The sequence below is a fragment of the Sinohyriopsis cumingii genome, chromosome 12 (genome assembly GCF_028554795.1).
Source record: "Sinohyriopsis cumingii isolate HCF-2022 chromosome 12, ASM2855479v2, whole genome shotgun sequence".
NCBI lineage: Eukaryota > Metazoa > Mollusca > Bivalvia > Unionida > Unionidae > Sinohyriopsis > Sinohyriopsis cumingii.
In genome coordinates this window covers 117,507,152-117,771,544 of record NC_142972.1, presented here as the reverse complement: position 1 = coordinate 117,771,544, position 264,393 = coordinate 117,507,152, and the positions used below count along the sequence as shown (strand labels likewise).

Genomic DNA, 264,393 nt, shown 5'->3' with positions numbered 1-264,393 from the left:
TCTCGGAATTGCCTGTGCATACCTGGTAAAGGGATCTGTAATAACCAGTATATTTTGGTAGCCTCCTTTGGACCTCTCGAGAGCCAGAAAATCGATGAAAACGAGTTCCAATGGCTGTGTGGTCACTATGTTGACGAGTGGTGCTCGAACATCCGTTAACGATTTTCTAAGCATGCAACGACGGCATTTTTGGATCCATATTTCCACATCTTTTGCCACGAGCGGCAAAATAGAATATATTCCTTAGGAGAGAAAGTGTCTTGTCTCGGCCTAAATGACCGCAATCATCATGTAAGTAGTGTATATCATCCTTAAGGTGAGACTTGGGAAGTACCAGCTGTAGTTTGTCATGATCATCAGCACTTGTCCTCTTCGCAGGCATAAATTGTCAAAAGTCCGAAATAATGCTAAATGATCTCTTCCAGTAGGTAGGGACTGTCGATTAGGCTTTCCTTTGTCTCGTACATGCTTTACCCATTCCCTTATAAGTAGTTAAGGGGGGCACATTACGTACAATGGGAATTAGCATTACAGACCCCCCTGGGTTAGATTACGTACAAGGGAAATTTAACATGGCGAAAAATCGTGGGTCAGATTACGTACAAGGGGAATTAACATGGCGATAAATCGTGGGTCACTCTACGTACAAGGGGAATTTAACATGGTGATAAATCGTGGGTCACTCTACGTACAAGGGGAATTTAACATGGCGATAAATCGTGGGTTACTCTACGTACAAGGGGAATTTAACATGGGGAATAGAGTTTGGGCTTGTTTAGGGACAAGGGGAATGGAACATGGGATTTTTTTTCTTTTTTTTAAAAAAAGGGGTAGGCAATTCAAAGACTATCTCTTTTCGAGAAATATGGCTGGCCCTGAAAAGGGCCTTTGGGTTTTCTTCTTCTTCTTCTTCTAATTTCTTCTTTTCCTCCACCAACTTCTTATTTTCTCACCTACACTCTTCTTCTCTTTCTTCTTTTTTTTCTCCTCCTCTTCTTTCTTCTCTTCCTCCTTTTCTTCTTTCTTCCTCTTCTCATTTTCTTCTTCTTTTTCAATTTTTTCATTCCATGCTCTCATCCTTGTCCTTTCCTCTTCATCCTCCTTCTCCTCCTTTATTTCCTTCATCACACCACTTATCATATCCTTTGCTTTTCTTAAATTATTAATTTCCATTTTTACTCTATGCGGACTATAAGAATAGTGATCTTCAACTAGTCGTACGAGCATTTGTTCTATCATTCCCAAATTGTCAAAGACGTCTTGCAATGACTGAAATTTATCCAGGTGGTTTGAAGCCATCTTCTATGAAGAATGGTTTGAACGACGAATACTGTGGGTTATTATAGTGAAAGCGCGGACGTGATGGAAAACATCCCCTAAAAAACATAAAATTCATCTTACCTAGATCATGACCCAACAACGCGCGGACGTGAAGGAAAACATCCCCTACTTTTTCATTTCATATAATATAACCCCAACTATACTCTCCACATACGCTAAGAAACACTAAAAAACCTATAATCTACTATTCACAGAAACATACCTTAGCTCTTACAAACACTAACACCCTAACACACAAATACATACCCTCACATTTTAATGAAAAGAGTTAGTGTTTATAATCACACTACTCTACCTACACACATTGGCAAATGGATTGTTATTTCTTTTCTAGAGTATTGGGTAGCCCTGAAAAGGACTGTTTTTGGAACTTCAGAGGCACCTGGCTAATGGTGGCACCTTCCGGGTCTGGCACCACAGACACAACGCCTACTCCAGTCATTGGTCCAATTGACTGAAGTTGTTGGAAGAGCTGACGGGGGGTGAGTGGCTTCACTATCCCACTCCTCCGTTTGCGGAATAGTGAACACTTCTTCTTCCCTTTGTCTTCTTTCTCTTCTATTCCTCATTCGAGGATGAACAATTGGTCTCCTTACCTCTTGTTGTGGTTGTAACTGTGGTGCAGTCATTGCCTGTGGAGGTTCCATCACCCAGGGCTTCACCTCACATTTCTCTATCATGAACACGTGAGACCTTATCCCTCTCTTTTTTTCTTCATCTTCTTTCAGTTTTCTTTCTTCTTCCTCTTGTTCTATCCTGGATTCTTCCACAAGGGCCTCTGCAGCCAGCTCATTCAGGAGGCATCTGGCATACTCCAGATGCATCTGAAGTTCCATCAATTTACTCAGTCTGCTGCTCATTTTTCTAGTGTTGAACAATCAACAAGGGTAGCTAGACTGTCGAGCGAGTTTCAATTTATACTGAAAGCGCGGACGTGAAGGAAAACATCCCCCTAATAACATAAAATTCATCTTACCTAGATCATGACCAAAATCAACAACAACGCGCGGACCTAAAAGAAACACTCACTCACTTTTTATGCTACCCATCACTATTGTAAAATTTTTTTATAAATCACTTCAATAGACTATCCACATACTCAAATCAATCCAATCTAACCCCTATTATACACCTCAAACACTAAGAAAAGATATCATTTTAATCTACTATCTCCACCAACTTACTTGAGCTCTTACAAACACAAACACACCAACACATACACTTCCACTATTAATAAAGAGTTAGTGTTTATTTTCACACTACTCTACCTACACATACACACACACACACACACTCACACACACACACATTGGCAAAGTAATAGTTATTTCTTTTCTAGAGTATTGGGTAGCCCTGAAAAGGGCTGTTTTTTTGTTTGCTATGGCATTCTTTCTTTAGTTTCTAAGAATGCGTTGTCCTCTGATTATAGACTTTCTGGCAATAGGTCTGCTTCTTCGGAAAGAGAAGAAGAACTCTTTGGTGTCGATACGGCAATCGACAAAGCCTCTGTCAGCTTCAGGTTGCTGTTGCTGTTGTTGTTCTTGTTGCTGTTGTTGCTGCTGTTGCTGCTGTCTTTGAAGTCTGTACTTCTCTGTCCATTCTTCTTTTTCCCTGTTCACTTCTTCTCTGAAGAGCTCTTCTATTAGGTCTTCAGTGATTTTTAACATTCTCACATTTTCTATTTCTTCTGGCTTCGGTATCAGACTGTGTCTGACCCTATGCAAATTCACGTAGGCTTCGTTGAGCTTAGCTAGTTTGGAGCACATCTTCGTAGGAGGATGAGTCGACAATGGATGGTTAGACTGGGAACAAACCGGTTCTTAAAGTGAAAGCGCGGACGTGAAGGAAAACATCCCCCACACGGTTTTCGAGCCGCAACGTTCATGAGAGGGATAGTAAGAAATGAAAGAGCATCAATCCAACATTCTTATAGCTAAACAAAAGACAAAGGCATTTTTTTCAAAACACAACATTTTTTATTCAAAAATCACTTAACACTAAACAACAACATTTTTTAACAATAATCCAACACTATAACATCAAACAATTTTTTCAAATCACAAACATTTTTTTCTCAATGCACAATCTACTTTAAACAGGGCTGACAACGTTGTGAATGAAATTGTGATTTCCACTGTTGGAAATCATTAGGCCATTGATGGACACTACGTTTCCTAGCTTGAGACAAAAGATAAGCATAATGGTCACAAAACCATCTATCTACTTTCACATCGCTTCTAGCAGAAGAACGAGGATCGAAATGAGTCACTAAATGTTCTAAGGAATAGCCCAGGCTGCGATGATGCAGAAAATACACACAATATTGTCCACACACCAAGGAATCTGTGCCTTGTAATTTCACGTTATTGAATCGGGTGGTTTGAGCATTTCTTCTCATAAAGTCAATGATATCGTCTTCCAAAGGGGGCAATCCGTACGAATCGAAATATTCCACACATCCTTCTTGAGGAAAGTAGACGGCTACCCAGTGGGTTCCTGGGAGATGACTTTCGTCCGTGTTGATCACGTAAGCTTGATGGTCTTTAGGTTTGCGATGAGGGAGTTCATCTTTAGCACAGACGACAGGATTCCAAGAAGCCGTATACGAACTGTGGTTCAAAAGGTAATAAAGTTCCCAGGTATCCATTGTTTTCTGTGTGTGTGTGTGTGTGTTTTTTTTTTCTTCTTCTTCACAGGTAATAATAAGTCGTCAATTCGATCCTGACTTTTTGCTTGAAAATGTCTGACGAATAAACGGTTATTCGTTCTGTTTCTTCACTCTGATTCAGGAGAGCTTCGATACGATGGATCTCTTGAGTGGTTAATGGTGGACAAGAATGTTCACGCAAGTCTTTATACCACTGGTACAACACGTCTTTGTTCGAGATGAGACTCCAAGCTTCGTCCAGATACTCGTCCAATTTTTCTTCTTGACTTAACATCAGGCATTTATCGTGTTGAATTTGACTGGGATGATCGTTTTGACATCCATAGCAATTTTTCTTGATCAATTCCGTCATTTTGTCGGCCAAGTGTTTGGCAAAACAGGAGACTAAATGGGCTTCTTGTTCTGGCCATCTTGACTTCATCATGATCACTTCTTCTTCCACAGTCTCCTCACATTTCATGTCCAAAGTTTCTCCACTAGGTAAAGAGGGATAACAGTCTTCCATGGTTTCTAGTAATCTAGAATGACTTCTCTCAAACTGTTGATTTCTATGGTATTGTCGAATTCTGCATACAGAATGACGTTCACCGTTTCATCAGGGATTCGGTCTTTAAACTGAATTTCCACACGAATCTGGCCAGATTTTATAGGGTGGAAATGTCCCTCGTCGCTGCCTTGGTCAGGAGTGAAATCGAAAGCCCACAAAGCATAGCCTCCTACGTAATCCTCGTACGTAATACCGTGACTGGTGTTGGTTCCTAACTGGCCGGTGGCTTCGTACAGGGACAAGTACGATCTCAAGTAATTCTTCTTCTCAAAGTCAGGTTCGAAAGGTCGGGTACACAAGGTCTTGCCATCGCGACTGACTTCGATCTTGGACACGCCAAAGTGTTGAAAGTTGAAAGGATTTTTACCCAAATCTCCGTTGAAGGCTGTATTTTCGACGATACCAACGATCAAACGTTTGGGTAGCTGTCCTTGAAACAGATGATCTTCGATCATGGATCGTTGTCCCTTGGGAATGGTGAAGGTTTTCACTTCCACGCGTCGGATCGGATACTTAGCGGTCGTTCTGCTCAACGTCTGACTGATGTCGTTACCCACTTTAGGTAACACTTCTACGCGTCGTACGTAGAGCCTGGCTTCCTCGATGACAGTTTTGCAAGCAGTTTTACCTATCAAATGGAAAGCGGTACTGCTACGATTCAGTCTCAGGCGGACATTCACCCCGTTCAGCAAATACTTCTCTTGCAACCACATGTCCAAATGCAAACGATCCATCAGTTCTAAACTATCTCCACTTTTGATTCTGTTTCTTCGTTCTATAAATCCATCATTTGTTGATTTAGTTTTATCCTTTGTATCAATTTCGAATTCTTCAAACTGGCCTGCTTCGTCAGCTTCCCATAGCACACAGGCATTGAGATGAGTGTTCTTGGCATCTATTCCGTACGTCAAGAGATTTTCCAGGTACGCTCGATAAGGGTAAGTATCCATGCTGCTGCTGACCAGTTTGTTGTTCAAGTACAAGTCCACTCCGCTAAACAAGGAATGCATGAAATTGTTGACGGGAGCTATTACCTCATCGCCATCTAGAGTCGAATTGTCCTCATCGACAACTTTAACTTTCAAGTACAAGTAACTGCTATTCAGATCGATGTAATCTTCGGGCTGTCCTTTGATTTCAAACTCGATGGGAGCTGAGGCTGTCAATGAGGAGACGGGATGAAATTCCACCCATTGGGATTCTTGCATCGTCATCATGGTGGGGGGCATGGCAAACAGATCCAGTTCCGTCTTGGAACAAGCGCAAGATTCTCGGTGCATCATTTTTTTGTCTCTTTTCTCAATAATCGAAAACGTCTAAGTCTCGAACGGTTCTTCTTTTCTTGGCCTTTCTCGCTTGAAGTCTGGTGAAAGGGTGTTTTCTTCGTCGTCGTCTTTTTCTGCCTTGTCCTTGCTGAATGCCTGATTCGGTAGCGTGCAGGGCATTTATAGGTGTGTCTCGTCGACCCAAAATGTCTTTGCCCGTTTGCAGCAAGACATTTTTGCCTGCCCTCATGAAGGCTTCTTTAGGGTTTTGTTTGTCGATGATGACATTTTGGAGAAATTCTTTGCCTTGCGTCAGTGCCGCATCTTTCAAGGCGTGCAATCCGCGTGTCACCATCGGTTTCAACACCGGGACCACCGAACGAAAGGCCGATTTTAACATGTCTCCTAAACCGTGTCCTCGCTGTCGAGCAACCCCTTGGTACACTGGATACATGACTTACTTACGAGTCGTGAGAGAACCGTTTTCGAAAATGGAGTTTCACCGTGACTTTTCCTTTGGTGAATGGAATATTTTGTCCCAAATCTCCTTTTATAGCAATGTTGACCGTGTCCAAATACGACTTGCTGACAGGCAAATAATGAGGATGGACAAATTCGCGGTGGACGTGGTAAGTGTTTCCACCTTCCTGGTCACTGACCGTGGTATTATCCACTTTGAAAGGAATGACACGCAGTAACGGTACAGAGGTGTGTCCCACCACGTTATACTCCACCACATCGGAGTACACGAACATTAAATTCAGTCCTTGATTCAGTTCTATAGGGAATCGAAAAAACTTGTAAAATTCCGTATTGCTGTTGATCTTCGGATTAAAATTTGGAGCCATGTTTGTGTCTCCACCTAAAATATCAAACAAGTCACGATTGAAACTGATGGACATCGTTTGGGTATCCTGAAATTTCATCAGTAAGCGACGAGCCACTTTATGGTACTCCAGGGTGACACTTTTTTTGGTTCTGTTCAGGGCTTTGGCAAAGGCGAACTCGAACCTGTCCGCAATAGTGTCCACCAAATGTTGGCCGCTAAAATAAAACCCTGGTGGAATTTTCACGGTGTAGATTTTGAAGGCTGGATTGCTGGTGGATGTTGTTGTGATCCCTGAAAACCCGATGTCAGTCATGGCTTCTTGTAATTGTTGGTTCAGGATTTCGACCTCAAAAAAGTTTTGAGTTTCAGTGATGTTTTTGATTTGTGTAGGGTGAATCATTTCTACTAAAGCCACTTCCCAATGGGCTTCGTGATCTAAGGGGATGGCTTGAGGTAATTTGGCCGTGTAACAGCACAACGTGTTATTGGGAAACACCTCCATGGAACTGTCACTGGGTAAGGTTAAGTAAAATTGGTTTTGGTGACTCATAATTCCAGAGTTCTGTGGCTGTCCGAGGGGTTATTAATGGATGTCAGAGGCGTGTCTCCGCCCAAAATGGGGTTCTGATTGTGGTTGTTGTTGGAGTGGTGACTGGCACTGGCACTGGCACTGGACACAACGTTCCCGTTCGAGGAGAATTTCAGGGAGGGATTGGGAAGCAGGTAACCGATGCAACTGCTCAATAAAATGGTCCACAATTGTTTGTCTCCTTGTTGCAAACTCAAATTGGCGATGGCTGCCCCGATGACACAATACACCACGAAGATTTGGCAGAAAAAGACGATTTGTGTTTTAGGCACACGTTCTCCACACCACACCCACAAGGGTTGTTTTTGTAAATCTTGCACAGAAGAACTAGGGGAAGAAGGAGTGGTCGACGTAGCTGCGTCTGCTGCTGTGTGAAAGGGCATGATGGTCACTTCTTCTTTTTATAGTCGATGACTTGCGAAGCGTCGATCCAAGAATCGAAACTGGGTGGATATCCTTTCCAACGTACTTTGACTTCTTTGACACGTCGTTTGCCCACTTTACGGGTTCTGCGTTCGAGAATGCTTTCGATGTCGTACACGTCGTCTTCTTTTTTGGTGACACGTTGTAACTCGGGCAAATAAAACGTTCCTTTGAGTACTTCTCCGTTCATGTCTTCCAATTTATAGACGGCAGGATGACGGCCATGCACTCGTCCAGTGACGCGAAACAATTCGGTCGTCCAGTTAGGTAAGTAACCTTTGTCGAAAGTGCGTTTGGTTTTGCCAATGCGCACCCAATCTCCTACGGTCAACTCTCCACTTTTCTTGGGGACAGCCCTCGTCGGGGACGTACCGAACAGGCGCTCGAACACCAGCACTTCGTTGTCGGGAGTCACGTCTTGCGGGGCACGTCCGATGCTTCGATGGTAAGATTGGTTGTACGCTTGCACCAGGTGCGGTAAGATGTCGATGTACTTCAGAGTGTGGTGATGCGTAAAATATTTCCACATGCGTTCTTTCAAAGTGCGTTGAAAACGTTCCACGATGCTGGCTTTGGTTTCGGGATTCTCGGTGGTAAAAAAATGAATGTCACGTTTCTTTAATTCTTTTTGGAAAGCTTGGTTCAGAAATTCGGTGCCTTTGTCCGTTTGCCATCGAAGAGGGCGACGACCGCTTTGTTTCAACACCCGTTGCAGGGCTCGCACTAACTCGCTGCTCGATTTGGAAGTCAAGGGCACGACCCAGGCAAATTTGGAAAAGACGTCGATGACACAAAACAGATATTTGTAGCCACGATTGTAGCTGGCCAAATGAGAGACATCGGCTAAATCGGCTTGCCATTGATGATCGATGCCTTCCACTCGGGTGCGACTTCTGGCAAACTTGCGTCGAATGGGTTTGTGTAAAGTGTAGGTAGCTTGTTCTTGTAACCATCGTTGCACTTGAGGTAAACGGAGACTTTTCAGTCGCGTTTTGGCAGCACGATACAATTTTTGAACTCCTGCGTAACCTGCAGGATGCGAGGGATCGTAGTAAATGCTGGCTAAGACTTTTTCCATTTTTTTATTTTGTGTTGGTGTGTTAATAAGTCACCCACTCTTCGGTGATGCTACTTTGGGTGGGACGAAAGGGTGGTTTGGAAACAGATTTACGTGTCCGATGGGCTACGGGAGTAGAAGTCGAAGGTAGTGGTGGTGGTGGAGGTGGCAATGGAATGGCTTTGGTTTTCTTTTCTTTTTTCACTTCTGGTTTCCCTTCTTTCTTTTTCACTTCTGTCGAAGGAGGCGTGGACATCATCTTTTTAACCCAAGCTTTCATTTCTTCTCGTTGGGGTGTGGGGGACGGGGTCAACAAGGATGCTGCAATCTTACTCGAAATGGGAGCTGCTGACGGTGTTTGAAACACTTCGCGCATCTCTTCTTCCTCAGGTCTTTGTGGGGTAGCATCTCTGGTGACCCTTGGGGATGGTAGTGGTGGTGGTAATGATGATGATGATGATGCTGGACTTTTCAACAAGGTCTTAAAATCTTTCAGAGTGGGTAAAGCTGTTTCGTCTAAAGCTTTCTGGTGAAAGAGTTGCAGTCGTTGCAAGAGTTGACCGTACTTTTGCGATTTTTCTGTTTCGGACAAATCTTGGCGATCCATCAAGGACTGCAATTCGTGTTGTAACTGGGACATCTCGCTCAAATTGGGATTGGGAGGTAAATGCGGGGTGCGTTGTTCTTGCCACCGATGGTATTCCATCCATCGTTTGTAAGGCACTAAAGCTAGTTTTCGTCCTTCCATGGGGTTGTCAGGGGTCGATTCTGAGATCTTGGGACTTTCGAAGGCCTTTTTATCTTGCTCCCATCAGTCCTCCCAACATGGTTCCCAAGACTCCTTTCAGTATGGGGCCTAACAAGAGAGGTAAAATACCTCCACGTTGAACCAACATCTTCTTTTTTTGACGAATGGGAATTTTCTTTTGAACCATTTGGCGAAGAACGTGACGATGTTTGCCTAAGCATTGTTTCTGGTGTTTGGACAAAGGGATCGTGCCTTTCAAAACGTTCAAACAACATTCGCACACGGTATCGATGACCTCTTTGGAGGCCGTTTGAATGAGTTTTTTTCGTAGGGGTGGAGAAGCTTTGGACAGGACAGATAACAGGTCCCCATGTTTGGCTAAACGTGGTGGCAGTCCTTTCCTTTTCTTTCCTTGGGGTTTTCTGGAGGGTGACATCTTTGAGTCTTTAGGAGCACCAAAAGAACACTGATACCCTACTTGGTCACAGGCCTTTTTTATACTGGAACGCGTCGCCACTGATTGTCTTTACGGCGTATCAACTTCATGACAGGCATGACACGTCGTGCAGGGGTACGTAACGGACTAAATCGAGTCAGTTCTTGCTTGGACAAATCCAGTAAACTTTGTAACATGCCCGATCTTTCTTGGACTTTGATTTTGGGAGAAGGTACTTTGTGAGCAGCAGCCACTGCCACTAAATTGGAGGGTCCTGCCACTGGGGAAGTTCTTTTGGGGGTCATCAACGGAGATGTTCTTGGTGTGATCAACGTCTCCAAGTACTCTTCAGTTCTGGGTGACATTAACGGAGAAGTGGATGAACGTGAGGATGCCGGAGACGCAGTCACTGCTGTGGCAGGTCGTGGTTTGCGAGTGTAAGGTTGCGTCCTGGCCGCAGTGCCTCTCTTGCGACTAGTTTTCTTCTGTGGACTTTTCTTTTTCTGAGGACTTTTTCTCTGTTTCTTTTTCTGGGGGCTTCTTTTCTTTTTTCGGGGTGGTGTCTGGTAAGAGGAGGGTCCCGCCACTGGAGAAGTTCTTCTCTTTGGGGACCTGGTCTTTTTCTTCTTGGGGCTTCGTTGAACTTTTGTCTTAGGGATAACTTTGGGGGCATTAGGATCCCATCTTAAGAGTGAGCGAATGATGACCCCTCCTAGAGTACCGCTCCCTCCAGGTTTCAAAATGATTTGTTTTTTGGTTTGAGTGTCGATGCGGGGATCGGCCAGTTGGACCAAAGCGACTTTGTTTCGATCGAAAAAGCGTTGGGTTTGATGAGGAATCTGAATGATCCCTTGTAGTAATTGACGTGCCGTCACCGTGAACCATCGTAAGACTTCTTTGAGACTAGCTTCTAAGACACGAGCTCGTGTTTGTGGATCTTTTTCTCGACTGATGCCATACAAGGCACGAATCAATTTGACGGGAAGATGCGACTGAAGGGACGTCATGTTCGCACTGAGTGTGAGACAGACGAAAAAGGGTCTGAGGTTTTTATAGATTTTTTGATGGGGAGTGAAATGAAGTCGAGGACGGAGACGTGTACAGGACAGGCCCTCCGTCTTGGCACCAGTGGTGAAACAAGTGGGTACGAAATCGCAAATCCTCGGGGGTCGTAGGTTTCAAATCGACGAGTAAATAGGCGTGTGGCGTTTGAGTGGCATCGTCGTACGCCTGAGTCAGCCAAGGCGTTCCTAACTGTTTGGCTAAGACTTGCACTTGCGATTTATCTCGAGGGCTTTTAAACAAGACCACGTAATGCGCATTGAGACTGATGGTGCGATGGGCTTTACTTTGTTGAAACAAATTTTGGGTGATGTAAATGACACTGGCATTACGGTGATGCCCTTTGCGCGTGAACCACAATTTAATTTCTTCTTCGTCTTCTCCTAACATGTCGTCGAAAACGACCAAATGGGTTTGACGGGAGTCAGAGACGATGCCGTCGTCTTCTTTAGGAATGCCTTCCACAAACACGATGGAATCGCCTTGACTTTCTCGCAAGAGGCTGTACGCCGATTGCCACTCTTTGTAACACCACACGATCCGTTGAGGGGGCCGATCGATCAAATGATGTTTATGTTCGATCAAACGTTTGACGAATTCGGTTTTGCCTGAACCGCTAGGTCCAGCAATGAGCATGTTAAAGGGATGGCGAAGATACAAAGCCTCCCAACTGGCACGATCTAAGTGTTCGTCGATGACTTTGACAGTAGAGGAAGAGGGAGCAGAGACAGTAGAGGTAGCCATGGTGTGAGAAATGTCACTTGTGACACGAAAACGAACAAGACAAGAGTTTATATACTTTTTCAGAACACGTTTATTGAATGTTTCAAATATGAACACGAAAGACAAAAATACATAAAAGCCAAAGGCTTAAGTACAAGGATAAAAGGCACATGATAACGATGAACGTGGAATAAACACAAGTGTCTGTACAACAATCACATCTTTTGGGTAATGTTCTAACCAGTTCAACAGGGGGTAAGGTCACACAAGTGTCCTCCCGAAAGGGTCTTTCAGGTCTGTCCACGACAGTCCTGTCCTGGGTGACGGGTTCTTCTGGCACCGTCACTAACACGGGTTGAAAAGTAACTTTTTTCCTTGAACAACTCTCGTGCATACTGGGCCACTTCTTGGGTCCAAGCCTCAAAATCCCATTCTTTCCAGGCACGGACATCTGTCCAATGGGGATGTAAGTCACAAGCTACACACACATCGTCATACACGTCTTGGGTAGCTAAAAGTTGACGAATCTTTTGTTCCCGTAGAGGTCGAGAAGTATCCAGATGAAAACGCAAGGCTTTGAGCAAAAGGAGTTTTTCGTGACCATTTAAGGCCATGGAGGTGATAAGTACTGATCGTAAAGAGTCCACAAAGAATCGGCTGGTAAACGAAATCCCAAAAAACAAGTCACTAAGACACACACCACTTGTCGTCCCAAATTGAATGGATACAGTTCTTGTAATAATCGATGGTAATGATCCACGGTTTGAATATGGTCATTGAGTTCCTTCCACGGAATCTGTTGGATGACACGTGACATAAGTCGTGGCATGGCAGCCTGTTTTTATAGTGTCTTTGTTTCGGAAACAATACACGTACTTTCTAGCCAGAGATCTTCGTTCTCCAGTAGGGAATCTAAATCTTGCATACTGTAACCGAAACTTCAGAGTTCGTTTAGAAGTTTCCTCTTCCTCTAAGTAGATTCCACGTAAAATATGTTGATAATCCTTTAACTTGTCTTCCTCAATGTATTGCTGTAGGTGAATCTCGAAGTAACCAAAATAATGAACATTTCGATCATTCACTAACTCAAAGTGTTGAACAAGGTCTGACCACTGAAACAATTTCTGACGAATCAGTTCTCTTATACCATTCAGGTACCAGTGGTTAAAGATCTGGTGACGTAACGGATGCAATTGTTCTTTACGTTTCACTTGTATTTTGACCAGCTCTCGGTAAATGCGTTCTCTCAACTCCACAGGCAAAGCACGAATGTTCTCTTGTAAAGTATCCATGAACAGATTATTATTATGGTAAGAAGTTACTTCAATGTCTCGGTCCCACTAAGGGTAAGTAATGACAATTCGGTGACCATCGAGCATGTTCTACGTAGGCCGAATCTTGCGGTTCCCAGTGGTGAAGTGTCACATCGCAACTGAAGCACCTGACTTTATCTCCTTCGCCCAAGTAGAAAAATCCGGCTCTGGCTAATTCTTCGGGGGTCGGTCCTCCCAGATACTTTGGCCATTTTCCTTTGAACGATTGAAGACGATTTTCAAAGTCGCAGTATTCCGACAAACGCACAGGAAACGAATATTCGTTTTTCACAGGTTCGTTTCGATGAGGGTTGAGTGACATGGGTAGGAGTTTGCTCAAGGCTGGATGACATCCGTAGGGGGGTAGACGTGAAGGTGAACATTCCCCTTTAAACCCGGTAAAATGTCTAAGAGGACGAGCGGCATCACTTTCGCATCCCTCAGGTTTGACACGCACAGCATCACTTTCCATGACAGGGGCAGTGAGAACAAAGTTCCCATGATGCTTTACGGCATCGCTCAGGTCACAACGTACAGCATCGTATCCATCGCAAGGCTCACAATCGCACTCGTCTGCAAACTCCGTTACGCAATTACAATGGTAACCACATGGACAATCGCAGTTTCCTTCTGGACATTTTCCATCGCAATGCATGGGTCTTATCCATCCAATATTAGTCACACTAGAGGAAGATGCAACTTTTTTACAATCCCCAAACTGGAACGATGCCTCTTTCAAAGTATTCATCTTGTTCGCTCGGTCTTGGTAGTCACGATGAACTATCGATCTTGCCTAGGGTTCCTTTTTATATACAGACCAATACCGACGTGACCGTACGGTAAGGTGAAATGATTGGGAAGTCGAACTCGCTTCTGGTACACGATTTGATAGACTTTTTCCAAGGGTCGACTGACGATGTGGTGAGTGGGTAAACGTACAATCTTGTTCGGTTGATAGGTGGTCACTTTAAAGTTTCCATCCTCTCCCGATTGCAAGGCTTCTTTCAATACCCCAAAGTTGACCACTCGACTGGTACGATAATTCAGAGTCAGTCCTTTCACTTTGCACGTCGTGTGCACTTCTCCTTGTTTGTCCCGGTATTCGTAGCCGTAATTTTTGGGACCACCACTGACGAAACTTAGAATCTTGTCGTCGGGATGCTCGTCTGTCCAGGCTCCTAAACGGTCTCCTTCGATGTTAGGGTGTTGCTGACCCAGTCGATCGATGTAGATGCAACTGTCCGTGTCAAAGTACAGGACGCGATCCCCTAACAGTTCTAAAGCTTCGTACAATTTTAAGCGAGCATGAGCTGTCACGTAAGCCGCAATGATGACATTTCCAAAAGGGTCGTCTTGTACAAAGTCCAGATCTTCTTCGTAATTGACCAAGATTAAATCCTCTCGAACGACGTCCACGTGTTTCATGTATTTGGTTTTGTCGTGAATCATCTGAAAGTAGCGGGAAGGTTCTGTCAAATATTCCGTCTTGGGTAAACACGGTCGTTGTGCCATTTTACCCCACAAGCAATTTAACATCACTTTGGCAAACGATCGCCTGCCTTCGTTTTTCTCGATGTGGTCTAAAGTGATGCTCTCTTGTTCCCGGTATTTCTCTTTGAATTTTATTTGGTCTTCGGGAGTGTGACACCAGGAAGGATAGCCGCTGGCTTCTTGCTTCAGTTTCAAAAAGGCATCCACGTAGTCTGCAAAAATGCCTTTCTGAGTAGGGTCACCCTTGTGGTATTGTTGTGTCTTGGGAAAGTGGCAAATTTCGTACACTTCTAACAGTTGGTATCCCATGTCCATAGCTTTGAACAATTCTACGCTGACCCAGGTTCCCGTCAAGGCCCGTTCTTCCTGGGTGTGCTGACAAGGCTGATCTTGGTTGCACGTTTCGGCACAAGTACGGCACAAAGGAAACATCAGTCTGCCTTGACAATGGTGAGGTAAGACGGGATGGTATAGGTTCGTGGGAGGCAAAACTTTGCACTTGATCAAGCCTTCGTATTGTCGAATGTTTTTCAGGTCGATGTGTTCCGTCAGCAATCGCGGGTGCCCTGTAGGAAAGTGACAATATTTGCACACGTAGGGATACAGCGAACACACGTCCAAGTATTTGATTTCTTCTCCTTTCTCTTCGTCGGCTTGGTACAGCAAACAGGTGGCATTGGTTCTTCCTCCGTACAAACTATCCCTCGGGTTCAGCGGGTCCATCAGCTTGTAACTTTCCACGAGGCGTTTAAACTCAGGATCGGTTTTCATACGGTGATCGTACTCGTGTTCCCACATTTCCACCACTTGGTATCCTTCCTGTTCTAACTTCAAGCGTCGCTGACAAGTGTCCTGGTACAAGCCTTCCATGGTTCGTTGCAAAAACTGATTCTTGGTGACACGGTCAGGGTAACAGACGGGACATCCGTGAAATAAGCAACCGTTAAACTCGTACACGATCTTGGGGTTTTCTAAGTCCCAGCCATCGACCGAATACGTTCCGATGGTCTTTTCGCCCCCTCCGTTGCGGGCATGTTGAATCCACTTGTCTTCCTTGTCGCACAAGTAATGTAACCAACGTAGGGCTTTGACTGAGTATTGACGTTTGACAAAGTGGGTCGTTTGAGGACTGATGACAGCCACGGTGTTTTCAGGCATGAATCGTTGTCGATACACTAAGGAACACGCTTTGGCAATGGTGCAAGCTTCTTTCAAAGGATCGACCCCTCCGTGTTCCATGAACAGTTCTCGAAATTTTCCACAGCAACGCCGTAAAATGTCCACGTCGGAACGACAATACTTTAGCATTTCTTCCTGAAAGTCGAAAGGGTCCGAGGCGTGAGCCTGGTACCAAGCGTAGAAAGCTTCTCGTTGTTCGGTACGCATGTTGTCGGGGTCGTAATAGTGAGCCTCAGGCAAATGGGGTAGAACGGCATGTTGATTGGCTTCCGTATTGAAAAAGTGTGGAAAGTACCCTTTAGCCATTTCTGTCATTCCAAACGTTTTAGGCATTCGACTCAAAGGCATGGCCAAGTAACTCATCGAATCTTTAAACTGTACTTGTCCCACTTGCATGAAAATGATTTTGGCTCCGTTCAAAGTCACTTTAGGACGCTCGGTGCCTTGTTCCGCATAGTACCTCAAAAGAAACTGTCCATCGTATCCGGAGAAATTGTGAGCCATCACCGTGGCATGACGATGACAATCTCCGTAACGTTCGATATCCTCTTGGCTCCACGTCTTGTCGACGGGGTCTAAGACCCATTGGGCAAAATCGGCTAACGTGTTTGGCCCCCGAAAGATTTTTTCACGTCCTCCGGGAATCTTGCTGCAGTGAGGGCAATGACTGAAGATAGGTTCTTGAATGCACTTCTCGCACGCTCGATGAGCCACGCAGAAATTAGGAATGTGAATGCCGGTCTCTTGCATGCATTCGAAATCGAAAAAGATGAAATTGCCTTTTTTATTCTTGTGACCGTCCTCTTTCTCTGGTGGGGGTTGGTATTTTTGCACGTAACATTGGTGTTCCAAGTCCACGATGTGGTGACAAATGTGACATTTTTTCTTTCCTGAACATACGTGTGCCTTGGTATTATTGGTACGTATGACTTGTTCACACGTAGGGCACAATCTCAGCAGTTGACAAGCGCATTTCTTCTGTGAACCTTGCGTCTTCAAATGTTGTTGGTAACAAGTAGGGCTAACAAACGTGCGCAGACAAGTCGAACAAGGCACTGGTTCTTCGCTCAGACAGGGTGGAGAGGCCAAACATCCTGAGCATTTCAATCCACAATGCTTGTGTTGCTCTCGATTATTATAACCATGGTCACATTTCTCACAGTAATAACTGTATCCCAGGAATCCGGTGATACTGGTAATGGTATCGAAATGTTCATCGTGATAATAAACGTGAATGTATTTTCCGTCCTTAAAATGTTGGCCTCGAAACAACAGAGGCCCGCGCATTTCTTGAGGGTGCACTTTTAAGGTGTAGCGTGGAGCTAGGGCATCTTGCAATTTTTGCATCTCAGGAATGCCACAGGGTGTGTCTTTGGACAGACCAGCTTGTTGCAACAGGAGTTCTGCTTCGTTTCGTTGTTTGGCTCGATGGGAACGTTGAATAGTGTTCCAGGTTCTTTTCCATTCTACCGTGTCGTTCTTGTTGGCATAGGTTCGTCCCACCACGATGGCACGGGCTAAACACATCTGGTCATGAGAGTTGTTAATTCGGACGAGACTCTTTTTGGTGTTGCGAAGGTCGTCCACCAATAACATCTTTTTGCGTCCAGTTCCTTGAGGAGGAGAGACGTGGGTCATGTCCAATGTGGCTTTACCATCGGTGATGTCAAACTGGTCATTAGATTGTTGCACGTGTTGAATCTTGTCCATGACTTTGGAAGCAGTCAATTCTGCCGGGGTGCTAAACTCGATCCAAACAGGGGATTTCAAACCGTCGTGTTGTATGGAAAGTCTCAAGCGATCGTCTTCTTTGGGTTGACATTGTTGCTTGAGTGAAGTGAGCAAAGAATCCCACACCCCAGTGATGAACACTTCTGCTTTCTCCAACGGTACGTCGGACTTGAAATCTTTAAACTTCACCGTGTATTTGTAAGCCGTGGTTCTAAATTTTCTAGAGGAGCGCTTTTCCGTCTCTCGAATGGAATAGTATTTTTCAGGATTGACTAAGGGTGGTGAACTTAGTTTAGAGGTTTCAAATTCTGGTTCACTCATGTCCTCTTCAAAATCACTGGCATGAATTTGTGCCAAGATTTCAGCCCTGGTACGAGGCGATAGATCACGTTTCTGCCTCTTACTTTCTTTTTCTTCTTTCTTCTCGAATGAATTAGATCGTTTCATCTTGAAAGCAAAAAGTCAAATGACTCAAGTTCAAACACCATAAACTACTTTATAGTCATGGCAGACCAGCGTATATAAAAGGGTGCGTGTCTTGTCCTTTCACTATTCATTTCACTCTCAAGCCGAGTACAACGATGGAAGAGACTAACCAGATGGAACGTTTCGTCAGAGCTTTGCGAGGGGTCATTAGAAAATTCTCTTCAGACCAGCCTACGGACTACTCTCCTTCCTTTAGAGATAAAAGTCAAGATACTTGCTATATCTGTCAGAAGAAAGGGCATTGGTCTTCAGAGTGTCCAGACCGTCAAAAACGAACAAAAACAGGGACTAAAAAAGACAAAAGTCAAGATACCTGTTATTATTGTCAAGAAAAAGGACATTGGTCTCCAGATTGCCCAAAAAAGAAACAAGAGGAGTCAGAAGAAAAGAGGGATTCTTCACAAGAAGAGAGGGATTCTTCAGAGAAAGAAGAGGAAGAAAAAAGACAATTCTGTTTACAAGAGGCAAAGAAAGAGGAGAAGAAGAAAAGAAGAAGGGAAGAAAATGAGGAAAAGACGGTGAAGAAATTCAAAAAAGAGAGAGACTAAACAAGGAGAAAGAAGAAGTCAATGAACTTTTTATTAAAGTGTTGTGTTGTGAATTGTGAATTGGATTGTAAAAAAGGGAGAAAAGAATAAATGAATGATATAAGGTAAGTGTCTTTGAGTTTTGATTTTAAAATAAGAACGTACACTCACGCACTCATACACAGACACGTACTATAAGGGTAAAATGGGTGGTTTTTTTTTTTTTGAGTTATTGGCAAATTGAAATTGTATTTCTTTTCGAGAAATGTGGGTGGCCCTGAAAAGGGCCTTTTTTCTTCATGGTGAAGGGGTGAGTTTAAGCAATCAACTTTAACTGCCTTATGCCTTTGCCACGGCCAAGGCCTACTTCTGGACTGCGTAATGTTGATGATGATGATAATGATTGGGTTGAAATCACTAAGGGTGGTACGGTAGGCTTAGTCACAGGGTTGACGTGTTTAGCTCGGGAAGGTCGTATTCTCTTCGGTCGTGATAAAGAAGTCTGATACATTTGTTTCAGACTTCTTAACTCCGCTAAAATGTCCAACAGTACCGTGACCGTTTGATTCTCACCCTCTATTTTCTTTGCTGTAACTTCTTCTTGCTGTTGTTTTTGTCTTACCTCTTCTTCTTGTTGCTGTTGCTGTAGGAGAAAAGCCTGTTCCGCTTCCTTTTGTCGTTGTATAAATTTCTCCAATTCTTCTTTCTGTCTCTGTCTAAAATTCTCCACTTGCGGTAATGAAGAAGGTAACGAAGGTTCCGGAACAAATTCTTGCGAGGAGAGAAAATCCACAAAATCCCAATTCACCTCTTCTGAAAGTAAGTCCGGGTTCCCTTGGGCGGTCTCCGCTGCTGGTGCACCCCATTGGATCGTTTTCTGAGTTTCCGTCATGTTGAATCACTGTCGCATAGATTGACTGCACACAAGCGCTAGCAGATCTATATTGACTAAGTGACGTCACAGACTGCTCTCTTCGGATTGGATGCGGGCTGACTGAATTCTGTAACGCGTGTTCGGATTGGTGAATGAACTCAATCCGTTTCAATCCCTCCTGTCCCTATAAATAAGCGCCGTTCACTGCATTGATTCACCTATTCTCGTCGCTTCAAGATGTGGACTACAGTTGAGTCATCCACCCTTGTGTCTTCCATGATGTTTCGGACAGACTTGCTTATGTATGTCCGGTCCAAGTGGACTGTTGTTGATAGGACAGATACAAGTCTATGGATGAGGAGAGTTTATATAGAAAGACAAGGATGTCTCAAGAGGGTACTTGTGTATGGACCGGCAGTTAGAAGGAGTTTAAGAAGAAGAAGAAGATGTGACAGATGCCATCTATGTTAATATTAATATTAACATAAACCCAAAGGCCCTTTTCAGGGCCAGCCATATTTCTCGAAAAGAGATAGTCTTTGAATTGCCTACCCCTTTTTTTAAAAAAAAGAAAAAAAATCCCATGTTCCATTCCCCTTGTCCCTAAACAAGCCCAAACTCTATTCCCCATGTTAAATTCCCCTTGTACGTAGAGTAACCCACGATTTATCGCCATGTTAAATTCCCCTTGTACGTAGAGTGACCCACGATTTATCACCATGTTAAATTCCCCTTGTACGTAGAGTGACCCACGATTTATCGCCATGTTAATTCCCCTTGTACGTAATCTGACCCACGATTTTTCGCCATGTTAAATTTCCCTTGTACGTAATCTAACCCAGGGGGGTCTGTAATGCTAATTCCCATTGTACGTAATGTGCCCCCCTTAACTACTCTTATAACACGATCCTTGGATTGAACAACTCTCCAATCTCTATATGTCATTGCGGAAATTCAAGAACCAGAATCAATGTCGTCAACAACATATGCAGACAGACAAAGACTTTCAAAAAATGGTTGGACACTAGCTAAATTACAGAGAGCGTGTTAGGTCTCTTTGGTAATAGTTTTCATATCCTTGGTGCTGCTCCTGCTCTCAACACAAGACAGCCGAGATAGACAGTCCGCGTCCGAATTCCTCGATCCGGCTCTGTAAATGATGTCAAAGTTGTAAGCAACTAGAGCAACAAACCATAGATGCCCAGTGGCATCAAGTTTGGCTGATGTAAGAATAGAAGTGATCGGATTGTTGTCAGTGTACACAGTAAAGTACTGTCCATAAAGGTAATAACTGCATTTTCAGTGATTGCCCATTTTAATGCTAGGAATGCCAGTCGATGCGCTGCATACTTTCGCTCCCTTTTCTTAATCCTCAGCTGACAAGCTGATTACTCGTTTGAATCTGATTCAGAACCGCTCCAAGGCCATGTTGACTGGCATCTGTGTGGAGCTCGAAAGGTTGCCCAATGTCAACGTAGTCTAGAATATGTGGTGAAGAAACAGCATCCTTCCGGTCCCCACTTCCATTTTCTTCTGACACTTACCCGCTTTATTCCGAGCGCTTGGCATTAATCTGATAATGGTCTAGCTTTCTTCGAGATGTTCTTCACAATCTTTCGGTAATAGTCAGCAAATCTAAGAAATTGTCTCAATTCCTCAGGGCTGTGTGGAGCTGGCCAGTTTATGATCTTGTCAATCTTGGCTGGATCTGCCTCAACACCTGCCTCTGATACAGCATGGCCGACATATATGACCCTTTCCTTGAAGAATTGGCACTTCTTTGGGGACTACTTCAAACAGAACTCCATAAGCCTTGTTAGGACCTTTTCCAGATTTTTCAAATGTTCTTCACAGGTTTTACCAAAAATGACGAAATATTATAGATAGATCACGCAGCTGGTCAGATGCATATCTCCGAGGCACTCTTCCATCAATCTCTGATACGTAGCTGGTGCATTGCAAAGCCCCATGGGTAGTTTCTCAAACTTGTAGAAACCTAATGTACCTACTGTAAAGGCTGTCCTCTCCTTATGAGATTCATCTAATTCAATTTGATGATACCCAGACTTCATATCCAGCACAGTAAAATATTTAGATCAAGCCAAACAGTCCAAGATATTTTCAATCCTGGGCAAGGCATAGGAATCCTTGATTGTCATCTTTTTCAACTGCCGAAAATCAACGCACAGGCGAAGTTTTCCATCCTCCTTCCTCACTAAAACAACATTGCTGGCACAAGGACTATGTGATTTACGAATCACACCGCTAGCAAGTAACTGGTGAAGGTGATCTTTCACCTCGCTGTACATGGAAGTGGGTATCCAACGGTATCTTTGTTTAAGCGGTGTTTCGTCGATCAGATTGATGAGATGCTTTACAGCTGCCTTAAATCCCAAATCTGTTTCACTTTTGGAAAAGATGTCTTCGAATTTCTTTATAAATTCTATTCCTTTTTATAGATCATCTTTGGATAGTTTATCCGAAGTGATGTCCATAAGACTGAGAAAGTCATCTACTCGCTCCCTTCCAACCACATCTGCTGAGATATCAGCCACAAACACTGGTTGCAACTCACACAAAATAGCTCTAGGCGGAATACTTATTGACCGGGCAGTCACGTTTGACACATGAACTTCTATCAGACCATTGCTCGTGTAGTTGTAAGTCACCAGACCTGGAGAAATATCTAAGTCTTCATTTACTGAGGACATCACTTAATTATGAAGCAGAGCACATGTTGAATGATAAGGTACTTCTTTATCAACGAAGGTTCCCAATATCTCATTGCTTTCTACAATAATATCACGTGACTCTGCGCTCTTCTAAACACCTAGACAAAATTTTCTCTTTGCTAACTCCTTTTCTCGCAAGGTCAAACATCTGAATGTTAAATACCACGAAGTTGGCAATCGAGCTGTCTGTAGAAATCTTGCTCCATGCTCACTTTTGCATTCCTCTAGAACACGCATTAAGTGGTTTGTTTCTAGCAACAAAGGAACGCGACTACTGTAGCTGCTGTCTGGCACGACTAGCATTAGACAACGTTGTCTTTTCACATTTGGCAGAATGTTACTTTCTATTTCAACTTCTATGTAGCCATTATATGGTAACCTCTCTCCATTTACACATCCAGCATTCAAAAAGTCTGTAATGGGCTCAATCGGAGTCGTCTACAAATTCTTGTTATAAAATGTCTGGCTAACTGTTGATACTGTCGATTTGGTATCAATCAGTGAATTTACTCTATTACCATCGTTGACAACAGAAACATCATTAACTTGTCCTACTCGCTCTATCGTGTCTGTTCCTTTATGCTTCTAGGGGCAACCCCTTGGAAAGCCTACTGCTTGCCTCCAGCCATAGGCCTCGTGAAGTATAAATCCCAATTCGAATGGTCTGGTCGAACACGACAAGCAGAAGCAATGTGTCCGATTTTCCCGCATCACTAGCATATTCGGTCTCTCATCTCATCAGGATTATCTGTCCTAAAGCTATTGCTATAGTGTTGCTGGTTGTTGGATACGTGGGATGCTGAATGCTCCTTAAGCATCTTCACTTCATTTGACAGCTGCTGAACAAGATCCCTCAATTCACTTAGCTCCTTGTTTTGTGATGTGGTTGAAGCTGATGCCATATTAAGATGGGTAGTTCTCTTGGTGCGTTTTTAGCTCATCTTCCCGTTGCCTGTGTTCAGATTCAATACGACGAAGAGCTACTCTCAATTCGTCAAATGTCTTGAGTGAGTCAAACTTATGGCCAGACACATCCTTAAGTGTCTTTCTAAGTCCTGTCCATAGCATATCCCTTAGCATATCATTTGTCTCACTGGTCTTCACCAACCCTTTTTGGACGGTGTTGTTCAACAAATCTTCCAGCCTACAACTCCATGTAGAAATATCTTCGTCCTCTTTCTGGCGAGCACTGTAGAAGTCAGCTATCTATTAAAGGTACTAAAATACATCAACATATATTCTAGAGAAATATACAGAGTACAAATTAAAATAAACTGTTACATTAACCATATTATAAATCTATCCCTATCATATGGGACAAAGGTCAAGTCACATTTACCTTCATGCAAAAGAATAATCAGGCACTTTTCTTAATGCAATGCCATGACCAGCACCCTTCAGAAGCTCCAATGGAATGACCACCACTAATATGCTGTTCATACTATGTTGTTTATATAGACAAGTAGCAAACTAACCAATCAGAAAGTTACTTACCACTTGTCATACAATAGAACAACCCAGCATGAACAGTAATCAGGGTAGCTTCATTGCTCAGTGAACAAAACTAGGACAGGTAATCCTGGTTCAAGGTTGCCAAATATCTAAATATGTGTAAATTGAGAATAACACAATAATTGCAACTGATGACTTTATTTCACTCATCAATAAACATTAACTACATAAAATAATAAAATGCATAATTCTGTCTAAGTAATACAAGAATATATAAAATTATAAAATATATGCTCCTGCTACATACATTACAGATCCCCCTTGGGACTGTACAGCGTTGTTGTTGTTGAGTTTAATTATAGTAGCGTTCGCACAACTGTGCATGTGCCACTTTTTTCTGACTGCACCGCAGCCTGCTAGTTGTTCCTGGGGAAGGGGATGGTGCCACCTCCCCCAGGCTTTTATGGATTCAAGGAACCCTGATAGTTTGGCCTCAATCTGTGGGTCCCATAAAGGTCCCTACAGTTGAATGGTTGGCTGTCATTAGTGGGAATGAGAGCTCGGGAACGGTCCTGCTTGCTTTACATCGCTGGTTTCTTGTTGCATTTGCCTGGTTTTTTTTTTTTTTGTTTTTAGAGATTTTTTTTTTCTTCAAAATGTTCTAAAAGGAGGGGGATGTTCTATGCTGTTTATAGAGGTTCTTAGTAGATATCATGTATGAAGAGAGATTTTCAAGGTTATTATGGTATTACTAGTCGAGGTGTTTAGGGTGTGTTTCCTACGTTATGTTATTTATAAGTTTTTAGATATTACCTCTTTAAGTTATTTAGTAATTGATGTTTTTAGAGATTGAATGTTATTTATGCTTTATTTAGCAAGAGACCGGAGTCCTAGCCGATTACACGGTTCGTTAAGAACATCTAGGACAGGAATTCTAGCTGATTACTCGGTTCGTTAAGGACATCTAGGACATCCGATTTTGCGGTTTCCTTAGTTTTTTTTATAGGTGTTTCGTAAGTGAATTATTTATTAATACTTTTATAAAATTGAATGATATGTTATGGTTTTTTATGTGGTGGCTTCTAAATTTATTTAGCTAGTTACTGGGTCTTTTGGTTTTGTGGGGATAGTAATTATATTTTGTTCCTAAGTCCTGCTGAGTCTATGAATTGATTTATATTTTTATATGCTGATTGTTTATTTTTATTAGAGTCCATAAGTAACTCTGGGTATGTGTGTGGTGATCCAATCTCTTTTTGTTTTTTCATAAATATTTTCCGAGCGGGTTGATATTTTGGGCATATATTGAATACGTGGTGTAGATCTTCGGTGGTGTGGCAGTTAAAGCAGTTAATGGTTGCTGGTTTGGGTCCTATAAACCTTCCAAAACTGCTTGCTAGTTTAGTTTTTCCAGTTATTATCCTGTTTATGGTTTTCTGTTCTAAATAGGTACCCTTAGGTAGCTGTATGTTCCTATCTACGTTTTTTTGGGTTTCATGGTGCTTTTTACCTTTTGTGGAGGAGTTCCAAAAATCTTGCCATGTTTGGTCTATACATGTTTGTGCGAAGCTTATTGCTTCTGTAGAGCTATAGTTAAGCTTGATAGAGTTTTGATCTCCTAGTTTGGTTTTTGCAACTTTGTCTGCTGTTTCGTTGCCAGAGATTCCAATGTGCGACGGTATCCACATGAGCTCGACTAAATGATGTGCTGTGGTGATATCGTCGATTAATTGGCATGCTCTGTCGAGGAATTGTTCCCTAGAGTGTGTATTGCGATTTTGGATCGATTTGATAACGCTTAGGGAATCGCTTATAATGACTGCTTTAGGTATTTGGTTGTCTTTGATCCATTGTAGCGATTCAAGTATAGCCAAGAATTCAGTGGTGTAAATGGACCAATAGTCAGGTAATCTGGATCCCGTTTGTATATTGAATTCAGGGATGACTATTGCTGCTGCTGTTCTTGGTGGGTTGTTTGTTTTTGATCCATCGGTATATATTTTAACATAGTCCGGGTATTTTTGGTTGATTTCGTTTACCAGTACAGGTTTTAGTAAGTTTTCTTGTCCTTCTTTATTGCCTAATTTGGTAGCTTCAATGTTAATCCTTGGTGGTTTTTGTAACCATGGTGATTTGTTCTGGTCTGTATTGTTTGTTACCTGTTTTTTCCACTAATAGTACGATGTGCTTTACTTTCTTGGAATAAACTTTGAGTAATGTAAATGATATTAACATTACTATGATATCCTTTTGTGTAAGCTGAAGTTGAATTTCTTCTTCGTCTTCTCCTAACATGTCATCGAAGATGACAAGATGCGTTTGACAGAAAATAAACACGATCCAATCATGTAAGGGTTGAATGCCTTCTACAAACGAGATGGATTCTCCTTGACTTCCTTAGAGTAATGTGCCAGCCTATTAACACTCTTTTTAACACCACACGATACGTTGGGGTCGAGGATCAAACAAGTGTAACTTGTTTTCGATCAAACATATAACATATTCAGTTTTTCCTTAACCCACTCCTTCCAGCAATCAACATGTTCAAAGGATGGTGAAGATACAATGCATCCCAACTTTGATAATCTGACTTTTCGTCAATGAATTTGAGCACAGAGGAGGTGGATTTATCCGTTGCTATAGTGTTGAAATTTCGTCGATGACTATCATGCACACAAGACATTTAATACACGTTTAAGGTTTGTTGAACAAGTGTACGTTTCAGTGTACAAGAATTAAAACACATAAACAGATAAACCATAAATGATTACTAGCATCTATAAAGCACAACTGAAACTCACCAAAGCTGCATATAAACAAGTCAGTGTTTAATATTTGCGATCTATGTGTGTCCCATGAATTATATATACACATTCTAATGTTGTTCTTCTAGTCTCTACAAAATTCACTGTCTCTAATGTCATTTCTTCCTCATTCATTTCTATCTGTACGACGGTACTTTAGTGGACCTCTTAATATTTCTTCCTCTATTTCGGGTTCATCTACTACTGTTTCTTACAGTATCTTTAATTTCATGTTCACTTTTCGCACTGGTTCTTAATTCATTTCTTTTCTTGGGTTGGTGACACACAGTGTCTTTGGCACAGCTATTCACTTCTTGCATCCACACATCGAAGCCAAGACTTTTCCAGTCACGTAACTCTTTTCAGTCGTAAATGTGTTGGTTTAACCAACTAGCTATACACACTCCTTGGTAAGTATAAGGTTTGGATTATGTTTGACGAATGTATTCTTCACACGGAAGTACACAACTTGTTTTCGTATTCATTCTCAACACATTTAACACAGTTCGTCTTTCGTACAAGATAAAGCTTGGGTGGTCATGTCTTAACATGTGCTATTCACAAATTTTTCATAACGAATCTGCTTGGAAACGAAATCCGAGACAGGCGGTCACTAACACGCACGCCACACACTGTCCAAAATTCAGTGGAAATGTAATAGGTTGAATCACTTATGTTAACAGTTCTTAGTAATCCACTAAGTCTTGACCACTGTTATTGACTTCCTTCCACGGAATTTGTTGCAACGATGAAGACAAAGTTGTGGCATTGAAAGCTTTATATCCACAAAGAGTTTTGTAACTGTGAGTCTTTCCCAATAATCAGTCATCGTTTCATGTGGATATAAAACTAGTTGAAAAATCGAGAACGGATTCTGGGTTTGCGTTGACAAACTCTCTGAAAATGCGTCCCTATAGCACCAAAGGCAGACTCAATATGTGGACTTCTAAAGGGCTAGTCATTGAAAGGAATGTCATTCTCTTTTTTTTTGTTGGAGATAATAGTGCATCCGTACACAAAAGAAATACGCTGGGAAATCTAGTAAATTCGAAGGAAATATTAATTTCGCAAACTGACGTACAGTCGCACCGATCTTAAAGGTGTGGTCTTCATGCAGCACTCATGATGATTTTGATAATTATGTTGAACGTCTTCCCCGTTTGGAATTCTAAAAAGTATGTGAACATTGTAGGTATAAATTACAAAATTGAAGCACCTTTGAGCTATGGATAGATGATCAATGTCTGACGATATATTAGCGATCAACCCTTTTATAGCATTTATATGCCACTGGTAAGTTAAAAGTCAGGTGTTCTTTCGGATGCGTTTCACTCGAATCTTCATAAACTCAGTAAATGCGTCTCCGCAGATTCAAAGGCAGATTCTGAATGTGCGCTTCGAAGCCAGCCATTGATAGAAATGTCTTTCTTTCTGAGGAAATATTTATACTTCCTGCACAGGGTATCTACTGGTACAGCGTAGAAGAAAAATGTTTTGGTTCTTAACACACACACACACACACACACACGCACACCACGTCTTGAATCTCTTTTTGAAGTAACAAGTCCTCTATACGATAGCTGCAATCCTCCAAGTCTTCATGCTCTACAATAACTCTTTGCAATATTGCAACATTATAGATTAAAGACGTAGCATCAACATTGTTCTTAGTCGTAGGTAGTTGATCGATGTCTAACCATTTCAATGCATTCAAAGAAATCAACCCTCTTGTAAAATTCAGGTACCAGTTGTTACAACGTCTATGTTCTTAGCGTTTCATGTACATCTGTACAAACTTTCTAAATGTATTCTCTTAGCTCAAGAGGCAAATAATAATATTATTTTTGAACGTACAGATGAAGATAATAATCATGCCACAATAAGGAAGGTAGTGACAGCATAACTCTGTCATTGATTTCCGTATAAAACTAAGCTAAATAGTAAGGGGGGAGGGGATGGGCACGCTCCAGTTGATCTTGCTTTTTGCAAATGGTTCATCAAGGGAATCACGTAGGAAAACCATTTGTCACATTCTTACCAGTAATTGACTTGGACCCGAGTGATGTGTCATTTATCTAATCTTCAATGATCTTCGCTTCAAACAAGGCTAGAAAGAATAATGTGTCACCGGAGATAACCTTTGACCAGCTGCTGTGGTGGAAAGCTCATACTATCACAAGCAATCTGACCCATGGCAGCCCCTTGAAGTCTGTCTTCATACAATTTAATGGACTTCACTCTGAAATGAGTTTTCTAGGTTGTATTGGACACCTGATGGTTGCTTCTGGTCTTTGAGATATACTTGAAATTGTAAATGGCATTTATACACATGATGCCTGGAAAAGCCATAAACAGAGCGAGACTAAGTCACATTCTTTCTGCTGCTTCTAATATTCTTCTTTTGGAACCAACTTTCCAGTTGCCAACATCTTTGAGGCATATAAAAATGTCTAAGGAGAGACCAGTGAATCCTTTAATGAGGAAAGATACTATGAATCTATAAAAGGCCAGAACATCAACTTATATTCTTTCAAGAATAAATCAATAGGCAATCATTGAAGGTAGAAAAATCACTGTTAATGTTGATCAGGAAGCCATCCACGTTGACCCTCAACTTCGCTTTCAGAAATAAAATTGGCATTAGTTGGCAGATACGAAATAAAGACATGTAACACCTATTTAAGAATGAGGATTGCAGCTATCCTGTGACCTTGCTTGAGACATCAGATGTGTTGAAGCAGGCAAGCAAGGCAGTATTTGTTGATGCATTATGGAAGGAAGTACAAGAGAATCAAAATACAATATCGTGGATTTGTCTTCCAGTGTATGTCTTAGATTGGGGTTTTTACTGAGCTGTTTGCCTTCGAATAAGGGCTCGACATTTAAAGACATGTAATTTGTATGTGCACTGCGTGTCACAAAAGTATGGCAGATGTGCAATGGTGTTTGACAGTTACAAAGAGATTGCATCAGTGAAAGATGTGACACATATGAAAAGATCAGCAACAACAGGCACAACTGTATCGTTTCACTGTGAGGCAAGGACAGTGCTCACTGCAAACAGGGATGTGTTCTTAATAAATAGAGAACGAACAACATTTCATATACATGCTGTGAGAATGTCTTGAAAAATTGCATTCTACATAATACATGCACCTGGAGATGCAGATGTTCTTATTGTGCAGAATACAGTTGCTGCAGTCACATAAAGATTTTGTAAATGATGACACTTGTGTTCTTTTCTTATCATGCCAGCAAGGTAAGCATAACAATAATATCAGTAAGCCAAAGAAAAGTCGGAAACTAGAATATCGAACAAACCTAGACTTCCTTAAGCATGGTAACCTGCAAAATCATATCTATATTCATGCGCTGCTCAGTTGTGATAAAACCTCCAAACTGCATGGAGCTGGAAAAGGTGTTGGGCCCATACAGATCAGGAAGCTTGAAGAGTATCCAAGGTCTTCACCAACTCCAACTCTACTGCTGATGAAGTGGTTTTGGCTGGAGAAGAACCCTTGGCTGTCTTATACAGTTGTAAATCAACTGATACCTTACAAGCACATCGTGTTAAAGTTTCTGTGAGAAGGTAAAGAAGACCTCAATATTTGTCCAGTTGAGATCAATGCCTCCAAATCTATTTCAGCCAGGTACCACTCGCTCCGTGTCTGCTTTGAAGTTCAGGTCTGCCAAGGTCATGATAAATTAGAACCCATTCATACGGATGGAAAGAAGACCAAGAAGCTGTTCTTCCTGTGGCCAGTGATACTAAAATTGCACCAAACAGCCAGTTGGGGAAGATCAGATGCAACTGTAAGACTGATTGTATCGCTACAAGATACACATGCCACAAGCATAATCTTGAACTTTCACACGATTCTGTTGAATGTTGAGGTTCTGCTTGTATATTTGCTCCTCCAATAGACGGTGATATGGAGGAGATAGAAGATTACGAGGACTGACATACTGATTTCAACCATTTCATCTAGGACTGTTCCAAGTAATCCTTCACAGTGAATGTTTTCATATTACGTGAGACAATTTGACAATAATTACACCTGACACTACTATCGGCAGTAATAGTATTTGCACAGGTTCCACATTATTGATTTGTTAAAGTTTCCAATAAATGTTATATTCATTTAGCATGCCTTAACGTGGCAAGCATTATATTGATCTTAAGTAATGCTTATGTGCTATTGCAACTTTTTTGAAGACTATTATAAACATTGGATGATAAATTTTGAAGATTATCATTCTAGTACTTAACGTACATCCAGTGAACTTTTAATATTAAAAGTCGCTTCAAATCAATGCATCAGTGACTACTTGTAGAGATTTCTGCTATTGACTGATATTAATATACGTACAAAAGGTACATGTCATCATAATGTAAATTTTCAATATTTCCACCAGACATTTTTTCCTTGACTTTTAGTAAGATGTTTAGGTATCTTGTAGAAAAGAATGGCCCAAAAATATTTTTTTTTCTTCTTCAGTTTTTTGTTTACATTGACGCAAAAAATTGAAACAATATTCCTGGACTGTCATAATGGGTCACTCAATTTCTTGCTGTGTCGAGTTATTCGTTTTCTTTCTAAATCGACACGATGAAGTGTTGATCTTGGAACTTCACACTTTTTGTACTGGAGCTAGGCGTATCCGTGCCGTAAAATTTTGTGGTTTAGATGTCGCACTCGTTTCTGGTACACAATTTCAATGACTTTTTCTAAAGAATGACTGACGATACGGTGAATTTGTAAACGTAAAATTCTATGTGATCCAGTGTTTCAAGTGAAAGTCTTGATCTTGCCCAGACAGTAAATATTTGTTCAAGACATTAAATCTGACTACTTGGCATTATATTTGACTACTTGGCATTATATTTGACTACTTGACATTAAATTTGACTACATGGCTGGATCGATAGTTGCGTCCTTTGGTTTGGCGTTTGATATGAATTTCTCTCTGTCGGTCTTATATTGGAATCCGTAATATTTTGGGCCACCGCTAGCAAAAGTAACGATAATTTCTTTTAGGTGATCGTCCAATCATGCACCTAAACGATCCGTTTATATTTCTCGGTGATGGCAATGACGGTAATGGCTGTACATACAACTGCCGGTGTGAAAGTTAAGGGGTCGATCTCATAAAATTTCTAAGGCACCGCACAATTTGAAACGAGCATTGGCTATCACGTACGCTGCAATGCTATTTTCAAATGCGACGAGATAAGCAAACTCTCTCGCTTCTTCGTAACTGACCAAGATCAAATCTTCACGGACGATCTCCATGAAATGTATGATATTTTCTTTGTCGTGCACCAGTTCAAAGCTGCAACGTAGAACTTCAACGTATTCCGTTCTGGGTGATATCGAACGTTGCGCCAATTTTTCCTGCAAACAATTTAACATGACTATTGACAAATGATCGTCTTTCGTCGTTCTATTCAACGTGTCCCAAACAGTGATGCCTTATAAGAATCCGTACACAATTTGAATTTCTTTGTCTTCTGGAGTCTGACACAAAGATGTTTAGTCTCTAGCTACTTGTTTCAAAATTTCAGAAATTCGTTAACTAGCCTGAAATATTCCCTTATCAGAGTCGTTGTCCTTTTGGTATTATTATTTTGTAGGAAAGTGCCAAATTGGTATACATTTGATATCCGCGATGCAGAAAACGAAACAATGAGACACTCACCCACGTTTCTGTCAAATCGCTTTTCTCGTCATTGTTGAAAAATGGTATGTGTTGATTGCATGTTTCAACACACTTACAGCATAAAGGATACACCAGTTTGCCATGGCAATAGGGTGGTAAGACTTTACATTTGATCAATAGTAGTGAAGGGGGGCACCCTACGGACAATGGGAATTAGCATTACAGGGACCCCTGGGTCACTCTACGGACAAGGGAAATTTAACATGGAGAAAAATCGTGGGTCACTCTACGGACAAGGGGAATTAACATGGAGAAAATCGTGGGTCACTCTACGGACAAGGGGAATTGAACATGGCAATAAATCGTGGGTCACTCTACGGACAAGGGGAATTTAACATGGGATTTTTTTTTAAAAATTTTTTTAAATTTAAATTTAAATTTAGGCAATTCAAAGACTATCTCTTTTCGAGAAATATGGCTGGCCCTGAAAAGGGCCTTTGGGTTTTCTTCTTCTTCTAATTTCTCCTTTTCCTCCACCAACTTCTTATTTTATCTCCAACACTCTTTCTCTTCTTTTTTTTCTCCTTCTCTTCTTTCTTCTCTTCCTCCTCTTCTTTCTTCCTCTTCTCATTTTCCTCTTCTTTTTCAATTTTTTCATTCCATTCTCTCATCCTTATCCTTTCCTCTTCATCCTCCTTTTCCTCCTTTATTTCTTTCAACAGATCACTAATGATTACCTTCATTTTTCGTAAATTGTTTATCTCCATCTTCACTCTATGGGGACTATATGAGTAGTGATCCTCGTTTAGGTTAACCAACATTTGCTCAAACATTCCTAAATTGTCCATCACGTTTTGCAATTTTTCCATTTTGTTAAGGTGGTTTGATGCCATCTTCTTTTTATTCTTTGCAGAATGGTTTGAACAACTAATACTGTGGGTTCTTATACCAAAAGCGCGAACGTGAAGGAAAACATCCCCTAAAAACATAAAATGGATCTTACCTAGATGATGACCGAACATTGCGCGGACGTGAAGGAAAACATCCCCCTACTTTCTCATTTCATATAATATAACCCTAACTATACTCTCCACATTTGCTAAGAAACCCATAATCTACTATTCACACCAACCTACTTCATCATTTACAAACACAAACTCACAAACACATACACTTCCACTATTAATAAAGAGTTAGTGTTTATTTTCACACTACTCTACCTACTTACATTGGCAAATTGATGGTTATTTCTTTTCTTGAGTATTGGGTAGCCCTGAAAAGGGCTGTTTTTTTAAAACTTCAGAGACCCTGGTTAATGGTGGCACCTTCCGGGTCTGGCACCACAGACACAACGTCTACTCCAATCATTAGTCCAATTCACATGACTTGTTTGAAGAGCAGACGGTGGGTGATTGGCTTCACTATCCCACTCCTCCGTTTGTGGAATAGTGAACACTTCTTCTTCCCTCTGTCTTCTTTGTCTTTGTTGTGATTGTGGTTCAGCTCTCTTTCTTTCATTCTCTTCTTTCATTTTTCTCTCCTTCTCCTCTTGTTCTATTCTCACTTCTTCCACAAGGGTCTCCGCAGTCAGCTTGTTCAATAGGTATCTGGCATACTCCAGATGCATCTGAAGTTCCATCAATTTAGTCAGTCTGTTGCTCATTTTTACTGTTGATCAATCAACAAGGGTAGCTGGACTGCCGAACGAGTTTCAATTTATAGTGAAAGCGCGGACGTGATGGAAAACATCCCCTAATAACATAAAATTGATCTTACCTAGATTATGACCAAAAAACAACAACAACGCGCCGACCTAAAAGAAACACTCGCTCACTTTTTTATGCTACCCATCACTTCAATAGACTATCCACATACGCAAAGCAATCCAATCTAACCCAAAATATACATCTCAAACAGCCCAAAAAACAAACATCATTTTAATCTACTATCCACACCAACCTACTTTATCACTTACAAACACAATCACACCAACACATACCCTCACATTTTTAAGAGAGAGTTAGTGTTTATTTTCACACTACTCTACCTACACATTGGCAAATTAATAGTTATTTCTTTTCTAGAGTATTGGGTAGCCCTGAAAAGGGCTGTTTTTTGTTTTGCTATGGCATTCTTTTTTCAGTTTCTAAGAATGCGATGTCCTCTGAGGATAGACTTTCTGGCAATAGGTCTGCTTCTTCGGAACGAGAAGAAGAATTCTTTGGTGTCGATACGACAATCGACAAAGCCCCTGTCAGCTTCAGGTTGCTGCTGCTGCTGCTGTTGCTGTTGTTGCTGCTGTTGCTGCTGTCTCTGAAGTCTGTACTTCTCTGTCCATTCTTCTTTCTCCCTGTTCATTTCTTCTCTGAAGAGCTCTTCTATCAGGTCTTCAGTGATTTTTAACATTCTCACATTCTCTATTTCTTCTGGTTTCGGTATCAGACTGTGTCTGACCCTATGCAGATTCACGTAGGCTTCGTTGAGCTTAGCTAGTTTGGAGCACATCTTCTTAGGAGGATGAGTCGACAATGGATGGCTAGACTGGGAACAACCTGGTTCTTAAAGTGAAAGCGCGGACGTGAAGGAAAACATCCCCCACACGGTTTTCGAGCCGCAACGTTCATGAGAGGGATAGTAAGAAATGAAAGAGCATCAATTCAACATTCTTATAGCTAAACAAACCACAAAGGCATTTTTTCAAAACACAACATTTTTTATTCAAAAATCACTTAACACTAAACAACAACTCTAACATTTTTAACAATAACCCAACACTATAACATCAAACAATTTTTTTCAAAACACAACTTTTTTCTCAATTGACAGTCTACTTTAAGCAAGGCTGACAACGTTGTGAATGAAATTGTGATTTCCACTGTTGGAAATCATTAGGCCATTGATGGACACTACGTTTCCTAGCTTGAGACAAAAGATAAGCATAATGGTCACAAAACCATCGATCTACTTTCACATCGTTTCTAGCAGAAGAACGAGGATCGAAATGAGTCACTAAATGTTCTAAGGAATAGCCCAGGCTGCGATGATGCAGAAAATACACACAGTACTGTCCACACACCAAGGAATCTGTGCCTTGTAATTTCACGTTATTGAATCGGGTGGTTTGAGCATTTCTTCTCATAAAGTCGATGATATCGTCTTCCAAAGGGGGCAATCCGTACGAATCGAAATATTCCACACATCCTTCTTGAGGAAAGTAGACGGCTACCCAGTGGGTTCCTGGGAGATGACTGTCGTCCGTGTTGATCACGTAAGCTTGATGGTCTTTAGGTTTGCGATGAGGGAGTTCATCTTTAGCACAGACGACGGGATTCCAAGAAGCCGTATACGAACTGTGGTTCAAAAGGTAATAAAGTTCCCAGGTATCCATTGATTTGTGTGTTTTTTTTCTTCTTCACAGGTAATAATACGTCGTCAATTCGATCCTGACTTTTTGCTTGAAAATGTCTGACGAATAAACGGTTATTCGTTCTGTTTCCTCACTTTGATTCAGGAGAGCTTCGATACGATGGATCTCTTGAGTGGTTAATGGTGGACAAGAATGTTCACGCAAGTCTTTATACCACTGGTGCAACACGTCTTCGTTCGAGATGAGACTCCAAGCTTCGTCCAGATACTCGTCCAATTTTTCTTCTTGACTCAACATCAGGCATTTATCGTGTTGAATTTGACTGGGATGATCGTTTTGACATCCATAGCAATTTTTCTTGATCAATTCCGTCATTTTGTCCACCAAGTGTTTGGCAAAACAGGAGACTAAATGGGCTTCTTGTTCTGGCCATCTCGACTTCATCAAAACTTCTTCGTCTTTGTCTTGAGATTCTTCTCCTTCCACGGTCTCCTTACATTCCATCTCCAAAGTTTCTCCACTAGGTAAAGAGGGATAACAGTCTTCCATGGCTTTCTAATAATCTAGAATGACTTCTCTCAAACTGTTGATTTCTATGGTATTATCGAATTCTGCATACAGGATGACGTTCACTGTATGGTCCAGTTGCTTTGCAAACTGAAGTTCCACACGAATCTGGCCAGATTTTATAGGGTGGAAATGTCCCTCGTCGCTGCCTTGGTCTGGAGTGAAATCGAAAGCCCACAAAGCATAGCCTCCTGCATAATCGTCATACTCAATGCCGTGACTGGTGTTGGTTCCTAACTGACCGGTGGCTTCGTACAGGGACAAGTACGATCTCAAGTAATTCAGTTTTTTGGGATCAAAGTCAGGTTCGAAAGGTCGGGTACACAAGGTCTTGCCATCACGACTGACTTCGACTTTCTTCACTAAAAAGTGTTGAAAGTTGAAAGGATTTTGATTGAAGGTTCCGTTGAAGGCTGAATTCCAGACCATACCAAGGATTAAACGTTTGGGTAACTGTCCTTGGAACAGATGATCTTCGGTTATGGATTGCAGTCCAGCTGAAATGGTGAACGTTTTCACTTCCACACGTCGGATGGGATACTTGGCGGTCGTTCTGCTCAACGTTTGACTGATGTCGTTTGCCACTTTGGGTAACACTTCTACGCGTCGTACGTAGAGTTTGGCCTCCTGGATTATGCTTTTAGGAGCCTTAGTAAGATCAGCAGCCATCAAATGGAAAGCGGCACTGCTGCGATTCAGTCTCAAGCGGACATTCACCCCGTTCAGCAAATATTTCTCTTGCAACCACATGTCCAAATGCAAACGATCCATCAGTTCTAAACTTTTCTTGTTTATGATTTTGTCTGCTCTTGCCTCCAAGCTGGAATTGGATGTATCTGTTTTTTCTAACTTGCCCGCTTCGTCAGCTACCCACAGCACGCAGGCATTGAGATGACTATCCTTGGCATCTATTCCGTACGTCAAGAGATTTTCCAAGTAGGCACGGTAAGGGTAAGTATCCATGCTGCTGCTGACCAGTTTGTTATTCAAGTACAAATCCACTGAACTGAACAAGGAATGCATGAAATTGTTGACGGGACCTATTTCGTCATCGTCTTTTACTTCATTACCATCCTTATCCAGAACTTGGACTTTCAAGTACAAGTAACTGCTATTCAGATCGATGTAATCTTCGGGCTGCCCCTTGATTTCAAACTCGATGGGAGCGGAATCGGTCAATGAGGAGATGGGATTAAATTCCACCCATTGGGATTCTTGCATGGTCATCATGGTGGGGGGCATGGCAAACAGATCCAGTTCCGTCTTGGAACAAGCGCAAGACTCTCGGTGCATCATTTTTTTTGTTGTTGCTGTGTTTCAATAATCGAAAACGTCTAAGTCTCGAACGGTTCTTCTTTTCTTGGCCTTTCTCGCTTGAAGTCTGGTGAAAGGGTGTTTTCTTCTTCGTCGTCTCTTTCTGCCTTGTCCTTGCTGAATGCTTGACTCGGTAGCCTGCAGGGCATTTATAGGTGTGTCTCGTCGACCCAAAATGTCTTTGCCCGTTTGCAGCAAGACATTTTTACCTGCCCTCATGAAGGCTTCTTTAGGGTTCTGTTTGTCGATGATGACATTTTGGAGAAATTCTTTGCCTTGCGTCAGTGCCGCATCTTTCAAGGCGTGCAATCCGCGTGTCACCATCGGTTTCAACACCGGGGCCACCGAACGAAAGGCCGATTTTAACATGTCTCCTAAACCGTGTCCTCGCTGTCGAGCCACCCCTTGGTACACTGGATACATGACTTACTTACGAGTCGTGAGAGAACCGTTTTCGAAAATGGAGTTTCACCGTGACTTTTCCTTTGGTGAATGGAATATTTTGTCCCAAATCTCCTTTTATAGTAATGTTGACCGTGTCCAAATACGACTTGCTGACCGGCAAATAGTGAGGATGGACAAATTCGCGGTGGACGTGATAAGTGTTTCCACCTTCCTCGTCAGCGTTTGTGGCAGAATCCACTTTGAAAGGAATGACACGCAGTAACGGCACGGAGGTGTGTCCCACCACGTTGTACTCCACCACATCGGAATACACGAAGATCAAATTCAGTCCCTGGTTCAGTTCTACCGGGAAACGAAAATACCTCGCAAAAGAGTCGTTGTCATGAATGACTGCTAATTCGGGGCTTTTTTTTCGTTCTCCTATCTTCCTCATCTCCGTGTCACCACCCAATATGTCAAACAATTCACGACAAAATAAGAAAGACATGAATTTTTTGGACCCCTCAGAAAATTTCATCAGAAAGCGACGAGCTATTTTGTGGTATTCCAGGGTGACACTTTTTTGGACATTACTCAAAGCTTTATGGAACACGCCATTAAACCTGGAGGCTATGGCGCTGACCAAATGATCACCACTGAAATAATAGCCTGGGAGAATGGACAAGTTGTAGGTCCATGTTTTAGTTTTGTCATCATAGGTTTTATTGGTATATGTGCCAATCTTATCCAACTCATCTTGCAATGGTTTGTCATAAACTTCCACCTTAAACCAATTTTGCTGGGCAGTGATATTGTGGACTTGGGTTGGGTGAATCATTTCTACTAAAGCCACTTCCCAATGGGCTTCGTGATCTAAGGGGATGGCTTGAGGTAATTTGGCCGTGTAACAGCACAACGTGTTGTTGGGAAACACCTCCATGGAACTGTCACTGGGTAAGGTTAAGTAAAATTGGTTTTGGTGACTCATAATTCCAGAGTTCTGTGGCTGTCCGAGGGAATATTAGTGGATGTCAGAGGTGTGTCTCCGCCCAAAATGGGGTTCTGATTGTGGTTGGAGTGGTGACTGGCACTGGCACTGGACACAACGTTCCCGTTCGAGGAGAATTTCAGGGAGGGATTGGGAAGCAGGTAACCGATGCAACTGCTCAATAAAATGGTCCACAATTGTTTGTCTCCTTGTTGCAAACTCAAATTGGCGATGGCTGCCCCGATGACACAATACACCACGAAGATTTGGCAGAAAAAGACGATTTGCGTTTTAGGCACACGTTCTCCACACCACACCCACAAGGGTTGTTTTTGTAAATCTTGCACAGAAGAACTAGGGGAAGAAGGACTGGTCGACGTAGCTGCGTCTGTTGCTGTGTGAAAGGGCATGATGGTCACTTCTTCTTTTTATAGTCGATGACTTGCGAAGCGTCGATCCAAGAATCGAAACTGGGTGGATATCCTTTCCAACGTACTTTGACTTCTTTGACACGTCGTTTGCCCACTTTACGGGTTCTGCGTTCGAGAATGCTTTCGATGTCGTACACGTCGTCTTCTTTTTTGGTGACACGTTGTAACTCGGGCAAATAAAACGTTCCTTTGAGTACTTCTCCGTTCATGTCTTCCAATTTATAGACGGCAGGATGACGGCCATGCACTCGTCCAGTGACGCGAAACAGTTCGGTCGTCCAGTTAGGTAAGTAACCTTTGTCGAAAGTGCGTTTGGTTTTGCCAATGCGCACCCAATCTCCTACGGCCAACTCTCCACTTTTCTTGGGGACAGCCCTCGTCGGGGACGTACCAAACAGGCGCTCAAACACCAACACTTCGTTGTCGGGAGTCACGTCTTGCGGGGCACGTCCGATGCTTCGATGGTAAGATTGGTTGTACGCTTGCACCAGGTGCGGTAAGATGTCGATGTACTTCAGAGTGTGGTGATGCGTAAAATATTTCCACATGCGTTCTTTCAAAGTGCGTTGAAAACGTTCCACGATGCTGGCTTTGGTTTCGGGATTCTCGGTGGTAAAAAAATGAATGTCACGTTTCTTTAATTCTTTTTGGAAAGCTTGGTTCAGAAATTCGGTGCCTTTGTCCGTTTGCCATCGAAGAGGGTGACGACCGCTTTGTTTCAACACTCGTTGCAGGGCTCGCACTAACTCGCTGCTCGATTTGGAAGTCAAGGGCACGACCCAGGCAAATTTGGAAAAGACGTCGATGACACAAAACAAATATTTGTAGCCGCGATTGTAGCTGGCCAAATGAGAGACATCGGCTAAATCGGCTTGCCATTGATGATCGATGCCTTCCACTCGGGTGCGACTTCTGGCAAACTTGCGTCGAATGGGTTTGTGTAAAGTGTAGGTAGCTTGTTCTTGTAACCATCGTTGCACTTGAGGTAAACGGAGACTTTTCAGTCGCGTTTTGGCAGCACGATACAATTTTTGAACTCCTGCGTAACCTGCAGGATGCGAGGGATCGTAGTAAATGCTGGCTAAGACTTTTTCCATTTTTGTGTTAATAAGTCACCCACTCTTCGGTGATGCTACTTTGGGTGGGTCGAAAGGGTGGTTTGGAAACGGATTTACGTGTCCGATGGGCTACGGGAGTAGAAGTCGAAGGTAGTGGTGACGGTGGAGGTGGCAATGGAATGGCTTTGGTTTTCTTTTCTTTTTTCGCTTCTGGTTTCCCTTCTTTCTTTTTCACTTCTGTCGAAGGAGGCGTGGACATCATCTTTTTAACCCAAGCTTTCATTTCTTCTCGTTGGGGTGTGGGGGACGGGGTCAATAAGGATGCTGCAATCTTACTCGAAATGGGAGCTGCTGACGGTGTTTGAAACACTTCGCGCATCTCTTCTTCCTCAGGTCTTTGTGGGGTAGCATCTCTGGTGACCCTTGGGGATGGTAGTGGTGGTAATGATGATGATGGTGCTGGACTTTTCATCAAGGTCTTAAAATCTTTTAGAGTGGGTAAAGCTGTTTCGTCTAAAGCTTTCTGGTGAAAGAGTTGCAGTCGTTGCAAGAGTTGACCGTACTTTTGCGATTTTTCTGTTTCGGACAAATCTTGGCGATCCATCAAGGACTGCAATTCGTGTTGTAACTGGGACATCTCGCTCAAATTGGGATTGGGAGGTAAATGCGGGGTGCGTTGTTCTTGCCACCGATGGTATTCCATCCATCGTTTGTAAGGCACTAAAGCTAGTTTTCGTCCTTCCATGGGGTTGTCAGGGGTCAATTCTGAGATCTTGGGACTTTCGAAGCCTTTTTATCTTGCTCCCATCAGTCCTCCCAACATGGTTCCCAAGACTCCTTTCAGTATGGGGCCTAACAAGAGAGGTAAAATGCCTCCACGTTGGACCAACATCTTCTTTTTTTGACGAATGGGAATTTTCTTTTGAACCATTTTCCGAAGAACGTGACGATGTTTGCCTAAGCATTGTTTCTGGTGTTTGGACAAAGGGATCGTGCCTTTCAAAACGTTCAAACAACATTCGCACACGGTATCGATGACCTCTTTGGAGGCCGTTTGAATGAGTTTTTTTCGTAGGGGTGGAGAAGCTTTGGACAGGACAGATAACATGTCCCCATGTTTGGCTAAACGTGGTGGCAGTCCTTTCCTTTTTTTTCCTTGGGGTTTTCTGGAGGGTGACATTTTTTTGCTTGTGGGTTCCGGGACATTCACCGAACAGACACTAACGTCGATGACTTAACGCACACCCTTTTATCTTTTTTTTGGGACTATCGCTTTGTCATAAAGGTAACAATGTTTTTCCGAAAATCGCCAAGGAATCCTCCCCTTTGTTGGCGCCTCTTTTTCTTGGAACGACTGTGTCTTTTTTTAGGGTAACGTCGATGCTTGGCTAAGCGCTTTGTCGGATGACGCGTCTGCCTTTGTCTCTTTCTTTTGTGGCTTTTTGGAGGTGACATCTTTTACAAGTTCACTGATACCCCGACTTGGTCACAGGTCTTTTTATACTGGAACGCGTCGCCACTGATTGTCTTTACGTTTTATCAGTTTGAGGACAGGCATGACACGTCGTGCAGGGGTACGTAACGGACTAAATCGAGCCAGTTCTTGTTTGGACAAATCCAGTAAACTTTGTAACATGCCCGATCTTTCTTGAACTTTGATTTTGGGAGAAGGTACTTTGTGAGCAGCAGCCACTGCCGCTAAATTGGAAGGTCCTGCCACTGGGGAAGTTCTTTTGGGGGTCATCAACGGAGAAGTTCTTGGTGTGATCAACGTCTCCAAGTACTCTTCAGTTCCTGGTGACATCAACGGAGAAGTGGACAAACGTGAGGCTGTCGGAGACGTTGTGGCAGGTCGTGGCTTGCGAGTGTAAGGTTGCGTCCTGGCCGAAGTGCCTCTCTTGCGACTAGTTTTCTTCTTCTTCTGTGGACTTTTCTTTTTCTGGGGACTTTTTCTCTGTTTCTTTTTCTGGGGGCTTCTTTTCTTTTTCCGGGGTGATGGTGGTGGTGTCTGGTAAGAGGAGGGTCCTGCCACTGGAGAAGTTATTCTTCTTGGGGACCTGGTCTTTTTCTTTTTCTTCTTGGGGCTTCGTTGGACTTTTGTCTTGGGGATAACTTTGGGGGCATTAGGATCCCATCTTAAGAGTGAGCGAATGATGACCCCTCCTAGAGTACCGCTCCCTCCAGGTTTCAAAATGATTTGTTTTTTGGTTTGAGTGTCGATGCGGGGATCGGCCAGTTGGACCAAAGCGACTTTGTTTCTATCGAAAAAGCGTTGGGTTTGATGAGGAATCTGAATGATTCCTTGGAGTAATTGACGTGCCGTCACCGTGAACCATCGTAAGACTTCTTTGAGACTAGCTTCTAAGACACGAGCTCGTGTTTGTGGATCTTTTTCTCGGCTGATGCCATACAAGGCACGAATCAATTTGACGGGAAGATGCGACTGAAGGGACGTCATGTTCACACTGTGTGAGACAGACGAAAAAGGGTCTGAGGTTTTTATAGATTTTTTTCATGGGAGGAGTGAAATGAAGTCGAGGACGGAGACGTGTACAGGACAGGCCCTCCGTCTTGGCACCAGTGGTGAAACAAGTGGGTACGAAATCGCAAATCCTCGGGGGTCGTAGGTTTCAAATCGACGAGTAAATAGGCGTGTGGAGTTTGAGTGGCATCGTCGTACACCTGAGTCAGCCAAGGCGTTCCTAACTGTTTGGCTAAGACTTGCACTTGCGATTTATCTCGAGGGCTTTTAAACAAGACCACGTAATGCGCATTGAGACTGATGGTGCGATGGGCTTTACTTTGTTGAAACAAATTTTGGGTGATGTAAACGACACTGGCATTACGGTGATGCCCTTTGCGCGTAAACCACAATTTAATTTCTTCTTCGTCTTCTCCTAACATGTCGTCGAAAATGACCAAATGGGTTAGACGGGAGTCAGAGACGATGCCGTCGTCTTCTTTAGGAATGCCTTCCACAAACACGATGGAATCGCCTTGACTTTCTCGCAAGAGGTTGTACGCCGATTGCCACTCTTTGTAACACCACACGATCCGTTGAGGGGGCCGATCGATCAAATGATGTTTATGTTCGATCAAACGTTTGACGAATTCGGTTTTGCCAGAACCGCTAGGTCCAGCAATGAGCATGTTAAAGGGATGGCGAAGATACAAAGCCTCCCAACTGGCACGATCTAAGTGTTCGTCGATGACTTTGACAGTAGAGGAAGAGGGAGCAGAGACAGCAGAGGTAGCCATGGTATGAGAAATGTCACTTGTGACACGAAAAACAAACAAGACAAGAGTTTATATACTTTTTCAGAACACGTTTATTGAATGTTTTTTTCAAATATGAACACGAAAGACAAAAATACATACAACCCAAATAGTGATGTACAGGAATATAAAACACAGCAAAGCGATCAAAGTGAAATATAAACAAGTGTCTGTACAACATGTTTTGGTTAACCAAGATGTCCTAGGGACAGTGTGTAATGTTCTTACAGTCTCTACATGAGGTATTGTCACACAAGTGTCCTCCCGGAATGACCTTTCAGGCATGTCCATGACAGTCCTGTCCTGAAGCGAGTGGTTGTTCTCGGTGACGGGTTCTTCTGGCACCGTCACTAACACAGGTTGAAAAGTAACTTTTTTCCTTGAACAACTCTTGTGCATACTGAGCCACTTCTTGGGTCCAAACCTCAAAACCCCCCTTTTTCCAATCACGAACATCTGTCCAATGAGGGTGTAAGTCACAAGCTACACACACATCGTCATACACGTCTTGGGTCGCTAAAAGTTGACGAATCTTTTTTTCCTGTTGAGGTCGAGAAGTATCCAGATGAAAACGCAAGGCTTTGAACAAAAGGAGTTTTTCGTGACCATTTAAGGCCATGGAGGTGGTAAGTACTGATCGTAAAGAGTCCACAAAGAATCGGCTGGTAAACGAAATCCCAGAAAACAAGTCACTAAGACACACACCACTTGTCGTCCAAAATTGAATGGATACAGTTCTTGTAATAATTGATGGTAATGATCCACGGTTTGAATATGGTCATTGAGTTCCTTCCACGGAATCTGTTGGATGACATGTGACATAAACCGTGGCATGGCAGCCTCTTTTTATATTCTCTTTTTTTCGGATGCAATAGACGTACTTTCTAGCCAGAGATCTTCGTTCTCCAGTAGGGAATCTAAATCTTGCATACTGTAACCGAAACGTCAGAGTTCGTTTAGGTGTTTCCTCTTCCTCTAAGTAGATTCCACGTAAAATATGTTGGTAATCCTTTAACTTGTCTTCCTCAATGCATTGCACTAGGTGAATCTCGAAGTAACCATAATCATGAACATGTCGATCATTAGCGACCTCAAAGTTTTGAACAATGTCTGACCATTGAAAGAATTTCTGACGAATCAGTTCTTTTATACCATTCAAGTACCAGTGGTTAAAGATCTGGTGACGTATCGGATGCAATTGTTCTTTACGTTTCACTTGTATTTTGACCAGCTCTCGGTAAATCCTTTCTCTCAACTCCACAGGCAAAGCACGAATGTTCTCTTGTAAAGTATCCATGAATAGGTCATACTAAATCCTCTTTGGTCTGACACAAGAAATGTACTCTTTGCACAAACATGGTTTCACTTCAGTGTCGAATTTAAATCGTTGAGTCACTAATCTACACATGACAATTCGTTCAGAAGTTTCCTCTTTCACCAAGTTGACATTGCGTGAAAGATGTTGGTAATTCGTTAACTCTTCCTCTGGAATTCGATGCAGTACGTTTACAATGTAGTAGATAGAATCGTCAATACCAAACCATTCCTTTTTATAACCAGGAGGTCGTTGATCAATGTCTGTCCAATGGAACACTTTCAATTGAATCAGTCCTTGTATAGCCTGAAGGTACCAGTGGTTCAAACACCGGTGACGTATCGGATGCAATTGTTCTTTACGTTTCACTTGTATTTTGACCAGTTCTCGATAAATGCGTTCTCTCAACTCCACAGGCAAAGCACGAATGTTCTCTTGTAAAGTATCCATGAACAGATGATTATGGTAAAAAGTTTCTTCAATGTCTCGGTCCCACTAAGGGTAAGTAATGACAATTCGGTGACCATCGAGCATGTTCAACGTAGGCCGAATCTTGCGGTTCCCAGTGGTGAAGTGACACACCGCAACTGAAGCACTTGACTTTATCTCCTTCGCCCAAGTAGAAAAATCCGGCTCTGGCTAATTCTTCGGGGGTCGGTCCTCCCAGATACTTTGGCCATTTTCCTTTGAACGATTGAAGACGATTTTCAAAGTCGCAGTATTCCGACAAACGCACAGGAAACGAATATTCGTCTTTCACAGGTTCGTTTCGATAAGGGTTGGGTGACATGAACAGGAGTTTGCTCAGGGCTGGATGACATCCGTAGGGGGGTAGACGTGAAGGTGAACATTCCCCTTTAAACCCGGTAAAATGTCTAAGAGGACGAGCGGCATCGCTTTCGCATCCCTCAGGTTTGACACGCACAGCATCACTTTCCATGACAGGGGCAGTGAAAACAAAGTTCCCATGATGCTTTACGGCATCACTCAGGTCACAACGTGCAGCATCGGTCCCATCGCAAGGCTCACAATCGCACTCGTCTGCAAACTCCGTGACGCAATTACAATGGTAACCACATGGACAATCGCAGTTTCCTTCCGGACATTTTCCGTCGCAATGCATGGGTCTTATCCATCCAGTATTAGTCACACTAGAGGAAGATACAACTTTTTTACAATCCCCAAACTGGAACGATGTCTTTTTCAAAGTATTCATCTTGTTCGCTCGGTCTTGGTAGTCACAATGAACTATCGATCTTGACCATAGCCCTTTTTTATACTAGTCTCAATGCAGTCTCCAACTTGTACATCTTTCCTTTTTTACGTTTTTTATGTCCTGTTCTGGAAGGTACCGTCTCTAAGGTACCGTCAACATTGTACCGTAGTGTGATGGATGGAAAGGCCATAGAAAGGTAAGGGCAATTCGGAGACCATCGAGTATGCTCCAGAATAGCTGAATCTTTATAGATACATAGATCCATTCGTAACTTCAGTCCGCAAGCGAAACACTGTACCTCGTATCCCAATCCTGACTCAGGTCCCAAGTAGACAAATCCTGTTCTAGCTAAAACATGCGAAGAAGGTAATCCTTCCCTATCCGTAGGCCATTTCTGAAACGTGTCCAATCGACGGGCACAATCACAATAGTCAGGTAAGAAGACTGGAAAATGGTAGGGTTTGAACTTGGAGTTCTCATCGGGTTTCTCACTCGATTCTTGCTGTGGCGAAGTCATCTTTCTGGTGGGTGGCTATCCTCTTACAACCAATGTTTTATACCAACGTGTCCATACGGTAAGGTGAAATGATTGGGAAGTCGAACTCGCTTCTGGTATACAATTTGATAGACTTTTTCCAAGGGTCGACTGACGATGTGGTGAGTGGGTAAACGTACAATCTTGTTAGGTTGATAGGTGGTCACTTTAAAGTTTCCATCCTCTCCCGATTGCAAGGCTTCTTTCATTACCCCAAAGTTGACCACTCGACTGGTACGATAATTCAGAGTCAGTCCTTTCACTTTGCACGTCGTGTGCACTTCTCCTTGTTTGTCACGGTATTCGTAGCCGTAATTTTTGGGACCGCCACTGACAAAACTTAGAATCTTGTCGTCGGGATGCTCGTCTGTCCAGGCTCCTAAACGGTCTCCTTCGATGCTAGGGTGATGTTGAATCGGGTGATGGATGTAGATGCAACTGTCCGTGTCAAAGTACAGGACGCGTTCTTCTAACAGTTCTAAAGCTTCGTACAATTTTAAGCGAGCATGGGCTGTCACGTAAGCCGCAATGATGACATTTCCAAAAGGGTCGTCTTGTACAAAGTCCAGATCTTCTTCGTAATTGACCAAGATCAAATTCTCTCGAACGACGTCCACGTGTTTCATGTATTTGGTTTTGTCGTGAATCATCTGGAAGTAGCGGGAAGGTTCTGTCAAATATTCCGTCTTGGGTAAACACGGCCGTTGTGCCATTTTACCCCACAAGCAATTTAACATCACTTTGGCAAACGATCGCCTGCCTTCGTTTTTCTCGATGTGGTCTAAAGTGATGCCTTCTTGTTCGTAATATTTCTCTTTGAATTGTATTTGGTCTTGGGGAGTGTGACACCAGGAAGGATAGCCGCTAGCTTCTTGCTTCAGTTTCAAAAAGGCATCCACGTAGTCGGCGAAAATGCCTTTCTGAGTGGGGTCACCCTTGCGATACTGTTGTGTCTTGGGAAAGTGGCAAATTTCGTACACTTCTAACAGTTGGTATCCCATGTCCAGAGCTTTGAACAATTCCACGCTGACCCAGGTTCCCGTCAAGGCCCGTTCTTCCTGGCTGTGCTGACAAGGCTGGTCTTGGTTGCACGTTTCGGCACAAGTACGGCACAAGGGAAACATCAGTTTGCCTTGACAATGGTGAGGTAAGACGGGATGGTATAGGTTCGTGGGAGGCAAAACTTTGCACTTGATCAAGCCTTCGTATTGTCGAATGTTTTTCAGGTCGATGTGTTCCGTCAGCAATTGCGGGTGCCCTACGGGAAAGCGACAATATTTGCACACGTAGGGATACAGCGAACACACGTCCAAGTATTTGATTTCTTCTCCTTTCTCTTCGTCGGCTTGGTACAGCAAACAGGTGGCATTGGTCCTTCCTCCGTACAAACTATCCCTCGGATTCAGCGGGTCCACGAACTGGTAACTTTCCACGGCACGTTTAAACTTGGGATCGGTTTTCATACGGTGATCGTACTCGTGTTCCCACATTTCCACCACTTGGTATCCTTGCTGTTCTAACTTTAGGCGTCGCTGACAAGTGTCCTGGTACAAGTCTTCCATGGTTCGTTGCAAAAACTGATTTTTAGTGCCACGGTCAGGGTAACAGACGGGACATCCGTGAAATAAGCAACCGTTAAACTCGTACACGATCTTGGGGTTTTCTAAGTCCCAGCCATCGACCGAATACGTTCCGATGGTCTTTTCACCCCCTCCGTTGCGGGCATGCTGAATCCACTTGTCTTCCTTGTCGCACAAGTAATGTAACCAACGTAGGGCTTTGACCGAGTATTGACGTTTGACAAAGTGGGTCGTTTGAGGACTGATGACAGCCACGGTCTTTTCAGGCATGAATCGTTGTCGATACACTAAGGAACACGCTTTGGCAATGGTGCAAGCTTCTTTCAAAGGATCGACCCCTCCGTGTTCCATGAACAGTTCTCGAAATTTTCCACAGCAACGCCGTAAAATGTCCACGTCGGAACGACAATACTTCAGCATTTCTTCCTGAAAGTCGAAAGGGTCCGAGGCGTGAGCCTGGTACCAAGCGTAGAAAGCTTCTCGTTGTTCGGTACGCATGTTGTCGGGGTCGTAATAGTGAGCCTCAGGTAAATGGGGTAGAACGGCATGTTGATTGGCTTCCGTATTGAAAAAGTGTGGAAAGTACCCTTTAGCCATTTCTGTCATTCCAAACGTTTTAGGCATTCGACTCAAAGGCATGGCCAAATAGCTCATCGAATCTTTAAACTGTACTTGTCCCACTTGCATGAAAATGATTTTGGCCCCGTTCAAAGTCACTTTAGGACGTTCGGTGCCTTGTTCCGTATAGTACCTCAAAAGAAACTGTCCATCGTATCCGGAGAAATTGTGAGCCATCACCGTGGCATGACGATGACAATCTCCGTAACGTTCGATGTCCTCTTGGCTCCACGTCTTGTCGACGGGGTCTAAGACCCATTGGGCAAAATCGGCTAACGTGTTTGGTCCCCGAAAGATTTTTTCACGCCCTCCAGGAATCTTGCTGCAGTGAGGGCAATGACTGAAGATAGGTTCTTGAATGCACTTCTCGCACGCTCGATGAGACACGCAGAAATTAGGAATGTGAATGCCAGTCTCTTGCATGCATTCGAAATCGAAAAAGATGAAATTGCCTTTCTTCTTGTGACCGTCCTCTTTCTCTGGTGGGGGTTGGTATTTTTGCACGTAACATTGGTGTTCCAAGTCGACGATGTGGTGACAAATGTGACATTTTTTCTTTCCTGAACATACGTGTGCCTTGGTATTATTGGTACGTATGACTTGTTCACACGTAGAGCACAATCTCAGCAGTTGACAAGCACATTTCTGCTGTGAACCTTGCGTCTTCAAATGTTGTTGGTAACATTTAGGGCTGACAAACGTGCGCAGACAAGTGGAACAAGGCACTGGTTCTTCGCTCAGACAGGGTGGAGAGGCCAAACATCCTGAGCATTTCCATCCACAATGTTTGTGTTGCTCTCGATTATTATAACCATGGTCACATTTCTCACAATAATAAACATATCTCAGGAATCCAGTGATACTGGTAATGGTATCGAAATGGTCATCGTGATGATAAAGGTGAATGTATTTTCCGTCCTTAAAGTCTTGGCCTCGAAACAACAGAGGTCCGCGCACTTCTTGAGGGTGCACTTTCAAGGTGTAGCGTGGAGCTAGGGCATCTTGCAATTTTTGCATCTCAGGAATGCCACAGGGTGTGTCTTTGGGCAGTCCGGCTTGTTGTAACAGGAGTTCTGCTTCGTTTCGTTGTTTGGCTCGGTCGGAACGTTGAATAGTGTCCCAGGTTCTTTTCCATTCTACCGTGTCGTTCTTGTTGGCATAGGTTCGTCCCACCACGATGGCACGGGCTAAACACATCTGGTCATGAGGGTTGTTAATTCGGACGAGACTCGTTTTGGTGTTGCGAAGGTCGTCCACCAATAACATCTTTTTGCGTCCTGTCCCTTGAGGAGGAGAGACGTGGGTCATGTCCAGTGTGGCTTTACCATCGGTGATGTCAAACTGATCGTTAGATTGTTGTACGTGTTGAATCTTGTCCATGACTTTGGAAGCAGTCAATTCTGCAGGGGTGCTAAACTCGATCCAAACAGGGGATTTCAAACCGTCGTGTTGTATGGAAAGTCTCAAGCGATCGTCTTCTTTGGGTTGACATTGCTGCTTGAGTGAAGTGAGCAAAGAATCCCACACCTCGGTGATGAACCCTTCTGCTTTCTCTAACGGCACTTCAGCCTTGAAATCTTTAAACTTCACCGTGTATTTGTAAGCCGTGGTTCTAAATTTTCTAGAGGAGCGCTTTTCCGTCTCTCGAATGGAATAGTACTTTTCAGGGTTGACTAAGGGTGGTGAACTTGGTTTAGAGGGTTCTGATTCTGGTTCACTCATGTCCTCTTCAAAATCACTGGCATGAATTTGTGCCAAGATTTCAGCCCTGGTACGAGGCGATAGATCACGTTTCTGCCTCTTACTTTCTTCTTCTTCTTTCTTCTCGAATGAATGGGATCGTTTCATCTTGAAAGCAAAAAGTCAAATGACTCAAGTTCAAACACCATAAACTACTTTATAGTCATAGCAAACCAGCGTATATAAAAGGGTGTGTGTCTTGTCCTTTCACTATTCATTTCACTCTCAAACCAAGCACAACGATGGAAGAGACTGACCAGATGGAACGTTTCGTCAGAGCTTTGCGAGGGGTCATTAGAAAATTCTCTTCAGACCAGCCTACGGACTACTCTCCTTCCTTTAGAGATAAAAGTCAAGATACTTGCTATATCTGTCAGAAGAAAGGGCATTGGTCTTCAGAGTGTCCAGACCGTCAAAAAAGAAAAAAAACAGGGGATAAAAAAGACAAAAGTCAAGATACCTGTTATTATTGTAAAGAAAAAGGACATTGGTCTCCAGATTGCCCAAAAAAGAAACAAGAGGAGTCAGAAGAAAAGAGGAATTCTTCAGAGGAAGAGAGGGATTCTTCTGAGGAAGAAAGAAGACAGGTGAAGAAACAGGAGAAAAAAAGAAGAAGGGAAGAAAGCGAGGAGGAAGAAGAAGAAGAAGAGGAAAAGAGTGTGACGGTGAAGAAATTCAAAAAACAGAGAGACTAAAAAAGGAGAAAAGAAGAAATTAATGAACTTTTCATTAAAGTGCTGTGTTATAAATTGTGAATTGGATTGTAAAAAATGGAGAAAAGAATAAATGAATGATATAAGGTAAGTGTCTTTGAGTTGTGATTTTAAAATAAGAAGCTACACTCACGCACTCATACACAGACACGTACTAAAAGGGTAACATGGGTGAGTTTTTTTGAGTTATTGGCAAATTGAAATTGTATTTCTTTTCGAGAAATGTGGGTGGCCCTGAAAAGGGCCTTTTTTCTTCATGGTGTAGGGGTGAGTTTAAGCAATCAATTTTAACTGCCTTAAGCCTTTGCCACGGCCAAGGCCTACTTCTGGACTGCGTAATGTTGATGATGATGATAATGATTGGGTTGAAATCACTAAGGGTGGTACGGTAGGCTTAGTCACAGGGTTGACGTGTTTAGCTCGGGAAGGTCGTATTCTCTTCGGTCGTGATAAAGAAGTCTGATACATTTGTTTCAGACTTCTTAACTCCGCTAAAATGTCCAACAGTACCGTGACCGTTTGATTTTCACCCTCTTGTTTCTTTGCTGCTACTTCTTCTTGCTGTTGTTGCTGTTGTTTTTTTCTTACCTCTTCTTCTTGTTGCTGTTGCTGTAGGAGAAAAGTCTGTTCCGCTTCCTTTTGTCGTTGTATAAATTTCTCCAATTCTTCTTTCTGTCTCTGTCTAAAATTCTCCACTTGCGGTAATGAAGAAAGTAACGAAGGTTCCGGAACAAATTCTTGCGAGGAGAGAAAATCCACAAAATCCCAATTCACCTCTTCTGAAAGTAAGTCCGGGTTCCCTTGGGCAGTCTCCCCTGCTGGTGCACCCCACTGGATCGTTTTCTGAGTTTCCGTCATGTTGAATCACTGTCGCATAGATTGACTGCACACAAGCGCTAGCGAATCTATATTGACTACGTGACGTCACAGACTGCTCTCTTCGGATTGGATGCGGCTGGCTGAATTTTGTAACGCGTGTTCGGATTGGTAAATGAACTCAATCCGTTTCAATCCTTCCTCCGCCTATAAATAAGCGCCGTTGACTGCATTGATTCACCTGTTCTCGTCGCTTCAAGATGTGGACTACAGTTGAGTCATCCACCCTTGTGTCTTCCATGATGTTTCGGACAGACTTGCTCATGTATGTCCGATCGAAGTGGACCGTTGTCCACAGGACCAACACCAGCCTGTGGATACGTAGGATCTACGTTGAAAGACAAGGATGCCTAAAAAGAGTGCTGATGTACGGACCAACAGTGAGACGTAGCCTAAGAACAAGAAGAAGACCAATGCGGTGCCATTTATGTTAATGAATACATTAACATAAAACCCAAAGGCCCTTTTCAGGGCCAGCCATATTTCTCGAAAAGAGATAGTCTTTTGAATTGCCTACCCCTTTTTTAAAAAAATTTTTAAAAAAAAATCCCATGTTAAATTTCCCTTGTCCGTAGAGTGACCCACGATTTATTGCCATGTTCAATTCCCCTTGTCCGTAGAGTGACCCACGATTTTCTCCATGTTAATTCCCCTTGTCCGTAGAGTGACCCACGATTTTTCTCCATGTTAAATTTCCCTTGTCCGTAGAGTGACCCAGGGGTCCCTGTAATGCTAATTCCCATTGTCCGTAGGGTGCCCCCCTTCACTACTATCAATATTTCATTCTGATAAAATGTGTTCCACTTTGATATGTTATGTCAACATTTCAAGTGGTTCAAACGTTTGACCCACGGTGATGGCACAGGCTTAGCACAGCTAGTCTTGTGAGTTGTGAAGTTGGACGATACCTCGTTTGGAAGAAGTAATCCCAAAAATCTGTAACAAAACCTGCTGATTTGTCGGATGTCATTTCAGAGTTGAACTTTTTGAATTTCACCCTGTAGGTTGTAAACCGTCGTAATAAATTTTCTGCAAGTGACGTTTTGCTTCTCTCAAATTTTCGGGAGATAGTAAACAGCCTGCATTTTTGGTGGAAATGGACTATCTTTGTCTTATGGCAGAAGTTGAGGATGTTGGTACATGTCATCTTCAAAATCCTGGCATATACTTGAGTTAAAGTCATCGTCATAGTCGCCTTTTGGCATTTTCTTCTAATTATTTCTTAGAATGGTGTGATCATTTAATTTTTATTCAAAACTTTGATTTGACTAAGTATATATATATATATATATATATATATATATATATATATATATATATATATATATATATATATATATATGTATATATATATGTATGTATGTGTATGTATAAATATATATATATATATATATATATATATATATATATATATATATATATATATATATATATATATATATATATGTACACATACACTTAACATAAAGGGCATCTGCGACATCTTCTTGTCCTCAAGCTGCGTCTTACTCGAGGGCCATAAATCAGTGTCCTCTTGAGGCAACCTTGTCTTTCTACGTACACTCTTCTTATCCACAGACTGGTGTCTGACTTGTCGACAACGGTCCACTTGGACCGGACATACATGAGCATGTCCGTCCTAAACATCATTGAAGACACAAGGGTGGATGATTCGACTGTGGTCCACATCTTGAAGCGACGAGAACAGGTGAATCAATGCAGTGAACTGCGCTTATTTATAGGTAGAGGAAGGATTGAAACGGATTGAGTTCATTCACCAATCCGAACACGCGTTACAAAATTCAGTCAGCCCGCATCCAATCCGAAGAGAGCAGTTTGTGACGTCACGTGGTCTATATAGATTCGCTAGCGCCTGTGTGCAGTCAATCTATGCGAGAGTGATTCAACATGACGGAAACTCAGAAAACGATTCATTGGGGTGCACCAGCAGTGGAGACCGCCCAAGGGAACCCGGACTTACTTTCAGAAGAGGTACATTGGGATTTTGTGGATTTTCTTACCTCGCAAGAATTTGTTCCGGAACCTTCGTTACCTTCTTCATTACCGCAAGTGGAGAATTTTAGACAGAGACAGAAAGAAAAATTGGAGAAATTTATACAACGACAAAAGGAAGCGGAACAAGCTTTTCTCCTACAGCAACAGCAGCAAGAAGAAGAAGAGGTAAGAAAAAAACAACAACAAGAAGAAGGAGCGGCAAAGAAACAAGAGGGTGAAAATCAAACGGTCACGGTACTGTTGGACATTTTAGCGGAGTTAAGAAGTCTGAAACAAATGTATCAGACTTCTTTATTACGACCGAAGAGAATACGACCTTCCGAGCTAAACACGTTAACCCTGTGACTAAGCCTACCGTACCACCCTTAGTGATTTCAACCAAATCATCATCATCATCAACAGTACGCAGTCCAGAAGTAGGCCTTGGCCGTGGCAAAGGCTTAAGGCAGTTAAAGTTGATTGCTTAAACTCACCCTACACCAAAAAAGGCCCTTTTCAGGGCCACCCACGTCTCTCGAAAAGAAATACAATTTCAATTGCCAATAACTAAAAAAAAAACATTTTACCCCTATAGTACGTGTATATGAGTGCGTGAGTGTACGTTCTTATCTTAAAATCAAAACTCAAAGACACTTACCTTATATAATTAATTTATTCTTTTATCCATAGTTACAATCCAATTCACAATTCACAACAGAGCACTTTAAAAAGTCCATAGACTTCTTCTGTCTCCTTGTTTAGTCTCTCTGTTTTTTTGAATTTCTTCACCGTCACAGGCTTTTCCTCTTCTTCCTCCTCACTTTCTTCCTCCTCACTTTCTTCCCTTCTTCTTTTCTTCTCCTGTTTCTTTTCCTTCACCTGTCTGCTTTCTTCCTCTGAAGAATCCCTCTCTTCTTCCGAAGAATCCCTCTTTTCTTCTGAAGAATCCCTCTTTTCTTCTGACTCCTCTTGTTTCTTTTTTGGGCAATCTGGAGACCAATGTCCTTTTTCTTGACAATAATAACAGGTATCTTGACTTTTGTCTTTTTTAGCCCCTGTTTTGTTTTCTTTTTTGACGGTCTGGACACTCTGAAGACCAATGCCCTTTCTTCTGACAGATATAGCAAGTATCTTGACTTTTATCTCGAAAGGAAGGAGAGTAGTCCGTGGGGTGGTCTGAAGAGAATTTTCTAATGACCCCTCGCAAAGCTCTGATGAAACGTTCGATTTGGCTAGTCTCTTCCATCGTTGTGCTCAGTTAGAGAGTGAAATGAATAGTGAAAGGACAAGACACACACCCTTTTATATACGCTGGTCTGCCATGACTATAAATTAGTCTATGGTGTTTAAACTTGAGTCATTTGACGTTTTTTACTCAAGATGAAACGATCCTATTCATTCGAGAAGAAAGAAGAAGAAGAAAGTAAGAGGCAGAAACGTGATTTATCGCCTCGTACCAGGGCTGAAATCTTGGCACAAATTCATGCCAGTGATTTTGAAGAGGACATGAGTGAACCAGAATCCGAACCCTCTAAACCAAGTTCGTCACCCTTAGTCAACCCTGAAAAATACTATTCCATTCGAGAGACGGAAAAGCGCTCCTCTAGAAAATTTAGAACCACGGCATACAAATACACGGTGAAGTTTAAAGATTTCAAGGCTGAAGTACCGTTAGAGAAAGCAGAAGTGTTCATCACTGGGGTGTGGGATTCCTTGCTCACCACACTCAAGCAACAATGTCAACCCAAAGAAGACGATCGCTTGAGACTTTCCATACAACACGACGGTTTGAAATCCCCTGCTTGGATCGAGTTTAGCACCCCGGCAGAATTGACCGCTTCGAAAGTCATGGACAAGATTCAACACGTGCAACAATCTAATGACCAGTTTGACATCACCGATGGAAAAGCCACACTGGACATGACCCACGTCTCTCCTCCTCAAGGGACTGGACGCAAAAAGATGTTATTGGTGAGCGAGCTTCGCAGCTATAAGCGCAGCCTCGTCCAAATTCACAATTCTCAAGACCAGATGTGTTTAGCCCGAGCCATCGTGGTGGGACGAACCTATGCCAACAAGAACGACACGGCAGAATGGAAAAGAGCCTGGAAAACTATTCGACAATCGGACCGAGCCAAACAACGAAACGAAGCAGAATTCCTGTTGCAACAAGCCGACTTGCCCAAAGACAAACCCTGTGGCATTCCTGAGATGCAAAAATTGCAAGATGTCCTAGCTCCACGATACACCTTGAAAGTGTACACTCAAGAAATGCGTGGGCCTCTGTTGTTTCGAGGCCAAGATTTTAAGGACGGAAAATACATTCACGATGACCATTTCGATACCATTACCAGTATCACTGCATTCCTGGGATACGGTTGTTACTGTGAGAAATGTGACTATGGTTATAATAATCGAGAGCAACACATGCATTGCGGATTGAAATGCTCAGGATGTTTGGCCTCTCCACCCTGTCTGAGCGAAGGACCAGTGCCTTGTTCAACTTGTCTGCGCACGTTTGTCAGCCCTACCTGTTACCAACAACATCTGAAGACGTAAGGTTCACAGCAGAAATGTGCTTGTCAACTGCTGAGATTGTGCCCTACGTGTGGACAAGGCATACTTACCAATAATGTCAAGGCACACGTATGTCGAGGAAAGAAAAAATGTCACATTTGTCACCACATCCTGGACTTGGAACACCAATGCTACGTGCAAAAATACCAACCCCCACCAGAGAAAGAGGACGGTCACAAGAAGAAAGGCAATTTCATCTTTTTCGATTTCGAATGCATGCAAGAGACCGGCATTCACATTCCTAATTTCTGCGTGGCTCATCGAGCGTGCGAGAAGTGCATTCAGGAACCTATCTTCAGTCATTGCCCTCACTGCAGCAAGATTCCCGGAGGGCGTGAAAAAATCTTTCGGGGACCGAACACGTTAGCCGATTTTGCCGAATGGGTTTTAGACCCCATCGACAAGACGTGGAGCCAAGAGGACATCGAACGTTACGGAGACTGTCATCGTCATGCCACGGTGATGGCTCACAATTTCTCCGGATACGATGGACAGTTTCTTTTGAGATACTATACGGAACATGGCACCGAACGTCCTAAAGTGACTTTGAACGGAGCCAAAATCATTTTCATGCAAGTGGGACAAGTACAGTTTAAAGATTCGATGAGCTATTTGGCCATGCCTTTGAGTCGAATGCCTAAAACGTTTGGAATGACAGAAATGGCTAAAGGGTACTTTCCACACTTTTTCAATACGGAAGCCTATCAACACGCCGTTCTACCCCATTTACCTGAGGCTCACTATAACGACCCCGACAACATGCGTACCGAACAACGACAAGATTTCTACGCTTGGTACCAGGCTCATGCATCCGACCCTTTCGACTTTCAGGAAGAAATGTTAAAGTATTGTCGTTCCGACGTGGACATTTTACTACGTTGCTGTGGAAAATTTCGAGAACTGTTCATGGAACACGGAGGGGTCGATCCTTTGAAAGAAGCTTGCACCATTGCCAAAGCGTGTTCCTTAGTGTATCGAGAACGATTCATGCCTGAAAACACCGTGGCTGTCATCAGTCCTCAAACGACCCACTTTGTCAAACGTCAATACTCGGTCAAAGCCCTACGTTGGTTACATTACTTGTGCGACAAGGAAGACAAGTGGATTCAGCATGCCCGCAACGGAGGGGGTGAAAAGACCATCGGAACGTATTCGGTCGATGGCTGGGACTTAGAAAACCCAAAGATCGTGTACGAGTTTAACGGTTGCTTATTTCACGGATGTCCCGTCTGTTACCCTGATCGCAGCACTAAAAATCAGTTTTTAAAACGAACCATGGAAGACTTGTACCAGGACACTTGTCAGCGGCGCCTAAAGTTGGAACAGGAAGGATACCAAGTGGTGGAAATGTGGGAACACGAGTACGATCACCGTATGAAAACCGATCCCGAGTTTAAACGCCTCGTGGAAAGTTACCAGTTCATGGACCCGCTGAACCCGAGGGATAGTTTGTACGGAGGAAGGACCAATACCACCTGTTTGCTGTACCAAGCCGACGAAGAGAAAGGAGAAGAAATCAAATACTTGGACGTGTGTTCGCTGTATCCTTACGTGTGCAAATATTGTCGCTTTCCTACAGGGCACCCACAATTGTTGACGGAACACATCGACCTGAAAAACATTCGACAATATGAAGGTCTGATCAAGTGCAAAGTTTTGCCTCCCACGAACCTATACCATCCCGTCTTACCTCACCATTGTCAAGGCAAACTGATGTTTCCATTGTGCCGTACTTGTGCCGAAACGTGAAACCAAGATCAGCCTTGTCAGCACACCCAGGAAGAACGGGCCTTGACAGGGACGTGGGTCAGCGTGGAATTGTTCAAAGCTATGGACATGGGATACCAACTGTTAGAAGTGTACGAAATTTGTCACTTTCCCAAGACACAACAATACCACAAGGGTGACCCCACGCAGAAAGGCATTTTCGCTGACTACGTGGATGCCTTTTTGAAACTGAAGCAAGAAGCCAGCGGCTATCCTTCCTGGTGTCACACTCCCGAAGACCAAATACAATTCAAAGAGAAATACAATGAACAAGAAGGCATCGCTTTAGACCACATCGAGAAAAACGAAGGCAGGCGATCGTTTGCCAAAGTGATGTTAAATTGCTTGTGGGGTAAAATGGCACAACGACCGTGTTTACCCAAGACGGAATATTTGACAGAACCTTCCCGCTACTTCCAGATGATTCACGACAAAACCAAATACATGAAACACGTGGACGTCGTTCGCGAGGATTTCATCTTGGTCAATTACGAAGAAGATCTGGACTTTGTACAAGACGACCCTTTTGGAAATGTCATCATTGCGGCTTACGTGACAGCCCATGCTCGCTTAAAATTGTACGAAGCTTTAGAACTGTTAGGGGAACGCGTCCTGTACTTTGACACGGACAGTTGCATCTACATTCATCACTCGAGTCAACAGCACCCTGACATCGAAGGAGACCGTTTAGGAGCCTGGACAGACGAGCATCCCGACGACAAGATTCTAAGTTTCGTCAGTGGCGGTCCCAAAAATTACGGCTACGAATACCGGGACAAACAAGAAGTGCACACGACGTGCAAAGTGAAAGGACTGACTCTGAATTATCGTACCAGTCGAGTGGTGAACTTTGGGGTACTGAAAGAAGTCTTGCAATCGGGAGAGAATGGAAACTTTAAAGTGACCACTCACCAACCCAACAAGATTGTACGTTTACCCACTCACCACATCGTCAGTCGGCCCTTGGAAAAAGTCTATCAAATCGTGTACCAGAAGCGAGTTCGACTTCCCAATCATTTCACCTTACCGTATGGACACGTCGGTATTGGTCTGTATATAAAAAGGAACTCTAGGCAAGATCGATAGTTCATTGTGACTACCAAGACCGAGCGAACAAGATGAATACTTTCAGAAAAATGCAAAACAAGTTTAGAAAGGCACAATTCAAGTGTGGGGCTTCTGAAGTGGAATGCGATTGTGAGCCTTGCGATGGGTATGATGCTGTACGTTGTGACCTTAGCGATGCCGTAAAGCATCATGGGAACTTTGTTCTCACTACCCCTGTCATGGAAAGTGATGCTGTGCGTGTCAAACCTGAGGGATGCGAAAGCGATGCCACTCGTCCTCTTGGACACTTTACTGGGTTTCGTTTTAAAGGGGAATGTTCACCTTCACGTCTACCCCCCCCCTACGGATGTCATCCAGCCCTGAGCAAACTCCTACCCATGTCACTCAACCCTCATCGAAACGAACCTGTGAAAGACGAATATTCGTTCCCTGTGCGTTTGTCGGAATAATGCGACTTTGAAAATCGTCTTCAGTCGTTCAAAGGAGAATGGCCTAAGTATCTGGGAGGACCGACCCCCGAAGAATTAGCCAGAGCCGGATTTTTCTACTTGGGCGAAGGAGATAAAGTCCAGTGCTTCAATTGCGGTGTGTCACTTCACCACTGGGAACCGCAAGATTCGGCCTACGTAGAACATGCTCGATGGTCACCGAATTGTTATTACTTATCCTTAGTCGGACCGAGACATTGAAGTAACTTACCATAATCTGTTCATGGATACTTTACACGAGAACATTCGTGCTTTCCCTGTGGAGTTGAGAGAACGCATTTACCGAGAGCTGGTCAAAATACAAGTCAAACGTAAAGAACAATTGCATCTGTTACGTCACCGGTGTTTGAACCACTGGTACCTGAATGCTATAAAAGGACTGATTCAGTTGAAAGTGTTCCATTGGACAGACATTGATCAACAACCCCCTGGTTTTAAAAAGGATTGGTTTGCTATGGATAATTCTATCTTCTACAATGTAAACGTACTGCATCGAATTCCAGAGGAAGAGTTAACGAATTACCGACATCTTTTACACAATGTCAACTTAGTGAAAGAGGAAACTTCTGAACGAATTGTAATGTGTAAATTAGTGACTAAACGATTTCGATTCGACAATGAATTAAAACTATGTCTGTGCAAACAGTACATTTCTTGTGTCAGACCAAAGAGGATTTAGCATGACCTATTCATGGATACTTTGCTAGAGAACATTCGTGCTTTACCTGTGGAGTTGAGAGAACGCATTTACCGAGAGCTGGTCAAAATACAAGTCAAACGTAAAGAACAGTTGCATCCGTTACGTCACCAGATCTTTAACCACTGGTACCTGAATGGTATAAAAGAACTGATTCGTCAGAAATTGTTTCAGTGGCCAGACCTTGTTCAATACTTCCATGACCCCGATGATCCACGTGTTGATTATTTTGGTTACTTCGAGATTCACCTACAGCAATACATTGAGGAAGACAAGGTAAAGGATTACCGACATATTTTACGTGGAATCTACTTAGCGGAAGAGGAAACTTCTAAACGAAGTCTGACGTTTCGGTTACAGTATGCAACATTAAATTTCCCACTGGAAAACGAAGATCTCTGGCTGGAAAGTACGTGTATTGTTTCCGAAACAAAGAGACTATTAAAACAGGCTGCCATGCCAAGACTTTTATCACATGTAATCCAACAGATTCCGTGGAAGGAACTCAATGACCATATTCAAACCGTAGATCATTACCATCGTTTATTACAAGAACTGTATCCATTCAATTTGGGTCGACAAGTGGTGTGTGTCTTAGTGACTTGTTTTCTGGGATTTCGTTTACCAGCCGATTCTTTGTGGACTCTTTACGAACAGTACTTACCATACCCCCATGGCCTTAAATGGTCACGAAAAACTCCTTTTGCTCAAAGCCTTGCGGTTTTATCTGGATACTTCTCGACCTCTACGGGAAAAAAAGATTCGTCAACTTTTAGCTACCCAAGACGTGTATGACGATGTGTGTGTGTAGCTTGTGACTTACATCCCCATTGGACAGATGTCCGTGCCTGGAAAGAATGGGATTTTGAGGCTTGGACCCAAGAAGTGGCCCAGTATGCACGAGAGTTGTTCAAGGAAAAAAGTTACTTTTCAACCTGTGTTAGTGACGGTGCCAGAAGAACCCGTCACCCAGGACGGGACTGTCGTGGACAGACCTGAAAGACCCTTTCGGGAGGACACTTGTGTGACCTTACCCCCTACTATAGAACTGGTCAGAACTTTACCCAAAACATGTTGTACAGACACTTGTGTTTATTCCACGTTAATGGTTATCATGTGCCTTTTGTCCTTGTACTTAAGCCTTTGGCTTTTATGTATTTTTATCTTTCGTATTCATGTTTAAAACATTCAATAAACGTGTTCTGAAAAAAGTATATAAACTCTTGTCTTGTTTGTTTTCGTGTCACAAGTGACATTTCTGACACTATGGCTACCTCTGCTGTCTCTGCTCCCTCTTCCTCCACTGTCAAAGTCATCGACGAACACTTAAATCGTGCCAGTTGGGAGGCTTTGTGTCTTCGTCATCCCTTTAACATGCTCATTGCTGGACCTAGCGGTTCAGGCAAAACCGAATTCGTCAAACGTTTGATCGAACATAAACATCATTTGATCGATCGGCCACCTCAGCGGATCGTGTGGTGTTACAAAGAGTGGCAATCGGCGTACAGCCTCTTGCGAGAAAGTCAAGGCGATTCCATCGTGTTTGTGGAAGGCATTCCTAAAGAAGACGACGGCATCGTCTCTGACTCCCGTCAAACCCATTTGGTAATTTTCGACGACATGTTAGGAGAAGACGAAGAAGAAATTAAACTGTGGTTCACGCGCAAAGGGCATCACCGTAATGCCAGTGTCGTTTACATCACCCAAAATTTGTTTCAACAAAGTAAAGCCCATCGCACCATTAGTCTCAATGCGCATTACGTGGTCTTGTTTAAAAGCCCTCGAGATAAATCGCAAGTGCAAGTCTTAGCCAAACAGTTAGGAACGCCTTGGCTGACGATGCCACTCAAACTCCACACGCCTATTTACTCGTCGATTTGAAACCTACGACCTCCGAGGATTTGCGATTTCGTACCCGCTTGTTTCACCACTGGTGCCAAGACGGAGGGCCTGTCCTGTACACGTCTCCGTCCTCGACTTAATTTCACTCCACATAAAAAAATCTATAAAAACCTCAGACCTTTTCGTCTGTCTCACACAACGTCAACATAACGCCCCTTCAGTCGCATCTTCCCGTCAAATTGATTCGTGCCTTGTATGGCATCAGTCGAGAAAAAAATCCACAAACACGAGCTCGTGTCTTAGAAGCTAGTCTCAAAGAAGTCTTACGATGGTTCACGGTGACGGCACGTCAATTACTACAAGGGATCATTCATATTCCTCATCAAACCAAACGCTTTTTTGATCGAAACAAAGTCGCTTTGACCCAACTGGCTGATCCCCGCATCGACACTCAAACCAAAAAACAAATCATTTTGAAACCTGGAGGGAGCGGTACTCTAGGAGGGGTCATCATTCGCTCTCTCTTAAGATGGGATCCTAATGCCCCCAAAGTTCTCCCCAAGAAAAAAGTCAAACGAAGCCCCAAGATGAAGAAAAAGACCAGGTCCCCAAGGAGAACTTCTCCAGTGGCGGGACCCTCCTCTTACCAGACACCACCCCGGAAAAAGAAAAGAAGCCCCCAGGAAAAGAAACAGAGAAAAAGTCCCCAGAAAAAGAAAAGTCCACAGAAGAAAACTAGTCGCAAGAGAGGCACTTTGGCCAGGACGCAACCTTACACTCGCAGACCACGACCTGCAAAGGTGGTGACCGCGTCTCCGGCAGCCTCAGGTTCATTCACTTCTCCGTTGATGTCACCAAGAACTGAAGAGTACTTGGAGACGTTGATCACACCAAGAACGTCTCCGTTGATGACCCCAAGAAGAACTTCCCCAGTGGCAGGACCCTCCAATTTAGTGGCAGTGGCTGCTGCTCACAAAGTACCTTCTCCCAAAATCAAAGTTCAAGAAAGATCGGGCATGTTACAAAGTTTACTGGATTTGTCCAAGCAAGAACTGACTCGATTTAGTCCGTTACGTACCCCTGCCCGACGTGTCATGCCTGTCCTCAAGTTGACACGACGTAAAGACAATCAGTGGAGACGCGCTCCAGTATAAAAAAGGTGTGTGACCAAGTCGTGTATCAGTGTTTTTGGTGTTGAAGACTCAAAGATGTCACCCTCCAGAAAACATCCCTCTTCTAAACAACCCCAAGGAAAGAAAAGGAAAGGACTGCCTCCTCGTTTAGTCAAACATGGGGACATGTTATCTGTCCTGTCCAAAGCTTCTCCACCCCTACGAAAAAAACTCATTCAATCAGCCTCCAAAGAGGTCATCGATACCGTGTGCGAATGTTGTTTGAACGTCTTGAAAGGCACGATCCCTTTGTCCAAACACCAGAAACAATGCTTAGGCAAACATGGTCACGTTCTGCGTCAAATGGTTCAAAAGAAAATCCCCCTCCGACAAAAGAAGAAGATGTTGGTCCAACGTGGAGGCATTTTACCCCTCTTGCTAGTCCCCTTACTGAAAGGAGTCTTGGGAACCATGTTGGGAGGACCGATGGGAGCAAGATAAAAAGGCCCTCTGGAGTCCGAAGATCTCAGAATCGACCCTTGACATCCCATGGAAGGACGAAAACTAGCTTTAGTGCCTTACAAACGATGGATGGAATACCATCGTTGGCAAGAACAACGCACCCCGCATTTACCTCCCAATCACCATTTGAGCGAAATGTCCCAGTTACAACACGAATTGCAGTCCTTGATGGATCGCCAAGATTTGTCCGAAACAGAAAAATCGCAAAAGTACGGTAAACTCTTGCAACGACTGCAACTCTTTCACCAAAAAGCTTTAGACGAAACAGGTCTTCCCACTCTGAAAGATTTTAAGGCCTTGATGAAAAGTCCAGCACCATCACTACCACCACCACCACCACTACTACTATCAGTGACCAAGACAGATAAAAGAGAAGGAGAAGAGGAAGGGTTTCAAACTCCACCAGAAAAAGTACGCAAGTTAACAACACCACCTACCTCCAGAATTGGATGGATTAAAAAGATGATGACCACCCCTTCTTCATCAGAAGAGAAAAAGAAGGTGAAGACAGAAGTGAAACAAGAAAAAATATCCCCTGTTCAGGCATTCTCCTCCTCCTCCTCCTCCTCCTCGACACCTATTGCCGGTCGCACACGCAAAGCATTACAATCCAAAAAAATACCCCAAGAGAAAAAGAGTAGCATCTTCCAAGAGTGGGTGCCTTATTAACACACAAACACAAAAAATGGAAAAAGTCTTAGCCAGCATTTACTACGATCCCTCCCATCCTGCAGGTTACGCAGGAGTTCAAAAATTGTATCGTGCTGCCAAAACTCGACTGAAAAGTCTCCGTTTACCTCAAGTGCAACGATGGTTACAAGAACAAGCTACCTACACTTTACACAAACCCATTCGACGCAAGTTTGCCAGAAGTCGCACCCGAGTGGAAGGCATCGATCATCAATGGCAAGCCGATTTAGCCGATGTCTCTCATTTGGCCAGCTACAATCGTGGCTACAAATATTTGTTTTGTGTCATCGACGTCTTTTCCAAATTTGCCTGGGTCGTGCCCTTGACTTCCAAATCGAGCAGCGAGTTAGTGCGAGCCCTGCAACGGGTGTTGAAACAAAGCGGTCGTCACCCTTTTCGATGGCAAACGGACAAAGGTACCGAATTTCTGAACCAAGCTTTCCAAAAAGAATTAAAGAAACGTGACATTCATTTTTTTGCCACCAAGAATCCCGAAACCAAAGCCAGCATCGTGGAACGTTTTCAACGTACTTTGAAAGAACGCATGTGGAAATATTTTACGCATCAGAACACTCTGAAGTACATCGACATCTTACCGCACCTGGTGCAAGCGTACAACCAATCTTACCATCGAAGCATCGGACGTGCCGCGCAAGAAGTGACTCCCGACAACAAAGTGTTGGTGTTTGAGCGCCTGTTTGTTACATCCCCAACGAGGGCTGTCCCCAAGAAAAGTGGAGTGTTGGCCGTAGGAGATTGGGTGCGCATTGGCAAAACCAAACGCACTTTCGACAAAGGTTACTTACCTAACTGGACGACCGAATTGTTTCGCGTCACTGGACGAGTGCATGGCCGTCATCCTGCCGTCTATAAATTGGAAGACATGAACGGAGAAGTGCTCAAAGGAACGTTTTATTTGCCCGAGTTACAACGTGTCACCAAAAAAGAAGACGACGTGTACGACATCGAAAGCATTCTCGAACGCAGAACCCGTAAAGTGGGCAAACGACGTGTCAAAGAAGTCAAAGTACTTTGAAAAGGATATCCACCCAGTTTTGATTCTTGGATCGACGCTTCGCAAGTCATCGACTATAAAAAGAAGTGACCATCATGCCTTTTCACACAGACGCAGCTACGTCGACCATTCCTCCTTCACCTAGTTCTTCTGTGCAAGATTTACAAAAACAACCCTTGTGGGTGTGGTGTGGAGAACGTGTGCCTAAAACGCAAATCGTCTTTTTCTGCCAAATCTTCGTGGTGTATTGTGTCATCGGGGCAGCCATCGCCAATTTGAGTTTGCAACAAGGAGACAAACAATTGTGGACCATTTTATTGAGCAGTTGCATCGGTTACCTGCTTCCCAATCCCTCCCTGAAATTCTCCTCGAACGGGAACCACGGGAACCTTGTGTCCAGTGCCAGTGCCAGTCACCACTCCAACCACAATAACAACCCCATTTTGGGCGGAGACACGCCTCTGACGTCCAGTAACCCCTCGGACAGCCACAGAACTCTGGAATTATGAGTCACGAAAACCAATTTTACTTAACCTTACCCAGTGACAGTTCCATGGAGGTGTTTCCCCACAACACGTTGTGCTGTTACACGGCCAAATTACCTCAGGCCATCCCATTAGATCACGAAGCCCATTGGGAAGTGGCTTTGGTAGAAATCATTCACCCGACTCAAGTCCTCAATGTCCTTCCCAATCAAAATTTTTTTTCAGTGGAAGTTCATGACGAGCAAATGCAACAGTACTTGAATACCCACGTCAAATATGATCACAAAATATATAACCCAGAAACTCAAAAGACGACCTATCGCTTGATCATTCCCCCAGGCTATTATTTTAGTGGTCAAGATTTGGTCAGCACCATAAGCTCTAGGTTTAATTTCGTGTTTCTGAAAGTTTTGGAGAGTGTCAGAAAAAGTGTCACCCTGGAGTACCACAAAGTAGCTCGCCGCTTCCTGATGAAATTTCCTGAGGGGCACAAAATGTTGTCTTTCTTATTTTGTCCTGAATTGTTTGACATGTTGGGCGGGGACATGGACATGAGGATGGCCATGATGAAGAAAAACGAATTGCCAGTCATTTCCGACAACGATTCTTTTAGCAAGTTCTTTCGTACCCCAGTAGAACTGAACCAAGGACTGAATTTGATGTTTGTGTACTCCGATGTGGTGGAGTACAACGTGGTGGGATACACCTCCGTGCCGTTACTGCGAGTCATTCCTTTCAAAGTGGATTCTGCCACGCTCGCTGACGAGGAAGGTGGAAACACTTATCACGTCCACCGCGAATTTGTACATCCTCACTATTTACCCGTCAGCAAATCTTATTTGGACACGGTCAACATTGCTATAAAAGGAGATCTGGGACAAAATATTTCATTCACCAAAGGGAAAGTCACAGTGAAACTCCATTTTCGAAAACGATTCTCTCACGATTCGTAAGTCATGTATCCAGTGTACCGAGGGGTTGCTCGACAGCGAGGACACGGTTTAGGAGATATGTTAAAATCAGCCTTTCGTTCGGTGGCCCCAGTGTTGAAACCGATGGTGACACGCGGATTGCACGCCTTGAAAGATGCGGCATTGACACACGGCAAAGAATTTCTCCAAAATGTCATCATCGACAAACAAAACCCTAAAGAAGCCTTCTTGAGGGCAGGCAAAAATGTCTTCTTGCAAACCGGCGGAGACCTTTTGAGCCTACGAGAAACACCTATAAATGCCCTGCACGCTACCGAGTCAGGCATTCAGCAAGGACAAGGCAGAAAGAGACGACGAAGAAAACACCCTTTCACCAGACTTCACACGTCTAAAGCTAGAAAGGCAAAGAAAAGAAAAACCGTTCGAGACTTAGACGTTTTCGATTATTGAGACACAAAAAAATGATGCACCGAGAGTCTTGCGCCTGTTCCAAGTCGGAACTGGATCTGTTTGCCATGCCACCCACTATGATGACCATGCAAGAATCCCAATGGGTGGAATTTCACCCTGTCTCCTCTTTGACGGATTCCGCTCCCATCGAGTTTGAAATCAAAGGTCAGCCCGAAGATTACATCGATTTGAACAGCAGTTACTTGTACCTGAAAGTCAAAGTTCTTGATAAAACAGGCGGTGTAATAGATAACGAGCCAGTAGCTCCCGTCAACAATTTCATGCATTCCTTGTTTAGCGGAGTGGACTTGTACTTGAATAACAAACTAGTCAGTAGCAGCATGGATACTTACCCTTACCGTGCCTACCTGGAAAATCTCTTGACGTACGGAACAGACGCCAAAAACACTCATCTCAATGCTTGTGTGTTATGGGAAGCTGACGATGCAGGCGAGTTTGACAAATTGGAAATTGATACAAAAAAAGACTACAATGAGGGATTTGTAGAACGAAGAGACAAAATCAAAAATGGCCAGAGTTTAGAACTGATGGATCGTTTGCATTTGGACATGTGGTTGCAAGAAAAGTATTTGCTGAACGGGGTGAATGTTCGCCTGAGACTGAATCGTAGCAGCGTCACTTTCCATTTAGTGGCTGATAGTGACAATTACAAAACCATCATCCAAGAAGCCAGACTCTACATATGTCGTGTGGAAGTGTTACCTAAAGTGGGAAACGACATTAGTCAGACGTTGAGCAGAACGACTGCCAAGTATCCCATACGACGCGTGGAAGTGAAAACCTTCACCATTCCTGCTGGATAGCGATCCATGATCGGAGATCATCTGTTCCAAGGGCAGTTACCCAAACGTTTAATCCTTGGTATGGTCGAGAATAGAGCCTTCAACGGAGTCCACGATCAAAATCCTTTTGAGTTTAAACATTACAAAGTGTCCAAGATTGAAGTCAGTCGCGATGGCAAAACCTTGTGTACCCGACCTTTCGAACCTGACTTTGAGAAGAAGAATTACTTGAGGTCGTACTTGTCCCTGTACGAAGCCACGGGGCAGTTAGGAACCAACACCACTCACGGTATTACGTACGAGGATTATGCAGGAGGCTATGCTTTGTGGGCTTTTGATTTCACTCCACACCAAGGCAGCGACGAGGGACATTTCCACCCTATAAAATCTAGTCAGATTCGTGTGGAACTTCAGTTTGCAGAAGCTCTAACTGAGACGGTGAACGTCATCCTGTATGCAGAATTTGACAATACGATAGAAATCAACAGTTTGAGAGAAGTCATTCTAGACTATTAGAAGCCATGGAAGACTGTTATCCCTCTTTACCTAGTGGAGAAACTTTAGAGATGAAATGTGAGGAGACTGTGGAAGAAGTGATCATGATGAAGTCAAGATGGCCAGAACAAGAAGCCCATTTAGTCTCCTCTTTTCCCAAACACTTGGTCGAAAAAATGACGGAATTGATCAAGAAAAATTGCTATGGATGTCAAAACGATCATCCCAGTCAAATTCAACACGATAAATGCCTGATGTTGAGTCAAGAAGAAAAATTGGACGAGTATCTGGACGAGGCTTGGAGTCTCATCTCGGACGAAGACGTGTTGCACCAGTGGTATAAAGACTTGCGTGAACATTCTTGTCCACCATTAACCACTCAAGAGATCCATCGTATCGAAGCTCTCCTGAATCAAAGTGAGGAGACGAAACGAAGAAACGGTTATTTGTCAGACATTTTCAAGCAAAAAGTCAGGATCGAATTGATGACATATTATTACCTGTGAAGAAGAAGAAAAAAACACACAAATCAATGGATACCTGGGAACTTTATTACCTTTTGAACCACAGTTCGTATACGTCTTCTTGGAATCCTGTCGTCTGTGCTAAAGATGAACTCCCTCATCGCAAACCTCAAAACCATCTAGCTTATGTGATCAACACGGACGAAAGTCATCTCCCAGGAACCCACTGGGTAGCCGTCTACTTTCCTCAAGAAGGATGTGTGGAATATTTTGATTCGTATGGATTGCCCCCTTTGGAAGACGATATCATCGACTTTATGAGAAGAAATGCTCAGACCACCCGATTCAATAATGTGAAATTACAAGTCACAGATTCCTTGGTGTGTGGACAATATTGTGTGTATTTTCTGCATCATCGCAGCCTGGGCTATTCCTTAGAACATTTAGTGACTCATTTTGATCCTCGTTCTTCTTCTAGAAACGATGTGAAAGTAGATCGATGGTTCTGTGACCATTATGCTTATCTTTTGTCTCAAGGTAGGAAACGTAGTGTCCATCAATGGCCTAATGACTTCCAACAATGGAAATCACAATTTCATTCACAACGTTGTCAGCCCTGTTTAAAGTAGACTGTAAATTGAAAAAATGTTTGTCATTTGAAAAAAATGTTTGATGTTATAATGTTGGATTATTGTTAAAAATGTTAGAGTTGTTGTTGATTAGTGTTAAGTGATTTTGAATAAAAAATGTTGTGTTTTGAAAAAAATGTCTTTGTCTTTTGTTTGGCTATGAGAATGTTGATTCATGCTCTTTGACTTCTTTCTATCTCTCTCATGTCACTCATTGAACGTTCCGGCTCGAAAACCGTGGAGGGATGTTTTCCTTCACGTCCGCGCTTTGACTTTAAGAACCGGGGCAGTTTTCCAGTCTAACCATCCATTGTCGACTCATCCTCCTACGAAGATGTGCTCCAAACTAGCTAAGCTCAACGAAGCCTACGTGAATTTGCATAGGGTCAGACACAGTCTGATACCGAAAGCTGAAGAGATAGAGAATGTGAGAATGCTAAAAGTCACTGAAGACCTGATAGAAGAGCTCTTCAGAGAAGAAGTGAACAGGGAGAAAGAAGAATGGACAGAGAAGTACAGACTTCAGAGACAGCAGCAACAGCAACAACAACAACAGCAGCAGCAGCAGGAACCTGAACCTGACAGAGGCTTTGTCGATTGTCGTATCGACACCAAAGAGTTCTTCTTCTCCTTCAGAAGAAGCAGACCTATCGTCAGAAAGTCTATCTCAGAGGACGACGCATTCTTAGAAACTAAAAGATTGCCATAGCAAACAAAAAAAAAACAAAAAAAAACAGCCCTTTTCAGGGCTACCCCAATACTCTAGAAAAGAAATAACCATCGATTTGCCAATGTGTGTAGGTAGAGTAGTGTGAATATAAACACTAACTCTTTATAATAGTGTGAGTGTATGTGTTTGTGTATAGGATTGTGTGTTTGTAAGTGATCACGTAAGTTGGTGTGGATAGTAGATTAAGATCAGGTTAGATTGGATTGCTTTGCGTATGTGAATAGTATATTGAAGTGATTAATGAAAAATCTTTTAGAATAGGAATGGGTAGTATAAAAAAGTGAGTGAGTGTTTCTTTTAGGTCCGCACGTTGTTTGGTCATGATCTAGGTAAGATCAATTTTATGTTTTAGGGGGATGTTTTCCATCACGTCCGCGCTTTCACTATAAATTGAAACTCGCTGGGCAGTCTAGCTACCCTTGTTGATTGATCAACACCAGAATGAATACCAGAATAAGCAAACTTCTTGAACTCCAGATTCATCTGGAATATGTCAGGCGCCTGTTAAATGAACTGGACGCGGAGGCTATAGTAGAAGAGGAAAGAATAAAGAAGGAAGAGAAGGAGAGAAGACAGAGGGAAGAGGAGGAAAAGAAAATAGGAGAGAGGATGGCTTACAAGATACCAGAGACAGAGGATTGGGGTGATGAAGCTAATCATCCTCCCTCTGCGCTCCCAGTCAAACGAGTCAACTGGAAAGATTGGAGTAGAAGATGCGTGTGTGGTGCCAGGCCAGGAAGGTGCCAACATTAGATAGGTGCATCTGGAGTTCAAAAACAAACAGCCCTTTTCAGGGCTACCCAATACTCTAGAAAAGAAATAACCATCAATTTGCCAATGTATGTAGGTAGAGTAGTGTGAATATAAACACTGACTCTTTTTTGTGTGAGGGTATGTGTTTGTGTGTTTGAGTTTGTAAGCGCTCACGTACGTTTGTGTGAATAGTAGATTATGGGTTTGTTTATTGTTTCTTAGCGTATGTGGAGAGTATAGTTAGGGTTTTGTAAAAGCTCACGTAAGATTGTGTGGATAGTAGATTATGGATTTAGTTATAATGATTTGCGTGTGTAAATAGTAGATTAGGGGTTTCTTTATTGATGGTTCACGTATGTGGATAGTAGATCATATGAAATGAGAAAAGTAGGGGATGTTTTCCTTCACGTCCGCGCGTTGTCTGGTCATGATCTAGGTAAGATCAATTTTATGTCTTAGGGGGATGTTTTCCATCACGTCCGCGCTTTTCGTATAAGAACCCACAGTATTCGTCGTTCAAACCATTCTACAGAGAAGATGGCTTCAAACCACCTGGATAAAATGCAAACATTGCAAGACGTCCTAGACAATTTGGGCATGATGGAACAAATGCTAGTGAGACTAAATGAAGACCACTATTCCTATAGTCCCCATCGAGTAAAGATGGAGATTAATAACTTAAGAAAAGCAAAGGACATGATAAGTGGTGTGATGAAAGAAATAAAGGAGGAGAAGGAGGATGAAGAGGAAAGGATAAAGATAAGAGAATGGAATGAAAAAAATGAAAAAGAAGAAGAAAATGAGAAGAGGAAGAAAGAAGAGGAGGAGAAGAAGAAAGAAGAGGAGGAGAAAAAAAAAGAAAGAAAAGAAGAGAAAGAGTGTAGGAGAGAAAATAAGAAGTTGGTGGAGAAATAGAAAAAATTAGAAGCAGAAGAAAACCAAAGGCCCTTTTCAGGGCCACCCACATTTCTCGAAAAGAGAATGACTTTCGATTGCCTACCCCTTTTTAAAAAAAAATTTAAAAAAAAAAAAAATCCCATGTTCAATTTCCCTTGACGCTATACAGTCCCACCCTGTTTAAATTCCTTTTGACGCTATACAGTCCCATATTCCCATGTTCAATTCCTCTTGAGGCTATATCGTCCCACGATTTTTCTCCATGTTAATTTCCCTTGAGGCTATATCGTCCCACGATTTTTCTCCAGGTTAAATTTCCCTTGAGGCTATATCGTCCCACGATTTTTCTCCAGGTTAATTTCCCTTGAGGCTATACGTTCCCACGATTTTTCAACATGTTAAATTTGCATTGAGGCTATACGTTCCCAGGGGTGTCTGTAATGTTAATTCCCATTGAGGCTACGGTATCCCACCTTACTACTCCTGTTTCTCAAAATCAGTTCGAAAAATGTTCCTAAAAAGTTTCCTTCCGCTGGAACATATCCCTAACTAGCAGCTGTCCAAGAGGTGTTGAAATCAAAATCCTTTAGATCGGGGTATAATTTATACAAAATATTGATAGAATTGATCCAAATTGTACGTGTTTTTCATACTCGGCACCCGTAAGTTGCCCCTTATTTCGCTGATTCTTGTCTTCGAATTTCGTCAAAACTTCTTTAGCATGTTGACAATATCGCTAGAGATAAAAAGTCAACGATGGGGGTCCATGTCGAAACTCTATAAAGTCGATATGTTACGTCTGTTATGTAGCCATAAAGAGATAATCTTCTTAAGGTATACTATACTGCACCCCATATCCTTTATCTAGCCCGAAATTTCTCGAAATCGGCTGTGCGAATTTTTGTTAACTTTGTTTGCTGTTGAAGCAGGTCAAAGAAATTTGAAATCAAAATTTTAAAAGTAGAGGTTCAGGCATCGCAAAATTTTGCAAAGGTCTGTCCAAAGACCGTAACGGTTTTTAATACTGCCGGTATCCGTGACAACCCTCTTATTTCTCCGATTCCTTTTGAAGAACTTCGTCAATAACGCTCTTGGGAGTCTAATATATAACTACGTAAAGCTATCAAAGAATAATCCACGTCAAAATAATTTTAGGTGAACTGTATGGTCCACTTGTTGACAGAAGAGGCAATCTCCTAGTGGGTTTTGTTATATCTACCATATATTGAGCTTTTTATTTCCCGAGATCGGCTAGACGAATTTTCCTTCAGCATTTCCTAGTGTTGGAATATATCTCTAGCTAGAAAGTATTCAAGGGGCGCTAAAACTCAAAATCCTCCAAGAAGGGGTTCAATTAGTACAAAACCTGGATAGAATTGATCAACATTGTAAGTGATTGACATACCCGGTACATGAATGCTTGTCGCCTTATTTCAAAGGACTTAAGACAATCCGATGTCAACAAAATTCTTCCTTAATTCTTAAATACTCCAAATATTTCTCTTCTATGCCATTGTGACCACACCTGAAATCTCACATTTCACACTTGTGTGGTTTTTTGGGTTTTTTTTGTATGAGATTTGCATGAGTCATTAGTAATCTTTTGAAACTGTGTATAAATACTTCGCGCAATTCACAACAAGACACGACCCAAACACCTAACACAACAAATCAATCCTATTTCAAATTACTAAACTTTTTTTTATCCAACAGTATCCTGAACCCTTCCTATATATAATCGGTGAACTATTTGTATTCATTTTTATACAGCTGGTACCAAAATAACATTCGTATTCCTCCAGTCAGGTTAGAATAATAGCGATGAATGCCCAGAAGAGTGTTCACATTTCATGTAGGATTTAATCGGCAATAATTAAGATGTAACCAATTACTTACTGAACCGGGAATAAGGAATTGGTACCCAACTGGATGTGAAAAAGAAATAAGTAGGCAACTGGACGTGAAAAGGTTTGAATCTCTAAGTTAATTATTATACGTGTTTCAGATCTATCTAATGGTTTCAACAGAAAGTAAATTGGTAATTTGTAAAGATTCCTGAATTTATATTCGGCTTACTCATTTATACTAATTACTAGAGTTACTCTAGAGTTAACAAATGATTTCACCAGATTTGCTACCAATTGCCAGACTAGAATAACTTATAACTAAGCGACCATAATTTGAACTCGTGCGACAAGCTATTTCCTTATTCAACTTTTGCACGAAAGAAAGTACATTTACTTCCTTCTCCTTTTCTTCTCATTATTTAACATTAAACTGCTTCTGCAAAACTTATATCTTGCATAACTAAATAACAACTATAAAAAAAATTGATTTATACCAACCAGTCCGTATAAAATACAATGGTTAGCATACAAAACAATATAGCACAAAACACATCGCAAACACCAGACAACACTGGTCCCTGGCACGGATCACTTCTGTAAACAAAACTCTTAAGACTCTTAAGACCAGCCAAGGTCCAAGAGTATCTAAACACTAGTAAAAAAATTCAAATTTATTAAAATTGGGGGAAAAACATAAGCACATAAAAACCTTTGACTTTAGACACTAGGGTGTCTCCTCTATGATGACAGTCTGAGAGGGACCACACCAATAAAATCTAAGTAGTAACAGTAGTAAGGTGGGGCGCATTAGGGACAATGGGACTTACCATTAAAAATAGGGTAACGGCCCTTTGGGGACTATGTAAATTTAACATGGGGAAAACTGGCCCGGCCCTTTGGGGACAATGGGAATTAACATGGGAATCTATTTTGGGTTAGTCTAGGGACAAGGGAAATTTAACATGGGAGAAAAAAGCAATTCTAGGGACAAGGGATATTTAACATGGGTTTTTTTTTGTTTTTCTAAAAAAATAAAAAATAAAAAAATGGGTAGGCAATTGAAAGTCTATCTCTTTTCGAGAGATTGGAGTGGCCCTGAAAAGGGCCTTTGGTTTTCTTCTTCTTCTTCTAATTTCTTCTATTTCTCCACCAGCTTCTTATTTTCTGTCCTACACTTTTTCTATTCTTTTCTTTCTTTTCTTCCTCCTTTTTCTTCTTTTTCTCTTCTTTCTGCTTCTCCTCTTCTTTCTTCCTCTTCTCATTTTCTTCTTCCTTTTCAATTTTTTTGTTCCATACTCTCATCCTTATCCTTTCCTCTTCATCCTCCTTCTCCTCCTTTATTTCTTTCAACAGATCACTAATAATTTCCTTTACTTTTCTTAAATTGTTCATCTCCATCTTCACTCGATGGGGACTATAAGAATAGTGATCCTCGTTTAGGTTAACTAACATTTGCTCCATCATACCCAAATTGTCCAGGACGTCTTGCAATTTTTTCATTTTATCAAGTTGGTTCGAAGCCATCTTCTTTTCTATTCTTTGTAGAATGGTTTGAACGACGAATACTGTGGGTTCTTATACGAAAAGCGCGGACGTGAAGGAAAACATCCCCCTAAAAACCCAAAAGTTATATTACCTAGATCATCACTTAAAACGCGCGGACGTGAAGGAAAACATCCCCTACTTTTCTCATTTCATATTATCTACTATCCACATACGTGAAGCAGCAATAAATAAACCCAAAATCTACTATCCACACACTCAAAGCATTAAAATCAAGCCCAAATCTACTATCCACACAAACATACATGAGTGCTTACAAACACAAATACATACACTCACACTAGGAAAGAAAGAGCCAGTGTTTATATTCACACTACTCTGCATACACACATTGGCAGATAGATTACTATATCTTTTCTAAAGGTTTGGGTAGCCCTGAAAAGGGCTGTTTGTTTTGAACTCCAGGGCACCTGGTTAATGATGGCACCTTCCAGGCCTGGCACCACACACACATCTCCTACTCCAATCTCCTTTCACTCTTTTTTGGGGGAGAGCAGAGGCGGAATGAGTGGCTTCAGAATCCCAATCTTCTGTCTCTGGGATTCTGAAATTTCCTTCTTGTGTCTGTGTTACAGCCATTCCTCTCTCCTTTTCTTCCTCTTCTTTTTTTCTTCTCTCCTCCTCTTCTTTCTTTCTTCTCTCCTCCTCTTTCATCCTTCCCTCTTCGACGATGGCCTCCGCGGCCAGTTCATTTAGTATGAGCCTGGCATATTCCAGGTGCACATGAAGTTCCAACAGTTTCGCTAGCCTTCTGCTCATTCTCTAGTGTTGATCAATCAACAAGGGTAGCTAGGCTGCCGAGCGATTTTCAATTTATAGTTAAAGCGCGGACGTGAAGGAAATCATCCCCTAAGACAAAAGTTAGTTAGTTAGTTAGTTGGATTATAGTGGTTTTCGTTCTTTTGAACATGTACCACTTGTTTATTCACGTACTGCGTGATTTTTAATTACTCCTGGGTGAAGGAAAAGGAGCCTCATCCCCCAGGCTTTTATGTACTCAAAGAGTACTTTTTAATTTAGCCACTCAGGTGTAGGACTAACTAGTCCTTAACAACCTGACTGAAAGGCTAATAAACATGAGTGGGAATAGTCACACCACACACTCGTGTTTCTTAGTAGGATCGAAATGCCCCAGGTGTCAAACTAAGCAGTATGTGACTCCCGCTACGATTGGTCGGCAGCGATGACGTCACATTAGGACACCTGGTCTTGTGGCATTGACGAAGTGGCCCGCTTTTTTGATATCATCAATTGCCTTTCCCAGTCCCATATTCCGGTAGACAGAGCCTTCCTTTTTTCCACTCTGTTTAGGTGGTGCAGGTTCATCAGCTTCATCGCCGCTGGATGATGTTACTTACAGGGCCGCTGCCAGCGTGGAAGTTTCAAATTCTTCAGGGTCGTCTGCCAACATTGCCTGGATTTGGCTGAGTATGTTAGTAGAAATAGCTGTGGAAGCTTGATTTAAAAGTTCAGCCAGATGTTGTTTTAGAGACAAGGAGACGGTTAGGAGTATATTTTTTTTTCTTTTTCTTTTATTTTCTTCATGAAGTCCTTATTTATTTTGATTCCTTATCTTATTGGTTTGGAATGAAAACTTGTTTTATGGTTGTTTGTATATTATTATGGAGTCCTGTTTTAATTAATTCCTATTTTCCTATTTTAATTTTTTTGTGGCCTTAATTGGTTTTTATTATTCGGACTATGAACGGTTGTGTCAGTTTATGAACCTACGAGACCTAGCAGGCCGTCATAATTCCCAAAAGTTATATTACCTAGATCATGACCAAACAACGCGCGGACCTAAAAGAAACACTCACTCACTTTTTTACTACCCATTACTAATTTGAAAATTTTCATTAATCACTTCAATATACTATCCACATACGCAAAGCAATCAAATCAAACCCCAAATCTACTCTCCACGCACGTCAAACAGCATAAAAAACATTATCATTATCTGCTATTCACACAAACACATACACTCACACCACAAAAGAGTCAGTGGTTATATTCACACTATTCTACATACATACATTGGCAAATAAATTGTTATTTCTTTTCTAGAGTATTGGGTAGCCCTGAAAAGGGCTTTTTTTGTGTGCAAAGTTGAAGCTAGGGCAATCTTTTAGTTTCTAAGAATGCGACGTCCTCTGACGATAGACTTTCTGACGATAGGTCTGCTTCTTCGGAAAGAGAAGAACTCTTTGGTGTCGATACGACAGTCGACAAAGCCTCTGTCAGGTTCAGGTTTCTGTTGCTGCTGTTGTTGTTGCTGTTGCTGCTCTCTCTCCTGTTTTTGAAGTCTGTACTTCTCTGTCCATTCTTCTTTCTCCCTGTTCATTTCTTCTCTGAAGAGCTCTTCTATCAGGTCTTCAGTGACTTTTAACATTCTCACATTCTCTATCTCTTCAGGCTTCGGTATCAGACTGTGTCTGACCCTATGCAAATTCACGTAGGCTTCGTTTAGCTTAGCTAGTTTGGAGCACATCTTCGTAGGAGGATGAGTCGACAATGGATGGTTAGACTGGAAACTGCCCCGGTTTTTAAAGTCAAAGCGCGGACGTGAAGGAAAACATCCCTACACGGTTTTCGAGTCGGACCGTTCAATGAGTGTCATGAGAGGGATAGAGAGAAGTCAAAGAGCATGAATCAAGATTCTTATAGCCAAACAAATCACAAAGACACTTTTTTCAAAACACAACATTTTTTATTTAAAATCACTTAACACTAACAAACAACTATAACATTTTTTAACAATAATCCAACAATATAACTTCAAACATTTTTTTCAAATACCAAACTTTTTATCAACTAACACTCTACTTTAAACAGGGCTGACAACGTTGTGAATGAAATTGTGATTTCCACTATTGGAAGTCATTAGGCCATTGATGGACACTACGTTTCCTAGCTTGAGACAAAAGACCAGTATAATGGTCACAAAACCATCGATCTACTTTCACATCGTTTCTAGAAGAAGAACGAGGATCAAATTGAGTGACTAAATGTTCTAAAGAATAGCCCCGACTGCGATGATGCAGAAAATACACACAATATTGTCCACACACCAAGGAATCTGTGCCTTGTAATTTCACATTATTGAATCGGGTGGTCTGAGCATTTCTTCTCATAAAGTCAATGATATCGTCTTCCAAAGGGGGCAATCCATACGAATCGAAATATTCCACACATCCTTCTTGAGGAAAGTAAACGGCTACTCAGTGGGTTCCTGGGAGATGACTGTCGTCCGTGTTAATCACATAAGCTTGATGGTCTTGAGGTTTGCGATGAGGGAGTTCATCTTTAGCACAGACGACAGGATTCCAAGGAGCCGTGTACGAGCTGTGGTTCAAAAGGTAATAAAGTTCCCAGGTATCCATGTTTTCTTCTTCTTCTTCACAGGTAATAATAAGTCATCAATTCGATCCTGACTTTTTGCTTGAAAATGTCTGACAAATAACCGTTTCTTCGCTTCGTCTCCCCACTCTGATTCAGGAGAGCTTCGATACGATGGATCTCTTGAGTGGTTAATGGTGGACAAGAATGTTCACGCAAGTCTTTATACCACTGATGCAACACGACTTCGTCCGAGATGAGACTCCAAGCTTCGTCCAGATACTCGTCCAATTTTTCTTCTTGACTCAGCATCAGGCATTTATCGTGTTGAATTTGACTGGGATGATCGTTTTGACATCCATAGCAATCTTTCTTGATCAATTCTGTCATTTTTTCGACCAAGTGTTTGGCAAAACATGAGACTAAATGGGCTTCTTGTTCTGGCCATCTTGACTTCATCATGATAACTTCTTCTTCCACAGTCTCCTCACATTCCAAAGTTTCTCCACTAGGTAAAGAGGGATAACAGTCTTCCATAGCTTCTAATAATCTAGAATGACTTCTCTCAAACTGTTGATTTCTATCGTATTATCGAATTCTGCATACAGGATGACGTTCACCGTCTTTAATAGATTTGTAGTAAACTGAATTTCCACACGAATCTGGCCCGATTTTATAGGGTGGAAATGTCCCTTGTCACTGCCTTGGTCAGGAGTGAAATCGAAAGCCCACAAAGCATAGCCTCCTGCGTAATCCTGGTACGTAATGCCATGACTGGTGTTGGTTCCTAACTGTCCGGTGGCTTCGTACAAGGACAAGTACGACCTCAAGTAATTCTTCTTGTCAAAGTCAGGTTCAAAAGGTCGGGTACACAAGGTCTTGCCATCGCGACTGACTTCGATCTTGGACACGTCAAAGTGTTGAAAGTAGAAAGGATTTTTAGCGATAACTCCGTTGAAGGCTTCATTCTCGACCATACCAACGATCAAACGTTTGGGTAACTGTCCTTGGAACAGATGATCTTCGATCATGGATCGCTGCCCCGTAGGAATGGTGAAGGTTTTCACTTCCACGCGACGTATCGGATACTTGGCGATCGTTCTGCTCAACGTCTGACTGATTTCGTTACCCACTTTAGGTAACACTTTCACGCGTCGCACGTAGAGCCTGGCTTCCTCGATGACAGTTTTGCAAGCGGAATTACCCATCAAATCGAAAGTGGCACTGCTACGATTCAGTCTCAGGCGAACATTCACCCCATTCAGAAAATATTTCTCTTGCAATCACATGTTTAAATGTAAACGATCCGTCAGTTCTAAACTACGACTTAGTTCAATTCTCTTTCTTCGTTCTACAAATCCCTCATTGTGGTCTTTTTTTGTATCAGTTTCGAATGTTTCAAATTCGCCCACATCGTCAGCTTCCAATACCACACAGGCGTTGAGATTGGTGTTCTTGGCGTCTATTCCGTACGTCAAGAGATTTTCCAGGTAGGCACGATAAGGGTAAGTATCCATGCTGCTACTGACTAGTTTGTTATTCAAGTACAAGTCCACTCCACTGAACAAGGAATGCATGAAATTGTTGACGGGAGCTATTACCTCATCACTTTCTATGGGTGTATTGTCATCATCGACAACTTTGAGTTTCAGGTACAAGTAACTGCTATTCAGATCGATGTAATCTTCGGGCTGTCCTTTGATTTCAAACTCGATGGGAGCGAAGGCTGTCAAAGAGGAGACGGGATGAAATTCCACCCACTGATATTCTTGCATGGTCATCATAGTGGGGGGCATGGCAAACAGATCCAGTTCCGACTTGGAACAAGCGCAAGATTCTCGGTGCATCATTGTTTCTATGTCTCAATAATCGAAAACATCTAAGTCTCGAACGGTTCTTCTTTTCTTTGTCTTTCTAGCTTTAGACGTGTGAAGTCTGGTGAAAGGGTGTTTTCTTCGTCGTCCCATTCTGCCTTGTCCTTGCTGAATGCCTGTCTCGGTAGCGTGCAGGGCATTTATAGGTGTGTCTTGTCGACCCAAAAGGTCTTTACCCGTTTGCAACAAGACATTTTTGCCTGCCCTCATGAAAGCTTCTTTGGGGTGTTGTTTGTCGATGATGACATTTTGGAGAAATTCTTTGCCTTGTGTCAATGCCGCATCTTTCAAGGCGTGCAATCCGCGTGTCACCATCGGTTTCAACACCGGAGCCACCGAACGAAAAGCCGATTTTAGCATATCTCCTAAACCGTGTCCTCGCTGTCGAGCAACGCCACGGTACACTGGATACATGACTTACAACTCGTGAGAGAACCGTTTTCGAAAATGGAGTTTCACCGTGACTTTACCTTTGGTGAATGGAATATTTTGTCCCAGATCTCCTTTTATAGCAATGTTGACCGTGTCCAAATAAGACTTGCTGACAGGTAAATAGTGAGGATGTACAAATTCGCGGTGGACGTGATAAGTGTTTCCACCTTCCTCGTCAGCGGCCGTGGCAGAATCCACTTTGAAAGGAATGACACGCAGTAATGGCACGGAGGTGTGTCCCACCACGTTATACTCCACCACATCGGAGTACACAAACATCAAATTCAGTCCTTGGTTCAGTTCTACCGGGGTACGAAAAAACTTGGCAAAAGTATCGTCGTCGGAAATGACTGGTAATTCGACTTTTTGTTGTTCTACTTTCTTCCTCAGCTCCATGTTCCCGCCCAACATGGCAAACAATTCAGGACAAAATAAGAAAGACATGATTTTACCCCCCTCAGGAAATTTCACGAGGAAGCGACGAGCTGTTTTGTGGTATTCCAGGGTGACACTTTTTTGACACTTTCCAAAGCTTTCAGAAACACGACATTAAACCTGGAGGCTATGGTGCTACCAATTGCCAGACTAGAATAACTTATAACTAAGCGACCATAATTTGAACTCGTGCGACAAGCTATTTCCTTATTCAACTTTTGCACGAAAGAAAGTACATTTACTTCCTTCTCCTTTTCTTCTCATTATTTAACATTAAACTGCTTCTACAAAACTTATATCTTGCATAACTAAATAACAACTATAAAAAAAATTGATTTATACCAGCCAGTCCGTACAAAATACAATGGGTAACATACAAAACAATATAGCACAAAACACATCGCAAACACCCGTCAACACTGATCCCTGGCACGGATCACTTCTGTAAACAAAACTCTTAAGACCAGCCAAGGTCCAAGAGTATCTAAACACTAGTAATAAAATTCAAATTTATTAAAACTGAAACAATAAAAGACATATTGGGGGAAAAACATAAGCACATAAAAACCTTTAACTTTAGACACTAGGGTGTCTCCTCTATGATGAAAATCTGAGAGGGACCACACCAATAAAATCTAAGTAGTAACTAGTTACTTATTCTTTATTGGATCAGTAACTGGTACTTATTCCTTGTTCGTCTTGATGTAAGTGTTCTAATAGGTCATAGGCAATCCTAGCCTATTCGGCCAGTTATTCTGGGTTATGAGCGAACAGAACTTTTAAACCTGGACACTTTTTTTTTTTAAATGCACCTTATGTCTGTGTATTCGGAGTTACTTAAGTTGATACATTTATGTTGTAACTTACTGGATATCAATTTGTGCCCTTGCACTACGAGGAATTTTTGATTCATTCAGGATTCAGAAAATGGTGCTATAATGTTACATTTTGCATATCGGTGGTCTGACAGCAACATACAATATTTTTCGTTTGCAGCATTGTATAAAACTGTTGACATTACTTCACATCAAGTGATATCTTCTAAAAGTCAAAATTAAAATGGAAAATATTATTAAGTTCCAAGATGAGTTATGTATTTAAAAATCTCATAAGATTGTCAGTATTTAACAGCGACCAAGCAAACCTAGTATTGATTTAAGACATGGATCCGTTCTCTGAGCACGTATTTCATTTTGTACTAATATTAATACTTGACCTGTCCAGATTTCCAGTTGTGGCTATCACATCGTAATTAACAAAATATTTTTTTTTTTGGGGGGGGGAGGACAAGATAGTTAGAAATATAAGCATGTAAACCTCAAAAAATTGTACTCCATAAAAATATGCATCTATTGCATTACCAACCTAATCCCACCCAACCTGATTCCATTATCTGTTCCAAATGCATTTTAATATACAAGTATACACGACATGAAAGTCAATATGTTCGAAAATGTTGAAACTTGATGTAAAATAACGGCAAAACTAAATCGGTCAAGCTCTCATTGGAATAAATACCATGAATGGCGTTTGGGGGTGGCATATGGGGCGACCGCCACAGGTCCCGCTTTTGAGGGGGCCCCGCGCTTTAGGCCAAAGGCATTGTCGTCATGTTATTATTTCGATTAAAAAACCCGTTGTCCACAAAGAGGATATTTTTTTACATGAATAATGAAAAAACTAAATTCGTGCGACAAATCGCGAAAGTTGATCTAGTCTAGACATAATCAGCGTTTGCAGTAGCTTACCAATCGAGATATCGATATTCTGGCCCCACGCGGTCATGGTCGGCCCTAGGCCCCGCGTGCTGCAAACGCCGCCTCTGATAAATACATAACGGCTGAAAATTACGTACTCCTTCGGTGGGTATAAAGTGCAAAAAAGGACCGGCGGCACGATTTACCCAAATACACCCAAATACTGCCCAAATATACACAAAAACTGCCCAAATGTACCCAAATACTCTCAAGTGCTGTCCAGAAATAAGCACGTAATACATTTACAACTAAAGAGATTTTGTTGCGATGGTTTCTCTTAATTTGCTACTTTCTTGGATGAGTCGTTCTCTGAGGTTCCTGTATATACAGACCTCTTATTTCATTCTCTCCCAATACTCGATAGCTTTATTCTGTAAAATTAATAACATATATGTATGTGGATATGGGCCCCCGAGTGGCCGACTGGTCTAGAGCGTTCGCCGTTCCGGGTCACTGCCATCTTATCTTTTCTCTGCGTGGGTTCGAGTCCAAGGCTCCTCTAGCGTAGGTACGTGGGAAAGCCTGTCAGTAGCTTCTCGTGGGTCGGTGGTTCTTCCCTGGGTTTTCCAGGGTTCTTCCTCCACCAGTTATACTGGCCACCATGAATAGCGTATCTTGTGCTGAAAAATGGCGTTAAACCCAACAACAGTATGTGGATAATTACATAAGATGATATCTATTTCCAGTGATCGTGGCCAACGATCTTCCATGTTTACTATGTATATGCTGTTTTGTCTGCTATATAGTTTCTGTGTCTGGACTGGCCATTGTGTGGTGAAATTTTGTATTTTAGTTATTTGATACACACACACACACACACACACACACACATAATATTAAATGATAAAATAAAATAAAAACCACCACCACATAGAATGTGTGACCGGTTTCGCTTAATTGCCTCAGCTATATATATATATATATATATATATATATATATATATATATATATATATATATATATATATATATATATATATATATATATATATATATATATATATATATATATATATATATATATATATAATGCTATATATATATATATATATATATATATATTTCATTTAATTGTATCTGATTTAATTTATATTTATTTCAATTTAATTGTCTGTTTGTCAGTTTTATTTTTTTATAAATATTTTTCATTACATTCTATTGCAATGTAAATTTATTCACTAGAGATGATTCTTTTTCCAGAAAATAGTTTGACCATAACTGTTCGTTTTAGTAAACACCGGGTGTTGAACCAGATCCTGACCTTGATTCAAAATTAGTAGCAACCACGTAAATAAGTTCTATTTTTATTTTAAAGTGATTGCTTGTTATCGAGGTCATGATGGGACTAGTGATTTAAGATGAAAACAATTTTTTGTAATTTTATTTTTTAGAGCAAATGATTGGTTTTCGTCAGGGCCACACTGGGTGTACGTGATTTTTAACAAGTAAATAATTTCGCCGAGGTTCTGGAACATGATCACGTGACCCCTCTTTTGCATTTTAGAATATGGTATAACCTTTGGTCTCACTGGATAGTTTCGTATTTTGACACCCCCCTAATTTTTAAGGTAGAAGGCATGAACCTAATTATCACAAGCCTAGCATTTATAAATTCACACATAAGCTAAATCTATAATGTGGTTCAGATTTACTTTGAGTTAGGCTTGGAAATAGGTTGGCTTGTTGGTGACTGCCTGTCACAGTTAGATTTGCATTGGAGATCAAATGCGTAACGTGGGCTGCAAATGAGCTGTTGACTTTGCTTACGTATTTATGTGTGTCTGCTACAGAGGTAAATATCTAAAAATCTAGATGGTTGAGGGGTGATGAAAAGTTTGCTAATTTGTTATAGTACTAGTGAACTTTATTCATGCATAAGGCACATACTGATTCTTTTAGCTGCCTTGTCACAGAAAAATATTCAAAATAGCTATTTCTTGTCAAAAATGAATGTAAAATTTAGGGGTTGGTGGCAGTGTTGGTTCAGTATAAAAACCACCAGTTGCATCAGGAATTAACCTGATTACTGCAGTCAAAATCTCACATGTATGCTTTCTACAAAAATCATTAGTTTGTTTTTATTTGTATCTTCAGTGTAAAATTATTCTCATTTTTCTGTAATTGGTCATCGTCGGATGAAAATTCACCAGATAAACTGTCCAGTGAGACCTTTGTTTTGGGGAAATATTCTCAGCTGGGCTTTCTCTTTACACTGGAAGGTGGTGTGTCGTTTAGAGTTATTTCAAATTACTTGGATTCAAATGGATTAATTTTTTTTCTTCCTGGAAATAGACGTGTGCTCGTACAGAATTCTTGATCAAATACAGCTCTCATCAAAATTTATTTGGATTTCCAAAACTGAAAGATTATTTCTTGTTTCTACAAGGAATTGTAGACTTCAGTACGCTGCAGGTTATAGCATACGTCATCGTCTTCCATCTTGGATTCCTCGTCGGGACTCGAACTTGAAATCATTAGAACATTTTATAATTAGGACTCCTAAAATTTTATTCGTGTATTATTCTTGGATTAGTGTTGGATTTGATTCTATAAACCGTAAGTTCATATGTTTTTTTCATTTTTACAGAATTTTTCCAGGCAAATAAATTATTATATTTTTCAAAGCTAAGCTTGTTGTTTTCACTCTTTCTTGTGTTACTGCTACAAAGAAACGCATAGAAAATTCAAAAATGTTATTGGATAGTATTGTACCGGACTATTTTCTTTAGCATAGCTTGTTAAGAATTTGCTATACATTTGTCTACCCGGGACTAGGTACGTGGACCCTGCTTTTTAAGTCCCACAATTTTGAATTTAATACCTATAGGTTTTACATGCATGAAAATTCTTTTGATTTTCCAATGCATATTATTAAGCTATACATGAATCCACAATTTCAGATGTGTAAGTAAAAAGAGATGACAAATGAATAAATTGATACAAAATATCAAAACTCTTTATTGTTTACATATAAACAAAGTGAGAAAAAGAAGAGATTACAGTCTCTTTAATTCTTTTTTTTTTTAAAAACATTTACACATAGTCCTAACTTGCAAAAAGATAAAGTGATAAGAAAGATATAATAGATTTAGTTTAATTTTCTTTTCGTTGCATCTAAATACGATACATTTACAATTTATATACAAATCAGTCCACAAGTGTGCGCTGCCCCGTCCCAAGAGTTTTATAGTCAACGTGTGTGTGTGTACGTGTTTGTGTGTGTGATTTGGATTTTTAACGTAGCTTTAACAATTTTTCAGTCATATCGCTCTAATGTCTGCCGTGTGGCAGTTTATAGTGACGTCTAGCACTGGGGTATCATGCCGCAGACATGTAGCATGATGTCCCACCCAGTCACATTATCCTGACACCAGGCCGTCCAGTCCTAACACTAACCTCTTAATGCTGAGCGCCAAGCAAGGCAGCTGTTCGTACCTTTTTTGTAAGTCTTTGGTATGACTCGGCCGGAGATCGAACCCACGACCTCCCGCATCCGAGGCGGATGCTCTAACCACTAGGACACCGAAGCGGTTAGGGTCAACAGTGTGGTTTTCAACGAATATATCGGTTAGGCTTTCTCGCAAGACGATTTTGACAAACCAACAGCATGGGACAGCTTCAAGTTTACGTACTTCTTGTTGAAAATCATTTGAACTGTCTTTGTAGTGCCGCTAACTGAGGTAGCGCGTATGTACTCGGCTTCTTGCGATTTTAACACGCGATAACACGTGCCAATCTGATTGCAGTAGCACTTCACTACCCTATAGTATACCTTAAATGTTGCATCAACAGTAAACAGTTTTTATTGATAGAAATTCAATATCTTTGCGTGTCCTATTCATTCTCTCAACATTTAATTAGATTTGTTTAGAATGTTACACGAGGACATTTCATGGTCAATACGAAAAACTGAGAGAAAAGTATTTTCCCCATTTGCAAATATTTAAATAAGTAGAGAAAAGAACTATAACGATCAACATATCGACAAATCGAACATTTTAAAGTCTTAATTTTGTATTAGTTGTACATATTTTTCTAGTATTGTAAGTATTAAACGTCTCTGCGCCGCCTTTGCGCATTTATTTTTTGTAGCATTTATAACATGTACATATAAAATATATACTCACAAGGAACGTTCTGCAGATGTTTAAAATGACAATTTAAAAAGAAATACAAATAATGATGATATTTCATTGTTTTGACAAACTGCTTTATTGAATATGTAACATAATTCATTATAATGTTCGGTGCAAATAGGTAATAATTTCCGAGCAAATGGTAATTGGAGATGTTCGTTACGTTTCGTACAAAGAATTTCTAATTGCTTTAGTAATTTAACGTATTTCATTTTGACCCAGAACTTAACTTTGGAATTAATAAGAAATTTATTTCGTAGTAAATTTATCACATGCTTGTTTCTGGACAGTATTTGAGAGTATTTTGGGCAGTATTTGGGTATATTTGGGTGTATTTGGGTAAATCGTGCCACCCGAAAAGGACAGATTATTTTCGGGAAAAAGACTCCATCGTTATAATATACTTTGTTGCAATAATTCCAGATATAATGCGGTAACACATGAACCAAATTATACCGATGCATAACAATATGTGTTGTTAGTAAAAACATCCTCGGTCCTTTTCGCAGATGGCTAGTCCTTTTGGCATAAAGGACCGGTCCTTATCGCTCTTTATACCCACACGTAATGCATTATGACTGATTGAACAAACATAAAGTACTTCTTTGTGTGACATAGCTGTGACGAATATATAATGAAAACCCCGGCGGAGACACAGCTGGAAATAACTGATTTAATGACGATTCTTGATTGACAACACATTTTTGTATTACTCCTGTCCTGTTGACGTTTCTTCGCCAGCATCGGCGCATATCTGGTATCGTGTGCGGAGCATCACTAAAGTCCAGGGTAGCAGTAATGACATCATTTCCTCATGACATCATTATAAGGGGGAATTACTTTCAATTTTAGCTCACAGACTATATGTAACCTATCAGGTAGCACATTTTTTCCACGTCATTTGTATTTATATATCTATAAACAAAAATTGTCATTTCGTCCAGGTATGTAGCGGAAGTGTTCGTAGTCAACGCAGCTATACTGTATAGAGAATTGCATAGGTCAAACGTGACCATAACTTCATGGCGGCGTTAGCGTTTAGTGCTATTGTTTATAGACGAGTCCAAAGGCAACTCCTGACTGCTTACTCCCAATAAAAAATGAGGTGGCCGTTATATTTTTAATTTGTATGGATTTTAAATCAGTAACAGTATAAAGTGGATGATAAATAATCCAGAGTAGAAATTCCAGAAGAGTCTTAAGAAGATTTTATCTTCAAATAAACAACTATGTTTAAACTACACACTTTGTATAGTTTCCATTTTTATTTTAGCTTTGGAACGAGAAAAAATCTCAGCATTTTAAACAGGACAAAGAACACAGCATGTGACAGTGTTTCAAATATCAAAGGTTCGACGTACACATGCGTTTGACTAGTCCTACAATGTTAGTCCGGTAAATCAACCCCACAAATCTATGTTGATACTGATGGACGATGTTGTGTCATCACGGGTGAAAGGCTGATTTATCGGCCTACTACATTGTAAGATGTCGACCCAGATTTTGTTGTTTGGGTGGACCCAAAGTCAAAGAACATAAATATTAGGGTAGATTTCTTACATTGTAGAACTCTGTTTGGACATTTGACTCAATAATTTGCGCTGCAGAAACTACAGTAAAGTCATACCTGTAATGTATGTGTTCAGTACAGACTATATCAGTAATGGGAACATCTTAATTATTTAGAATTTGGTTACACATACCTTTAAATGGCGATTATTCATTTTATTTGGATCCACATGCATCCCTATTCCTTTGGAAGGTCATTATTTATATGCCCCAAGAATGTTCAAGAATGTTGACAGTTTTGGATGAGGTTAACCCGAAAAGTTTGGTCAGGTATAAACAGATTGAATGTGGCATGCTGTTATGTCACAATGAAAGTGGCACATGTTGAAACAAGAAATTGCATTACGCTATACTGTGACGATTGGACCCTACATAATCTTTTCTCAACACAGGTTAGTACCTGGCTACCATTGTAAAAGTCCATAACAATCAATAATTTTCGTCAGGAAGGTTTGTTATGACAGTTAAGGTGCAAAGCATTCAATAAAAGTATTGAATCGACTTTGGTTAAACTATATTAGTATAATATTTTAGAACAACAATTAATATTTAATTTAAGTTGAGTAAACGTACCTACATGGCCATATTGACATACACTTTATACATTGTAATGACTTGAAGATATTACCATGGTTACTTTATGGTTGACATGGTTTCCCAGTATCCAGTGGTCTTATAATCATGCTGTGAGACTTGTAGATTTTTTCACTAATTATCCTGAATGGATGGTCATATCAACATGGAGTTTCAACAAAAATCTTCTAATGCTGTCTAGTTTGTCCAAGTGAAAATCATGCCAGTCTTACATCCAGTATGGCTGTCATCAGTTTAAAATTTGTATTGCTCCAGAATAAGATATGATTTCCACATGAGGAGTTAAAAAAAAGAAATGATCTTATTTTTGTATAATGGAAGTTCTTTACAGTCAATAGAACATGAGTCCCTTTGGGGGATTTTTGTTATTCTCATAGATTCTCATTGCAGTCAAGATTTTTCCCAATGTTGATTCATTTTAGCTGTGCTGGTCATAGACCAGAAGAGCTTTTTGGGTGGCCTCTTTGTCATCCATCCTATGTCCATCCATTAGCATCAAAATATTATCACTACTCCTATTCTATTTGCCATCAAACCTTATACACACATTCATCACAAGGTATAGTTAGTCTCAAAGAAAATGGTCTTGTCAGACATTCACTTTCACCACAACAGTGGCCATCTTGAAAATCTTGTTATAGCTACTGCTTAATGAATGGTCCCATCAACTGAGTTTTCACTAAAGGACTTCTTATGATGTCTAGTCAGTATTAAACGGTAATGGTACTGATCTGACATCCAGTATGGTCATCATGACTGCCATCTTATTTTTTTTACTGCTCCTGAATGGAAAGTAATATCAGCATGGGGACTTCACCAGAAGACTTCTTATGTTGCCTAGTTGCTTTTCTATCAAAATGGTTCTTCTTGAACATCCTTTAAACTCTCGTTGTTGCTACTCCTCCTGAGTAGATAGTCATATCAAGTATTCACTAAAAGACTTCATATGATGTCTAGTTGGTTCTAAATAAAAATAGTGTCATGACTTCAGATAAATTTTTTCTTGAAAATCTTACCATTGCTACTCCTCCAAAAACAGAAACCATACCAACATGGGTTTTAACCGGAAGACATCTTATGATATCTATAGTATTCTCACACCATCCTGTTTGTTTGTACCACCTACCAATTTTAAAAACAAAAGGCATCAAGGATATAAAATATGCACAAAACTTAGTCATTGCTTTCATTGATTTATGAATTCTAACCTTTTTATTAGTTCTAACCTGATTGTCACCAGGGGGTCCCAAACACTTATGGTCATCATATTTGCTCAGTTAAGTTTATGTTTTCAGGCAACAGATGTGATGTAGTTCACCATTTTTGAAAATTGCAATAATTCAGTAATATTTGGAACTAATTCTCTCTTTGAACACATGTAAAGAAGAGTTCCTTCTGTTTATTTGTTCAGTTTGTTTTAGAAATATTATAAATAGACATTGCATTGTTAGGCAAAGACGACACATTATTTGCTGAAATAGACTACTCAAGAAACCAGAAATGGGCAGCGAGCAATGGTTGAAATGGCTAAGTTTTGTGCATTTTTTATATGCTTGATGATTCTCATTTTTAAAATTAGTAGGAGGGGTACAAACGAATAGGACAGTGTGCAAGCAGTACAGCTTGTCCTATATGAAAAGGGTTCCATTGAGACATCCAATATGACTGCTACAGTGGTCCTCTGCGAAATCTTATCTGTATTCCTAGATGGAAAGTCATATCAACATTGGGTTTTCACTAGAAGACTTCTTATGAAGTCATAGTTCACACTAAATGAAAAACACCAGCTGCTGAAATGATATCCAGTATTGCCACTATGGCAGCCATCTTGAAAATCTTGTTATCGCTACATATCTTAAATGAAAAGACATATTGACATTATATCTAGTCAGCAATGAATGAAAATAGTGCTTTTCTGACCGCATGCAGTATATGGCTCTCCTGACCCCATACATTATATGGCTGTCCTAACCCCATTCAGTATATGGCTTTCCTGACCCCATACAGTATATGGCTGCCACTATGAACATATTGAAAATCCTTTAACTAATTGTCATAAATGGTTGGTCTTGTCAACATAGGGCTTTACCCAGAGTCTTGTAATGGTGTCAAGCCTGTCCTAAATGAAAACAGTGACACTCTTGCATCCAGTATGGCTTACACAGTGACTAGTGTACAAATCTTGTTGCTCAAGTACATCAGATATGGTCTCAGCACTCAGCAGTTAAAATAAATCTTATTTTTAATTTTGGGAAATTCATTTTGGACAGTAGAGCATTAGTTCTTTTAAGGGACTATTGTTTTACCTGCACATTTGAGCATGTATCATTTGAGAATGAAGGCAGAGTGCTTAAATACAATGCTATTGATGACTTCTGCCATTAATTATTTCCTTGAAGTTTAAAGGTTGAGGAGATACATCTTCAGTATGATTCTAATCTCAGCAACTCTGTAATTTAGTCATTCAGAATTCTTCTCCCTTAGAATCCTAATTATTTTAGTCCTATTTCTTGGCAGCAATACTATCTTTTGGTGGTGTCCATAGAAAAGTCTGTTACCAATAAAAACAAAATTGGCTTCAGACAAGGAGATTAATTACACTTTCAATACAAATGGGAAGCAAACTAGGGAATTTGTTGTTCAGTCAGTTACTTCCCTTAGCACAGTGGTAACAAAATACTGCAGGGACAAAAACTCGTACAAGGCACTTTTCATGAAAACAGATGGAGTTGATTTATTGCATATTATTAATTTAGAATTCTTTTATTATTTTTGCAAACAATAAAATCCTTATGTGCATATACTTTTTGTTATAAGCATAAAACATGTCTGTTTTCAGTAAATCTGGTTGTACAATCGATAAAAATATTTGTTTTTAGCACTAAAGACCGTAAGGCATGGGAAGAAAATGTCCCAGAATCATTCCTTGGTGAACTTTACATATTACTATGTAATAATTTAGGAAAAGACTATTGATATTTTCTTCTCCCATTTGTATTAAAAAGTTGATATTAAATTTCATGATTTATTGTCCCATTGTGTTGACTAAGATACAAATGAACATGGGCTGGTGTTGAAAATTTCAGAAGAAATGTCTGTTTAGCAACTTCATATTCCAAATTAGGTTGAAGCGCAGTCTTGTTCCAAGAAGAAAGTTGCAGATGTATTTCATGTGAGCAAACTTGTCTTTGACATTTTATTGTGGGGCAAGGTTGCACTGGTACCTAAGGCCCGACCACAAAAAAATATGTTTCCTATTGCACTGGTTTTAATATTGGGGTTGGTAGTGAGTTTTTGTTGTTGTTGTTGTAGGGTTTAATGCCATTTTTCAGCACATGATAGGCTATACTTGGTGGCCTGTATTTTAATGGTGGAGGAAGAACCTGGGAAATCCCCAGAAAGAACCACTGACCCTCAAGAAGCTACTGGCAAGCTTTCTCTCATACCCACATTGGCCGAATCTGAGACTCGAACCCACGCAGACAGAGGTAATATAGCAGTGATCCATAATGGAGAGCGCTTTTAGCCACTTGGGGCCCCTGAGTTTTTGTCTAAACATTATATATGTGTATGTATGTATGTATGTATATATATATATGTGTATGTATGTATGTATGTATATATATATATATATATATATATATATATATATATATATATATATATATATATATATATATATATATATTATAATGATTAGTATATATATAATGTACTAACCACCTCAAAGTACTGGGCAAAACTGGCTTAGTTAAATGCACAAATCAATTTTGAGAGGGTTGGCTATGAGAAACAGAAACTGTTAGCTGGCTGGAAACTTATATTTTTAGGCCAAAAACACTGAAAATTCACCAATTTTAAGGTATGTAGCATTGACAGCTTATTGCTCTGCTACATTTAAACTTAATCTTAAATAGGATTGTTGTTTGTACATTTTGTTTTATTGCTACCAGCATTGTACTCAAAATATTCTGAAGAAACAACAAAATAAGATTTTAAGCAATCTTTTGTATTTTTTCTTACTGTCTTAATCATTACTGAATTTTAACTTGTGCACATGGCTAATTTGTCTTTTTGGAGGCATCAGTATTCAGTGTTTTATTTGAGGCATCAGTATTCAGTGTTTTATTTGAGGCATCAGTATTCGGTGTTTTATTTGAGGCAACAGTATTCAGTGTTTTATTTGAGGCATCAGTATTCAGTGTTTTATTTGAGGCATCAGTATTCAGTGTTTTATTTGAGGCAACAGTATTCAGTGTTTTATCTGAGGCATCAGTATTCAGTGTTTTATTTGAGGCATCAGTATTCAGTGTTTTATTTAAAATTGCATGAATTATCACATAAAGGAACATAAGTTAATTAATAAGTGGATTAATGCTGACAAATAAAGTGTAACAAATGGATTTAACTTTTCTAAATTAGTTAAGTTCCAAAACAACGCATCATGTGTGGGAAAGTTAACAAAATAGATTGCTCTTGTTCAGCATTGTTTCATACATACATTTTAAAATACAGTTTGCTGTTATTTATAGGGTAATGTCCAAGCCAGAATAAATATTTCAACATTTAATTTGCTCTTCCAATTGTAACAATAATAACTTTTTGAAAGAACATGAGTCTATACTTTAGAACAATAAGGGACCATTTTAAAATGTACTGTGCCTGCTACCTATGAAATGTGCATATTGTTGTGTATGGTTAATTTATATTGTGTGCCAAGTTTTGTCCATAAGTGAGGGTAGAGTTTTGTCCTACCTGAGTATTGTCATGTATGATCTACTTGATTATGTCATGGTTAAAAATTGGTAAACAATATGTTTACTAACATTTAAATTCAAAGCCAGACCTTGTATATGAAGTAGTGAAATGTTTCTATTAAAAATCATTAGTTTTTGAGAAATGTATGTTGTGTTATAGGCCAGGTGACAGTTTGTGTTGTGTTTTTCACTTTTGGCAAGTCGCTGTAGATTGCGTGATCAATGAAAAGGTGCTTACAAGTTTTACAGTTAATCATAATAATGTGTACAAGTTTGGGTTTATTTCCCACTTGATGATTCAGTCAGGTGGGTTTTGTTGCGATGTGAGGTATTGTGACATAAGTCATGTAGGAAAATATTGTGATGTAGAGCCATAAGAGTGTATAAGGAGAGAGAGTTGATCAATAAATTCATTCTTATTTACTATGTTCTTGTTTTAATATCAGTCTGTAGATGTGTTTAATGTTGTGTTTTGATATAACTTGAAAGGAAACTGTTTGGATTATTCATTGGAATTGCAAAGTACCCTTAGTCTGGACAAAAATATTATTTAGGGAATCTTGCAAATTTATTCAAAGGAGTTCTGGACAATGCCATTGTGATACGTCAGGACTGTTGGCACATCAGCACATTCAAGGACCCGAAATTCATTTGGGAAATTTGATTCTTTTGGACTTTTATAACTTTTTAGGATATTTTGGATTTGATTCATAATACTGTAAGTTCATTATGAATGCTAATTTTATAACTTAGAGAATTAATTTATTTATTATTTGTTTTACAAAACTTGTTGGTTTTGCTTCTTTCTGTTACTTAGTTTAAGACCATAGAGTTTTAACAAAATAAAGAGGTTTTTATAAACAATTCTTTTTTTCAGATTCATGTCAATCTTTGGGAATCAATGGTCAGAATTGTTACTTGTGTTTAGATATAATTTTAGAGAAATAATTTATTTAAATTTTTCATTGGAACTACAAAGCCTCATTTACTTTTTTTTACTGAACACTACTTGATTATTGTGAATTCATACTTAAGACATTCTGGATTATATCAATGTGATGCATCAAGACTGTTGGTACATCACAATATTAAAGACTACTGGTAGATCAACACCTTCAAGATTGGTTACATCAAGACATTTAAGACTCTTGGTACATCACATTCAGAATTGGAATTCATGTGGAATTTGTTTGGACTTATGATAGAACATTTATGATTATTTGGGATTTAATTCGCAATACCATGTATTCTGATTTTTCACTTTGTATTCTAGTTGAAATAAAATGTTTGTTGAATTTTATTGAACTTACTGGTTTTGCTTCTTTCTGTTACTTAGTTGTAAGGCCATGGAACAATATACATAGTACTTATTCTTCTCTAAAAGCCCCCAAAATATATTAAAAATGGATATAAATAGAGTGCTGAATACCTCTAACCTCCATTATTCATTTACAGATTAGAAACTAAGTTTAATTGCTAGTTTTGTGTTTACAAACAATTTAAATCATATAAAATACTTGGGGTAAAAATGTACAGAATCACCGGCTATGAATTAATGTGAGTACAAATGTTTAAATTTGTTTACAGACATCAGTGGTATAATTATTTTCACAGATAATTGGTAGAAAATAGTTGTTGGTATTCTTTCAGCAGATTGGGAATGGAGATGGAAAGATAATTTTTGGATCTGGCATCCAGAATTTCTGATGGTAAGATAATTTTTGGGTCCTATCTGGCATCCAGAATTTCTCCTTGCCTAAGAAATTGATACTGGTTACTTTAGGATGGACCAGCATGTTTTTTTGTTTTTGAAAAAGAGAAAGAAAATGAACAAGAAAAGGATTTACACTTTGTCTCAATTGTTCTTTGACCCAAGTCTGGAAGATAATGAATGTTAATAGTCTGTTTTGGGGCGGTGGTGACATACGTTATCACCAACTATGAGCTTATTGTTTTGAATAGGTGCCATTTATGTTGGATTTTGCATTTTATTTTGGAAGAGATGGAGAAGTAGTAGGTGTCTCTTGTTAAAAAAGTATTGTATGTAAGAAATATTTGTTAAAATATTCACCTACGTAAACATTTCATTTAAATCTTAAAATCATTTTTCTTAACGGTGAAGTTCAAGCATGGCATAGCCTCGGGTAGCACAGTAAAGGATTGGATTGCTGGCAGCAGTGATAACTTGGTTAGAGTTTTAAAGATAGTCATTTTTAGTGTTACAGACATTTTATTGGTTGGATACATATTTATCTTAGAGCATCCTTTCCTCTATATATTGTGTATTTAGTACTGTGTTTATATATAAATGAGAGAAAGGAACTATTTGGAGGAATTTTGTTTCTTTTTTGTGTTGATGTATAAATGAGAGAAAGAAACCATTTTGGAAGAATATTGTTTCTTTTTATTTTCAACTTGATGTGGCAGATAGATGCACTAAACTCTCGAATTTTGTTAAAATTATTTACATTCTTCACAATTTCATTGAAAATTTTGAATCAGGATATTTTCCTTTCTGATATAATTTCCATTGATTATGTAAAGAAGAATAAAGATACCAATCCAGTCAATGTTAACCAGGGCTAAATGTATGAAAACAAATAATTTATCAGAGGAAACATGTAATTAACCTATGTACTTGCTTATAACACGAGTCCAAGTGCAAACTGTACAGACCCAGATCTGCTGTTGTATTATGCACCAGCTGTACTGGGTCTGTGCAGTTTGTTAGGAGTAATCAGTAGAATATACAGCATAGACCCTGATCTGGATGTACATCATGCTACAGCAGACCAGGATCTATGTTTGCAGGTTGACTTGACTTATAAGTGAGTAAAGATGGTACATTTTAAATTATTTTATATTGGTGTAAATCTGTATATGTGGCAGTGGTTTTGAAATTTAATGTTTAACTGCAGTAAATATGTTTTCACCAGTTAGAGTCTTCTTTTAAAACCAGTATGAAGATTGAATAAAATCACAAGTTATACGTGTACATACACATTTTGTATCTGCGTATGGGTACAGTGCATTTGTGATCATGAGAGAGAGAGAATACATATCATTTATTAATTTCTTCTGCATACATCACACCATGGCCATTTATTTTGCAAGTTTTTCATTTCCCAGACAAGACCAACTTTCGGTTCATTATCATTTGCACCATTGAGTTAAATGAGAAAATGCTGGGGTCTCATGATATTATAGACATAGGTGAAATAGACAAGTTAATAAAGAAAATATGATTTACAAATGATAAATATTATAGACATAGGTGAAATAGACAAGTTAATAAAGAAAAGATGATTTACAAATGACAAATATTATAGACATAGGTGAAATAGACAAGTTAATAAAGAAAAGATGATTTACAAATGACAAATATTATAGACATAGGTGAAATAGACAAGTTAATAAAGAAAAGATGATTTACAAATGACAAATATTATAGACAAAGATGAAATAGACAAGTTAATAAAGAAAAGATGATTTACAAATGATAAATATTATAAACATAGGTGAAATAGACAAGTTAAATAAAGAATAGATGATTTACAAATGACAAATATTATAGACATAGGTGAAATAGACAAGTTAAATAAAGAAACGATGATTTACAAATCTTGTCCTTATGTACAGTAGCAAAAAGATAAAGAATCATATGTAAATCCCAGCAGTTTTAAATAGTAATGTTGAAAACATGGTTTTATTGATGTAATTAACCATTTATTATTGTTTTCTTATGAAAGACCTTGCTGGACAGGGTGAGAGACTTGAGCTTTTCTGGCATGCTAATCACAGTTTTGAATGAACAAAAGAAGGCATTGTACTAAAAATCGATCAATAGGTGTTGAAATGTTTGAAGAAAAGGTCTTTATGATAAATTAAACAAGTGGTTCCCAAACTTTTTCAGGCCACTGCCCCCCCCCCCCCCCATGGTTATCCTCTGTGCCCCCCTTCATTACCCAGTAAAAAGCCTTATTCAACATTAACCCGACCCCCTCGGTAATTCCACTGCCCCCAAGGGGGCACTACTGCCAATTTTGGGGACCACTGAATTAAGCTATGATTTAATGTGACTATATATGAAATGGCATGTACCTCAGATTAGGATCCAAAAGCTGATGATTGCACAAAGAAATAAGGATAGAGACTTCTGCCTGAATGAGCAATTTCTTTCAAATACCCGGATTACAAATTTTCTTGATATAGTGCTTGATTATTATCATTTCTCTTCCCTGTTATAAAAATAGGTGAGTTGGATTTTCCACACCCACTTAATCTGTACCCATTATTCAGTTTTCAATTGACCAGTCTGTACAGGAACTGGATTATAAACATTGTAGTTCAACAAGTTTTAAGAATTTTAGATCAGTAAGACAACCTAACATTTATTAATCACTTGGAAATGGGCCAAAAAAGATACTTTTATGTGATTTGTGCTGAAGTCTTGGAGAAGTTTTAGAAATATGGAGTAACTTGAGAACAAGGACTTAGTTATGTATCTAGGAAGATTTTGCTTACTTCCTGTTGGATTTTTCGTTGCATCACATCACAGCACACCTGAACATGTAACATGGGTATGCTCTAATCAAACTAAGTTCAGCTTTCTGTTCACCTGTCTGTAAACAAACAGATTTGAACAGCATTTTCTTTTATTCCTGAGGATTACTATATGTACATATATGTGTATGTGTTTTGAGTTTTGAAATCAAATTATATCAGATTTCTTTTGATGACTTAATTTGAGGGTTGTTTGCCAGTGGTGAGATTTTTACTTCCTCGTGGAAATGTCAGTCATCAACCAATGTATTATGTACAGTCCTATCTGTCATTGTGCTCAAAACTTGTAAAAACATCAATAGAAGAACTGAGGCATCCATTTATATTCTTGGAGTTGTTGTCATCATTATGGTGAATTTCACTTGTATTAGTTTAATTCAGGTGAAATTAATCAAGACATCACTATTTTAAATTTAGAGTGGTTTTGTGTATAAATTACTGAGACCTGGAATACATAATAGCTACTCTAATAAAGGATGTTTTCTAGCCTCATTGTGATAGATGTTCTCATGTTATGTGTAAAATATTGAGACTGGAAGGGACTTTTATTTGATTTATTCCTAAGTTAAAGAAAACAATTGTCATTCTTCAGGAGATAAAAATGTTATATACATGTGGGTTGAACAGAAGCCATTTTGGTATTCATTGGCAAATTTGACCTCAGTGTTTCAAATATCACCATGGCATTCTTTGTGGAGGACTTGATAACTTCAAGGACAGCAACAAGCAGGTGTGAAATATTTCTAACTCAGCCAATCTGTATCCCTGATGATTCAGGATCAAAGAGGGATAGTAATTCAGATTTTCTGGAATTATACAAATTCACACCTGATTTGTGTCAGGTGTACTTATTTGAAATTCCTGACTGTGATCCAGATAAACTCAATCTCCAGAACACTTACAGCAAGAAGGTAATTTCTAGAAATGCAGTTGAACATCTGTTGAGTGTTTCCAATACCACGTCTTTCATGTTCAGTGGTGTTGTTATCATACATCACTGTCTTGATCTAACATATAATTTGGCATGATGATGTCTGCAAAGAACCCAGTTCAAGAAAATTTAGATTTGATACCCACCCACCCCATTACAGGTCCACATAAATTCATTTCCATTTCACTATAGTAGAGTCCGCAAATGCAGAGCAACAAGTTTACTACAGTCAGGTGTATCCTTAGCATTAGTACATTTTAATCGATACATGTTTATCGTATTTGAATAACAGTAATATACAGATAATGGTGCAGGCTGTTACTTTGATGGATCTGAAATATTATAAATATTATGATATTTTCATAACAATATCATACTAAAAAAATGTAAATATTGCGATACAACCTGAGACTTATAAAACCATCCGTGATGTTCAACATATATCCTGTTGCTGGCAGCAAACACCAGGGTGGCCGAGTGGTCTAAAGCGTTCTTTGTTACGGATCACTGCCATCTCACTTCTGTCTGCGTGGGTTCAAGTCTCGGATTCAGCCAATGTGGGTATGTGAGAAAGCTTGCCAGTAGCTTCTCGTGGGTCAATGGTTCTTTCCAGGGTTTTCCGGGGTTCTTCCTCCACCATTAATACTGGCCTCCAAGTATAGCCTATCATGTGCTGAAAAATGGTGTTAACCCCCACAACAACAACAAGCAAACACCAAATTCTACCTTGAAATATTTCACATTTTAATCTGACTGCATATACTCGGATCTGCCCATGCATTCTAACACTGCAGATCTGGGGCTGTGTTGGTGGGACTTGACATTACCAGTACTTTGATTTTCTGATCTCCTAGGATAGTACTGAAAGTGAGGGAGGAGGTTTACATTTACTCATTCATAAAGCAGATAATTCATAATTTGTTCTTGGTGTGTCCTTTTGCAAGGCACTTGACACTAGTTGCCTCAGTGCTAAATAACCGACTGCTCTGGTGGCCTAGTGGTAGAGCATCTGCCTTGGATATGGGTTCGAACCCCAGCCAAGTCATACCAAAGACTTTTAAAAATGGTACTAACAGCTGCCTCACTTGGCACTCAGCATTAAGAGATTAGTGTTAGGACTGGTCGGCTTGGTGTCAGGATAATGTGACTGGGTGGGACATCATGCTACATGTCTGTGGCATGATGCCTCAGTGCTAGACATCATACAGGGATGTAGAATGGGCCTGATTTGATCTCTTGCATCATAGAGGGATGTAGAATGGGCCTGATGTGCTCTCCTGTGTCATACAGGGATGTAGAATGGGCCTGATTTGATCTCTTGCATCATAGAGGGATGTAGAATGGGCCTGATGTCATCTCCTGTGTCATACAGGGATGTAGAATGGGCCTGATATGCTCTCCTGTGTCATACAGGGGTGTAGAATGAACCTGATATTCTCCCCTGATTTCGTACATGGATATAGAAAGGGCCTGATGTGCTCTCCTGTGTTATACAGGGATGTAGAATGGGCCTGATGTGCTCTCCTGTGTCATGCAGGGATGTAGAATGTGCCTGGTGTGCTCTCCTGTGTCATACAGGGATGTATAATGGACCTGATGTGCTCTCATGTGTCATACAGGGATGTAGAATGGGCCTGATGTGCTCTCCTGTGTCATACAGGGATGTAGAATGGGCCTGGTGAGCTCTCCTGTGTCATACAGGGATGTAGAATGGGCCTGGTGTGCTTTCCTGTGTCATACAGGGATGTAGAATGGGCCTGATGTGCTCTCCTGTGTCATACAGGGATGTAGAATGGGCCTAATGTGCTCTCCTACATATCATAAGTGGTTATTACAGATGCAGAAATGATTTATTTCTTTGGTGAAATGCAAGTGGAATGCTGAAATGGGTCATTTTGTTACCCAGTGAAATGCAAGTGTAATGTAGAATATTTGCGGACAGATTGGTTAGTGAATTTCAAATGCAGATTGAATGCAAATGAAATGAAATGCAGAATGATAGCAAAAAAAGTATTTAATACATTTTGGACAAAATGGAAAATACAGTTTTGTTATGACCCTGTGGTCTTAATCTAAGTAGCACATAAGAGCTAATAATTTATTTCCTTATAATAAAAAGTGAAAATTTATTAAAAAGTATTTATATTATTATGAATCAAATCCCAAATAGATCTTAAAGTATTATCACAAGTCCAAATATACGAGTTGCAAATGAATTCCATTGGTGTTCCAAATAATTTCCAGTATTGAATGTGAATATGTGCCTGCAGTATATTATGTGCTAATGTGCCATTGGCCTGTAATGTGACAGTGTGTTAACATTCTTGATGTAACACAGTAATATGATACCAAAGGTCCTTGAATTCACAATAATTCCAAAATAATGAATTAGTCCAAGAAGTATTAATGAGCACTTTGTAATTCCTGTGAATAATTTAAATAACTAAATCTACCCCAAAACTGATCACAACAATAAGACTGATTCCACTTTTGATGTTAAGGTAGCAATGAGTTATTTTGAAGTCAACATTAATATAATAAGCTGACAGACAATAATAGTCATGATGTAGATCAGTTTCTTTTTAAAATATTCAAAGTTGTCAACCAGATTAGGAATTTTCGACTGAAAAACTAATGTCCTACACTCATATATAAATAAACATGTTTACCTTGAATAATAATGATCAGAATTTTTAATCTGTAATCATAGAGAAATATTAGCTATGTATTATGTTGTTTACAAAATAAATGTCACTAGTCATGTAAACCATTAACTTGATTTTAGACACAGGTTAAGAACAAAATACAGATATACATAACATATAATCATTGAGAACAGCCAACAAACAATACAAATTAAATATATATAACAAAATATAGAACAATGCATGGAACGAAATATGAATACATTTCATGAATGGATTTGAGAATCTATTATTTTGAAGTTACTGCTCAGTTTTCATGTTGAAAGGTTCTTTTTCATGAAAACCCAGGTTCTGATTCTGAATGCTCATATTTTCTCACCTCTTATAAGCTGTGACATTGTTCTTCTTGAGGCAGGCATTGCAACAACCATTGTTAATGTGGTAACATTATCACTGGTGATTATATCTGTACATTATTTGAATGAAATGATATAAATTATTTTTAAAATTTGCTGACAAATACACAACTGTGTTTTTACAGATATTGCAGTTATATCTTAATTTATTGTAAATTCAGTGCACATGGCATTGACTAAGTACAACCTTACATGCAGTGCCAGATTATCCATTAAGCACACTGAGCATGTGCTTAGGGCACCAGTCCACAAGGGCCCCAGAAAAAATTCAAATTAATTATTGATGATAAAATTGAATGAATTATATATGATCATTTCGACCTGCATATTCAATATATTTTTGATTTGGAATGATGGCAAGACTGGTATTTTCCCACCTTTTTACCTTTTAATATTGTTTTTTTGTGAAAGTTTCATGTTTTGTAGTAGGGGGACACCATTATATTTTTCAGTGCTTAGGGCCCTGGAGGGTCTTAATCCAGCACTGTTCTCATGTCTAGTGTTTATACTAATAAAAACAGGCAGCACTTGTTTTTTGGAAAACATCATTGGTATTGAAAAAAGACAGAAAACCCCTGTAAAATTTGCATTTCATTGGAACTTGAAAAATATTTTCAAATACAGTGTATCACAGCAAATTCTGAAGATTAGAATCTGGAGAATACCCAAAACTACAGTGTGGGATTTTAACATGAAACGAGATAGACCCTACACACAATGTTACTGTAATGTGAAAACCCTTCATATATTTTAATCAGCTGAGACAGTCTGTTAATAGCTAGACTCTTCATGCCAAAGTACCATTAATTTTCCATCGTAGTCACAGCAGCTGATTAAGCACATAATTAGAGTCTCACAGATGTGATTGTGGGAATCGCTGACAGTCAGTTGACTCTTGTCATACTTCATTTGAAGAGGGCGGGCGTATCATGTCACGTCTGTGGGCATTGCTGCGACAGTCAGTTGATTCTTGTCATACTTCAATTGAAGAGGGTGTATCACATGTCACGTCTGTCGGCATTGCTGTGACAGTTGACTCTTATCATACTTCAGTTGAAGAGGGCATATCACATGTCACGTCTGGGCATTGCTGTGACAGTCAGTCGACTCTTGTCATACTTAAGTTGAAGAGGGCATATCACATGCCACGTCTGTGGACATTGTTGTGACAGTCAGTTGACTCTTGTCATACTTCATTTGAAGAGGGCATATCACATGTTCTGCTTGTGGACATTGTTGTGACAGTCAATAGACTCTTGTCATGTTTGAATTGAGGAGGGCATATCACATGTCATGCCTGTGGGCATTGCTGTGACAGTCAATTTACTCTTGTCATGCTTGAATTGAGGAGAGCATATCACATGTCATGCCTGTGGGCATTGCTGTGACAGTCAATTTACTCTTGTCATGCTTGAATTGAGGAGGGCATATCACATGTCATGCCTGTGGGCATTGCTCTGACAGCCAATTTACTCTTGTCATGCTTGAATTGAGGAGGGCATATCACATGTCATGCCTGTGGGCATTGCTGTGACAGTCAATTTACTCTTGTCATGCTTGAATTGAGGAGGGCATATCACATGTCATGCCTGTGGGCATTGCTGTGACAGTCAATTTACTCTTGTCATGCTTGAATTGAGGAGAGCATATCACATGTCATGCCTGTGGGCATTGCTGTGACAGTCAATTTACTCTTGTCATGCTTGAATTGAGGAGAGCATATCACATGTCATGCCTGTGGGCATTGCTGTGACAGTCAATTTACTCTTGTCGTGCTTGAATTGAGGAGGACATATCACATATTCTGCTTGTGGGCATTGTTGTGACAGTCAGTTGACTCTTGTCATGCTTGAAAAGAAGAGGGCATATCACATGTCACATTTATGAACATTACATGGACACCAAATTAAACAAAATAAAGTTAAAACATACATTTCACTTGACATTATATCTTTCTTTAAGTGGCTGCTTAGCTTTTGCCATCAGTAGGCATTTCCTCAGACATATATATTTGATTTCTTTTTAACATTTGTAAATTTTATAATGTCATTTCCAAATTTCCATGCATTAAACTTAAATTTCAACAATAAAATGAGCAATGTATTGAGCTTTCATTCACAAATTTGTATTTGAAAGAAAAAGCCCCAATGTTTTCTTTTATATCAGAAGAAAATTGTATCAGCACCTGCCACATTATAAATAGGTCCATGTGTTATCAAGGTGTGCTAAAATGAGGGAGTGGTATAATAATAATCATGATTTTAAAATTTTATTTTAAATCTAATTTAGTGTTAAATAAACTAAGGGAAGATAGCAAATTTCCTCAAACTTGCATTCATTCCAGCTCCACCCCTTTTAAGAAGAGCTAATATGGTAATTGGCATAATTTTGCATCCATCACTTGTTACACTTTTTTTTATTTCAGATCCACTTGAGTTTGATTTTAAACAAAGTAAAAGATGGCAGACTGAGGTATAAACTGAAGAATCCACGATGGCATGAAGTCTCCTTGCAACAGAGTAATGGAAGGTTGTCGCAGTTTGTCATAAAAATCACTGAAGATGAAGAATCTCCCTGGTTTCAGGCTTTGTACGATTGTTTGAAAAACACTTTAGATCGCATAAAAAGTGAAGACCCAGTGGCGCCTATATCAAGTAAATGAATCTCTTTATTTTGTTGGATTGAAATGTTTGTGCCAAGTAAAATTTTCCTTAAATTGTTGGATGTAACCAGTTTAATTATACCATCTAAATACTAATGTCTGTTTATTTAAACAACACAGACTATACCTAATTTGTAGTAAGAAACATAATACTGAAATATTATGGAATTTATATCTTGGGTATGTTACATGATCTATGAGTTAATCTGAGTTGACTACTGCATACATGCCCTCGCTGTGTTATGTGTGTGTGTGAGCGTGTTTTTGTGCCGGGGTTAAAATTAGCACTATTAACCTAACAGTTTACAAGTTGAAATCTCTCACTCATTTGTTGGTGGTGAAGTATGTGCAGGCATTTCCTTTCAAAATAAAATGCAAGAAATACATCTACCAGTAACATTATTTTAAGGGAGACATTCTATGAATTAGTTGTTATTTTGAACTTAAAGTTCTATCACGATATTGCAACTTTTTATGATATCATCACTGTAATATCACAGTGTTAATATCAGCAATGGGTAATTCACTGCTAGTGTTGCAAATTGTTTATATTGTAAATATCAGTATTTGATTAGTCAATACTGAGTAATCATTGATATTAATTTGTTATTTTCAATATTTTTTCAAGGTCAGTCATTTTTATATATCTGGTTATGGTTAAGTTGCTTTTATCCCATGAAATCAAATGGTTTATCATCACATTTGTTGTTTTCCTTGTTGGTGTGTGGGTTTTATGAAACTGCTGAATGCTATGTTATTCACATATTTCCTGGTAGATTTCATTTCCAGAAGTTGAACAGTTTGATAAGGGAAAACTAATTGTTTACGACTGTTTGGATTATAGAAAATAATAATGATTCACTCAGTCATTTGATTTTTCAGTCTTTGATTATTTTTATGAATTTTCATACCACTATTCTCAATACTGCAAACTAATAGGGCTTGAAATTAGATTTTTTTCTCACTAACCCACAGGATGACCAAACTAAAATGTTTACTAATCGTGCATAAATTTCACTGATCCTGCTAAATTCAGGCAGGAACCAGTTCAGTTTCTAATTCAGCTCCATAACTGTATTTTACCAGCAAGACTCATGAATCAAGTACTGCACACACTTCCACATTTCTCCAAATACTTAGAGCAGAAAGTGTACAGCTTCCAAGCATTTAGAATTAATACATTCTTCATCTTTCTATTCATTATATTTGCAATCATGCTGTCTCTTGTCATGATCTGTTTCAGTGATGCTTATGCACATTGCAAACACTTCATACATTTACAGTTGTCACTGCATAATGCTTTGAATGTTTGTTAACAATTAGATATATATCAAAACACATTGTTCAGTATATTTCTGGATTATATGTCAAGTCTGCAAATGCAGCCTTTTCTGATTGGTCAGTACTAATCAGGAACCCTTTAGAAATGAAATCAATGCTAAGGGGCAATGTGTCAGGCTAGTTTCATGTTTGCAAAGTTTGTTTTGACAATAATCACACTAATTTACTTCATGAGTGGATGACTGATTTAACACCAATCTATTTGCGCTATGAGCATTTTTACTAAGTCAGTTGCATGATGTTGGTTAGTACTCATTTTAGACAATATATATAAGTTAACTAGTAAAAGGAATGCAGTCTCATGACCACTTAACTGTTGTGATAGCAACCGATGGTAAATGTCACTGCTCCAATGGATTAATGATGGCTGGGTTTTAGTTAACCAGTATGGAGAATGCAGTCTCATGACCACTTAACTGTTGTGATAGCAACCGATGGGAAATATCACTGCTCCAATGGATTAGTGGCTGTTTGTTGTTAGTGGTCCATTGGCAAAGTCACTAAGCGGATTGGCATTAATGTCATGTCTTGCACTAATATACACATCTGGCTCAGTGTCAAGGTTAAAGTTACAGTTTCTTCGAAAATTCAGTTTTTTTCTCACCCATTTACCATTGCCTTTGACTGCTGTTATTCATATTTGACAAACCTGTATCAAGTGAAATGTACTAATGTACTGAATCAAGTGAAATGTACTAATGTACTGTATCAAATGAAATGTACTAATGTACTGTATCAAGTGAAACTTACTAATGTACTGTATCAGGTGAAAGGTACTAATGTACTGTATCAAGTGAAAGGTACTAATGTACTGTATCAAGTGAAATTTACTAATGTACTGTATCAAATGAAATGTATTAATGTACTGTATCAAGTGAAATGTACTGATGTACTATATCAAGTGAAATGTACTAATGTACTGTATCAAATGAAATGTACTAATGTACTGTATCAAGTGAAATGTACTAATGTACTGTATCAAGTGAAATGTACTAATGTACTGTATCAAATGAAATGCACTAATGTACTGTGTCAAGTGAAACTTACTAATGTACTGTATCAAGTGAAACTTACTAATGTACTGTATCAAGTGAAATGTACTAATGTACTGTATCAAATGAAATGTACTAAAGTACTGTATCAAATGAAATGTACTAATGTACTGTATCAAGTGAAATGTACTAGTGTACTGTATCAAATGAAATGTACTAATGTACTGTATCAAGTGAAATGTACTAAAGTACTGTATCAAGTGAAATGTACTAATGTACTGTATCAAGTGAAATGTACTAATGTACTGTATCAAGTGAAATGTACTAATGTACTGTATCAAGTGAAATGTACTAAAGTACTGTATCAAGTGAAATGTACTAATGTACTGTATCAAGTGAAATGTACTAAAGTACTGTATCAAGTGAAATGTACTAATGTACTGTATCAAGTGAAATGTACTAATGTACTGTATCAAATGAAATGTACTAGTGTACTGTATCAAGTGAAATGAACTAATGTACTGTATCAAGTGAAATGTACTAATGTACTGTATCAAGTGAAATATACTAATGCTGAGGTCATGCTTTATTATCTTAAGATGCTACTCTGTAGCAGTGCAAAATGAGATTTGAAGTATACTTGTGTGGGTTGGGTGCTTGTGTTTCTCTATATTACAATTTGAAGTATACTTGTGTGGGTTGGGTGCTTGTGTTTCTCTATATTATAATTTGAAGTAGATTTGTGTGGGTTGGGTGCTTGTGTTTCTCAATATTATAATTTGAAGTATACTTGTGTGGGTTGGGTGCTTGTGTTTCTATATTATAATTTGAAGTATACTTGTGTGGGTTGGGTGCTTGTGTTTCTCTATATTATAATTTGAAGTAGATTTGTGTGGGTTGGGTGCTTGTGTTTCTCTATATTATAATGTTTAAGCAAAATGGAAGTATTTGTTCAGACATGTTTCTTCCAAAAATTCCAGCAATCTTTTAAAGTACATACCATCTTAGTTTTATCTTAATAGCTACTGACATTTTATTTCATGATGAGACCACTTTAAATCACTTTATTTGGAATATATTTAAAGGTGGAGCTTAACAACTTTACTTTAACTTCCAGGGGTTGGAACTAAGATTGCAGATTAGCTCCATTCCTGTTGTCATTTATCAGTACAGTACAATTTCCTCATGGTGAGGTCAGTGACTTTAAATACAGATAGAAGGGTTGAAAGAGTCAGGATGAACACTAAAGTGGTAATTCTTCCAGATGATAGATCAGGAAAACACATCAGTAATGAATAGTAAATAACCTGAATCCTAACATCAGCCTTGTTTAATTGATTAAAACAAATACATTTACCGTCTGTACTTGCTTATAAGTCAGTCAAACTGCAAACAACAAAGATGCTGATCTTCCATAGCATAATGCACCTACAAATCAGGTTCTATGTTGTTTGTTCTACAGATTACTCCTAACAAACTGCACAGATCCAGAACTGCCAATAATGCACCAACAGATCTAAGTGTGTGCAAATTGCAGTTAGAATTGTCGTTTAAGTGAATATTTGGTATACATTTAGAGAGAGAGGGAGAGCGACACAATGACAGTTGCATTAAATAGTCAGTTTAAGACAGTGATGAGAAAATATGACACATTTGTTAGTTTTTCATGTTAAATTATTTTTAAAAAAACTTTTAGCATTTATTTGTTGTTGTTGTTGTGGGGTTTAATGCCATTTTTCAGCACACAATAGGCTATACATGGCGGCCAGTGTTAATGGTGGAGGAAGAACCAGGGAAAACCCCAGAAAGAACCACCGACCCACGAGAAGCTACTGGCAAGCTTTCTCACATACCCGCATTGGCCGAATCTGAGACTCGAACCCACACAGACAGAGGTGAGATGGCAGTGATCCATAATGGAGAGCGCTTTAGACCACTCTGCCACTCAGGGCCCCCAGCATTCTTTTGAAAATTACAATCTGCAAATTTGAAAATAGTGAACAAAAAGAATTTAAGCATGCAGTAAGGTCTTCTAAAATAAATACATGACACTGCATTTATACAAATTGTTTAATTTATTTGCAAAATGAAACAAAAATTAAATTGTAATATGTTGAAATTAAGAATGAAATATGAGTAAGAAAACTTTGAGAAACATGACAAATTGTGTACTTAATTAGTCAAGAATGAAATTACAAAACTGGCCATATTGCATTGAGAAAGATTACATTTTCAATGACATGTCCAATAAAAAATGAATTTAAGATGAAATTTTAAATACTCATGATCAATAAAATTCAAAATCCTTGTTTCAGCAAATTCAAAACATGAATCAGTTTAAAGTTGAATTTACAGTTGTGGAAAGTTAAACCAGAATTGCCCCAGTCCTTAAGAGTTTTGACTCAAAATTGTTCCAGTCCTTAAGAGTTTTGACTCAAAATTGCTCCAGTCCTTAAGAGTTTTGACTCAAAATTGTTCCAGTCCTTGATAGCTTTATGTACAGAGTCTTTTTGTGTGAATTCACTCCAGTTTCCTCCAATTTACAGAATTTTCAGGCAGGAGGGGGAAACCAAAATTGTGACGTTTGTATTCCATCCATTTATGCAAATTTATAGGCTTGAATAGCTTTTGCACAACAGTGGCCAGACTTTGTGGTAACATTACAGTTAAAAAAATCATTGAAAACATTTGTAATGTCATTGGCATCAGTGACAATGGTGTCACTTACCCGAAGTGAGTGAATTTTATTTTCTTATCTTTGTGTGCTCCCCCAGTGAGTTCATTGAAAACTTTCCAAATAGAGTTTGTGTTGCTCTTTTTGTTTTCAAGCATTGATTGATAATAAGTTATTTAGCTTTTTAATCATACTTGTTATTTTATTTCTCCATACTTTATATTGTGCATGGTTTCCCATAGCCTTGAATTGGTCTCCTGTTTTCATGGCATCTGGGATTTCAGTAGTAAGCCAATTAGGTTGGATTTCATACTTTACTCAATGTATTTTCAGTGGTGCATGTTTAGAGACCACATCCGTAAATAAGTCATTCCACACCCTCATTGCTTTATTTATGTCATACAAATTTTGCATTTATTCCATGGAACTTTATGTAAGTCATCGAGATAATGTTCTTTTTTAAAAGTTTTGAACAAATCTGTAAGTGATAGTTTTGTGTGTATTTTTCCTATTTATCTTGCAATTAACCTTTCTTGTCAAAAAAGGATAGTGGTCACTAAGACCAACATTAACACAAGCCACATTGTCTAGTAGGTTGGTATAAATGTGGTCAGTAAGAGAGCTTGATATTTCTGTTGCCCTTGTGGGTTCATTTACCAGTTGGATTTGGCCTGATGATTCAATAAATTCCATCCAGTTGTTCCTTATCTGCTATATTGAGTAAGTCTTTATTTGCATCACCTAGTATATATGTTTCTTCTGTGCAAGAACATTTTCCATTAGTTTCAAAAATTCATTATTTTAATTGATTTGGAGGAAGGTGGCTTATAAATGAAACCAACTGGGAATGATTTTTGCATTATTTTGAGAAATTTCCACCCAAATACTCTTAAGTTTCTTGTGAGTCAGGTCATCTTTCTGCATTTACATTGTCCCTAATGAATACAAGACTTCCCCCTGCTGTCTCTCAGTTCTGCACAGTTTATTGTAGCCTTGACAGTGAAATAGATTATCATTGTGGTTAGCAGCGGCATCGCTAGGGTTGGTGTCATCCATTGTGGTAAACTCATGGTGTCACCCCTCCAGACTTCCACCATGGATTTCTTCTTCTTAAAATAACTCCAAATTTTGCTCCGACCAGCTCTGAATTTCATTCAAATAAGCACCAGACGCTCTGCAGACTGCATGGTGGTACCCTGTGCCTGCTAGTCATGTATTTAACTATGGTCGGTTATCTGCTTATGAAATCGACTAGACCGAGCAGTGTGTCCTCAGTAAAATTTGCAATTTTTCATTTTGGTGTCACCCCTCTGAGATGGTGTCACCCGGTGCAGTCCACACCCCCCCTAGCGACGCCACTGGTGGTTAGCATTTGATCTGGTTTCAGTCAGTACTAAACACATTCATTATTTTCCTTGGAAGACAACATTAACTTAATCTGGTCTATTTTTTCCACTATACCTTGTACATTCAAGAGACTTACGTTAAAACCTTCTGCTTGTGAAAAGTCAGTTTTAGTTCCAAGAATAAAAAGTAAGGATTTTCCATGTACTTAGCTGTCTGGGACAGCGTATTATGGTCATCAGCACTGACTAAGTTAGAATTTTCCATGATCTCTTATTTATGACATTTGAATATCTTTGTCAGTACATACACATTCTATTGTCAAAGACATGATACCTGCTGACAACACATGACAAAGTCCTTCAGTACCAGGTGCAGCTTTCATACCCAATACAGTGACAGATCACACAGCATGGGTAGCTTTTAGTTATGTGCAATTGGTTCAGATGGAGATAGGGTTTCAAGGTAGATTAATTCTTAGCTAATTGTGTTATCCTCTTTAAATTAAATAAATAAATAAAATAAAATAAAGTCATTATTATATAGAGAAGCTGATGGGTGGAGATTGAATGTGGCTTAAGGCCCATGATACAGGTCATTAATTGATACATTAAATTGGTAAGTTGGCTAGAGTCTGGATGCAGTGCAGACTAGGACAGAATAAGTGAAACATTTAATTAATAAAACATAGAATATTGTGAAATAAAGCTGCATAATTTTTATTAAAAAGATTTGTCCTCTCTACTTGTTTACTGGTTTAATAATACTGAAAAGGCCAGTATGGTATTGCATAATATATGCAGTATGTATAATTAATCAAATACTTGGTATCTCTTTTGTCCAAGTCAAGTTTATTTTATATATGAGGAAGGAAGTGATCAGCAAGTGCTAGGGTATGTTGATACCATGAACATTCTTGAGGTGTGGGAAACCTTACAGTGAAGTCAAATTAGTTGTTAAGAGCCTATAGTATGCAACATTTTTAAAAACTATAGCATTTCATGATAGAATATACTGGGTGTTGTATATTTATTTTGTTATTTCTGCATTCAAATACAAGTCTGAACCACACCTATGTACCCATTGTTTTAAACATCGATGTGCATGTCAGAATTGGTAAAACTGCCTAGTAACCAAGTTTTAGTATATTAATCAAAATTTGTGCCTGTAATTATTTCTTGGTTGGATTGGATTTTGACACTGGAGGATTATCAAAAAGATAAAGGTCATGGCAGATCTGTAAGTTAGCTTTGACAAGATCCAGTCATAAGTCATAGGGGGGTGAGGGTCCAGTAAGTGGATGAAACAGTTACAGAGAGCTCAGCATAACAAGTTCAGTCTGTGACAAGTTGTGTAATTTGTATGGAGATTATATTAAGTTCTTATCATTTTATGTATATATATAATTTGTATTAATAGTTGGCTTTTCTAAATGATTTTATGTTATGTATATCTCTGTTTTGTACTTGACTTTGTTCAAAATCAAGTTAATGGTCTACCTGACCAGAGACATTTTGTAAACAACATAACACATAGCTATTATTTCTCCAAGACTGTGGATTAAATATTTAGATAATTAGACCCTCCCCAAATGTGTGTTGCCTATTGCACTGGCTTTAAAATTATGGTAGGTAGGTGGGCTTTTTCCTTCTGACATTATATATATTATGATGATTATTGTATATAATGTACAAAGTGTTTCAAGTACTGGGCAAAACTGGCTCAATTAGATGGACACAATCAATTTCAGAATTTATTTATTTGGTGTTTTTTTTACAACTCCAGTGGCCTAGTGATTAGAGCATCCACCTCAGAAGCAGGAGGTCGTGGGTTCGAACCCCGGCAGAGTCATACCAAAGACTTACAAAAATGGTACTTACAGCAGCCTCGCTAGGTGCTCAGCATTAAGAGGATAGTGTTAAGACTGGTCGGCCTGGTGTCAGGATAATGTGACTGGGTGGGACATCGTGCTACATGTCTGCAGCATGATGCCTCAGTGCTAGACATTACTATAAACTGCCACATTGCAGACATCGTAGCGACATGACTAAAACGTTTTTAAAGCTACGTTAAAAATCCTAATCACACATACGTACATACTCACACATTTGTTTTTCTAACCCAGAGGAAAAAAGTGCTAGGGTTGGTACCAAAAAAGAGTGATGGTAGGCCAACAGGAAACATTTATTGTTGGTCTTATCAACTGAGGTTAACATGTTTATTTGGGTCTGGATCTAAGATATCAGATTTCTACTTGGAAATTCCTGAACTTGTTCACAACTTTGAATGTTTTACAGAGGAGACTGACCTACATCCTGACTCAGTTATTGTGTCTTAGCTTTTTATATACTGTTGTTTACTTGAAAAATTGCTCATTCTTGCCCTAACAACTGAAGTAGAATCGGTCTTATTATTGTGTTCAGTTTCTAGTTTGGGTAAATTTATTCAAATTATTATTCACTGGAATTACAAAGTGTTCAGTAATTTTCTTGGACTGGAACATTAATTTGAAATTATAGTGAATTCAGATGATGACGTTTTGGATTATATTATTATTTCAGTACATCAGAAGACTTTTAGCACATAATCAATACTCCAGAACATTGGCACATTAGCATGTTTGAGACTACAGACACATCAACAACTGCTCCAGTAGCCTAATGGTTCAAACGTCCACCTCGGTCATGGGTTTGAACCCCAGCTGAGTCATACCAAAGACTTGTAAGAATGGTACATACAGCTGCCTCGCTAGTTGTTCAGCATTAAGTGGTTAGTGTTAGAACTGGTCAACCTGGTGTCAGGATAATGTGACTGGGTGGGACATGATGCTTCATGTCTGTGGTATGATGCCTGAATGTTTAACATCGCTATAAACTGTCACACTGCAGACAGTGATATGACTAAAAAATTGTTAAAGCTACATTATTAATCAAAATCTTTCTCTCTCTCTCTCTCTCTCAAACACACAGACACACACATCAACACATTTAATATCAGAATTTATTTGGAATACCACTGGAATCCATTTTGAACGTAATACATTTGTACTTGTGATAGAATTTTTAGGAATATTAGGGAATTAATTCACAATACTTGGGAAATAATTTATTTGTTGAATTTTACAAAACTTGTTGGTTTTCAGTCTTTTCTGTTACTTAGTTTAAGACCATATAGTCATAACAAAGTTAATTGATACATGAATTCTGTTTGTTGATTTATTCGGAGTTTTGTAAGGGATAGCTTTTTACTGACAGGCCCTCGTTGCTTAACTACACTCATAAAACTTGTTCATGAGGTTCAGAGAGACAGACAGAAAACTGAAATAAATATGAATATATATCTTATCCTTGGGCACATTCATTTTTTAAATGGAAAAAGAAAGTAAGCTGAGAGGTGATACCTCATTTTTAGCCTTTGTGGTAGTATAATGTTTCATGTTCTGGTTCATTTAATTATTTATTATGAAATATATAGTAAAATCATAATATTACTACCACACATAGCTTTCAATGCATATAACACAATATAAACTTTTTAACAAAGTTATGTCTTTTTTCTCCAGATTGATGATAGAGTGTCAGTCTTGATCATAATACATGTACATGAATATTCATATCTAAACAGATTAAAATTTAAGAAATTACAGTAGTATCATAGTCACTGTTTAATGAGGCTGTTCCCATCCATGCCTGATGAGGGACGACAAGTTTATTTTTAATGAGCAGGGTTTTACATCACCTAAAAATGTAGATAAATCATGTGTGGCAGCTGAAGAAAAAAAATGCAGTGTGTTCCCAGCCAGGAACACTACTAACATATTGAACTTGCAAATAAAAGGTACAGGCTGTATCAAGAAATTCCCATTTTATAACCATTTAATAGTTTGAATAAGTGCTCTCATTATTACATTTAATGTCTATAGAAGTGAATATTGTTTTTAGTTGGTTTTCATTTGACTGTGTGTGACTGGTACGACAGTGATCTAAAAAACATTACTATTCATGTTGCTTATTGTCAAGCTTACCAATACATCACACTCTATAAGTGAAGACTGCATTAGAAGTATGTTGTCATATTATTATAGCAATGCATATGCTGCATTGAACACATGCAGAAAAACATAATATTTCCTTATACACACTGACTTGCATCCCAAACAGTATAAAAAGTCATGGGTACAAAAAGTGTGTCAAACCCTATTGGAATTGTAATAGTATGCTACAGGGCTGATCAAATCCCATAGCCCAGTGTCCCCGACTTTAGCTATCATTGCCATGACATCATTGGCTGTGGTCACATCGATTGATTCCTAGTCTGGTTGGCAGAAGACCATAGGTTTATTCAACTAACTGCGATGTTGTAAAAATAATTATATCTCTCCATTTGTAGCTATCATCCATTGTGACTGAGATCACATATTTTGGTGTAAAGTCAATAAAACTGGTTCTAAAACATTTCTTTTTTTAGTGGTTTATGCGCCTTCATCAGTTTTATACTTAACATAAAATCGATATGTTTGCATCCAAAATTACTTTCATTTGTACATCAGATAGATATGTTTTAATGGGAAATTTCAACACTGGAACTCGTAATGTAAATGATTATTTGGAAAACCATGAGTTCCTTCTCAAACACTTTGACTTTGGTGCTGATTATGTGTACTTTTTCCATAATACCAATTTTTTTTGTTGTACAAATTGCCTTAGAAACAAATAATACAAGATCAAGAAGTAAATACCACTGGGAAAATACTGACAGAGATATGTAGAAATAATGTTTTTTGTATAATATATGGAATATTATTTTGATGATACAGCTGTTTTGACAAGTTTCCAAAATAATTATGTTCTTGACTATTTTGAAATATGATACTGTAATAATTTCTACATGCATACTTGATACACTTGTTACAATTGGTGACTCCTGGTTAATTACTAGTTTTCGTTTTTACCACAGAACTAAACAAATTCTACCTGTTGACAATAATACATTATCATAAAAACTGAAATGGCAAGAAATTACACGACTGATTTAATTAAAAATATTGATACTGATATTGAAGAGATAGTAAACCAGATTCAGGATGCTCATATTCATCCATATTCATCAATATTTAATGATGCAGCTTCAAAATATTTATTAATAAACAGTTGCAATCTAATTTGTAGAACAAATAATGCATGATGATTTAACATTAAATGCCAAAAGATCCATATAAAATAGACAACACTGTAACTGTTGATAGACAGCACTGTAACTGTTGATAGACAACACTGTAACTGTTGATAAACACACTGAAGAATTTAAGTCAGAATATGAATAAAGTAAAACCTTTTTTTCCAACTGAATCTACACAACCAGCATGCAAGTGCATCTATTTTTGGAAAGGGGTTACCTTAAGGTAACTACATGTACTCACTTTATAGCTTCATTACATCAGTAAATTGACAGGATTGCAAATAAAAGGTTTCATTATTGCAAATAAAAGGTTTTATTATTTGTCTATGTACTTGATGTAATGTTAGGCATTGCTTAATTAGTATTTGCTTTGCTTTTTTTTCTTTTTCTTCATATTTTCACAAAAATGAGCGAACTCAAAATACAACCTTGACCTTACAGCATCTAAAGAATTCCACAACATAGCATTGTCCAATATGTTTTTGACCTACATAATTGCATTTTAAAGCTAAATCTTCAGTACTCAGTTTTCTATGAATTGTGTATTTTCCTGAATATATTTGCTTAATGGTTTTCAAAGAGAGATAATCTGATACTTCGCAAACAAAGCAATGTCTGCCATTATTTCCCCATTACATGTTCACTGATTCTGTTCTTAAAACATAAAATGCTATTTACGTAAGCTTTAGTTTCGAAACACAAGTTTGTTTTTATCATCAAAATATAACTTGCGGAAATCAAGCAGTAATAGTTGCTAACTTACTTGGGAAAGGGTTATTGGTCAATCAGCTATCAAAACACAAATTGCCTTTGAATCTGCAAGAGTTTGTTGGTGCAGTTGATATCAACACAAACTATTTGATGGCTTGAAACCTACATTTCGCCTTGTGCTATAACACTGGAACAAACCCGGCCAAGGAGAGAGAGCATATAAAAAAGGATGGTCATTCAGTGTTGTTCTAAAAAATCAGAGGGCAAAGTTGTTTTCACTTTCCTAACAGAAGAAGGTGAAGTTTACATTTTTTAGGCCACTTAGTTGCCCACTGTTAGTATGACCCCTGTTGAAGCATTACTTTTGTAAAATGATCTCCATAGTATTTACAAAGTAGTCATAGGTCAGCGTTTATGTTAATTCATGTAGTTTTACTGTATTTAGAAAAAATATGTTGTTTATTTCTGTTGAATATGTTGTACAAAAGGCCCAGTGTCATATATGCTAATAGTTGTGCTTTCAACCATGAATACATTTGGATGTAATAATACTGGCTTTTTACATGTGGAAGTGGAGAAACTACCCAAGGTAATGAATTTGCCATTTTGAAAAAATATTGATTGCAAGTGTCACTAGCGTTACCCCCTAGTTCCTAGTAAAGTTGTTTCTCACATTCCTGCTAGTTCCATAATCTCATAGTATTGACTATTTCCATTCTAAATAGACACTTAAACCATCTGCTGGTAGTTTATGATGCTAGTATTATTAAATGGAAGTATTTGATGATAGCTGGTAACAAATTCTTTCTGGAAATAAATAAGAAAATAATAGAAAACATATCAAAGATCTACTTTACCTTTGACCCCTTTCCCAATATTAGTCTTCTACATCTGATCCCAAAAGCCAAATCAGTCCTGCTTGGTTGAATAAGGTCATTGACATGATTATGTGTACACTGTACAAGCATTGACATGATTATGTGTACACTGTACAAGCATTGACATGATTATGTGTACACTGTACAAGCATTGACATGATTATGTGTACACTGAACAAGCACTGACATGATTGTGTACACTGAACAAGCATTGACATGATTATGTACACTGAACAAGTATTTACATGATTATGTGTATACTGTACAAGCATTGTCATGATTATGTGTGCACTGTACAAGCATTGACATGATTATGTACACTGAACAAGTATTTACATGATTGTGTATACTGTACAAGCATTGATATGATTATGTGTACACTGTACAAGCATTGACATGATTATGTGTACACTGTACAAGCATTGACATGATTATGTGTACACTGTACAAGCATTGACATGATTATGTGTACACTGTACAAGCATTGTCATGATTATGTGTGCACTGTACAAGCATAGTCATATGACTGTCCTTGTTCACATAATACAGAAAAAATAAATGCAAAAAAATAAATGATGAAAATTAGGGTCATTGAATTGAAACCTTCAAATCCTTCCGGTTGTCGCAGTGACCCTATATATGGATATATTTCATGATATCCCAAAATATGTAGATTAAATTATACCAGTAATCCATATTAATTACTACATTATGAGAACACCTGAAATGAATACCTAATAGGTAATTAATTTTTATATTGAATAAAGAGGGGACTAAAAGAGTGAAAATTTAAGAGTGATTTCAGAAAACATCACTGCTGCCTCGTGAAAGTACATGTTGTTGTTGTTGTAGGGTTTAACGCCATTTTTCAGCACACGATAGGCTATACATGGCGGCCAGTATTAATGGTGGAGGAAAAACCTGGGAAAACCCAGGAAAGAACCACCGACCCACGAGAAGCTACTGGCAAGCTTTCTCACATATCCACATTAGCCGAATCCGAGACTCAAACCCACGCAGACAGAGGTGAGATGGCAGTGATCCGCAACGAAGAGCGCTTTAGACCACTCGGCCACTCGGGGCCCCGTGAAAGTACATGGTCAGTTCCTTAGACGTGCAAGTAACACGGTCAACCATACACTGAAATGAAGATGAAATTTTGCAAAGTATTTTTTTTTACAAAACCACAGACACACTCACCAACACAAAATCAGTTATAGAACATCATGTGCCTTTCGACAAAACAATAGCAATGTGTATGAGAACAGATATCTGAAGGAGTAGAAATTTTAGATCTGCAGTACCTTGTCAATTACAAACAGCTGTTGATTGTAAATTATGATAAATATGGTGTTTTCACTATGCATAAAATTCAAGTATTGAGGAGGCAACGTGTTTTCAGGTGTCTACCTTTTCTGAGAATAACTGAATATATAATTGTATGCATGTATATTGATTGAAAACATTAAAAATCTTTTTAAAATGTTTAATTTTAAGTGTTTTGCAATGCATGATGATATGGTATGTTACTGCTGATATGGTGATTATTTCACACCCCGTTTTGGCCGCTGTACAGTGATTACATCATTTGTCACGAGAATATGAGAATCTCATTTCATATTGCTGTACATACTGCATGTTCTTATTGGACATTGTTTTTATAAAATTTGCATCTTTTACAATATTTCCTGACTTCAGGATTGAAGATAAATGGTAAATAAACAAGCATGGCAACTTAGATTAGCAAGTAAATTGCTGTCATTTATTCACGATTTGTTTCTTGCTTAGTACCACAGTAATACTCAACTTTGTAGGACATAAATAATAAAGTACCAGCTTTTGCAACTAAACCAAGCTATATTTCAACGGAGTTGCATTCAAGGTTGGTAAGAGTCTGAACTGTTTCTTATATGCTACTTGGTATGGTTTCTCCAACAAAAAATGAGTGTGCAAGTTCAAATGTGTATTTTTATCAATTTTCAGAAAACATGCAGTCCCACATAATTTAATGAAAATGAATAAAGTCTATGCTACAAAACATGTTAATAGCTTCAGTTTTGATTAGGACAAAGAATGAAATCAATAGTTAAAGATGTTTATCAGCAGTCTTTGAGGAATACAGGTACAGTACCTATTTCCCTACCCCATATTCATGTTCCTTAAATCTAGCACACAATCTTTTTTTAAAACTTTCATATGTTTTTATAAACTTATTTGTACAGAATATATCCATGTTTAATTTATACTCAGTGTGATAAATGAATATCATATTTGTAGAATCACCATAATAAGGTGGAGATAACTCATAATATTAAGTGAAATATGGACCTCATATTTAAAAGGTTTTCCTTGTAGATTAAACTTGCTGGCACTTCGTATATCTCACAGTTACATCGACTCTTTCTCACACACATAGAGGCACACATACATATAAGAACATACATACATACCTTTCTTACTAAAAATAATGAACCACTCCGGTAGTCTAGTGGTTAGAGCATCTGCCTCGGATGCAGGAGGTCATGGGTTTGATTCCTGGCCAAGTCATACTAAAGACTTACAAAAATGGTACTAATAGCTGCCTTGCTTGGTGCTCAACATTAAGAGGATAGTGTTGGGACTGGTCGGCCTGGTGTCAGGATAATGTGACTGGGTGGGATATCATGTTACATGTCTGCAGCATGATACCTCAGTGCTAGACATCACTATAAACTGCCACACTGCAGACATCGTAGTGATGTGACTGAAAAATTGTTAAAGCTACGTTAAAAATCCAAATCACACACACAGACACATACTAAAAATAATGTGTGTGATGTACAGTTGTCATCTGTATATATATGTGTGTGTGTGTGTATATATATATATATATATATATATATATATATATATATATATATATATATATATATATATATATATATATATCTGTGTGTGTGTGTGTGTGTATATATATATATTCATTCTGTATTGGATAGAAATAGTGTGTTACCAGGTATAACATGCTACTGTTAAATGCTTCTGATTTTCTGGAGTTTAAAAGGTTATGTTCCACCATGAAATATAGCTGAAGTTATTCAGAGCTGAACTGGTGGGTTGTTTTGGGCAGGAGTGACATCGGTTGCAGGTAACACTTTGTATTTTAAGAGTTATATTTTTTGGCTGAGTATGTAATTTTTCTGTTTCAGCTTTTGTCCTTGTGGCAGTATCTGACCAAGATCCTTTTCCTTCTTCAGAGAGAAAAGTCAATGTGACAGATGTGAAGCTATCAAAAAATTCCCGAATCAAGAGCTGGGTTCCACAATTTTTTAAACGTAAACCCAAAACTAGAACAAGGTCACATTCTGTTAGTAACGAAGGAAAAGATTCCAAGGAAAGAAACATCAATCTTAAAAGGAGACCCAATTCTCTCTCAGTCATTTCTATTCCCTCATTAGATCCTAGTTACATTGACCACCCTGATAGTAATATTAACCAGTCAAATAACTTGTCAGGGGTGAATTTGGTTCAAGACAGAAAATCATCATGTGAGACATCTCCACAACCATTCCAGCCAGGGTCTTATACTCCAGGAATTGCACATGATTTTCTGCAAAGGAGCAAGTCATTAGAAGTTTTACATTTGACAGCAAATGATAACTGGGCTTTGTATAAAACATCTGACAGTGAAAAGGAGGAGTCCCCAATTCATGAGGATATACCTCAGAGACTTGAGGCTATACTAGAGTCACTAAAAAACGAAGACTTGTTACAAGAAATTACAATAGTTGAAAATAAAGAGACTTCGAAGCCAATGATTACTCCTAGAGGGAAGAGTATGGAAAACATGTCCAAAAAGGGAGACAATTTGAAACAAGTAGCAGCGTTACTTCAGGCAGCAATCAGTGAAGGTGATCAGATGAAAGCTCAGCTGTATGCAGCAAATTTAGCTGCTAAAACAGCCAAAGTTACCATTACTGTGGAATCTGAAGAACCTCAGGCCAAAGATAAGGAATTTAGGTAATGTTTAATTACCATGTATGGGGAAATTTCAGGGGTGTTGAATTATCACAGATACATCATTTTTAAGAATTCAGTGCATTTAATTTGTCTTAATTTTGCAATTATGTGCTACTAATTTTAATTTCCAGATTTCTGTAGTTTGTGTGATTTTCAGCTGAACCATTAAGGTTGCAAAAAAAAAAGCCTTACTGAAATCATGTTGTATAAGACAAACATCAATTACCCTGATTATATTTCTCTTGAGACAGTTTCAATTATTGCAATGTTTCAGTATCAGTTTGACTTTGAAATCGTGCATGTATTTATGAGAAGTTTGTTTGTATTGATCGCTGATTAATGATCACATGCAACACTTGCAAGATATTTATATATTTTTGTATGCATAAATATTTACGATGTATGTAATCAGTACTGTTTTATGACTGCTGTCCGATTTTATCAAAAGAATGCACATAGACATGTTATTTACATTAGTTTTATGAGTCTAGTTTTATCAATATCAAGTACATTTAATGATATGTATATATTTTCGGAATTTTTCTTAATTTGCAAATGTCAGCATTGTTGGCCTCTCTTTTTCTGTTGTACTGTTCCAATGTGCTTGTAAAATGATGAGAGGGGAAGTGAAAGAATGATCCTGAATGAAATGGTACAAGCTGAAATCTGATATGACCAATCACAGTTGTCTTGAAAATCTTGTTATTATAGAACAGACTGTCATATTAACATAGTGATTTCAGTGCAAGACATCTTAGAATAATTTAGTTTGTTATGAATGAAAATGATGCTGATTTAATGTCCAATATCACCACCATGGTAGCCATCTTGAAATCTTGTTATTGCTACTCCTTTTCAACACATGGTCTTATTAGTATAAGTTTTTGACTAAAGTACTATGTCTGTTGGTTCCTAAATGAAAATGATTTTGATCTATACATTTTGGTAATACAGTAGCAGTCTTGAAAATCATACTATTACTGAACAGATATCAGTATTTGCTTTTCACTAAAAGACTTTATAAGATGTCCATTTGGTATCTGATGGTATTGATCTGATGTCCAACTTGGCTACCATGTCAAAAAACGTGGCAATCTTGTTATTGCTAGATCTGTTAAATGAATGGCTCTATCAAGATTGGGTTTGCACTAAAAGACTGTATAATGTGTAATTAGTCTATAAAAAAAGGGTGCTGATCTGACAGCCATTATGTCTACCATGGTGGATATCTTGAAAATCATGTTATTTCTCCTCCTCCTGAATGGATGGTCATATCAGCATATATTTTCACTGAAAGATTTGTTATGTCAAGTTGGTCTCAAATGAAAATGGTACCAATCTGACATCTAGCATGGAAACCATGACTGTAAACTTGAAAGTCTTATTGCTAGTTCTCTTAATCTCACATAAAATACTTCTAACTGTATGTAGTTGGCCCCGAATGAAAACGATGCAAACACGACCTCACAAATTGTGAAAAATTGAGTTACAGCTGCTTTCAATTATGAATAGCCATTTTGATATTAAAAGAAAATGAAGTCCTCTTTCTTGCAAAGTGAAAATGATGCTGATTCAGCATTTGCATTAACAGCCATTCCTAAAGTTTGTATACAGTTACTTCTCATATGGGTTTTACTTGAACACTATTGCAGTTTTTAATTGGTTCTGAATGTAAGTGGTTCATATCTGATCTCTAATATGACACCTTAGTGGCTCGCTTGAACATCTTGTTATCACTTCTCTTTTCTGGCATTGACACGAGTTTTTTGTTAAAACACATCTTGCAGTATGTAATTGGTTCAGATTGAAAATGGTGCAGGTGATAATAACGTATTTTGTAAATGTGCTTCAAACACCAACTACCATTCACTGGATACAGACAATGAGTCACCAAACAACTGGGTACCAGACATCAGAACATGCCTAATGTAGGTGTAGCATCAGGGATAAGTATCCCCCATTCACTAATTTACCTATTTATTTAATCATAGTATAGGAAAATCATATTGATGTCCTTTACTTGCCCATGTTCACTTTTAACCCTTTTGGTGTGTGGAACTTCCCCCTTCAAGGGAGATGTTGTGTTGTTGTTGTTTTTGGATTTTTAACATAGCTTTAAAAAAAAATTCAGTCATATCGCTGTGTGTCTGCAGTGTGGCAGTTTATAGTGGTGTCTAGCATTGGGGCATCAAGCAACAGACATATAGCATGATGTCCTACCCAGTCACATTATCCTGACACCAGACCAACCAGCCCTAACACTAACCTCATAATGCTGAGCTACTAGTGAGGCAGCTGTTAGTACCATTTTTATAAATCTTTGGCATGACTCGGCTGGGATTCTAACCCGCGACCTCTTACATCCAAGGCGGTTGCTCTAACCTAGGCCACCAGAGTAGTCCATAAAGGGAGAGAACAACCTATACCACCAGGGATGTTCTGTAGCCCCAAGCATGTACAAGTGATATCCAACAATCCTAACAAGTTCTGCAGGAAAGGTCATCAAGGAAGGAGAGTGTTAGTCCACTTTCAGCTTAGAGACCATGAAGAGATAAGAATTGTCGCTTATCTGACATGACACCCATTAAGGACAGTTCTCTTGATTACCCTGCATGAATCACAGAATATCTTTATTCCTACCTCCTGACCTTTCCCCAGTGGGATCATCATGGATTCATTTTCCCAGTATCCCACTGAGGTTTGGAGCTAGAAGATCATGATGCTTTGTAAGTTATCATTGGTTCCCAGGAATTTACTGAAGTTCTGGAGGATAGGGTACACTCTACCTCCCAGGATCTCCAGACCCTATTTACCAAGCATCACAAGTGGTCGATTAGGAGGAGATTTGGTCATTTGACAGGCTGTTGATGTGCTCCATCTCTCAGCATGGAAGACTGGAACCTTCAAGGCAGGGCCAAGTCTGAAGGGATTATACTTGAGTGTTCACCATATTCCCAGAAAGAAAAACAGTCCTGCAGATGGTATGTCCAGAACAGGAAAGGTAGTCCTAACAGATTTGTCTCTGCATAAAGCAGTTGCAGTGTCTCTGATGGGAGAAATTTGGTGGACTTGTTTGCAACAAACCTCAACAACAAGCTCCCATTTTCTGTCTCGCTAGTCCCAGACTAAGTAGCCTGGGTAATGGATATGGTCAGCTTGAACTGGGATCAAATTGTTTGCTTATGTATTCCCACCTTTCAGGTTGATTCCAAAATTACTACACAAAATCATGACATCCACAGCATTGATCATCCTGATTGTGCCTGTGTGGCCTCAAAGATTGTAGTTTAATGATCTCAGCCTATTGATTGACAAACCAAGGGTATTAACTCAGCCTTACCTCTTCTCTCACAACACAGAGGTACTCTGCTTTACAACAAAGATTATCCACCTTGGCTTGGCTCATCTCATCCAATCTATCCACAGAGAAAAAATTTCAAGCAAAGTTACTGACTGCATCTAAGGACTATGATGCAAAGTGGAAAATCTTCTGTGATTGGTGCACTAGGAAATGCGTTAATCCTAACCAACCTTCTCTTGCTGCAATATCTGATTTTCTTCTCTTTCTCTTTGAAGAGAGATCCTCAGCAATCAAATGTTATTGGGCTGCCCTTTCCAACACACTTAACTTGTCCAAAGGTCAGTTCATTGGTTTAGATCGTTACTAAGCAGATTTTTTATTTAAAGTGCTTTGAGCTACATCTACCAATGTCTCGCTTGTTGACACTAGGATGGAACCTTTCATTTGTTCTGTGGCCAATGACAAAAACATCTTGTTAATTTCTGAGTGAGGTTCTTTTGAAAGTCTTGCATTTAAAACCAGAAGAAGCAAACTACATTCTTTATCAAATGAGAAGTACGATTTGGTTTTATTGTTATGTCAGCCTGGTTTCCTTGCAAAAAAAATCAAACTTCCATCAGTATTTCTATCCCCATTAGATATCTCTACTCTGTCACATCTGTAATGTCCATGATCAATACAGATTTCTCGTCCAGTAAGAACACTTAGATTTGGCTTAGCAACTGCTCAGGGGAGAAGGAACTGTAGGAAAAGGCTTTTTTTCCACTCTAGGGGCTCCACTGATATTTCAACATTCACTATCTAAATGTATTTCTCTCACCATCAAGAGAGCTTTTGCATCTCTCACAGAGAGTTATTTATCATTCATGAGAATAAAACCCTACAAAGTCTGAGTTATCTTTACTTCATGGCCGTACTTAAATCACTCATCTTTAGGCGATATTTTCTAGCTGCAATTTGGCAATTGCACACAACCTTATCTTTTTCCCTTTTACCATTTGCAAACCAGATTCAGGATATATTTTCTCTTGTGTCCTTTTGTTACTGCACAATCAACGACCCAGATTACTGTTGCATAACAGCGGTTGAGTGACTATGCTACAAGGCAAGTAATTTGTCCTCATATGACTCCATTCTAGTCCATCATACACCATCTTTACTGACAAAGCTTAATAACAGTGGGTTGTAAGGTGTTACTGATTTTAAAATATAGTGAGTAGAACCAATTTTAATTATGTAGTACTTATCTGTCACTATTGAATGCCCTCCATCCACCATACTCTGTTGGCCTTCAGTAGCCAAACGGCCTTAAGTAGATGAGGACATACTGTATCTCTCAGGCTGATGCATCTAGCATGGATTAGGTATTTCCTTGGTGGAAAGATAAAACTTAATAATAATGACAGTCAGATATTTGATAATTAAAATTAGTTAAATTTAAACAAATATCCAGATATACATCTTTCCACGATACTTAATAATTGGGTATATCAGTGTCTTCTTTGTCATAACTTGTTATGTTTCCTTTGATTGTTTTTTTATTTTTCATGAGTATATGGCTGCCACATTAATTAATTATTAATAATGTATATCAGTCTTCATTCATGCAATGTATAATAAATAGTTTTTGGTATGTTAAAATGTTGCTAATCTGAAAATGCTACCTTGAATGACATTTTGAAAATGTTGATATGGCTTCTTCTCCAGAGTGGTTGGTCATATTGACAGAGTTTTCACGTAAACACTATTGTATGAATGTACCTTGCAGTGATGAATAATGTACCTTGCAATAATGAATGTACCTTGCTCTTGCTACTACCATGGCAGCATAGTGACCATCTAAGATAGATAATTTGTTATCACCATTCCATATTTGTTTTAGATAGTGACATGGGGTTTTCACCAAAACACTTTTTGCAGTATGTACTGTAATAGTTTCCATGAAAATGATGTCCATCTTACCATGAACAAATATGTATTGACATTGGGGTCAAGTCAAAGGTCATTGCTTGCATTTTTATACCTTATTGTACATAGGAACACATTCTGTTGTACATATACACATAAATTTGGATGAGACTTTGTTTGCAGTGGAGTACCACATGGCTCAATTCTGGGTTCATTACTGTTTATTTTATTTATTAATGACCTACCACTTTTACTAAGAGACTCAATATCATCGACAGACCTCTGCGGATGATACAACATTGTCAGACATCCAAAACACAAAGCATGAACTCAAAATTTCTTTACAGAATGCGTAAACCAACTGGAAAACTGGCACACATCCAATGGCAAGGTGATAAATAGTGATAAAACTAAAATATTACTTATTTAAACACGGTAGAAAAGGACAAATCTTGATAGTGATGAACTATGTCTCAGTAAAAAGGTCAATTCAAGTTTATGTCTTCTCAGTAGGATAAGTCATTTTCTTCCTGAAAGGCACAGAAAACTATTTTATAACAGTTACGTACAACCCTATTTAGACTACTGTAATACAGTATGGGGTAATTCAAATAATAAAAACATAGCAAAGCTGGCACATATTCAGAAAAGAGCATTTGGGCTAATATCAATCCAGAAAGAAAGCAAGGAAACTTTAGCTGGTAGAAAAATATTACCTATTAAAGACAGAATCTGTTTGAGAAAAGCCAAATTAATGTACAGGATATCCCATAATAGTGCTCCTGAATATTTACAATCACTATTCCAGTATAGGCTACCTGGTAATACTCCCCACCTGCAATCCATGTCTACCAAACAGTATAAAATTCCCAAACCAAATAAGGAATTATTTTTAAAAAAGTTTCCAATGCTCTGGAACTTTGCTCTGGAATAGTATTCCAGTTGAGATTAGAAATGCCCACTCTGTTTCCTTTTTCCAGACCCAATATATCCAGTGGCTTCAGAGATGGAGCTAAAATAAATAAATTCCTTTGTATGAGGGCCCCAAGGTAGATTCTTTAAATAAGGTCATTATTATTATTATTATTATTATTATTATTATTATTATTATTATTATTATTATTATATTACAGTTAGGACTTGGGGAACCAATATGGACTAATTCCCCTTGTCATGCTAAGTAATATTATCTATGTGTATTTATATTTTAAAACTGATGCTGTGACTCATTGGCCACGGGCCAGTCATTGTGGAGTAGGGAGAAAACCAGGGGGCCATGCTGGCTGCAAAAACAGCTGGCTACAGATAATGCTGGCTGCATCAATAACTAAGCCATTTCATCCTTAGAGATTGTATATATGGTTAATGGGTGGGAATCTCAAAAGTTTACAATTTATGAACAGTGCACAGGACCTCAGATGGTAAGGACTGATAAGGGAGGCCTGACCTAGGGGCAGTGTTGGTTTATCAAGAAAGTGAACTCTCTACAATATGTAGTATTCCAGAGATAAAAACTGTGAATTCTATTGAAATGTGTGGAAATAAGGTAGTACCAGTTTGATCTTGGCCATCTCTACTCCTTTTAAGGAAATTTACTTTATTTTTTTAAAAAACCCAATATTTTCACTCTCTTTGTTTTTTGTGTGAAAATTCACATGCCCAGCTTGAAATGGCAAGTGAAAATTTCCAGTAATCAAGTGAATTTTCCAGTCACTTGCCCATTTGGGTGAGCATTGATTCAGGGATGACCGGTGTTAATTAGAAAAAAAGATGTTCATTCTAAATATTGCAGAGTCTTCAGTCAGAGTAAAGAATGTCTACTAGAAATTTGTTTTCATCGAGTTCATTCAGCACTTAATTCTCATTCATCAGTACAAATAAATGCTTTTAAGAGGGAGAGCAGACTGGTTTCAGTTTGTTGATGCTTACAGTTGGTTTTAAAAAAGTCACAGAATAGGAATAAGTTCTGGAAAACAACCTTTAACATGATTGGATTTATGTCATTAACACTTTTATCAGTGTTTATCTTGTGGGTTTGAGTCCAAGGCTCGGCTTGCGTGGGTATGTGGGAAAGCCTGCCAGTAACTTCTCGTGGGTCGGTGGTTCTTCCCTGTGTTTTCCAGGTCTCTTCCTCCACCAGTTATACTGGCCGCCATGTATAGCCTATCTTGTGCTGAAAAATGGTGTTAAACCCTAGAATAGCAGTGTTTATCTTTCTATGGTAACTAGAGTTTATTAAGGTGTTTAATAATCTTCACAAATTTTTTAGCATTTTTAAAAAAAAATCTCTTCTTTTGGGCTTGCACAGAAGTCTCACAGTAAATTGATGCATATGACATTAGAGTGGATGACATCAGCTAGACCTCCCTCACCCCATCAAAAGAATGATTGCATTATCTTGATGAGAGATTGCTTTTATATTGTAAGGCTAGTATCTAATATGTGATAATATGTTTGGTGGGAATGCAGTGATTTACATTTAAATTATTACTTGGTAGGATATATTGCCTAATCATTGATCATTATTATTAATGCTTTTATTTCTGAATTCAGTATCAAAGTATTTATTGAGGATAAGGAGACTTCAGGTGGCAGTATCAGCCTCAAGGTCAAGGCCACTGATACAATCAGAGACCTGAAAAACAAGGTAAGTTGTTAATTTAAATGTTTAAATGCTTTAACAGATATTTTCGACATCTGTTATTGAGGTTTTATCATTCAAGAGCTAGTGTAACCATTGTTTCTCTTTACAGTTGTCGAGGTTGCTGTTGTTGTTGCCCTGTGGAAAATGAATGAGCATCTTTAGATATGTCAGTTACCTATGAACATGGAAAACCTAGAATATGTTAGATGAATACAGAGAAAAATAACAAGATAAGCAAAATTAATTTAAGATGAAGAATAAATCAATGAGGCACAAGGACACGTGAAGCAATGATGAATTAAAGGTAGTCATGATTGAAATGTAAAATAAATTTTTATTGAGTGGAACATATAGCAAGATGTACACGGGATGGTCACATTTCATTGGGATGCTAAATATGTGGTTTGTCTGAAACTTGAAGTCGAAGTAGTGACTATTTTTGAGAGGCATGATGAAAGATCAGTGATCACTGCTCTTGAGGTGTGATGTATTATGTATGTATTATCATGTACATCACACCTTAGGGTCAGTGACAATCATAACGAAAATCGCTTGTTGACAGCTTTTGTGCAAAGTTTAAATATATGAATAAAAAGATGAATAGGGTTGTCCTATTTGATCAGGTGCCCGTCATATCAAATTGTCCACTGAGGAAGGTTTCACTTTGAACAGTGATCCCTGGTCACCCCTTAGTGGAAATGCCTCTAATAATGAATAAAGAATGGTAAAAATCCACAGCTTTGATGAAGGATTAGGGAATCTAAAGAGTGGGTTGGTTTGGTTTTATTGTTTCTTTGTATTGTCCATGATTTCACATGCTACATCTGCATATTTTGATGATCTTCATCTGTAGATGCTGCTGAAGCACATGTTTCCTATAGAGATACAGAAATGGATTATTGGTAAGCGGTTGGTGGATGATAAGGAAACCCTAGCCAAGTGTAAAGTAACGACTGAAGGTCATTCTGTGTACTTGTATTTAGTATCAGCCAGATCTGTTGGACTGACCAAGGATGACTTTCAGAATAGGATGGCACAGGTCCTGAAGGAAGGTAAATACCCATTAAAATATTACTTTAAATTTCTAGCTAACCTGGCTGTGAGACTATGTTTATGAACATGTGGTTGTTACCTCTCTGGAGGCCATATTTTATATCCAGTTTTGATCACACTTGGAATGTTGGTCTTAAGCATCAAGATCTTTTGAAAATTTGATAATGAGCAAGATCGATGCATAGTAATAAGGAACTCATGTATCTGATTGGCTGGGCTTCTTACTACTCTGGAGGACATATTTCTTCTTTGAGTATATCCCTGGATCACATTAACATTAGAAATATAAGCCTGCTTTGTCTCAAATTCAGTCCTTCTAAACAACGAAAATTCATCATTTCTATCTATATCGTTTAGACCAAGGTCAGTAACTCTTGCCAATTATCTCCCCTTGTCACTACTAGGTGTTATCAGATTTTAAGTTTCTGTTTTGTACACAACATTGTATGGAATACGCCTCTTGTTAATCCAAGTCTTTGTGTGAAATTCAAGCTATCCATCAATAATTTTAAATTTTTGAGACTATTAATTTGTAAACAGGTGGTATACATTATCTTTTTAATTTGGTGGATATTTTGTGAAATTTATCACCTTCTCTGACTTGGTCTTTCTGTACCACATAATACAACATGCTGTCTTTGATGCCTTTTGACTTGCAATTGTTCATGCATGATGTCTTTAGGTTGCACACTCTGTTTATAACAGATGTTATTTAGCAAATTATTAACACACTGACATTGTTTCTATTTCCAAATGCTCGGTAAGAGCCATGAGTTTGCTAGGCAGCATATGGAATGGTCACTCCCCCATCTATGCTTAGACCTTTGGTCTCTGGCTATGGCTCAACTGTCTATTTCCTTAAGTATCTCCCTCGGGATGCAGTGGTGTCATAGTGGCTATTTCCCTAGAGACCTGTGCTCACCTCTCAGTTAAGATGCTTGAATCATTGGTACTTGTGGCTAGGCTGCTTGTCACCAAAGCCTCACATGCAGATCTTTTTGCGGCATCCTCCTGGCAAAACATCTAGTCATGCCTCATCATTATCCATGATGCTGTCAGCAAAGCTGCTTCACCTCCACAAGGGTGTTGCTTTGGAAACTTGTAAGGTCTTACTAAAGTATGGGCTGCTCCTTTTGGGACAGAGTCCACTTGAAGAGGGCTCATTTCCTCTGTGGCATCTCAAGACCTTAAAGACTAACAACACCAGTGTCTTACATCCACTTCTGGCCTGTCAAAACTGGCTTGGAAGTGTGTTCATTCCAATGGCCTTTAGTGCTTTCAGCAAAGCTTTTTGAAATAATGCAGGCCCAGTTTGGATGTCCCTCTTATGAGCATACATGCCAACCATTATGGATTTGGCCTAATCTTCATGCTTTATTTCACCAAATTACGTTTTTTACTAGACTGTTTATGATGGGTCTTTTTGCTACATTAGAAATATAAATAAAGTAATAAAAAGTTGTTTTTGTCATTTTTGTTATCATATCTTTAATTCCACTCATATAAATCATATAAATTTGAGAATATTCTTAGAAAGGTGACTGCTCTGTAAGAATAGGGTAAGAGTACTGTCCTTATTTGCTTTTAATAGCAATGGTATATGACCCAATTCCATGAAAACAGGTTTCTTAAAAAATAAACTGTACCTAACAGATTATTTTTTTTTAATTAGTTAGTGCCGCCAGATGTTAAGAGAAATGCTTTATAGTGTGAGTTGTAGATGTTATAATAATAGCATAAGAGTACATTTTCCCATTGTAGAACTACATATAGTTTCCTTATTTTCTATTTATAGCAACTTTATATGACACATTTTCAAGAAAACAGTTGGGTTTCTTTAATTTGAAAACTTGTCTCACATATTCATCATATTTTGATAAATAGATTTAAGTAGTGGATCAGTCTATACTTAAAAAAAAATGACACCAGATGTTAAGCAAAACAGGCTTTATCGATGTGACTTATGGATGTTATATGATTAAAAAAGTGTTAGAGGAGAATGATCTTTTTAAACTTCAAAACATGTTGGATGAGAAATAAGTAGTGCTTTACAATTTTTAAAAAATATGAGAGTGGTTTGCATGTAATACAGCACTCAGATTGATCATGTTATCATGCTTATTGCAGTATTTATGGTAATGACTTTAGAATCATTCAGCAAAAGTTTGACATGTAGCCTAGTTAAAGTGAGTATTGTATATAAATGCCAGCATGTTTCATATTTGTATTCTGGTGCTAATCCACATGGATTTTGCCCATTTGTGACAAGAATTTTAACCAGCTGCAGATTCAGGTTAGTAGCAAAAATAAATGTATATTTTCATGCAGTTTCCTATAATTATGGCATGTAATATGTAGATTACACTTTTTATGCTCAGATTATGCTTTTTTGTGACTTATATTGAAAATAATTATGCTTATAACTGTTTAGGGATTGGAATCTATGCTTGAGGCCTCTAGAGTGAAAAGAGTAAAGGGACAAAGTTTCTCATTTGCATTATTCCAATAAAGATTGTTTATGTCTTACAGAGCCACACATGCCACCACCACCTCAGCATTCTGCAGGAGGCACAGGAGGTAAAGGTTATAATATTTTCATTTTTATGACTTCCTTGTTGCATCTAGGATCCACTGAGTTGGAAACTGTTCTGTCCCACAAATCTTGAGAACGCACATAATTTCTTAGTGACATAATTGGTTGCATTAGAGCTGTTCCTTTAAAAAATACATTGGACCCAGGGAAGGCACTTTGAAAGTGGGGTACTCACCCACAGGTGCAATTTTTTTTATTTTATCATTTTATATGAACTCTGCAAAATCTAAGTACCCTAGCATATATTTTTAAAAATCTGCCTTCCCTGGGTACCTACCATATTTGTTTAAATGGAACAGCCCTTAGAAGTAATGTTCACATAAATGCTCCCAATGGATGCAAAGGGGTCAGTGTTGTTGTTGTAGGGTTTAACGCCATTTTTCAGCACACAATAGGCTATACATAGCAGCCAGTATTAATGGTGGAGGAATTTGTGGGACATAGGGCCAAAATGTGTGGAAATCCCACATGCAGCACCAATGATGTATTCAGTAACAGTTGAGGAGTTTTTAAAATATATCTTAGTCATAAAATGTAAGAGTTACACATGAGAATATATGACATTACCTTGATAAAATGAATGACTTTGTGCAGATTTTTCCAGATCAGATGTTTGCAAAAGTAAATTGTTTTCCATTTATATGATAGTTACACTGTACTGTGTCAACAAAGTTAAAAATTGCTGCAAAATTGGATACTGGCCTCAAATTTAAATATGAAAGTATAGAAGATCATGATAAAAATAGTAAGTAGCAAAGGTAACATGGTCATTTTTATTTCTAATTGTATAAGTAGTTGTAATTTTATCTTGCTAAATTTGGGAAATGAAACATTTCTAAAGATTCTGAAGTATTTTTATGCTTCACCTCAGATATTTTGAGGCTTTATTTTGTAGTGTTACCTTTGCCTGTCCATATACATCAGTTAAGTTTTGGATTTAGGTCAGTTTTTAGGCACAGGTGGGGTATTTATGATTCAGGAATAAAGTTTTTTTTGTTATTATTTTTCAGATTACATGTCCATGCAGGGAGTGATACCACCCCAGCTCCCACCCAGTGTGAAGCCTACTCCAGGCAGGCAACAATCCTTCCCTTCTCCTGTGCCTGCTCCCGTCTCGGTCCATGCGGCAGTGGGCAGACAGGTATACATAAACATTTTAAAGATTCAAATCATTCCAAGCCTGCCAGTTGTTCATAGAGTTAGAGTGGTTGCCATTGTATTAAACTAGTGAGAGTACTTGACTCACATAGATGAGTCTCCAGTCCATCAGGGGTTAACCTTCAGTAGATTTACTAGAGCAGAAGAGGGTCAGTATCTTATTTAAGTGACCAGTGGCTGGGACAGTGTCCGAATCCACAGCCTTTTGATTATGTGTTTGCAGTGCCAATCATAAGGTCATGTTGCCTATCCAATAATTTGTTTTCTCACCAACTTTAGCTAAGGCTTCATTCTGTAACAGCTTACTGGATGTTACTGTTTGTGTCAGGATGTACAAAATTCATTTGTTTGCTTTTTGAAAACATGGACAGATATTTTATTCAGTGTTTGACATAAAAAGAAATGAAAAATCCATGCCCAAACAATGCATACTGTACCAACAGTATTATGGTATCCCTTTAGTCAGGCAGAAATTTAATCATGCATTACTTGCATGGAAATTAATAAAAATAGACATTTAAAAAGATGCTCCCAGGGTGTGGGATTGCATGATTTGCAAAAAACAATTGTTCTGATTTGCGCACTTGGAAAGCAGTGATGCGTGAGAACTCTGCAAATTAGTTTCAGGTCACACATATGAAAATGTACTCTGTGCATAAGTCAAGCTGGTAAAAATACTCTTCAGCATGACATAAATGGTTGTTAAACTAAATTTGATTGGCACAGTGGGTCCTGGAACAAGCATTATATCATAGTTTTTGAACATTGTATCTTAGAAGTTTAACAAATGCACATGTATAATGTGTGCTATTTATAAACGCAAAATGTTCAATTCCCAGTGTGGTTCATCTTTAGATAACAATTTCTTTAAGTAAATAATGTCTGATGATGGTAATGAAGGCAGCTAATATTTGAAGTTAGGAAGTATATCAGATTACTGGAGCTGGGAAATTGTTAATAGAGATACCAATTAGTGATTTTTAACCTGAAAATGGTGTTAAATGGTGAGTGATGTACATGCTGATGGACCAAAACAGACGGCATGCTGGCCAACTCCTCATTTCAGTGGTATATCAAAATTAAATGTAGAAAATGTAGACTAACAAACTGAATTTAAATACAGACAGTTTAAAAGTGGGGTGCAATTATCATTTCCTTTCTCATCACAAGTTAGCCCTACAGGTTCCTGTGACAAAGAGGGAGCTCCCCACTTTAGACAAAACCTGGCAGAATGGTCCTGAAAACAAAAGAGATGGAAAAGTAAACTGGAAAAGTATAAAATCTCTTAGGACTAATACAGTTGATAAAAAAAAACTATTCTTCAAATTGAGATCATTTTGTTTACTGCCCTGAATTGAACAGTAATTCATAATTGAAACAAAAATGCTGAAGTAAAACATACTGGCATTGAAAAATTAAGAACAAATGAAAACAGTTTAGAGAGGAAATTAAAGAAAATATTAAAATTTCACACAGCAGCTATGTCAACAAAATTATTTTGGATCTAACTTGTGATTCAAAACATCATTCTGGAAATACAGCTAGTAATGAGATTTCCAAGGGCATTCCAGCACTTGACAGAGATCCCAAATTAGTAAATCATGTAAAGATAGCCCAGACACTGAACATGCAATTGCGCAGTGTTTTTACCACCTCCAGCTACATTGCTTCACCATGTTCATTTCCAAAAGTAGCAGAATTTAATAATACATTACTAATATTTTTAGGACTTCAAAAGTTGCAGTGTAATATAAACCCTTCAGAAGATCGTGGCCCTGATGATATACATCCAAAAATACTAAAGGAACTGTCTTAAGAGTTGTACCAGTTTTATCCTCTGTCTTAAGAGTTGTACCAGTTGTATCCTCTGTCTTAAGAGTCGTACCAGTTGTATCCTCTTTCAGTAATCTTTGGGCACATGCAGAATCTCAGAGGCATTCATCTCAGGCAAATATATGCCTGCTGTTAAAAAACGATGATCACACAATGGCTTGTAGTTACCATCCATTCTCACCAGTGTTCATTTTATGATGGCCTGTAATTACCATATTATTACCATCTAGTCTTACTCACCAGTGTTCTCTTTACAATGGCCTTTAATTACAGTCTAGACTCACTCACCAGTGTTCTTTTTACAATGGCCTTTAATTACAGTCTAGACTCACTCACCAGTGTTCTTTTTACAGTGGCCTTTAATTACAGTCTAGACTCACCAGTGTTCTTTTTACAGTGGCTTATATTACAGTCTAGACTCACGCACCAGTGTTCTTTGTACAATGGCCTTTAATTACAGTCTAGACTCACTCACCAGTGTTCTTTTTACAATGGCCTTTAATTACAGTCTAGACTCACTCACCAGTGTATTTTTGTTTTTTACTATGGTCTGTAATTACAGTCTAGTCTTACTAACCAGTGTTCTTTTTACAATGGCCTTTAATTACAGTATAAACTCACTCACCAGTGTTTTTTTACAATGGCCTTTAATTACAGTCTAGACTCACTAGTGTTCTTTTTACAATGGCCTTTAATCACATTCTAGACTCACTCACCAGTGTTCTTTTTACCATGAACTGTAATTACTGTCTAGTCTAGCATGCCAGTGTTCTTTTTACTGTGGCCTGTAATTACCATCTAGGCTCACTAAATGTTTTTGCCATGATCTATAATTAACATCTAGTCTTATTCACCAGTGCTCTTTTTACAATGGCCTTTAATCACATTCTAGACTCACCAGTGTTCTTTTTACCATGGCCTTTAATTACAATCTAGACTTACTCACCAGTGTTATTTTTACCATGGCATGTTATTACTGTCTAGTCTCGCTTGCCAGTGTTCTTTGTACCATGGTCTGTAATTACCATCTGGACTTACTTGCCAGTGTTCTTTGTACCGTGGCCTGTAATTACCATCTGGACTTACTTACCAGTGTTCTTTGTAATGTGCTTCATTATATTATTCATACATGATGAAGTACTTAGATATTTGATCTATCATATTTGACAAACAAAATGCCTTCCAGAAATTACACAGTAATGAAACATAACTTTTTTTTAATTGTTAATTGAAATAAACATTAGATAAGGGTGTCAAAGTAGATATTTTTGTACCTGACTTGGAAAATGCTTCTGACACTACTCCCCATGAATTATTAAAGAGTAAATTGTTTCATTATGCAGTTGTAGGGAAAATACTGAAGCGATTTTTCTATGGTTTCAAGAACAATGTGTGGTTCCAAATCTTGTTGGTCCTATGTAACTTCTGGACTATATCAAGGCATAGTACTTAGAGCAGTGCTTTTCTCCAATGACATCATGACAGGAATCGATTCAGATATTTGCTTTCTTGTAGTTGACACAGTATGTTACATATCTGACAATACAATCTCAGCAGATACTAAGATACTGCAGAATGACATTGATAAACCGTGGACATGAAAATGGTCATGCATTTCCAACCCCAAATTTGCAACATGATGCAAATGGCAAGAAAGAAATCCCATAAAACCAGTATGTCATATTCACAGAAAGGTACTTCTTTAAAAAATCTCAAAAAAGTAAAATATTTAGGGAGTCAAATTTACTAGTAATTAGAAAATAAAAACACATTAAATTAAAACAAAATTAGGCACTAAAGCAAACTGTAATCTATGCCTATTAAGACATTACCTGTCATCATTAAGACATTACCTGTCATCATTAAGACATTACCTGTCCCTGTCATCATTAAACATTACCTGTCATCATTAAGACATTACCTGTCATCATACCTACCAGATGTGTAAAAATTAGTTTACAAGGGTTTAGTGAGACGTATGTTAGAAATTGTTTGTATAGGTTGGGGTCCCCATTTAAATGCCAGGTTTTACAGGATGAAAAATAAAAAATCCAAAAGCAAGCAGCCAGGTTTATTAATGAGATTATGGTATGACCTCAGTATTGAATAAGTTGTCTTGGAAACCATTAAACCAATGTAGACAGGAAAATAGACAAATTATTTTATACAAATGTTTAAAAAAAGTTTTGCTTTGGAGAAAGTATGGCATGATTTTGTTCATGTTCTGCCACTATGCAACACAAGACATTGACTTTTCTTACTTCTGTTGTTAAAAAAAGCTTGGGCACACTGGGTTTGTGACATTGTCATACTTGTAATGTATTATAATCAAATTTTTTTTGGAAAAAACAAAAAAAAAAACAAAAACATAATTTTGTTCAAAAATTTGTGTCTAAATGAAGATACAGTTACCCATCAGATGCAGCAGTGACACTAATGACCAGTATATCTTTCTTTTAGGTCATATGCTTGATTTCAGAATCATGAACTTCACAATGATGGTTTTGACTTTACCAGTATTATAGTCCTGGAATTCTATTAGTGATGAGAGATTTTGGCCTTGGTGGACAGTGTTTCTGTCAAGAACTGCCATAGATTTTTTGTTTTCTTCCCCAACTCCAGTAATGTCAATATTTTGTTTTTCTTGAATATTGTTTAGTTTTATTGTCCATGATAGGAACATCATTTGCCTTTTGCAGTCTGCAGGGTGTCTGTTCTTGTAGTTTAATGGGCAGCTTTTCTTGCTCTACCATTGTCTGTGAAAAGGGGCCCTGAGTTGCCTACTCCAATGTTCCATTAGGATAAATGATTGTTTACGTGGATCTGAAATAATTTACTGGTTTTTCATGATACCCTTATGAAATGCTTGGATCCATCTAAATGAGGGTACATGATAAAGTGGCATAAAGAATGAAAAATACTCCCTTCAGCCACTTGGGCAACTTTATTATAAATTGTTGTTTTTTTTGTAACTAAATATAATTAAGTTATTGATTGATAATGTTAATTTTTTTATAATAGATCAGAAAAAGTACTTGTATTTATTCTTACATGATAATTATGCATGTACGATATAAATTTAATGGGTATGAATACATAGTGACAACCTTATTTAAAATAAATTGTTAAAATTTTTTACTGAAGTCATACTAGAAATTCTGATTTAATATTATACATACCCAGCTTTGCAAGAACATAAATAATCTGTTTTTCAATCCTCTTCTAGCAAAATGTCTACTTTAAGTTTGTGAGAATTCTTTCTCATAGATCTCCATCATCAAGCTGCAACTTTCACCTGATTTTTGCTGTCTGAATTCCAAATTTCATGAATATATCCTTGAGTGTGGTAGCTGAAGTGTTTCTTTAACATATGATCTAAATGTTCTTGGAGTCAGGTAGGAAAGTTTAAGAAATATCGTTGGGAATATTTTCTAAAAAATCTCTTGCTGATGCTACTGAATCTTTGCAGCAGACCTGCATTCCTTGAACAAACTGCACTTGCATCCTCTCCAGTTTCTTCTTTGGCAGCATGGAAACTGCTCAGGGACATTCTGAATGCTCGATTTCTCTAGGTCATTACTTCATCATCATCTGATTTGGTACACAAATTGTAAACAGTTTCTGGCCAGAGTCCCCATGCACCCTCATCCTTGAAATACACTCCTACCGTTTTGCAGACATGCAAGATTCATGGTAGGGCTCTTGTCAATAGCCTGGACGACTGAGACCGTGGCTTGATTGTCTCCATCAACACATTTGGTGTGTGGAACTTCCTGCACCAGGCACCTTGAAAAGGAATTGCCTCCAGAGTTTGCCACATTACCAGCAGAAAGATTATTGTGGCAGTCAGTCAAGGAAATGGCAGATCCTCATGGAATGGTCACTTCACTGGTCCATAGCAGACTGCTTATTCTGACAATGGGTAACTACCTTGGTGGACTTGTTTGTCACTAAACTAAACAACAAGCTCCTCTTTTACATTTCTTATGTCCCTGACCAAAGGGTCTTGGGTGTGAATGCTTTCAGCCTTTAGTGGGATGTTTGTTTATGTCATCCAACCTTTCAGGATGATCCCACAGGTTCTGCACAAGGTCAGGCATTCCACTGCTCAGCTTATTTTGATTGTCCCTCAGTAGCCCCAGCAATCATGCATCAACAATCTTGATTCACTCTTGGACCATCACAGGGCCCTACCTCAGAGGAGGGACCTCCTGTCACAGCTACCTCCTTCACAGCAGCCTGCAGATTCTCCACCTTCATTCTTGACTCCTTGATTGATTTCTCCACAAAGAAAAGTTTTCAATGAAAGTTTCCAAGTGCATCATTTGTACCAGGAGAAGATCGATGACTAAGGTGTATGATGCCAAATGAAGAATCTTTTGTGACCGGTATAGTAGAAAATATGTCAGTCCTAGCTGTTCTTCTGTGAGCACAATGGCTGATTTTCATCTCTTCCTTTTTTAAGAGAAACCATGTTTGTTTAGTACTATTAAGGGCTGTTTAGCAACCTTTCTTAGATTCTTAAATTTTCAAAAGGCCATGCCATCTGGACAGATTCTCACTTAGCAGGCCTAGTCAGATATTTCAAGCTGCAAAGACCAGTGTCTCACCTTCTAATGTGTAAATGGAATCTTTTTTTCGTGTCTTTTGATCTCTTATTAAATTGCCAGTGAATCTTTGGGTGAAGCTTCCCTCAAGAAGCTTACCCTCAAGACCTTGTTTTTGCTAACCTTAGCATCTACAAGACAAAGGATTGAGCTTCATGCCCTAGTTATAGAGGAGGGCTGTGTCTGGTTCAGCGGGAATTATGAATAAGTTTCTATTCTTTATCAACCAGCTTCCATCATTTGCTCAACTCCCATTAGAGATTGCCAGTATCAGCTGTATCTGTGCTGGTGATGATCAAGATAGACTTTTATGTCCAGTTAGGGCTTCGTGTTATTTGGTAGACTCTAAAGGAAGAAAGAAGGTATCTTTTTCTCCCCATTATAGGTTTAACTGATATTTCAGCTTACACCAGATCTAGGCAGACTGCATTAATGATTACTGATAGGAACTTGTCTCTCATTAAAATTAAGGTCCATAAGGTTTAAGCCTCATAGGCCTATCTAACTCGAATATCATTGGATGATGCGATGAAGTCCTGTGTTAGCACTCCTACAGTATCAATAATAATAATAAAAATGTGGACTTAGAGAGCTCTTTACAGTATTACATAAACAAACACGATGAAATTACAAACAAAAAGATGCTGAAAATAATTAAGGAAGTAAACAATGTTGAGTCTTTAAGTCTCTCTTGTAGTTGAAATAGGTGAGTTTTAAGAGTACTCTTGTAGTTGAAATAGGTTAGTTTTAAGAGTACTCTTGTAGTTGAAATAGGTGAGTTTTAAGAGTACTCTTGTAGTTGAAATAGGTGAGTTTTAAGAGTACTCTTGTAGTTGAAATAGGTGAGTTTTAAGAGTACTCTTGAAGTTGAAATAGGTGAGTTTTAAGAGTACTCTTGTAGTTGAAATAGGTCAGTTTTAAGAGTACTCTTGAATGAGATCATTGTGATCTTTATGTCTAAGATCTATGGACAACTAGTTCCAAATTGCTGGGGCCTGGTATTACTTTATCCTCCATTTACCTTTGTTGTTAGCCCATCAAAGTGAAGGCATTTTTTTCTCACTAGACCTAATAATTTTTGCTTCCATGTGGGTTCCATTACAAAGTAATCTCTGCTCTTCAGTGAGGGTTAGTATTCTTTTTTTTAATCACCTTTTGTGGGGTGATCAGCCTTCTGACAGTCTGACAAATTCCACGATGCAGTAGCAACAGGTATGGTATTACTGATATTAAAATGTACTTTTCAGAGGGTTGAAACTAATTTTAATGATGTAATAATTTGACCTTTTTGCTATTGATAAATTCCCTTCTCCTGCCCTATACTAAATTCACACAATGCTATGGTTTGTGAAAGGCACTAAAGCACATAGGCAGTGTACATGTGGAGTGTTCCAGGGGCAATCCAGGTTCTGGAATCTTGATTCACCCTAATCGGAAGACATATTTTCGTCATATGGTTGGGGTATTTTCCATCCAGAAAAGTATCGGCTATGCAGTTGTAACATGTATATATTACATCATCGAAATTATTTTCACTCCCCACCCAAAAGTCACATTATAACATTATTTTGGCAAGACATTGCTTATAATAAGATTATCAGAAAATGTTTACTTTGAATAAGATGGCACTGGTTTGAAAAGTGTGTCTCATTTGAGATGATATTTTGCCTCAGATTTCTTGAAGATTACATTGTGCTAAAGTAGCAGCTTAATATATCAAGCCTGCCTTGAAGGAAGTTTGACTTAGTGGCCATTTTTGTTTGTGTGTGCATCCATACATCCATCCATAAATCTCTCTGCATGTAAATACCCAGAAATAATAGTTGTGTTACATTTTTTTATGTACTCAGTTTTTCAAGTAGAGTTGGCCACTGTTTAATTTTAGTTTGTATGTGGATACATTTTGACAGTACTTATTTATTGAAACTCATGGCAGGCTTGACATGCGGGTCATGCCAAACTTGTCAGAATTTCTTCAGTATTTGCTGAAAACTTGTGTCCAGGTTCTATTTCTAGTACATTGTTGTTAAGGTTTCTATATTGGTGCATCTGGAGGTGAATATTATAGGTCATAGCTAGGTCACCATATCCAAATTATCAAGGGTTATTTTACATTGTTTTCAAATGCTTACTTATGCCACATAGGATGGGACATTAGTACATGACTCACTAAAAAGCTGTCTTGTGAAAAAGCATTTTTGACACATAACTAACTCATCACATGATTATTAATGTGTACATGCTGGATTGTTTTGATTTTTTTTCTTTTCTGTTACTGATTCTGTTTCTTTTTGGCTCCATTTACGATTTTATTTCATGCACAACACAGGTGGTAGGTCAGCCTGCAGGACAACAAATTGTGAATGAAAGACCAGTAGTTATACCCAGTGTACTGCCTTCCCCTGGCCAGCGAATCAATCCCAACCAGCCTGTTGTCAACCTTGGCCAAATAACACCACCAGAACTGGTTCCATCACCTGGAAGAGTACCTGTCATGCATCCATCTGATTACCAAGAGCAAGAGATTCAGCCGCAGCAGGTGTTATATTGATTTATTACAAACTAAATTAATTTAGCATCATTGTGGCATAATATTGGAAGTTAAACTAGTTTTCTAATATCTTAGGCCATTTACAATATAGTTGCCAAAACAAAACTTTCTTGAGTAACTGAATTGTATATGGTCTTATTTTCATCAAAAAGAGATATAAGAAATGATTTAGAAAACCTTCAGAAAAATATAAATGCAAACAAGAAGAAAAACCCACATTGTAAAATATATGAGAATGATTGATTTTGCCATGTATGTGTCAAAAGTAATGGCCAAGCAGAAGACACCACCATGAATGATTAGCTTGAAAGAATGTATTTGAAAAAAAGGTTCATGCAGAAAAATTAACAAAGGAGGAAAAATAATCTTGAAATATCATTAAACAAAACATTCATTGAAAACTTGAATTTCTTATAGTTAAAAAATGTCATCCTGTTTAAAAAATGCTCCATTATTTTTATTAACTTAACTTTTAACTCAACTTTAGTTGTATGATAATAGAGGTTTTATATTTGTTTTTACTGCTATACATTAAAATCTTTTACCCACCCCATTGATTTAGTCCTTGTACATGAATGTTACCCACAGTTGCCATAGAAGGTTTCAACCTAGATCAGCTTTCAACAAAACTGCTATTATCAAACTGTTCAGTATACTATCCACACAATCAAAAACTGTGACATGTGCAGCACAAATGCAAATGATTTGCATCAATTCTCAAATAGCCACCCATTTTTTTAACATGAGTGTGGCCTCAAATATTGGAAATATAGACACAGCCTTTGAAAATGAGTGTAGTATTTGACACAGGACCATGTATGGGTATCTATATAATAAGCCATTGAATATTAATTGAAAATGGCTTAGCTTTTGTATTGGCTTATTACAGGGACGGTGCACATACATGTTTTTCCATTATGATTTCTTTTATTTACTTGTAAAGTCTTCTCAGTGGGCAGATCCATTACTGTGTTATACTATAAGTCAGGATAACGCTGGTTAAACTGGCTGAAAATGATCTCTATCTTAATAATTGAGAACCCATCAAAGCTTTAATAGTTTATGAATAAAAAATGAAAGTAAATCTGATGATGTTAGGTCGCTGTTGATTACAAGTATGATGGCTCACACAATCCTTTGATACACAGTTTGGTTTGAATAACCTCTGGGCCTATTGTATGTCATTTAGCATACAGATTAGGGAGGCAATTATTCTCCATGTGTATTTGATTATTCCATTTGACAATGTAACTAAAATCACAAATCCATGGTTTTGTGGTGGTGTTCACATAATCCAGAACCATAAAGTTGCTTCCATAATGATGAGAAAGTTAAAGCTTTTACAAGGATCCTTGAGATGTTGCAATGCAGGGGCAGGATGGACTGTAGACATACGAGTTCAGCTGCATATTTGCGATGCAGGGGCAGGATGGACTGTAGACATACGAGTTCAGCTGCATATTTACGATGCAGGGGCAGGATGGACTGTAGACATACGAGTTGAGCTGCATATTTGCGATGCAGGGGCAGGATGGACTGTAGACATATGAGTTCAGCTGCATATTTGCGATGCAGGGGCAGGATGGACTGTAGACATACGAGTTCAGCTGCATATTTGCGATGCAGGGGCAGGATGGACTGTAGACATACGAGTTCAGCTGCATATTTGCTGTGCAGGGGCAGGATGGACTGTAGACATATTTCCTTTATTAAATCTGATTGACAGGTTGAGTAACATTTCCATATCTACATGAATTCTGGGGCAAGCTGTAATCAGTTCCAAAAATGCTGTTTTGAATGGGCACGCATGTCTGTAGTGTATCCCGCAAGAGATAACAAGGACAAGTCTCAAAAATACAAACATCAGATGGGCAAACTTTTGTTTTGTAACCCATACAGATTACTTACATCAGTAAGTTTGTGCATAAATGAGTTTTGTCTGGAATTAAAGCCTGCAATACTTTGATATAAACATGCAGTCAGACCACTCCTCACTGCTTATATTTTTTATTAAATTCTCGCATCCATGTTTCTTGCTTAGCAGTGTGTTGCCTTTTAGCTCTTTTAAAGGATCTTTGTAAACAAACTTTAGGGAATTTTGTTTTTGCAAAAGTTCATTATTTATCCTCCTGCTTACCAAAATTATTATCGCATCCAGTATATTTGGTGGATTAATAACCTGGGAAGACCCCAAGAAGAACAATTAACCCACATGAATCTGCTGGCAAGCTTTCTCATATGCCCACATTGGCTGAGCTGCAAGTGATAATAAAGGCAAACACTTTGGACCACTCAACCACCAGGAGCCCAAAAATAACGGATGAAATAACCCCAGAAAATGTCTCACTATACAATTATATTATTTGCCAATTGCTCCGTCCTATTAAAAACATATGTACATGTTGATGATTGCATTATAATGTATTGCATTGCATGGAATTTCATCCAGCATTCAAGCACATGGACCTTGTCCAGTATTTTTTAGTTCTTCCATAATGTTCCTCCATGTGTAGATATGCTTGGAGATCCTGTTTAGCCTGTGTTAACAGTGTGCTGTGTCATCAGAACAGTAGTTGTAAGACACTGCATTTTATCGAATACTTATATCATAAGTACTGTATATAACTGCTTATAAGTCGAGTAAAACTGCAAACAAAAAAGATTCTGATCTGCTGTAGCATAATTCACCAGTAGATAGGGTCTCTTGTTTTTAAATACAGATTACTGCTACAAACTGCAAAGACTCAGATCTACTGGTGCATTATGTGATGGCAGATCTGGGTCTGACCTTTTTTTCAGTTGGACTGTTCTTATAAGTGAGTATAGGTGGTATATTGTCTTTTACTAGGGATGGCGCTGCCCTGCTTGTACATTTATTAATATACCAACACGGCCAGGATGTGCTATTTGTACCCAACCACGCCCCACTGATTATGAAATTCCATATGGGTATGTGATGTCAGAAGAAGAACGGACACGCTTGGAAATAGAGGAACAGTTGGAAAAACAGGCTAGAGAGGTATGTATAACAGAAAGATTGAGGAGTAGATTTTAGTATTTATTCTAAGTTCATACAAATTTTTCATGCACAGTTTTAGCTGACCAGTAAAAGGTTCAAAAGGGTATGACCATGTTGGTATCAACATTAGCTAATGTAGATAAAAACTAAGGTTTTCTTTTAAGGTCAGGATCTGACAGTATCTGATGGCTGCAGGCAGAGATCTTTATGACCTTACTTAATACTTTCTGTCCTGAGTTTGTTTGCAGTTATTGGGGAAAATATTTAGGGTTAAGTATGCATTTGGGGTTTGCTCTATGTAGATGACAGGTTAAATTTTATGTTTAAGATACTGTATATAGCTTTTAGAAAGGAATAATGCATTTAAGTTTTAAGTTTGCATGTTGTTTAGTATATATCTGATGGTTTTGATTGGTTTTTGTTCTAATGAGTAACTTCTGCATTTTGCACTGTATTGATAGATGGTAAAGTCTTTGCTTAGAGTTTGTTGTATGCAAACAGTAGGTTGAAGTGTATATTTAAGGTTTCGATTTGTGGCCCAGAAGGAACTGTACATTTAGATTTATATTTTGTGTGTTACTGTTTAAACCATCTTTGCCAGGGGTTTATTTTGGGAGTGGGTGGGTTGCAGTTGCAGTTAAAATTTGCATTTAAAAGTTTCTTATTTTTAGTTAATGCTTGTGTTGAAGGTTTTGCTTACATAAAGAAATTGTACATTTTAATATTTCTTCTCGGCATCAATAAATTAAAAACATTTCTTGACCATTACCATATGTTATTACAATGTTTGCTTAATTTCATTATCATTTATAATGATTAAAAAAAGAGATCAAAGTTTTCTTTGCTTGGGTAAAGTTTTAAAACTCTTGTTCATTTACAGGACACAAACCAGTTTTGTAATAAACCACAATAGATGAGTGTTGACCTCATTAGCCTGTCCATCTGTCTGTCTCACCATCATACTTAAGTTTTGTAATAATTCACAATAAATGAGGATGGGATATATGGTGTTGACCTTGTTAGCCTGCCAGTCTGTGTGTCTCACCATCATGCCTAAGTTCAGCTTTGTATTACTTTGTCACTTTTTCAGTTAATCAAGTTTTAAGTGTCACTTTGGGATTCAACATAGAATTGAACTATAGTGTCAAATGAAGGTAACTCTGATGTGTATTTCATGCTTAATTGACTATTTTTACTATTAATATTTGGTCAGTGTCTCATATAACTGTGAGTGTAGTCATGTGACTTGTGCATCAATGACTGTGAATGAATTCTGAATACATTACCTGGTTACATTAACATTAGGAATTAACTTCTACCTCCCAAAACTTGCCCTCCCATTAAATGGAAAAATTTGTCTTTCTTATTTATATATAATATACACATATTGATTATAACTCTTCCAAGATACTATTATTAATTACCTGTTCATGTCACTGCCAGGTGGCTACCACTATCTGGATGTTCTTCCATTTAAGCTTTTGCTTGATACATGTTACATTTTTTTTACCTCTGTAATTTGCATAATTTTCCACTGGTATGGTCTCTTTCCATGCTATTTTTATATTTATTTCTGACTGCATGGCATAAAAATGATGTACAGTGGGCATTTTTTAAATTTCATTAGATCTTGACACATTGCAGCTTTGGTACAATAATTTGTGTACAGTTTACATCATTTATGGTTCTTTACATGACATTGATGATTGTTGTACAGGTACACATTGGCAGCTAGATGAACCAAGTGTATAAAGTTTTAAAAAAGTCTCAGAGAATACTCGTACATACTTCGTCTTTACCTTGCAGTGCATGCAAAAGTTGGTCAAAAGGGATTTGGGCCATGTTTCAATGGACAAGCAATTAATAATGTTTGAGGTCAAATGTTTTGCCACTTTCTCATTCACTGCTTGAACCTCAGAGAAGAAGAATAATTCAAGAGACTGCAGATGTTGATATTAGGGGATTTCCTTTCTTGTCTTTTACCATGCCTTTGACTCATGACATAGATCTTATGGGAGAATTCGTTGATCCTTTTTGGGCACAAGTCCCACCTCATGCCAGAACAGAGCCGATTTTATTGCACCAGTTGTCATTGTAGTCAGGCTGTCCATTTTTGCTTTTGATCAGAGGTTGATAATAACTGAGTTGGACTGCTAATTCGCCAACCATTTGTCATCTTGGGCTCCTTATGGGAGTCTGCACGGTCATTCTGTCCATAGGGTAAAAACACCGCTGCATGCCCCCCTGACTTCCTGAACAATGCAAGCTCAGCTGGTTGCCTGTCCATCAGTTTGGATCATGAGCCTGCATTTTATTGTTGATTCATTGGGCATGTATCAAAACATGCCATTTGTTAGTTTTACTTCCCATGAACTAGGTAATATATATGCAGACAGGGAGGGCTTGCCAGATGAGGAAAAACTTCAAATGAATATGGGGATAACCTTAATTAACTTATGAACCCAGATCCTACCATCAGAGGACAGAGTTTAGCTACAGCTGTCTTCATCTCTGGTATATCTGGGATGATGAAGATAATCATTGTTCCTTCCATCAGGATAGAGAAGATTACTGATCATACTTCAAATGCATTTTCCTCAGAAAGCTAGTTCCTGGTGTTAGTCTGTACTGTCCAGATACAAATGCATTTTCCTCAGAAAGCTAGCTTCTGGTGTTAGTCTCTACTCTCCAGATACAAATGCATTTTTCTCAGAAAGCTAGCTCCTGGTGTTAGTCTCTACTCTTCAGATACAAATGCATTTTCCTCAGAAAGCTAGCTCCTGGTGTTAGTCTCTACTCTCCAGATACAAATGCATTTTCCTCAGAAAGCTAGCTCCTGGTGTTAGTCTCTACTCTCCAGATACAAATGCATTTTCCTCAGAAAGCTAGCTCCTGGTGTTAGTCTCTACTCTCCAGATACAAATGCATTTTCCTCAGAAAGCTAGCTTCTGGTGTTAGTCTCTACTCTCCAGATACAAATGCATTTTCCTCAGAAAGCTAGCTCCTGGTGTTAGTCTCTACTCTCCAGATACAAATGCATTTTCCTCAGAAAGCTAGCTGCTGGTGTTAGTCTCTACTCTCCAGATACAAATGCATTTTCCTCAGAAAGCTAGCAACTGGTCTTAGTCTCTAATCTCCAGATACAAATGTATTTTCCTCAGAAAGCTAGCTCCTGGTCTTAGTCTCTACTCTCCAGATATAAATGCATTTTCCTCAGAAAGCTAGCTCCTGGTCTTAGTCTCTACTCTCCAGATATAAATGCATTTTCCTCAGAAAGCTAGCTCCTGGTCTTAGTCTCTACTCTCCAGATACAAATGCATTTTCCTCAGAAAGCTAGCTCCTGGTCTTAGTCTCTACTCTCCAGATACAAATGCATTTTCCTCAGAAAGCTAGCTCCTGGTGTTAGTCTCTACTCTCCAGATACAAATGCATTTTCCTCAGAAAGCTAGCTACTGGTGTTAGTCTCTACTCTCCAGATACAAATGCATTTTCCTCAGAAAGCTATTTCCTCAGAAAGCTAGCTCCTGGTCTTAGTCTCTACTCTCCAGATACAAATGCATTTTCCTCAGAAAGCTAGCTCCTGGTCTTAGTCTCTACTCTCCAGATACAAATGCATTTTCCTCAGAAAGCTAGCTCCTGGTCTTAGTCTCTACTCTCCAGATACAAATGCATTTTCCTCAGAAAGCTAGCTCCTGGTGTTAGTCTCTACTCTCCAGATACAAATGCATTTTCCTCAGAAAGCTAGCTCCTGGTCTTAGTCTCTACTCTCCAGATACAAATGCATTTTCCTCAGAAAGCTAGCTCCTGGTCTTAGTCTCTACTGTCCAGATACAAATGCATTTTCCTCAGAAAGCTAGCTCCTGGTCTTAGTCTCTACTCTCCAGATACAAATGCATTTTCCTCAGAAAGCTAGCTTCTGATCTAAGTCTCTACTCTCCAGATACAAATGCATTTTCCTCAGAAAGCTAGCTTCTGGTCTAAGTCTCTACTCTCCAGATACAAATGCATTTTCCTCAGAAAGCTAGCTCCTGGTGTTAGTCTCTACTCTCCAGATACAAATGCATTTTCCTCAGAAAGCTAGCTACTGGTGTTAGTCTCTACTCTCCAGATACAAATGCATTTTCCTCAGAAAGCTATTTCCTCAGAAAGCTAGCTCCTGGTCTTAGTCTCTACTCTCCAGATACAAATGCATTTTCCTCAGAAAGCTAGCTCCTGGTCTTAGTCTCTACTCTCCAGATACAAATGCATTTTCCTCAGAAAGCTAGCTCCTGGTCTTAGTCTCTACTGTCCAGATACAAATGCATTTTCCTCAGAAAGCTAGCTCCTGGTCTTAGTCTCTACTCTCCAGATACAAATGCATTTTCCTCAGAAAGCGAGCTCCTGGTGTTAGTCTCTACTCTCCAGATACAAATGCATTTTCCTAAGAAAGCTAGCTCCTGGTCTTAGTCTCTACTCTCCAGATACAAATGCATTTTCCTCAGAAATCTAGCTACTGGTGTTAGTCTCTACTCTCCAGATACAAATGCATTTACCTCAGAAAGCTAGCTACTGGTGTTAGTCTCTACTCTCCAGATACAAATGCATTTTCCTCAGAAAGCTAGCTCCTGGTGTTAGTCTCTACTCTCCAGATACAAATGCATTTTCCTCAGAAAGCTAGCTCCTGGTCTTAGTCTCTACTGTCCAGATACAAATGCATTTTCCTCAGAAAGCTAGCTCCTGGTCTTAGTCTCTACTCTCCAGATACAAATGCATTTTCCACAGAAAGCTAGCTACTGGTGTTAGTCTCTACTCTCCAGATACAAATGCATTTTCCTCAGAAAGCTAGCTACTGGTGTTAGTCTCTACTCTCCAGGTACCTACCATGTAGAAGTCTCAGGTTTTGACAAAGATAATAGCAGTGATAAATATTTGTGCTTGGTATTTTTATCAGAAGGACTGTTGAGAGTTCAGGCAGTGTCAAAGATGGTGAGAAATACTGTAGTGACATCATCTTGCTTGACCTGGTTTCACTTGCAGTCTTCAGAAGGGAAGCACTCGTGCTTGGAAGTCAGCATTCTGAATTTTGAAGATATTAACGTGGTAGCTCACCACACTGGCAAATGTCCTGAATGTACTGGGCAGCCTTGATTTAATGAAATGGAATGCTTTCCATTGCTTATTTTCACACAATCTCCCCAACTCCATGTTGCTCTGATTGTTACCCTTTGGTAACAAGGGTACGAGGAAGCAAGTAAATTGTCTCTTCAGCGTGATTTACCTCTACGTTTTACCCACATCAGTCTCAAACACAGTGGCAAGATAGGTCATATGCCGGGAAAGTTAGCGGCTTTGCCAAATTACTATCATGGGGAGGTTTGACCCTGCATACCTAGTGGTCTCTCTGTTCATAAATCTTTCTTTGGATTTGTGCTAGTTTGGTTGTCTGATGGTCCATCTTTGTGCAACCAGGTAATGCTACCAGCTGTTCACCTTTGTGTTAGCAGTACTAGCTCCATAAGTCTCGCAGTAGCAGTGGATTCTCTTATATTCATTTGAAATGGAATTTAGAGACACTCCTTCTCTTCAACTGTTGTGTTTCTGACATTGATCTAGAAAGTAAGCTTTCTAACCTGCAAGGTGTTTCTAACTGCTCACTGATGGGACAGGTCTTGGGTCATTGATGTACTTGATGTAGAGATATACTTTGTCAGAAAGATCCAAATTGCTATCAACCTGTTCCTTGAGCTAAGTTCACAGGTGTGTAGACACAATTCTTCTTGGCATGTTCTTATAAGAAAATCCCTGTATGAAAAGGAGTTAAGTGCTTCAGTCGTGGAAATGTCTTGTCTGCTAGAAGGGCCTCAACTTTGAAAGTGTAAGGAGGAAAGTAGTGTGTTTTTCCATGCTGGTGCAGGTACAGTGATACCATTCCCTTGCAACTGGTCAGTTTCCTTCTCAGGCTCTTTAAGGAGAAGTAATTGGCACTCATATGATTAAAAGCTATCAGTCCATGATTTCCAACACCTTCAGACATCATTGGAGAGTGGTTCATGACCAAAAGCTAATTGCTGTCCACAGGTAATCAGAAAGTGTTTATTCATTCCAAGTTCATGCTAGATGCTTCAAGAGAGGCAAGATTTCAAGATCCAGTTTGTGGTCTCAAGTGCTATCTGAAATGTACTGAAATGCATTTAGGGTGACCAACAGACATTGAAAGGGAAAAAACAAGACAAATCACTGCCCAAGTTGTGGTCTTTAAACTCAAATGGCGATGTGCACAGCATATTCCGAGATCTCACAAGATGAGATTAGTCTTTAGTTTCAGAGAAGAGAACTGAGTATGGTGGGTTTGGTGGCAGTTATCCAGACATCCACTGGGCCATAATAAGGGCAGCACAACCATCTCATGGGTGTTGGTTTAATGCTTTTGATGAATTTGCTCATAATTGTTCCTGGTAATGTCACATGTTCATCCTCACAAGTTACCTAAGACTTCATGGTAATCACATGTTGCTAGCAATTATTCCATGGTTGTGCTTTCTTTCATTTAGAAATTGGTGTTATCCTTCGAATGACACCCATATCTTAATATCCTCTGAAGGGTGGCCAAGGTAGAAATTGGATTCTCTTAATGATCTTGTGATTAGATAATAATGTATTTGATGGAAATTTTATATTGTTTTGTTTCTCCAGGAATATCTACCTGATCACAACCTACATTGCCCTGCAAATATGTGGGCATCATAACTTTCAAGTTGCTTGGGCATGATCTGAAAGAAAAACAAAAAATCTGAATGTACTTTGCAACTTAGTGATAATAATAGGAGTTTATTGTAATAGTATCTTGGAAGAGTTGTGCCCTGTAGATATTATTTTTAAATTCTATATTCAATTTAGACGGGAAAGACAAATTTTTTTGTCTTTCAGTGAGGGCTGGGTTCATAAGGTAGTTGAAGTGGAGTTCCTAGCAGTAATGTGATTGAGTAAGTATTCATGGCAAACAATCTAAGATAAAATAAATTTCCTTTTTCAAAAGTAATATTACCTGTCAGTGATGTACCTTTGTGTAGATACTCTGTGGCACTTATCACACTATCATTCCAAAAGATCACTATTACCATTATTTTATGCTTAATTGTCTTTGCTCAAAGTTGTTGGTTGATGATCAGTCTTGTGCATTAATGGCTCAACAGGTAAATGTACATGATTAACCATTGTAGGAATCATCTAATTTCCCTATTAGAGAGGGTTTATTAACCATTGTAGGAATCATGTAATTTTCCCAGTAGAAAGGGTTTATTAACCATTTTAGGAATCATGTAATTTCCCCATTAGAGAGGGTTTATTAACCATTGTAGGAATCATGTAATTTCCCCAGTAGAAAGGGCTTATTAACCATTTTAGGAATCATGTAATTTCCCCATTAGAGAGGGTTTATTAACCATTGTAGGAATCATGTAATTTCCCCATTAGAGAGGGTTTATTAACCATTGTAGGAATCATGTAATTTCCACATTAGAGAGGGTTTATTAACCATTGTAGGAATCATGTTATTTCCCCATTAGAAAGGGTTTATTAACCTTTGTAGGAATCATGTAATTTCCCCATTAGAGAGGGTTTATTAACCATTGTAGGAATCATGTAATTTCCCCATTAGAGAGGGTTTATTAACCATTGTAGGAATCATGTTATTTCCCCATTAGAAAGGGTTTATTAACCTTTGTAGGAATCATGTAATTTCCCCATTAGAGAGGGTTTATTAACCATTGTAGGAATCATGTAATTTCCCCATTAGAGAGGGTTTATTAACCATTTTAGGAATCATGTAGTTTCCCCATTAGAGAGGGTTTATTAACCATTGTAAGAATCATGTAATTAGAGAGGGTTTTAGTTTTTATTTTCCCAGTCATCTAAGTCCTATATTTGCCAAAATTCCAGTTCAAACTACCTTGCTAACTGTTCCCCAAAAGACAACTTAATATGCTGTCATAAGCATTTCATAATGCTGAACCTTGGTTTAGAAAAGATAATTTGAAAGTGAATTGTCTAGCAAGGTACAGTTTCCTTAAAATGGAACCATTTGGTGTTGGTCAGGTGTTAATGATTAATATAGGTTTACAAGCAAGCTATGATGCTATTATGTCTTCTGACAAGTCTTGTTTCTTAAAGTAAATGTTAACTGTACTGTTCTTCACTGTATTTTGGCGGACAGAACATATAGCTAAAACTGTTTATGATTTTGTTCAGAAAAGATAATTTTAGCATTACTTAATGTCTACTGATTTGGATTGATGATAATGTTTGTGTTTGTGATGTTAATGTTGATGGAAGAATACTGTCCTGTAGCTGGAAAAGTTCACTTGCAGATGTTAATCTGTCATTGCTTCTTTGATGATCGTTCTATTTGTTTCTCTGTAAAAACAAAACACATTTAAGGGTCACTCCTTCAGAATTTTGGGTATTGTTCGCATCACACCAAATTGTTAGTTTGTACAATATCTACATTTGAATTTTGCTAAAGGTTTCTGAACTTTGCTGTCACATACAATATTGTCTGATTCGGGAAGCATTTTGTATGGTACATTCATTTTTTTGAACTGTAATGTAATCCATTTTATAAATTTATCTTTTTTAAGGAATCTGATGTTTTCAGGGTGATGCCTAGAACTAAGTTTAATAATAATTTCAGTGATAAAGTTAAACAATTTGAGTTTTCTGAGTGGCCTATAATGAGTTGTGTCATTAACATTTGATGGATTTGTGGTGTTCTTACCATATGCTTCATTCCTTCTTTCCTTAAATTAACCATCCACCCCTAATAAGGTGACGATTTTCTTTATTCAAGGAAAGAGGAGTGTGTGTATGTGGAGACAGAGTTAGGAATGAGTGGCACATCAGGACAATACTGATTACATTGTACTAATTGTACTAATTAAAAGTTATATTCCAAAATGTAAAGATAAGAATTTAAAAAGAAAATTTGAGGAAGATAAAGTTTTCCAAATAGATATAAGCATGTAGTACTACAGAAGACAAGATAAAAGATGTTAAAATTTATGTATAAAATAAAAGATAAAAGGAAAGTATAAAATCATTTAAATATACGTTCCAAGACAGGAGGAATACAGATGATGAAAACTAAAAATGTTTATTGTAAATATACGGTTCTTTGCAGCTATTATTAATTTATGGCCATATTAATTTTTTGGTTCAGTATGGCTGTCATTATTGATTATTGTACAGAATTTCACCCTTATATATGTGGACTTAAAAGTGGTAGTTTATTTATTCTTTTCAAAATAGCATGGGACTTTTGTGTACAAGTAGACAAAAACACTGATTTGATATTTTTTATGAGGTTGCAGGTACTCTAAGTTGGGAAGGGTCCTTGTCTACAGAAGGTTATTCTTTCTCTGTGCACTCAGTGTTTTTCCTCTCCTCTCTTTTACAGGCAGAAAACCAGGATAGAAAGAGAGGGAAAGAGAAACACAAACTCTCAGAGAAAGAATTAGACAATTTATTGAAATTTAATGATGCCCTGATAGACATGATGCAGAACCCTAGACAGGAAAATGATGTCCTGCCAGCTCCGCAAAATGAAGGAAATAACAATATACACATACTTGGTGATGAAAACTTGTATGCAGATCTTTCTTTTGAGGAAGTTGTGAGAAATAATGGACACGAACAGGAATCTCACAAATGATAAATATTTAGTGGTGCTTTCATGCTCGTTTTTTAATTGTAAAGTTTGTGTAAAAAGTTTATTCTTGTAGGGAAATAGGGGACATGCGTTAGAATCTAATTCAGAGGGTCTTCCTGAAGACACTGATAAGAATAATATTGTATCAGTTTCAGAACTTTAAATCATATTTGTTTAGAAATATATTAATGTCAGACAGTGCATATGAACCTTAATGATAATTGGATAGAATGCAGCAATAATAATAGTATGATAGTAACCGTCTGTGTATATTTAAATAAAACCTAGAACTCATTGACTGTGAAATACTTCTATACAAATTAAAAGTACTTAATATTTAATGTGTCATGTAGGAGCCACAAATGGCTCCAGTCTTACACTTAACTTCATCATCGGGGCCTCGAGTGGCCGAATGATCTAAAGCGCCTTTGTTACGGATCACTGCCATCTCGCCTCTGCCTGCATCGGTTCGAGTCTAAGATTCAGCCAGTGTGGGTATGTGAGAAAGCTTGCCAGTAGCTTCTCGTGGGTTGGTGGTTCTTTCCGGGGTTTTCCCGGGTTCTTCGTCCACCATTAATACTGGCCGTCATATATAGCCTATCGTGTGCTGAAAAATGGCGTTAAACCCCACAACAACAACAACAACAACAACAACTTCATCATCAGATTTTCATTGCCTTATGATTGCCTTTGGTTTCTTCCCTGGGTCCTCTCTTGTTATTATACATACATACATACATATATATATATATATATATATATATATATATATATATATATATATATATATATATATATATATATCTATATATACACACACACACATACATACATACATACATAGATATGGCGAATAACAGTCCTTTCAAGTGCACTGGATCCAGCATGGGATCATGTGTGTCAGGGATTGATTAAGATAAATGCAATAAACTGACAATGAACAGTGCGAAACTAGTATCTAGCTAGCATGAGTGCTTTTGACTCTTTAATGTCTTTTTCAAAGGCAAATACGATACATAGACAAGACAAACAAATAAAACAGAAAAACGGTTATGTTTGTGAAACTTTACATGGCTGTTTCTACAGGAATTCAACCTTTTAACTTTATTGTTTCAGCTAGTTTATTTCAGCTTGTTGCTGATACTGGAAAATAATTGTATTGACCTAGAAATTGATGATCCATAACGACATCTGACATTTGACATTTTTCGCTTACTCCATTTGTCACAAGAGTTGTTTTTAGTGAGTTTTTACCATGCTGCATTTACTCATTTTTGTTTGTGTTTTTCCCTTCTTGTGTGGGGCCCTGAGTGGCCGAGTGGTCTAAAGCACTCTCTGTTACGGATGACTGCCATCTCACCTCTCTCTGCGTGGGTTTTAGTCTATGATTCAACTAATGTGGGTATGTGAGAAAGCTTTCCAGTAGATTCTCGTATGTCGATGGTCTTCCTGGGGCTTTCCTGGGTTCTTCCTACACCATTAATACTGGCCGCCATGCATAGCCTATTGTGTGCTGAAAAATGACATTAAACCCCACAACAGCAACAATAACCCTTCTTGTATAGTTTCAGTAGAACTGTCAATATAATACTCAAAATGCTCAAGTTCACAGCATAGTCTATAAGTTTGTAATGTGACACTGATTTTTTTCAATTCCCGCATTAGTAATGGGGAATATATTTATATTAGCAAATTAGTAACTCAATGAATTACTAATTCATGCTTTGCTTTCTCTTTTTGTCTCATTTCAGCAGAATGTCATTTAAATTCTATTTATGCAACTTCTTAGCATGGAAGTCTACCATGACATACTGATTTGCTAATCTATGCTTATAGCTAGTTAGTCACATACTGATTTGCTAATCTATGCTTATAGCTAGTTAGTCACATACTGATTTGCTAATCTATGCTTATAGCTAGTTACATACTGATTTGCTAATCTGTTCTGTTAGCTAGTCAGTCACATACTGATTTGCTAATCTGTGCTGTTAGCTAGTTAGTCACTTACTGATTTGCTAATCTATGCTCATAGCTTCTTAGTCACAGACTGATTTGCTGATCTATGCTGTTACCTAGTTAGTCACATATTGATTTGCTAATCTATGCTTTGTTCTCTTGTATTCTTTCAGGAGAAATGTTGACTAAATGTATTAAATCCACATTCAAAGCCATAGTCCATTCTGTATTGAAGGGAAGGAAAGACAGAATAAGTCAAGGAAGTCATTCCGCAGTTTGTTGTTGGAAATACTGACTCACTGGGGAGTATTCCCCAATTTTATACAGCCCAGTGGATGTTAAGTCCTGCCCACATCTGAACCTGGCCTTCATGCCTATAAGTCAGGGCTCATAGGGTTCATGTTGGATCAGTTGGATCCACCTCCTTATACCACTGCACAGTTGCCAGTCATCCAGCTGTCACCAGCCATTCAGCTGTCACTCACTTTCCAGCACAGGAGATCTTTTGAGAAGATGGCCCAGCCAGCTCCAACTCATTGGGACAATATTCCCCAATTTTAGGCAGCCCAGTGGGTACAAGTCTTCCCACATGTCTGAGCATGGTCTTGGGGCCTATAAATCTGGATGCATGGGGTTTGTACCGTATCCACTGGATCTAATGCATAATAAAGCCAGATGTCCAAACATCACTTTATATCCAACCATTCCATCATGGGAACCTTTCCATTGAATCAGTTCAGCCAGCTATGATTTACAGAGATCCTAGTGACAGATCCATCTGTTTAACTGTGAAAGAGGTTTCAGTGAGAAATATGCCTGTACAGCGAGGCCCTGGGTGCTACGGGTACCGGTAATAGCCAGACTGTCTTCTATACCGACCATTTGCCAGGCAAACCAGCCAGCTGTCCTGGTAGTGCCAGACTTCATTATGTTCACTGCTTGTCCACAAGGGAGAGTAGTGACATTTTCATAGGGATGGAATTCAGTCTTTATATCACATGTTGTGTCTTCTCCAGATCTGCAAGTAGCCAGTTTGGCTGCGACAAACAGTGAGTGCAACGAAACTCCTTTAATTCACCATGCTTCACATCTTACTGATATCTGACCATGGAACAGACTGAAGTTTAGCTTTGAAGCTGCCATCAAGGACATTTATAGGGTGTTGGCTACTTCAGAGTGCCTGCCACCCCCTACTGCTACTCTAAAGAATTGGTAGATCTCAAAGAGGAGGAAGAGATGGTCTTAAGTTGACAGATGCATTCAGTTCTGATCTCCTTGCACTTCACAAGAATATAGTAGCTTTCATATGCCTGCTCATTTGTTTTATAAGGCGGACAGATGTGCTCCATGCCCATCAGAATTGGTTCAGGATGTTGTTGCACCTTCATCATTGTCGGATTTGGCTTCATTGGCACCTTTCAGACGTGATGGAGACACCTTGGAATAGCCATGCTTGGGAGGCGATGGCCAGGATTGCTAGGGTCATTGACCAGGGCTGCTTATCATACCATGGCAATACTTTGACAGGTTTTGACACTTTACCCCTGTTATGACGTGTTGCATGTCTGCAACCCATGTCTCTGAAACCTTGTCATACCCTCTTTTTCTGGACAACCATGTTTGGCTCACTGTTGATTAGGAGGAAAAATAAAGGAAGCCTGGAGGCAGGCAGCTCAGGAACTGTCCCTCCACCTTGCCACTCAACCCACACAGCCCTGCCAGCTTGAAGGGATGTTCAGCAGCCTTAGAATAGGGGATCTTCTCAGTCACCTGCACCATTATGATCCATAGGAAGCAATCATACAGAGGCGATAAGAAACCAGATTTGGAGTTCACTGGATCTCCATGTTCCCTCAGAATATCTACAGCAGGAGATTACAGTCACTCATTAAAAAAACAACAACAAAAAGCTAGTGGAGCCTGTGCAAAAACTACAATTTTCCCAGGGTTTTATTCAAGACTGTTCTTTTTTGGAAAAAAAATGGCAAGCTGAGACCCATTATCAACTGGAGTTGCCTCTACCAATTCAAGATTGAAACGGCGAGTTCAGTCCGCCTCTCTGTTTGGTGGGAAGAGTATGCCATCAGTCTCAGTCTGACTGATGCATATTTTCACATCCCTATCCACCCTGTGTCACCCTGTTATGAACATTTTCTGTTTTTGCTTACCACAACACTTTATCAGTTCAGAGTTCCTCCTTTAGCCTCACATACATGCCAACCATTACGCTTTTGGCGTAATCATTACGCTTTTTTTCACTAAATTACACCTTACGCGTAAATGTGTATGGATTACGCTTTTTTGGTATATCCACCTTTAAAAAAAAATCAATTGTTTGTTTTCTCGTTTTTATTAAGATCCCCTTAATCTCACAGACCGTATTTTTAGAAAAGATGGCTTCTACGTAACTACACTAAAAGAGTACGCTTGTCCGTGCACTTTCCTAACAGTATTATGTTCTATTTATAGCAACTATCCTATTACCTAGAAACATGCTGGTTCTACTTTCAAACTTTCGATCTTGTATTCTATTTATAGCAGCTGTATGGCTTTGTGAAGAGAGAACAGACTGGTTTTCTAATTTTTAATCTTTACTTGCAGATTTTTTTCTACTAATTTATATTTAGTACAGAACCAGTCTATAGGTATTTTGGCGCTAAAAAGTATAATTTATATTAGTCGATGCATGTATGAGAGCAAAAATATCTCCTTTCAAGTAATTTCACAGATGGATTAAAAAAAGGCCAATAATAAACGAAACATAAAATAACAGAATCCTCCAAAGATGAGGACACGAGGGCAGCATTACGTGACATCTATTGCAGGCTGTGTGGAAATAATTTTACTATTTGGCTCTAAAAGTCATTATATGTATTCTAGTCGATGTTTGTGTTAGAGCACATATATTTTTCAAAGAATTTCACAGGTGGATCAGAAAAAGACAAAAACAAAACAAAACAACGAATCCTTCAAAGATGAATACATGAATGGCATAATACATCGTTCCATTCTCGGGCACAGGGGCTCGCATCATTGCTTAAAATTGACCTGTCATACTTGTATGACAGGTCAGTTTTAAGCAATGATACGAGTCCCTGTATTCTAGGGCAGCATCATGCTCATTTTAATATTGGGCATGGTGGTAAATTTTGTGTGGAGAAACACTTGAAAACAAAGAAACATCGAATTAGCTCGTCTTATGAACTCCAATACTAAGGTAACTTCTTATCTACAGCAGAACTAAATTGTGGACATGAATGTTATAAATGCAGAGGTGTTATTTACCGAGTTCTAGAAAGATAATGAAGATCTTGCTATTGGTGCAGAAGCAAGAGAATTCTTTGAATGCAATTCTACTCTAGTTGTGAAGGTGTTGGATGATAATGTTAGAGATTATTATGCTACAGCCTGTGATTACATGCTCCAGAAATTCCCCTATGGAAATGAAGTGCTTTTAAATGCTTCAGTTGCTGATGTAATTGCTGATGTAAATGAGAGACAGTCAAAAAGCTTCAAAAGTGTTAGATTCGTTGTCAAGAGATATCCCTTTCTATTACCATCTTTGCCTACCTTGGCTCATCTGGAAGGAGAATTCCTGCAGTATAAAGTTGGGATTCTACCTGACAATATACTTAATGCAGATAGATTTGATGTGCAGTGGCACCTTATTTCCCAGCTAAAAGACACAATCACTGGAATATATAAATTTCCTCTTCTTTGTCAGGTTATGAAAGGAATATTGGTTCTTTACCATTTTAATGCTGACTGTGAGAAATTGTTCAGTATTGTTAACAAAAATAAAAGTGAAGTCAGATCCAGGGTCAGTAACCCAGTACTTTGTGCTCTACTGGTGTGCAAAACATTCATGGTCTCAGCTGGTACAAAGTGTTTTAAAATGCAACATGAAAATCTGTTGCTTTCGAAAGCTAAAAGTGCTACATATGAAAACTTTAAGCAGTAAATGATGTTAAAAGACAAGAGGGACAAATAAATCATTGTTTATTGAATTTTTAGCATGTTATTTGTGGATTCCTCTTTTTCTGCTTGGATTCCTCTTTTTGTCCACTTGGATTACACTTTTTCCTCGTCAGGCGTTGGCATGTGTGGCCTCAACATCAGCCCTTGGGCTTTTGCTGAGATTATGGATTAAGTCATCGCATTGCTCTGATTGATGTCATCTACAATGACAGCTGCATAGCTGATGAACATCTTCCAGAAAGAATTAGTACATTATATTCTTCCTCAAGGCAGGAATGATCTCTCTTTTAGATCATCCAAGCTTTCTAGTGAACTGGGAGAAGTCAGACATGCATCCATCCCAGAGTTTTGTCCATCTTGACATGGAATTTTTAACCAACCAGAATCATGTGTTACTTATTAGTGTTCGCATAATCAGAATCGTAAAGGGAGTCAAGTCCGTTTCCAACAAGACTTGGATTTCAGAGAGTATTTGCAGGTTTATTCTGTTGCCAACCTTTACTACCATCCACAGGAATGACCTCTACACATCAGCAGCCTAAATATGAAGACTGTTGTCAATGCATTTCACTTCAGAAAAGATCAACTCTGAGGCAAAATTGGTCCTCAGTAGGTCTGACAACTCTGTGTTGGTGACCTATCTCCTCAAACAGGGAGGCACCAAATCACATGACCAATGTTTTGAATTGGCAGTTTCTACATTGGTGCAACAATCTCTTTATCAACGTACAAATTAGACACATTCCCAGCAGACTCAGTGTCTTGGGCAACACTCTATACAAATAATTTCTTGTTACAATTTTTATGATGAAACTTATGTGACTGTTGACTTGTTGACTTCCTTATTTTGTACAGACACTTGCAATCTCTGAGCTTGAACTTGGAAGTTTTGTCACATTTTTAGAGAATTCCTCCCCATGTATGATGATTCAATGAAGAAAATTTCATTTATGTCTTATTTTGCACTTATATTTATTATATTGGTAAACATTGTTTGCTAATAATACACCATAAATAGAATTTCACAGACGAAGTGTGGTACTTCAGGGCCGTTGAGAGATGCTTTTCATTAAAGTAATGGGTTCCGTGGATAATTTATAAATTAATATAAGGTGCCAGTCATCTAGCTAGAGTACATCTGTGAATAATTAGAGATATTAGTTTTAGCTCCCCTCTTCAAAGCAGATGATAGTTCTTGTACTACCCCTGACATCGGCATCTGTGTTTGTGTCTGCATCAGCACTTACAAAGGTATATACATATGTATGACTTTACTATATCTCAATCATTCTTTCTAGGCTGCATTTTGGAGTGGGTTTCATAGCAACTACTCTCAAAGGAGCAACCTAAGGGCGCTAGATTTGTACATGTACATTTTTTTTGTACATTCTTGGTTAATGTTTTCCTTTTAGCTTGGGTATTTTTACATCCAGTATACATAATGTAATATTCAGAATCATGTGACAAGATGCATCTTGACAAGTGTATGTCACTGTGAGCCATATTACATGCTTAACTGACTTTTGTTAAATTTTGTGTTTTTCTTATGCTCTTTTGATGCCAAAGTCATCAAGCTAGATGATTGTACTCATCATTATTTGTACTTCACCCTTACAAATAAAAGGTCACTGTGACCTATATTTCACATTTTACTAGTTTTGGTTAAGTTTTGTTTTTAGCTCAAGACTACAGGAGTTTTTTGCATCCTGTATTTACACACATGTCAACCATTGTGCTTTTAGCATAATCATTATGCTTTTTTTTCATTCAGTCACTTCCTATGGTTGTATGTATATGGATCACGCTTTTATGGTATGTTAAAAAATAAATTAAAAATAAAGCAATAAAAAGCTGTGATTATCATTTATATTATCACCCCAGTTATGTTTACCATAGAATATTTTAAACTAACATTGACCCAGCTGAGAAAAGAAAGGTTTCGACTTTTATTCAGCAAGGATGCACTTTTTTAGGTAACAGTTATTGGAGAAATATGATTGTTAGAAATCAAGATTCTGATATAATTTGTGTGTTTTTGTGTGAGAGGGGTGCCAAACCACCAGAACACACAATCGCCCGAGTTTTAAGTTTTCCTGAAGCAGAATTTTTTATATAATTGTGTGACAGTTGTGTCAGTAAAAAAGAGCAATTGGCTACAAATGCATGTGTATAGCACCTGTGCATGATGATGAGATTGGACAAGGTCTGCCTGTCATACAATCAATGTCGATTTACAGACAGAGAAATCCAAATAATCTTCACACAGACAACTGCTTATCGATTGAAAACACGTTTGCTCTCAGTGTGTATATACTCATTACCCTAGGCTTGCCTGAGTAAGTACACTTTGCAGGATTTTCTATAATCACAACAGAGTAGTATGAAAGGCAGATGATATGTCTATTTTTTATAACCCTTTGGGGCACTCCCATCCAGGTGAGACTCTACCCCCATGACTGGCTCACGTGTATGGGCTGCTTACCCCCCCTCCCCCCTCCACTGTCAAAAGTAAAAGTGAACAGCAACACTTGTGTTTGGGCTGAATTATCATGGGTGATAGAGGTGATGATGGGTGGAATAGAAAAGGGAAAAACATTTTCGTACTGCTAAAATAATCAGGTGCCAATTCAGTATCTTGTTTTCCTAATTCAAGTCTGTAAATGGATTAAAATTGCATCAATAAAACAATGTCCAGTGTTATTTTCTTCCTCATTTTTTAAAAGAGACTTTTTAATAAGATCTTGCGTTCATTATCAACCAGTCTTACTTTCATTATCAACCAATCCTAGCCAGCCAAATCCATAAATACTCTTTACATTTACCCATTTCTAGACTGGTCCCCATGCTTTCATATCATTAGTATCATGAGTCCTGTATCCACCCTTTATATACTTGTCAGAACTCTGCAAGTAAACAGTGAGCAAATTCTACTTGTCAAAGATTACATTAGTGAATATTAAGTTATACTGCAAGTTGATGTACGCCAGAAGAGCAATGGTGCATTTCAGGAAACAATGAAGTACTTGAACTTCAGAAAATCAGAAAAATATCAAAATAAATCTGTCTAATCAAGAGTCTCTTTTATGCAACAGTGCAAAAAAAACCCAACCTGATAGATCTACGCACAGGGCCTCTTATAATCAGAGTGAGCCACTCCTGTGTTCTAATGAGGTGCCTGTCAGGCTTGTTGAAAAAAATGTAATTTGCCTGAGAGAAATTTGGTCGTCCTGATGAAATGCAGAAATTTGTTTTCAAGATTTTGTCCTGCCATAACAAGGAGTATGATGCTAAACTCAGGATTTGTTCTCCCTTAACCACTGGTTGTGTTTTGAAAAAACAATTGTCTGTAATCTTAGAAAATAGAACCAAAAACAACCCCCACTTCAGTGTATGCCCATTAGATGTAGCATGTATAAATGGTAAAGAGTGATGAGTGAAGCTGGTGTAAAACTATCCTTTGGGCTGTTTACATAGAGGCATTTAAAAGGCCAAGAGGTCAGTTATTTATAATTTCAGACTGATATCATCACTGGGATTCAGCCAGTCAGACTTGGCTGATTCATTGGATAATGTGATTGACTCCGTATCCATTTAGACCTTTGTCTTGGATAGCGAAGAAAATCTTTCTAGACTGCTAATTTTTGTTTTAAAACTAAATATTAATAACCATTAACATGTTGAAATGTATTCCCAAAACTTTCCCAGATTCATTTTGAGAAATTCTATGATGACGAAATTAGACTTTTGTAAGGCAAGATAAAAGATTGAACCTGAGTAAACCAAATGTTTTCAATATGTGTGTTTTCAGTCTTCTGACTGTCCCTGTTTTTTGTTGCTGACGCTAGCAATTTTTTCCCCCAGGGTTTAAAAATAAATTCCGAAATTGATTTGTGCATCAAATTGAGCTGGTTTAGCGCAGTAATTGAAGTGCTCAGTACATATGTGTATATATATACCTACCTACCTACATACATACATAAATACATACATGCATACATATACTGTTCATTATAATAAATACAATATTTAAGCAATAAATGAAACCCTACCTATCATAATTTGTAAAGCCCAATGCATTGGGAAGCATATTTTTTTGGCCACATGAAGTGGAACAACCCAGTATAGATAAATTGGAGAGATAATCAATGTGTGTAGGAGAACAAAAGTTATTGAATATTATTGCTTTGAATGAGAATGATTAAGCCATCTCTATTACTAATTATTGACAAATTTGTGAACAGCAGCATTTTGAAAATGGACATTACTCCATGTATAAAACAAGGCATGATTATTTCAGTTGTTGGGATGGTGTAAAATTGTCTTTTTTTTTTTAAGGCGACTTAGGAAGCAAATCCTAGCAAAAATAAATTTTCAAACTCTTGGTTGACAGTGAAGCATGCAAAAAAAAAAAGGGGGGGGGGTATTCTATGAACATGATGCAATCAACATCATCAACTTGTCATTTCTGTGTGGACAGTGTCTGTCAAAATAGGAATTAAGATAATTTCTGTTTATTATTTTTCATTATCATAATCTTATTAAAATACAAACTATTAATTGACCTACGCATTTCAGGATGATTTTAGCCATGAAATTGATTGTTTGAAAGACAGTAATAAGCACATGCTTGTTTTTGCATAGTTGATTTGTGTTAAGTTACAACTATTACTGGACAGAGGTGCTTTTTATTACTGCTGTATTACCTATAAAGCCCCCATTACATCTGAACATATGTATCTCAACCATTAAGCTTTTGGCATAATCATTATGCTTTTTTTTTTACCAAATTACCTCTTACTTTTGCCTGTATAGGGGTTACACTTTTCTGGTATATTAAATAATAGAATAAAAATTAAGCAATAACAAATTGTGTTTGTCATTTATATTATCACTTATCATAAAATTCAGGAATCTTCTAAAAAGAAAGACTGCTGCATAAGAATAGCATATGGCCCCCTCCCCCCAAAAAAAAATGTGTTTCCAGTTGGCCAACCATCCCTGTTTTTCGGTGCCAGTCTTGCACTTTTTTCTCCCAGGGTTAAAAAAATTAATGAAAATAAAAAAATTCCCAAAATTGATTTGTGCATCAAATTGAGCCAGTTTAACACAGTACTCTTTGTACATTATATATTAATCATTATACTATATAGTGTTATAATATTTGTAATTTTTAAAAATTTAAAGTAAAAGATTTTTTTAAAAATCACCTACCGGTATGATCGTCCTAAATAACATAGATTTTGACCATTTTTGCCAAGTATTTTGACCTGCAGATACAAGTTAGTAGTAAAAATAAATGTACATATTCATACAGTGTACTGTAATTATGGCATGTAATATATTAGCTATGATGTTGTAACCTCGACAAAGTAGGAGTACTAATGTTAGTAATAGTAATAGAGTATATAGATTACACTTTTTATGTTCAGATTTTGGTTTTTGCCACTTATATTAAGCAGAAATTATGCTTATACCTCTCTCAGAGTAGGTATGCAATGAACAGATTGCCAATCTTGGCCTGAATAAATGGTCATATCAACATTGGGATTTCATTAGAAGTCTTCTAATGGTGTCTAGTTTGTCATACATGTAAATTGATCCATCTTACTTCCATATTGGTGTCACAGTGGATAATTTGAAAATCTTGTCACTTAAGATTATCAGTTTCTCTCTCTCTCTCTCTCTCTCTCTCTCTGGTCTAGTTAGCCCTCAATGAAAATGGTGTTGCTTGGACATCCAGTATGGTGATCACTGTGGCCATCTTTAAGATCTTGTTATTACTGCTTCTGAAGAATGGAAAGTCATGTTAGTAAGAGGTTTTCACCAAAAGACTCGCTATTATGTTTAGTTGGTCATAACTGGATATGGTGGTATTCATACTGCCAAAGTGGCCAACACAGTGGCCATTTTGAAAATCTTGTAATAACTACTCGACCTGAATGTAATGTCGGATTTAAAAGGTGTTTTCACTGCAAGACTATTTATGATGTCTAGTTGGGCTGAAATGAAAATATGTCATTTGGACATCCAGTGAGGCCACCAAAGTGTCCATCTCAAAAATCATATTGCTACTCCTCTTGATTACTGGTCATATCAACATGGGGTTTTCACTAGAGGATTTCTTATTCTCTGGTCTTAAATGAAACTTATTACCAAAAAGTATATGCACATTTATAAGTTGAAGGAGCTTTTCATCTTTTCTCAGCCTGGATAAAGCTCACTTTATTTTGGGAATTAGGTGGGAATATAATTGAGAAAAGAAAGAGTTTGCATGACATTGTAGTAACTCCACCTCTTAAAATCAACATGTTCAGAAGATGAGTTATTTTTTTAAAAACTGTTTTACCATGTAAAATTAATATGAATCCAACAAAGATAACAGGAGGACCTTACAAGATTCTAGACTAAACTGTATTGTTTATATAGATTCCTACCATTATTTATTATTTTGTAAGTAACATAATCCACTCTCAGCAATAAAAGTGATTTATTTCTTCCACACACACACACACCTATATATATATATATATATATATATATATCTTCCCCAAAAACTCTTGAAGTGTCTTTTTCACAACAAAATTCTATGAAATAAGAGAATAATATTGGTCTAAAGAAACAAAACAAACCACCCCATTATCAAAATCAAAGCATCCCCTTAGAAATAAACTGGATCTGGATCTCATTCTTTCCTTCACCACCTCACCAAGAAGTTCCTAGTATATTGGTCTGTGTTTTATGTAAATTGCTCAGACTTGTTTTTCCCAATAATTCTCATCATGTCCACAATAAGTCTCACGTCCCCAAATGAATATTTAGATTCCCAAACGAGCCAGTTCCTTTCCACATGTAAACAGGTGCTCCATTATGTAACCCTTTACTTTCATAATTGCCAATCATTTTTTATCGTCACCAACATCATTGGATATTACCAGTCACATCTACAGGTTGGTAAGCACCCCAAATACAATACAAGGCTATTAGAGCATAATAGATTTGCCCATAATTTGTAGACTCAGTCTCTGTAGCTTATTTTATATAGACTGCTCCAGTGGTCTAAATGGATAGAACATCCCCCTCGGATGTGGGAGGTTGTGCGTTCAAACCCCGGCCAAGTCATACCAAACGCTTATAAAAATGGTACTTGCAGTTGCCTTGCTTGGCTCTCAGCATTAAGAGGTTAGTGTTGGGACTGGTTGGCCTGGTGTCAGGATAATGTGACTGGGTGGGACATCATGCTACATGTCTATGGCATGATGCTCCAGTGCTAGACATAACTATAAGCTGCCACATATTGATATGACTAAAATTGTTAAAGCTTTGTTAAAAATAAAACTCGGACACAAACATTTTATATATCATTGCTATCTGGTGTCCAGTATTTAGATAAGAGAAATTACAATTTTTGCATTGAAAAAATCTGAAGTTGGCATTGATAAAGATATATTATGAAGTAAAAAGCAGAATTTAAAATAAATTTTGTAAATATTATTGAAATTAACTTGAAATTTTATGAAATTAATTTAAATTTTTTTTAAAAATTAAGTTTGACATAACTGGTATATAACATTTTTTCTCCTCAGTTTTATGTAACTTTTTCTTGTTAACAACTGGAAATGATCACTTGACCCATGGACAGATACATTCTTCATTTGTCAGGAAAATAGATAATAAATCATTTTAACACATTTATGAGCAAACCAATAAATACTAAAATCTGTAGCGTCTACTTTCCCTAGAGGGGTGGCATTTTAGTATGGAGACATCACAAAGGTCTTGTTACTGACTATTGGATTTCACCAACCAGTAGTTGATTATTCAAAGCTGTAAATACAAACCCAGAATAAAAAGCATTCGAAGTTATATGTTTTGAAAGGAATTTATGATAGTAAAGTTTATCTTGGGCATTCTAAAGCAATGATAGTGAAGATTTACTTCAGGGTATTCTAAAGCAATGGTACCATAAGTAAACCGTATATCTGGGCATTTGAAAGCAATGTTACCATAAGTAAAGCTTATCTCTGGGCATTTGAAAGGATTGGTACCATATGTAAAGCTTATCTCTGGGCATTTGAAAGCATCATTACCATAAGTAAAGCTTATCTCTGGGCATTTGAAAGTAATGTTACCATATGTAAAGCTTATCTCTGGGCATTTGAAAGGATTGGTACCATATGTAAAGCTTATCTCTGGACATTTGAAAGGAATGTTACCATATGTAAAGCTTATCTCTGGGCATTTGAAAGCATCGTTACCATAAGTAAAGCTTATCTCTGGGCATTTGAAAGCATCGTTACCATAAGTAAAGCTTATCTCTGGGCATTTGAAAGGAATGTTACCATATGTAAAGCTTATCTCTGGGCATTTGAAAGCATCGTTACCATAAGTAAAGCTTATCTCTGGGCATTTGAAAGTAATGTTACCATAAGTAAAGCCTTAAGTGATGATAGTAAAGCTTATCTTGGGGCATTTGAAAGCAATGTAACCATAAGTAAAGCTTATCTCTGGGCATTTGAAAGGAATGTTACCATAAGTAAAGCCTTAAGTAATGATAGTAAAGCTTATCTCTGGGCATTTGAAAGGAATGTTACCATTAGTAAAGCCTTAAGTAATGATAGTAAAGCTTATCTTGGGGCATTTGAAAGGAATGTTACCATAAGTAAAGCCTTAAGTAATGATAGTAAAGCTTATCTTGGGACATTTAAAGCAATTATAGTAAACCTTTTCTCTTGGCATTTTAAAGCAATGGTTGTAAAGCTTATCGATGGGAATTCTCAAGCAATGGTAAAAATCATAAAGTTTATATTCTAAAGCAACAATGGTAAAGCTTATCTCAGAGCATTCTAAAGCAATGGCTTTAAAGCTTATCAATGGACATTTTAAAGCAATGGCAGTAAATCTTTTTCTGGGCATTCTAAAGCAATGATAGTAAAGCTTTCATACAGGCATTCTAAAGCAATGATAGTAAAGCTTTCATACAGGCATTCTAAAGCAATGATAGTAAAGCTTTTATACAGGCATTCTAAAGCAATGATAGTAAAGCTTTCATACAGGCTTTCTAAAGCAATGATAGTAAAGCTTTCATACAGGCATTCTAAAGCAATGATAGTAAAGCTTTTATACAGGCATTCTAAAGCAATGATAGTAAAGCTTTTATACAGGCATTCTAAAGCAATGATAGTAAAGCTTTTATACAGGCATTCTAAAGCAATGATAGTAAAGCTTTTATACAGGCATTCTAAAGCAATGATAGTAAAGTTTTTATACAGGCATTCTAAAGCAATGATAGTAAAGCTTTCATACAGGCATTCTAAAGCAATGATAGTAAAGCTTTTATACAGGCATTCTAAAGCAATGATAGTAAAGCTTTCATACAGGCATTCTAAAGCAATGATAGTAAAGCTTTTATACAGGCATTCTAAAGCAATGATAGTAAAGCTTTCATACAGGCATTCTAAAGCAATGATACCAGTAGTAAAGCTTTTCTCTGGGCATTCTAAAGCAATAATAGTAAAACTTATATTGGGCATTCTAAAGCAATGATAGGAAAGCTTTATCTCTGGGCACTCTGAAGAAATAGTCATTTTTGTTACAACTGTGGGTACTTCAAACCATGATTCATCATTCTATAATATAGTAACAAAAAAGTGGATCAAAAATGCCTTGTTATTTTAAGGCAAATTCTGAATATTTTAGTTTGCCTGCAGACAACATCAATTCATAAATCTATCCATTCACTCTTTGTCTGTCCACCTGTCCATTCATTCTTTTAAAGGACCTTGTACACCTGGTCAGTTTTCCAGGTAAACCTAACCTTACCCTTTTAGATCATATCAGCAAAGTAGAGGAGAGTTCTTGAAATACCTCTGGCATGAATGTATGTATATGGCCATACAGGGCTGATAACAAGTTAAGTTAAAAGATATGATATTGTCAGAATCATTTTAGTCTGAATGTAATTTTTGCATGATAAATAATGTTCACACTGGCTATTGGAGATTACTAAAAGTTTATCAAGTTGAGCTATATAATCATTGATTATAATATGGTATGAATCCAGGTAGAATTACAATCCCATCAGACCCTATCTTTCTACCTTGGGTAATTGTCAAAATGCCACTGGAAGTTCAGGTAATTGATGATATCTGGAATTATCATAATTCCACTGGAAGCTTAGGTAATTGACTATGCCTGGAATTGTCATAATCCCACTGGAAACTCAAGCAATTGACAACACATGGAATTGTCATAATCCTCCTAGAAGCTCATGACAGGTACATTGACAGTATGTGGAATTGTCATCATCCCACTGGAAGCTAAGGTAATTGACAATATGTGGAATTGTCATAATCCCACTGGAAGCTCTGGTAATTGACAGTATGTGGAATTGTCATAATCCCACTGGAAGCTCTGGTAATTGACAATATGTGGAATTGTCATAATCCCACTGGAAGCTCTGGTAATCGACAATATGTGGAATTGTCATAATCCTACTGCAAGTTCTGGTAGTTGACAATATGTGGAATTGTCATAATCCCACTGGAAGCTCTGGTAATTGACAATATGTGGAATTGTCATAATCCCACTGGAAGCTCTGGTAATTGACAATATGTGGAATTGTCATATTCCCACTGGAAGCTCTGGGATGTAGAATATACAAGATCACTAATGGAGGCAGGAGCTGCGATGTGATTCAATGGTTAGGATTCCGAGAATGGCAGACTAAAGGGTGTGGGTTCAATCCTACTGTCATATTGGCCAGGGTGTGTTTTTGGGCAAGAAATTTTACTCCAATTGCCTCAGCACTGAATAACCTGCTTGTGTTGCTATGCCTTAAAATAATAATAGTAATGAGAACTTTGTATAGTACCTAATCTTTAGAAGCTCTAAGCACTTTACAACATTAGACAACACCTATAAGATAAAAAACATAATGATATGTTTACAAAAACAAACACCATGAAATTAGAAAACATACGAAAAAACATGCTGAGAATATTTAAGGTAGGAAACATTATTATGTCTTTAAGTTTGTTCTTGCAATCGAAATAAGTGAGTTTTGAGAGCACTCTTGAATGGGATCACTGTGTCTTTGTGTCTAAGTGCAGTGGGCAATTCATTCCATGTTGCTGGGCCCTGGTATGCAAAAGAATGCTGTCCATATGACTTTGTTTTCGTAGTGGGAATAATGAGTATACGATTGTCAGAAGAGGAGCGTAAGTATCTTTCTGGTGTGTACACATGGGTGAGGTCGGATAGGTATGTTGGACTAGAGCCCAACAGTGAAACGTAGCACAGAGAACAAATTTTGTGCTTGATTCTGGATCAAATGAATAGCCAGTGTAGGGTACAGAGCAGTGGGGAGGTGTGCTCTGATCGTGGTACTCCTAAGTATAATCCAAGCAGCTGTGTTTTGAACTTGTTGAAGTTTCTGGAGCAGATATTGAGATGAACCAGACAGAATTGAGTTACAATAGTCCAGTCTTGAAAGTACTAATGAACACACAAGTGTTTTAGTGGCATCAACTGAAAGATAATTGCGAATTGAGCTGATGCGTCTCAGCTCAAGATATGCAGCCTTGCATATGTTCGTGACATGTTGGTGCAGTTTGAGAGTACTGTCCAGAGTAACACGTAGGTTTTGAACTGATTGTGTGAATTTAATGTTGGTGTTGCTGATATTTATTGTTTGAGGTAAAGAATGTGAATGAGAAAGTCTTTGTGTTGTGATCAGAATGGCCTCTAGTTTTATCATCATTCATCTGCAGCTTGTTACATGTCATCCATGATTTCACATCAGAAATGCACCTCTCTACGCCTTGGATGGTAGCATCAACTTCAGTTGGGTGGCTAGATTTGTATATTTGAGTGTCATCAGCATACAGTTAGTGAGACACTGGATGAGTGTATAAAATGAAAAGAACAGACCCCTGTGGAACACCACAACATAGATCAACTGGGTTGGAGTGTATTCCATTTGCAGTTACAATTTGTGTCCTGTTGACCAATCAAAGCCAAAACATCAATAAGTGATTTGTCTGTAAACAACGCACTACATCTTGTGTCTTAGAAGCTAAGGCAAACCAGAACCCTCAGTAAGTGATTCGTCTGAACAGTATTTATTCAAGAAAACATTTTCATGTATGATTTATAATAATATAATCCATATTGGGATTCATTACAAAGCTGATAGCTTGTTGAAAACTTTTTCCCCTATTACAGAAACTTGATCAAATAAAAATTGCCTACTGATTTGAAGTAAATAAATCAGATACAAATATAAAAGTATATTTAGTCATTTCTATAATATTGTTTCTAAGATCATTATATGGTAAAAAGATGGCCAAAATAATACAGGTAAAGATTGGAATAGAGAAAGATGGCCTAAATAATACAGGTGAAGGTTGGAATAGCGAAAGATGGCCAAAATAATACAGGTAAAGGTTGGAATAGAGAAAGATGGCCTAAATACAAGTAAAGGTAGGAATATAGAAAGATGGCCTAAATAATACAGGTCAAGGTTGGAATAGAGAAAGATGGCCTAAATAATACAGGTAAAGGTTGGATAGAGAAAGATGGCCTAAATAATACAGGTAAAGGTTGGATAGAGAAAGATGGCCAAAATAATACAGGTCAAGGTTGGAATAGCGAAAGATGACCTAAATAATACAGGTAAAGGTTGGATAGAGAAAGATGGCCTAAATAATACAGGTAAAGGTTGGATAGAGAAAGATGGCCTAAATAATACAGGTAAAGGTTGGATAGAGAAAGATGGCCAAAATAATACAGGTCAAGGTTGGAATAGCGAAAGATGACCTAAATAATACAGGTAAAGGTTGGATAGAGAAAGGTAGCCAAAATAATGCAGGTTTCAATAGTGTTGTACTGAACATTTATTTTCAGTGGATTTTAACATTTATCATACTTGTTTTTGATGACTTTCTTTTTGGTCAAATTTGGAGTTTGATGCAATGTATAAATGTTGTGCATTTTGAAAATTGAGGTTTGAATAATTGCTGTTTTGAGAAAAAGTGTATAAATCAGGTTTCTTTTGGAATTAAAACCACCACACTATGTACTGACACGTAATACTGTGGAATAATGTTTTTATTTTCAGGCTGAAAAGCATCGTTTGGAGAGGGAGCAAGAGGAGAGTCAGCGGAACTTTGAAAACCTGTTAGAGGCAGATGAACAAGACTTGATTCCGAATGCCACTGAGTTTGAATGCCCAGTCTGTTTTGAGACTATAGGACCTGAAGGGGGAGTAGTGCTTCGAGAATGTTTACATTCTTTCTGCAAGTATGTAACTTCCTGGAGATAATTTGATCATGCTTGTAATGTTCAAAATAAGTTTTATTTACGTCATTAATTACTTCTCAGTCAGACTAGGTATATTTGTTTGATGGATATACATTGCATCTTTCTATCATTGTTATCTTGATCAGAACATTTTTGCCCGTAACACGTTTTCTTGGAACTACCAATGAAAAATGTCAAAAGGGCAAGGCACTTTTTGGGTGTTGACCCTAATCCATCATTAATCATCATTCTTGATAATTATTAGTACTTTCATTTAATGCCTTACATTTTTCTGATATTTGTAATGGTTGATTAGTATCAGATCAGCCATAGAATAAAAAAGTTAGAACAGATTTTCATGCCAAGGGTCAAAGTTCAAGGTTAGGAATAGTAACAAAGTATTATCGGTATATACATTTCCAGATGTATTAGTGTGATGACCTTGCTTATAACACAGTACAGTTAACATCTTTCTAATGAGGAACCATTGTACTGTTATAACAGTTGTAGAATCTTTATTATCTGAATTCCCTGTACAAAACAGTTTTCCAACATAGGACTTGCCTGATGGATACAGTACACTGTACAAAACAGTTTTTCCATCATAGGACTTGTTTGTTGAATACAGTACACAAAACATTTTTTCTATCATGGGACTTGCCTGATGAATACAGTACACTGTACAAATCATTTTTCCATCATAGGACTTGCCTGATGAATGCTGTGCAGTACACAGAAGAAGCAATACTTAGGTGCCCTTTTGTAGATAGCAATTACAGCTGTGAAGGGGTTTTGCAAGCTAGGGAAATCAAAGCGGTAAGAAAAGTACTAAAGCAGTGTTCACTAATTTTTCTGTGCGAGTTATAGTGACATCTCAGTTTTGACAGTTCAGGGTAAAAAAGAAAAATTATGACCTTGTCTAGTGGCTGCACACAAGTTGAAAATTTGCATGCAGTTTTATAAAGATGGTTCTACACATTTTCATACTCACTGCAAATGAAGTTTGAAGAGGTACCATATATACTAACTTATAAGACAAGTCCAAATGCAAACTGCATACATCTAGATCTGCTGTAGCATAATGTGTTGGCAGATCTGGGCCTGTGCAGCTTGTTAGGAATAATAAGGAGCAAAAAACTCAGACCCTGGTCCGTAGGTGCGCTATACTAAGGCAGATATGGTCTTTGTTATTTGCAGTTGTACGCAACTTATGAGTATATACGGTATACTTGAGTAAGCTGATCCAGCCATCGGTTTAGGCCAGTTTTGACATTGAAACACCTTGTATGTGTTCCAAGAACTGATTAGGTTCTGTTCACTCAAAGAAAGCTGGGGACGTGGTATTTGCATTTCCATCCAGCCACCTATTACACTTTCATTTCCATTACGAGCACTGGCATATGACACTGGATGAAAAGGAGTGATGGATATGGTATGATACTTGATGGTTAAACCCAATCATATGTCAAAGAAAATTAACATAGGTTAATAATGAACATGTACCACATACATGTAAATATAGGTATCTTTGCAATATACACAAGAGCTCAGTGTCATACCTTAAAATCATACCAAAATCTATTTTTGTATTTATCAGTGATCATCTGTCAGTCCATAAGTATTCTTTGATCTATCTGGTACCATCTGTAAAATCTATTTCTCTTTTGAAGTTAATAGTGTTTATCTAGATATAAATTTGTGTGGGTCAAGATACAGGAGCCTTAGAGTGATTATCTACCCAGCAATTAATGTTTAGCAGTTCTTCTGGCAGATAGTTAACAGAAAAATAATATTAATTGTCTATATTGATCAGGAATCATATAACAATCTAGATATATTTTGCTCCACAATTATTGTACAGGTTTAAATTTTATATTATATTTATGAATTGTGTGTTGCATTCGATATATTTCAGTTAATTTGTCTTTGTTTCCTTGAACTCTGTGCCAGTTGCATGTATTTATATTTTATGCCACAGATTTTGAGCTACTGGAATGTAGTTAAAATGATAACTGTTGTGTGAGAGAAATCTGTAAGGATAATTATTACATAATATTAGTATGGTAAAATTTGTATAAATAGAAACAGTCTCATTTCATTTTCTTTAAATAAATACTTTGCCAGGACCCAAAAGAATGACAGATTCTACAATGTCAACTTTTCAATTTTAAGTAGAGCAAATGTGATACAATTCATAACATGAGGTAACATTTTGAGGCAGAGAGGCTAATGATATGGCTCGTTTGTGACAGTATTTGCATTGCCTCCTGTTTGTTTGTACCCTTGAACTGAATTTAAAAACGAAAATTGTCAAGGATATAAAAATGCACAAAAATTACTCATTTCATTCATTGATGTATAATTTCTAACCTGACTGTTGCCAATGGGTCCTTAACACTTTTGAATTATTGGCATTTCAATGCAGAGTTTCCCAATGTAAATAAGCAGACAGACTGTTTGCTGTCCATTTTTTATTTCTAGAATAGTCTATTTCATTCAACACTGTCTATGTCCAATATTTGTAATGTCTGGTTTTATTATTTCTAAAACAAATTGCGGAAATAAATAAGAGAAACTCTTGTATACACATATTCAAAGAGATGTAACTAAAAAATGTATGGAATTTATTGAGATTTTCAAGGATTATGAACTATATCACATCTGTTGCTTGAAAACAGAGACTGGCCTAAGCAAGTAAGATGGCCATGTTGCTTAAAAAAACTCCCTTTTTGATTCAAAACATCAATAAGTTGACAGTGCTTGGGACCATCAGGTGATAATCAGGTTAAGAATTATAAGTCAATGAAAAAAGTTACTTTTTGTTTTGTTTAATTTTGTTATATCATTGATGCTTTCTGTTTTTAAAATTGGTGGGGGTTGGGAACAGACAAATGAGATGGTGTAAGAATACCATAAACAGAGTAGTGTCATGGACATTTACAAGTAGAGATGCCATGGATAGAGTTTGATAGTAATTTTAAAACCCGTATGACTTAAAACCATTTTGACTTCTCTGTAGCTCAAAATAACCAGTAGTAACTTGATAAATATCAGCCACTCTGGAAAGAAGGTGCAACCCCGTCATGCCAGAATATGATTTGCCCCACTATGACCTTTCTAACAGCATGATATCTTTATTAACATCTTATTTGACTGAGGTCCTCTACTGTCAATGTTAATTCATAAAAAGTTTATGGGCAAAGGGTCTGTTCTTTAATTCTCACTTTTTCATCAGAGTCTACATTCTTGTCTGTCAAATGTGCATTATTATTCAGTGTTATCTAGTGAATGCATCTGTCATAATCACAAATAAATGCAACATATTTGTTACAACAATGCTGTCAGAATTACAAAAAATGTAGGTGTAAATTAAAATCAAGTAGAATTCAGATGACATTTGAACAGAAATTCTGTAATGTACCTGTGCCACAATACGTGTATCACCATGAAATCATACTATAGGGTCACCATGTACCTGTATTGACAAGCTTACTGAAGAAAGCAGCCCAGGTAGTTATTAACTTATTTCACATCTGGAGAAAGAAAATTGCCTTTACCACAAACACATCAGGGGGTCTTTTTACAATTTATAAAGATTTTTGAGAAAAAAAATCTGATTCAAACATTTAAAAGAGTTAATGAGAGTTTGCATTTTGCATGGATTCCTAGTATTTTTCTATTAATTTTCAGCATTTTGAAATGGACTTCACAAAACATGAATCTGTTGAACATCAATATTTGTTGGTATTTCAATAGAATGCATGAAAATGTAAAACTATTCAAAAAGTATAAACAAATTCTGTCCTTAAACTGACTGAAATGTTTTGATCTAATGAGATGAAGATTAAATATCAGGAACATCCTATATCACACTTTTAACAAATTTCCATTTTAAACACCATATCACAGAATGGCATTTACTGTCATGGTTGAGACATCGGAATGGGCATCTTCACTTGCCAAGGTACTGTTATGTTAACCTTTCTTCAGGAGATAGATTAACATATCGGAACTTTGGCTATTGAAGATGGGTGGATGTGAGAATATTATTGCTTTGAAAAACAAATCCTTTCTGGTTTAAATTGGAGCAAGTTGGCCTTTGTAGAATTGTTCAGTCCTGATAATTGAAAACAGATCCCTTATGTGCAGTATTTTTATGTCTCCAGCATGCATGAGAAATCTCCAGCTTTTATGTAGCAGAAACATTGCCACAATCTTGCAATTTTGGGACTTTATATGAATATGTATTTGTATATACATGTCATTTACTGTTATACTCTCTAAAACTAACCATTTAAAAGTTTAATGTTCTTTTTCTGCATTCCTATTGCTGCAAACTGTCATTTGCCGAATCACACTGCAAATAACACCCAAAGGGCATTATGTAAGCTGTTGATTTGGCAACTGATAGTTATACTGCAATAAATGTTGGACAACAAAACAGAAGGTATGATTGCAGTTTTTTAGATGTTATTCATTCCTTTATTTTCATTGTACTTTTATTTTAATGCTAGGTATCAATTTTATAGTCCACATTCAAAATTATGTCTACAAGTTTAGGTAAAAGTATTTCTCTTAGAAATAAAGAGCTCTACCTGTTCACATGGTTACATTCTGAACAGTGGAATTCTTCATTATATTTACTAACTAATGCAGTTGCAATTATTTTGTTGGTTGTCATTTGTTTTCAGTGAATTCTCTAGCATATTATTTCAGTCACCAGCATTTAAACATGATTTTGAGTGTTTTAATTGTGAGCTTATTTCACATGAGAAAGCACTCATTTGTTATCTTCAGAAATCTGTAGTTTAAGTCTCAAAGGTTAGGGTTCAAGTCCCCCATTAGGAAAGAGTTATCTTTTGGATTCATCAGTGGAAATATTTTGATCAGTTTTATTTGTCATCATGTTATTTATTTATAGACAAGAAGTGTGATTTGAGTATTTCTTCTTAAACTTTCCCCATAAAACTTATGGACAGATAAAACTAAAGTGCAAAATCCCTGGAAACCCACAATGCCATTGAAGATATGGGTATATGATATAAAAAAACTTGAATTGGTTCAAATTGCAAGATAAACTTCTAGTTTTATTCTGGCCATACCCCCTTCCCAATTCTATCAAGTTTTGACATGTAAGGTTTGAAAGTTGACCATGACTTGTATCATCAGTATATTAGTATTCATATTAAATTTTTCAATACATGAGATGTTTAGATGGACATATAATATTATCTGCCCTGCCACTGAGTAGAATAGTGGGACCTAAACATATACTTAATAAATAAAGACATTTATCACATTTGACTGCTAGCCTTTTGTTTAAAATGTATGACTCTACTTAGCATTTCAATAAATCAATACACATATACATGTTTCATTTATTCAGATCTATGAAATATTTAAATGTTTTGAACTGCATTTTTATATTATCACTTGAAACTAATAATCAGTTCGTGACATTTGTACAGCTGGTAACAGAAGAAGAGTATGATCGTTTTCTTCAGCGAAGCTTGATGACAGCAGAGAGTCAGGAAGCCAACAGCTTTCACTGTAAGACGCCCGATTGTCGAGGCTGGTGTATCTACGAGGATCATGTTAATTTCTTTAAGTGCCCTGTTTGCTCTAAAGAAAATTGCCTTACCTGCAAGGCACAGCATCAAGGCATGAACTGTAAACAATATCAGGAAGACATTAGGCGACGTGCTACAAATGATTCTGCTGCCAAACAGACCCAACTGATGATAGATCAGATGATGAGAGAGGGCAATGCGATGAGGTGTCCCAAATGTGAAGTCATTGTGATGAAGAAGGATGGATGTGACTGGGTCAAGTGTTCTATATGTAAAACTGAAATTTGCTGGGTCACAAAGGGCTTCCGATGGGGATCACTGGTGAGTAACTAATTGTGCCATCCATATTAGGTTTATATTGTTAGTACAGTTAATTCTTATTGAACCCCACAAGATTTGCATCATAATTACCTCCCTTGAAAGCTTGTTTTGCCATGCTCTCTCAGTAATTATCTGTTCACAATATTCTTGTGGGTCAGTGGTTCTTTCTGGGGTTTTCCCAGGTACTCCCTCCACCATTTATACTGGCTGCCATGTACAACCTATCTTGTGCTGAAAAATGGCATTAAACCCTACAACAACAACAACAACAACAACAACAACTGTTCACAATAAATGTTTGAGGAAAATTAATTCTATAAGAATGCAGTTATTGTCAGAAATCTATAACATGAAGCCTGTATAAAAAGGACACTGCCTACAAAGAACAATATTTTCATTCCCCAGAAAATTTCCTATCTTGGTTGCCTGTATAATGTAACCACCTACTCAGCATGACCAGGGATGGTTATTTTTGTTTTTGGCCCCTTGGACCCTCATGTCTAGGTGATAATGTGGTCTCTGTGGGCATGTGGCTGCTATATTCACATGGTCACTAAAGCTGGTATAATTATATATGGAAATTTTCATGGCGAATGTACTTCATAACATGTGATTGTTGTATTAGTTCTAATTTCTCAAAAATTATGCTGAAAAAAGAATTGAATGCACATCATATTTTCAAGTCCTGCCTTTTTTCTTTATTAACTACCTCCAATATCCTAAAAGTTTCCCCTTTTTTAAATGGGGTGGTGGTGGAATTTTACCTTAAATATTAAGTTCAAGGATATATCCTGAATGAATGGGCAAGTGGTAGCTTTATGCCAGCAGTTACTAAACCAAGGCTGGTTGATTTATAAGTGTTGTTGTTGTTGTTGTTGTTGTGGGGTTTAACGCCATTTTGCAGCACATGATAGGCTATACATGGCGGCCAGTATTAATGGTGGAGGAAGAACCAGAGAAAACCCCGGAAAGAACCACCGACCCACGAGAAGCTACTGGCAAGCTTTCTCACATACCCACATTGGCTGAATCTTAGACTCGAACCGCAGCAGACAGAGGTGAGATGGCAGTGATCCATAACGAAGAGCGCTTTAGACCACTCGGCCACTCGGGGCCCCGATTTATAAGTGAAAAAAAAGTTATATATATATATATATATATATATATATATATATATATATATATTGTACTTTTGTAGCTAATTTTACAACATGTGACAATTTGAAATTAATATTATCATCAATCAAATTAATGCCATAGAAAGTGGACCTATAAAATATTTTTTTTTAAAGTTGAGGTAAATCTAACCAAAATGGAAAACTTGCCATAAGGTAATAAATATGGTGCAGGATATAAGCTAATTTAATCACCATTGCTAAAGTTCTTGTAGTAATTATTATTATTATTATTATTATTAACCTAAGTACATGTATATAAATGCCTAATACATGTCTGATTGAGAAGTTTGTTTTACTAAGAGCTACATTAGTCTTACAGAAACATGGAAATGCCCAGATGTACATTCATTTAACATGTCTGTATTATTGGTTGAAATGTATGCTTTTAAAAAATAAAAAATTTCAAAGATTTGTTCCTTCATCATGGTAGCCCATTTCTAAATTTTGAGATTGTCATTAGTCAACTTTGGTTGATATTCTCTTTCACCAAAAATGTGTTACTAGTACGCTTTTAATTTATTTTGCAGGGTTTTGGTGATATTACTGGAGGCTGCTTGTGTCGAGTGAATGGGCAAAAATGTCATCCAGATTGCAACAATTGTCACTGATCAACAACATGCCTATGATGGTTGTTTGGGTATTTATGAAGCGAACGTGTTACTCCAGCAGTTGCAGTACAGCATGGAAAGCCTTCTTGTGTCAGATGCAAAGACTGAAGGGTCACTCCGTCTGCAGCAGTTATCATTATCAGTAACATATTGTTAGATTTGTAGGTAATATTTTTTCAATTAGTGGAATATGTATTCCATATAACTGTGAGGGCAAGACTGATCACATCAAGGGAAAGAATGGATATATCTATTTGTGCCTGTTAATTAACATAATGGTAATTATATTTGAAAAGCATTTCCAAGAACAAGGATAGAAATGTCATTTAATTGTTTGTTAATAAATTTATAATGTTCTAATGATGACCACTTACAGGATGATTGAGCAGAATGTAACCTCTATTATTACATACATGTGTTGAGAAACAACTTGACTACAAATACCTAGGCATACATCATTATTATAGAGACCTTCATTATTAGCAGTGGAGAGGTTGGTCAAAATGTTCTAGAACACATACAACATTTTCTAAACAAAGCAACCCAGTATAATAAAATCTGGCCAGTCTGTAATTGAAAATATCCCAGTTTAGGATGTGATATCTTTAAATTGACATCACAGGTTTAGTGACATCATTATATAAACATGGTTGTAAAATGGCTCATGTGTCCATTTTTGGACACAGATTGAGTGATTATACAATTTTATGCAAAAGTAAGAAAATCTGTTACATGGTTCATTTCTGACTTGGAAGCAGGTTATGAACCCAAAGCACTTGCTAAGTCTGGAATCAGTCGATGGCTAAATGTTTTCGTGATGGAATGAAGACTCAAAAGATCAGATAAGAAATAGAAAGGCCAAGGACATCTCTTTCAAAAGAAGTAGTTGATTCTGTGGAAACATATGAAGGAAGACTGATATGTTACTGTCTGAGAGGTAGCAGAAATACCAGTATTTGATACAGAAGTGCAGAGGAAATTCTGGTCAAGAAATTAGGAATGCATGGGGTTTGTGCTCGTTCAGGGTGCATCAATAGAGGAGAGAATCTGTAGTTGAGTATAGGAGAGGCTGGTTGTTCCCACTTCAGTGCAGCACATTACTAAACTAGTGACTAATCATCAAGCTTCAGGTGCTCTGTTAATGACAGATTTGGTTTCACCAACCTGCAGACTGTTATGATTGGATCCTTATAAAGGACATGGCCTCAGAGGGTAATGATAAGGTCTGTATCGATTAGGGATTATTGTTAGCTCCGATATATCACCCTGTGTAGCTCTGGTATGAAAAATGACATTAATTAGAACATGTCTATGTCCCCTTGTTTGGCTTTGTAGCAACAAGGGTGCAACAGTCCTCTGATGTATGTAATCCTGCATATATTGTGGTCATTAAACCCAAATACTAAATCATGTTGTCTCACGGCCCTGCTACCAAACCATGTTCACTTACAAACCAGATTTCATTCAGCCTTTTGGCATACAAATTCATCCTCAGAAAAAAAAAAAAATCCATCTTGCAATGCTGCAAAATTCTGTTTCCCAATCTCTGCGGTCATTGACTTTAGTTATCAAACACCCCCATCCCATAATATTTTATCTTTGTTAGTTCAAAATGTCCTCAGCCAGTCCTGTCATCTTTCAGAATAAATTGAAAAAAGAGCCACTTATCTCAGCCATGTGTCCCTGTATACAGATGGTTCAAAAGATAAGACAAGATTGTGCTGCTATTGCAACACCCCATGGCACTATCTTGATCTGGCTACCAGATGAAGCCTGCATTTTTAAAACATAATTTGCAGCCATACTCAAATCTCTGAACTACATGTTCATTGAAACATCTACAAATCTGATTTCTACTTTAAAGTTTTACTAAACCTTAAATTTTTTACTCTCTGGTAACATCCCAAATATTACAGAAATATCGATTTGCTCATACAATCAGGAAAAAAGTATTCTGTACTGTTGGCTACCTAGTCACATTGGTAATTATGCTAATGAAAGGACAGATAAGCAGCAAAAGCTGCTGTGGAGTCACATAATTCTGAATGGAAGACTCCATATACATGGTACTGACTTCAAATATTTTATATCAATCAGCATGTTCTTTAAACTTAGCAAAGTATGGAATAAAAACAAATGTCAGATATCAAACCCTCATCGGAGAAAGGCATCCCTTATATAAAGCAAATAAAAGAGATGAGGTGGTATCTGACTCCTGCATGTATCCTAAAGGATGAACCTCGACCAAAATGCATACCCCAGTGTTTGAAAGAGGAAACATATTGTTTTTAAGTGTATTTACTTCACCCAGTGGAACAGAAATTTAGAACTCATTTGGCCAAAGGCTAAGTGTGCTTATTGTATGGAATCATTCATCTGTGATGCATTGTGTTCATCCATCCGTCAATACTTGTTTGTGAACACTCTTTAGGCTTCATCCATCCATCCATACTTGTTTGTGAACACTCAAAAGGCTTCATCCATCCATCAGTACTTGTTTGTGAACACTCTTTAGGCTTCGTCCATCCATCAATACTTCTTTGTGAACATTCTAGAGGCTTCATCCATCCATCAATACTTGCTTGTGAACACTCTAGAGGCTTCATCCATCAATCAGTACTTGCTTGTGAACACTAGAGGCTTCATCCATCCATCAATACTTGTTTGTGAACACTGTAGAGGCTTCATCCATCCATCAGTACTTGCTTGTGAACACTCTAGAGGCTTCATCCATCCATCAATACTTGTTTGTGAACACTCTAGAGGCTTCATCCATCCATCAATACTTGTTTGTGAACACTGTAGAGGCTTCATCCATCCATCAGTACTTGCTTGTGAACACTCTAGAGGCTTCATCCATCCATCAATACTTGTTTGTGAACACTCTAGAGGCTTCATCCATCCATCAATACTTGTTTGTGAACACTCTAGAGGCTTCATCCATCCATCAGTACTTGCTTGTGAACACTCTAGAGGCTTCATCCATCCTTCAATACTTGCTTGTGAACACTAGAGGCTTCATCCATCCATCAATACTTGTTTGTGAACACTCTAGAGGCTTCATCCATCCATCAATACTTGTATGTAAACATTCTAGAGGCTTCATCCATCCATCAGTTTTTGTTTGTGCACACTCTTGAGGCTTCATCCATCCATCAGTACTTGCTTGTGAACACTCTAGAGGCTATTTTTTATCAGATTTTGATCAGATTTGATATGTAAGCTTATATCAACATTATCTTGGACGAGATCAGCTGTTAGCAACATCAAGAGGTGATCTTGAACATGATTGGCTGAGCCTGTGAACACTGTTGAAACACTGATCAAATTATGTATTTAAGCTTATATAATCATGATCTTGGATGAGTTTGACTTGGACATTTCACACAAATTACTGCAGTGACATTTCATCCGATTGGCTGAGCTTATGAACACTGAAGGTGCCACATCACTGCTCAGATTTAGATCAGACCATCATATGTAGGTTTACGAAGTCTGATCAATTTGATTACGAGCAAGATCCATTAATGAGAATCTAGGCTATCACATTGTGGGAATTGAACCCCACAGCCTTCTGGTTACTAGTCCAATGCCTTAACCACTGAACCACATCAGCTCCCTTGGGTGGGGATCAGATCTCAATGGTTTCCTAGTTTATACTCCAGTGTCAATGTCCCAAGGCAGTAAGAATTGACCCAGGAATCCATGCTAATTGAACAGATTAACTACCCTTGAAAAACCAAGAAAGTGTATATGCATGAAAGTTGCGGCTTTCAACAGATTCCAAGTAATGAATTGGGGCATAATCCCCAGAAAGAGAGAAAGATCCAGGGGGGCAATGCAGGTTGTATGCCAAGAAAGTGATCATCAACACACACACACACACACATATATATATTGCAATTAGTAATCCATTCATACATACACACATACATACTGTAACTAGTAATTATTCTTTCATCATTGCCTGACTATATACATGTATGTGCTTTACAGCAAATGTTAAGTAGCGTAGCTTTGTGATCTGCAGACTTACGGTACCATACTTAAGAATTAATTTACTGTAGATAATATTTAAGCATCATTACAGTTTCACCATTGGAATACATCCAGCAGATTTAGAACGAAACGATTACAAATTCATGATATTTGTAAATACATACCATGATGCATCATTCTTTTCTTATGTGAATTAATTTTGTAAATTTCATAAATATTAAGTTTCTTAGCTAAATGTATGCAAATTATATTGATTTTGCAATTTTCAGTATTTATTATAACACTGTTATCACTGATTTCTGTAACTGATTTTCTAACAAGCATAGTAGGCTAATGCGAATTGGCTGGTTTGCAGTAATTAGTAAATTTAACATTGTATATGATGTTATTTATTTAGTAAATCATTACCATTACTGCAATGCTAGGACCTATCTTATTTCAACTAATGACTTGCAACTGTATAGAGAAGATGCTGAAATTGATAAATAACATAATTGATATGATAATGTAACATTCCACACACTGGGTCAAAATTTAAATAAATGTAAGAACAGTGTATATATATATTTATACTTGCTTAGAAGTTGAGTCAAACTGTAAACAAGACAGATCCTGATCTGTCATAGCATAATGCACCTGCAGATGACGGTCTTCTTTGTTTGTTCTACTGATTACTCCTAATGAACTGCATGGTCCCAGATCTGCCGGCACATTACATGATACAAATTTCTTCAATCTGTGGCTGAACTGATACTAATAAGCCAATACAAACATAGTTAAGTGCTTAAAAGAAAGTATTAATAATTATCTATACTGATACAAAATGTAAGTCCTTAAAAGAAAGTATTAATAATTATCTATACTGATGAGTCAACACTCAAACAGAGCTATGCTTTGGCTTTTCACATTTTGCATTGGTAGTTCCAAGAAAACATTATTACTGGCAAAATTGTTTTGATCAAGATAACAAGGATAGAAAGATACAATGCATATCCATCAAACAAACATCATAATATATACTCCCTAATAAGTTGAGTCCAACTGCAAACAACATAGATTTTGATGTATTATAGCATAAAGCATCTGCAGATCAGGGTCTATATTTTTTTTCTACTGAATACTCCTAACAAACTGCACAGATCCAGATCTGCCAGCACATTATACAGTGGCAGATTTGGGTCTGTGCAGTTTGCAGCTGGATTCATAGGTAAGCATGATTTAAACATTCCAGTAAATGGTATCAAGACAGTGGAATGTATATAAATACCAAAAGGGCATATTGAATTGCAGAAACATGAAACAGATTATCCATGCAAAACTCCATTTGATTGTCTGTAAATGATGCATATGTATCTAAATTAAATTAAATATGTTGATGATAAATAAACATGGAATCATCACATACATCAGCTCTGTAACATTGTAGCTTCCAGACTAACACTATTGCAAAGAAATATCTATCAATGCATGCAAAAGAAAATTTCTATTTAATTTTCATATTTCCTGTTATAGACAAATGTTGCACAATATAAATTCATGCACACAAACTTGTACTTATTGTGTATTAAAACTTCAAAAGCATGCAGCTAGAATTATATTAGATGTCAGTCCTTTGTCCATCTACTGACATGTTTAAGTCATTAGGTCTTCAAACTCACTCCCTTTTGATCAAAGCATCTCGTATCATATATGTAATTTGGTCTATAAAACGCTCCATAATTTAACACCTCTTTACCCATATGATATGTTTCTACAGTCACTGATGTATTTTGATAGGAAAAGTCCTTCTTAATTTCACACCTCTTAAATTACCTGAATGAAATGCTTGTTAATGCCAGTGATACTATGTTGGTATACTCTGGTCTTTAAGATCATTGTGATACTATGTTTCACAACTACCAAGAGCAAGAAATATAAAAAGACACACACACACACACACACACACACACACACACACACACACATATATATATATATATATGATCTACTTGATGGAATCAGCTATCACTTAACTGAAACAGGCTGACAGTCTTGTTGGTCAGATCTGGATGTTTCAGCTACATCTAGTATTCACTTACCCTCCCAGTCATTTTTGTACCTCCATACCGATCTTAAAAATGAAGTCATCAAAGATATGCATAATGCACAAAGCTTAGACATTTAATTCATTAATTTATAATTTCTAAATTGATTATCACCAGATGTCTCCTAACATTATCATCTTTATGGTGTTTCAAACCAAATGTAACATGTCATTACAAACAACCAGAGAGACTGCTCACTGTCCTTTTCTGGTTTCTGGGATAGTCCATTTTCATGAAACTCTTGTCTGCATCCAATATTTGCAGTGTCTTGTTTTAATAAATCTAAACTGATTTGAGAAAATAAAAAGGTGCAACCTGTACATGCATGTGCTCTAAGGGATGTAACTCTCAAAATAATGGAAATGTGAAGATATATTGAGAGCTTATCAAAGACAGCAAACAACATGACAGTTGTTTCTGACAAATAATATTCTTGCCCATGCAAATATCCATGATAGTAAAGAAACTCTGGTTTGATTTGAGACATGACAGAAGATGTTATGTACCCCATGATGACAGGTTAGAAATCATAACTGACGAATGAAATTACTAAGTTTAGTCAGTTATTTATTTCCTTGTTGGTTTTTGGTTTTACAATTGTATGGGGATGCAGACAAACAGTAAGGTAAGTGAATACTATAAATATATATATATCTCACCAGATATTCAAACAATCTTTTCTTTGTACTTTTGCATCAGGATAAATAAGCTGCAGACATATATTAACCTGTCATTAATATTTTCATTCTTTCTTTCACCTGTAAATATTATATACATGTATTGAATGATGTATGATGCTAAAGGCCTCATGCAAGATTAGCTAAAAATTTGGTTAAATGCATTATGCCCTCAGAAAATAAGGTATTATTATTATTATTATTGTTGTTAAATTGTGGTGATTTTTAGGTATATGACATATTTGTCCATCAGAAAATAAACTTTTGAGATGGAAAATCTTTCATAACGACATTACTTATCAAACACTTAACATATCTTACTAAAATCTATGAACTGTGGCTTTTTAAATTTTTCATGATTTTAGTACTTGTAGAAGATGGATGTAAGGTAATTATTGCACAGAATACTTTCATAAATTTTGGAAGCTTTCTTTGGATGTTGCAAGAAAAAGTTGATGAACCAATGTGTATTATAAATCCACAAAATACACTTCTTATTGATGTATCTTTGTGAATTTCTTAGTTATTTTCCAGCCTTCCAAAAAAAGGTGTTCTTAGGGCCTCTTGGTTCAAATTTAATTTTTCACTTTCAGGGGGCCCTAAATATCATTTTATTATTTACTATGAACTTGTTTATTGCACCACTGGAAGTATGAATAGTTACATACACGATGCAACAATACTAAATTGTTGCACAGGTGTAAAACAAATGAAATCTTTCTTTTCCTTTTTAGTGTCTTTTTAAGCCAGTCTTTTTATTTTGGGATCATTAACAATGCAATTCTTCCGTTTTACCTTGTCATTCTTTTCACTTGATCAGGAAAACTATCACTTTTGATTACTGGCTTCAGATGCTAAGGCAATGTTACCACTGTTATCATCATTAATCAAATTTGTTGTTTTCTACAGCTTCTCAATAAGTTGTACATGGATTTACTTTGGATCATTAGTAATTATCACTTTTGACGACTTAAATACTCAGGTTGAAATAGTAAGATATATTTTTTCAATTGGTTATGGTTTACAGACTTGGAGTTGGATCAAAGCATGAGATCATCTTGATTAATAAAAAGCTTCCTGCATAGCCCAAGTGATAAAGTCAAGCATCTTTACGCTTAATTGACTTTCCAAACAGTAAGGACACAAAGCACAAGGGTGTAGCTTACAGAAAACACTTCTGTGTTATAAGTGTTGAACTAATTTTAAGTTTACTCCATTGTCAATGACAATCAGCAAGTTTTAAAGCAGTCTGTGAATCTGGATCAGTCTTGAACTTACATATACAATTAAGGAATCAAAGAGCAATTTGTATTTCCAGTGTATATTATCAGCAGTTCTGAATCAGTTTTTGTCTTGGGTCAGTACTGTTGAAGCTGTGTCAGTTGCCCATTTTTACCTGAAAGACCCTGAACACTGCCATGCCCACTGAGTGTCATGAATGTTTACTTTTTAAATTTAAACATTAGTTTATGTTTGTTTTCCTTATTGTTTAACTCAGTAAGGATGACCAATCAGATGCATTCACTGGTGGTTCAATGAATTTTAATCCATTGATTACAGTGGACAATAAGGATGACCAATCAGATGCATTGACTGGTGGTTCAATGAATTTTGATCCATTGATTACAGTGGACAATAAGGATGACCAATCAGATGCATTGACTGGTGGTTCAATGAATTTTAATCCTTTGATTACAGTGGACAACCTTGATGCATATTATCATTTTTAAACAAGAGACATAGTTGGTCATCACTGACCTACTTATATATAGTATAGACATTCATAGCAACTTTCATACTGTATTATTTTCATGCATGAATGATTTTGAATGTGTGTGAATTTTAAAGCTGAAAGCCAACATGCTTTCTTTCCAGATCATTGTTCTAGTTTTTATCAAGTCTTCAGTTTTAATAGCAGTAAAAATGTTATTTTTAAAAACAAAATCTAAGTTAGATTAGTGTTTGGAAATGGTTGAAATGAAGGATCAGTGATTGTTTCATTATAACTGATCAATCATTAGTTTTAATTGTATGGAGATATTTTTATGTCATGAATTTGGTAATGGTCAAGTTGTATCAGATGAAGTTGAATACTTTACCAGCATGTTTGTCTACTGTGTTGTTGGCACCTGGGTTGTACTAAACTCAGAAAATTTATATTAACTGGAAGCTGTTACACATACTTAAAATATCTTTTTTCCTGGTAGATTTCTTCAGAAAAGTCACACAGTTTGAAAACAAAGAAGAAAAATTATAATTGTTTATATTCAATTAAGGAAAACCATACTCAGGTGCTTTGGATTTTCCAACCACTCTTTGAACATTTTGAATAATTCTAGCTAGAATATCATCACTGAGAATGGCAGTAAAGTTTTTTTTCTTGCAGAATGAAACAATTGTTATAAAGTCTTAACAAAAACTTTGCTAGCTACAAAATACTTCTGAAATGTTAACAAAATTGTGTCAGATTTTCATGATCTTGAAGAAATGTTATCAAACTGATGTTAAATATTTATGATACTTAAAATATTAACAGAATGATGTTAACTATGTAGATGAAATGATAAAATGTCATATCTAGATGAAATGATAACAAAATGATGTAAGATATCAAGATGAAATGATAACAAAATGATGTCAAATATCTAGATGAAATGATAAAATGATTTCAGATATCAAGATGAAATGATAACAAAATGATGTTAAATATTCATGATACATAAAATATTAACAAAATTATGTCAAATATCTCGATGAAATCATAAAATGGTGTCAGATATCAAGATGAAATGATAACAAAATGATGTCAAATATCAAGATGAAATGATAACAAAATGATGTCAGATATCAAGATGAAATGATAACAAAATGATGTTAGATATCTAGATGAAATGATAACAAAATGATGTCAGATATCAAGATGAAATGATAACAAAATTATGTCAAATATCTAGAGAAAATGATAACAGAATGGTGTTCGATATCTAGATGAAATGATAAAATAATGTCAAATATTTATGATACTAAAATATTAACAAAATTAAGTCAAATATCTAGATGAAATGAGAAAAAAATGATGTCAGGCATACAGATGAACTGATAACAGATTGATGTTAGATATCAAGAAGAAATGATAACAAAATGATGTCAGATATCTAGATGAAATGATAACAAAGTAATGTCAAATATTTATGATACATAAAATATTTAAAAAAATTATGTCAAATATCTAGATAAAATGATAAAATGGTGTCAGATATCAAGATGAAATGATAACAAAATGATGTCAAATATCAAGATGAAATGATAACAAAGTAATGTCAAATATTTATGATAGATAAAATATTAACAAAATGATGTCGAATATGTAGATGAGGTGATAACAAAATGGTGTCAGATATCTAGATGAAACAATAACAAAATGATGTCAAATATTTATGACACATAAAATATTAACAAAATGGTGTCAAATATCTAGATGAAATGATAAAATGGTGTCAGACATCAAGATGAAATATTAACAAAATGATGTCAGATATCAAGATGAAATGATAATAAAATTATGTCAGATATCAAGATGAAATGATAACAAAATGATATTAAATATTCATGATACATAAAATATTAACAAAATTATGTATAATATCTAGTTGAAATGAGAAAAAATGATGTCAGGCATACAGATGAAATGATAACAAATTGATGTTAGATATCAAGAAGAAATGATAACAAAATGATGTCAGATATCAAGAAGAAATGATAACAAAATGATGTCAGATATCAAGAAGAAATGATAACAAAATGATGTCACATATCTAGATGAAATGATAACAAAATGATGTAGGATATCAAGATGAAATGATAACAAAGTTATGTCAAATATCTAGAGGAAATGATAACAAAATGATGTCAGATATCTAGATATAATGATAACAAAATGATGTCAGATATCTAGATATAATGATAACAAAGTAATGTCAAATATTTATGATAGATAAAATATTAACAAAATGGTGTCAAATATCTAGATGAAATGATAACAAAATGGTGTCAGATATCTAGATGAAATGATAACAAAGTAATGTCAAATATTTATGATAGATAAAATATTAACAAAATGGTGTCAAATATCTAGATGAAATGATAACAAAATGGTGTCAGATATCTAGATGAAATGATAACAAAGTAATGTCAAATATTTATGATAGATGAAATATTAACAAAATGGTGTCAAATATCTAGATGAAATGATAACAAAATGGTGTCAGATATCTAGATGAAATGTTAACAAAATGGTGTCAGATATCTAGATGAAATGATAACAAAATGGTATCAGATATCAAGATGAAATGATAACAAAATGATATCAGATATCAAGATGAAATGATAACAAAATGAAGATGAAATGATAACAATGGTGTCAGATATCTAGAAGAAATGATAACAAAATGATATCAGATATCTAGATGAAATATTAACAAAATGATGTCAGATATCTAGATGAAATATTAGCAAAATGATGTCAAATATTCATAGTTGAATGTTACCAAAATGATGTCAAATATTCATAGTTTAAATGTTAAGAATGACATATAATGTTCATTATGTAGATGAATGTTAAGAAAATGTTATAAACCAGAGGTTCTCAAACTGTGATACGTGGACCACTGCTGGTCTGTGAGTTCCATTCAGGTGGTCCATGGAATGGTAGCTGAACAATTGAAAACCTGAAATTTGCTATTAAAAAATGGGATCATCCATCACATTAGAAAGGAAAAACTAAATGTATCAAAATGTGAATTGTAGAACAAAACATGCAACTTATCATTAATTTTTTTTATATTGCACTTTTATGCAAAATGCTTTACAATAGTTAACTAATGACATACAGTCAGTCAACATTAGGCAAGATCATTAAGTGGTCTGCCAAGACCTTCAGCAATCATTAAGTGGCCTTACAAGAACTATAGCTTTATTAAAGTGGCCAGCGAAAAAAGGTTTGAGAACCACTGGTATAACTATTCTTGCTGTAGATGTAATTTTAACAAAATGGCATAAAATATTCATGACATGGATGTATTGATTTATGCCTGTCCATCAAACGTTTCTTTGTTTTTATCAGTACAAGTCACCTGTATCCATAGATTCACATTTTGCAAGGTCATTGAGCTCAGTTTAATAGACACTTATATCAATGAAAAATCCAGCTTCTGATACAGCCCCAGAACTTACAAAGATTTTTTTGTGTGAAACATGGTCTTATAAAATCAATTTACAGTTTGTGTAAATATACTGCAGCAGTTGTTGTTTTGGGTTTAATGCCGTTTCTCAGTGCAAGATGGGCTATACATACATGGCAGCCAGTTGAAAAACCCTGGTAAGGACAAACTACTGGCAGCTTTCTCACATACCCACATTGTTGTTTTCTTTTTAAAATTTGTTTTTCTTTCCTTAATAATAGAAGAATAAATGCTAAGAGCAGTAACAATTCTTAAGAGCAATTGTAAATGTAATTTCGATATTTTCAGAAGGAGCAATAATATACAAGTCTAAAGTGAATTGGGTGTAATTGTTGTTGTTGTTATGGGTTTAATGCCATTTTTCAGCACAAGATAGGCTATACATGGGATCCAGTATATTTGGTGGAGGAAGAACCTAAGCAAACCCTGGCAAGAACCACCAAGGAAGCTACTGGCATGCTTTTTCACATATCCACTTTGACAGTGCCTGAGACCCATGTGGACAGACATTAGATGTCAGTGATCTCTATCACCTGGGGCCCTGAATTGGATGTTATAATCATTACAGGTCTTAATGTGAATTGGATGACATAATTAGTTTAGGTCTTACTGTTAATTAGATGTTATAATCATTACAGATTTTAATGTTAATTGGATGTCATAATTATTACAGGTCTTAATGTTAATTGGATGTCATAATTATTACAGATCTTAATGTTAATTGGATGTCATAATTATTACAGGTCTTATTGTTAATTGGATGTCATAATTATTACAGGTCTTAATGTTAATTGGATGTCATATTTAGTACAGGTCTTAATGTTAATTGGATGTCATAATCATTACAGGTCTTAATGTGAATTGGATGTCATACTTATTACAGGTCTTAATGTTAATTGGATGTCATAATTAGTACAGGTCTTACTGTTAATTGGATGTCATAATCATTACAGGTCTTAATGTTAATTGGATGTCATAATCATTACAGGTCTTAATGTTAATTGGATGTCATAATTAGTACAGGTCTTACTGTTAATTGGATGTCATAATCATTACAGGTCTTAATGTTAATTGGATGTCATAATCATTACAGGTCTTAATGTTAATTGGATGACATAAACATTACAAGTCTTAATGTTAATTGGATTTCATAATTATTACAGGTCTTAATGTGAATTAGATGTGATAATCATTACAGATCTTAATGTTAATTGGATGTTATAATCATTACAGGTCTTAATGTTAATTGGATGTTATAATCCGGTCTTAATGTGAATTGGATCTCATAATTATTACAGGTCTTAATGTTAATTGGATGTCATAATTATTACAGGTCTTAATGTGAATTGGATGTTATAATCATTACAGGTCTTAATGTTAATTGGATGTTATAATCATTACAGGTCTTAATGTTAATTGGCTGTCATAATCATTACAGGTCTTAATGCTAATTGGATATCATACTCATTACAGGTCTTAATGCTAATTGGATGTTATAATCATTACAGGTGTTAAAGTGAAATCAATGTCATGTGTTAATCGAGAGAAGTGAAATGGATGTTATAATCATTAAAAGTCTTAAAGTGAAATAGATGTCATATTCATTAGAAGTGAATTAAATGTCATAATCGTTACAAGTCTTAAAGTGAATTACACATCATAATCATTACAAGTCTTAAGGTGAACTGGATGTCATAATCATTACAAGTATTTACCAAAGGCATATTTCTTTAATAATTGATAGTAACTGTCGGCAACATTTTTTAAGTTTATTTTGCATTTTTTCATTGATAATATATTTTCAATCCAAAATACAGTGGAATCAGTCTTGAAAGATCACCCATTCTACCAAAATATTATGGTCTCTCAAGACAGTTGGACTCTCATAGCTTCAAGACAGGTTTTACTGTATACTGTATGATCAATACCAGTGGTATCACTAGGATTGGTGTCACCCAGTGCGGTAACTCATGGTGTCACCACATTGAGCTCCTTCCTGCTCAAATATTAATTTTTTTTAATAGACAGTCATGTGCTGTAACTCATGGTGTCACCCCCATGGACCTCTTTCCTGCACAAAAATTAAAACATTTTATAGACAGTCATTTTGGTGTCACCCCCTCTGATGGTGTCACCCGGTGTGTACGGTCCGCACCCGGTAGTGATGCCACTGATCAACAATGAATTGCACAATAATATATGACACAAGTATGTTTATATTCATTTCTTCTGTCTTCAACAGATACTCATTTTTATGTCATTACTCTGTAATCATGTATCATTTGATCTGTCAACCTCTATTCAAACAGAACTCCTTCAAATTCAAAAGATGTTGGTATTCAGATTTTCCTGTATAGCTGTGGAGATACGTGTACTAATGATCTATGAATGAGCTCATTTTAAAATACTTTTATCTGTTTTTTTAAATGACAGAGCATCAGTGTTATGTATGTAAATTATTTTAGAGTGAAGTTTTAGAATGGGGTAAATGTGCTGTCAAAAGTGTTCCTTTTTCACAAGTGTTCCTTTTTCAAAAGTGTTTCTCTTAAGAGATCAATTGATTTGCCTCACGTAGACTAATGTCATATATGAAATGTTGTTATATTTACTAAACTGTTAACAAATAACTGAATAAATGTTTTAATTCTGTAGCCATTTAAAATGTCTTCCGTTTAAACAGGGTAATTGGCTGTAAATATCCAACATTTTCTATGGTACTAATGAGTGATTTTATATGAACTTTTTTTGCTTTAAGAACGTGAAAAAAGCATGTTTAATGAAGGTTTTTTGTGCTTATTAAGATTTGAAATGTACAAAATAAATAGAAGACTCAGCCACAAGACTGAACTCCTCATCTGTCACATTTCTTTAATCAATTTGAGTACATCCATGTGTTATCACTGATGACTAATGTTGTACATTAATGAATTTGTAAAATAATCAATTAAGTATTTGATTACTTGAAATACAAAATTACAATTGGACTACAATCCTGCAACAACAAAAAAAAACAGTAATCAGTAATTGTAATTAATTACAAATTCTGGAACTAAAATGGAAAATTATAGTACTTTTAAATTACAATTAGACAAAACAAGAAGTGAAAGAAAGAACTGCTAACAAATTTTGTGAAATTAGTTCTACAATATCGTGTTCAGTGAGTAATGATGAACTCAGTACTAAACAAAGAACAGTGTTCTGTGCAAAACGGGAACAAATGAAACTGTGAGTTGTGACAGACTGAACAGAAGTAATGTAATTAGATTCTAATTACCCAGATAAAAAATTAATTGTAATTTATTACTTCTGTGTGACAGAGTAGTTGTAATTGTAATCAGTTACATAGTACCTTGTATAAAGAACTTCAGTGGTTTTCAAGGCATTAGCACAGTTACTTAGTACCTTGTATAAAGAACTAAAGTGTTTACCAAAGTCATAATACAATTACTTAATACCTTGTTTTGAAGAACTTCAGCGTTGTTCAAAGTCATTATCACGATTACATATTACCTTGTTTTGAAAAACTTCAGTGTTTTTGAAGGTCACAACACAATTACTTAGTACCTTGTATAAAGAACTTCAGTGTTTTTCAAAGTCATAACACAGTTACCTAGTACCCTGAATAAAGAACTTCATTGTTTATCAAAGTCATAACACAATTACTTAGTACCTTGTTTGAAGAACTTTTGTGTTTATCAAGGTCATAACACAATTACTTAGTACCTTGTATGAAGAACTTAATGTTTATCAAAGTCATAACACAATTACTTAATACCTTGTTTTGAAGAACTTAAGTGTTTTTCAAAGTCATTATCATGATTACTTATTACCTTGTTTTGAAAAACTTCAGTGTTTTTCAAGGTCACAACACAATTACTTAGTACCTTGTATAAAGAACTTCAGTGTTTTTCAAAGTCATAACACAGTTACTTAGTACCTTGAATAAAGAATTTCAGTGATTTTCCAAGTCATAACACAATTACTTAGTACCTTATATGAAGAACTTCAATGTTTTTCAAGTTCATAACATTATTGCTTAGTACCTTGAATGAAGAACTTCACTGTTTATCAAGGTCATAATGCAATTAATTATTACCTTGTATAAAGAATTTCAGTGATTTTCAAAGTCATAACACAATTACTTGGTACATTGTTTTGAAGAACTTTGGTGTTTTTCAAGGTCATAACACAATTACTTAGTACCTTGTATGAAGAACTTCACTGTTTATCAAGTTCATAACACAATTACTTAGTACCTTGTATAAAGAATTTTAGTGATTTTCAAAGTCAGAACACAATTTATTAGTACCTTGTATGAAGAATTTCAGTGTTTATCATGCCTTAACATGAGGCTTCTATTAACAAACATCATGACATTTTTTAAGCCTTCTACTTCTGCTGGAAATCTAGAATTCTACCAATAAATATCAAAGGGACTATGTCCAAGTAATAAGCCCATTGCCCCAGTGTTCTGAAATGCATTCATCTCTGCCACCAGAGCCAATTAATTATATCTTTTAACTGTTTTACAATACCTAATAAAGACAAATGCTGAAATGCTTAGTCACCACTGCCATGTCATCTTTGTGCAACACTTTAAAGAAGCACTTCTGCATACATTTTCAGAATATTTACTTTGCTTTTATTTTTGGGGGGTTAGTTTTAAAATATCGATATTGAAATTAAGTTTGATCTAAAAAGGCTGAAAATCACATTTAAAGTGGGTCAAACACTGACGTATGTAGGGCTTTCCTTGTCCAAAAGTAGAGCTCTTCGCATAACAAATCAAAATAGTAATCTAAGGTGCAAACAGCATAAGTGTTTATGCTCCCACATTGATTTATGTGATAACAGAATACTATCTACTGCTGTCACCCATGGAATAAAAGAGTTTTAATTCACAGTAATTTATCCTCCTTTAAGTTGCATGGAAAGATGGACCCAGATACAGAGATCAACAAAGTAAATTCTATATACCACCAGCTTATTGATATGAAACTATAAAAGGAACAGGTCACAACTCTTATTACTTTTCAGTAATTTTATTGGGGTTACTTAAAGAATCAAGTATGGCATACTAGGTGTTTTATTGATAAAATTTTTTTAAAAAATTAAAAAATAGTTATCACTGGTTTCAGAGATTTTTCTCCTTGTTGCATTCAACTCATGGTCTGCCATATTAATTTTCAGAAGAGAGGTGAAAAATTCCAGCCCTTTAATCGCTTGAAAAAAATCTGTGATTGGTGGACAAAAAAACTTAATTTCATTATAGAAAAATTTCTGGTTTGAAAGAAAATCCATGGTTCCCACCTCCACTCTGCCAAAATAAATGGTTGTTCCCTTAGCAAATAGTTTCTAGTTCTCAACCGATAGAGATATTGCAGAAAATGTAAACCTTTTGTAAAGTTGCCATCACTGCATAAGTTCATGCAGTACAGATGATAAATGAATAATTAAGATAGTGTATGTGTCATGTCTCGCTTTCTTTAAAGCTCCTAGCAGATGGAACACTCCTCATATTCTTGGCCTATTTCACAAATATTTTTATGTGAAGAGTTCTTTGGAACCAAAATTTTGTGTCATCTTGAACTTATGAATAAAAAAAAAGCAGCATGCCCACATGGTCTTCCCATATATGCATTGTTAAGCCCATACCACTAAAGCTGCATGCACCCAAATTTGAAAATTCCACTACAAAGGTGGCTAAGGTGCACATACTCAAAGCACCCAAAATTTAACCTTGGTGTCAGATGGGTTGATGGTAGAAGTATGTTGAAAAACCCTCTCAAAGTCAACAAATTTAAATTTGAAGATGGCACCAACACGGTGATACGTGATGCAGCCTCCAGACTTAAATAACAAGAGTACCTCACAGCACAGTGTATGCCCATCATGCCCTTTTCTCTACCAACTACACCAGGGGTGGGCAAACTACGGCCCGCAGGCTGCATGTGGCCCACCAAGGGCTTTCATGCAGCCTGCCAAGGGTTTTCATGTGGCCTAGGAACAATTCATCATTCGCACTGACTCTGTTTATGTTGCTCTGTTTATCAAATAAATGTGCTTTTTTGAAGTTTAAGTTTTCAAATATTAACAACATATTAACAACTGAAAATTAATTATGATGTTATTTAGGAAAACCTTTTGTTTTTGCTATTAATTATTTTACTTATTGAACTATGCAGCCTGCCACAAGGTGTAAATTTGTGTATGTGGCACTTGCACTGGAAAGTTTGCCCACCTCTGAACTACACTGACCTCATTGCTACAAACCTGCCATTTGCATGATAAGGCGTAGAGCTTGATAAAATGTCATCAAAATATATCAAGCTGTCAAGTATCATTAAAAAATATCTTCAAAAATTTTAAAGTTATCCTCCAGAAATTGTACAAAATCAAACAATTACATTTTCCCTTGCCCTGCTACTAACATAACCTAGTGGCAAGAGGCCTGTATATTGCATGTGACACAGTCTAATGCATGGGTAGAATTTCATGAAATCTCTCCAGCTGTCCCAAAGTTATGAGCTGGACAAACCAATGTTAATTGATGGATGGATGAATATGGTGTCAACATAATTAATTTGTCTCATTTTAAGTTCGGTGTAAAAATGCATCAACAGTTAATATCATACTTTAGTATGATACCAGAAGTGTTCTTGTCTTGACCTTGAAAAATTACAAAACCTGGTATGCAACACTGTGGATCAGTATATAAATACATTATACTAAAAAAATTTAAACAGCTTGAGAGCTACAGCCTAATGCAAAAACTGAATACCGTAACATTTAAATATATCCACTGTCAGCTTATCATGGATATAAGCATATTCATCTATATAAATATGGGCTTTCTAGTTCAGGACTTGGCAAGAAATATGGACATATTGGCATGTGACCATACAGCTCTGTGGCTAAGACCATGAAAGCCACAGTAAATCAATATGTGTCATTGTTCAGTGTTGGAAAATACTACTTGTAATGGCTTAAAGTAACAGTCATGATGTCACATCCAAATTATTTTATTTTCATTACTTTTGAGCTACAGCCCAACCATGGAAAATGACAATGACCTGTAAAACTGGATCATGAAAGTGTGTTATGTGGCAGGACCATAGGTCGTGATGCATAGTTTCATCTCAATGTCCTTGACATTTGAGAGCTTGAGGCTTGACACAAAAATAGATAATGTTGATCTTTGATCAAAACATGAATGAAAATACCAGGAAAAAAAGATGAGTTTAAGTTATGAGTTAAATGTAAGTTAAATAAACTAACTTCAATGACTTTTGAGATACAGTCCTAAACAAAAAGTGAGTAATCTTCAAATGTGGCCTTGATCATGCTGATAGGTCTATACTGTTGATAACACATGATAGGTACAAGTGATACACTCAACCTATGATTTTACAAGGGGAAACATCTCATTTCATGACCTTTAACAACAGATTCCAGGTGACAGTTTGGACACAAGCAAGAATTATATTGACCTAAGACCCAGCTTTATAGATAGGACAATGAAAGTGACAAGTGACAACACTGAAGTCATGATCTACTGCTGTACCAAATTCTAAGTCTATTACTGCATTGAAAAGTTATGTACATGTAATGTCCACTTCTTACCTTCAAATCAAAACCATGAAAGAGGCAAATTTTGACACCCCTTTCAAATGTGTAAAAGTATAATAGTTTCATACTGTTAATTATATCAGATTCAGTGTTGCAAACGGCACACTTAAAGTAAATATAACCTTAGTGTGACCTTGATAAAATTTACAAAACATTATCCAGCCAGTAGGCTAGTCTCAGTAATCATTCCAAGCAGAACAATATTTGGAAAATTTGTTCAAAAGTTACACAAGCATCTAAATTACACACTGATTCCACATTTCTTCAAGAAGTATGTGGGCACTGTCTCTTGTACTGGATGATTGCTTGGGTAATCATCAAATTCAGTGTAATCCAAAGTGAGATACAGGAAAATACCTAGACTTAGACAAATTACATGCATAGTATACTGCCATGCTTCCAATATATATGGCATGGGGCATGGCTTGATCCAAGAGTACATTTTTCTAATTTTATATATATATATATATATACATATAATTATATGGTGGTACTCCTAAGTGTTTACAAGTTATGGGCCAAGGGCATGTCCCATACTCTATGGTGTAATCCAGAATATGTTTTGGATGTACATAACAATTGCATATTCCTTTGTGCCCATTAAGTGCATATATGGTTCAAGGATGGGGATCTTAACAGTTTCCATGTTATGAGCCATAATCAAGTTTCCAATCAAAGGGCACAACCCAGAGTGTTGTGCTGGATATATGTCTAATTCTGTCTCAATATGCCCTTCAAACCATTACAAAGTTACAAGCTGAGGATCTCAGTGGTTTCAAAGGGATGACCCAAGAGCAAGTCTCCTTCTACAGGGTCTGTACTGGAAATATGTATAATTTCTTCTCATGTCCTTCAACCAATGTATGGTTAAAAGGTGGGATTCTCGTCTGCTTCCAAGCTTATTGGCCTAGGGGCCAGCCCACAACCTAAGAGACATGACCCATGGTCGGTGTATTGGATATACCAATATACCTGATTCTGTGTCATGTCCTTCAAGCCTATATATTTTTAATGGGTGGAGATCTCAATAATTTCCAAGTTGTGACCAGGGAAAAGATTACCCACAAGAACCATCCCTGGGGCAAGACCAAAGAGTGTAACCCAAAAAGTTCAATGCATATATTATAGCACTGGCCTTGAAGATAACACAAACCAACTGTCATATCTGAACCTACAGGAGTTCAAATTTTTAGATTTTTTATTTAAAAATCTATATTCCCAGAAGCTGGTTCCATCCCAAGAGTCATAATTAACATTTTAAAACCATATATCTAAATGCTACCCCCAATCATATCACAGAGTTTCAAGTATGTGTCTTTAATGGTGTAGGAGATAACAATGCATTAGTAATAGAGGGAAAGACAGACAGGAAGACATAATCCCCACCTCTTTAAATGGTGTATAGGGATAAAAATCATGTTTTTTTTTTAATTATTTAAATATGACTGTCAATGATAATTATGAAAAGATTTCAAATTCAGGTATGTTCATTACTTGGAGAAAAATCTTTAGATAACAATGTACACCTGTCATTTCATGAGAAACACAAAAAAGATTTACATACCTTTGAACTTAATGATATAATTAATAACTACACAAATTAATTATATTGACAATATTTTTATTTTAATTTTCAATAATTATATTTTCACTACCTATAACTATACAAAAAAGAAATTCTATCATTTTCCATCTAACCTATTAAAATGATATTCCAATTGTCTTCCAATTTTTATTAAAAGATAAATTTTTCATTTAATCATCACGACTGTTAAAGAAATGGTTGTGAGGTACATACAAAATAATGAATGTGAAAAGGAAAACTGCAAATAATTACCTATGCACATGGGAGTTGAATATTATCATTATTATTAATTTCCTTATTTAAAAAAAACGATTGTACAGGAATTGGCCTTTGCATGAAACTTGTCAGTGATTTCATGGTATTAGTAATAATCAAGTTCCTCAGATTACTAAATACTAAAGTCGACAACAAGAAAAATTTATTTCTTCTCTTATGATGATAATTTAAAAAGTCATACTGAAATTATTATTGATATTATGATACTGTACAGCAGCACAGTTTTTAATACAAACATTCATACAAACCATTATTTTCCTCTTTCCAAAAACAAAAATTTAAGTGTGTTTTGTAAATAAAAACTAAACCTATTCACTGGGTGCACTGTAGGTAAAATTTACATCTGATCAAGATAAAAATATTCATAAAATCCTCTGAGTTCTGTTAAACAGTGGTTTTATAGGTTTTTATGTGATGTGATACCACCCCACCCCCCACTCCCATGAATAAGGAATGGTAACTAATTCATGCCCTGCTCAATGCATCTTCAGGACATGCAATGCACAATGAAGAAATGTTGAGTAAACAATTGAATTGGAGTTTAACAGTAACAGTGTTCTGAATTAAATAATATTAATGACATTAGAACTAGTTTTTTGTTATGTGGATAGCATGCAATAAATGAGTATATAAGTATGTACACTTTCACTCTCAGAATTAATTTCCAGTAATGATATCTTTATCCATTATATCAAATGCACATACATTCCTCCATCACATATTTATGTAAAACTATCATCCCAATTTAAATTTGCTGCAAGCATCAATTGAAAATCATGCTATCAATTAGATCATTAATAATTTAGTAAACTGTCTCGAGATAACCTCTTTCTTTCATCTCAACTAAGAGTCATTTTCCATAGGCTCTGTCTAGCTCTGATGTACATTCTGCTTTCCTTTTCTCCATCTCTTTGATGGAACTAATCCCATCTATATAGTTTTTCCACAAAACATTTCTTCTGGGATCAGCTTCTATAGTAACAACCCCAATAGCTGAAATACGTACATATACCTTATTCCTGTGCAGTGTTTCTACAACTATAAAATTACATTAATGCTTTTCATATCTGAAAGTTTTAGCTTGATTATCTATATAAACCCATATTGCATTTTTACAAAGACTACAATTTCTGGAACATTATATTTTGTCATATTATGTAGCAGTGCTCCTTGAAGGGTATAATTGAGTCTAATGTGTTAGTCGTATCATAGTAAATTGTCCATAAAAATTAGGTCTATTCCCAGCCAGCCAGACTATCTACTACCACCAGTATTCAAAAGATCATTTCCAGGTCTTGCTAAAAGCACACTGTACTGAACCTCTGAGCTCAAACTGACAGCATGGCTGGCACTGAGTGCTCATTCCAGTAACTATAGTTCACAACCTTACTGGGGAGCAGATTTCCCGTATGAAAAGTATGGGTGTATTGTGCATGTACAGGAGCAGTATAAGTGGCATAATACACTAAATTTAAAGATGTAAAGCAAATTTTACGGGTGTACAAGACCCAGAAGCATAATACTAGTAGGAAATACTGGCGTCTTTTGAAAATTACAAGCATATTCCAAAAACAATGTTGGCATACTGGCAAGAAAGGTATTTTTTATACTTCAATTCATTAGTTGAGGAGTATTTTGGAAAATTGCAGTGTGGTAGACAAGATGTAATTTTTAACTTTGAAAATCTGCATACTGTGGATGAAGCGTAAATAGGATTATGACAGAAAACATAACACTCATAGAGATCTCCCCAAATGTTTGCTTTTAATAATGAACTGGAGAATGACCACATCATGGTCAGCTCAGCTCAGTCTGCCGTATTTAGTTTTTTCTCCTAATGAACCTTTACTTAATTCATGTTGCTTTTGCTATCAGGCTTTGAAATTTCAGACAAATTGGACTGTTATCTATTGACATTTGTGCACCATTATCCCTGAAGAATATCACACCAACAAATGACATAGTCTTTTAAACAATTTCCGACTCAAGATGGGAATACAAAAGATGACACAAAGTGACGACTCTATATATACTTTAAAGGAATTCACCAAACTTCTCCAATTGCATGATGTTCATTGCTTCTGATTAATTCAGTGCCATGGGTGGATACTGTTGAATTTTGTTAATTTTCTTGCTTCTAATATTGGGGCCACGAGTGGCCAAGTGGTCTAAAGCGCTCTCCGTTACGGGTCACTGCTATTTCACCTCTGTCTGCGTGGGTTTGAGTCTATGATTCAGCTAATGTGGGTATGTGAAAAAGCTTGCCAGTAGCTTCTCGTGGGTCGGTGGTTCTTCCTGGGTTCTTCCTCCACCATTAATACTGGCCGCCATGCATAGCCTATCGTGTGCTGAAAAATGGCGTTAAACCCCACAACAACAACAAAAGCTTCTAATATTCAGCCATGGGATAAACCATTAAGGAATTGTAACATAAAGGCAGAACTATATAGGACAATTAATGGGAAATTCAGTTCCAGCATTAAGGCACTTTTAAAATTTGTATTCCTCCAGTCTAGCGATGTTAATGTTTGCAACGAAATTGTGGATGGTATTGTTTCACTTTTATCTTCTGCCAAAAAATTTGTATAGAATGACCTTCATTGTCTGATATACAAAACGATCCATTGTTTTTTTACAGAACAGATGGTACGGGTTTTTTGCTGTGTTTGTATCATAACTAAAACAGATTTTTCTGTACCATTAAATTCTTCAAATATCCATCATGTTGAAGAATCCAAACTTCAGTATTTTTTACCATCCATACAAGGTCTTTTTCTCCGAGGAGCAGTGGCTCAGAATATGTGGATCTGAAAAACATTTTCAATCCAACATTGGTGAAGAGCCAAAGAAGGCTGAACAGACATATACCAGTAACATGCTTAAGCAGAAACGTACATTTTTCAATGCATGTGTTCCATCTCGAAATCTTGGCAAATACTGGCAACGCCTGAACAGAGCATGTTGTTCTTCGATAAATAACAGGAAAGTTGTTGCTACTGCATTAGATGGTGTTGTTAAAAAAACAGACATCAGTCATCTTCCTGAGTATCTTGAGAACTGTCCCTATGCTGTTCTTGAAGAAACAAATCACACAGAAAGGCATATTTCTGTACTTTGTTTTAATCCAGTCTACTGAGAAGTCTCAAATAAATCACACAGAGAGGCCTATTTCTGTACTTTGTTTTAATCCAGTCTACTGAGAAGTCTAAAATAAATTGCACAGAAAGGCGTATTTCTGAACTTTGTTTTAATCCAGTCTACTGAGAAGTCTAAAATAAATCACACAAAAAGGCGTATTTCTGAACTTTGTTTTAATCCAGTCTACCGAGAAGTCTAAAATAAATCACACAAAAAGGCATATTTCTGAACTTTGTTTTAATCCAGTCTACTGAGAAGTCTCAAATAAATCACACAGAAAGGCATATTTCTGTACTTTGTTTTAATCCAGTCTACTGAGAAGTCTCAAATAAATTGCACAGAAAGGCGTATTTCTGAACTTTGTTTTAATACAGTCTACTGAGAAGTCTAAAATAAATCACACAAAAAGGCGTATTTCTGAACTTTGTTTTAATCCAGTCTACTGAGAAGTCTAAAATAAATCACACAAAAAGGCATATTTCTGAACTTTGTTTTAATCCAGTCTACTGAGAAGTCTCAAATAAATCACACAAAAAGGCGTATTTCTGAATTTTGTTTTAATCCAGTCTACTGAGAAGTCTCAAATAAATCACACAAAAAGGCATATTTCTGTACTTTGTTTTATTCCAGTCTACTGAGAAGTCTCAAATAAATCACACAAAAAGGCATATTTCTGTACTTTGTTTTATTCCAGTCTACAGATAAGTCTCAAATAAATCACACAAAAAGGCGTACTTCTGAACTTTGTTTTATTCCAGTCTACAGAGAAGTCTAAAATAAATCACACAGAAAGGTATATTTCTGAACTTTGTTTTATTCAAGTCTACTGAGAAGTCTCAAATAAATCACAGCCTCTTTCACAACTAGTGTCTTTACGTATATGCATCAATCTATTTAATAATGACTTACAAAGACAATTGAATGCAAGACAACTGAAACCAAAATGTATTGAAACTATTAAATGTTTTAATATCCAAATCAGTTTTGTTCTATGATCCCAACCACCCAATCCATACACTTGCCAAAAATCTAAGCATAACTGGTAAATATTCAAAGTTAGGATTTGATACATACATAAACCTTAATACATGAAGGGATAAGAGATTATGACCAGCAACAAATACTCCAAAATAAATGCATATATATATATGTCTTTTTCTTCCTCAATCTCTTGGTCTTTTATTCATTTTTTTAATACAATATATAGAAATGGCAAGGACTTTGGAGTTATACTGATATTAGAAGCAGTCCCATTGTGAGCAGTAGAGATCTTCCTAATGTTTTTCATGTCATGCTTAGACTTTTGATTTCATAATAAAATTGAATAGAATGAAGTGATGTACAGACACAGCTGAGAATACATGTAATCTGTAGATACAAACAAATACTACATGATAAAAAATACAGTGATTTCAGTTTCAAACAAATTACATTCTAAGGTCATCAAGTCACATGTTCAGGGTTTCAAACCTTGGACCCCTCTACTCTAAGCTATCAGAGATGATGCAACTTACCAGTTTGCGAGTCAAATAGAGTGTACATAGCAAGATCAGATTAGACATTAAGCATTTTCTTCTTTTGGTATAATACAAGTTTCTTCCTTTTCTCTGCAGGGTTATTGGAATTTTTATGTGTAGCTATCCATTTTAAATGGATACATGTACCAGTAAAATGATAAAGTAAAACTATAAATTAATAATGTAAGCAGAAAATTACATGGAACTTAAGAACTTTTTAAAATTTATTTTTCAAAAAGGTTTCCATTTTTGATTATTTAGTGGCATAAACCTATTTATTCCATTTATTTTAAGGTACATATTACTCAAGAGAACTGTATACAGCAGTGAACTCCATGGGAAAATCTATGATGCAACAATGGAAAGAAACCATGAAGATGTCATCCTCTATCAGGACTCCTGTGATAGTGAGCAAATGAAAATAGTTGTCAAATGACAACATACACAGCCATCAGCAGTCAGGAGAATCAGTAACTTCTACTGCCACCACCAACACAAATAATGTTGACAACAGCAAATGCCACCCATTCATCACCAAGGTCACCATGAAAGCTAGCTGCACAGGAATCATCAGCTTTGGGGACTTCACCTTCCTGAGTAAGTAGAGTGATAATGATGAGTCAGACGGCAGCAATTATCTAGAATTTTTGACCCACTTTGCGATGTGGCCAGAGATACACTTTGTTTGTCCATCTAAAAGAGCACATGTATGCGGTCAATCGTCTCTCATCCATGTCCAATTGCTTTAATTTAATTTTAGGGAACACATATTTAACTTAGTGTTGATGTTTGCAGGAGCCTGCAGGAAGTATAAAAACTTTTGGGATGAAACACTTAGGTGAAGTACTCCAACAAATTTTGTGTAATATTGTTATTTTTAAATAATTAATTATTAGGTACATGTTGTTGTTTTGGGTTTCTCAGGGCAAGAGAGACTAAAAATGGCAGCCAGTGAAACTGGTGGACAAAAAAACCAGGAAAATCCTAGTAAGGACCATTGACCCATAGGAAGCTACTGACAATCTTTCTCACATATCCACATTGACCGAGCCTGAGAATCAAACCCATGCAGACAGAGGTACGATGGCAGTGATCAGTAAAGGCAAGTGCTTTAGACCACTCAGCCACCAGAGGCAACCATTGTTACAAAATTATTATGCCAAACACTATCAAACGATGCATTTTAGGCACAAGAATATAAAGCCAACAAACTTCCACTATTTGAATATGCTAATGTCACATTGATGTACACATCTCAGTACAATCAAGCTTGTTTATATACTTTTACAAATGTCATTGATGACTCTTAAAATGTAGCCAGTAACACTAACTGCCTTAATTCAAAACAGATTTCCACAATTGGGAGTATAATTAGATGAAAAATTTATAACTCACCAAACCTTGGTCACTATGACCTACTTCCAACATTTTTTATTAAAAAGAATGCTAGAATGTTTTAAAAATGTAAAATATTTTGATATTATTGCCAACTAAGTTATATCTCTAACCTATGTATAAATAGTCAGCAAAACAATTTTACATACCTTTTAAATTTGATCAGTTATTTCTAAAAGTTTGTTAATAATATTTTCATACAATTCTTTGGCATTTTCAGAAAACAAAACTCCTAAGTGCTTATGATGTCATGGTGGATAGTATTAGAAACTATCAATTTTCATAATGTATGTCCTGCAAACTGAAGTCAAATAAATTAAAAATTAATATTTTTTACTTTCTTCAATAAATGAATTAAATTCATTGTCTTAACAGATACATCTTTATTTCAGTATATGTGAATTTATGTTGTAGTAAATCTGGACAACCAAACCCATCGATGACTGATTTGAATGATGTTGTGACTGAAACCATTAGCCATTTGAGAAGAAAATGTAGATAAAACTTGATGAGTGCAGAATCATAGCAAAACATAACTTTCTTCAGCAGAAAAAGAACATGGATGTATTGCTATCAATGATTCTGCCAAAAATTGTATATTTAGTGTTATGAGGCTATTAAAATCAACTACACTGTTCATCTATTTTGTCTGTGTTCATTGCTTCATGAGTAAATTAGATGGATGTACATTTTTCAAATAATATGCCTCTTGCATAAGATGCCTGTGTTTGAAATGTGCAAAATATGCCCATACTCAAGGTTTGGTTTATGCCAATGTTTTACGCCTGTAATTCTGGGTTTTCTTGACACCTGTAATATATGCCTATTCTTTGGAATGATTTATGCCTGTAATATACACCTGCACTCAAATATGGTTTACACCCATTATGGTTTATACCCATGATTGACATGTGTAATATACACCTCTACTTTGGAAGGGTTTATGTCTGTAATATATGCCTGTACTTCGGTATGGTTTACACCTGTACTTTGATGTCTTCTGCCTGTAATTTACATCTGTAATATGCTATACATCAATGTATTTGAATACAGGCGTACTAATTTAAATAACTTGCCTCTGTGTAACCTAAAGTATGCTAGTATTACGCCTGAGATAAGCTAGTATTATGCATAAGATACATTAGTATTACACTTTTCTCACAAACCAAAGAGCACCCATATTTTAGGTGTAGAATAAACCAGTAGTATGCCTATGATAAAGGTGTATGATTTCGTATGGGTTAAAAGGGTACATGCACAATCACTACTGACATAAATTTTCAGATTATAACTTGAAAAACTCTTCAAGTCTTGCAAAAGAATATTCTCTCTATCTGTATTTGTATATTTAATCAATGTTTGTCAAAAAAGTGCCATTGTCTAAATAGACCCTGGCCATAGGAAAAGGGTCCAGTTTATATATTATGTACAATTATATTTTTGGTTCACTGTTCTATTAAAGGTGAGAAAATTAATAAGTTCTTGTGTGTGTGTGTGTGTGTTCATCTGTTAAGTAAAGATTATTAAAATTTGAATAAAATCATTTTTTTCCAGATGTACCATGATAAGAATCCATAATTTCCAACCATGGAAGTCCAAAAGTTTCAAAATTGACAAAATAATGTAACCCCTATAGCCAACATCTGTACGTGGAAAAACATGGAAAAAATTATATTATACAATATGAAAGAAATCAGTGTGCATACTAAATAACTGATTGCAAATGTGAAGAAAGAAGAAAAAAAATTGCAGCTGCTATTATGTGACAGCATCTTGAATTTGCCCTTCTTGTTCATATCATGTCAATGTGTGACCTTATTATGTCAATGTGTGACTTTAAGGTCACTTACATTACGTACACTCTATTTTCTTACCTTTAAAATGGTCTGTGTGTGATTAGGATTTTTAACGTAGCTTTAACAATGTTTCAGTCATATCACTACAATGTCTGCAGTGTGGCAGTTTATAGTGATGTCTAGCACTGGGGCATCATGCCGCAGACAATATAGCATGATGTCTCACCCAGTCACATTATTCTGACACCAGGACGACCAGTCCTAATACTAACTCTTAATGCTGAGTGCCTAGCTAGGCAACTGTTAGTACAATTTATAAGTCTTTGGTATGACTTGGCCGGGGTTTGAACCCCTGACCTCCTGTTTCTGAGGCAGATGCTCTAACCACTAGGGCACTATATCAGTCACCTTTAAAATGGTTTTTACAAGAAAGAATAGTATCTATGTAAAAAAATAATTGAACTGAAAATCAAAATGAATTCACATTTTACAAAAGCCTAAATCATCCAAAACAAACAAAACCAAATGATGAACTGTATTCCTCGTACATTCAGGGGAAGTTTAGGTCACACAAAGACCTGTCAACTGTTGTCTATCTCTTGCCCAGCCTTCATCAGTATTTTCCTGCATGAACTTGTGGCTCTATTTAACAGTACCAAATTTGTCTTAAAATTTATGGCATTTTGGTAAAAACTGTGAAAGTCATTCAAGGGCTTCTTCCAATGTAGGTATGCATTTCTCCTAGATGTCAGCAAGGTTTTCTTTTGTCATTAAAGACTTCTTCCAATGTAGGTATGCATTTCTCCTAGATTTCAGCAACATTTTCTTTTGTCACTGAAGGCTTCTTCCAATGTAAGGCATGCATTTCTCCTATATTTCAGCAAGGTTTTTTTTTGTCTTGGACACAATATATGCTTGCTTGTAAGACAGGTCCAACTGGAAACAACATTGATCCTGATCTGGCAGCACAGTATGTGCTCAAAAATCTGGTCTAGCTAGTTTTGCAACTGGACCCAACATATATGCAAGCATATATGGTAAATCAAATCTGATTTGAACAACATCTATTGGTCCTTTTTCCATACGTTTCACAACATACATGTAACTATTACAGTTGCAAAGCTCTCACAAACATTTTACATTTTATTGCCTTTACACTTTCTAGGTACTTGTATTACATACTGCAGCAGCATTCAAGTCCAAAACAAGTTGTGTCAAATGTTTATGTGTTCATCCAACCATTGTTCGTTTTCGTCCTCTCATTCGGACCTCATCTAGCTTGCTGATAACCTCAGCAGCTCCCTTTTTATTTGCCTCCTTATAAGCCTCCAACATTGTACTGAACAGTTCCTCTGTATTAGGATGAGTGCTCAACAGAGCTCTTTCTAGCACATACAGGTCAACACCTTTGTCCTCAGCAAGGCTGTCAATATAGCTCAGGCCAAAGTCAATCATAACTATGTTAAGATCCGGAGGAGATCCTCTGAGAAGCATGTTGGATGTTGTAAGATCCCCATGAAGTATGCTATTCCCATGCATTTTACCCACAATTCCACCAATTTTTGTTGCCAATGGCTTCAGCTTTGAAATAGCAGAATCCCCATTCTCTTTTTGTGTTTGCACAATATAGTCACGAACTGTACGAGAATCTTTGATATCTTCCATGTAGATACAGCTGGAGTCAAGGTCAACAAAATACACTGTGGGAACATTGATTCCTGAAAAAGGAAAGTATTGATATTTATTCTTCAGAAAAGAAGTACATGAGTAACTATATGTGTGTTGCTGGGGATAAAAATGAACAGATTTATGTAATTTTATACTAACTTTAAATGATTGCACTGTAATTGTTCAGCTTAGCATGCCAGACTTATGACTGAGGTAAATACTACCAATGGACCAGCCTGGGTCAGCTATGAATGGAAATACTACCACTGGACCAGCCTGGGTCAGCTATGAAAGGAAATACTACCAATGGAGCAGCCTGGGTCAACTCTGAAAAGAAATACTACCATTGGACCAAGGGACCATCCATTTAGTACGTACGCATGGAGGGGGATTAACCCAAATGCATACACTTGCATATGGGGGGATCTACTGATAATGTACATTTGCATAGGAAATGGGGGGGGGGGGGCGACACCTTGATAATAATTTGTCTAATACGTAGCCTATTCGAATGGGTTAAGTCAGCTTTTGAATTTTAGGGGACACTAGACAAACTTTTTAAAGTTACGCAGCTTATTTCTATGATGCAGTCAGACATTCAATGTTGGTGGACTGTCTGTTTTAATATTATTAATCCTTGATCGTTTCTGTGTGGATTAAATATAGGCCATTCTATAGAACTGGGGTGGGGGTGCTTCAAGTGTACATACACCGGGGGTGTGGGGTGTAAAAGAGTATGCATGTGTACAGGGAGGGGTGGGAGGGGTCAAGCTTTGCCAGATTTTTGAGTACATACTAAATGGATGACCCCCAGCCTGGGTCTGCTACCATGGTGTGTCCTTGGGCAAGGCACTTTACTCACATTGCCTTATCACCAAATAACCTACTTATTTTGCTGCGTCCTAATGAACCAAAGCAAAAATTGATTGGCAGTGAATCGGTTAGTCAATGTCTGGAGGAATTTCAATTTAAAATAAGTACATGTGTTCACACTATACAGCAAGTGTGCCATTGATTACATACACAATTCCTGATCACATTTTCTGTACACACAAGGTGCAAAATGTACAGTTTGATACAAGTTCTTTCACACTAGATGGATATTTTTCTCTATAAATTTGTGAGTAGTTTATTTTAAATATTTTTTTAGCAGCACTTTTAACACATTATCAGGAACTGGAAGCAATATAAATGCTTTTCCTTAGGACATATTGAGGCAGCTGACCCAGGCTGGCTTGGGCAGGTATCAGACCCACAACCATTGGATTATGAGTCTAACAGTCTACCAACTGAGCTCCCTCATATTCAATGCAAACAACAGAGTTCATGAAACAGGCTCTTAATATAAGTCACCACTGAACAGAAGCTACACTCCCGGTAATTTCCATAATCAAATTTGAACATAGTTGTAAATGAGCGCAAGATATCACTGCTTCTGTAGCAAGAGTCAATATTAGTATTCAATGCTGAAAAAAGCAATGAAAGTGTGTCACAGTGATGAAGTTTTGATGTACAACATATGTAATTCCCAGATATCTTTGAATGCTACACTACATAACTCCAAGCAAATCTTAGCATATCAATCTCAGGCCCTGTGTTTAAATGAAGAAATTCAAAGCATAGAAAGTGTTTATCAGTTATTACCAGTATGTACATGTACTATTAATTATCCAAACCACCATATCTAATTAACAATTAAAGTCGGAATACATAAAAATAAAGGAACTGTGTGCTTACATGTCATCTTTTAACAATGCACATTCTGGATAATCAGAGTATTTATTATGCACAAATGCACTTTAATAAAAGTAAATCCAAGTATTTATATGATAAAGATGTCTTCCAGTGTTGCAAAAGGTAAAATTACAGTTCTTCTGTCATCACTGTCCTTCATCATATCATCTTTGGCCATCCACATTTATGCTTACCAGATGGTGCCCATCTGAAGGCTACCTTGGATATCTGTTCTTGGGACATCCTCATTACATGTCCAAGCCATTTAATCTTATGCATCTTGATCTCAAGGGAAATATTGTTACCATCCCCTCTTTTCATATAGTTGCACATAAAACCAATATTGTTTGCAGATTTTACAGAGGCAACTATTGTGAAATGAATTTACTTTGCTCATGTCTGTTTTCACTACTCTCCAACACTTGAAGTCCTAAAACAGTACCAACTTTATGCTGCTGTTGTAAAGTCTGGTCCTTGTTCTGAGGCTATATTGTTTTGATTTCCAAATAGGGTGGAGTTTGCTGAAAGCACCTCTGGCTTTATTTAACCTGGCTTTGATGTCCTTTTTGGCACCATTGTTGATGCTAAATAGACTATCTAGGAAGGTGAAGTCCTCTAGAAACTAAAGCACCTCTCCGTCAATGGTAATTGGAGGAGTAGTTGTGGTGCTGGTGTACTTCACTTGGGTTTTCTTTTTATTGACATTCAGGCCAGTCTATTTAGTTTACTTGCAGAGTCTATCAGATTTCTCTTGAAAATGTGAGTGCCTTGTGAAATGACAGCCAGATCATCAGCAAGGTTCAGATCTTCCAGTTGTGAAAGGAGCATCCACTACATCCCTCTGGCATGGTAGATGTAAAAATTCCCAACTGGGTGGTATTCCATGGACTCTAAGAATCTTCCATAGACTCTTGCTGTCAACACTGTCAAATGCCTTCTTACAGTCAAAGAAGTTGATGTAAAGAGGGACATTCCACTCTAGACACTGCTTATGTCAAACACTTTTCACTGTTGCTGTGTGGTATGTGCTTCCCATAGTTTCAGCTTTATCTTGGTTATCACAAAGTAGTGATCACTGTTGACACCTGCCCCACAATAGACCTCAACATCTTGGAGAGATCTGCACCACTTTTTATTGATGACAATGTGGCCATAAGGGGATTTCCAAGTTAGTTTGTGGATGTCTTTGTGCAGAAAGACAGTGCCATCTATTACACAGTTGTTGTTGAGGCAGAACTTCACAAATCTTTCACAAGTGCTCAAAAACTGCAATAGCCCAATGCCAAGGACTCCTCTAATTTCAGATCCAGCCCATCCTGTATTCTAAGTGAGGTGCCCATCAGGGTTGTTGAAAATAAATTTAACTGAAACTGAGATTTGATTTTAATCAGATTAAAGCATGGTATGTCATTCTAAAAATATGACTTTGTACTCCCAAAGCCTCCCTGACATGGTCAATATTTCAAGTCAGGCTCGTGGAATTTCAGTCAGGGCTTGTGAGTTTATTTAAGTCACCAGCCCAGGCCTGTGTCAAAAAAAATAATCTGAGAACTGTTCACCATTATCATAGTGATTCCCCATCACCTCTTCATTGTTTATGTTGTCTGTTCTTACCTTGGTACATGTATTCATATCTCAAATTATCACAAGCATGTCATGTTTTGTGACTTTGGAAACTGCTAATTGTAACTGTTCATATCACTGCTCCTTATCTTCCTCCTCAACCTCATTTGTCTGTGCATATCACTGAAAGATGGCGAGTTTGCAGTACTGGGAGTTGAATGTTGCTCTAATCAGTATGTCACTGATTGGTTCCCATTCTAGGAATATTTTTGTACTTGTTTTGCTGCTTACTGATACCAAGAGTATCCCATTTGTACAATTTCTCATTTATGACTTGTGATGTTGCTGATGTTTCAAACATGGTGTGGATGTTCCATGCACCAAGCTGAACCATAGTTTTGGGTTCTGGTCATGCCCCTGACTCTTGGGGATTGGTTTTCATCAGAAGCTGGCATGATACCTACTAGATGGTTGGGGTTCTTTATTTGACATTTTGTTGTTCTTGGAGTTAAAGTTGCAGTGGTTACAGTTTCTGTGCCAGTTTTGGTTTATTTGGTGGAGCTGTTGGCACCATGCCCAACCTCCAGCTGGAGTTCTAGATGCTGGTAGACAAGATTACTAAATTTCAATTTTAATATTTAAAATTAAAAATTTGAAGGCCACCAACTGAAGCTTGGGCCACCAGGTGGCCTTACTTAATAGAGCAGAATCATCCCTGAGTGAACATAAATTCTGTAGTCTTATCTATGAAAGATGCTACATGCACAAAGCTTTGTGTGTAATTTTTTAATGTGTTTAAGATGCTGGTACAAAGCAACTGCCTTGAGAAGCACCAATGCTGCTATTCTCAAATTAACCTGTACTGGGTGTACTTGTGCCTTTTGCTATTTATAAACATGTCAACAAAATAATTAAATCAGAAAATTTTAAATTGACAGGAACAATTAGTTTAAGATAAAATTTACACTGAGTCTTGTTACTGAAATAATTATGCTGATGTGCTGCTTAATTGGCAAATGAAAACCAATGTCCTTCAAACTTATGGATATAACATAATAAACATACTGTCTTGTATTTGTTTTTTTGTTTGTTTTTTTAAAAACAAGATACTTATATTCTTTAGCAACAGTTATAATTATTCTTCAACATCAATAATGCAGAGACTGATTATCACTTTGACTTTCTTGCCATAAAGATCTTCATTATGGTCCACTACGAGAATGAAAGATCATGTTTAAAATGTATTGTTTCATTTTTTTAAAAATTGTTTACACATTCACAATATTTTGTAACCATAACAGCCATATAAATGTTTGATTACAAAGCTAAAAACATAAGCTTTTTGGCACGTATATAACATGTAGTGTGCAAGAGTTACATAAATGCAGCCCAGGGGGTAATGCTTTATTAAGTCACTTAATAAATAAGCCCAAGAACGTAATGAAAACTATCAATGTGGTTATTCAACGTATTAAAATGGTGGGCTTGTACAAAATGTGTAGCCCCGTTGGCGTTCCGCACCAGATCAGTCAGTTAATTTTTAAATCCTTAAAAACAAATTAACTATAAACAAAATATTACAAATGATAACGACATGGATAAATGAAAAAAATATGTATGCTCCTCGAAAACAGGTTACATAGCTTACCATGCAACCGGCATCGAAACAACGCTCGGACTTCAGCCTTTATTCTTTGAGCGGTCAAGGACCGATCGAGAGCAGGGTGTCTGTAGGATTTAGAGAATCGTTCCTTTATGATGCATGGTCTTCCGTAAAAATCACCTCTGTAAAGCTTTGCTTCAGCACCTTGTTTTATCAGTTTCATATTGTACTTCGCGTTATCGGCCATTTTAAAGGGATACTAGATCACACTGAGGTAAATGTTAGCAACCAGACATATCTCTATAATAGTTAAGTATAACATATAGTACCTAATTCTAATATCTAATTATTAAAATCTAAATTTAATGAATATTCAATTGATATATCTTTCCTATTTTGTTTACTGGCAGTGATCGTGGTATATTAAAACTGAATGATCCCGAAAGTTTTTTCATGCCTTCATTCATAAAGAGCATGCTTGGACGATTCCATTACATTTTAGAGGACATGAAATGTGCAAAATATCAATTTTATCCTTGTTCAACAATTCTTAACATTGATTTTACAATAAAATATTGATGTACTCTTAACATCATTAAGTATTTATTGATTTTATCACTGTTATTGGTATTCATTTTAAGATAGGAAGATAATAAATAAATTCCACCCCTACATATCAAAATTACATTGTACTATTGAAAAGCAGCAGCATTGGACCGGCATCGTCCTTCAAGACAATTTTCAAGAGCATTCTCATGGCACAGATTGGAACAAAACCTTTAACCATTTACTACTTTCCAACTTCATTTTCTTCTCAAAAGGTCTTCTTATAGCACTGTTGCATCTCTCTTTTCTCTCTCTCTCTCTCTCTCTCTCTCTCTCTCTCTCTCTCTCTCCGGCCAAGTCATACCAACAGCTGCCTCGCTTGGCGTTCAGCATTACGAGGTTAGTGTTAGGACAGGTCAGCCTGGTGTCAGGATAATGTGACTGGGTGGGACATCATGCTACATGTCTGCGACATGATGCCCCAGTGCTAGACATCACTATAAACTGCCACACTGTAGACATCATAGCGATATGACTGAAAAATTGTTAAAGCTACGTTAAAAATCCAAATCACACACACACACTCTTTCTCTCTCTCTCACACACACATTGAATTACAATGCTGTCGGGCATTCCTGCGCACCTAAGGTTTCCGTCTCCATTATTGAAGCAAAACGCTTACCGAATTCAACCGATTGACGAAAATAAAATACTGCAATGTTTACCATTTGAAAAGAGGCAATTGTCACCAGAATATTCTGTTAAAAATAATATTAATTTTGGACACACGGGATAACACCCCCATGTTTACATGACTCGCGATATGTCGTCCTATTCTTTGCACAGCTTTGAAAAGATGTAATGTTTATCAATATTACTTTCGACTGTTTCTGTCAGCAGTTCAGTCGAGCAATTAGGTCAAGTTTATAGTTAGTTTTACAAAATTCAACGTAACAGTGTCAATAAATGGCAAGAGATATTAATCAAACTAAACCGATCTTGTAAATTTTTTTTAGTAAAGTTCCACATTTTATAAAAAGTAAGCTATTATGTGGAAGAGAAACAACAATGAATAAGATGTAATGTGTTTGTAACTTCGTGTTTATGGGGAAGATTTACTAAAGAATTTCGAAACAAGACTATACGCAGGGGAATGTCTTGAGAATGCCTTTCTAGCGGCAAGGACAATTGTTCTTTCTGGATACATATTGGATTTTTACCCAAAATAGCACGTGATCAAATGTTTACAGAAATGACGTATCGTTGCACAGAATTGGCTAACATGGTGGTAAGCTGTAAGATATCGAGGTTTATGTTATTATTTTAGTCAGTACGCCATTTAATGTGGCTATATGACTTCCAAAGCTATATGACTTCCATAGAGTACAGCAGAATTTAAAAAAACTAAGAAAGAACGATCGTACTTTAATTAAGAAAAGTGATACATGTATTCATAAAGTGTACACAAATTTCCTACATTTTGACTCTAAATGCATATGAAAATGTGATTTCTAAATGGCAATACAAGACCCACTCCATGACCTTCTTAAACCGGTAACCCAGAAGATCCTATTTGCTATGTATCATTTTGAATCATACAGATAAATACATTATTTAAAAGATGGAAATGTATACCTTAAAAAAATTCAGCATCTTCATTAAAGTTTCCAATTTTGCAAGAAGTTGTCCCAGGCATACAAAATCATCTGCTACCTAGCGTGTCAACTTGCTACTAGAACGAAATTCCACAGCATAGGCTGTTTCTAAGTTCTTTAGTATTTTTCCCCATAAATAAGATGTTGTAAACACATTACATCCTATTCCTTGTTGTTTTTCTTCCACATAATAGCTTATTTTTTTTAAATGTTGAACTTGACTAATTTTTTTAATGGTTTGGTTTAGTTTGCTTAATATCTCTTGCCTTTTATTAGCATTTTTAAGTTGAATTTTGTAAAACTAGCTTTAAACCTGACCTAATTACTCTACTGAAATGCTGACAGAAGCAGTCCAAAGTAATATATTTCATTTCTATAGCCCAATAGATAAACATTACATCTTTTCAAAGCTGTGTGCTGAATAGACCGACATATCACGAGTTATGAAAACATTGGGGTTGTATCCCGTTTGTCAAAAATTAATATTATTTTGAACAGAATATTCTGGTGGCAATTGCCTCTTTTCAAATGGTAAGAATTTCAGTATTTTATTTTCGTCAATCAGTCAGTTCGGTATGTGTTTTGCTTCAATATTGAAGACGGAAAACTTAAGTGCACAGAAATGCCTGACAGCATTGTATACAGTAATTAGTTCTAATTGTTATTGTTTGTTCTTCCTAGACCAACATGTTGTACTCTACCTTCTTTTTTTCTTCTGGTTCTACTGGTGTCAGAAAAAGGCATTAGAAGAAAAAAAATGCAGAGAACAACTTGTGGTCTATCGTTTAGTCCAGCATCACAAATAATATCCACAATAGTTGCACAGTAAAATTTTACATGAGCATCTCAGAATGTTGATAAATTACCCAATTCATGTTGTGCATAAATTATTTCAGCACAATTAGCATCAATATGCAGAGAAAGAGTGGTCTGCATACATGTAATCTGCCATGTTGGTCCAGGAGTTAAGAAGAGTCCAATTTTTATACAGGACTGAGTAGTTATAGAAGCTGTTGCATGGTATATGAAAACAGATATAGTCCACCCATTAGACATCATAAACAGATGTTAATTAGAAATTTCAAAAAATTTAAAGAAAAATAGATGATGTTTTTATCTATCTTTGGCACACAACGGGTCCCATAAGTAATCAGTCCTGTATCAGAAAGGAACTCTTTGATACCGTGATAATTACTATAGTGGATTACAAGTACACAGTGTGTGAAATTGCCATTAGCCAATCAGTCAGATGCCAACTAATTTCATGGCAGTCTGGCATGAAAAACAAATAGCCAGTTCATCTGTCCAGTTAGATATACTGGTATATCATTGTGATTTAATCAACAAATGGTATATTTATCATATTAATAAAATAATAGACACCATGTGAGAAATGAAATAATAGCAAATTGTTACTGATGATCACTCATGAATCTAGAGCATACCAATCCAAGGTGAGATAAGAAGGGACAAAACTTGTATTTAATCTTCATACAATAAATGCTAGTAATGCCAGTTAAACTCTTCTGCATCTTTATGCCATGTTATGATACATGCTATTTTCAGTTCCCAAAGTCAACTCCCAAAACATCCAACGATAAAAGAGTTATTCTAAGAGAGTATACCACTAACAAATGAAAACAATTTCCAAAATAGATGGATTACAGAATTCTCTTGGATTAACAATGATCACCCCAACATTAAGGTCAATTGCAAACCATGTAGATTAATATAAAACCCCAATCTCAAAAATGTTAACGAGAAGTATACTGCTAGAACATGCCTTTCTGCAGACCTCTTTTAATGGGTAGCTGTACATTTGATACCATAATCTCATTTGAAATGGGGACCTAGTTCTGATGCTGTTACCGATGAAAAATCCATGGGAAAGAATCCTGATATTCATTACGTGATTCAGACTGGTCATCAATAGAAGCATCAAATTATGATGCCTTATCTTTAGATATTCACTTGTAAGTCGAGTCAAAATGCAAACAACAAATCCTGATCTGCCGTAGAATAATGTGCCTGCAGATCAAGGTCTATGCTGTTTGTTGTACTGAATACTCCTAACATACTGCACAGCACCAGATCTGACGCCGCATTATGCAATGGCAGATCTGAGTCTGTGCATTTTGCAGTTGGTCTCATCTTATAAGCGAATATAGACAGTATGTACTGATCTGGATCATTTAGGCAGTTGACAGCATTGTCAGCACACAGTGATCATGTTATGATGAATTTAAATATAATTTTATAAATTTTATGATCAGATGATGATATAACATTTTTGTTGTTTTTCTTTTTTTCCCAGTTTTGATGAAATTTAGGAGATTTTAAACAATGGAAGAAGTGTCATGGATTTCAAACAGTGGAAGAAAATGGAAGGAGTATCATGAATTTGCATAATTTGATTCTGTGGAATATTGATTTGTCATTCTGACTAGGAATGGTGACTTACTGGATTTCCAGACCTGCTTCATTGATTATTCTTAATTGTTTTAACCTAATATATGCTTTTTTTTCCTGCAGGTTTTATTTGCACTTTATGAGAAAGATATCAGTTTCAAAAGGAAATTAGTCAACTTATTCTCAGGACAGCACAATGAACCCTGGTATGTGAGGTTAAACCCAGATGGCGCTCACATACCAGTTCTAAGACATGATGACAAGATTATCACAGAGCCCACTGCCACGATAAATTACATAGACAAACTAATTGGCACAGGTAAGACTTTGTCTAACTTTTTTAAAACTACAGAAATTAATTCTAGTTGAGGCAGATGGTTTGCATTAAGCCATTTTATTAATTATAGATAAAATATTTGGCCATAGATTAAGCTTGATTTGTACTATGATTGTTAGTCAGGATAGTTGTAGAACAGACTCAACAAAATTTTATTTTCACTGGAAACCTCATTATTAGAAATTCGTTTCAGTAATATATCCAATTTCTGCTGAGGAATTTCTGATGCCAAGGGTGGGGAGGTTCCTTATCCATGTTGACTTCCATCTGTCAGTACCTTAGGACCACTAGAATTAGATACATTTCTGTTGATACAGTATTTAGAATATATGTAATAGAACATTACCCACGTTAGTAAGACATAAATAACATAGCAGTGTTGCCTCAAATCTGTTTTTGGAGGGCACAGCATCCTTCTACTAGTAGGTGTGGTATCATGCTTTCTTTTGAGTGCATCTTGCCCTCTTTAGGGTCTGCCCAGTCTCGATTCTCCAGAAGTTTCTAATAGGGCAAATTTCAGCATGTGCATCTTGGGGTATCAGCATGGCACCAGTTGTTCCTGTTCTCACTTGCATTGCAAATATCATAAATTCACCAACAGAGAGGTTGCCCTGGCAAAGAGATATTACTGCACTATAAATACCATCAGGCAGCCAGCACCCTGCCTGCTAATAATCTGGAGATAAAACTGATATACCATATATTTCGGTACACTGTATTTCTTGGATCACCATAAATTAATTTTAAAGCAATTTTTGTGTGTACTGTATGTTTAGGGACATATTGATTCTCTTGAGTTTTAAGTTGTGGGACACCATTTAAACCATTCGAAAATTCTGTCAGAAAATGCACTCAAACTTAAATTTTATTGAAAGATAATATTAAACTGTGTACTTAAGATGAAACTTTTTAATCTACTGAGCATCATCTCATCAGCGCAACCCTTCTCCAGCACATGTACAATCCATCTTCCTTCTTCAGCCCAACCCTTCTCCAGCACATGTACAATCCATCTTCCCTCTTCAGCCCAACCCTTCTCCAGCACATGTACAATCCATCTTCCCTCTTCAGCCCAATCCTTCTCCAGCACATGTACAATCCATCTTCCCTCTTCAGCCCAACCCTTCTCCAGCACATGTACAATCCATCTTCCCTCTTCAGCCCAACCCTTCTCCAGCACATGTACAATCCATCTTCCCTCTTCAGCCCAACCCTTCTCCTGCACATGTTACATGTACAATCCGTCTTCTCTCCAACCTAATCCTTCTCCAGCACACACACAATATTTAGCTTCCTCAAGTCATGAAAAGTTATTGGAGGCAACACATCTGCTGTGGAAATGCAAGGACTAAAGTTATATTTTTTAAAATCTGCACAAGTCATGTGTATTCTCATGCTTTTAAAACCCTCCTTTTTGACAGTCCATCGAGGAACGAGCTCTAAGTACACTGGAGTTTCATCCATGTTAGCGATCATACTGTCTTCAAAGTCATCATCTTCTGGCCTTCACAAATTTTTGGAATAATTTTATTTCTCCTTTAAATCTTTCGGGAGACACTGGATTATTGATGTCTGTGCATGAAGCACAATATTTTAATTTATTTTCAAATTTCCCATGAATAATGGTAAAAAGGAAACAATGGTTGACTTTGTTTTATGTAAAACGAAAATTGGCACACATAAAAGAACCCAAAGTCAGCTTCTGGGGTTGGCTTGCTTTGTAATAAAATAACTTTGTATTGGATATACTGCAAGTAAGTTCTAACGAGTTTATTGCTCGCTAACAGTTGTGTTTATTCACCACCTGAGCTTCTGTTTGTTTTCCATCTGTAATTATAATTTATAGAAATGGACATTGATGTTTGCAGGCTACATAGTATACACAACTTTAACCTGCTTTAATAATACCTTTTGTAACCCATGCCACTGAAAAGATTATCATTTGCAGGTTATTTACAGTTCACTAATGATTATTAGCCTGTTTCTCTACTTTTGGCAAAAGCCTGCTTCCTTTGGTAGTTCCACTCACTACTGAGATCCCCTGTTTGCTGTGTCTGTACTGGGGATGATTAATATAGACTTGTTTGCCCAGTTATGATTCTATTTCACTGCTTGCTGTGTCTGTACTGGGGATGATTAATATAGACTTGTTTGCCCAGTTATGATTCTATTTCACTGCTTGCTGTGTCTGTACTGGGGATGATTAATATAGACGTTTGCCCAGTTATGATTCTATTTCACTGCTTGCTGTGTCTGTACTGGGGATGATTAATTTAGACTTGTTTGCCCAGTTATGATTCTATTTCACTGCTTCAAAAGAAAGCATCAGAAGCATCTTTTCCCACCTATTAAGGGTTCCACTGACATCTCAGAATCCACCATTTCCTGGTGGATTGTCCTCATTACTAAGGGAGCTTATTAAGAAAGCTGATTCTCAATCATAAAAATTAAAACATAAGAAGTTAGTGCTATGGTATTTCTACTTCCATGTATCTGTCTTTATTATTTGCCATTGGATGTGTTATGATAGCCATATTTTGGCAGTCACACACTACTTTCTTCTCCTTTTAACTTCAGTCTTTGGCACACCAGAGTAAATGCATTTTTTCCTTGGGCCCAATAGTTATGACACAAATAGTGGCCCAAACCGCTGCCAATTTATAGTGATGGACACTCATACTGTAATAGTATGACATTTTTATTTGAGGCCATCAGTGTCCCATCAAATTCAGCAAGGCAGTAATGACAAGTAATATATTATTGATATAAAAATTCCTTTCTAGCAACTCACTTTAATTTCCCAAGCATACTCTGGGTCTAAGTCCAATACATGGTACTCAGACTGATTCTGGGTTTTGTCTGTTCCAAACTTCTAATACATGTACATTTTATCCAGTGGGATGTTGGAATCATTAGTTTGGACAAGTGAACTTAAGTCATGAAACAGGTAAGCAAGTCAATCATATTATGTAAGCATTCTATTTGTTGACCTATGTACGCCAAGTAAGCAATATCAGGCTTGCATGGGTCTCTTGTTTACATTATAAAAACAGTAGAAGGAAATGTTCCCATTTTAATCTGAAGCTTTTCTTCCAGGACCGATTCTTGTGCCAGATGGTAGTTCAGAGCTTGGCAGAAATGTGGCAGAGTTTAGAAAGAAACTGGATGGTATTGCCGTAGATGTGTTGACGTATGGTATCATCCTTCATCCTCACCTCTCGCCCTCTGGCTGCCACATTTCTAGGGCTGTACAGACAAGCATGAAAGGTTTGCTAGTTGTATCTTTATTTACACATAGAGTCAGTAAGTTATATGACTTTGATATACTTAAATAGTCATTTTGAACTTGTATACAAACATTTTAAAACTGTACACAGTAGACCCTAACTGTAAAGCTTCTTAGCTTAGCAGTCCCTGGTATAACATGATAGTTGTATTACATTTTGTATTGTAATTTACTGCATTATACCATCCTTTATTATATAGAAAGCAAAATATAGGCTTCTGTTTGCTGTACAATATAAGTTTTGATCCATATTGTACCTGAAATCTCGATATTTAATGTTTAATCATTAAAAACAGCACTTTGCACATTAGTTTTGAATCTACATTAAAAAATGTGCAGATTTTAATACAAATATTTTGTCAATATATAACCCTGTCAGAAGGTGGGGAGATGATGATGTGTGATCCCCACTCCTTATGGTTTTTGGTTACCGTTATCTAGGAGATGATCGACCACAGTGTTATTGCCCAGATCAAGTAAACAATAAAATAAAATATGAAATTAATGGATGGAATTACAGAGTTTTGAGCAGAGATAGAGAATCGACCAACACAAACTCTCATATATAAATACAACAATTTAATCAATAAAAATAAAATTGAACATGACATTGAATGATTCACTTTCTCTTAGAAATAAAGTTACAAAATTTATTCAAATTTTAATTATCCATTCTATTAACCAATAGAACAAACTTCATCATATAATCTACTGAACAAAACTCAAAATTGCCAGCATGTCAGCATGACCTGGTTGCTTCCAGTCTTCTGAAATCACTGTTGGTGACAGGTTGGCATTGCCGCATTTCTTTTTCTTCTCTCTCTCTCTTTCCTCTAGCCTCTTTGGGTCATCAGCCATCTTGGTTGTAGACTGCTTTTATCCATTGAGCAGTACAGATATGGAGCTATTTTTCCTTCAAATAAAAATGTAATACCCAACCTAAATACATTTCAGTTTTTCTCTTCTCCTGGGATTAAAACATAATCCCACTCATTTTACATCGGATATCATCTGTCAGAATTCATGACAACTAATGTTTGGTCAATTTGCACCCTAATACTGATAGACAATTCTATTAATGTAAATTTATGTCTTTTCTAGTGGCTACTTGCATTCCTAACTGGAACTGTGACACAGTTTGCCCTCTTAGATAAACCATCATGCCCTGATACGGGTGGTAAATTACTAGCTATGTCAGTTGACACACGTTCCTAATGCTAACACCATCGATTCTTGGTAGAAAAGAATTCATGACTTTATTACACAAATGTATTAATTGACTTAACTCCTTGTCCCAGCTATGGTACTTTGCTAATTAGCGATTAATTGAGACACATTTCCAGACATAGAAAGATCAATTCTCAGAATGCACGATAGAAATCATTTAAGACAGGTAATTTACTTCTTACAGTTTGCATCAGAAGAAATACATAAAATTCCTATGATACACAGTTTCTATTGAATACAGAACCACTAAATCTGAACAGATTCATACCATTGAAATATTGTATGATTGTTATGTATATTTAATTTGTTTGCTTATTAGTTTTAAAATAAATTTTTTTCATTACATGCTATTGTAATGTAACATTGTATGCTGGACTTGACCTTTTCCAAAATTGATTTCATTTCTGCTTGATCTGATTGACTTTTTTAGTTATTTTTTTATTTTATTTTATGTCAACAACTAATGCATAGCTAAATTATTCTCTATGTTTTTGGGCTTAATATCAGCATCTTTATTAAGTTAAGAAGTAAGTATGTTGATTTGGGGCCAAGTTTTGGACTTACGTAAGTGAATTTTACAGGTTATGGTTTTAATGTTGTAAACATTAGGATCATTCTAGAAGGTTATTTTCCATTAGGTAATTGGTTTTTATATATACAGAAAATGCTAATTGTGACCTGAGGTCAAGTAGAGAACTATATAATCTTGTGATTGTGAGGATTGTGTTTCGTGCTTTTACATCTAGATCTCTCATGTTGTGTTATGTTCTTAGCAGTTTGGGCTGAATTTTCTTTTCTTCAAATTATTGAATTTAAGTGATTATTTTCTCTGGAAATAGAAAAGTGCTCTAATAAAATTCTAAAAAAAGACATTCACTGAAATTTTTAGTATCTTCAAACCTGGGATTATATTAGTGTGATTCAAGAAAATACTGTTGACACATCAGCACTTGATAAGCTATAAGAGACACATCATCGCCTTCAGTTTTGGATCTCTTTGGAACTTGTTTTGAGTTTTATTCAGGACTTTATATTATTAGGACTTGTGTCTGTAATTCTTGGATTTTTGGGGGATTTAATTTACAATACTGTAAGTTCTTTTTTTCTCATTTTCACTTTGTATTCTAGGAAAATAAATATAATTGTTAAATTTTACAAAGCTTATTGTCGTTCACTCATTTCTGTTACTTATTTTAAGAGCATAGACTCATCACAATGACATTCATACAATACATGAATCAAATAATATGTGAAACAAAATGCATGCAATAATTAACTTCTGAACTCAAGAAAAATTAAAGCATGAATTTAAAACAAATTTAACAAATAAATACAGACTTTCATCGTTGAATATATTTTAGGCAGTTGAGACAATCTCAAGCCTTCACTCACTTATCATCAGTGAACTCCCTCTATCTCTTCTCTGGATCTTTCAAATTTCCAGACCCCATGTCCCTTAGATGATTTATTTAATGAAAAGAGTACTTTTTACTGATCCTGGAGCCAGCTTCTCCTTTTGATAGAAAATCTCGGTCTGATTAATATCACAAGGGAGATTACCTTAAAACCTTGAATTCATGTCAAGTTAAATTCATGTTTTCATTTTTTGTATGTATTCAGTTTCATTGTAATCATAACACATGTAACATGCCATCTGCTATTCTGATGTGAAAAGAGTCATTTGACTGCCATGGTGATGCCTTCATGTGAACCTTAGTAAATGCTCTCTCATGTACCTTCATGTGAACCTTAGTAAATGCTCACTAATGTGCCTTCATGTGAACCTTAGTAAATGCTTACTCATGTGCCTTCATGTGAACCTTAGTAAATGCTCACTAATGTGCCTTCATGTGAACCTTAGTAAATGCTTACTCATGTGCCTTCATGTGAACCTTAGTAAATGCTTACTCATGTGCCTTCATGTGAACCTTAGTAAATGCTCACTCATGTGCCTTCATGTGAACCTTAGTAAATGCTTACTCATGTGCCTTCATGTGAACCTTAGTAAATGCTCACTCATGTGCCTTCATGTGAACCTTAGTAAATTCTTACTCATGTGCTTTCATGTGAACCTTAGTAAATGCTCACTTATGTGCTTTCATGTGAACCTTAGTAAATGCTTACTCGCGTGCTTTCATGTGAACCTTAGTAAATGCTTACTCATTGGCAAAGCTAGATTATTTTGGCAACTGTCAAAGGCTTAATGGTTCTTTTGAATGATAAAACAAGTTAATTAACTCTTTACCTCATGTAAGCACCTTTGGATGCCTCTTCCTGATTCTTATGGAAGCATCTCGGGATGCCTTTACTCAGTTCTCATGGAAGCACCTTTAGACTTTTCTACACCATTCTCATGGAAGTGCCTTTGGACACCCACTGTAAACATCAGCCATTTTAAGCTGGTTTTCGTAGCACCATCTTTGGGGTGCTACATTCATTGATTTGAATGACCATTATGTCAGATCATATGGTTGCTATTTAAACTCTAATCGTAATCTGCTATTTAAAGTAACTGGGTCAGATTCTCCACTCTCCAAAATGGAGGCTGCAGATTTTGTTCAGTACTTTTAAGGAGTATGCATGATTAGAATCACTACTACGAAAGCTGTAATAACTTAAAGAGTAAAGGTTCTGATATTGATGTAGGCAACATAGTTTTTATAATTTATGAAATGCAGATGATTTAGTGATGTAGACGTAGAGAAAGAACTAGTAAATTTCAGGTATGAGAAATGGCAGCGTTGGTTGGTCACATGACTTCTCTGACTTAATAGAGAATCAGTTATCTAAATATTTTAAAGCACTTAAAAAAATTTTCCTTGAAAAATAGTTATACTGCTATAAGGATCAGATTGTACTCTTAAATATATCTGTACATAATAAATGTGTACAAGAAATGTAAAATGGTTAAAATTGATGTTGAACGTAACATATACGACACTGCTATAACAGTCAGCAAGCAGACCTATGTATATGGAGTCAAATAGGTAACAGGTGCTCTATTTATAGCACACTGCACTGTGTAACTTTAGTATATCAACTGCCTACAAAGGCATACACTATGAGGTAAAGGGTTAACATATTAATTTGTCTCCTGTTAAAATCACACAGTGTAGACAACTCCAAAAGTTTTAGCTTTTGCCTAATTTATGAATTCAGTTGTTTGTTAACGTTCACAGTGATGTATTAAAAAATCAGCACGTTCTAATAAATTGCAGACATTTGTGTTATTCCTCTTTCATTTTGGCCTCATCTTTTTTTTCTTCAATCAGGATGTAGTGTTTAGGGATTGCTCAGCTACCATGTTCAGTGTGGCAGTTTATAGTGATGTCTAGCACTGGGGGCATCATGTTGCAGACATATAGCATCATGTCCCACCCAGTCAAATTATCTAGACGCCAGGTAACCAGTCCGAACACTAACTTCTTAATGCTGAGTGCTGAGTGAAGCAGCTGCTAGACTTTGGTATGACTTAGATGGGGTTTGAACCCATGACCTCCTGCATCTGAGGCAGACACTCTAACCACTAAGGCAGCCAGAGTGGTAATTTTCGTTCACATAAATGATATAGGGTGATACACAGCCATGTGCTATCAGCAAAGTGTCATTCAAAATCACTGTCTTGAGAAACCAACTAGTCTAAATATATCACTGGATTTTGGTTTCAGCAGGTAATGAGTGTAATTACAGTGATAAAGCTTTAGTTTGTTGCTGTTTGCTTGCACTGGATACACACGTCAGCCATTAAGGGGAAGCAACTCCAACTTTATTGCTACACAAATTTGAGAGTACTGCATGTCAACTTGATCTATTATTGAACTGTTTGGTGACTTTATTTGACCTCTTCAGATCTAATTTACATTAAAATCCTTTTGATGAATATTTATGTAGGAGAGTTGAGATTATAATTGTCCTGTTTCAGTGAAAGTTGTAACCCTACCCACCCCCTTTCCCCCAGCTGATAACCAAAATTTGAGCCTTCATCTCTATCTATGCTATGGTCAATGTCATTGCAAGTTATTGAGGGAGAGTTGGATAAGAAGGTCCTGTCTGTTACATATACGCTCTTATGGTTCTCTTGAAGGGTGTTATAGTGAGTGACCACTCTGTATAAAGTCTGAATTATAGAAAGTATAAATTATAGTGAGTGACCACTCTATATACAGTCTGAATTATAGAAAATATAAATTATAGTGAGTGACCACTCTATATAAAGTGGAAATTATAGAAAGTATAAATTATAGTGAGTGACCACTCTGTATAAAGTCTGAATTATAGAAAGTATAAATTATAGTGAGTGACCACTCTGTATAAAGACTGAATTATAGAAATTATAAATTATAGTGAGTGATCACTCTGTATAAAGTCTGAATTATAGAAAATATAAATTACAGTGAGTGACCACTCTGTATAAAGTCTGAATTATAGAAAATATAAATTACTGTACCATTTATTTCTTTAAAATAAATGCATTTTATCTTAAGTTTAGTGACATACATGCACTTTGATTGTTTTTTAAGGGAGGGGGTGCTTTACTTTAAGATTTTTCTGCAAATTACTGAATTTCAATGACTTTTGGACACTAATGTTGGACAAGTGTATTCACTTTGGAATTTTATTCTGGACTCACCAAAAGAGCTTGAACATACAAATCTCTATTTCCGTTTTTCCTGTTTTGTCATAACTTGTTGTATTTCCTTTGAATGTTTTCATATTAAATTTCACAAATATATGTCCACCAGGTTAATTTTTAGCAAAAGAATGTCAGGCAAGAAGCCATTATTTAATTCTTCAGCAGTTATGTACATGTGAGAATTTTTTGCTCATACACTTTTAAATCTTATTATCTAACCATGTTTTTACAGTTTTGTGAATGCCATCTCTGAATGCCCCAAAAAAATATAACAGCAGAACACTTTGTTTAAGAAACTGTTGTGGTAGAGTAAACAGTTTTATTTTTTTTAAAGAGGGGCATCTATACATGTATTAGACCCTTACATTTACAGAAAAAAATGACATTATTACTAATTGCATACATTTATGCAGAGAACTTTGCCCGACGACTCCAGCTTTTAACAGAACTTGTTACAAAACATCCAGACCTTAGAGATGCCTATCTTGCCAAAAGCCAGCTGGCAGCACAGAAGTATGACATCATCAATGATGAAGCCCAGGTAAAATGTCATATTGATGACCTTGAGAAGACCTTCAAAGAAGTTGAACAGCAGTTGAAGAAAATCAAAGAGGGTATGATGTTTTGAAGCTCAATTTATTTGTAATTGGTACAAATTTCGACAGATTATTTCAAGTACTTTTGATATCCCATACCCCATATTCTATATTTATTTTTGATGTCCCATAACTCATATTCTGTTTATGATTTTGAGCAAAAACTCAGGCTGAAAGATGATTAAAAAAATTGTATCAATTTAATTGTAACCAAAGTTTTTATGAATGTCTAAGTCTTATGCTTAGTAAGTTTCATTAATCCAAGGCCAGGTGGTTGCATTAGGTAGAGAACCTGGAGGAAGCCAGGGACAGATAATGTTTCCATTTTAAGGTGCTAGCGTATTAAATACAGGACTAAACTTGTGTAGTGTGACTTGTGATTGCACTCTTCAGAACATGGCCATCCCCATCCCCATACCCACCTTGTAAAACACAGTTTTTTTTACTCACTTGAAAAACATAGGGATTTGCCTTTTCTTGGGCAGTGTTTTTCTTCTTTATCTATTTTTACTGTAACATTGAATTTAAAAACATTTAAACCCCAGTAAGTATCGCATGGTTCTATCAGTGCACTAAAGACACTTGTAAATGGATGATTCATTTAATAAGGAATGTGAGTCAGGTAGAAATGAACTGTGTGAGAATGGGAGTGTGATATGATTGACAGCGTATCCCCCCAAGGGTGTAAAATTGAGGGTTAAAAAAATTTTTGTCTGACCCATACTTTTTCAGCTTTAAATAGGAAATTGCAACTTGCACTACATACTCTCTCTGTTAGTCTAAAAAATAAAATGAAACAAACATGCACAATTAACAGATAAATGCATTGTCCATTCGTAGAGTAATTTACCGGAAATTCATTTTCCTTTTAGTTTATAGTCATACTTTAAACAGTCTCCTTCATCTTTTTGTAGCAATACTATAAACCAACACTTACCTATAACATATATAAGCCAATACAAAAACCCAAATAAACCTTTGTAACCAAATGGAAGTTAATTGAATGACAGTCATAAAATGTGTACTATAGCTGGTTTCATGTACTTCATTCTAGAACACATTTATCCAAAAATCAAAGAGGCTAATGATTCATCTTTTTAGTAAGTTACACTTAACCTTTTAAATCTATCTCTTATTGCTGCAAAGCTACAAACAAGGAAAAACTACAGTGGTCCCACACACTTTGTAATCCAAAGAAAGCATTGGTCTCTGCCAGCTTACTGATATTGTTGTTGTGAAGGAATGCCTTGGATGATAATGTACTCTCTTTATATCTTGTGGCGAAAAAGAGCCGATTTTTGAAAATTCTTACACCCTTTCACAAAAGGATTATTCACTTTACAGTCTTCGCAATCACAAGTCACACCAGTAATCCCAGTGGATGTGCCATATTCCAGTCAAGGGAATGATTTTCTCCAATTTTCATTAAAGTTCTGATCCACAGTTACTCTGTATTCTGCTTCTTTCACTTTCTTGGCTAGTGATTCCGAGTGCACACCATTTTCATCTGGAGATCATTTTTTAGTACAACAAGCCTTGAGATTAGTTTGACTGGATGACATGTTGCTGAGCTCAATGGAAATCATGTAAGAGCTCACAAGATTAGGGGAAGCTACTCTTTCATAACAATGCCTATCCTGGGAGTATACACTATGCCATCCCTCATCCTATACATTGGATATTGAATAAATCCTGATCTCATTTTACGAAGTCTTTGCATCAAAATTACACATGGCAACAAAATGTATGCATCAGATATGTCCAGCTTGCATCTCAGATGCTCAAATGTGCATAAAGGGAAACACTGATTTACATAAGAAAAAATACTAATTGAAAACTTTTGGAAGTCCTTGAAAAGCTGTTGAACTGCTCCATGTGTCCCTAATCCCTGTCTTAAATGAATTCAGTGATAGTAGATTTTGACTGTTATCTAGAAGAGGTATGGTCCTTGATTGACTTGAAATCATTGTTTATATATTTTTTTTATTTCAACCCTGTTTGGTATAAAAGCTATTTATAATAAACACAGGAATTCAATGATCAGCCTATTTTTTATCATACCTTACAGAGTTATGACCCTTTGTCAACTTAGATTAGGCATCCTAATGGCCCATAAACAATGATGCATCAAATTGTTTATCCCCATAATTTAGCATGGATATTTTGATCTTCCTTCTGTCTGCATATTACTGTCTAATGTCCATAATTTTGCTTGGTGGAAATTCATGAAACATTGTTATGTTGACCATGGAGTAGCCCAGCTTTCCAAGAAAAATGTCCAAGGATCCTGTGGGAAAAATTTATTAGGCCTTTTGCAGTCTAAGGGTGCCCTGCCATAATCATGATAAATTTTACTTATTGTGTGTTCCTTATACTTTATCATACATACTCACTGACTTATATTACAAGGAGTGTGGTGATTGATTTTCTTAACAACATTGGGTTGTTATTCCCCTTTTTTGTTTTTTCTTGTCATTTCTCTTTACGGCAGTACTGGGGTTTTGCAGTTTTTCACAAAAGATGAATAAACAATTTGACAGCTCCTTTTAAAGAAGCAGTGTTTAGTCATAATGGGGATTTACAGGACTTTGACTACAATGATGGTTAGTGACATGTAATTTAGTCTGGTTTATGGTCTGTAGCATACATACCTGCATCACCAATAGAGGTTAGGAACCATTAACCAGTCCTGACTATGTTTTCTTATAGCATGAAGACTTTCATAAACTGCTGTGGCTTCACAGCAATAAATAAGGGTTAGCGGTTTTTATCTCTGTGATCATGCATAATAGTGTTCTAAAACAATTTACTTTTTGTTTGCAACACTCATAAGCAGTCATGGTTACAATGGATTAAATAAACATCAGTCAACAGTAGTGTTCATTTGTTATTGCAAAAATGATTGTTCATAGTGGTGTCCAAATGCATTATTTGCCAGAAAATCATGGTTGCTATTCATGTTCTGTAGGTGGTCACTGATGACTTTGCAGTTATATAACAAAATTGATCCATGCATGAAGGTTTTGGTCATAAAAGACAGGTGGTTGCTCATAGCTCACTCAAGGCAGGTTTTATGTATATTACAAAGTTATGGACCTTTGATCAACAGGGACATCTAAATGTGACCACTTGTATTGCATAGTTTTTGGAATTTATTCATTTTCTAAGCAGTTAGCTCAGAGATTAGTTAAATGTTATGGACAATTTTGACCATAATTTTTAGTTAATGCTCTCAGTCAGCTTGATTAATATAATACACCTAATTTACATATTAGTCAATTGGCAGTGAGGTACAGGTGCAATTTTAGTTGAAAATTTCAACTTTATGTTAGGTATCAAACTTTTGAAACTTTTAGGATAACATAATGTGCAACTCAGACAAGCCTCTTACAGAATATTGTTCAAGTTCTTGTATAGAGTTTATATTTAGTATTTAATGACGTGTAAGAGCCTTTATTTCTCTTAGATTCTGCTGAATGCTTGCAGAGATAGAATAATCCTGGTGTGTCCTCATGCGTTTTATAAGCAACACCTAATGGACACAACTTTTTTTTACTTGTGATGATGTTTATGCTGTGAATGTCTTGGACTTTTTAAACGAATTAGGGTTATACCAAATTTTAAAATTGTGTTTTAAAGATTTTACCCTTTTTGCCATTTAGTTTTGTGTGGCTTTTTTGACACTATATTACCAGAAATGTGCTGATATGCTTTAAACACTATACATGCATACTGTTTCTTTTACAGCAAGCAGAGACATTGCTGATGAGACATGGTTGTTTGGTCCAATGTTTACTGCAGCGGATATAAGTCTGGCAGTTTTGCTGAATCGTCTTACACTCCTGGGATTGGACTCGCATTACTTCTCCCAGGACAAGTATCCATTTATACATGCCTACCATCAGCAGGTCCAGACAAGGCCTGCTTTCCAAGTCATACAGAAAGAAATCAGTAACCTTCAACTGACCTTGATATGGGAAAATCTTAAAGCTGCATCACCATACATTGTCATGGTAACAGGGATAGGTGTAGCGGCAGGTTTAGGTTTTATAGTTTATAAGTATCTAAAGAGATAGAAATGGAACTGTGATTATGTACTAATTACATTTGTCAGCCTCCATTACATCCTAATAATTTTCCTACAGAAGATGGAAGACAAAATCTGGGAGCATATTGATACAAAGATATATGAACTTTCTATTTTTCATGGATTTCATGGTTGCAACAAAATATATAAAGATTCAACAAACCATGAATTTAAAGATTCTAATCCATGAATGTAAGAATCAACACACCATGAATTTAAGAATCAACAAACCATGAATTTAAGATTCAACAAACCATGAATTTAAGATTCAGTCAGCCATGAATTTTAGATTTATTAAACCATGAATTTAAGATTCAACAAACCATGAATTTAAAGATTCATTAAACCATGAATTTATAGATTCAGCAAACCATGAATTTAAGATTCAACAAACCATGAATTTAAAGATTCAACAAACCATGAATTTAAGATTCATTAAACCGTGAATTTATAGATTCAGCAAACCATGAATTTAAGATTCATTAAACTGTGAATTTATAGATTCAGCAAACCATGAATTTAAGATTCAGCAAACCATGAATTTAAGATTCATTAAACTGTGAATTTAAAGATTCAACAAACCATGAATTTAAGATTCAACAAACCATGAATTTAAAGATTCAACAAACCATGAATTTAAGATTCATTAAACCGTGAATTTAAAGATTCAACAAACCATGAATTTAAGATTCATTAAACCGTGAATTTATAGATTCAGCAAACCATGAATTTAAGATAAAACAAACCATGAATTTAAAGACTTAACAAACAATGGTTCTTGTGTAGAAACAAGAGGATCCCTTCCAATATCTACAAATATAAGTAACAATGAAATCGTCATTTTTTGCAATACCTCAAAAATAAATAGATTCACAGTGCCCTTATATTAGACATAATAATTAATTTTGCTGTTACTTGGTTTCACTGATATACAGTCATCATATATGATGCCACCTCAGTTTTAAATCTGACATACTCTCATACCAGCAGTCTAATGGGGCTAACAAAATCCCTATAAAAACAATCTGGAGCAAATTATAAATTTACATTTAGTTCATCAACATTTATGTTAGTAGCCCAGATTATTTTAAAAAATTAAAAAGAACAGCTTGGATTTTTGTTCTTGGTGTGAGTTAATGAAAATATAGATGCTAGGCATGTAGGCAGTTTTTAGCTCCATGGGTTATGGGCCATAGATCAGAGTTTATGGGATGGTCTCTTATTCATCATTCATCTATCACTTAGCAGAAGTTTGTTTCCACTGCTCGCAGGATTGCCATGAAAGTTTACACACACATTTATTCCGTGGTCTGGTTGGTCTTAAATGAAAATGAATATCCAATATGGCTTCCACATTGACCATTTTGAAAAATCGGTTATCGCAACTCCTGAATGGATGGTCATATAAACATGGGTTTTGCACTAAAAGACTTCTTATGATGTCTGCTGATATCCAGTATGGCCAAAACAGCAGACATCTTTACACTTTTGTTCTTGATTCTCTTCCAAACACTGAAAACGACCTTGAAGAGAAAAGCAATCTTATATTATGTCAAGAAGCAAACTTAATTCCTACTTTGCTGAGGTGTTGATTGATAGTTTTAATTTTAGCAATTAAATTCAGATTATTACATTCACAACCCACATAACTGCATATATAAAGAACTGGCATTCATTGTTTATTCCTATTTAATTTAACTCATTGTCACAAATAAACATTCTTGTATACTTGGTTGGTAAGAGTTGAAGTTGAAAAATCAAATTAGACTTACTAAAATCAATTTGTATTGCCATACTATTTTAAAAAACTACTTTGGTCATGTTCACACCATATAAAAAGGTTAAGTTTTCAATATATCTGATGTATTGTTAAGTAGACATGTTAGTTTACCAGATTAGTAATGATTTTGCTTGTTTCATGCCCAAGACTGTAATCTCATCTATTGCCTGTTGCCTTTCAACTTTTACTATTCCAAACTTTTTCAAAAATCACTGGCTGTCTTCCACCATATCTGAGATTATCCTGGTTTGAATGTCTTCCAGGTTTATACAAACGATGCTGATCCACCATAAAATATGTCTTTAAATTCGTGGTTTGCAGCAACCATATTGTCCATAAAAATTAGTACCACACAAAAATAGCAGATTCACAGAAACTCTTTCAGTTGTTAATGGAGGCTGGCTTCACAGACTGGACCATAAGATTCTTTTTTAAAACCAGAATGTGACAGTAAAAAATTGAAGTGTTGTAAGATTCATTATTCCAAACCCTTGGATGGTTTGGTGTCTGTACAACAACATCTGAAAATAGGTTTCCACAGTTATTCTTCAAAAATGTCCTTTTGTAAAATGAATGCTTACAGCACAGCTTTCTGCTTAAAATGTTGTGACCATTACATTATAACATCTGCAATATTTTTCTCTGATTAAATAATGAAAACGATAAATCTCTTACAAATTAATAACAGCAGTCCTGTAAAATAAAATTATGAAGTCATCTAGAAATGTACAAATCTATGACAATTCACGACCTTCTGTAAATCATCTGTGCAGAAAATACCATGTGATATCAATAACTGTGCCACACAAATAATTTCACTCATCAACATACACTTTCTTTGTATATTTATTAAAAGGAGTCTGCAGTTGTCATCCATTGCAATTTTGATGCCTTGTTAAATACTCAAAGAGTTCTTGTTTAATGGACAATTATTGACAGGAAACTGTTTTTTTCCATACCATTTGATGTAAACACCTTGAGTCACCATGAGTAGTGGAAGAAAATGCATAATAATTTTTACAATTGTAATTGGTTTTGGAGAAATATCAATCAAGTTAAATACTCAACATATAGGAAGAGATCATCCTTAAATAAGTTTGTTCTTTTAAATTTTCCACCTATTTGCATAATCTTTTTTAGTTGGGTCCAGATAAAAGCAGTTTTTCAGTGTGTATAGCTTTATATGTGTAAAGACATGATGTGCAATATTAACACTTTAAAATTAAGAAGGTATTAATGGTAAATAATCATGTGTTATATGTTGTGTGTATGAAAAATGAATGATTAGAATATAGGAGTTATGTTCTGATGATAAAAAGAGAAAAAACAAGTAGATGTATTATTAACTTTCTTTCTATAAACTCATTTTTAGAAACAAAATTTGTTTGGATCCGCTAAAATATACTTCAACAGAGTTGAGTGGGTGTAACTTACCAGTTTAAAAAAAAAAACTTTTCACCAAGTTAAAATGACAAATTCAGACCTTGTAAACATGATAGTTCAGTTAATGTCAGCAAGTAAATGAATGGTAATTTTAGCTTTGAAATATAACTTCTGATAGAATAAGGATTTGAGTCCTGTGCAGTGGAAATGCAAGTCCTGATTTGTCCCGACCTTGCAATTCATTGTGTGTAATTTTTTGCAAAGGACATATATTACATTGTCCTTTACTGAAATTGTGGGGGTTGAGCTAGTGAAAGTATAATCATTTTACCGGTTTTACCCACAGTGCTTTTCAAAATGTATCCACAATTACTTGCACGAATTGCAGAATTTTACTGGAATATCTACATTTGCAATTGGCTGCTATAAATTAAACTTCCCCGTGAAATCGACATCAATGTATCTACTCAAAATAACTGAACTCTAATGTTATTAAGGTTCATACTTATCACTTTTAGGTCACTGCAAGGCTAAGTGAGCTTATGGTATGCTGTAAGACCAAGTGAGCTTATGGTATGCTGTAAGGGCAAGTGAGCTTATGGTATGCTGTAAGGCCAAGTGAGCTTATGGTATGCTGTAAGGCCAAGTGAGTTTATGGCATGCTGTAAGGCCAAGTGAGTTTATGGCATGCTGTAAGGACAAGTGAATTTATGGCATGCTGTAAGGCCAAGTGAGTTTATTGTATGCTATAAGGCCAAGTGAGTTTATGGCAGCTTATAAGGCCAAGTGAGCTTATGGTATGCTGTAAGGCCAAGTGAGCTTATTATATGCTGTAAGGCCAAGTGAGTTTATTGTATGATGTAAGGCCCAGTGAGCTTATGGTATGCTGTAAAGCCAAGTGAGTTTATTGTATGCTATAAGACCAAGTGAGTTTGTTGTATGCTGTAAGGCCAAGTGAGTTTATTGTATGCTGTAAGGCCAAGTGAGTTTATTTTATGCTTTAAGAACAAGTGAGTTTATGGTATTTTCCAATTGTTGTTTGCAATTTCTCAAGAACCACTTGACCAATTTGCATATGATTTTAAAGGTAGCATCAGGTTATTTCAGATTTGTTCAATAGATGCCAATCCGTCATCCAATATGGCTACCATTTCTAAACAGAAACAAAATTTTAAACAGATTCTACTAAAACAAACAAAAACACTCAGCAGAAATTGACAATATTTAACAGAACTCTTCCATGCCAGGTGATTTTTCAAATATGTTAAAATGATGCAGATCTGCCATCAGACATGGTTACCATTACTAAAACCACAAAAACCTTCAACTGGCTTCTTCTCACAAACCACCTAACAGATGTTGACCATATTTTAATAAAGAGCATCCTGGCATAAAGGTCTTTCAAATATGTCATCCAGTATTAGTGTTGTTATTAAAATAGAAAAAGCTAAAAACAACTTCTCAAAAGTGTTAAAACAGAATTTGACCAGACTTGGCAAAAAGTATCCTGGCATGAAAGCCTTTCAAGTTTATATTACTGATGCCAGTCTGCCATCAAATATTGATAGCATTACTGAAAACAGAGAAACAAACCTTCAAATAGATTTTCAGAAACTGTTCAAATGAATGTCTCCAAATCTGACTGAAAAAAGCCTGGCATCAAGGTCTTTCAGCTTATTATGTATGATCAATGCAGATTCATCATGAAACATTACTGTCATTACTAAAGTAAAACCCACTCAAACAGAATGTAAGCAAATTTGACAGAAAGCAACTTGTTCTGAAGTTTATTTAAGTTTGTACCAATGATGTTGATCAGCCATGAAATATAATTGCAGCTACTATAAAATAGAAAATATTTTGATAACTTCTTCAAAAATGTAGCTTAACAAACTTTGATCAGACTTTACAAAACGAGTAGGAAACACATTTTGAAAGCTATTCCTGAATAGACTCGAAAACACCAAATCCCTGGTCATCTTTCAATAACATACTGCCTAGTTGTGTTTGAAACATCATTTTTCATTGGCTATTTGACTCGCGCATGAGCAGAAGGGTAAAAGTTGGAGTTTTGTATTTTTTTTGCTAAATGGAGCCATTATTTTTGTATGGAGACCACCCTTTATTCCAAATGCCCATCTTATCCTACTTTTTGCAAAGGCTCATCTGTCTGTTTGCAGTTCATACTGGTTTGCCTTAGATCTGAGACCAAAAAGTCTAAAATCCAGACACAAAATCGGATTCCGACCACAGGTGAATTGTGGGTAAAAAAAAGTCGGGTCCAAAAAATGAGGTTTCTGTATCTGTAATTTGCAGTGCAACTAGATATTCCAGATCATTTGGTATCATTGTAGAGCTACATCTGTCTACCTTTCTATAATACCACCCACTTTAGTGTATCATGCATGACCATGATGCTACAGAGCTTGGCAGTAGGCTACTACCTCCTGCCCTGTTAAGTCGTCACTAGGGGTTAATGTGTTAAAAGTCAGCGTAATAGAAAAAGACCAATTCTGACAGCATCATAGCATGGAGGTCTTTCAGTATTAGGTAAATGATACAATTATACTGGCCACCAGGTATAGCCTATCATGTGCTGAAACATGGCATTAAACCCAAAACAACAAAAACTCTTTGACTGAGATCTCATGGAGCCATATGAGAGTTTTGTTTTGAATGAGACTAAGCACAGCAAACAGCATAGACCCTGATTTGTCACTGCGTTATGCAACACAAGATCGGGGTATTCACTGCTTACAGCAGGACAAGCATTACACAGAGTAAAGAAATGGACCCTCCCTATAAAACCACTCACTATACAACTGCCCCATTTATAACATGGGTATGGGCATGAACCACAGTATTCAAATTTAGGTTTCTGATTGCTTCTTAATTTATTGGATTTTACTTATCTTCCTGTTCATAAGAACCAACTATAGTATGGTTTAACATTATTATATACTCTATTTTCATGTTCAAATGGACTATCAGGAGATAAACCTTAATTGTGCATACCTCTTTGTAAGGCTTCACTCACTTACAACACAGGTAACTTTTATGATTTGCATGATCAGTGTTATAAAAAGGGAACATTATAGTTTTTAGCTGAAACTTATAACTGCCATTATTTTTCATTACCTATCCTTGCCTCTCATTGGGATTATTGTATTTGAAAGAGCCATTATTTTCATTATCTGTCCATGCTTCTTATTGAGATTATTGCTTTGAAAAGGGTCAATATGCAGTATATATTTTTTCTTGTTTATACTATAAAGTATTTTTTTACCTCAGGAAGAGTCAGTCATATATTGCATGCCATCCCACTGGTTGATACAGTTTGATTTGTGAAGACATTTTTTTATTTATTGGTAATGGAGTTAACAATCACAGCTTACATGTATACAAATACCCACAACTCATGATTTTTTTATTGTCAAAAAACAGTTGTCGATACATGCATATGTTGTACAATTGATCCTTGAGGAAAACTATGAAATACTCTTCCTTGTCATTAACATTATTTCTATAAAAAAAAAATTGATTTTTTTATTTTTGAAAAGTTATTATGCTGCTGAAAGAGAACTCAAAAGTATGTTGTGAATTTGCAAAAATGGAATACAGACATCCTACTCAGTTGGGTAAGCATGTGTTTAGTGACTGGATAATGTAATGATACTCACCTAGCTTGACATTGAATTGGTCTGCTGTCCATTGGAGTTTTGGTTATGCAATGGGTTTTAGACATATGTCATCCCAGCCAATGCATTAATCAGAGAAATGTTTGGATCATGCATGGTTTACCGCATGGGTTATCAAGGAAAGTAAAATTTATCACAGTATATGGAATGCAGAGGAATGATTTGGGAAAAAGAGATATTACATTGCAGAGTTCACATTATATGTCCATTATTTTCTTTTAGTTAAGGTTTGATAGAAGAAAACCTAGTCTAATAAAGACTTTGCCAAAGGGGATAATTATTAATTTGTATATAAAAGTTGAAATCAAATTGAATTTCACTTGGTGATTAAAAACATAAATTGTATTCTGAAAAACTGAATGGACCAGCATGAAATAAAAGTCTTATAATATGTACAAGTTGGTTTACTGATCGAATGTAAAAATGTAGATTTTTTTATTATCCCACTGCTTGTAGCAGGTGTGTTGATTTGGTCCTGTCCCTTCCCAAAAGCTTGGTAGTTCAATTATATAAACCCACTTGGCAAAGATAAATGAAATCTCTGTGTGTGAATGTGTGCTATTTCAGTGATTTTTTTTCTTTCTTTTTAGAAGTTTTTTTTTCATTTTTGAGCTCAGAGTTTATTTGGGCTTTTTTGTGCATGACAGACATTATTAGGAAAATGAATGAAAACACATATATTATCAAGGATCCTGAAATGGGGAAACATGTATGGGATATTTAGGCTTCTTATGGACACCCTGTGCATGTCAAGTTAGCAAATGGTCACAGTCATTGGTCAGTCATTCTGGCCAATACAGCTGTTTCGTGATATCTTATATCTAAATAATGGTTAAGGTTGTGTCCTGTATATATTTAATGAAAAGGACAAGTTGAAAACATTTCAAAACTAGTTTTGAAACAACCTGTATAATAGTGCATGGGAGCAGTGCACATTCACAGGTGTCTTTACACCAGTGTTAATCTATTCAAACATTAGTAAACATTGATATTATTGATGGGTAACCCGAGCAATACAAGTGCATGTTGAAGAGCTTAAATAAGAAATGAAATGTGAATCTTTTTAACTTTCGTCAGTGTTTTTTGAAGTTTTAAAAACAACACAAAAGTAATTTGCTTGTTGCAGCAGCAGTTGATAACAATTAATACCTATTTGTAATTACAAATACCTAGCTACTTCTGTCAGAATTAATTACAATTTATACCTATTTGTAATTACAAATACCTAGCTACTTCTGTCAGAATTAATTACAATTTATGCCTATTTGTAATTACAAATACCTAGCTACTTCTGTCAGAATTAATTACAATTTATGCCTATTTGTAATTACAAATACCTAACTACTTCTGTCAGAATTAATTACAATTTATTTCTCTTTGTAATTACAAATACCTAGCTACTTCTGTCAGAATTAATTACAATTTAGTTCTCATTGTAATTACAAGAATGTTGTATGTGTACTCCTATCAGAATGGATTACATTTTATATACATTTGCAATTAAAAGAATGCTGTCTGGGTACTCCTATCAGAATTAATTACAATTTATAGTTTCTAATGTGCTCCTGTGAAGTCATATGGCCAAAATACATGATTTAATGACCAAGAAGAGCAAATAAATCTTAAGGTGTCACTAATAATTTATGCACAGTTTCTTTGATCATTTGTATCTATGTCATCTGATTGGAACATTTAAATGTTGATAAGTATGGTTGAATAGATCAGGAAAGAAAATAGAACGATGTTTTTCTGATTCAGATTCTTATGCAAATGATATTAGTCTCTGCCATTGTCCTGATGACATCCATGGATGAAACAATATATGGTTAGTGATCATACAGTTGTATTTATTTATATACACAGTCTTTCTTATTTAAGTGGATCATGTAGATATTAAGTAATATTGATATTAAATGTAAAGGTGTTGTTGCAGAGCAAATAAATAAATGTTGGATTCAGTGCATTGTATTCTTTATTTCCCTTTAGGTAGTTTTGTTATAACCCAATATGACAGTATTTGTGTAAACATATGCAGTTAAATAAACTGTGCTTTATCCCACACTCTTTTTACCCCACTCTGTCCTCCACTGTTTATGCCCCACTCTTTTTACCCCACTCTGTCTGCTACTGTTTATGCCCCACTCTTTTTACCCCACTCTGTCTGCTACTGTTTATGCCCCACTCTTTTTACCCCACTCTGTCTGCTACTGTTTATGCCCCACTCTTTTTACCCCACTCTGTCTGCTACTGTTTATGCCCCACTCTTTTTACCCCACTCTGTCTACTACTGTTTATGCCCCACTCTTTTTACCCCACTCTGTCCCCTACTGTTTATGCCCCACTCTTTTTACCCCACTCTGTCCTCCACTGTTTACAGCTATGGTATATTGATTCAGTCCTATCCATCAACCCACGAAACTCGTTTGCATTATCATCAAAACCTGCTTCATGTTGACAAATATAGTTTTGGTATTGTTACATTGTTGGTATGTTTATGTAGATGACTCGGTTACATGTTCATGGGAGCCCCGAGTGGCCGAGTGGTCTAAAGTGCTCACCACTATGAATCACTGCCATCTCACCTCTGTCAGCATGGGTTCAAGTCTTGGGTTTGACCAATGTGGGTAAGTGAGAAAGCTTGCCAGTAGCTTCTCATGGGTCGGTGGTTCTTTCTGGGATTTTCTTGGGTTCTTCCTCCACCATTAATACTGGTCGTAATGTATAGCCTATCTTGTGCTGAAAAATTGCATTAAAACCTACAACAACAACAACAGCTACATGTTCATGCTTTAAAGCAGTTTCAGAATTTTTTGTGGAAAAAATCACAGTGAAAATACCTTGATGACATTGCAGGATTTAGACTTTACAGTGAAAATACCTCGATGACATTGCAGGATTTAGACTTTACAGTGAAAATACCTCGATGACATTGCAGGATTTAGATTTTACAGTGAAAATACCTCGATGACATTGCAGGATTAAGACCTTAGAAATTCTTAAGTATTTTGAGTAAGTTGCCTTGAATTTTAGTGAACTGGCTTATAAAGTATCAATACTTTTTAAAATATTAAAGGGCACATTAATTCTATACCAGCACTAGTACCCTTGTTTAAAATGAAGTTCCAGTAGTAGCCAAAATTACACAAGTATTTTTGATTTTGAAGTTACTTTAATAGTTGAGAATTTACTTAAGCTCCAACCCAGCTCACCACGTATCACCAATTACCTATTGTAATCCAGTGCACTTTAGGATGATAAGCTAGATTCATTGAGTGCACCGTGATGCTTATTCATAATGGAGATTTTGTAAACAATGCAGCTCTTTTATTTCATCATTAACAAAATAAAGGTTTAATGCAAAAAGACGTGGGAGTACATTGGTTTACTATATACTTCTGTGAAATATAGAGACTTATTGGCAAAATAATTTTCATATTTTTTCATTCTGATATTTTCACATGCGAAAAATATATCCGTGTATTTTCACATCTGAAAATGTAAGATTTCTTATCATGACATGCAATGATTGGTTGTGTGTGCCCACAAAAGTTGTACATGCAGTAACAAAAACGTGTAAATTGTGAACTAGAACAAATAAACAGAAACTACCTTATATTTTAGACATGAAAATTAATCTTTCTTAAAGAAATTTGACCAGATGCTGTTCAGGTCTCTCTGAAGTTATTTGCTCTTACTTCCTTGAAAACAACGACAAGCCCTCTGTGATGCATTGCTGACTCGGACTTGCATTATTTTCAGATAGGGTCAAATAGTTTACAAAATTCCAAAAATGTAATTTGCTGTGATAGATTAGGCCAACCCAATCCCTCCACTTTCTTAAGTCACGTGTATTTACATGATCAGGCCAGGAAAGTGAGGCGAATTTACGAAAGGTGGTGGGGGTGAGCCTGTTGTGCCGAAGATTAAGTTTAATCTTCTAAACTTCGATTCTGGAGCTAGTTTGGTATCTAATAAAAAGTAAAGCATCTTTTTGTATGTTAATACCAGATATATTTCAAATATGGTACCAAAATTGATATATATGTATTTTAAATCATGGTTTTGCCGCTCATTAAGATATCATGGGTTTGGTACCACACATTGAAATATATCCAGTATTAGTGTAGGAAAAGAACATATCTTCTATGTTGCTTATTTTGGACATTTGAGCAACAGTTTTGGTAAAGTAAGAGGTAACGATGAATGTTGAATTTGCAGAGGAAATTTGTACCATGGCTTTCGCAAACCACTTTTTAAATCTCTATACAAGACATCAATACTTTGTACATTCATATACTTCCAGTACACTGAAAAATTCATTGCCACTAAATTTACCTCAGTAGTTTATTTCATTTACCCATTTTGATACTTTCAAACAGAAAGTCAAGATTTCCTTATGAGTGGTAAAAGAGAGATTTCCAGATGTTATCACTGTCACCATCTTAAAATTACCAAAAATATATATCAGAATGGTTGGAAAAAACTGTTTCCTTCAGTGCTTATATTTGCAAAGTATTAAATCTTAATTCAGAGTAGGAAAGTTTGAAAAAAAGCTGCTTTGCGACAGAACACGTTTACAGCTCTGTCACCAACATAAGAACACAACAATGCTTTTAGCTGAAAGCAAAATAGATACTGTGTTTTTGCCTTTGCCGATTAATTGAATCCTGGAATTTTCATTAGCTTTATAAGCAAATACTCCTAGGTAGATCCATGATGCAGATAATCTTATCTGAATATCATGTCACTTCACTTTTATTTGCATTTCTTTAAGACTTGTAAGCATGACAAAATTGGTGAAAACTTCTTTTAAAAATAAAATAAATATCTGGTGACGTAAAAAGGATTTTTTTAGTGCATGCTTTATTACATTTTTATTTAATACTTGATTACATTTTTTGACCAAGTAAAAAATTTAAATACTTCAACAGTATGATTTTCTATGACTTTATGTCATTGGCCAATCTGGACTGCAGTTTGGGGGGTGAGTACATCTTATACAGACACAAATTGAGTGAATTATTTTGTCAAAACTTTTGATTGTAAACTAAACTTTTAATATATTGCAAATTATGGGTTTGAAATAATTATAATGAATCATTTCAATGGTGATCTTTTTTAAAACAGAAAGTCAACTTATTTTTTCCATGCCCATGAAATACAGTTGGATAATATACATATATACTACTCTTTTACAGCTTAATACAGGCTCCTTTTCATGATATTCTGTTTCCTACATGATAAAAACTATTAACCAGCACTATTCATCAATATATTAACTTGTGATGCAGAAGTAATTATGTTTGCATATGGAGTTCTGGCACAGTAATTCTTCTACCACACAAAAGCTTGATCTTAAATGTTTATCATTCCCCTGCCCCTCCATTGTGGACCACTTTTCATAGTTTTATTGTAGATTGGGTGTGGTTCAAGATAGGTTAGTGACATACTACAAAATCAAGACTGTCTCAATATATTTTGTACCATGGTCATTTAGTGTTTTGAAATGCTTGCCAGGTTTTTGACTGAAATAATTCCAAATGTAGACCCATGAGTATTTCAACAATACAGTTTTCTTTTTTATGTACTGGTTGTAACCATGGATTCCATCTCCTATTAATACACCTCCAATATAAAAGAAACATCATTTGTGATGAGGTGTATGGGTATATACATAGTCCACAATATTTCATTTGTAGAAAAAATTGGTAATTCCTCCGTGAACCAATTATTTTCCATTAAAAAATTATGTGTTATTTATTCAGATGTAACCACATTATTAGAGGCTTTTGATAATAATGGGTCACTCTTTGCACTCATCTATGGTACTCACCCAATTTAAACAACAAATTTGCTGATGCAGTTCTAACAAGTGTACAAATTTATGGGAATAATCCCAACTTTGACCAAGAAAAAAATATGCAGTAAATTGCAAGTAATAATATTTGGGCTCTTTCCCAAACTAGCCTGAAAGAAGTTGTTGTGAATCTGTTTATCATAAGCCTCTGTTGCTGTATTTAACTTAATATAATACTACAAAATAGTGTAATACCAAACAATATAATAATACCAAACAATATAATACTACAAAATTATATAATACCAAACAACATGATATTACAAAATAATGTAAGATTACCAAACAATATAATACTACAAAATAGTGTAATACCAAACAATATAATAATACCAAACAATATAGTAATACAAAATAATATAATACCAAACAATATAATGCTACAAAATAATATAATACCAAACAACATAATATTACAAAATAATGTAAGAATACCAAACAATATAATACTACAAAATAGTGTAATACCAAACAATATAGTAATACAAAATAATATATTAATACCAAACAGCATAATACTACAAAATTATAATACCAAACAATATAATACTACAAAATAATATAATATCAAACAATGTAATACTTAAAGATAATATAATACCAAATAATATAATATTACAAAATATAATAATGCCAAGCAATATAATACTACAAAATAATATACTACCAAATAGTATAATACCAAACAACATAATACTACAAAATAATATAATAATACCAAACAATATAATCCTACAAAATAATATAATACCAAACAACATAATATTACAAAATAATGTAAGAATACCAAACAATATAATACTACAAAATAGTATAATACCAAACAATATAATACTACAGAATAGTATAATACCAAACAACATAATACTACAAAATAATGTAATAATACCAAACAATATAATACTACAAAATAATATAATACCAAACAACATAATATTACAAAATAATGTAAGAATACCAAACAATATAATGCTACAAAATAGTGTAATACCAAACAATATAATAATACCAAACAATATAGTAATACAAAATAATATATTAATACCAAACAGCATAATACTACAAAATTATAATACCAAACAATATAATACTACAAAATAATATAATACCAAACAATGTAATACTTAAAGATAATATAATACCAAATAATATAATATTACAAAATATAATAATGCCAAGCAATATAATACTACAAAATAATATAATACCAAACAATATAATACTACAAAATAGTATAATACCAACCAACATAATACTACAAAATAATATAATACCAAACAATATAATACTACAAAATAGTATAATACCAAACAACATAATACTACAAAATGATGTAATAATACCAAACAATATAATACTACAAAATAATATAATACCAAACAACATAATATTACAAAATAATTTAAGAATACCAAACAATATAATACTACAAGATAATATAATACCAAACAATATAATACTACAAAATAATAAAATGCCAAACAATATAATACTACAAAATAATACCAGCAATATAATTATTCCAAATAATGGCTATAGGCAAGTTTCCAGGATCAAAATATAATAGAACTCTATAGTAATTGATTTTTGCATATATGACGAATAATGCTATAGTCTGACATAGCATATCAGAATATTAAGTATTTTACCAGGTAATCAGTCTGCAAATCTTTGCTTAAATTATCAAGAAGCATAGAAATTACAAAACTCTCCAAACATGTGGTAAGTTTGGAGGAGTTTCTGATAACGAAAAGTTGAGGAAATAGATAAACGTAAGTCTATAGGGTGTATAGCCTCCCAGAAGAGACTAATTTAATATCGTACAAATATTTTTTTTACAATACTAGTCCCCTTACATAAAATTGGGATAAATGCATTGAACTGCTAATAAAAGATGTTGAACAAACACTTTATTTAACAAAATTGAATATAATCTTATTAACATATCTTGATTATTGGATTTTCAGGTGACGTACCCAAATGCATTGCTCCTTTCTGTATTCCTGTTTTATGCCTTAAGGTTTTGTCGTGAAGTGGTGCTGTTTTGCGCCTTGGCATCATTTCAGGAATGGCAGCACAAACAATCATTAGAGTCTGTGGTAAACTTTTTATTCAGAGATGTATCACTTTCATATAGTTGTTTAAGGCAACTCAGCATTGGTATACTATTACCCTGGTGTAATATTTTTTTCTTCTTCACATCATCATATGATTAGTCTGTGAAGAAAAGCAGGTTCTGTGACCAAATATGATATAACATCATACCAGGTTCATATTTTATTTGATCATTTTGGGACCAAAAAAAAAAAAAAAAAACCAGAATCGATACCGTTTTTCGGACAACCCCATGTCCCAAAACCGGCACCGCTCCTCCGGGGAAATTACCGCTGTGGTCACCAAATCGTGTTTACAACAACAATCCGAGATCATTAAATAAAATTTCTTTAACATCTCTTCGTATATTTTTATGACCGTATGCAAAAGTACCATCGTCAAGAACGTATTGTTTGTCATTGTAACAGGATAATCCCATTTTGTTTATCGAGTATGTAAGTAGGTGATGACATTTGATCTAATCGTGTTCATTTGAGAAAATATTTTAATTCCTCTTAACGCTGCAAAGTAATGACGTGTCTATGATTTCTTGACGACTTATTTTTTATTCCTTCGGTGCGTATTTTAACGTCTCCATGACCCATTTGACTGAAGCATTTTTCTCTATCTATCTATCTATCTATCTATCTATCTATCTATCTATCTATAAATACGTTGACGCAGTCACACTTGACTATTAAGCAACGGGTGGTACGTGGTCAAAGATAAAGTAAAGATGGAAGTGATAGGACAGTCAGAAGAGTAATGATAGGAAAGGCAGAAATAAGTAAAAGTGTGTCAGTGTACGTTTTCGTCCCTTCATACTCAGATCAATCCGGCTACCGTAGCGGCAATGAGATATGGAACCTCAACCGGCATAGCCCTGAGAATCACTAGGACTTACTTGTTGCTGACTAGTTCATTAGAATGTGATTTTGGAAAGCTCCTGCTTGTGAGATACCAAGTCAGGAGCTTCTGCAATTATTGATGGTAATTTGTTCCAAGTCCCTATTGTACATGGGAAGAAGCTGAACTTGAAACAATTTATCGATGCTGACTTTAATTGGAACTTTTTCCTGTGGTTTGCCCTAGTTTGGCTATATGCCAGGGTCAGGTATTTGTCCGCTGGTATGTCCACTAGGTTGTTCGCAATCTTGTACATCATGGTTAGCTGGCCTTGGTTCGCCTGGATTCGAGTGATTCCCACTGGAGATGGTTGAGCATTGCACTGACACTGCTAGTGTTACGATATTTATTTGTGGTAAACCTAGCCGCTCTCCTCTGAACCATCTCTATCTTATTTGTTAGATCTTTACTATGTGGGTTCCACACAGTCGAGCAATACTCAAGACCTGGTCGAACCAGAGTGAAATATGCCGCACTTCTTACTTCTTCATTGTTGATTTGGAGGTTGCGGCACAGGAAACCAAGGTTACTGTTCCCTTTTTTCACTATCTTGTCTATGTGCCTTTTCCAAGAGAGGTCTCTAGACAATTCCACCCCGAGATATTTTGTTGCCTGCTCATTGACTAACTTGTGCCCCTTAAGAGTATATTCGGACAAGATTGGTGATTTTTTCCTGTAAACTCTTAGGATGCTGCATTTTTCTGGATGGAACGACATACCCCCAAGTTCTTTCCCAGAGGGCCAGTTGGTTCAGATCTTCTTGAAGGATCTCACAGTCCTTGGAGACATTTCTTTCCCGGTAGACTATACAGTCATCTGCAAAAAGTCTTGTGTTGGATTTGACGCTTGCAGGTAGATCATTGATGAACACCAGGAAGAGTATGAGAACCAAAACACTCCCCTGAGGTACCCCACTAACAACTGGTGCTGGGTCTGATGTTGCTCCATCTACTATAACTCTCTGCGATCTGTCTGATAGGAAATCTCTGATCCATTTCTGTGTGTTACCCCTGATGCCATAGTGGTCCAAACCGACGAATTTCCGGTCACCTTTTTGTTGGAATCATCATGAAATTTGCTGGTTTTAGGGTAATCCGAAAAATCAAATAAATGAAGGTCCGAGTACATGTTCTTGTAAACATCATCGGTTTTAATCTCGTAACATGAACTATCCATATCAGTAAACAACAATTTGGCGCTGCTTCCGTAACGCGTTTTTGATGTACCCATAATGAAAATCGTACATGAGCAGTTTTAATAACCCAAGCACGGTAAAACCGCAGTAGATGGGTTTACTCATCACCAACCCGTTTTTTTTTCTTCTTCTGGTGAATCGCAACTACTTGTTCATCAATATTTTCATGCTGACAAACGTGGGATCGGCTATTAATTTATTTCGTCGACGTGTCATGTTGTTGACTAACTCGACATCGACTCGCTTTCAGATGTTTTCCATGGTCTCACCAAACACCGAATAGTTTATGAACTTGAAGAAAAAAAATCCTTTTCGAAATCTCTTGTGGCCAACGTCCTTTTTTTGACGTGTTTAAGTGGATTGTACGTTTCTAATCATTTGCGTTGATTAAATTTGGGCACACGACGAATCCTCACCAATTCGACTCCAAGCTGAATGCATTGACGAAGATTTTTGTAATAAATCACGTAACGATTGCTTTCATCAGATTTAGTACCAGCATGGCCACGCTAACGACATATTCCAAATTTGGTCATCAGACTGAGAGTATGAAAGATCATCGTGTCCTCGGTAACCACTATAATTTCAAGTGCCATAAGATAATAACTGTGCAGCTCGTGGAGTTCCCGAGGATGATACAAATCCATTTCAAGAAAAAAAAAAAAACCTGTCTCGTCATTGCTGTTTAGCATTTCCGGATTGACTCAAGAGAAATTTTCAACGGGAATCAGCTGTGATATTGCCTATGCTTAAAGATTATATGGGTCTACATAGATCATGTGATTGGACTAACGCTCGGAATCGTAACAAAGTAAATATTTGTTGTTCGCGATCAAGTGCCGGTGTGTGATCACGGTGATACCATCTCGGATTCCTTTTTCGACAAAATTAAATATATCGACATTGGTGAATAAATCTACTGTGACTGCAGTAATTTTCAGCGTGGCATCCCACGATAATCCGGAAGACGAGTAATACCAGCATGGATCTAATCTGTAATAATTCATTCGAATACGTCCGTGAATAACAATACGTCTGTTGTTAAATATAAATCATGATAATCTCCCACCGTGCTTGTAATCGCTGTCGGATATTCCAGAGTCGGTCAGCGTACTGTAAAACGCTTCCTTATTTGGCAACGACGTCTCATCGAATTCGCTCCACTCTGACGTATGTTCGTAAGGGTAAACGCCTTTTCGTGTGATATAATTCGATTTTATCACCAAATTTCGTTGCGGTGTGCCTGAATCGTTTTGTGTTCTTTACGAGATCATTCAGCGAAGCAGCCATAAACTGAAAACTTGATGAATCTTAATTTTCCTAGCGAGAGTGACATGTACCTTTCCATGCTGTTTGGGATGCATTTGATTTTCTGAGAAAATTTGCCAAAGCATTTCATGATCAGTTAAGAATTGGATCCACGAAGAATGTGCATCACCACCGGCATAAAATGCGTTTTTGTTTTTAATTTGAAATTAAGAGCGTTATGAGCAGCACCTCGATACGATCTCGCATAATGATAATGGTCTCTCACACGATCTAGCCCCAATGAAATTCTGCATATCGAGCAGTTTACAGCGTTGCTAAAATTTATCTTATCCTGGTTAGTAAAAATCATCTGCGTCAGTAGTATTAATTTTATCTTGCCCACCTCGGTGAGTAAATCTTGAACAAACTTTTCGACACAATGAGGCCCACGATAAAGTGTTACAGCGGAATTTTATTTTTCGTTAACACAAACAACTTTATATTCAAAATTTAAAAGCACGTGTTCCTGATACACTTTAGTGGATGATTTCTCGGCATCGTCCTTCTCTTCGTGCCCTATCGGTGTTACCAACTCTTCGAAATCGGCTTCAATCGCAAAATGAATACTCGCATGGCAATTAATATTTGTGAACAATAACTTTTTTTTCCCTTGGCTGGTTGCATCGCCATGACCTTAACACAATTACGCCCTTGTTTCTTAAAACCATCCTCTTTCTAAACACGGCCATACAACGCTTTCTAAACACGGCCATACAACGCTTTCTAAACACGGCCATACAACGCTTTCTAAACACGGCCATACAACGCTTTCAATAATAACTGTAATTCTCAGTCTTGTTGACCTGTTTTTTCGATAGCCGTGAAAAGTTCTTGATCCAACAATCATGATCGTACCTGTTTCACCATGAACATAAATGAAATCGATACAAACTTCGTAATTATCACCGGCCAACCTGAGCGGATAAACGTCGTTACTATACCCGAGTCAATTTATTCCGATGTTGTTTTGTTTTCAAATCGGGGTATATTACTGATTTGTACTGGAAAATCGATCTCGGTAAAGTGCATCGTGCCCTGGTACGCCGCGTAATTACTAACACGCGCACCGTGCACAGCAACTGGATGCAATGCTTGCAATACCGCCCACTTGAAACATTTGTCATTGTTTTTAATGTTGACACAACTTTTTGTGTTTTGTACTTAAACTGGCATTGGTAACCACGAACTCGTTCTAAACGGATTATACATGGCCGTGTTTACGATTAACCATGTGATTCCGATCATGACCTATCCGGAACTCTTAAGCTGAAGCTTGTTTATGTCTTTCGATACTTTTTCGTAAACCGCTCAAGAGCGCTCGCAGCCGCGGCAAATTTAGACTCGATTTCGTCCTAGGTATATTTCTAAACAGCATCTGCACGATCACGTTAAATTTTATTCCGTGATGTACTCAGAGTCGACATGATAATACTAGTCGAATGTCCGTGTCCGACCTCGCCACTATGTCGATTGGAATGGGATCTTCAAAATACGCGTTTAAACTCTTGTCGAAGCAGCAAAAGCTTGGAGGTGCTGACGAAATTCCATGATGTTTATGAATACAAAGTACAGTATTTCTGTAATTGGTTGATTTGTTTTACTAATTAAATAAACTTTATACTGTATAAAAATGGGTTTTATTCCCAGACGATAATTTGATCCTGTAAATATCCAGGATGTGAAAACACCACAGGAACCGGTGGACGACCACCTACTAAAACGTTTCGACGAGATAGTCGTGCTAGCAAATAATGATCTCAGCTACATCTTCGAGATCACTTTACCTGACGAACCTCCAGAGGATGATCGCGTCCCTGTTTACTTAGCGCTTCAACGACCGGTACAAAAATACAAACTCAAATATCACATGCGAAATCAACTGATCCAGTTTTCTTGTACAGCGTCACGAGAGCAATTTTATGTCTTTGTTTAATCAAATCACATGAGTACCACTCCACTGCCGAATTAAATTCATCAAATTCGATTATGTGCTTAAACGTATTTTTTACGCTATTGGGTTACCCGATTACGCAGCGAAATGTTGACCCGTTTCTGGCAAAGACTTTCAGGGAATACGATCGAATAATTTCCACTGTATTCACAACATCTTCAGCGCTGACATTTCTCGGGATGACCAAACTATTTGAGGAGGAATTTTTTCCTTTCGTCTATATCATCTTTTCTATCCGGGACACCTCATGATCGGTTTTCCGCAATTCCTGTTCGTTTCAGGATCATTCGATGGGCTCTATAGCAGAGTCGTTGAGCACGTACGTTACTGGGAATGTTTTTTTAACTTTATCTACCACAAACAATTCTTCGGTCCAGTTAGGGGTATACCCCATTTCGAAAAATATTTTTTGCCTCCTGATTCTTAGAATACGACCTACCTGAAACATATTCTTAAAAATAACTCGTCTGTCACTTCCTGTTACGGGGACTCTGACACACCTGAACTTTGGTCATCATCGTGCTGCGATTCTGCGCCTGGTTAGAAGCATCGATAATACCAGGTAACATGACAAAATTGGTGTTATCGTGGGTGAACCTTTTCCACATGCGGTTTTGTAGCGTTTTGCCAAACTGCTCTCCCATTAAGGCATTACTCTGGTTTTACGTACTGTACAACGTGATATTGTTGTTAGCGAGCCAAGCCGATATGATTTTGTTGTAAAATTTGGTACCATGATCCACCCATAATTTTCCTAGCTTAATATGATCTGAGATAATACAATCAAACGAACTCACGATAGAGGATCCTTCTTTTTATCCCGTAGCGGAATCGCACAATCGCACTTGCTAAAGAGGTCGATGATCGTCAGGAAATATTTGATATTATCGTTGTGGACGCTATAATCGCTCATGTAGACCAAATCAGCAGACCAAATGTCATCTACACCCACAATGACCACCTGAAGCGCAGGATGTTCTTTCGCACGCTCTTGTGCAGCTCGTCAGCGAGCGTTTACCGTGCAACTGGACGCCAGAGTCGATCCCGTACCCAATTTCTGATTAGCTCCTATTATCCGAACAAGCATTTGGTCTACAAGCTCTCGAAATTTCTTGGGTGTTTATTCCCTTACTTCGTCTAACATTACCTTATCGTAACCGACCTTATCGTCTGGATGATCTTGGTAACAAATATCGTGTCGCATCGCTATCACGTCTGCGCCGTTATAAGCCGCTTGACTAGAATGACATTGATCGTTTTTATCCAGTTGTTTTTCTAGTGAGTTCCACGGCCCGGTATATTAATGCCCCAGTAACGTCCAACCCCCTTTTCTCTTAATAATTTTCCAATGATTTTTTCAATATCGATGACCGCACCGATAATCGTACGCCCATCACACTGAACGCAACTTCTCCACACAAATTTCGTTCCAGCCTAACATCGTGGCTGCTGCTATAGCATCCACAGCAGTTGAAATCGCGCTAAAAAGCATGTTATATTAATTATTAATGATTAATTATCTACAATTATGATTTTATCATTATCCATGGCAGGTTGACCGCGTACCACTCGTGATTTTGTACTAGTCTTACAACGTAAACACCAAGACGATGAAATCATGTCATTGTACATGTTCATTTGTTGATGTTATATAAACTTAAAACAGCGTCGGCAGGGGATACTTCTCTGTTCCACAATCGAATATAATCGATGCAGTACCAGCCTAAGGTGCTATCGTTGACATCCTGAACCTGAATATAATTACAAAGCGCTTCACGTGACCCATGGTCACTGTATGTCGATCACAATGTCGTCTAGGGGTGGTAACCGAAACGAATCTAAATGTTCGACGTTATCGCGAATTGGATCGTACACCACATCCACCCAATGTGTCGTATTGCCGTTGTAATAATTTTGAATGTCGACGACACAACTCTCACCGGATTTTATTTTATTCCGTTGCTTGTCTTTGGGAAACACATCCTGGAAAATTTTAACAGGGACAACATCATTTTGATATCAAAATTGGAGAGTGGCGTTATCATGTCGAACAACAAGGGTATGATATTTGCAGAAAAGCTGGCTAATAGCGCTCCAATTAAGCCTCATTGCTTAGACAGTTGTGTCGCTGACAATGATTCCTTTTTGAGCAGTAACGTGCTTTGTGACTTTAACAACCTAATACGCGGTCAAAATCAGCTTGTTAGCGCAATATGGTGCAATCAAAGCCGCATTGAGCTTTATGGATACTATCTTGTTGTGTTGTGCAGCTGCCGCGATATTTTCTTGTGCAGCAGCGATAGTGTGAGTCCAACGGGAATGTACGGTGTGGTGTTTTATTTTAACACAACATGTTATATTATATTTTGGTTTATCTTGCGTTTAAGGTGATTGTGATGATCATTCTCTTCATGCGCCGTGCACTCGGACTCCTAGCACCGCTGCCGAAAGCACCGCTTCCAAGGACAACAATTTGCCTGGCGTGTGATATCGCTTCTGAACCACGGAGGCGCCGATGTGATGAGCTTCGGTAGTTAGGATTTGATGAAGTTAAGAATCGCTAAAGCTGCTGAAACTCGGTGTTTGTGTTCTGACACTGAAACTAGCAGCAGTATGGGGCATTCTGTGGTTGGTTTGCAAAGGCATCTTCCTACGCGTACCGAATTGTTTTCAGGTTTGAGTGCAGCTTTTTAGTTTCATCTAGGATCGCATTCATCCTTGTTTATTTTTCCACCTAGACGGTATTCGAAATGATACGCCCGTATTGATGATTGAGTTTACTCGGTATTTCACGTGCAGCTAGCTGGTCGTGATAACGCTAGCGAGGAGTTTTATTATGCGAATCCAAGATCGATTCCATTTTGGGCATCGTGATGAACTTAAACTCGTTTAATCATTTTTCTTTTTTCTCATATTTGCAGTAATTTATGGTGATTTTCGTGTCCTCTAAGGATTTTTCGCGCACCAATTCTTCCCTCTGGTCATTTTATCTTTATTTTAGCCAATACCAATTCAATCTCGGCTTCTTCATCATCTTTATCAGCAATCGCTTCTTCTTTAGCCGCTTCGGGTGTTGACACGCTCCGCTTTCTACACTACAGCTTCCGACACCACCAACTGGAGATTTCTTTCTTGTGCTTGTTTTTAATCATCCCTTTGTTGCTTTTCGCGAAATTATCGTTCCTCAGGCAGTTGCTTCCCGCGTTTGAGTCCTTCCACTGCCGTTTCTGCTTGTTCAAACAATCATGGAACACCGGTATCGGCTATGGGTTCGATTTCACGTTGCTGCACCGTTTTATAGCTGCCATCGTTTCGATAATTTCATCCTGTTTGTCATCATGCGCCGTCTTAGCATTTACTAGCGCTGCTATAACCGGCTTAAACAGTTCCTGCGCGATATCACGCTGAAACTAGTGCCATCCAATTTTATCCTCGACTATCCGTTGACGAAGCATCGCACGATTTTCCAAAAATTGGCTTAGGACTTCCACGTGCTGCTGCCTGGACTTATTTTTTTTCAAACTTCCTTTTATACGACACCGATAGATAAAATCTCTTCAATCCGTGTTAACACCTCACGTGTTAGGAATGTAAAATTCATCAAATACTCTCCGGTACAATTCAGGCTGCATTTCAGACTCACAATGAAACGTAATAAAATTGTGCTTCGAGCGTGTCGTCACCACATGGTAACATTCCTTTAAATCTTGCGAGGTGATACTGCAATAGTCTCGTGCAACTGAGTCGATGTCGAGATTGTCCAATCCTGAAAATAGCACGAAACATCCCTCGTTAGGTCTAATGTACTTGGTGGGTGGTAATAAGACTGGGTCACGTTGATGCTATTGCAATTTTTGTTATGCGATAATGAAAATATTCATAGATTTTGTTGTTATCCAAAACCGAATTCCTTCTGAGCGGGGGTACAATGACCGGTAACATGGACGATCACATCATGATGAGGTTGTTGACGTCAACGGACAGACCAAATTTGGTGGCATCCATAGCGACATCGCGTAGCCACTTTGAAGTAGGGCTGTGGGATAAACTTGAGTTAAAAAAAACAGACGGTAACGTGACAGAAACGAATACGCTAAGAACGGTCACGTAGAAAGTTACGTTGTCCACAAAATAGGGGATATCCTCACCCTAGATTTCATCATCGATCGGGAGAGCTCTAACAATGTTGGATTGCTCATGGCGACCGGTACTAAATTATTGATTACCTATTATCCACGCGCTATGTCCACCAAGGTGGCCACGAAACAGTACATGAATAGACGTCGCATGAAAACAAAGGTCACGTCCCTGTGCTTATCACTAATACTGGAAATCGATCTCGGTTTGGGGTTTAAGCGTCGTCTGGATTTTCGGCGAGTTATACAGCTTACTGTGAATTTGCTAATCATTTTAGTCGGGTCAAGTAGCGGAAATAATTGGTCAACTGCCAGAGTGATTTCCAATTTTTGGAAACCAGTGCAATTACCCGTACCTTAACGATTTGGCAATTTCAGATTCTGGGCCGTGTTGTAGGGACATAACGAATTCACACGTAGAAATTCGCAGATTTTGGATAATAAAGAGATGATGAAGCGCATCGAAAGGATCACGATGCATGGATAAAGATAATTCTATCATCTACAATGACGTGCCCGTCTGAAGAATATCTGAATCCGAGGATGTTATCGATACGAATGTCAAGACCCACGATTGTCCCGTAAAACATCCTTACAACATATTTTCGGACGAAAGGCCCAAACAAAGATCCTCATCGAGACGGTAACGTCGTGGGAGCCCTTTCTGGGCTATTTTTTTTTGTCTACGATAGAATCGATACACCATAAAAGTAGCAACCAATGACAGTCGCCAACTCGAAACCTCCAACAGTGGTTGTCATGAGATTATACCATTCGGGGGGATTTTCGTTTAAAGCGGTATCGCAAAATAAAATAGTTTAGCTGTTGATGCAAATTCATTTGTTAGTTTGATATACACTATAAATATAATATGCCCGATGAAACTTACGTCACGAGTAGTATATAGGGATACCCTAGCGACAATGGGAATTAACATTACAGACCCCCCCGGACTGTTTAGCGATTATGTAAATTTAACATGGAGAAAAATCGTGGGACTGTTTAGCGACAAGGGAAATTAACATGGGAAATAGATTTTGGGACTGTTGAGCGACAAGGGGAATTGAACATGGGAATATGGGACTGTATAGCGTCAAGGGAATTTAAACAGGGTGGGACTATATAGTGACAATGGGAAATTAACATGGGATTTTAAAAAAAATACAAATAATAAAAAAGAGGGTT

General features: G+C 37.3%; 3 protein-coding genes and 1 pseudogene across 6 annotated transcripts; 2 read left to right on the top strand and 2 right to left on the bottom strand.

The window, feature by feature from the left end:
* The first annotated feature begins 99,220 nt into the window (after positions 1–99,220).
* Positions 99,221–198,871, top strand: LOC149787320 (ranBP-type and C3HC4-type zinc finger-containing protein 1-like). Of its 4 annotated transcripts, XM_089977855.1 has the most exons (13): positions 99,221–100,101; positions 105,608–105,836; positions 122,151–122,961; positions 130,724–130,817; positions 131,668–131,866; positions 134,397–134,450; positions 135,471–135,601; positions 144,388–144,597; positions 147,458–147,628; positions 176,362–176,543; positions 177,248–177,359; positions 182,012–182,434; positions 184,140–198,871. In XM_089977855.1, the coding sequence occupies exons 1-13, from the start codon at positions 99,871–99,873 to the stop codon at positions 184,218–184,220; spliced, it is 2,928 nt and encodes a 975-aa protein (XP_089833981.1). In that variant the 5' UTR covers positions 99,221–99,870; the 3' UTR covers positions 184,221–198,871. The 4 variants fall into 4 exon arrangements, with proteins under 4 accessions (XP_089833981.1, XP_089833980.1, XP_089833978.1 ...); XM_089977854.1 differs by lacking the exons at positions 176,362–176,543; positions 177,248–177,359; positions 182,012–182,434; positions 184,140–198,871 and adding an exon at positions 157,059–157,651 and having other exon boundaries at positions 99,231–100,101; positions 122,199–122,961; XM_089977852.1 differs by lacking the exons at positions 176,362–176,543; positions 177,248–177,359; positions 182,012–182,434; positions 184,140–198,871 and adding an exon at positions 157,059–157,651 and having other exon boundaries at positions 99,233–100,101.
* A 10,712-nt stretch (positions 198,872–209,583) lies between these two features.
* LOC149787319 (EKC/KEOPS complex subunit TP53RK-like) lies at positions 209,584–220,372 on the bottom strand. The gene is made up of 2 exons (XM_089977850.1): positions 220,170–220,372; positions 209,584–215,274 (listed from the first exon to the last, which is right to left on the bottom strand). Exons 1-2 carry the CDS (start codon positions 220,369–220,371, stop codon positions 214,787–214,789), a joined length of 690 nt encoding a protein of 229 aa, XP_089833976.1. The 5' UTR covers position 220,372; the 3' UTR covers positions 209,584–214,786.
* Positions 220,373–220,827: 455 nt separating this feature from the next.
* On the top strand, positions 220,828–247,719 carry LOC149787318 (ganglioside-induced differentiation-associated protein 1-like). The gene is made up of 5 exons (XM_089977849.1): positions 220,828–220,945; positions 224,858–225,053; positions 228,168–228,338; positions 234,631–234,831; positions 238,561–247,719. The coding sequence occupies exons 1-5, from the start codon at positions 220,880–220,882 to the stop codon at positions 238,887–238,889; spliced, it is 963 nt and encodes a 320-aa protein (XP_089833975.1). The 5' UTR covers positions 220,828–220,879; the 3' UTR covers positions 238,890–247,719.
* A 6,644-nt stretch (positions 247,720–254,363) lies between these two features.
* LOC149787317 (uncharacterized) lies at positions 254,364–255,335 on the bottom strand (annotated as a pseudogene).
* Between the last annotated feature and the right edge of the window lie 9,058 nt (positions 255,336–264,393).

What these genes read in the sequence shown, in the direction of transcription:
- LOC149787320 (XM_089977855.1), top strand. Translation starts at nt 99,871, where the DNA reads ATGGCATTCTTTGTGGAGGACTTGATAACTTCAAGGACAGCAACAAGC. An exon ending in AGAACACTTACAGCAAGAAG is followed by an intron (nt 100,102 to 105,607) that starts GTAATTTCTAGA and finishes TTTTTATTTCAG; the next exon opens with ATCCACTTGAGTTTGATTTT. An exon ending in AAGCTAGGGAAATCAAAGCG is followed by an intron (nt 177,360 to 182,011) that starts GTAAGAAAAGTA and finishes ACATTTGTACAG; the next exon opens with CTGGTAACAGAAGAAGAGTA.
- LOC149787319 (XM_089977850.1), bottom strand. Translation starts at nt 220,371, where the DNA reads ATGGCCGATAACGCGAAGTACAATATGAAACTGATAAAACAAGGTGCT. An exon ending in GTTTCGATGCCGGTTGCATG is followed by an intron (nt 215,275 to 220,169) that starts GTAAGCTATGTA and finishes TTCCTTTTTCAG; the next exon opens with GAATCAATGTTCCCACAGTG.
- LOC149787318 (XM_089977849.1), top strand. Translation starts at nt 220,880, where the DNA reads ATGGCACAGATTGGAACAAAACCTTTAACCATTTACTACTTTCCAACT. An exon ending in AGACAAACTAATTGGCACAG is followed by an intron (nt 225,054 to 228,167) that starts GTAAGACTTTGT and finishes CTTTTCTTCCAG; the next exon opens with GACCGATTCTTGTGCCAGAT. An exon ending in TGTACAGACAAGCATGAAAG is followed by an intron (nt 228,339 to 234,630) that starts GTTTGCTAGTTG and finishes ACATTTATGCAG; the next exon opens with AGAACTTTGCCCGACGACTC.